A 288,358-nucleotide genomic window follows, 5' to 3' on the forward strand; every position below is an offset into this window, starting at 1 on the left:
AGGATCACTCACTAAACCCAGAAGAACTTAGCACAGCACGATGCTGTTGCTCACTGCTCATCTCCAGCACCTCCTCTGTTCTCAGAAAGGGGAAGAGGAGAAATTCCTTTAATTGCTTTTTGTTCTTTTATCCCCTTTCATGTTCGCCAGCATCATGATGCTGAACATATGTTATTTGTGCCATGCAATAACTCTCACATGACATCTTCCAGTAAACCACTGGAACTCAGGTACACTGAGATTGCTGCAAGGTGGTGCTGCACCAACGTGGTGCAGTACAAGATACCTTGCAAAAAAGAGGCTCAAAGCCCAGCTGAGCACCTTTATTAAAAGTAGGCAGAAGCCAATAATCAAATACTTGTGGAGGCGTCACAGCATCTGTCGCAAGCTGTTCCCTAGGTGAGTTGCAATGACATTTGCAAATCTCTTTCTTGCAGAAAACTGTGAGCTCCTGGAAGTAGTTCCCCAACCCACACATAATCTTGCCTTTCAGAGAAAAGGCATCATTTCCAAATGTGTTGCAATACGGTGGATACATTGGCTTTCAGTCTTGTTCAAAAAAAAAACTAGTCCATGTGCAGCAATCCAGATGCTCACCCTTCTTAATCATTTCAAATGCGGTGCAATGTGAGTCTCTACAGCTCCTTCATGCCCCCTCATTGGAGGAAGAGTTGCGGTCTGCCCACGGCTTACTTTGAAGTTCTCTCTCCATAATGTAAATCAAGAAGGGTTTGTCTGAAGTTACAGCAATGAAGCGACTTGGCGTTGCCCGGTGAGGATATCGGCAGAGGAGGAGGCTAAAGAAGGAGTTGGAGGTACTGCTGTGGAAAGCATGGGCTGGCTTGTTCTGTGGTTTGTGTCCATCCTTGGGTTGGAAATCTCTCCCAGCATTACGAGAGATCTGACATTCTCCTTCTGTTGTGCTGGTGGGAGGAAAACCCCCACTAATGTTCCCTTTTCCATCTGCAGCTCTGGTATCAGGTTTAGCCTCACTCCTAAGGCATCGTGTGGGTTTGCTAATAGTGTTAATTAAGAACAGAAAACTAATCTGCCAGTGCACCTCCACCCAAGTCTCCTTCTGTTACAAATAACTTCAACAGTGAGCTTTGACCTAGCAAAACCCCCCCTCCTAAAGCTTCCTTGGGCTCCAGTCAAAGGCTCCTTTCAGTATCACAAATTAAGAGGCAAATATGCTTTGGAAGGTGAAGGTGACAAACTGAACGCTTTGCTTCACCTAACGGTGCAGGCTGAGAGCTTCCCAAGTGACTGTCGCTGCTGGTAGGTAGAGACCAGAAGCAGTGTGGGTGTCCTGGCACCGCTCGTTGCTGTCTCCCTTAGTGGTCTGAAGGAGGCCAGCACGGTGTCAGTGCAGTGGGGCATCCCACCCTACACCTGCCCGCTTCTTGTAGGTATGGTAATTTTGTGATGGGATGGAAGGTAGCTCATCTGTCTGCTGGTGAGTGTTTGCAATGTGCATGGAAATTGTATCCTCTGCACCGTAAAAAGATTTAAATGGCCCAAATCTCCCTCTTCATTTCTTTGATTCTTTTCAGTCTGCTTATACTTAATTAAAGAGATACTAAGAAGAAACAACAAGTGCAAACGTTATCTTCGCCCACCTAGCTCTGCTGGATGGCACTGATGGTCTGTGTACCAGTGACATGTTGATCTGTATTTTTTTCTTTCTTTTTTCCTCTTTATGCTGGCATGTGAGTACACTGGAAGCAGTCAGAGAACTAAGGCTCTTGCTGCTGTCATAACCTTCCTGGAGAGTCAGCTGTCAGTGCAGCATCCGTCCCAATACCCGCCCCAGTACACCACCAGTGACCTGCAAGTGCAGAGGGCACAGGAAGGGCAGAAAGGAAAGATAACACAAAGTTTTCAGAATTAATTGCCTAAAGTAGTCAGGAAAACTGACCAAGTAAAATGTTCATGTGGAGTTTTCTCTGCCTTTTTAGTGAAGGGAGTACGGGCTGGCTGGGCGCTGTACAGAATGACACCTACCATCTGGGCACAAAAGGCTGCCAGCACCACACAGCCACTGGCCATGCCGCCGTTCGGCGTGCTGCGAGGTGCTGTGTGTGAGCGCTGACTGCTTGAAAACAAAACACAAGCTCCAGGGCTGCGTGACAAGTCGGTGTGGATGTGGCCTCCCTCTGCTGGGAGGATGAATGTCACAATTAGGCTGATCTGAAAACTAGACATCGTTAACCATCACTAAGCTGGAACTCGACTCTTTGTTTCAATGCCAGTTTCTTTTATGTGGCTGTTGCTCCTTGTGCTGCTTTGGCTCCTGCTCGGCTTGTGTTGCGCTTTGCTGCCCTTGCTGCGGTGTGTGTTTACCAAGATACTCCCCCAGCTGCCTTGGTGTGGTGTTTTGAACTCCTGACAAATCCCGAATATTGGTGAGCCGGGAAATCTGGAATTTGGCTTTACGTGCATTCCTGAGCACAAAGTTAGTGCGGGCTGTCAGCGGAGCGGGAATCGCCTCACGACTTCTGCCTGGCCTTCAGTCCCACCCAGCCGTGCCTCGCCGCTGCAAGCCCCCACCCCTCCTGCGGGAACCAGAGCCGCCACGCACTGCAAAATGTACTCCAAATGTGGCTTTTTTAATACGTTAGTTATCACTCTGAAGGTGTTCCTTTAGTTTAGGGTATGGGGTTTTTTTTTTTCTGTTTTATATCAGTTATAAACACAAGCTTATAAGTTCCCTGTTGTCCAACACAGAAGACGAACGTGACAAAGATCTTGCAGCCTGCCAAGAAGGGAAAATAAACTTCATGTGGCAGGTGAGAGCGACACACTAGGAACCACAGAAGTCAGTATTTTCCATTAATTACCAACAAAATGCTGTGTTTGTGCTGGCAAAGATCTCTACATAGGCAATAAAAGTGCGTATTTTGGCATGAGGTCAGTCCCAGGTAAAGCTGGGACCTCAACAAACCCATGTGCGGGAGCAGAAATCTGCCCCTGGGAGCTAACGGGCAGTGCGGGTAGAGGATGGTGTTTCCTGCTCTGAAATGCTGTGGTGGCTCAGATAGCATAGTGAGGTAAATGTTGACTTTCTAAAGGCAACCACTGCAGCTCTAGGTGAGAGGGATGCTTTGCAGAGATCTCCATTAAGCGTTTTCTGGGATCAGCGAGGGCTTAGGGAGGGGACATGCTGTGTACAAAGGGAGAGAGTGCTCTGCCACTTGGCCTAATTGCAGAATTAAAAATAAAATAAACTTCTTTCTATGTGTTTATCCAGCTAATACCAGCAATGAGAGAATCTACACCTCAAAGCTAGATATCCCAGGGCTCTTGAGGGGTTACAGAGGCATCCTCAGGGTTGCAAAAGTTTATCCTAGTTGCACTTACCGCAGGTGTGATGTGGGCTGGTTTAGCACAGCTGCCTCTCACCACAGTTCGAGCGCTCCCCGGGAAGCAGATGACCTCCAGAGGGAGGTTTGTGCTCTCATCCAGTAGCCAGGGCTATGTGGGGAACGTGCTGTGGGGTGCTCCGTGTTCCAGGAGTTAATTGCTTTTGTATTTGGGAGTGATGACATTGCAAAAGGGCTATAGTCAATTATATCCTTATGGGCCAGCAATCAGAGAAGAGCCTGTGTCAGTTAAGAGCTAAAATGTGATTTTTATCTTTTTTTTTTTTTTCCCTGTGAGCTGGATAAGAGGAGCAGCTGACCAGTGCAGCAGCTCTTACGCATTACGACAGACTTCCCACATTGCCAGTTCTTCTTTTGAGTGACTGGGTAGTGGATCTTCCCCCAGAATGTCTTCAGGAAAACTTTGAATTACACAATACTGACCAAAATGTTTCAAACCTCATACGAGCTGAACAATCGGCTTGCTTTTATGGAAAGCTAAAATTGAACAGTCTGCACTGCAGTTACACCAATGGAGAATCATCTGCATTTAAAAACAGGTATGTGTATTTAAACATGTAAATGTGAGCATCCAGAGATACACTTCAGGCTACATGCTTTCTGTGATCCCACTCATGAAAGCCACTGTATGAAAGGGGACAGGGGTATGATATGATATACATGCATTTCCAGAAGTCAAGCAATGCCAGGCTATACTTTCTGCACTTGTAGTAACTCAACTATATACTTACAAAAGCAAATCAGCATCAGAATACGTACCCAAAATATAATACATATAGAATGACATCTCCAGAGGCAAACACTTCCAGGAGAGCACTTGGGAGACCAGTGCTTGCTTAAACATTGCCTTGGATGTCTCTACTGTCAGTATGTGGCAGAGCTGGCAGTGCCCACCTGGGTCCCCACTTTGACACCCAGGCCACTGTCCCTGGCCAGTTTTACTATCGGTTGTCAGACTTGTGCTTCACAGAGTTTTTTCTGCATCTGCAGAAGAAAAACTTCCGCCTGGTGGCTGCAGATAAAGTTCAGAGCAAACTGCAAGAATGGCTTTGCAGGTGCTGAACCTACGCTTGGCTTGGCACCAGTTTGACGCAGTCATCCAAATATGTTTAAGTCTAGTGAAGCCTGGGTGTGTTTTGTGCCTCACTAACCAAGTCTGTGCAGTCATATGCTGCTTAGACTGGGCATTGGTGGAATAGTGCTTCTGGGCCCAGGGATGATGGGGTTCCTGTTTCAATTATAGAATAATAGTTCAGATCAAATTGCTCTTTTCCCCTCTTTTAATATCTCTAGGACAAATCTCTTATATGGGAATTTTTCTGTAGTAACAGGTAGTAGTAGTGGTCTGTACCAGGCTGAGTGCATTTTCCAGCTGGCAATCTGTGCTGCTAGGAAAGGGCAGAGTTTTTTGTAACTTTAATACAGGTGTCATCTAACTGCTTCCAAGTATAAGTGAGATTTTCCTCGCCGCAGAAGCAGAGTATCTGAGAAGTTCTGCTGTGCAGGAAAGTCTTCATGAGGGGATGGACCAGCAAAGCTGTCCCTTTGCTGTCCTTGTCAGTCTGGCGTGGCACATGCAAGCTGCCGTGCTGACAGAGTGGCCTATAGGAGCATGGCAGAGCAGACATCACATCTAATGGACTTGTCCTCTTTTGCTGCCTTGTTTGGCTCTCCAGCATGACTCACCTAGGGCCCAGAGATGAGGCCTAGTCCTCAGAGAGAAGCCCTAGAAGCAACCTTGTCAGGAATGATAGCTGGAAATTAATTCACCATGACTTTATTCAGCAGCTTTATACAGCTCCAGGGCTAGTTTTCTGGAGATTCCATAACAGAAAGGCAACGTGAAGCTGCAACCTTCTTACCAATTCCTCTGATGCTTTGTGCTGGTCAGCTTGTGCCTGTCACCTCAGTCCTATTGCTGGTCGCCGCTCTCACTGCTGCACAGGCCTTGCTCAAGCTGGGTTAATAAGTGTCTGTTGCCAGCGTCATTTTTATCTGAGCAGCTTGACCGGGAGGATCGATGCTCCTTTAAAGGGGAGCAGTGTTTCTCCTCACCTGCGATAGGTTAACACTTGGGCCACTGATCTGTGTATTTTCACAGAATCACAGAATCAACCAGGTTGGAAGAGACCTCAGGGATCATCGAGTCCAACTGTTGCCCTGACACCACCCTGTCAACTAGACCATGGCACTAAGTGCCACATCCAGTCTTTTCTTAAACACATCCAGAGATGGTGACTCCACCACCTCCCTGGGCAGCCCATTCCAATGTCTAATAACCCTTTCTGAAAAGAAATTCTTCCTAATGTCCAAACCTGAACCTCCCCTGGCGAAGCTTGAGGCTGTGTCCTCTTGTCCTATCGCTAGTTGCCCGGGAGAAGAGGCCAACTCCCACTTCACTACAACCTCCCTTCAGGTAGTTGTAGACTGCAATAAGGTCACCTCTGAGCCTCCTCTTCTCCAGGCTAAACAACCCCAGCTCCCTCAGCCGTTCCTCGTAGGTCAGACCCTCCAGACCCTTCACCAGCTTGGTCGCCCTCCTCTGGACTCGCTCCAACACCTCAACATCTTTCTTGAAGTGCGGCGCCCAGAACTGGACACAGTACTCAAGATGCGGCCTCACCAGTGCCGAGTACAGAGGGACGATCACTTCCCTAGACTGGCTGGCTACACTATTCCTAATAGAGGCCAGGATGCCATTGGCCTTCTTGGCCACCTGGGCAGACTGCTGGCTCATGTTTAGCCGGCTGTCGATCAGCACCCCCAGGTCTCTTTACACTGGGCCGCTTTCTAACCACTCTTCCCCCAGCCTGTAGCGCTGCATGGGGTTGTTGTGGCCGAAGTGTAAGACCCGGCACTTGTTCTTGTTGAACCTCATGCCGTTGGTCTCGGCCCATCTATCTAACCTGTCCAGATCCCTCTGTAGGGCCTTCCTACCCTCCAGCAGATCGACACTCCCACCCAGCTTGGTGTCGTCTGCAAATTTGCTGAGGGTGCACTCAATCCCTATGTCTAGATCATCTATAAAGATATTGAAGAGCACCGACCCCAGAACTGAGCCCTGGGGAACACTGCTAGTGACCGGCCGCCAGTTGGACTTTGCCCCATTCACCACCACTCTCTGGGCTCGGCCATCCAGCCAGTTTTTAGCCCATTGAAGAGTCCACCCATCCAAGCCCCGGGCAACCAGTTTGTCTAGGAGGATGCTGTGGGAGACAGTGTCGAATGCCTTACTGAAGTCTAGATAGACTATATCCACAGCCCTGCCCTCATCTACTAAGCGGGTCACTTGGTCATAGAAGGAGACCAGGTTGGTCGAGCAGGACCTGCCTTTCATGAATCCATGTTGGCTTGCCCCGATTGTCCTGCATGTGCCGTGTAATTCATTTTGTGAATGTGGTTTCTCTCTTTGACTGTGGACCTCGTCCTTGCTCTTCCCTTTCTTTCCAGACTAGAGTCATTTTCAGAAGCATCCTTCTGTTGAGATAAATGTGCACCATGTCTATGCTCTAGTGTGTAAGCTCTTTAGCTGCAGAGGTTCAGATCACCACTTTTGAGTGAGTTTTTGGTATTTGAAATTCCTTTGGCCTGTGTAATAGAAAACAAAGAAAAACTATGCTGAAACCAAATTTGCTACAAATATCCACAGGGATAAAATATATTTGCAGCATGGCTGAGGTGTGTCTTGGTATGGAAAAATGCAACTTTTATTTTCTTGATTTGTGGATTTAAATCCTGTCTGTCAGTACGTACTGATGTCTATATTGATGCTGAGCATGTTATTAGGGCCCTGGAATAGAAAGGGGAAGCCCACTCCATTAGCGTCTCAAGGCCGCCGTTAATTCCTTGCATGCATTTCTTCTTGAAAACACTCACCGTCTCGGTCTTGGACCCGAAGGGGCCCTTGGTGGTGGTTCCCCCGCCCGGTGCCTGCTGCCCCTTCCCCGGCCACCTGGAGCCACCGGGCCTGTGCGAGGGGGCTTCCCGCGGGGGTGCGCGCCGCTGTCCCTAACCGGGGGTGAGCAGATAACACACAGCACGTTCACAAATTGCCTGTCTAGCCATCTGCCTTCTCTTATCCAGCGCTGCCATAACCTGCTGTCACCAGCAATGCCATTCTTCTGATAACAAAATGCATTTAAAAATGCATATACTGTGTTTGGAAGCTAAAAAAACCAAATGAACGCTGCTATTACTTTTTTGCTTTTGTGCCCTTAATTTCCCTGATATAATATTTACCTTTTATCTATTCTTTTTATTAATTTCACTTCTGCTTCTCCCATGCAGGCTCTGCAGTCCCTGCAGCCATTGGAGCCTCCTGCATCTGCTCTTTCTAGTTGGGCATCGCACTCATGCCTGCAATTCTGTGACAAAGATTTCAGTGAAAATCTTGTACTCCTCACACTGTCAAAAGCATTAGGTATTCTGCTCACTTGTAACGTGGCTGTATGATATCACCCTGCCAAAAAGACTTATCTGCGGCAGTATTTGTTCACGGCTGACTTCCTTCAGGCTGGAGTGGGCAGAAGCCCTCGCAGCACTTGTTCCTGGTATGTGCGTGGAAGGAGCGATCCCCTACACTCAGCTAGCAGTGAGTTCTGCTTCTTTCTCATTGATATGAGTGAGACCTGGTCTGCCAGGTTAGCATGGTGGGAAGTGGGTTTGTCTGAGGTCTGGGGGGGGCTCACAAACCAAGCCAGAAAGCTTGGCGTTGAGATAGATGTGAAAAGGGTTTTTCTGTGTGGGAATAAAACATTTGTCAAAAAAACTCTCAATGCTCTGAAAGCAAAAAAAAAAAAAAACAACAAACAACCAAAAAAACAAACAAACAAACAAAAAAAAACCGAAAAAACCCCAAACCTTCATAACAGTGGATCAAATTCAGGCACTCAGTATGGCTTGTCCCCTCCCCTTGCTTTTTCACCTTGGTCATGACTGGTCACATTCCCCTGTTAACAACAAGCAGCATTCACTTCTCTGTCCATATTTAACTGCAGGAGCTCGGGTAGCCTTGATTTTTTTTGGGGGGGGAGGGAAACAGCCTTGTGTCTCTGCCAGTGAACATTCCTTGCAGCCAGGCTCTCGCTCCCTGAAGGCCTTCTCCAAATACCTGCTCCTGCCTCTTCCAGCGCCAGCTCTGACTCCCAGCCAGTGCAGGGTAGCTGCCTCTCGGGCTGGGGGGGCTGCTCTCCGGTCAGCCCAGCTGCAAGAGAAACAACCCACGCCAAGGCTGCAGACTTTCTGGGGCTCCTACAGCTTCTGCCAGTCCCCAGCAGCTAGAACTTTTGTTTTGGGGGGATAGAAACTTATGTTACCCAAGAGCTATAATTTGTCAAAGACCATGGTAACACTCTCCTCCATCTGTTTCCGAGCGAACCTGCCAGCCGTGCCTTGGATGGGCAGGAATGCTTTGAGAGACCCCGAAAGGATCCAGAGGGGCATTGTCAGCATTCCCGCAATGCCTCCATGCAATTGTATCTCTGCTGGGCACGGCAGCTGCCCGGCCGGGATAAAGGTTGGAAGCAGCCAGACACTGGTGTGAAACAAGATAGCTGCAACAATGGGAGCTGCTGGCCAGGGACAAGGACAGAGTTAGGTAGGTGGAGAGCTTTTACTGGAGGATAAATGTATGTGCAGAGGCTGAATGCTGAGTTAGTGGAGGGGGGGATGAGGGGGAGTGATTTTAAAAAAAAAAAAAAAAAAAAAAAGTAATAATAAAGGCATCTAGCATGAAACACCAAACCAGCTGGCAGTCAGCAAAAAGGGTATCCAGAAGAAATAGAAAGTACATCTGGTGTCACCCAGAGATAAAGCTAAGAAAGGATTTTGTGGGGAACATTTTCTGGAAAAGATTTGGAGCAGTGTAGAAGAACGGTTGTGGCAGATCCCCTGGTGCGATGTCCTGTCTCCAAACAGCAGGTGCCTAGGGACAAGTGCAAGAACAGGGTGAGCATTAGGCAGTATTTCCCCAGGACACTACCCCAGCCTCCTGTGACTTAGGACTCTGGGACTTCTGTGACGGACTTCTTGGGGAGGTGGGGGAGTTATTAAATAGCATGAAATTAATTTATCAAACTAATTTTTCTGAATACGCACAAACTTCTGGCAACCAGACACTCCTGTGGCACCGAGTTCCACTGCAGCCATACTGTGTGAAGGAGTGCCGTGGTGAAGCCTGCCAACTCCAAGTTTCCCTCGATGCCCTCTACTTTTTAGCAGTGGGACAGGGAGTGAATCGAAATCTGCCTTCTCCAGACCATTTGGGATTTTACAGACCCTGCCAAAGCTTTTTCTCTGGCTTCTCTTCCAGACTGAAGGTTCATACTATCTATCTGTTCCAGGTATGGAAGCCCGTTTGTACTGTAGATGTCGTTGTCACTTTCTCCTGGGCCTTTTCCAAGCTTCCATTTGAAACCAGTGGACCAGAGCTGCAAAGAGCATTCAGGACACCATGGATTTACAGTGGCATCTTTCCTGTTTGCTTCATCTCCTTTCCTAGGAACTGATGGACTTGCTTTTCCCACACTGCTGAGTGCTTCACAGAACTATGTCTCAAGATTTTGTTCCTGAGTGATATAGGTGAGCTCAGAGGAGGTCATCATATATATATACACACATATAATTCTTCACAGTTGGTCGTTTTCTTTGCTAGCCTGAATAACTAAGTGTTAATTACCAAACACCACACTCTTCACCCCTTTTCTAGGTGATTTATGACAATAATGAGCAAGCCCGAGCATGCCCTGCAGGAATCCACTGGATCTGCCCTGCTATAGAAACCAATCATATTCCTACCATTTGCCTTTCACAGTTCAATAAGTCTATAGTATCTATGGGAGGCTTTTCCCTCTTACTTCAGGTTACTTAGGTTAGTTAACAGCTTTCAAGGGGGGGACTCTACCGTGTGCCTTCTGAAAATCCCAGTAGATTCAAGGAAGTGGATCCCTCTTGAATGTATTTGTTCACTTCGTCTAAGACTTCTCATCCATCTGTGAAGCAAAGGGAGCAGCCTCATCCCAGCACACAGTGTGTACGCTGGTGAGTGTGCATCAGAAATAAACGCCTGCGATCTGTTTTCCCTTGGAGAAACAAAATCCCAAATCTGGCAAGTTGCTCTGGTCACAAAGGGTGACACACAGCTTTGGGTCTCCAGCTCAGGAAGTTTCTGAGATCTCACTGAGATGTTCAGTTACTCTACAGGTAATTATTTCTTATCTTTATTTATATATTTATTGGTTTATTAAGTCACAGATCACATTGCCACTTAGAAAAAAATGACCTTCCGTAAACTGCAGAAGATACTTGACTGGTGAAACATGTGCTCCCATTTCCAGCCCAGCAGTGCAGTGGCCCTCAGCTGTCACTCCCAAAAACAGGTGCTGTAAATCAATACCTCAGTGGTTATATCTCGCCAGCACCCTGGCAGGAGGCAGCACAGCCCTCTGCTGAAGAGACCTTAAAGGTGCTTTGTGTGTGCCTCCATCTGTACAGCTGCAGCAAGAGGGAGCCGGGATGATGAAGGTCCATTGCGTACTCCTCCTCATCTCTGCAGGTAAAGGTGTTCCAGCCATTGCCTTGAACGGGGGACGGCTCCTTCCCGAGCGTGCAGGACCAGGGCTTTGCATATACATTGGTACGAGCGAATGTGTGTTCTGGGAGCAGCCTGTCCTGCTGATAAGGTTTGATGAACACACCAAGTTGTTTAAATGAGAGCTTTGGAGTGCATTGGTAACAGCTTAGATGTTTGTGATTTCAAACACCAGATATTTTGAAGTGAGAAGTTTCTGCGTTTAATTGGTTTTCTGTCATCTTTTTGCCATGCTCCCATTTACTCCAGTGCTAAATGTACTTCAAAATGTGTGAAAGGACCTAGTAAATATGGCTTGAAATGTAAAAATTGATTACAAGAAATTTCATTAAGTCGTGGGACTACTGGCAAGGAGGCAGAATTGATTTGCTGCTGCATGTGTTGTACCAGGATAATTCTTTTTCAACTGTCCCTTAAAAGAATAAGTATTTTGTAATACTAAAAATTTTTCACCAAATTCAAGCAGTATACTAAATTCCTACCAAGGCACACCAGAAGGTAGCAATGTGAAGGATTTTAATTGGATTAATAAAGCATAGCAAAGAGCTTGACTTAGAAATGATGCTGTGATCATAACTTAAAAATTGACAGACGACTCCTGCCCAGCCCAGCCCAGGCTCCTGGCAAGGGAAGCAAGCAGTGCTGGTCTGTGGCAGAGCTTCTCTCAATGACATCCAAGTATTTTAACACCATCTCATGGCATGACGAGGCCAAGACAGAATCCTTGGCATCTCAGCTCAACTATATAAAACGAGCTGCTGAAAAGTCAGTTAGGAAACAATGGGAAATCCTGGCTTAGGCTAGAGTCAGCAGCAAAATTCTTATTGATGTCAGTGGCCCAGGACTCAAACTGAGAGAGGGGAAGGCGAGAATGGGATCTGCCAAAAGTGCTTGCGGCGAGGCTCAGCTGTTCTGTTCCCTCTCGCTGCCTTTAAAAGGCCATACACACAAAAACATCCCCAAGCCCCCTTCCATTTGCTTTACTCCTCTGTAACATGAAGCAGGCACAGTCTGGGTACGTGACGTGGCTTCTTGTTCTGCAACAGGTGATCTGGAAACGGGGTTCGTCTGTTTGTCTGGGGGGGGAAATCTGAGCCCTCGCCCCTTGGGAGCACAATGGCATGCACAGGCACTGCTGAAGCTGCACTGAACCAAAGCTGCTGCCTGCCATTTTCACTGGTGATGCTCTCCTCACAAGGGTTTCTTTGCCTGGCACTGCCAAGTCACGCTGAGGGGTCTGCGGGCAGAGCTCTCCAAGGACAGGCTGAGACCTTCCCCCAGGAGAGGGAAATGTGAGGCCGCATTGTGAGTGGTTTCCTCCTCTATCACCACAAGAACAACCTGAGCAACTCCCATTGTGGAGAGGAGCTCCTGCTCTGCTTAGACTTCAGCTGCAAGGAGTCTGGATGGTGCTTTTACCTCAAGGACTGTTGTGCTTGGCCCTGTCCTTTAACGTTGCTGTTACAGGCAAGCTCATGGAATTGAAGGTGGAGAAGACGACATCAGAAATCCCCAATTATGGGCATTCTCTGCGCTTAACTGTCCACAAGTATTGCATGTAAGCACAGTTGCTGGTTGGGAGAGCCTGGAGGAGATTCCTAGTGCTCAGTCCACAATCACGGCTATTTGTTTTTGTTCATCTCCTGGTTGGAGGCTGTTGTTGCCTTACTCCTAAGCTGACCCCCCCGATCAGACAGGTACTTACCCCTGCTGACGGTATTTGCAATGCACATCATGCACGCCTGAAATGAGGAGTCATGGCTACTTGGTGTTGACAGTATTTCCTTCGTGCCCACCTCAGACTGACTGTGCTGTAGCCTGTCCCCTGCCCCCATCTCCCTGATGTCTCCCCTGCTGTTCTGCAGCTGGGCTGGCCCTGTGCTATGAACACGAGACTCGCCTCGTCGAGGACTTGTTCAAGGATTACAACAAGGTGTTGCGCCCAGTGGAGGATCATCGAGACGCCGTCATCGTCACCGTCGGGCTGCAGCTCATTCAGCTTATTAGCGTGGTACAGTATGAACGTGTGGTACTTGTTGAACCACTGGCTTATGTGATGGTGCCAAATGGTGTCATTTTTCCGATGAAACAATTTTTCTCCTTTAATCCTGATGTTTGCTGCTACTGCCTCATTTTCTTCTTCTTTTTTAAAGGATGAAGTCAATCAGATTGTAACAACAAACGTACGCCTGAAACAGGTAACTCTAAATATTGCTCACCATTTCATCCAATTCAAATAAATGTACTGGACACAGCCAGGAATGAACTACTCTGTTATACTTATAGGGGCAACTTGGACATGTGGGTCAGCTAGCAGAGCATTTCTTCTCTCTGGGGTCTCAAGAACAAAATGCTTTAGACGCTAAGAGCCTTAAGAAAAGCTTTTTGCATTGTATTTCAAACAGTAGACTTCTGGTATACTTATCTTCTATATTATTTTCTTTTTTTTTTTTTTAATAAGCCTCTTAACCCAAAATTCAAGTTAACATGAAAAATGAGCTGGGGGTCCCACTAGCGTGTGTTTATGCTTACCTGCCTGTCCCAAAGCAAGGGAGGTTCATGTTTCTAGGCAGTACCAAAACTGGCTTTCAGTGGCTGAAATCCTCCTTCTTTAGCAATGGACAGACGTCAACCTCAAGTGGAATCCAGATGACTACGGTGGCGTGAAAAAAATCCGCATCCCCTCAGACGATATCTGGCGACCAGACCTTGTTCTGTACAACAAGTAAGGGGTGCCACTGCCTGGGGACGGAGGGGCAGCTCTGCCCTGGGGCACCACTATGGTGGGGCTGCTTTCCCACAGCATCTGGGACAGTGAGTACCACGCCTCAGAACAAGCTTCTCCAGGAGCGGGCACAATGGCACTGGGAGGACTATGTTAATTATTCTGCCCATATTGTTAATGTCCTTTTCCTTTTGCAGCGCAGACGGTGATTTTGCCATCGTTAAACTCACCAAAGTCCTTCTGGAGCACACAGGACGGATCACCTGGACACCCCCAGCTATTTTTAAAAGTTACTGTGAAATTATAGTCACGCACTTCCCATTTGACCAGCAGAACTGCAGTATGAAGTTGGGAACTTGGACGTACGATGGTACAATGGTTGTTATTAACCCGGTAAGCAAGGAGTTTGTAATTGGGAAAAGGAGAAAACACCTGAATATGTTTTTAGGGAAATCTCAGATCTACAATGGAATATAACCTTGTTTTGACTGAAAAATAAACAGGCACTACCTGTTTAAAAAAAATAAGAGGCCTATTTGTAGATCTAGCACAAAATTGCCCCATTTGGCTTCTAAAATTCTGCGTACAGATGATTCCTGTAACAGTCTCCTACCTGTCTGCCCTTTAACAGCCTCACACCACTCCTCATGGTGCTGCTTGTTCTGTGTTTTTTTTTTTTGTTTTCTTATTTTTTGGGAGGGGGGGATTTTTCTCTGCTCATGACTTACTTACATTTCAAAGGACTCTTTCCCTGTCTCCTCAGGTTTTTCTCCTATCTGTAAATATTTAATCAGTCTGTCTCTTTAGTCAACTATCCCTGACTGTTTCTGTAAAATATTCGGTTGAATGCTGTGTAACGGACGATACTCTAAGGCAAAATAACATAGATAACAGTAGTTTGCTCACAGAAATGCATGAAGTGCCCAAGCTATTGGAAATCCTGTTCCTGAGCGACTACTGAGTTTTCATTTTGTTCAGAACATCTAATATTAAGAGTTTGTATCTTTTTGCTGTCAGGAGAGTGATCGCCCAGATCTGAGTAACTTCATGGAAAGTGGGGAGTGGGTGATGAAGGACTACCGTGGCTGGAAGCACTGGGTTTACTACGCTTGCTGCCCTGACACCCCTTACCTGGATATCACCTACCACTTCCTCATGCAGCGCCTGCCCCTCTACTTCATCGTGAACGTCATCATTCCCTGTCTGCTCTTCTCCTTTTTAACCGGGTTAGTTTTTTACCTACCCACAGATTCAGGTACGTGAATTTATTCATTTTACTGCCAGAGAAATGGCTCTTCTAACAAGTTATGAGAAATTCAGAGTACTTTAAATCACTAGCCAACTTGAAAGGCAAGGGCTTATTAAAACTGGACATTTCAGCCAAAAATAATGCCTCTAAACATTTTGCAAATAAAAGATAAGTGCTGAAAGCTGAAACTACCGATATAAATAAATTGAGCTAATTTCCCACGGAAATCACTGATTAACTATCCAGTTAACTTCTCCAAAACAAAGATTTGGCTATTTGATTTTTATATTTTGCCATTTATGTAGTTAGTGTGTCAGTATGTCACGCAGTAAGTGAGCACACAGGGGTGAGTGAGGCCCTGCTGCACTGCGTTAAAGCAGGGAGCTCATTATCCGTTCACACACGTTGCCTCGTGTGACACAGAGTGATCCTCTTCTGGCCTCCTTTGTCCCTGCTGAGCAGCTCTTGCTCCCTGCAACCATTTCCTCTGCTCCATTCATTTTATCTTGTGTTAGCTTTTCATACTGTTTATTTCATAGAAGGAGCTTAACTAAATTACTTGATGTATTTTTCTTTTGGTGGAAAACTTTATAGAGTTGAACTGGATAGAAAAACAGATGTGTGAATCATGTTTTGTGGTTCAGTTTTGACATCCTACATACTGGAAGATCTCAAATAGCAATTGACCTCTAGTGTCAGATGTGATTTTTGTATGCCCACTCAGCCCAGCATGAGTCTGCTGGAGAGTAAGGCAAGCAAAGCCCCAGGAGGCTGTGGAGCAAGCATTAACCAGGTGCTCACACTTCATCGTTCAAAATCCGCAGCCCATTAAGTGCTCCTGGCAAGTAAGATTTCCATATCCATCACCCATAACTCAGCCCAGTCATACCTTATTGCTGGAGCTGATGACTCTCAAGCTTGGCCAGCCTAGTTACTGCTTTGGATGTTGGGAGAGATGATAGCGCTCCAGATGCACACACCTGTACTTGTGTGAATAGCTATCGTCCACATCCTATCCTCTCAAATAAATACTCTCTTCACTGAATGATATGAACAACAGTGGTATTGCCTTTTTTTTTTTCCCCCACATGGCAGGTGAGAAAATGACTCTCAGCATCTCTGTCCTGCTGTCTTTGACTGTGTTCCTTCTGGTCATCGTGGAGCTGATTCCCTCCACCTCCAGTGCAGTGCCTCTGATAGGCAAATACATGTTGTTTACAATGGTGTTTGTCATCGCTTCCATCATCATCACAGTCATCGTCATCAACACCCACCACCGCTCCCCAAGCACTCACACCATGCCGCACTGGGTCAGGAAGGTGAGCTCTATGGCTTTGCATGTTTCCGGGTTTCCACTGAGCACTCTATATTTTATTGGCAGGTTTTCCAATAAAAGTCAACAAGAATTGGGGAAGTAAATGCATCACGTTAAATCTCTAGGCACAAGAGCCAGTGTTTACTGCTTAGCTGTGCATAAAGTCAGCAAGACTGCTAAGGTGCTCCTTTAAATAACAAAATTGCCCACTGGGGTAGAGTCTTGCAGGGAACAAATGAAGCAAAACACGGGCAGCTGAAGGTACAAGGGAAAGAAAATGGGCCAGCTGGACTCAAATTACATTTCCTGGTCTAATTCTCCATCTGACTGCAAAACACTGCTGCCTGCCAGTGGCCAAGTTCGCCAGCTCATGTGAATGCAGAGCACAAAGGCCATCGGGGATACCTGTGTTCAGCATCCTGTTTTGCAGAAGACAGTTTAGCAAAAGCCATGATCTTCTCTGTACTTTTCCCACAGATACAGTTGCTCTGCAGTCCTTGGGAAGAAAGGAGATCCTTTCACACTAGTCTAAATGGTAACCACGAGATGTAGAAAAAATTGGACATCTGTCATTACAAGTTCTTTGACAGGGAGACAGTACCAAAGGGGATCCATTTGGTTATTCCTGCCTTCTTTTAAGGCTGCCTGCGTTCATATTAAACCCTGACATGAATAGGAGATTGTTCTGTAGGTTTCTAATTATACTTTTAAGGGTACAGCTTACATCAGATTCACTCTGTGGCACAGACAATCCCTGCAGAAGGGAGATTTCAACAGGCAAACACTGCACGTGCTTAAAATTGCTCTGGCAGCAAGCCTCTGTTACTCCGAAGGAAATTATTGGAAACCTTATATGCATGTATAACAAACATTCGTAATAGCAAAGTCAAACACAAGTAGCCAAAAGAGGTCCTTTGTAGCCCATTCTTCAAGCCAGATTTGTAAGCAATATGTTCCAAATTAGATGAGATTGATAGAGCTCTGTCAGCTCACACCAGCTGAGGGTCTGCTCCGGGATGTCGCACCCGCCTTCATGTGTAGATGTTGGCTATATGGCAGGGAGAAATGGTTTCCAGAGAACGTGTGACAGGCCTCTGGGTGACTGCATCTGCCCCAGGACATAAGGCTGACAAAAGCCCCAGTGTGACTGAGGTGCGGGCTGTGACATACTCCGAGAGGGAATCTGTAGCTGATCCAGCGCAGGAAGCGATTTGGGGCCGGAGAGGCTTGCCTTTGTTCAGTACACAGCTGCATCTGTAACACAGCCCTGCCAGCCAGCAACTGTCGGCTTCTCCCTCTTTGTTTCCAGGTCTTTATTGACACAATCCCAAACATCATGTTTTTCTCTACAATGAAACGACCATCACGGGATAAACAAGACAAAAATATTTTTGCTGAAGATATCGATATTTCTGAAATTTCTGGGAAGCCAGGTTCTGTGCCTGTCAACTTCTACTCCCCGCTTACCAAGAATCCAGATGTGAAAAATGCTATAGAGGGAATCAAATACATTGCAGAAACAATGAAATCGGACCAAGAAGCCAGTAATGTAAGGCATTTTCTGTGCATGATTCTTTCCTTGCTTTCAAATTGCTACATCTTACTTTTTTTTTGGCAAAATATCTCCACCTGACAAAACCACTGCAAACCCTGGTTTAGCAGGGGACAGTCTTCTCCCCTTGGTGCAGTCAATAAGGAGCAACAGATAATAGTTGCAGACGGCATTTGAATCTTGCCCCCTCCCCAAAAAAAAAAAAGAAAAGAAAAAGAAGTGTCAGTGCTAAGGTTTTCTAAATGCGGTATGTGAAGCCGTAGACATGGAGTGTCTGCGAGTAGCCAAGCAGTTTCAAGAACTGTAAGCAAGTTCCAAAACACATTCCTCCTGTCTCCCACTCGGGCATCTTCCCCTCACCGTAAGCAAGCTCCTGCAGCTTTTGCAAAGCCAAGAAGACAGCCGAACTCCGAAAGGCTAGTAGTTTTATCTGAGAAGTGTTAAATGTAATTTACACATGATAACTCCAGTTTTGATAAGGCTTTATTTTATTTCTGAATGCTACAATTAGTCCCTGCAAGTGAAGCATGTTATGAGCTACTCTGATTACTGACTTTTTCCACATTACAAGCCAAAGGAAGGATAAACGCGTGTACAGTCACACATGGCAGTGTTCCCCAGGAAAACCTAGCTCTGCCTCCTTCTAGTACATTCACTGCAATTAACCCCCTCTTTTATTTCAGTTATTGCAGCTCACACAGCTTTTGCATGGATAATTCAGTCCTGGTACTTCACCTTTCTAAATGATCATAGACCTTTCCTGCTTTAGCTGCAGGCTAGCCTGAAGATAGGGAGGGAGTTCTCTGGGACAATAATTTGGGCCATGCTCTTGAAAAGGAGGTGCCTCCTTTCTACAGGCAGGATTTACACCATGATGTTTGTTCCTGTGATTAAATTCCTGGAGCATGTGGAATGGCTCTGGCTGTAGTCTCATGGTCCCCATGACCCCTGTGCCTCTCTGCAGATTGTTACCTTCAGCAGGGCTGGCATGGCTTCAGCACCTCAGGGCTTCACTTCCTCCTTGGGTTACACAGAGGGTCTTCAGGTTACTGGCAAGCGCTCCCTTCGGAAGTGGAGCCCAGCTGCTTGTGTCATCTGGGCACCATTGATATCACTTCCAGGGGGTTTCAAAAGTCAAGTTCCCCAAATAAACTAGAAGGCTGACATTTATGAACCACCTCAAGACAGTATTGATTATCAGTGTCCTCTGGATAAATTACAACAGCCTCTTCTACTTGTGGGGCAACTAAGGCAAAAGTAGAGGGTGTCTTAGGCCAGTATGTGTCACTCCGTAAGGCAGAGTTACAGGGTGGCAATCCTGAGCCCTGCTGCACTTCACACCTCACACTCTTCGCTTATGGTGCTGGCTTCCCACAAAAGCATCCCGTGAAAACGCCATCGCAGCACAAGCGGTTCACAGTGTCCCACAACTGGAAAAAAGACTAAAGGAGCTACAGAGAAGGTTTTCCCAGACCTTAGAGTGTATACTAGGCATGGAAAGCAGGGACTAGAGCTAAATTAATGACAATTGCTTAGGTATCCCAAGAGAACGAAAAAGCAATAGAAAAGTAAAAGCCAGTTGGGTCAAACCAAGTGTTTTGCTTTCAATGTTTTAAACTCTCTTTCAAAAGCAACAATTTCATGAAAAATTAAGCTTTCCAACAATTTATTTTTAATGAAATTGTTCACCAAATTGCCAGGGTTTCTAAACAGTTTAGTCTTGAAACTTGCATTTCTAGGTAGCTTAGGCTTTCTGAACCACTGGCCTGTTTTTGAGAAAAAAAAATGACTTTTTTTGCGTAATAATAGTGGAACTTAAGGAAGAGCCTTTCTGTTGCTCAAGACTGTAAATTACAATAATGCCCATAACAAACAGGGCTCTGCAGAGATTTTACCATCTCCGTTGTTTCTTTCCCAGGCTGCAGAAGAATGGAAGTTTGTTGCGATGGTGGTTGATCATCTTCTCCTTGGTATATTTATGCTAGTTTGCATTATCGGAACGTTAGCTGTATTTGCTGGTCGCCTCATTGAATTAAATCAGCAAGGATGAACATCAACTGGAAACTATTTGCTACCCTGGTCAGCATCTGAAAGCATCTTAACCATCAAAACCTGGCCAGCCTCCGAAAGTTTCACAGACAGGAATCAGTCCCTGCTGGGAAAGAGCAGGGATTATAAAACATAAGGCTCCATACTTAGCACTTCTGAGCTGCTGCTCAGGGGCATTTCATTGCCAAAAAGAAACACTTGTGTTAGTGGTAGACTGAATGGCTGTCAGCCAGGTTTTGATCCTTTTTACCATTTATTAAAAATGTTAATGCATTAATAAGACTGTCTGACTTTGTAACCCACAGATAGAATTCCAGAGAAATCAATAGCAGTGTAATAAGCTTTAGTTGAGCTGTAAATCTGTATCCAACTTTAGCGTTCAAGTTGGTTTCAATATCTGCTCTGTGGTTTTTGTATTGGCAGGGTCACAACTGCCTCTTCTTCTAACACTAGATGTAACCAGCAGAAATATCTCAAACTTCATGCTTAAGCACTTCATTTTCATGCACAAATCTGAAATGACTGACTGTCCTGTGTGACTCTACCTGTAGAAACTCTTGATGCAGCAAAGAGGAGGGACTATTCCTTACGGTGGGAAGGATCCAGCCTCAGCCAGTTGGGTCCCACGGGTATTTTTTCTATCAAGTCCCATGTAAAGGACTTGTAGGGGAGGATTTTTTGCCCTGTTTTATCACTGAGCCCTGCCCTGTGACCATCAGGCATCCCAGTGACTGTGTTGTGATAGCTGCCCTCTTATTTTTACATACTAACGCTCATTATAAGAAGTCCCAAATTCACCATGTATTAATGCTCAGGATTTTCAGTTGTGAACAGAGATGTTCAGCAATTGCATGCTCAGGGAAAAGTTTAGGCCAGAGGGGAAGGGACGTATCCATAGGATAACCTCTGTACTCGGTCTGCTCTGCTCCGGGAAGGCTGGTTTCCACTCTCTCGAGTGACAAGTAATGTGGGCGGGGCAGCTTCAAATGTGGGGGTGCTCAGTAGGACATCTTAAACACAATTCTCTCTGTTCCCTGAAAACTGTCCCCAGCCCTGTTGAAATATATCGTGAGCATTGAAGTCGGGCACAGCACCACAAAGATCATCCCGAGGGAAAGCGTGGATCTCGGTTTTACTGATGGATGACAAAATGACAGGACACCCCCCAGTCTGCCGAGCAACACAAATAATTACCCAACCTTTATCCAAATGTTGAGCAGCAACTCGCTCTAGTGGCTAAAACAAAGTAGTGCTGCTTTTGGCCAAAGATCTTTGGGTTTTACTAAAATATTCAACACAAGCAACAAGCCTATGTGTGTTTCAGTAATACAGAGTGGAAATACTAGCAGTGCTGCTTGTTTTTCTCAACAATAAATAAGAAGAGGTGGGGCAACTGATACCAGTTACTCATCTTTCCCAGATGGTTGTCCAAGCCAACAGGACTACTTTGCTAACAGCTGTAAATAATTTGCTGTGAGTTTAATAAAATAATTTATATTATGTTAATGCTTTACAGGAATGGGTCATGCCTGCAGAGGACAGGCATTTGAAATGCTCTATAGAGAAAATGAGGCACTTGTGCAATAGTTCCATTATCGCACAGTGTTTGCTGGACAGTGTTTTGGTGAGCTGCAGTCCAAAGCAAACAGTTTGGGGCGATTGATCACTTGTAACACTCTGCTCAGCTCTTACAGTTTAGATGATGGTAATCTTTGCCTCCCTGGATGATCATTAACCCTGTAAACGATTGCTGAAGATGTATGCTGGGTGAAACCTCTGCTGACAGATGGAGTGCTTGCTGCAGCTCTGTTTATCTTCAGTGTAAGTTCTCGGCTCTCAGCCCTTGGAGAGAGTCACGCAGTTCCCCGCTCACAGTGAGCTAAGCTGTAGTGTAATGGTGCCTGGGACGCCTAATTTGGGAGACTGCTATGAGCACTAAAATTACAGAACAATCCTCCTAGAGCAATGTGTGGTCAAATCTTGGCATTAAAAATAAACATCAAGTAACAAGATCCACAGTGAGCATTCCCAGTATCTTTGTTCAGCTTCCCCAGCGTCCTCAAGGCAGATCTGGGTCTTGCCCTCCACATTCCACCTGTTTGTGTGCCTGCCTGTGTCTGTACAATGTGTGCCTGCCCTCTCGCCTCTCCAGCTCTGGCTCTCCTAGCTACCATGTTGTAGTGTTTTCCTTCCACTTCCTCAGAAAAAGTTTTGAAATTATTTATTTGGTAATCTTTATTTGTGACAGTTTGCTCTGTCTTACAGGTGCAGCAAATCTGCCTTCCTATCCCTCTCAGTTTTGATGAACTACTCGCATCTCAAAAGATGTGACACCAGGCAAAAACAAATGCTAACAACTTCCCTTCTTAGGCTGCAGAATCTGGGCATTGTACTCTGACTCTCCAAACAGACGGTCCCCCAAACATCAATCAGGACACTTTAGGAGACAGTTCATCTGCATCTTTTTTTTTTTTTGCTTTGCTTTGAATACTCAAATTGTCTGGGTCTTCTTCCATCTCTGTTCCTAGTTCACCTTTGTGGAACATTTTTCTTAGGTACCACTAACATCCCCTGTTAACACTATCCATCTGCTGAAAGAGAGTACCCTTACCTACATACAGACTATTTCTTCTCATCTGCTACTGTCATTTTAACATGTCAGCACATCTGTACGCCTGTTAAAACAGTAGCTTTGGAGGTTGTAAATACGCTGTCTTGGTCACTGTCAAGGCTGATTTGCTGTCAATGTGCAGGTACATATTGTCTAACAATTTGTCATTTGCAGCACTGTAGTCTCTCCCTGCAACCTTAACACTTAACTCTCCTCTCTCCTACTTGGGTACCACCAGCAGCCCCAGGGAGACGGCCTGGATAATATTTGTGTGACCTGGATGTGCATCTCTGCTGCGTCATTGCCTTCAACAGGCAAATTTCAGCGCTGAGCTTTGACTAACAATTCTCCTGGTAAGCAAAACAAGAAACAGGCCTCACACACTCATTGTTAAATTTCTCTAATAAGTGTGAAAAATAATGAAATGCAAACACCATGGTGCTGAAGTAAGCAGACCTCATTTGAATGAAGGCAGACCAGGGGCCTCTGGGTGAGGTGTCTCTTTGACAGCAATGGTACTGTAAGCAGTTAACCTGTCCCTCTTTTAACTGCTGTATCTTGCTATTAAAGCTGCTTTTGTTCACTTTGATCTTGTTGATAACACCCTATTTATGTCCTTAATAGAACAGCTCTCTGGAACATCACCATCTTCTTCAGTCTGATTCTCTTTCCAATTTTTAAACAATTTGGCAATTAACTTTCCCCTTCCCATCCCTTTAGCTGAACTGCAGCTACCTCCTACTGTGCCATGGATATTTTGTTCTCAGAGGTGCAATCACCCCAAATCTCTTTCCCCTTTGGCACGTGCGCTGTTCAGGAGACCCGACCCTTCTGAGGGGGTTATTTGAATTTTTAGAAGTCCATTACCTTGTACCAACTCCGAGGGAGCAATTTCACCTCTGCATGAGTCTGTAATCAGAACAGGCTGCTGCTCTCCATCGTCACCAGGCAGATGAGCTAAATTTGACAGCCTTATTCTGTCTACTCAGCCAGTTGCACCTCAGCTTTGTAAAACATAGTAGAGTTGATCACCAGAGCAAGCAGAAAAATTACATTAACTGAACTGTAAATGCTTGATCATGAGCTTGTGTATGCCAGGTGTGACCACTCACCCGCAACTAGTGCTTGGGTCCTGAAGCCTCCTTCAGTTTGAGAGCTTTTAAGAAATTAGGTTATCGTTTCAGGCAATTGTAAGACCATTTAAGTACTCATTTTTTTCTCCAGGATATAAGTTGCTGCCAACCTCCTTGCCATGGCTGTCTCCCCAGAGATGTGTGAAAGCAGTGCGAGTTTCATCAGTGTGCTGACTCAGCAGTTCCTGTTTCCACAGCTGAAGCCAACCACCGTGGGTAGGGGCAGCAGGGCGAAAGAGTATGTGTAACACAGGACCAGCAAAATGCATAAACACTGCGCTGGTACTGGAGAGAGGAAGCATATTACCTCCCCAAAAAGTTTGTTTTCTGGTATGGCGGCATGAGAGATGTCACCTTTAAAGTCACTGACAGTTTAGCACATCAGAAATGCTTTTGACTTTGGACACTTTTAGAAGGTTGCTGTGCCTGGATCCGGTTGCAAGACCTCACATCTTCATATGTTTACTAGTGCTAGATAAAATCTAGCACAGCCTCCAGGGCCCTAGGCACGCTCCCGGGTGTAAATTCCCTTCCTCCCTCTTTTTCTTCCTGAAAAATTGTGAAGTTGGTACAAAGTCTCCCAAGCTCCTCTCAGATGAATGTTTGCAGACGCTGGCTTCTAACAAAGCTCTGAAGTACTTTCTCCCTTTCTGTAAATCAAATCCCAACTATAGACAGGGCAATCATGCAGTGCTTTGCAAAAGGTTCACTAAAACAATCGTACTTCAGTCCCTGGTAAAGTGTGAAAGACTGGCAGAGATATGGAAAACCGCCAACCTGCAAGCAACCATTTCCATTGCAAGAGCCCTGCTGAGTTCCATGGGCTGTAGGTGGGTTATTTACAACAAGGACAGGACAATTTCACTTGTTACTAGGCCAGACTGACAGCAGGCAAGAGCCCAAAGCAGTTTGCAGGCTACTGCAGTGACGATGGGTCATCACTGGATTCCCCATAAAGGGGGAACTCTTCCCTAGCAAGGGCTGTCATTGTTGATCTGTGCGCAGATCTCCCACTGCAGCACGTCTTCCCAACTTCTAACAGCTGAACACATCTGTATCAGTGTTTGCTATTTATCCCACACGGAGCCTGGAATAAACACACCACATGGTATTTCTCCAGTACATAGTCAAGAGGAAGCTGTTTGCCTCTACGTGACTTTTCAGCTAACCACTGATCCAAATGCAGTATGCCGGGCTTAGGAGCCTCGTGTAGATTTGTGACCCTCTTTAGGAGCTTTAGGGCTGTAAAGGCAGTAAACACTGAGTACCTGCAGTTTTTCCACTTGTGAGCTCTGTAATTTTTGCTTGCAAGCTAATGTAGGTTGTGTGCATGGGTCAGAAGACGGTAGAGAGAAAAAATTGTACCTGTTTTCGTGTCCATCTTGCAATGCTCCAAGCACGCAATGACACAGAAACAGAGAAATGACCTACATAAAAGCCTGGCAAGGTTTGAAACCTTACACTGAAGGCAAATCAGTAATGCCATTGCTCTTAGGGCAGCGTGTCTCACCATAATGCTGTGTTTGGGCAACTGGTCATCTCTTGGTCAAAACATGAAAGTAAATTGTAGTAGGTTAGCTCAGCACGCAGGTTACTCGGTCTTTGACCTTGCCGGGACGTGTTGGTACAAAGGGAATCAAGAACGTATTTAAGTTCTTTAGGACACCTGTCCCTAACATTCATATATTTTAGACAACAGTCTTACGCAGCTGCTTGGCTGGACCATGTTCACTCATGGAGTAAACAAAAACCATCCAAATAGCTCTCAAATGTGAAATGCCACAGAGATGAAAGCATGCAGGATCAATGTATTGGCTCAAACAGGCACTCAGGACACAGCCCTTGTCCTTCATACCTTGCTCCTATCTGCCCAAGCTACTCCATTACGTATTAATTTGGGCATTTCTCCATTCAAGACCTCAGTGCTGGACCCAAAAACATTAACAGAAGTTTTGTTTCTAGAAAACTTGGTCAAGCTGAGAGGGAGAAGGAAGAAGAATCTATTGCTTGTCTGGCAAAGCAATCTCTGTGTGAGTTAATTGAGGTAAAAGGAGCACAAATGCCTTTTGGGGCATCATGTAGAGAGGGGTAATTGACCTTCCCACACCTCTGCATACTGCAAACCTTAAAAGGGAAAAAGCAAGTACCTCTTTCCCGCTGTTTAATTGCATTTCTACTCCACTGTGTGTGTCTCTGCCTGCTGCCTTGCCATTCCCCAAGCTGCACTACCCCTCCCCTGCTGCCTGCTATCAAGGCCATCGGAGGCAGGTAAGGAAAACGAGGCGCGCTGAGAGCTCTGCAAACAAATGGAGCATCAGGAGCCGGGGCGAGAAGAGACCCCGCTTAAGGGCCTGTGAGGCGTGCGGCTCGGCCGAAGGCCGGGGCAGCGCTGGGCGGGAGCGGGGGGCGCAGCGCAGCGCTTCCCCCGGCACCCCCCGGCGGTGGGTGCAAAGGGGCTGAAGCAAGCAGAGCTGCCGGTGCGGGGTATCGCCGGGGAACCGGCGAGGGTTTGAACGGGATGAACCCCTGGAAGAGCCACCCATATTCACGGTTATGGTCGTTAGCGCTTGGGGGCCTGGAAACCTTTCCCTGTAACGTGGTTATCTCGTTAACTCTGACTGGTTTTAAGTTCCCCTGCACACCTGGGACAGAAGGACCGCAGGTACGGGCGGGGGCACGGCCCTCACCAGCACCCCCGCGCCGCCTGCGAAGGACCACCCCACGGGAAAGCCCCACTCCCCCGGCCGGGCCGGGCCTGACAGCCGGGGGGGACGACCCCGGGAGGCGGGGGACACGGGGCGGACACCCCCACCCCAGTGACAGGGCCCCCGCCCGCCGCCGCTCTGCGGGACTGTGGCATGTGCGGCGGCGCGGGCGGCGGGGGAGCGGCGCCCCAGAGCCGCGCCGCGCCGCTTCCTGCCGCTATAAATAGCCGCCCGGCCCAAGATGTTCCGGCCGCCGCAGCGGCTGCAGCGCCGGCGGGAGCTGCCGTCCCCTCCCGCCGCGTAGCCCGCCCGGAGCGCGGTAAGGGGGTGCGGGGCCGGGCGGGGCTGGCGGCGCCCGCGGGGCAGGCGGACGGGGCTTCGCTTCCCGCTCCCGGCGGGGCGGGGGGTCCGGGCGGGGCGGCGGCCGCTGCGCTGGGGCGGCTCGGCTCGGCACCCCCCGGCCCGGCGGGTACAAGGGTCGGGGCGGCCGGCGGGGCAGCGCCCGCGGCTGGCCCTGCCCCGGGAGCCGAGTCTTGTTTTGTGCCTATTTTCTCTTTCTCTCTTTCCTTCCAGGCCGCTCTGTCCCGGGCTGGGACGCGCTCCTCCTGCCTCCCGCAGCCTGCTCACGGGGCTGGCATCCCTCCCTGCTCCCCCTCGCTTTCCCCGGGGTTGGGTGCGTGCCCGGGGTGGAAGATGGCATTGGCCTCTAGACACAGCCCCTGGTCCCTCTTGGCAGCTCAGACCGTGCCTCTGCGCCGACCTCTAGGGAGGTGGCTGGTGGCAGCTGGGTCCATGCCTGCTGTGGTACAGCCAAGGCTGTGAAGTCCTGGCTGGCATGGCAGGGTGGGGAGAGCCACACTGGGGCTGTAGCACACACTGCTGCCCACGTGTGTGGCACACGAGCAGGGTGCCATTACAGTTGCTAGCTCACACAGGTGTCTGTTGCAGCCTTCCTCCCTCAAGGGCTTTCATCTGCAGCAAATGTTGAGGTGAGCCTTGTAGTTAGGCTTTATGGTGGAGGCAACCAAAGCAGGTCTCAGCCCTCTGAGCTGGCTCTTGGGGGCTTTTTGAAGGAGTCAGGTTTGGGAACCTCAAGTAAACAGTATTAAAGTTTTAGTTTGTCTTCCCCTTTGTTTGGCCCTGCTACTCTAATGGCTGCACTTCATCTTTTTGTAAACACCTTCTGCATTGCATGACTATCCCTTTTCTGAGAGTATGTGTTCTTCAGCTGCTACCATGTGCCCTGCTCCGGCCTCTGATTTAAAACAAAAGTGATATAGAAGTTGTCTCTGGCACCAAGTAGGGTATGCTTGTTCAGGAACCCACCTTGAGGTACTTTTAAATTGCTCTTTTGTTCTTGTAGGGCTTCCTCAAAGAGAGGGCCATAACAAGCAGCTGTTCTCAGTTGTCATGACCCCCAGAGGATGGGCAGTGTGTTTTGCTCCTTGTTCACACCCTTTTTTTTTTTTTTTTTTACTCTCTTCCTACTTTTCCCTCTTCTCTCCATTAGCTCCTCCAAGCCTGATCTGGGAGTACAGTGCAGAGGCCCAAGAGGCTGCGTCAAAAAGAGGAGGTCCTCTCAGAGTCTGTTTGGCCTCTGCATGTTACTCACAGCGTTCCCCGCTTGGGAGCCTTGCCCTCAGTAAAGGCAGGAGGGATGGCAGTGCTGCCGTGGAGGGACCTGCTCTGTCAGGGCACCTTTCCGAGTGCCGTGAAGCACGAGGCAGGCTGAGCTGGCGTGTACTTTCCCCTCTGCTGGAGCGGGCGAGAGGAAGGAGCATGCGAGGAGGAAATAACAGCTGTTCCAGAGCACTTCTGCCCTCCGTGCAGTGAGAGCACGTGAGGGGAGGACAGACGCAGAAAGGGAGATTCAGGAAGAGAGTACGAGAGAGAATCGGGGGGGACAGAGGAAAGCTACAGATGGAGAGAAGAGCGTTTTATATGTACGTAAGTTTTGTTTTAGAATCTGTTTAGCTAGGGCAAAAGCAAATATCCCAAAAATATGAGATTGTATCTCTTGAATAGGGATTCCTTCCTGTTCCTTCAGAAAGCACTGCTTTTCATTCCTCGGGTATTATGTGTGTCTTTCTCCCTCGCTCTTCTAGGCTTTTCAGCATCCTCTGACCTCGAGCTGAGCAGGACGTTACCCTTAGCATCTGCCTGTCAAATGTGTAGTTCTCCATGTTGTACATGAAATTATTATTTCCATAGTTGGTTAAGGCGAGTTTCCGAGGAATGTGAAGCGAGAGGCACGCCAGTTCCTGTGGTTGGCCTTGACTGGAGCGTGAGGTTTTTTGGGGCAGGGGCTGTGCCCTGGAGGCTGCTGTTACTCTACACATTGCCCTTGGCAGTTTAGGGATTTCTGCCTCCACTCCTGTCCCTCACACCCCTCTTCTATTGCTGCTCACCTGTTCCTCCCCCAGTGCTGCAGCTCATTCAGCCTCTCCCAGTTATCTGTGAGGTTGTGCTGTAAACTGAACTGCCGAAAGGTTCAGCAATCTGGGTTAAAAACCTCTGGAAAAGGAGAGAGGGGAGGAGGAGCAACTACTCCCTCTGTGTACAAATGTCCTGATCAGCCCTGTGTGGCCTCTCCCCTGACTCCTGCTCTGAGATCGCTCTCCCCAGCAAATGGGAATGAAAACAGTTTAAGCTCTTTAGCTGCGTTCTGCTGCTGCCTTAGTATTTCTACTGGAATTACACTTTTAACTTTCTACAGCGCTACATTACCCTGAATGGCATCAGGTAGCAAGGTGCTGTCTTGGGGGCTGCATTGCTATAAGATTTTTAGACCTTTTTTTTTTTTTTTTTTTTGAGAAACCCAGAGTTATCACAAAATTGCACCAGGGCTTCAGTGCTTTTACTCATGCAGTAGAGTCAGAATTGAAAGTGTGCGTGTAGAAAAAGGTATTAGCAGCAATTTCCCACCTGTGACAACATGTATGACCTTTACATATGATGACTTCAGAGCCTCATCAGAGAGGAGCAGGAGCAATGCTAATCCCTTTGTGGAGGAAACGTGCTGCAGTATTGCTGTCCATTACCTATAGTGCATAAAGGTCTAACAGCTGTTAGTTTTTTGCCCTGCTTGTAGAAACACTGAGCTTTTTTGGAGGGAGAAAAGAGTGTATGTTGGTGTTGTCTGACAAATGTGACATGAGGACAGGAATTCATAGATTTCCTTTAAAGGCACATGTATTGTTCTTGGTGTATATATACATTTTAGTAAAATGTCTTTATGCAGCAGCCTTTAGAAATGTTCTGTGCTAACAACATTGAATCTCCATCTGGATAAGGGACTTATGTATAGAAAAGGTGAGAAATAGTGATGCAACGGCAAGGAAAGGATTTCTTTATAAAGTTTATGGTTTTGCCAACATAAACAAATCTTAATTGTGGCTACTTCACAACAATGAAGTGTCATAAAAATTCAAATCTAATTAAATGTTTTTGTGTTCTTTCTAATGACTTCTCATTCTTGGCTGTAACGCAGACACTTTCTCCTTCTCTTCATGTGGTGTGCTTTAACATTTGGTCTGTTGGATCTGTTATAAAAGGGACTGTTGGGTATCTGGGTTCAAAATCCATGGTGCTAGCTGTATTTGGGTTGGGGGGGCATTCTTTATACGGGGAGAAAGTAAGTTTTGGGTTGGTAGAACAGATCTTGACAGTATCAAAGATGAGGATACTGGAAGTGGTCACAAATCTTCAAGGCAGCTATTGATTCTGTGTGCCCGTTGGGTGTGCAATTAACACCTACTTGTTTAGCTCCTTCCTTCAAAGATGTATGTGAAAATCTGTTGGCAAATAGCCCAGAAAAGGGATTATTAAAAACTAAATTTAATAAAGATGTCTAGAATTGTGCTTTAGTAGAAGGTTTTGTTTAAAATATTTTGGGTGCTTGTGGTGACCAGTATGATAGTAGTGTAGTGCTATCATGTAGCCCCAGGTACATGTACACGTATGTCTAGATATCTGAAGAGCAAGAGGGGCAAGGAAGTCAATGAACTTTTTACTACATTAGTACTCTGTGATTCTCTGCAAGCACTATGCCACTGCTGCAGAGTTGTAAGTGAAATCTGAATCATGAAAAGTTATTTTTTTTGGTGGAAATAACCCTGAACATCAGGGCTCTGAAAGATACTGCAGCTGCTCTTCAGCCTTGCAGGCATGCAGGTCTGAAAGAGCAGCTGTCCTTGGGTCTCTTCCAACTTGGTTCACAAACATCAGTGAAAAGCATTTCTAAGGCTGGAGACACAAGTGGCAAGGGAGCAGTTTCATCTAAATCTGAGAGATCAAAGGAGTTCATAATAGAAAGTTTTTCCTTATTCCTGGAAGGAGATAAACGGGAAACGCAAGGAGTAGTGCGAGAGTCTGTTTTGTAACACTTAACTCTGCTGTAGCCTCGTTAGGATTCTTCTACGTTTGCTTCCCATTACACATAAGTACACTTTGGAGTTAAACTGTTTAACTTTGTTAACTCCTTAAACTAGTGATGTTGCAGAAGCAAAAGTTCCTAATACTTAAGCTGTTCATATGGCACCTGTCGTCTTTAATCTCTTCAGTGTGTGTATGTGTGTAGCTCCTGTGGCTTCCTTCCTGGGACTAAGCCTGTGTGAATAGCCCTCCTGTCCTCCAGTGCATGTGTTCATGAGAAAGCTCTCCTTCTTGTCGTCTGAGCTAAACTTGAGTACATCTCTCCTGATGAAGAAACTGTGGTGTATTCTTTATGGGAAGTAGTAGAGAGATTAAAATAAATGTTCTTAGCAACTTCACCAAGCCCAAAATAGCTTGTGCATGTTTCTCTTGTGATAACTTCAGGAAGTGGGGTGATTCCCTCTTCCTCCCTCTTCAATATTTTTTGGTGAATGCTGTGCTTGAGCACTGAAATCCTCATGCCATGAAGAGCAGGCTTCTCTCTGAATTTCCTTGGACCCTCACTTAAGAGGACCAGAAGTGAGCCCTGAGAAGAAATTGCATTCCTCAGCTCATTATACTGCTTCCTTTGAAAATAGCCAGTAAGGTCCTCTGTGGTGAGGATGGCCAACTACTGAAGCTGGTTGTCCAGAGAGATTGTGGAGTCTCAGTCCTTGGATATGGTCTAAAAACTGGACCAGACAAGGCCCAAGCAATCTGCTTTAAGCCAGGTTATCCCTGCTCTGAGCTAGATGAGATCCAGCAGCTCCTTCCAGCTGGCTGCATGCTGTGTTCCTGCATTACTGGATAAGCATGACTGCTTTTGTCTGTCCCCAGAACATCTGGGAATAAAAGTGGTCTCAAAACATCCAGAAATGGCCTTGAGAAGTCTGAATAAAGACTTTGAAAAATGGAGTGCATAGAGAAGCATAGTGTGGGGAAGTGACTTTGCCCAAAGTCTCCGAGCAGCAGGTCAGTTACAGTGCTGGGAGAGCATCGTACATCTCCTGACTGGCAGACTAGTGCATTGGTAGGCTAAGATGTTGTCTTTGAATGTAAAACCATCTCCTTTCCCTACTCAACTACTTTCAGATCACTTGGCAACAGAGTCTACTTTTACACTCTGAAAGATCATTAATTTTTTTTTTTGCTTTATCTGTCATTTTCATAGGGTTTTTTAGTACTAAAGAACAGTTTATTGCATTAACTTTTTCAGGAAACACTGAGAACATCAGATCTGGAAAAGAATTTGGTGAAATAAAGACAAGAGCTGCAAAGGAAATTTTTAGAAAGTGATGTTATTCCCAGTTTGCTGCACAACAATTAATCTCTTATTTTTAAGAAAGGAAAAGAGCAGAGGAAGCTGTGTACTGATTCCAAGTTTGAATCTCTCTTTGTTTAAAAAAAAATAAAAATCACTTGAAGAAAACTCTTTAAAATCTGGAAGCTGAAAAAACAGATCAGCATTTTAAAGAGTACCATGGAAGGAGTTAAACTGTGAGTTAACTGCATCTGTGTTTCAAATCCAAATGCTACAAACAAGGCACCATTCAGATCTTCAGTTATAAGTTATGCTGAATTCGTTATGCTCTGTTTGTTTGAATTCTATCCACAGAAGAAAAAGAAAATCATGGCAGATTTAAAAAAAAAAATCATTACTCTTGCTTTGGTAGCTTGTTTCTGAAGGGATGAAGCAGGATTCTCCTTTTTTTTTTTTTTTTTTGTCTAGCACTTATGCAGGTCGTCTGCTAATTATTAGCAGCTGTGAAACTATGGCGTTACATAAGCATAACTAAAAGTCAGTGGAGCCTTGCATCATTCAGCAGATCTGTCCATCACTTACCACAATAACAGATCGGTTTTGTAACTCACTTGACATAGGGATCTAAATACTGAGAGAGTACCAGCAGGCACGGAAAGCTGGGAAATCCTTTAAGTCATAGAAATCAGATATGATAATGTGCTATTTTATTATTGCCACAATGTGTTGTCCAATTATACATGTGCTTTGCCGTTCTGTGAAGAGCTGTGTGTCAGAATAATGCCCTGTGACAGCTGAGCCTGCCAGCTACATAAAGCTGAATTGTCTGGGCAGCTTTGCTTGGAAGACAGGTATGGGCGCTATGCCTGGCTGTGGTGCAAGCACGACAAGTGTGAGTGCTTGTGGATGTATCCCAAATTAGCCACGCTCAGTGCTATGGCTGAATACAACAAACTGTCTTAAACATTAGAAAAGGCATTTTTACAATGGGACATGTGTAGAGCTGAGAACTTGGGATTTCTTGGCAAGGGCGATACCTGCGGTGTGTATGAGCGTGCTGGCACGGAGGGCCCAGGGCTGGCAGGTGCAGGCTCTGCCCCAGGTTTGTAACACTGGCTCCACACACCGCAGGATTTGGTTAGCAGCACGAGTTTCTTCCCGCTGAACCTTGAGGGTGTATAAAACTTAATCTCCTGTAGTTCTGAGTATTAAATCATAGACTATGTAATGAACTTTCTGATCCAGGCTCTGGTTTTGTTTTCAGATTTTTTTGTCTTGTCTTCTCTCTTGTTGGTTTAAAGATCTCCATAGGCAAGAGAGACTCTGAATGGGTGAGTGCAGTGTTATCAAATGTGCAAAATATGATCCTTAAAATACTTGTTCTTGGGAGTTAAGAAGGTGAAATGGGTTCCAGCAGATACAGTGTCCCTCCAGACCAGTCTGTGCACCCAGTGGCTCAGAGCTGTGCCCTGGCCCCTTTTTCAAGAAGTGAAAGAGGAATTTGCCTGCACTTCCATTTTTTTTTTCCCCAACACCTTTTCTTTTTTTTTTTTTTTTTTTTTAAAGCAGTGATGTGAACAGTTAAGTTTGAGAGCTGCTGCCATACCTCTGTGCTGTTTCTGCTGGGAACAACAGGTGGTGCCTCATTAGCTCACCTCACCAGCAGGCTCTGAAAATGGTGGGACCTTATAGCCACCCTCAAATTACCTTGGTCCCCAAGGAAAAATGCAGGTGCTTGGAGGCAGCTGGCAAGCTCCAGCTGCTGGGGTAGCACTCCAGAGCCGTAAGAGGGTGGCATGAATTAGAAACCTTCATTTTGAGTAGCCTAGACAGAATGATAACTGGTTTCATAGCTAGCATCAGCTAGGTAGCTTTTTAATAGAAAGACACGGATGATGAAAAATATTAGGGGGAAGGACTGGTTATTGCAGTACTAAGCTTTACAGTCCTCTCCAATTTACTCCAACAACTCATCAGTCCTCCCACAGCCGTCACGTCAGTCACTGCTGTCCTCGTGTCCTAACTTACCCAGTATTGACTGACCCACTTTGCCTAACATGTTTCCAAAAGTTGTTTTTTTTTCTGGTGTGGAAATGCAAAATAGAGAATTTTCATTCTTACTTTCACATTTGAAGCTACTGAAAACAGTTTTTAAAGGAAGTATTTAATGTAAATGTGGTGGGTTGACCCTGGCTGGAGGCCAGATGCCCACCAAGGCCATACTGTCACTCCTCTCCTCAGCTGGACAGGGGAGAGAAAATATAACAAAAGGCTTGTGGGTTGAGATAAGGACAGGGAGATCACTCAGCAATTACCGTCATGGGCAAACCAGGCTTGAGTTGGGGAAAAATTAATTTAATTTATTACCAATCAAATCCGAATAGGATAATGAGAAACAACACCAAACCTTACAAACACCTTCCTCCCACCCCTCCTTTCTTCCCCAGCCTCAACTTCACTCCTGGTTTCACTGCCTCTTCCCCCCCCGAGTGGCACTGATCAGCTTGGCCTTGGCCAGCGGTGGGTCCATCTTGGAGCCGTCTGACATTGGCTCTATAGGACATGGGGGAGGCTTCTAGCAGCTTTTCACGGAAGCCACCCCTATAGCCCCCCCACTACCAAAACCTTGCTGCGCAAACACAATACATTCTACCCCTCACCTCTTTGAATCACTTATTTAAGAGGTGCTGTGTGTTGCATATGTTGTAAGTAAACAAACAATGTGCTCATGCATGTAAACGAGTTTGCATGACTCAAGGTATTGATCTCTTTATATTTATCTCTGTTTGGTCAGGCGCTCCTTCTTGGTTTTCATATGATCATACATCTTCTCTTTAAGACCTCTGAGATAGGGAATGCATTTGACCAATGCCCAGTAGAATAAATTTTCTATTCCGATGGGATGAGATGAAAAATCAAATTATAGCAATATGGTGGTAAGGAAGGTATGCAGGTATGACTGAGGCCACAGGGGCAAATCTACCAGAATATCATCTCTTCTGTCTGCAGGCTGCATTTTCAAACCACCCCAGACGGATGCTACTTTGAAACTGAGGGAAAGATATTCCTTAAACGTACATTTTTTTCCAGTCAGTAGTTCTGGTGGCATCTTGGAACCTGAAGCTCTCAAACAGCAGCAGACAGCCCTAAAACTTAGTTTTAATACTAGGCAGCAACAAACCACAAAGAAATAATTGTCCCTTGGACCTTCCTGCTGTATCTTCAAACAAGTTCTGCATTCGATCTCAATAGGTGGCTTAGGGAGGGACAAAAAACTTGTTTCATGGCACAACTTACTTTAAATAGATTATTCGTGATTGAATTGATTGGTGTCCCTTGAGTGTAAATGAACAACTCATGTTCTTGTTTAGTTTTAACTTCAAATAAGATGATGCTTTTCTGAATGAAGCACCTTACTCTGAAGAATTGCTGCATACTTATACTTGCTTGTCCCCTTAAGTGGAACCAGAGCAATATTTATTTCCTCATTTATTGGTTATTCTCTTCCTAGCAGCTCTGCAGGATCAGTGTCTCCAAGTTTTATTATAGCTTTTTCTTTTTTTCATTTGTGCCCCCTTAAAAAAGTGTGCATGCTGACTGGAGTCAAGAGGAAGATAAATTAACTTGAGCTGCTATAGGGAACTAGAAAATGAAGTGTTCCATAACAGACAAACAGCTTGAGATGACTGGACAAGTTCCCTCTTTATTCATCTAAAATGTGCCAGTTGTTTAGCAGAACATCTCTGATAATGCGAGTGAATTGCAGGGTAAAACCCAGTTGGATGTCGTCATGTGCAGTACTTAAATGAGAACACTGAGGGATTTTGTGCTTCCAGGGGAAAGAACTGTCATTGTTGTCTTCTGGTTTGTGTTACTTTAAAAGTTCCCCAAGAAAGCTTCCTCTTAGGAGGAATAGTGTTTATAGTTGTTTACAGTAAGAGTGGTATATGACTGATCTTTTTTGCTTAAACTGAAAGCTTTTATTCTTCTCACAAATATGTATGTTCACTGTCCACTCACTAATCAGTGAGACTGAGGCATTAAAGAAACCATGGTAATGCTACCACATGGTATATAATACCATAGCATTTAGAGCTTCCAAGGCCTTTGCTCCAGGCCATCTGCTGTGAGGTATGGACAGAGGCAAATGAAAATAGAATGGAAAAACCATGCAAGAAGGGAAAGTATAAAAAACCCAAATATAGTGTATTTTTACCTTCTTCCCTTGATATAGAGATAAGGAAATGTCCTGCTGCCATTTCTTAGCTAGGCATGACTTTATGCCCTAGGAAGTGAGGAGAGACAGACAGACAGACACACACACACACACACACACACAAAATATAAAAAAAAAATATCACTCTGGACTAGCACAAGAGCTGATAGGTGCAACCCTGGGTCCAGTCCTGCCTGACCTTGATGTGAGGTTGCTGTGGGGGATCAGCGCTGAGAAGAGACCAGTGGAGCAGGATTGCTCTAGGCAAGGTCAGGACAGTGTTTCCTGGGCTTTTCTCTGGGCTGTTTTCCATTAGGCTTCTAGAGGTGCTCTCTCTGTTTTCTGGTGGAGACTGATGGTTATTTTTGGAAATCACCATCCTGAAGGTAGAATCACTCTTTCTTCTGCTCTAAAGCTCCAGTGCCCTTGACATCTTTCTTCTAAAGTTTTGCAGGGTCACTGTGATGTGACTGTTACTGGGGAGGAAGAAACACAGAGTATCTGCAGGCATGTTTGATGCAATAAACCTCAGTTCTGCCCAGTGAAATTGTCACAAATTGCAGTCTCACTTCTCTGTATTTTCTGGCCTGTTCAGGTCCTGGTTTCTTCCTTTCTCAACGGAGCACGTGACCCCTGGTATCACTGTCATTTTCTGTAACATGCATCAGTGCAGGGTCTCAGACCCTGTCACCACGGAATCCTGTCTGGTATAAGGGCAAGTATAAAATAAGGGATTTTTAAAATAGTTCTTAAGGATATAATTATGAAACTAGCCTAACAGACAATCAAAGGTCTTCAAAACCGGAATTCCCAAGAGCAGCGCATTAGAAGTTGAGAGAACAGTCATTGTCCCATTTAGCAGCAAAAAGCCTGAAGTTAAGTATGTCACAAAGTTTACTTAAATCCAAACTATTAACATCATGAAACCTCAAGTAGGTATAAACAGCCTGTATAACAGCTGGTGCAGCCGAGCCCCCGCTGGCAGCGTGTAGCGACAGGGAAGCGGGTGAAGAAACACCTTTAGACTCCCGCAGCGTGTGGGGATGCTTCGAGGCATTGCTGGCGAGTATCAGCTTGCAATTCATCCTCCGTGAGGGACCATGGTGGCTCTGCTGGGACATGGCCCACAGACCGACTGGAAGTATTGGGCTCTACTGAAATGCCTGTAACTAATCTTCTCACCTCCCCCGAGGGGCCCGTGCTGTAGTCTCCCCTTTACTCTGGGGCAGCTGTAATTTTTCAAGCCCAGCAGGGGGTTTTAGGAGGCCCCTGCTGCTTTCCTCTGCGCTGTTCTCTTAGGTCACTGCTGTGGTGCAGCCTCGCAGGGGAGCCAGCCAGCTTCACTCAGTAGTCTAGAAATTGGACTGTAAGGCACTTCTCTGTTAGCATGGCTGCCTGAAAAGTTGCTGCTTCAAAAGACATGGAGACAGGTTTTCTGTTGTGCATAGATAACACCCTCAGAGCCATAAGCCATATACTTAGCTATAAATTTAATTATTCTGTTCTCTACCGAGTACCTGGCCTCTTGCTGTTGGGGGAGGAAAGAAGAAACAAAGCACGTGCAGAGTGGGATACCGACAGATGATTGCAAGTTCAGTTATATTCTTGTGTGGAACTTCTGCTAATGAGGGAGACCTAGTGCCAAGCTGTTCGAGCCAGAATATCATACTACTGCCTCCGCTCTCAATCTCAGCCTGCATGTTTGAGGGCTTGTCCTGATTGCCAGTTCCCAAGCGTGTTATGGGAACTTGCATAAAAAAGGCATCAGGAGCCCAACTCTTTTTATTTGTCCAGCTATGGGAACAGGGTGTCCCCATACCCTTTTGAGATAGAGGTGTTGCTTTATGTCCTGAGAGTACAGTCTCCTGATAGCTGCTTGGCTTCAGCAGCTGATGAAACCAGGTTTTGGTGATAGGTGATATAGGGCATTTTATTTCTAGATCAGCAGTTTATCTCTAAGCCAGGTGAGCTGTCACTAAACATTACTTTCTATCAGGTTTAGTGTAGTCTTAAGTGCAATGAGTCAGTAATCCCAGGTCTGCAAGACAAAAGTTCCTGCTCAAAATGGCATTGAATGTCTTCCACGCTGAAAGCCATCGTGAAGTAGTCAGATTGTGAACAAGGATTGAAACTGTTCCCTGATGGCTAACAAGTGATCCTTTTAGACCAGGGCCAACACTGGGCATAGTGGTGTGAGCGTTCTTGCTTGGATGTGTCCCCTTACGTGTGAGTGAGATGTAGGATCTCTCAACGGGGCTGAATTTTTCACTGCCTAAGGAAATGGAGACCTTCAGTCACCAAGGCTGTTATCTGGATGCTTTTCATGGACCCTGAAATTCCCTGTTACTTTTTTAACTGCTGCTTGCCTAATTCATAGTAACTGCATAGGTAATTAAATGATAATGTGGCATGCAGTGGATATACATATTCATATACTGAGCCTCCCTTTCTCCTGTTTATTCTTGGGGGAATGTTGTTTTCAATAAATATTAATGAAAGAAAAACACATGATCTGATCTTGCACATGATCTGATCTGTCTCACCTTACTCGTGCGTAGTTCCAATCAGTATGGGATTGCTGGCACTTGTAGCTAAACAAGAAATAAAAGATCTCATCCATTATACAGCAGAGAAGCTGCTTCTATTTTATAATTGCCCAGCAAGTATGCGCAGACTCTGATCTCTGGTTATATTTGGCATGAAGATATTCCTGATGTGGAATATACCACCCATGGGAAGAATGCAAGAAATGGACTAAAGTTCCCAGTAACTGGGACTTTTTTTCCTTTTTAAAAAAAGAAAGTAAAAGGGCATGAGCTTTGGATAGGATGCCCCTACTATAAAATGGTGCACAGCTTTTTTGTCTCCAGAATGTAAAGGGGAAATAAACTAAGCAGGAGTAACAGCTTGAAACTGTATGGCCTGTGTCAAATGAAACATTGCTCTTGTCAGTGAATATTGTTTTTGTGGCTTTAAAATGTGTGGATGTTGTGGTAAGGTGATTTCTAAGGTGTAGATTTGCTTAGCTTTGTTCACGTGTACATATATGTATGTGTACATATATGTACACAAGTGCTGATGGGAAGTTTGAATAGAAAGTATTCAGACTTAAGTGTGATCTTTTAAAAACAGTTGATGTTTTCTACTGAAATAACCAAGCATATAAAAATTCTTCATCAAATTGTTCGTACCTGAAACTTTGTAAACTTCGACTCATGCTAACAGCTAAAGACAAAGTGCTCTATAATATCTTTTAATATCGCCATCATAGCAATGCTTATATATTGGAAAAGGTACTTGAAGACTAGGCATGGCATTGGGAAAGTATAACAAACACTGCTCTAGAAAAACAGCTAGGCAGTTTTTACTGGGCAAAAAGTGTTGAAAATACTCTTTGGAAAGATAGCATACAGTGTTTGTTATGTTTGTGGACCAGTTGAGTAATCCCATATTCTTTGATCAGGTCAAAGAGAAACTGTGTCTCAAGCTTGTATAAAAAAGCTGCAAACTAAGAAATTAGGTTTTATGTGAAATTAAGTATTGTAAGAAATGATCAGCGCCATTCCTTTTAATAAAACTTCCTTTTTGGTTCATGAGAACATATTATGGTTATTACAAATATCTGTAATGATATGAAGAGACTTCCAGAAAGGTAAGAGTTTTCCTTTTAGAAATATGTCTTATGATATATATCATAATACATGTGCAGTGTAAGACTTTTCTTCAGGAGTCTGTTAATATCTATATTATTGGGGCAGGGAGGACAAGTAACTTTCTGAGAGCAAGGTTTGTCAGTTCAGCAGTTTTCACTTAAGTCAAGAAATTCATAGGCGTTATTAGGCATATTGCGTTTTCTTAGTAATGGCTTTTATTTATGTGGCTGTCCTCTGAAAGGGTAACCTGTGGCTAAAACCAAGGGTGATAACTGAAAATGTAACGTCTCATACGCACATAGCTGTGTAGAGGATTTTGTCCCAGAGTTTGTTGGTTTGGGTTTTTTTTTCCCTAGTTTGACAGAACTGGAGCAGTGTGAAAACTCTTCATCTTCTACATACACGTGACTACAGAGGGGGAATTTGCCAGAAAATTTTTGACCACCAGATTTTGTTCATGTTCTGGATGAAGGACAAGACAGATTCTCTGTTTTATCTGGTATGATTCTCCCACGCCCAAGGAGCATGTTAATATTTCATTGTTCTGAATGAACATAGTGGGCAACATTAAATATTTACGTCTCTCTACAAAGTCACACAGATGCCACCAGGATACCTAGCTCTACATCACACATGCTCTAATTCACCCCAAACACCCACTGTTTACTAATCTTCAGCCCCCGTCTGTGCTGATAATGAGCAAGAGGAAATGGAAACAGCAGGGATTATATGCTACTGAGAAGTCCCAGTTTCCATGCCTGGTTGTAATTCTTTCAACAAACTCTTGCCGACTGTGCTCCTGCGTTGAAGTTTGAACACCTCTGTATTAGTGCTTGGCTCTGGTGATTTGGTAAACAGATTTGAGGGGGGGTTTTTTGTTGTTGCATATTAGCAGCTCCACACGATGGCTTACTCTTGCACTCACATGTGTTGTGCCCGCTCGAGGTCAGGAGCAGTACAGATTGTTTTGCCCAATCACTGAGATGTTAATTGCTCATATTTTCTGGTGACAGGTGCCAGATAGAAAACAGTCCCCACCAAATTCACTATTCTCCGTTGTGTGTACGTAGTGTTAGCCACATTGGTGAAGGGGGTGAGTTTCCATATAATGAATAAACAGGGCCCATTTTTATAAGGCAAGTGGTATGTGTGAGTTTTGAATGCTGGGATTCGGCATGCTCCGTTAGCCTGTATCACCATGTCCAGTATACTCAAATGTGTGGATGTAGGGTAGTGCCCGTTTCCAGTCTAAACCAAAAACCTTAGAGCCTGTGATTGCCTTTTTATCCCCATAGCACAGGACAGCAAACTCCTTGTGTAAATGGCTTTACAGCTGTGTATGCTAACAACCCTGTGTAGCTTGTTGCACAGTGGCCTGACAGATTTGTTACTGCTGCCAGGGTGGCCCTTTATCCATAAATCAAGTGCTGTTTGATCTAGTGGCAAGTGAGGGGAAGTCAATTTATGGTCTTAAAAACAACTTGTGCCATCTGCAGGCTGACTGGCACATGTCTCCGTTAGGTACCCAGGTGTACATAGGAAGAGCTTCAGCTATGCTTTCCACTCAGAAAATAAATGGGTTTGTCTTGTATATATACAAGGTGAGACATAGCATAGTTAAAAGCAAATTACTGCAAAAAACCCCATTGAGGCTTCAGTCCTCCGGAAGGTGCCAATCAACAGGTTCCTCATCTGTGACAAGGGTGGAGAAACAAGTGATTTGTTTACAGAGGATAGAATTTATCAGGCTTCAGATGTTTCCCTTCACCTCTTGATGGTCTGTGGTCAGAGCTGACAGATCCTCTGGTGTCCATGGTGGCTCAGCAAACACGTGAGGGCTCTGCAGACACAGCGAGTCCCCCAATATCGTGCAGCTGCCTTTGCTGTCCTGCGGGGCCTTCCCGTGGCCCCACTGAAGGGCACGCCGAGGTGCCGCTGCGCTCTGGGCCTGGCTGGAGCAACACCCTGGGAGGCTGTTGTCCTTGGGCGTAGCTTCAAAGCGGCTGGGAGTCTGCTGCGAGCTACCTGCTGGGCAAACAAATTCCTCCCATACTGAACAACGTGGAGTATCTGGGGGGGATACAAAACTATGTTTGCCCCACCAGCGACTCCAAGCACAGCTCTGGCACGGTCCAATATACACAGCTAGATCCTCACAAGGCAGTTGACACATTAAAAGTGACTTTGTAAACGTAGCCCCTTCTTAAAATGGAGAGAAGTAACCCATCTCTGGTGAGGGATTCGCGCTGTCTGAAAGCCCCTGGGCGAGCAGCTGGGGGAGGACAAAGCGGCAGTGTGTGCAGAGCAAACATGGCCACTTCCTGACCTCTTCAACTTCCCCTCGGCGCCTCTGAAGCTTGGGGTCCAGCGTATCGTGTCTCTGCACGCTTACCGAGGGGAAAATGCTTAAGCTGCGTGCATCTCGCAGTGCTCTCAAGTGTCTTCCAGTGTAAATAATACCGTGTCCATTTGGCCCAAAACGTTAAATGGGGGCAGAGCAGGTGCTTCTGCGGACACGTGTTTGCACATGCACTCCTGCTACAGCCGCGGGAGCTCGGACGTGCGTGCATGAGTAGGCGTGTGGGCGCCCAAGGAGAGTCTGATGCAAAAGCATCCATTTTGTGGACTTGTCTTTATTGCAGTCATGCACGTATTTCCTTTTGTGTGGGTATCCTCTGTATGTTTACACTTAAAATATTTATATCTCTCTATTAGATGGGTGTGATTTGTTCAATACTTAGCTGCTGAAGTTCCTTGAAATGGAAAGGTTTGTGCTGGTCTCGCCTTGTCAGCCTGAACAGATCCTCTCCTTTCCCGAGCTTGTCCCTTTATCCAGCGACTTTTTATACTGTGTGTGCCAGCTTCCAGGGGAGGTAGGATTATCCTTGCGCAGTTACTCTTGCATAAGCCCGAACCTGGCAGCCAACGACCCCTGCAGCAGGCACGTGCTGCTCTGTGAAATCCTCTTGTTTGTCGCTGCCTCTTTGCCAGAGGTCACTACTCCTGCATCTCTGGGGATAGGAGGGATCCTCAAAACCGTTGCCACTTGATTTCCAGCAGGATCAGTCAGATTACTTTAACCCACCGATAAAAATTACTGGAGCTAATTTGGCTCATTTGATAGTAGAAAACTAGTGAGCGGTGGTAGGAAGCCCCGAGGCAGCAGACAGGGAGGTAATCCCTGGCTGGTGGTCACCAGGAGGCTGCTCACAACACTGATGTCTTCATCTGGCACGGTTTAATTTAAAATATGACATTTCTAGCGGAAACCTCTTAATTTACGTAGATATTACATAGAATGCATCAACCAATGGGCAAAGAAGCAGCTCCCATTGGTTTGCGCTGGGCCGCTTGCTGCAAGCTGTGGTTTTGTGTTACAGCCTGGGTAGCAGCAGAGCCAGCCTCATGCTGGCAGTTGTCCCCTGCTGCCTGAGAGTGAGAAAAGAGAAAAAAAGAAAAAAAACTAATGAACGTTTGAACACTAGATCAGTTCCTCAATACGGTCTGTGGGGCACGGTGGGAGAAATGAATGGTGGTGGGAGGACAGCCATAAAGGAGTGTTGCTGCTGGGAGCTTTGCATCCCAAATGTGCAGCATCACTATCTGTTTGTTCACTTTTTCCCTGCCTTCTGGTTCTTCACATCCACACTTAGGTGCAGCTAAATCCAATCAGTGCCCCAGCACATGTTTGCAGTCAGTCTCCAAGGGAACCTCTCTGCCTTCACTTAGTCCTTGCCAGGCTGATCAGTGCCCCAGGCATTGGCTGTTGTTATTTCAGCTCTCACTAAATAAAGGGACATTTAATTGATCTCGCCCCCCCACACCCTTAGCCTAACTGAAGGGTGTATAACATCCTCCACAAGAAGCATCTTCCAGCAGAGCAGTATCTTCTTGCTGACCCTGGTAAGACCATTCTTCCTCTCCTCTGACATGGTAGTCTTCAAACTTTATCTCCAGGCTGTGTCAGCATATTTCTGGTGTTGGTACCACTTAGGATTATATTGCCTTTCCAAAATTCATGTGTCTTAAAAAAAAAAAACACTGCTAAAGCACCACCTTTTGACTAATCCTGTAAACATACTCTTCTAATCCAGGTCTTTACTGTCCTTCCTTTTGTGACATATATTCAGGCCAGTTTGTCCCATCACTAGATGACAATGTATGGATGCACACTGCTACAACTGAGAATAGAATCTCTACTCTTTTGAAGTCATAAACTTTTTCATAGGACTCAAACTCCTGTGAAAGCTGTTTGCCACATTCAAATGAAAAATATTTCTGAAAATTGCTCATAATTGCATCTATTCGAATACATCAATTCATTACCACTCTGAAAATTTGATAAACAAATATCCTTGAACTGAAATTTGCCACGCCTGCAGCATAATGACATTCTCCACTATTGCATTTGTTTCCTCTTTAAAAGAGGGCGGGGGGGGCACTGAGCATACTGTAACAGAATCACATCCAGCGTTTGGTATTAATATAAAGAAATAATACAAAAAAGTCCATTCAATCATGGAGTGACTCCAAAGGCAGTAGAGGAGAGCTCTTTGGCTACACAGAAATGTCAGTGGTTCAACATGAGAGCAGAAAGCTCTTAAACATGCTGTAAGGGAGATTTAGTTTCTTCATCTGGTTTTAAAAAGTAAGCGAAGCGAGTCTAGCAAGGTGCGGTGAGGAAGTGTGGTGTCACATGCAGCTCTACAGGAAACAAGACTGAAGCTGCTGGGGAAGTTCAGAACCGGGTGACCTCCAACGGGTGCAAATAGCACAGGTTAGTTCTCTTAAAATGTCTCTTTAACCGTCCTGCTGGGGTTCTGCATATGTGTTTTCACAGATTTTTGGTGGGGAGGGGGATAAGAAGTGGTCCGCATGGCACTTGTGTTAGCATGTAGTGAGCAACATGAGCTCTCAGAGCAGGACCTTACGGGGCAAAAATAGGAAGCTCTCCTGTGAGTTAGCCCAGTTTGTGAGAAGCTTGGAGCCTGCCTTGCTGTACAACAGCAGCGTGGACCTGAATCGCATTAGAAGTGTGAATGAAATCTTCTCCATCTTGTTAATATAATGAGTGAAAGGTCTGGATTGTTAATAGAAGTGTTCACTGTTAATAAATACCAGAAAGTGCTTTTTCAAGCACAGGTTAAAGCTATTGACTATAGCACTTTGTTTGTTTTGGCTGTACCAAGTATATAGCTGCTCTGTTTGATTTTACTCGTATAGTCTCTTGTTAAGGTTTTCTCTCATTCCTGATGATTTTTGTTGAGAAATTCCATCCCACCTTTTCTGTGCTGGAGGGTTTTGGCTTGGGAATGTGCCATATCAGTAATGAAATGGCACCAGATTGGTGCTGGAGAACTTGGGAGCTCTCAGAGGGAGACTGTTTAATGGGATGTACGTTTTGTATTCCTGCACAATTCCTACACAATTTGTATTGTATGGCTTGGGAATGCGCCATATCAGTAATGAAATGGCACCAGATTGGTGCTGGAGAACTTGGGAGCTCTCAGAGGGAGACTGTTTAATGGGATGTACGTTTTTGTATTCCTGCACAAATTGTATTCCTCCTAATTTCCATTATGAAAACCTGTTTAATGGGATGTACGTTTTGTATTCCTGCTTTGAATGCAAAGTCGGAGTGAAGGTTAAAAAGAAAATAAACTTCAGGATGACAAAATGTAGAATATAGTAGCAGTACTTAACAGAATCTGAACAAAAACTAAATCCCAGCACAAGGCGCACGTGGTGCTGTGAGAGCATGGGGGGAAGAGGAGGTGGCGGCTGCACAGCCGGTGCTGGCAGCAGCGGTGGGTGGCAAAGGTGCTTGCCCTGTGCAGGGACTCCCTGGCTGGCCAGGCAAGGCCACAGTTTGCCAGGCAGAGGGGCTGGGGTAGTGGATGTGGTTGTGATCTAGCATGAAGTGCAGCTATTGGGGATGGCAGATGCTGTACCAAGGGCATGCCAGACATTCACATCAGAGATTTGAGCATCAGGTGGGTATTCCTAAAGCTGTCCATACTTCTTCCCAAATCTTTTAAAAAAACATTTCCCTGATTCTGCAGGAAACCAGACTAAGCTGCACTGCTATTTTACCCTCCTCAAACCATCTAGTGCATTCACCCTGATCTCGGCATAAAAACATCAACGTAAAACGAGCGCGGCGGCTTGGGCAGGACCAGGCCGCGCGAGCGGGGAGCTCTGCACCCCATCGTGCCCGGGGAGGCGGGTGCTGGTCTGGCTCTGCCACGGGGTGCCGAGGGTCTCGGCTATTTGGGAACAGCAGGGCCCTGTTTCTGGGCAGCTAACAGCTCTGTGGCTCTGCCCCTCTGCAGCCTTGCAGAGCTTGCTCTCACGTTTTAAGCTTTGGAGCTCTACATGCAGAAGGCTCTGGCCTTAGCTGCGCTCCTCCGCTTCTGTAAAACCAGCAAGTTTTGCAAAGAGAGCCAAAGTTCTGCCCAAAATGGGCCTTTCTTCTTTATTAGGGTTTATAGCCTTCACCAGAGCACTGTGAAACTCAACTCTGTTTAACTAAGAATGTGATTTAAAAGCAATTTAGTGAAATCCCGCTGCAGACGTTTTCATTTCAGCCTAATCCTGCCTTGTAGCGGCTCATCTCAAATAGATTAGGAGTTGTTTTAAGCTAAATATAATGGCTCATAAATAATATATTTGAGCCTCCACACAGTGGTTTGCACCAGGTATTTGAAATTGAATTAAAAAATAGACTGATACAGTTTCCTAAATAAATAAAGCCTAACACTTTTACTGTGCTACCAGGAGTGAGCACAGGCAGCCAGGACTGAAAGAGGAGGGAAGGAGCGGGAGAGGGTGTAGGAGAGGGGGAGTTTCTGAATGGGCCTGTTTCGCCAGCTTCCATTATGAAAACCAGGGAAAGAATGTTTCTTTCCCTAACAAATGAAAAAGGAAATCTGAAAAACGAGGAAAGGGAATAAAGAGTACAGACTAAACAAAAGGAAATAAATATGGATTGGAATGAGAGAGAAGGAAAACAAGAAAAGAAAATAGTAAAAAATGGAACCAGATGGAGAAAATTCTGTGCTCAGGAAAAAAAAACCTCCTCCTTTACTGAACTTCAGAAGGAAGGGAGACTGTGTGTATGTGTTTGCACATATTCGTAGCATCTATGGAATAAAAATTCATTTTTCTGTATGATACTTTTTAATTACTTATTTTTGTTTCTTTCCCTTGGGCAGTATTAGTATAAAAGTTTTAAAGTTTGAGCGAGCTTTAAAGTTAGATGAAAGCAACTTTAAAGTATCCTTAATTCTGGAAACAAACAGAATAAACCACTCAGAATACCACTTTAATCACTGGCCAGTTTTGCTCCCCAAAAGCTACTCAGCTGCATTGCTCTGTTGACTTTGTGTCTGCTGCGCACTTGGATCCCTGGCACAGGGTTGTCCTGCTCTCTGCAAGGGAAAAATAGGAGTTAAGATGTGCGACACCAACTAATGCAAACCTGAAGTGCATGGGGCAGCTTCAGAGAGTTTATAGCTGGATCACCTCGTGGGTTTCATTTCAGCACATAGCATATGCAAAGGTTTCATACCAGGGAGGGGTTGGAGTATCGAGACTTTGATCTCTAAATGGAAGTAAATCCATAAAATGCTGAGCAGTTACTGTTTGTATATTTTTATTTTAAATTGACTGGATTGTTAAAAGACATTTTGTTGTTTTATATTCAGTACATCAAATGGACGAGGGTATCTTTTGCTGGGACATTATTTGCAGCACGCCTTTGTCACATCTTGCGGGCCATTCCTTCCCCCTTCCTCCCTTGAATGCAAGTTCTGCAAATCATTTCTGTAATTAGCTGTTAAAAGCACATAGAGGTTGAAGGAGGCCGGTTTTACTTATGTTTAGTTGATTTCTTTCAGTTTTTGCATGCATTTTTCTCTAGCCTGAACTATAGAAACCTCCTTATTACAAGCTGGTCAGTGAACCAAGGCTCTTTTAAGACGAGCAACTGTAGCAGTGGGTAACTCAGTTCAGTCTTACCGCCACATCCATCCACACATGTTTTTAGGCTTTTCTGCTTTCATTCCTCCATTTATATTAGCTTTTACTATGCTGTGCTGAAGTCAGGGGAATTATCTTAAATTTGTTTGAGAACAAATTGGGCCCTTTGGCCTCAGGGACTGATATGGAGAGCACAGTCAGTGTCTTTTCCTGTTCTGATTCCTCTTTAAATGGAGTTGGGCTCCAGTCTACATAATGCCAGTTTCTTGTGCAGGTTTTCTACTTTCGCAAGGAAATGCATAATAGATACATACCCAGGCTCTGTGGTCCCCGACCTTTTGGTTTTGCAATTAATAGTTCTTTTTTTTTTCTTCGTTGCAGGAATGTGCAGCCTGGGAAATGTTATTGTGATCTAATTAACTTCGGCAAGTGTATTTTGGACTGAATTTGCCAGGCCTCCTGTTCTGTGCAAGCATCTCTCCTGCTGGTGACGAGGTACAGAGCCTGCGGGGTTTGCACAGGGAGAGGGATGGGAAGTGGGGAGGAGTCACTGTGTGAGCAGTAGCACAGGGAAACACATCTCCCGCGTGTGTCATCCCTGGCCTCTAACAGTCAGAAGGCATCGAGCCATCTCATGTCTTGATTTGCACTGTGACAATATAGGAGTCATTCTTCTCCAGGGCAGGATTAATGGAAAATGCCAGTTTATTGACATGCTCTGATGTGGCACACCTTTCCTGATGTCAGATTTGGGTACCTCAGGTCATGTCAAATTTTCTGCCAAATCCACAAGCTTTTAACACATGCAGCGGGTTTTTTTTTCATTCCAGTAGCACAGGGCTAACAGTGAAGGGATTTAAGACTTCACAAGTACGTCAGGAGACCTAAGATATGATTTCACCAGGCACTGTGAATTTGTAGTTGTCCTGGCTTAGAGCAGATGCTGTTACGTTTGAAAACTGCACAGTGAAGGCTGCAGTATTCAGAGTTTGGTGCTAATGAACAGAAATAGTATTAAAAGGTCCACTGAGACACACAGTGAATCAGAAAGAAAGAAATAACAGAGAGTTTACTTTTTAATTTTTTTCATTGCAGCAGAGGCTTAAGCAGAAAGCATGTGCTGTAGATACACTGCAACATGCTGACCTAGAGCTGGTGCAGTCCAGCAGATCAAATATTATTTCCTATCTCAAATGCACTGTGTTGCAAGCCCTGACTGTGGCTTCTTTGTGATTAGTGGGCCAGGTAGAAACTGATGCTGGGAGGCTCCCAGAGGCGCTTGGGATTTTGGTTCTCTGTAGGCATGAGCACAAAACCATTCTGGGCTTCTTGGTAGGGTCTGTTGCTGGTCCATGTGGGTTGATGCTTTGGTGTAGTTTCAGCAGTGCGCTTGCTTTGGAAACTACAGTCTGGAGAAATCTGCGTGCCAGGCTTGGGAGATGTGAGGGAAGAGTTAGCCCTAGGAGTAGACAAATGTCTCACTTCATTTATGGTTCTGCAACTCATACAGAGCATGATGAACTGCTTCCAGGATGGGGATTGCTGCAAAGCCTAATATTTGGAGCGTTATTCTACATTAGAGGACCAAAACAGATGGTACTACTGTGTGATCAGTAGCCAAACACACCTGTTTGGGCACTGTGGGTTAGAAGGGATGGCTGTTTGAAGGAGGGAGACATGCATACAGGGAAAATATGAGTATTTTTAAATTGACATATTTTATTTCAAATTAGTATATTGGATGCTGCAAAAGAATATACAGTGCAATACTGAGGTAAAGATGGTGAATTGTGTCACCCTCACCTGTTTCAAATAGGATACGGGGTTATGGAATGTCCTATGAACAGCATTAATGATGAGGGATGGACCAAATACAGCCCATGAGGAAAGACCGGGGGAAATATGATTGCTTAGCCTAAAGAAGAGAAGATCAGGGGCATATAAACAGTTTTCAAATAGCCATGAAGAGGAAAGGAATAAATTATTCTGCACATCAGTTGTAAATAGAATGAGAAATAGCAAATGAAATCACAGCAAAGGAGGTTTACATTAGGTACCGGGAAAAGCTTCATTAGCTCTAAGGCTAATGAAGTAGATGACTGAGGGATATTGCAGAACTTCCATCACTGGAGATCTTTAGGGAGAGAAGAGAGAAATACCTGCCAGGAATGCTATCATGGATAGTGACTCAGGGGAAGGGTCAATGCTTGCTTCCAGCCCTGCTTGTTTGCCCTTCTGTACATCAGTCTCCTTGTTGACAGTGACTTTAAATTTTTCTGGTTATTGATGAAAGCTGAATAGTTATTTTAAAGGCAATAAACGCTTCCATATGTATGGTACAGTATATCCTGTACTCCACTTCTCAGGGAGGGAAGGTGACATGCTGTTCCTGAGTTTCCTGAGGAGATTTTGCTCTTCTAATTTGTGAGCCAACAGATAAAATGAGTGCATTATACTGTGCACTGCGGGGAAGTATTGAGTTACCACTAGCAGCTGGCAAGGTAACTACCAGGTCTGCTCCTGGCGTAAGAGGGAGACCTAAAAAGGCAGGCTGTGCTGCTTTCTCAGATGAGCAGTTGTGGGAAGACAGAAAACAGCTCATTTTTATCATGGATCTCAAAACTCTGGTACTAATGGAAAACTGCAAATTCCCACTGGCTATGCAAAACCAGTTTGGTCTGCATTGAACAGCATTTCCTAATAGCCAATTTTGATGGATTAGGGCTCGCCTGAAGCAGCCTCTGGCTGCTCATTCACGCAACAGCCCTGGTGCTGCCGTACCCCTCCTGCATAGAAGCGGGGCTTTTTCTCTGCATGGTGGTGCCTGGAGGACCACCACCTGTAACCCAGCCCTCTCTGAGCCTGCCTGCTCACAAGGGTCTTGACGGGTACAGAAGAAAACAGTGATTCTTGCAATAGCACTTGTTTGAGGACTGCCAGTCGTCAGGACTGCAGTTTAGCAGGGGAGGTAGACTTTGTGAGAGTAATAATGTCTTATGACCCGATAAAACCAAGGCAAAGTTGCCTTTCAGCTGCGGGTTTGATCCAGATACAACAGGTTTGAGTTCGGAAAAAGTGTTCTTTTTATCTGGAAGCTTATGGCCTCAGATTTGAAGTGGTTCTTAACTCTCCGTTTAATTACTAATTCTGGTTTTGAAAGCAGAGATGTTAGGAGTTGTATTTCAGTCTGCCTTATGCTAAACTTAGTCTTCAAACTTACTTAAAATAAACCCAGTTTGGTTTTGCCCATGCAAGCCAGACAAACCGTTCAGCCGGTTTGATCAGAGTTTCAGCCGTATTTACAGGATTCAGCAGATGTGGTGCTAACTTTAGCTAGGGTTTAACAACTGTGACAACCACTTTTATTACAAAGAAATTAAAGGGGAAATTGGCTGCCGCCCTCCCATACCTGCTGCTTCAGGGCACCTGCACTGAGCACTCCAGCCTACAGTGACCAGTTTGTTTTCTCCTCTGAGCTTCTGGTAGATTGGCGTTAGCGAGGACAGATTTGAGCAGTCCTGTGGAGTCAGAGGGCTTGCCGATGAAGTATGTTCTAAAGAGGAAATGCAAGTGTTGAATGATGGTGTGTGGCTACTTTTGGTTTTGTGGGTATGTTTTTTTTGTGGCGGTGGTATGCCATACATACTTTTTTTTTTTTTAGATTAAACAGCACCAAACTACTACTTTTTGTGCAAAAAGCTGCATTCAGAATACCAGCAGGAGGTCGGCTAGACCTGCTGTCTTGCATGGAGGCAAATTACCTCCAAAATCAGCTGCTCCCTATGGAGCAGGCTGTCTCAGAGCTGCCAGCTGACACGGAGGTGCGATGCTGGATGGGCACCGCTTCCAAAAACCTGGCAGAAACCAGGAGCTGCTGCCAGCCCCAGAGCAGCTGGCCAGGGTGCTTTGTCTGCCCTCAAGCAAGGGCTTGCAGCTCCCACCAAGTTCAGGCAAGATGTGGATTTGTCCCTCTAGCACATTTTTCCCCCCCAGCATGTCTGCCAGGTCTGACCGAGCAGGGAGATGACCTATGCAGTCAGCTAGATGTGACCTGTATTTCATCTCAGGAAGGCAACACCGGCCATGCCCCTTCTTTGCGTAGGGGAAGATCGGCTAGTTCTTTTGCTAAGCCACAGAAGACTTTGCCCTGCCTATTTTTTTGGCAGAATCCATTAATAATCATTCTTTCCAGCTTCTCCTCTTCACTCGCTAGCTAAATACTTGCCATGTGCAGCTGTAAAAAGTTGTTTCCAAAGAGAAATAAATTGGAGCAAAGACTTCTGTAATCGGAGACGTGGAGGAAAGCAGAAGGGCGTTTTCACTTTGTTGTCCTTGGTTGCTTTTGGTTTGGTTTGTGCCATGCTTTAAACTAGTCCCCTTTACAGGACTTTGGGCCCCCTTGCCTGTCCACATCTGTGTCCTCCCAGTATCAGCTCTGGTGGCACCAGCTCGCCCCATGTCACTCCTGGTACCAGGCAATGATCAAGGCAGTCAGGAGTCAGTGAGAGAGCCCCGTGCTGCGTCAGCAGTGCCATGTCAATTCAGTAGCGAAGCTAGGAAGACATAAGCCTCTATCAATAGGATTTCGATGCCTAAGTTGGAAAATTTCTGTTTGGATATCAAAGTTAATGATCACAGTTATAGTTTTTCAGGACATTTTTATTGAAAAGCTTTTCTAATTAAAACTATCAGTTTATCAAACTTTTTTTGTTCCCTCTGAAATTGAAGGTGAATTCAGTACAAAATTTAAATTTCAGAAATTAGAAAGTTCTAAAATTATCTTTTAAAATAAATTTTTAAAACCTGAAGCAAATGTAGGCTCTGCTGAAATTTGCACAGAACAAAAAAGTAGAATTTCAATTTTGTTAAAGTGCTTTTTTTTTAAAATCTTGATTGAAATAGAAATCTCTTCATGTCTCAAACTTTGACAGGACATAGAATTAGTTTCCCACTTCTCTCTCTTTTTTTTTTTTAAATCCTGATTAAATTCTGTAGTGTACCTACATACAGAAATTTTAGTGCCTCTCCAGGTAGACCAGGGAATCTAAATTCCTAGACTGAGTTAGTTTTTAGTATAACATTAGAATTACTTTGAGTCTAAAAGAACCACAGACTGATGCAAAACATAACTTGTACTTTGCCATATATTAGACAATTGGCAAGATAAGTTGAGAAGGATATTTCATAAATGAAATCTTCAGAAAATATCTTAATTATAGGACTTTCAACTGGACAATGAAACCATTAGATTAAGTATGGACAGCTTAACTGTGTGCCCTTACTGGGTGTTTAAATTGGCATCCTCTGCTGCAGATGTGTACTGCGCACTCAGATGCATATGTGCAAATTTCATAATCTCAATGTCAAGGCTGAGTCTTCAGTTAAAGTGCCAGATGTAAAATCTGAATGCTCTGTTTCAGTGTTCTCACCTATGTTTCATAAACATCTATATGTCATAAATATCAAGTCCTGCTGTGAAAGTAGACAAAACTCCAAGATGTATGTAAAAATGGCTTTACAAAGCTATTTTGAGTTGAATTTTTGTTGTAGCTCTACTCTAGTAAATGAAATAAAATGTAATTGTGGTTGGTCAATACTCTCATCTGTGCTTAGCTTATAATAGTATAAATATGAAGAATATTAGTATTGCCTGGATTTTACTCTTTATATTTTGGCAGCTTTTTTATGAAATAATTGAAACATCTCTTAGCTGTACCTTTCTTTTCCAAGTGACTTTTGACATTTTCTCTTGCCAAAAGGCAGCGTTGGAAATACTTAACAGAAAAATTCATCCTTGTATTACTCAGGATGTTTTCCAGATTGGACCAAATGGAAATTGTCAGTGATAGGAACAGTGCATGAGCACTGTGGGTGACTTGCACACATGCAAACTCAGATGCTGAAGGCTAAGGTCTCTCTTGTTATGCATGGAGAGCATTCAATGCACTGTGGGTTATATTTTTACTGCTTTGCAAAGAGCTGAACTAAATCCAGAGGAAGCAGAATTTCAGGTCTGTCCTTTCACCACGTCAGCCCTGAGACAGCAGCCAGTAGGACACCAGGCTCCTTGCCTGGGGATCTCTCTAAACACCAGTCCACCAGTTCCACCTCCCTCACGTGGTTTCTCAATTCACAGGGCTGATCTAGAGCTCATCTCCATGCTGGCCAAAGAATGAGGGTGTCTCCAAGTACCCTCCTGCCTTTGCTCCTCCACCAATCCCTCCAGCTGGCCCCTGGCTTGGAGGTGACCTTCTGCAGGGCAGTCACCAAACAATTTGCTCTGGAGCTGCTCTTCCCAAGAAGCACGTCTAGAGCAGGAGATCCTCTGCAGGGTTTTTCTATATTTCCATTTGGTAGCAGTTCGTTTCGTCCAATAGCTGATCCTGGAGGTGGGGAAGTGCTGGCCAGCTCAGAATAAGGCATGTGATAGATTCGGTGGTTCAGTATTTCAGGAGGAAAACACAAGTCATCTTCCTTGCTGGTAGTCTGCTTTAGCCCTAGAGCTTCCACTGGCAGCCCTCATCATTTATCATACAGATTCGCATTGCTACTTTGGGACCATATCTTCCTCTGGTATAAGACTTTGTACATCTGGAGTGAAACTGTAGCAGTGTGGCTATAGGACAGCTGATACCTTTTTTACTTGTATTAAAAAAATAGACTTTTAAAATTAAGCTTTTCTTGCTGCAGTAATAAAGGCAGTGAATTAATGCGGTTGATATGGGTATGTTATAAAATCAGTGTTCTTTACAACAGAGAAAAAGATAGTCTGATTTAGTAGATTTTTATGTATGATACAAAGAACCAAACAATACAGAGATAATGGCAACCTTCAGTCTACTTTACTTGATGGTTATCTGATCTGTTAGTTTTGTACAAGCCATCTAAATATAGTTTTTGAGTTGTCTTATTGGACAATTTTTAATAGCAATAATGTGTTGCTTCCTCTATCTATTTCTCTGAAGTAAGTTGTAGGAGAAGTTTCTTGCTGGATTCCAATCAGGCAAACAATCTGGTGGTGCAGGAACATAACATTTTGGAGTTGTTTTTTATATGGATTAAAACAAGACATCATTTGCCAGTACTGCCAGGATGTTAGGTGATAGCATCAATTCTTAGGTGAAGTAATGTGTTTTCAGTAACACTGTTGCTTTTCTTTGTTGTTTTATAACGAATCAATTTCAAACCAAAATACGTATGGTAGGGTATTTAAGGTTAAAATGGATCTCTTATTCTTAATTCACCTTGGGCTTGGGGGTTTTTTTGTGTTGCTTTGGACACAGTTTCTAAAGTTGTGTAGACTTTTTTGGAAAGATGATCACCTTTTGGCCACAGTATCTGAGTAGTCTGGGGTGAGCTGAGGTTGGCTCCGACATGAAGAAGGGGCAACAGAAGTCCTGGAGCTTGGGGAGGGGTGGTTGCTGAAGCAGACCCTCTGTTTGTTTCACGATACTTTTTGCCTCCTCTTTTTCTTCCCCTTTATTTCCATCCTGATTCTAAAATCTCTTCCGCAGATTTGTTTTTATATTGCCGAGAACCTTTAAAAATAATTACTGAAACCATAGCAGCCCATCTGAAAGCTTTCTGGGACGCAGTATGAGCTACACAGCAGGCCAAACCTCAGAGGGCAGAGGCCCTCTTCCAAGCCAGCAAGAACGGATGCTGCGAGTTGCTTTGATTGCTTGTGCAAATGGACACTTTGTCGTCCAACTCCCTGCATGTGCAGATACCCAGCGTACGCTGCCCAGCCTCACACAGTTCAGGGGTGTCAGGCTTTGAAAGTGATTTTCATTTTTAATCACTGTAAGCTAGTTATTACATAAATTACCTAAGAGACAGTTTTGTAGCTATTCTCAGAGGAGGATCTATGATAAAATACCAATCATAGTAAATACTAAAAACTTAAGTATGCAAAGTAATGGTATATTTTGTGTATATTCATTTATACCTCAGTAAGCTGAAAATTTTCCATTGGTTTATTTGCAAACTGCATTAATTCCTTTGGGCATGCGAATTATAAAAAAGTAATTATTTTGTAACAGCCCAGCAGTCTACAAAGAACTTAACTTTCCCTGCCCGTGTTATTGAAATAAGCGTTTAAATTGTAGATCAAATGCTTTTTTTTATAGCTTTTTGCCTCAGAGGTCAAAGAAGGTTTGCAAACACAGGGGATACAAGTCATATGCAGAATGAGTCCTCGTTTATTACCTAGTCAGTTTGTAAGGTCTGATGTGAGTTTCTAGTCAGTTTGTGGTCTGTGAGCAGGGCACAAAGGAAAAGTTACGGGAGTTTTTCAATAGGTCATGGTCCTTTGAGACAGATGACTGTGTCTAGCTGGTTGCTCTCTCCAAGTTCATAAGGCAAGATGCCAGCAGTGCTGAACACAAGTGGTGGCATCTCTGTGCAGACTGTGGCTGTGGTCCTTGCTCCACCAGCCTTCTGCATCCAAAAGACAGTGCTGTGGGAGCCAACGCCAGCCTTCATTGCTGACTGTGACATTCCTCAAATTCATTGCTTATGTGCAAATATGATTCAGTGCCTCACAAATGATCTGGTTTAATGACTAACCCCGAGCTACAGTGCAATTCCCTGCACAGCAGGGAACATCAAGGGACTTGCAGGATGTACTCTTCTTAGCCTTTAAGTCTGATCATCCCAAATCAAACACTTCCAGCAAAGTCATGAGGTACAATGGGTCTCATCCAGCCCCCTCTGAAAACTGGCCAGAGCCTTTCCATGAACTCTAATGAGAGTAAAATCAGACTCTCCATCTCCACCCATTTTAGTGGAGGTTTCAAGTCTCAGCACTTTGCAGCCTCAAATTACCCAAAATTAACTTTCGGAATGGAAAATAAGATTTTTTTTTTTTTTTTTTTTTTTTTTTTTCTACCAGACCTGGTTGCCTGTTTATCACAAAACTGATTTATGGGGCTTGCCGCACTGAACCAAGGCTTTTATTGACGGTAGCCTGGCTCTGAGGTGGTATTCATTTTTCTGAACTGTCTTTGGCGGAGCAGGCTGCCTTACATTATGCAGGTCTGGGGTTGGGTTTTGTTTTGTTTTCCCTGCACTCCGGGCAGATCAGTCTTTGATGCTCCTCTAGTGACAGGTATTCAAGTTACTCTCTAATTCATGTCGACACCTGGGCTGTAAAAACTCTAATGCACTCTTGCTTGTGTAGTTGCTCTTTCCCTGCTGACCGCCCAAGCCACTTAACTTTTTGTTTGGGCTTTTGATGTGAAATCTGAACTAATCTCTGTGCACTGTAGTTTTTCAACATTCTTATAGGAGTATTGCAATATTTACAAGGGAGAGGGCTTGGAAAATGGTGTTTTAAATTCATTCCACATGTCTGGCCCTTATATGCCTCAGATTTCCCCTTTAGAGGTAGTCGCTATTTTAATATTATTTTATAGATGCTGGCTTTAGTAGACCAGTCACAGTTCACTGTGGGTTTAGTAAGGCTTAGTTGATTGTGATGAAGAAAACACTTTATGTTAAAAAAGCCTGTTTGAATGCTGAAGCCGATTGAATCCTAAACCTGTGCCTACTGAGAAGTGAAGTAATCTGACAGTGTGAGATCCTTGATCTTTTTCTGTAGGCCTTCATTATAGTAAAATGCTTTTGACTGCAGCTTCATGTCATCCTGTTGGTCAGAAGAGAAAGGGGAACACAGACAGCTTCAGCAATGGCGTTACGCAGGTCACAACATTATTAATTTAGTGCCCTGGGCATGGAGAGGATGCGGTGTGGGGTGTCCTAGAGCTCCCATGATGTAACCTGTGGCTCCAAACAGGCTCTTTTCATCCCAGCCTCAGGGTTTGCAGAGGAGAGAAACGCCTCTCCTTATAACCACTGCTGTGAAGGGGACCCACAGCATGCTGGTGGGAACCATGGTGAGCAGGAGTCCAGCAAAATCCTGGGGCTTGCTCACCAAATTTCGTTCGTATGACTTCTTTCCACACTGGCTGAAAGTTGCAACAGCTCAAGTGTCCAAAAAAAAAACCATTCAGACTAATTCCTGATACTTTTTGGCCTGTTATGCCATAAAATAGTGAAAAGAGGGGAGGGGAAAAAAAATATTCCAGACTTCTGTTGATTTTATTCAAATGGCAGAATTGCTTTCATGCTACAGAAGGGAAACAAGTGGTCAGACCTGTAGCATCCTCAAAAAAAAAAACCCAAAAAACAACAACAACAACAAAAAAAAACAAACCATGGAGCAATGGGTGGAAAGGCAAAAGGCAGGGATGCTAATGTGAACAAAGGCTATTTTCCCATGGTAACAAGCTGGGGGCACCAAGGGGCCAGCCCATGCCTTTCCGCCTCTGGGTCACCAGGTGTGGGGTGTGGGAGACATCCCTTCCTGCCCTCTGCCTGCCTCTCTGGGCAGGCTGCCTGCCACCATCGGGCCACGAATTACCCTGTCCCATCAGAGAGCTGAGTGGCACTGTGCTGTGAGGATAAGCTGGTGGAAAGGAATCCTGCTTTTCATTACTTTTTCCAACTTAATGCAATGCTTTTTTTTTTTTCTGCTTCAGGACTGAGTAAGCTGGAGGCAATACTCAGAAATCCTTAATTTCTGACCTAGCCTGTTCACCCTACCAACAGCTTCTAGAGCTTAAGATGGCTGAAGTTTTGGGGAGAAAGCTGTGCAGGAAAGCACATGCTGCTGAACTGCCACGTGACACTGAGTGATCACCTCTGCAGCAATGAGACACTGGAAAAAGCAGCCCCATTAGAGAGAAGCTCTTGGGCTATGTATTGGAACAGTATTTTGTGAACACAAAATGTTCACCAGGAGGAGCAGGCAAGGGAGTGAGATGAGAGAGACACCAGGTCCTTGTTCCTCTGGGTATGTTGTCCCTAAGTGGAGAGGTTGTCCCTACAGCCTCTCCCGAGCACCGTAACAAGGGTCCCTTTCTTTGGGGCTGCGTGCTGAGGTCTCCCCCAGCCCAGGTGAATCCCTTGCTGGCTGCGTTGGGCAGCGTGCCTAGGACAACACAGCCGTGTGCCTTGTGTCAAACATTCAGGTTGACTAAAGGCTGCCTTGGTAGGTGATTGAATATTGCAGGCAGCTGTGCACTGGACAGCTGAAGGAAGAGCTCAGGCACAAACAGCTCGGTCCTTAACCGTCACTTCTGCCTGGGAGAGAGGGTGAAGCTGTTTGCTGCAGGGCTTTTCTTTGTAGAGGGGTTGGGGGAGGGCTTTTCATTTTTTGGCAGGGAGGCAGAGGTGGGGAGGGAGCTGTAGGAGGTTGCAATGCCTCAAGGTATGTCCTCCTGTCTCGAGGGCTGAGATACAGCCCAGCAACTGTAATTTCTCTGCTGCATTTGGCCCGGACAGCCTGCTGAGGGATGACACACACGTGCTTGTTTTAAAACACAGGTGAGAGGCCCTCCCGTGGTGCCCAGTGCAGGGGCTTTGCTCCAGGCGCCATTTGCAGGGCTGAGGTCCTGCTCCCCAGGGCAGGGTCGCTGCGGCGGGGGCGTGAGCCGCCTCTCAGAGTCTGAGCAAACAGGAATATTTCTGTATGTCTCCTCTGAAAGCACTGGCTGAAAGAAATTACAGGAGCATAAATTAGATGGAAGCAATTTCTGTTTTCAGTGAGTCAGAGAGATGCTTTCTGCTATAGCATATTTGCTCTTACATTATCAGTTTTTCTCAAGTCAACATCCAAACACTTCAACTGCCCAAAAGCTTTGCTGCTTCCTCCAAATAGTGACTCTGGGTGACTGGGGGCAGCCTTCCAAAGCTAGCAATTGCCTATGATCCTCTGCATATCTTGAAAAATATGTTACTGAAAAGGAAAAAACTTTTTCAAATACTTGGATTAAACCAACATTCTGACACCATAGTGGCCTATTTCTTAGCTGTAATTTTCCATGGATGCAGCACCGCTGGATTTTTGCCATGTAACTCCTGGTTGCCTTTGACAAATGAGGTTTGCTGGATGTAACTTGTCGTGGACTGAGCGCATCTGGCTGTTACTGCTCTTGGTTCCCCATGGTTGTGTGCTGGCTCTGTGGTCTGATAGTTCACTTGTCACTGACACCCCACAGTAACCAGCTTTGTTACTGTTTTCCTGTGATGGTAAGAAGTAGATCGAAAGTGTTTACGGGGTTTTAAGACTCTGGGGAATTGCCCAGGATGAGCTGCAGTCAGTGCTGCCTGCAGGGCCACTGTACTTGGCTGGGTGCTCAGGGATGAGGGAGGTGAGCATGAGGGATGGAGGAAGATGGCAATGCCGTAGGGTTGGCAGGGCACGGGTGCCTGGGGTAACACGCACAGAGACATGAAAGCATCTTACAGCATCCTCTCATTTTTTTTCTAACTAGTCTTGTGCTTTATTTGCTATTGTGGTTATTTATCTTTCTGCTCCCCACTAGCCCCCAGCACCTGCACCTTTCACATAGCTCAGTTAACACTGTTGTAAGAGGTAAAAGATTAAAACTGCAATTTATTGAAAAGGGTATCTCTAAAACAAAACAGAACCAAAAAAATCATCTCTCTGCAGCCTGTGTAGGGCTGGCAAAACATTCACTGTAATACTGGCTTGATATGTGTTTCTTCTCCAAGAACTGCTCTGTGCAGTCCTGCCAGAGACCTCCATGCTCTTGCTTTCCTCTTCTCTCCTTTTTGGCCCCTGACCACAGCAGGATGGCATTGCATCCCCCAAGTCGGTCACTGCCAAGTTTGTACAGATGCAGTTCCCCGTGGCAGATGTTCCTGTTACTGCCAGCTCCTGTGTGTCGTTCAGGTTGGGGGTAAGTCCTGTTTTGGGGCCACAAAGACCTCATCCTCTTTGCGCATGTGCCCGTGAATGAAGCCTATCGTCTGTCACCCCTCCGATGGCCGTTCGTGGAAAGAGAAAGGAAGCTCTGACTGGGGATGTGGGCAAGAGCTCTCCAGCATCACTGGTACCAACCACTTTCTCTGCCCTGGCATTTTGCATCGGGGGTGGCATTTTTCAGGCTTGAGTGGAAAGTCATACTCGTACCACTCATTTCAGGTACTGTGGAGAGTTTCTTTGAAAAGCAGAAAGTCCCAAATAAAGCTGGCTTCCCCTCTCTGGCAGCAGCAGCTCCCCAGAATTTCCCTGGGTCTCATGCATCCAAACTGACTTCTCCTCTGCTGGTCTCTCTTTTGGCTGTCTGTTTTTCTGCAAGTGGTTTTAAGGGTGAAACGTTAGTGCCTCCTTTTGCTACCACAGCTTGCTCCGGACAGGTTAGGATAGTTTGCATTCTCACACCCTTGTAACGTCCTTTCTCAGGCCACTCAGTCTTGTAATCACTGCACCAAAAGGAGCATCATTTCAGCCAGAAGCCATCCTTGAAAGACCAGTCACTGATGTTAAAGGACCAAAAAATACTGAGAGTAAAGTTTTAAATGTGCCTTTCCTTCTCCTGTATTCCTGGGCTTCGGAAGGTTTATCCCAGTTAGGAGGAGTGCTGAGCATAGGGCGGTTATACAGCAGTCCTGTGGTGTCTCATATAGATCTTATATTGGGTTATTTCAGCGCCTGTCAGAGGCTTTGCCCTACTCTGTGTGAGTGACTGAGGCCAGAGAGCCTCCTAAATATTCTTTCTTCACCCTGTAGGGGAATTCCTCTGCAGTATATTCAGGTAGCTTCATGCTGCACTGGATTTGGTTTGGTGTCCTTGTTGAATTCTTTAGGGGTTTAAAACCATCTATCTGTATATTTATGTATAGTTTTCTATATTTTTAGGAACTTGACTAAAAAGAGAAGAAGAAAATATCTGATATTTTTCAGAGGGGATTTACTGGAATGGTGTGGCATGGGAGGAGTGTCTTCAGCATCCTCCGAAGCTCTCATTCACACCTTTCTGCTCTCCCGCACCTGACTCCCTTCATGCAGACAGCCCCGCTGGCCCTTGGCGGATATGGTGGTGGTGTAACATGGGACAGGTAGACTTACTGATGGCTCGGGTCCAGCAAGGAGAGTGGGAGCAGGGGGACTCAAACACATTTCATAAGAAAACACAGTAACATTTTTTTTATCAAAGTGGTTTAATAGTTCTGTCCTTTGTTAAAAAACAGTTCATGAAAAAATATTGTGGTCTGTATGAAACTGATTTTAAACGATTTTCCACCTACTTTGCAATGTGTTTATTAGTTGTCTGTTTTGTTTTGAGAGCTACCTTACTAAAGCACTTGGTAAGCTAGCCAAATTTCCTCAAATTCAGATTTTCAAAATTTTCCTTTATTTCATTGACAGGAAGTAATGCATTTTGAAAAAAAACAAATCAATATCAGTTTGGAAGTTAGGTCCTTTTGTATAGAAGGCCAATCAGCATTTTAATTGGTGACTTTGGGTTTTTTTTCCACTTGAGTTCTGTCACTTCTATTTTATTTCTACAGTTGTTTGTTTCTTCCTCTATTTTTGCTTGGAAATTAATCACGCAGGAAATGATTAACCACAGTGAGCTGTCTGTCTGCCTCTGACTCACTGTGTTTAAGAGGAGGTGCCTCGAAGCAGCTCAAAATGGCTGAGTAGATGCAAACAGTGCACTTGACATTTACCGTGGGATGCGAACAACTGGATGGCGTGTTTCTTTTCAGCATTTGTCATGGTCCTGAAATGATTTCTGAAGTACCAAATTAAATCTGAAATGCCCAAAATTTGTGTTTCACTGAGTTCAGTTTAGTGCCACTTTTGCTCATTGCTCCTTATGGATACTTTGTGGAGCAAGGGGCTCTTTGCAGAATGCATCATATACTGTCTCCTATACTTTGGTTGTTGAATTAAATTAGGTTTTTTCACAATGTGTTGCATATCATAGGATTTTAATACCATTTCTGATAGTGACTGCCAGGTGTGCCTGGTACCTTGCAAAAATCAGAGCTTCCTTATGTGATTGTATGATTTACCTGGGATTAGGTGGGCATCTCGTTTGCTAGCGGCTGGGGTGGCTTTCTTGAAAGGCAGGAGATGCAGGCTGTGCGCTCAGCCCTCGAGAAGGTTGCCCGTGGTCTGCAGGGGGGCTGCCCTGGCACTGGGGTTGTGGCTGAGGTGGTGCAGAGTGAGTGTGAGGACTGCAGTGGGGTGCCTGCTGGTAGCAATGGCAGCCCCGACCAGGGCTGGACCTCCCGAGTAAACGGCAGTGTGCACAGTGCTGCTGGCACCTGCCTTGCAGCAGGACAGCAGCTGCCGCTGCCAGCTGTGGAAATCCTTCTCTCTTGCTGACAATACAGACCTTTGTGTTTGGGGCTCAGGGGCCGATGCCATGGTGTACGTGTGAGGGTTAGTTACCGTAATCCTTTCTGCTGCGCCACCAATGCTCATCTAGATATAACATTTCCACGTAGCTTCTTAAAAGCTGTGATAATTTACACTACTGCCTAGAAAATATGCAAGGATGTGTCCTGGGTTTCAAAGTACCAACAAGCCTTCAGCCTTGGTCTTTTGGAATTGGTTTCTTTTCAACACGCTGCAGCACCAAGTGTTACAAGCAACTTGGTTGTTAACAGATTTGGTAGGTAAAACTTGTTACTGAGTGGATCAGTTACTCTTTCAGGTATTTTATAGTGTCAGCTCTTAGCAACTGAATATAACGTCCAGTTCTTGAGTCCAGCTCTTTCCCACTGATGAAGAGCAAATAACGAACTGACTCCATTACTGAAGTGTAGGACAGTAACCAAAACTTTCCTCTAATTGCAGAGTTACACTTAACATCTTAGGACATCTCTATGCTGTGCGCAAAACAACAATCCTGTGAATTAGTCATGAACAAAGTAGCTGCAGAATTCAAGTCCAGCGTTGGGCTGATTCAGCTGCTTCGCTGCTGCAGCCCGAGAGGTGCTGCCCAGCCCGAGGGCCAGCCCCAGTGCTGCACTGTGCTGTGTGGGCAAGCCCCCGGGTCGCTGCGTCTCTTCAGTACATTATTATCCTTCCTACAGGCTTATAGTGATCAAATTTAAAAGCCCAGAGCGTGACATTTTTTTTTGCTTACAGCAAGTCAGACAAAGAACTAGATTGTACAAAATCTAACAATGAACAGCAAGGGTGAGTTACAGCTTCAGAGACAGAGGTGCTGTTTCTTGCGGCAAAGTTTCAGCTTGAGTTTCTGAAATTCTGTTTCTCAGCAGCAGGAGCAGAGTCAGAAAGTGACAAAAGTACGAGCGAAGCAGTGTTGTAACTTATGTTTTAAGCTAAAATTTGACAAACTGGGGTGTTTTACTGGCTCTATAAGTGTATGCATTACACGTGTGTGTGTGGGCACGCAGTTTTCTGAGTCATGCCATATGATCCCTTTTCTGATGGCTCCTAAGGGAAGTGTGTGCTCTAGAACATCATGAGTAAACAACTCTGCAGGATGCTCGCATTAAACTTCAAGCCAGTTCTGCCTGAGTTTGGCTTATTACAGAAGCTTGTCCTGTGCTTCCAAAATGCCATTTTCCAGACCCCCCGGTAACTGCCTTGGGGGCAGTAGGGCTTGTACAGCAGTAGCTAAATGCTGAGCTCACCAGTGTGCAGCTGTGTGCTTAATTTCCACTCCTGTCCTGTTGAGAAAGCCCTTCAGTACCAGAAGAGGTACTAGCTAGTGTGCAGCTGGTGCCTGCAGGTACATCAGAGGATGTCATTTGGAAGATGGGATAGGCAAAGAGGGGGCACCCAGTGCCTTTCTCCCCCTTACCTCCTTGCAAATAATGTGTGCAGGGAGGGTTTTGGAGAGGCTGAATGTGTCCATGGGTAGTGGCTTCCCCTTACAGAACTCGGCCTTTGAGCATTACCTTGCTTCCCCTCTGTCCCCACCAATTCCTTAAGAAGCTGATCTAAAACAACCCAGTTAAAAAGAAAAAAAAGGAGAACAGGCCAGCACAAGCATGCAGAAAGCAATCGCTTAACTGACAGGGAGGTAGACAAGTTATGGCATTTGCAAAAATACCGCTTTTTAGAGAAGGCGCTTCACAGAGCAGCTGGCTCGTTGCGTTCAGGTCTGAGCTGCCTTGAGGAATTCATTTAAAAGTCTGATATCAAACCAAACTTTATTCTGCCTGCTCCAGAAACTTTCCCGTGGCACATGGAGTGCCGAGGAGACTGACGGCGTATTATCCAGACTGCTTTGGCCTCTTATCAAAGCACTGCAGAGAGCAGAATTTCTCTTTCTCTTTTAGTCAGTTGAAGGAGTTAAAAGCTTGGTGAAATAGCCTGATGGCACAGTTATGCTAGAGACAACTGCAGCTGTGAAAAGGCTGTGTTAAGAAACAGGATGGTTGTGGTCTGCTGTAAGAAATAATTTTCCTGTTGACTATTTTTTTAAACAGGAAGCTGAAGAACAAAGCAGCATTAGTCTTGGTGCTTTTAATAGGCTTCAGATTTCAGATATTGCATTTAGGATAGGCAGATCAGGGAAGGATAGGGCTTCATACAGAGTTTTATGTAATGGCTGAGAGCTAGAAATACAGAAGACAGGAATATGACTGAAGTCAGGCAGATGCTCTGAATGTGAAGCTGGTGCTTCTGCAGAGACGCCGTACAATGCGCGGTAACGCACCAGAGGACTGATGAGAGCACGCCGGCCCGTTTGCAGGGCTCTACGAGCGCGTGTGTTTGCACAGCACCGCGTAGGCTTGGCTTCACACAGTTTCCTCTTTGTCAGTCGGTCTGTCCGTCCGCCAGCTTCCCCTCTGTGCTGCTTGCTCTTTCGCAGTAACCGGAAAGAGAAACGGTTTCTGCAGTACAGGAGAAGAAAGCCTGCAAACGCTAGAGACAGTGACAGTGCCTCATGCCGCTTCGAACTCTGTGGGTTTTTTTCTAGATAGTCAGCCAGAGCTAGGGGTGATGTGTCCAACTTCTTTCCAAGCCCTTTTCTCCTTGAAGATTTTAGACAAAGGCCATTGAAGTCTTATTTCAGAAAAGCTTTCTTCTGAGGAAGGTAGCCCAGCAATTTTTTTTTGTATGGGTTTGTAGCTGTATTCTAATTCTTTTGAAGCATCGGCATCTGACAAGATAAATCTGTACTTCTAACCATTTTTTTTTCTCATACACATATCATGGATCACCTCAGAGCCATTACAGACTCAAACCCTCACTGCGAATGCCTTTTTATTCCATTCAGAACATTTTCCTAATGCTCATTTAAACTGTGAAGGGTACTGTACCTAGCATGAAGTTGATTTGCCAGATACTGTTCTATTACAGTTCTCCTTGGTTTTATCAAAAACAGTTAAGTGACTTCAGAAAGTAAGAGCTGTATATTCTTGTAAATAACTGCCCTGCGGACCTCAGCGGTCAGCCTGGGGTTGTCTGGAGACTAACCCTTGTTCCTGTTCCCACTGCGTTTGCCTGTCTTGTGCAAACATGATACAAGCGGTGGCAAATCGCTGTTGCTGAAGCTAGCTCAGGTAAATGGGCAAGAACAAAGCACACATTGCAATGCCATAGCACCATTAGAAAAAACCTGGAGCCTCAATAGGCACAGTTCCAGCGAGCAGTGTGCCGAAATGCCACAAAAAGCCCTTGTGACGTGAAAAATATTCCTCAATGCGTTTCCTTTTTTTTTTTTTCTTGTTTAATATTTTCATTGCAGTGAAGTTCTAGATCTCAGGCATGACCATCCTAGGATTGCCCTAGGTCAGAAGTTCTGCTTGGGATGGGGAAGAGCAGGAGCCTGATCTCTGGCAGGGAAGCTCGGGGAAGGCTGAGCTTTGGCAGCCAGGCTTTTCCCTCTTCAGCAGCTGAGAGGCCGGGCTCCCTGCTTGCTCTTCGTCCTCTGGGAAAGTGCACAGAGCGTGGCCCTGTGTGCTGTTCCTGAGAAGGAGGAAGGTGCATTCAGTGGTTAAGATGGAGCTTGGTGTCTTCAGAGCAAGCGAGGAGAAAGGAAGAGGCCTGAGTTTTTCCTAGAGCTCTGCTGTTCCACCCTACCCGTAATAGTGTGTGTGTGTGTGTAATCTTCCAGCAATGTAATGGTTTTAAAAGGTCAGCATCTCTTTCTGAATATGATCTTAAAGAGATGATGCCTTCTTGAAGTAAGGATTGATGGTATAGCTATGGGATTATCCTGAAGTACTTCCACAGGAACAAGATTGTTGGATTAAACAGAGATCAATTTTGTTACTGCATTTTTGTGCATTGCCACAGCAATGCATGGGTTGTGTATGTGTGCAGAACTGGGTATGTATGTCTGAATTTGTATGGCAATGGGGATCATGTAGGGAGCCCCCATCGAAGGATGCAGCTGGTTTCCATACAATGGAACATGAATTGCTTTTTACAGATTATTTAGACTTAGAAAATGTAGCAGATAAATCTGTTAGCTGCAAGGATCTTTTTTAGCTGAGTGGAAAGTACTCCCAAAGGTGACAGATTTATTAATCTCTGGGCCTTGTGTGTTTCTGTATTTTGCTGTGCAGGTTTCTTAGCAAGACCAGACGGATCTCAGCCTTCCACCATGCCTGTGCCTCCCCCTCCAGCTCCTCCTCCGCCCCCAACGCTGGCCTTGGTAAGTTTTACAGAAGGTAAAGGTACAGTATACACTGTCCTCTGTTGCTGCTTGTCATGTTGAAAGGGATGTCCAGAGGTATTGAGGTGCGGACGAGGGTATGCATGATATTTTGGGGAAACCTCTCCAATATTTTGTTTATGGTTGATGATTGATCCTACAAGAGGGACCATTACTTCCACTCCTTTCCAGTGCCCATATGGATGTCACTAGCCACATTGACTCTCCAACCTCCTCTTCCTCCCACACTGGTGGTTTGATCTGGTGTAGGGATCCTGGGCAGGCAGGCAGAGCTCCTCAACAGCTTGTCTAAGTCAGGAGAATTGAAGTTTTGCTCTCCCCTGGCCTTTCTGCAGCCACATACTTCCACCTTCTCCCTTGTTCTACTATGGTACTTACATGACCTAAGCTGGAAAAAAATGAATCCTATTTTTTAAATTTAGTAAGGATAATTCTTAGCCAGCATCGCTCCCTCAACTAGCTTGTGCTATCAGAGTACAGGATCCACTGCTGGCACAGCGTGGTGGGTGAGAATACATCAGACCTGACCTAAGTCAGCCTAAGCTGGAATAGAGCTTTTGCTGTGTTTGCCCTCCGACAGTCAGTCACCTCACTGACAAGAAAGAAGAGGCTTCTTGAAATGCTGTTGCAAAGTACTGAGATATTTTTTCATCACAAAACCCAAGCTGGTTACACAGATAGGTTGGGCTGTGTGGCTGCAGAGTCTTTCCCTCATTTTCCACCACAAGCAAGATATGGACTCTCTGCTTGGTCCCTCCGTGTCAACTCTCACCACCTTTCAGGAAATTGCCATAACACTGATCTGATAAGTTAGAAAGTTTTTCAGGAACCACCAAGAAATAACCATGTATACATGTGTGTGTGTGCACATAAGTGTACATAGATATTTTTCTGGTTCTGCCTTGAAAAACTGTGTCACCAAAACATAACTGAAAAGAGAGGACCATTGAGACAAACCTCATACATCTAAAGGTTTTAGTGGGTCTATTTGAAGAGGTCTATATTGTTGAGTCCAGAGGAGGGCGACCAAGCTGGTGAAGGGTCTGGAGGGTATGACCTATGAGGAACAGCTGAGGGAGCTGGGGTTGTTTAGCCTGGAGAAGAGGAGGCTCAGAGGTGACCTTATTGCAGTCTACAACTACCTGAAGGGAGGTTGTAGTGAAGTGGGAGTTGGCCTCTTCTCCCGGGCAACTAGCGATAGGACAAGAGGACACAGCCTCAGGCTTCGCCAGGGGAGGGTCAGGTTGGACATCAGGAAGAATTTCTTTTCAGAAAGGGTTATTAAACATTGGAATGGGCTGCCCAGGGAGGTGGTGGAGTCACCATCTCTGGAGGTGTTTAAGAAAAGACTGGACGTGGCACTTAGTGCCATGGTCTAGTTGACAGGGTGGTGTCAGGGCAACGGTTGGACTCGATGATCCCTGAGGTCTCTTCCAACCTGGTTGATTCTGTGATTCTGTGTGAAGTGGTGATTGCCATTTGAAAGTATTTCTATCAAAACTAAAATACTAAATAAAACTCCATCTTTCTTTTGATTGATCCAGAATTTGTGTATTAGAAGTTCACCTTTCTGTGTAATCAAATTATGTGTCTAGTCTGTTCTTATTCAGTCTCAAAAATGGCAATTTGCCATAGATGTGCCTTGGCTTTAAAAAAAATCAGAGGCTCTAAATCTTGAGTTCAAAAAATATGAATTCACATAAAAGTGTTCTGTTTCCAGTGAATAGTGTGGGTTAGAATAGCAGCAGTGTTTGGGGCCTGGAGTCAGTAACACGGCCAGCTACCTGTAACATCATTCACAAAACCAGATGTGGCACACTACCCGCTCTAGTGCCATTAAAACAGAAATTCAGGTTTCGGGTAACTACCGTATTTGAGCAGAACTTTGTAGCTAGATGTTGAGGTTTATTTTGCCTCCTCATTTTTTATTTTATTTTGCAGGCAAATACTGAAAAGCCATCCCTAAGCAGGTCAGAACAAGCAGGGCGAAATGCTCTGTTATCTGATATTACCAAAGGAAAGAAGCTAAAGAAGACTGTTACTAATGACAGAAGTGCTCCGATCCTAGACAGTAAGTACGATTCTGCATGTTGAAGTTTCTGTGTACGTGACATTTCTACATATCTGAATGCAGAAAATGATTTTACATATCATCAGATTTACATATCATCAGGTAAAATAAAATGCCAAAAGTTGGTATGCATAAAAATAAATTCTGTTCATCATGGATTAAGTCAGCTGAGAAACCAAGCACTGCTTATGAAACGTGCGTGTAATTTGTTTGCTTACTCTCATAAAGCAGTTCATTTCCTTATTTGCTTAAATCAGAAAACTGTGCAAACCCTACTAGGAGCTCTGCTGAGGAGCTGCAGCAGATCAGGCAAAGAAAACCCCTGTCAGGACTGAGGAGAGCACAGAGAATAAAGTGGAATTTCAGACTCCGCTTTTGCATAAACAGCATAAAAATAAAGGCCCCCCTAGCATGACACCATTGTCTTGTTAATGGCCCCAGTACCACCTGAAGCAAAACCAGAGGCAGGAGTCACAGCCCCACCTGGGTGTCACCCTGCTGCACGCTGGTTTGCTGTTCCTGGGGTGACTCAGGGCTGTTCTCTTTTTGGCTGAGCCTTGTCGCTCAGCCTGCCCGGCGGTGCTCTGGCACAAGGCAGCAGCTCCACTTACCCAAATGGAGACAAGGTCTCCATCCAGCTGCGCTGCTGCGGTGTCTCACTGTACATGTCGCCAGGAAAAGTCCATGTATCAAAGTGTTGGGAAGACAGAACAGAAACAGGAGAAGAGTGAGGAAACAAGGGCCTGCTATGTCAGAGGAACAGCGTTTATTGCCTAGCGAGAGAAGACTCTTCTACACACTGATTAGCAAATGTGACACAACTCAGTCCAGGTCTGGCCGTGCAATTACAGACTGGATTGTGATAGGAAAGTGATGAGGAAAGAAGGAAATGCCTAAAGGAGTGTGACCAAATAAGAATAATAATAAAAAATAGATATGGTCCTACAGTCAGCCAGGAACTTAGTTTTTTAACACTTGAGTATTATCTCTGAAAGCAAAGTTACATGTTCCAGCTATTGTAATAAGCTGGAGAAAAGTATTAAGGGGATTAAAGGAGGGGTAAACAGTAAGATTAAAATGATGCGGCATATTGCCTTGTTTACACCAATTAACAAATCATGATGAAAGACTAAACCATAGTAGCAGCATTTCTCCAGAGGCTCACACCCTATGTGAGTCAGAGCTGAATTGAGCTAACATGCTTAAGAGAAGGGTGATGTGAAGCATTCCCCCATGAACACATTCTTCCTCCTTTTTTCTGGGTGGGATTATTAGAAGTGCTTTTCATCCATGGGTTTTAATTACTTTAAAGTCAGTGAAATTTTTACCCACCCAAAGCTGTGGAAATCGAGATGCCAAGAAATTAAGCAATTGATCCTCAGCCATGTAGCCCATCATCTGAGAGCTGATCTCCACAGATATCCCAACCTGTGGATCTGCTCATTTTGCAGTGATGCTCTGAATAGGGCTTTTCCCTGTATTCGTAGTTGTGGAAACACTTTTATTTTACTTTCAGCATCTCAGTGTTGTCGCAGCAGAAATATTGACGTTAGAGAGAAATGGGAGAGGAAGAAGGGGGCTGATAAAATAATTCCTGCCCATTGGAAAAATTGGCAGCTGACGATCCTGTCACTGCATTTCTGGACCTACAAGAAAGTAATCAGAAATGAAATCTCTTTCCCCACAAGGCTTTGTTTAAATAAGTAGATGTGTTGCAGCAACATCAGTAGTGACAGAGGTCTCTACATTCCCAGAAGTGATCACCAGAGACACCTCCAAGAGGAAGGACACCTCTGTCTTCCTTCCTTCCTTCCTCATTTCCCATGAGATTGCCATGTTTCTCAGTTTGTTTATGGAGAAGTGGAGGGGGAGGATAAGAGAGCAAAGGTATGAAGAAATGGAAAGCAGCTATGAAGATGGTAACAAAGACAACATGATATTCTCAGAGGTCCCATCCGTGCTCAATTCCAAATTCTCCATAGTGACTGTTTCTCTGCGTTCCAGTCCAGAGCAGACTAAAGGAAAGTGATGGCTTAATAAAACACAGTGGCTATGTTTATTGCACCACCTCTTCCATGGTATAATAGTGGTGGTGATGGTAGCTGTGATGATCCAACTTGAACAAGGACTTGTGTGTTTTGAAAGCTTGTCCATTTTTCCCCGGGTACAAGTGTTGCTCTAGTGAAAGAAGTCACTTTGCAGGATCAGTCTCGCTTCTCTGCCTAACGTGGGGGATTTTTTTCCCAACAGAACCCAAAGGACCTGGTGGAGGTGGCGGCGGTGGCTTCGGAGGAGGTGGTGGTGGCAGTGGCGGGGGTTTTGGTGGTGGTGGTGGCGGTGGCAGCTTTGGTGGCGGTGGACCACCTGGCCTTGGAGGCCTTTTTCAAGCAGGAATGCCAAAGCTCAGATCTGCTGCAAGTCGAGATGCCGGTAAGAAAGACCTTGCAGTTTCAGTGTGAAAAAGTAAATGACATTGCTTAAAACCTTCACAGCATGGCAATAAATTACCTGCTGGGATTGAAGAAGTTCTTTAAATGTCTTAGGCTCTTAGGAAATTTAATTTTCAGCTTGAATCTTGTTTTATTCTTAATACTAAGTTTTAGGGAGAAAGTGAGACTTGTCTTTACACCCATCCTCCTAGTTACTGATGAAAACTAAAGGCCTCAGCAATGTTGAATTGCTGCCTGCAGCGTCCAGTCAGGCAGACTGGGTCCTGCCTTAGCTGTGGGTGTGCAGGGCCAGAGGGGAGCATAAGAAGATTCCAGGTTAATTCTCCCTTGTGCACCAGGAAAAAGGATCTACTTTCCAAATGGAAAGTACATCTGCGTCAGCTCCACAACAGCATGATTTACCATGTAGGGAGTGCGTGAGGCATCCCAGCTGGCTGGTACGCACGCTGCAGTTGGAGGCTCGTCTGGGGCGTGCACTGTATTCTTCTGGCTGGCAAAACAGCAGCACAAAGCCTCGTGTCCTTTGAAACAAAGGAGATCTGGGGCCACTGAGTTTTATAAGGTTAAGGATGTAGGATTTTACACTTGGTGAAGGAGGACTGGGCAACGGGGGTTGTAGGGTGTTACGATCCTTATATATTTTACAGACTACCATAAGTTTGCAGCACACGTGTACAAAACAGTCTCCCAGAGCTGGTATTTTCTATTGTGTCACAGTCTATTTTGGGAACTTGTATTAATGCAAAAGTTCCTGGCATCACAGAACAGTGCTTCTTCAACTGCAAGGCAGGCTGCTTTCTTCCTGACGTGCACAAGTACATCCTTAGCTAACAGCTACTAGAATGGGGCTGAAAAGAGCCCTTTGCGGGACTGTTGTTAAGTATCATTTAAAAGCTAAGATTTCTTTGCTTTCAGGTTCATCGTCTCAAATACTCGTTGTTCGTTTCTCCCCTCCCCTCCCCGTGCTATCTCTTGCTAGGTGAGGGCTGCATCAGCTCTGTTACCTTGTGGCCGCTTCGGTCCCTCATAAGCATTATGGGGATGTCACCCGCTACTCTGGAGCGGTCCCCAATGCTACCCAAACCGCTGCTAACTGTCCGCGGAGGCCCCCGCGCCCGGGCTGACCCCCTTAGCGTCTGCAGCGCCCGAGGACGCGGCCCCTCAGGAGGCGGCGGGCGAAGCCGCTGCCCGACGGATGCTGATGCTGATGCCCGCTCCCCTGTCCGCAGATGCCGGTGGAGGCCGCCCGCCCGCCCTGCCGCCCGGAGGCCGCTCCGCAGCCGCCAAGCCCTTCTCCCCGCCGAGCGGCCCGCCGCGCTTCCCGGGGCCGCCCGCGGGGCCGCGGACCCCCGTTCCCGAGCCGCAGAGGAGCCGCATGCCGCCGCCGAGGCCCGACGTCGGCTCCAAGCCCGAGGCCGTGCCGCCGCCGGTGCCCAGCACCCCCCGGCCCATCGCCTCCAGCCTGCACAACAGGGGGTCGCCGCCGGTGCCGGGCGTGAGCCGGCAGCCCAGCCTGGGGCCCTCGCCCCCGCCGTTCCCGGGCAGCCGGAGCGCGGGGCCGGCGGGGCCCCTCCGGCAGCCCGGCCCCGGCGCGGCGTCCCCCTTCTCCGGCCGGCCGCCGCTGCCGCCCACCCCGGGCCGGCCGGCGGAGGACAAGCCGCCGCCCCCGCCGCCCCCCGCCGGGCACAGGCCGCCCGCCGCCCGGGAGGCGGCTCTGCCCCCGCCGCCGCCGCAGAACAGCAAGCCGCCCGTGCCCTCCGCCCCCCGGCCCAGCCTCGGCGCCCCGGCGCCCCCGCCGCCCCCCAGCCGGCCGGGGCCGCCCCCCGTCCCGCCCGTCCCCGGCGGCAGCGACGAGATGCCGCGGCTGCCGCAGAGGAACATCTCGCTGGGGTCCTCCTCGGCGGGCGGCGGCGGGGGGGGCCGCTCCGGACCCCTGCCCCCCCCGCCCAGCGAGAGGCCCCCGCCGCCCGTCAGGGACCCCCCCAGCCGATCAGGTAGGGAGCCGGGGCCGCGCTGGAAGGTGGGGGGAGCCGGGGGGCTGGGGGTCCTGAGCTTGGCGGGGGCTGAACAGATGGGCATGGTGGGATGAAGTGTCGGTTCTTTACGGAAAGGGGAAATTCTCGGTTTGCCCAGCGGGGCCGTTGGTCATACCCCTTGGAGCGCAACCCAAAATCTTCAGCTGTCCAGCCCTGACGCAGCCCTGCAGGCGCTTCACTCGCTGTGACCCAGAAAGAGCACCATCAGATAGCTTCGGCTGGGGCGTCGCTTTTTGCCACATGTGATGGACGGACAGAAAGCACAATGGGCCATGGGGCAGCGCCTTCCCCCGCCAGCTGCTGCCATGCACACACTGGCCTTGCATGGGCAACAAACGTTGCTGGTAGGCATAAGGGATCCTGCAGCTGGAAATGAGCGTTTATGGGCATCTCAGCGGTGTAAGAAAAGCCACTGTGCATCACCAGCCTGCTCACGTGTACTTTTGCAGATCTCGGCAGCTTTTGTTACGATTGGTGAGATTAAAAAGGGTTGCAAACAGGGGGTTTCCCCATTACGTTCTTTGATGCAAAGCAGCTGTTTTATCTAGCTTCTGGTAGGTGACAGCATTTGCCTTCCTGAGGCAGCCAGCATGAGTTAATGGTGGTGTTCCCATGAATGGAGGTTTGCAGGACATGACCTTCTACATGTCGGGAGACATGAACACTTACAGCCAAATACAAATTATTTTAATAAAAGACCTAGCCAACAGTTGTTAAATATAATGGCAGTTGTTACAGTGTGACTAACTGTTGTTACTTACCATATGCAGATTTCAAATGAGACTAAAAATAGAATTGTCTCCTTTGAGTTATTTCGTAATATACTTTGTCCTCTGTGACAGCTCTTGTTCAGAACTTTTAAGAATTGCACATCATAACTTAGCTGTCTTAATACCTGATGGTTCTCCTTTTGGAGGTGAGAGAATTTAGGCAAAAACAGCCAGGCCCTGTAACATCGGGAAGAGAGAGGCATTGCACAGAAGGCAACGCTGGGAAGCTCCATAGAGTTGCCTTTCATTTCATCCTTTGGAATAATGATCTGGAATAGTCTCAAACCTGTCCCGTCCTGGACAATAGAGATGGATGAGCTCACAGGAGCTGCCACAGGCGTCAGCCATCCACGTCGGCTTCCAGCTCCTTGAACCAGCCTGGATCCCCTGTAGCACAGCACCTGCGGCAGCTGTGCGGCTACAGAAAATACTAGCCCCGAAACCGTTCTTGTGGAGCTGGTTGCCAGCCCAAAGGATGGCACAGTGGCAGCGCAGCCTGCAGTAAATAAATCGGAGAAATCTTGTCATGTTTGGTGGGAAGCATGGATCAAAGTTGCAGAGAGCGTCTGCACTTATTCAGACACTTCCAAGAGCTTCTTCCCGTGATGGCCTCTGGTTCCACCAGTGCTTTCCTGGTTGGCTCTTTTCTGAGGCAGATGGTTTTAGCAAATCTGCACTACCTTTCTGCTGGCTTAATAAGTAGAAGCAAGTTGTAGCAATAAATTATAAATGTAAGTACTCCTATTTTGCAGCAGTTCTATATACATGATGGGGTTTAGGTAGGTTTAGAGAGAAAGCAAGCCAAGCTATTCTGAAAGTTGCTAAATGCTTCTCGTTCTTAGAAACCATTCCCTGAAGGCAAAGTTTAGTAATTTGTAAAAGAAGGGGGAAAAAAAAAAAAGAAAAATCCCCACAAAGTACAGCATGTTTCTTGAAGCATGTTTCAATGCTTGTTGCTGAAGACACAATATCTGCTGCTCTCTTTTTCAAAATGCACGTCTGTAGCTAGATTTCATCAGGACAAGGAAGCATTTCATAAAAATGAACATAATTGTCAGTTGCCCAACTGTGCCAAACAGAGGTAGCAAGACCTTTGAACACGCATAACCCTCCACACCCTCTGCTTCATCTCCTCATGTCCTAACCACGGGTACCTGTCTCTGGCAGCAGCAGCTTTCTTGCCTTTATTTACCAGCTCATCTCGAAGAAGCGCCATTCCCCTGCCCTCAGGACAGCCCCGGTCCCGTGTTATGTCAGCCATGCCTTCATATTTGATTTGTCATGTCACCACGCCACTTACTCAGATACACAGACACTGGGAATGCCAGTCTACGTGTGAGGTCTGTTTCCAGTTTAGTGGGAGGTGGATATGCTCCAGCTACCAAGAAACCTGGCATGCAGCACATATGTTTATAAACGAGCGAGCTGATGCCGCGCTGCTTAATGCTGCCACTGCTGGGCTGAGCCCCTGTGCGCCACCACAGACCCCGGCTGTGACACCCAGAGGGGACCACCCCAGTGGACAAAGAGCCTCTGAGGGTAGCAGAGCTCTTCTGCTATGCGTCCTCTTGCCTTGCAATGGTACATTGAAAGGAAATGGGGTGTGGTTTGGACCTCCACGGTACCCTGAATTCCAGCTGTAACTTCTGCTCGTTGGGGCCAGTTTAATATAGAGTGGTTTAAAAGTGGCTTCAAGGACCAGCACCTCTACAGAGGCTTCTGTGGCTGAGGGACATGGGAATATGGGCACTGAGGTGTATTTATGCTTAGATATACCCTGCTTCCCTGATCTCTACTCTTCAAATCAGCACTAACCCTCTAGAGAGCCCTGGAGAGCAGGGAAGTGAGTGTTGAGGGTGATTCCCCCTCGGAGCCAAGAGTCCCAAGCCAGCACACCCTCTCCGGTTTGTTAGGAGGAGGCCATGGGCCGCAGGCAGCAGCTTACCACCAGCCGAATAACCCATGGTGCAAACAGTGTTTGTGTGCTTGCCTCTTGTCTTGCTCCAGGCCCCCTCCCACCACCTCCTCCCATAAGCAGGAATGGAAGCACTTCAAGGGCTTTGCCCGCTACTCCTCAGCTGCCCTCCCGGGCAGGGCTGGACAACCAGAGAGGTGGACCACGACCGCCACTTCCCCCTGACCGGCCAGGCTCGGCAGCACCGCCACCACCACCGCCACCTTCATCAGCTGTCAGAAACGGCTTCCAGGATCCAGGAGATGGTAAGCCATCCTCCCAGTTGTTTGCCTTTGATAGAGACCTTGTAGTGGCTTTTGGCCTTAATATGGTAAAAAGGAGTTGGGCTAGAGGCTTTGTTTCTAGTGCAGACCTATTATTTCTGATCAACAAAGGTGTTATTTGGATCTCAATTAACCCTGACAAGTAAGAATAGAGTAAATCTGCCATATGTAGAGCAGAACTGCAAAGTTGTCATTACATTCTCCAAAATAACCCTTTGAAAAATAGCCTGAAAAAAAGAAACATATTCACTGTGCTTTGCTTTGCTGCAATACAGAAATAAGGCCTAAGGGGATTGTTCTGACTCTAATTCAAACCGTAGCTACACTAAGACTCTTTGGAAGTCAGAACAAGTTAGATGATGACTCAAAAGCTGAAAAACAGATGAGGGAAGAGATCGTCAGAACACTGCTGAAAATGTCAAGTATCTCTCTTTTTGCTAGTATTTATTGGAAAGGTGAGGTCCAAGATTGCTGTGTTTTAAGGATTCATCACGCTTTTCTTTTTAATTGTTTTCTATTTGCAAAGGATAGATAAATCTTTCAGCTAATTATGGGAGGCCAAAACTGGTATTTCTGACGTTTATAAGGTTAGAAAAGCAAGCAGAAAATAAAACTGTAACACTTTTGAAGCATCTTCACACATCAGATAAGGCAGGTGGGTCACAAACACATTTTTTTCTTACACAAGTCATTTGCAGGGTTCTGAGCCTGCAGCTCCTTTACACACTGGTTTCTGATTGCAGCCATTGGGAGTAAACATAGAAAAACTGGATCCCAGGAAATAAGCACATGTACAACTGCTGGGCAAAACTTGCTCAGCTGTTCATTACATTATGCAATAAAATATAACAGTATTGCAAGAAAGTTATGGTTGCAAAGTCCTGAGGCAACCAAGTGGAGAAATGGCAAAGTTTGAGATAGCCCATACTTTCTTCCCTGGGCCTCCAAATTCAAGTACAGAACAGGGCTATGTAAACGTGCTTTTCCAATTATTTCAGTGAAGAAAACTGATCAACTTTCTTTTTTCTTTAGACTCCTGTACACTTACTAAGTACATCAATAGGGGCCCTATAGTTTCAACTGGTGTATTTTCCCATGTTTGACACTAGTTACATGCAAGTTTCTCTGTCATAAATTTTATTGTAATGGCCCTAAATTTTCTTTTTCCTGTTTAAAAATTAAGAAAGAAAAAGCACCGCTTACAAGTCATTGTGCTTTTAATGATGCTTTTGAGCTCTGTATATCAACAAAGCATGAATATCAGAAAATTCTATACCCAGGAACACAATACTGTTCTGAAGTAGGAGACACTATGCATTTCCAGTAACATATATATGTATATATACGTGTGTGTATAAAAAATCAGATCTATTCTACATGGAAGGGAACATGTAGAATTTATTTCAGTGGAATTATGGCAATTTTCCTGATATGTGAGTTTGCGTTCAATTGGCCAAGTGATCAGTTAAAGGTAATAAGAGTTTTCATTCTCATACTAACTTAAAGCATCTTGTTCCGTGATTTCCCAATAGGATGCTGGTTCAGTACTCAGCTACGTAAGCATTTTGCAATATAACGTATTAAATATGAGGTTAATATCAATTGACCTTCCTGTAGCTGTGTCACAAAACTAATGAGTAAATTGTGTGGGATTTTTTTCAGATGAATGGGAAAGCAGATTTTCTTTTCATCCTATATCTGATTTGCCACCTCCAGAGCCATATGTACCTGCAAACAGAAGTTATCCCAGTAAACTAGCAAGAAGTGAAAGTAGAGGTAAGTTTGTTCCACCTCTGCTGTTGGAATTTCAGCGTATCATCCTGAAAACAATGTAGATGGGGAAGGGACTGGATGCTGAGGTTTCAAAACTTCTCAGACTAACAGCCTGGTCACTTCCACCACACAGAAAAAGTTAATGCAGGTTTGCAGGCATAAGCACTCTTAAACTTGTATTTGAGGGGAAAATTGTTTGGTTTTTTAGTCGGAACACGGATTGTAAGAGACCACTTCTGCCATTATAGTCAGCCCCCTTCTGCTACAGGCAGCCAAAACTGTAAAATCCCCTAGGACTTCCTCCTCACTTCCCATCTAAATTCATGCATAACTCATTCATTCTTGTGCCAGCATCATCCTTGAGTTTAGTTATCCTCACTCCTTGGTGTGTTAAACCCCTAATGTTTTTTAAGACAACAGTCATATCCTTCTCTCAGGTTTTGTTTTGCAGAGCTGATTAAATCAGGATGTAGGACACTGTGCTTCTAAGCTATGTTCTCTGATCATCAGGGTTGCTTCTGTATACATTTCGGTTTGATTTTGTCTCTTCCAATCAGTGTTACATGCTGTTCCAGTTCAGATCTCAACCACATCTTCTACAGCAGCATAAATGTTTCCTATCGTCATTCGTGGTATTTTGCCTGATACACCCAAGGATCAATTCACTTCTTTCACAACTGGTGACATCGGTGGCTCATAGTTATCCTGTAATCATCTGTACACTCAGATGTTTCTCCCGCTCTTCTGTTTCCAAATGATGAGGTTTTGGTTTGAAGCAGAAATTCCTGTTAGTCTCTGACCCTTCACTTTGCCCTGTTAGCTTTCATCTCATTTGTATTACTCGACGAAGACAGACGAAGTAATACATGCATTTTTTATGTTTCCTTTCATGAGTTTGCAAGAAAATCTTCATACAGGAAAAAAATAAATGTTTCATTTTTTGAAACAGCTTTGAAATGTTACTGTATTTAGAGCTTGCCACTTTCATTGACATTTGCATGTGTTGCAAGTAGCACTGAGAAAGTATGTGTGTGCATAAAATAGTCAGGATAACAAGAGCTATCAGTCTGTTTTGAGAAGGGGCCAAAGGACTAAAATACATATACAAGACATTTGGGGATAGCATTAGTTAAAAACTGTCTTTTACACTGTTTGAAGGTCTGATGTTGTTTCATAAACTCACCAGAAACTCTACAAAATGGCTAGGCAAGAAAATGAGTAGATCTTCACCAGTTACTGAATTAATGGCTTGGATGTAAACTCCCACATTAAAAGAAACCAGGAGGAGTAACACAAAAAACTTTCTTTCTCTTTTAGGTGGCTCTGGCCGAAAAGAAAGAGGTGCCCCCCCGCTTCCACCTATACCAAGGTGAAATGGGTTATGGCCCATCTTTGGGCAACGTCTGTTTTCAAGTTTCCTTCAAGTCAGCTCTCCTGTCCACATCATTGGAAAGTTGTTTTGCTTTATTTCCACTTTTGGCTTGTCAGCTGGAGAAACTTCAGGCTCTATTACAGAAGTAATAGATGCAGCTTATGAACTATAGTTGCTCAAAGCTATAAATTTTATTTGCTTATACTGTGGGCTGTCATGAAAGGCATCTTGTGGACTATACACAACATACGTGCATCATGCTTACCATGTCCAGCCCTGTCCCCTTGAGAGCTCCACAGGAGGTCTGGCTTTGAATTTAATGAGAGCTGGAACAAAGCTTTTTCATTCACTTTGGGTACAGTGGCTGTATGATTTGAATGATTAAGTAAAATCTGTTTTCTGTTTAAAAAACAGTTGCTGGGGAAAAACGTGTAGCCAAAAGTGCCCTGGATCCTTCTTTGCATGCCTAACTTGGCCCATCTGCTTCTGCAAGCCATAGACCTACTACATGGTGACCAAGAATTCATCCTAAACCTTTTCACTTCTGCTTAGCCAAGCAAATCTTACTTTAAGCAATAGATAGAACATCCTGCCCCGAGGATGGAGTGTGTCTGGCCTTGTTTTTATCTGCAGAGAATCTTCCAAAGAAAAGCACAAGTGAAGAATTCGGCAGCATAAAAATGTCTTTTTTTTTAATCTCTCTTCCCTTGTTTTTTAATAGCGTTGTGCTTATAGTCACCTAATTATTTCCTACTGTGATGCAGGCCAGCCCACAGGCATCCATGTCCTGGATTATTGTAATGCCCTCTAACTGAGACTACTTGCGAAGACTCCTCAGAAAGTAGTCTTTGGTGCAAATGCAGCCATTACTGTAGTTGCGGGCTCTTTCTGTAAAGCATTGCTAACACCAGTGCTCCACAGACTGCTTTCCAGTTGTTTATTTGGTACAATTAAATGATGGGGTTTGACTCAAAAAGCTTCCTGGGGCTTAAGACACAAGTCTCAGAGAGAGTGTGTTTGACTTGCGTTGCAGTAGAGCAGCTGAGGTCAAAAATGTGCATAAGTGAAAGCCCTTTGATGTAGTGAAGGTTGTCTGGGGTTTGTGTGTTCAAGTGGGGAGTGTCAGCTCCAGAATTTGCTGTCTGCGCTGATTCAAGAGAAAGGGGAAGGTTTGGCCTTTCGAGTTTACCATGAAGCCTGTCCTTTCGGCCTTTGCTGAAAGGAGTCTCTGCAGAGAGCTGCAAGGCTTACATTAACAGAAGAGAGAGTAAAGTATTCTAACATTGTGACAATTGGTTAATATGTTTAATGGCTTTTGAATTTTGTATATGAGAAAAGAGTTCATTGTGTGAGTGCATTTTACAAATGGATCTAAACACATATAAAATGCCTGTGGAAATTAGAGGAAGGTTATAATTCTGGATTTGAAATATTGCTGAATGATAGCTCTGTGTTAATTGGCTTCTGAAGGTTAGCTCTGAAAAATTTCTCCTCTGTCTCCTCAACAGTTTTTGTTTCTTCAACGTACTCCTTGGGATCCCTGCCAAGCCTGTATCAGCAGCCATGCTTCACAGGGTGTTGCTCAAAAAAAATAGAAAAAATAGTCATGTAGGTTAAGAAAATGTTTCTCTAGCATGGGAGACATGATGTTAAGTATGCTCTGTGGCTAGAATGAGGTCAGGCCTTGAGAATCCAGGGAATTTAGCTGAAGAGAGTCTGGACCCCACTGAAGAGTTTCTCTGTAGGGCTTTTTGCTCCGTCAGTGAGTGTGGAGGGGCAGGTCCCCTTTCTGCCCGACAGCCTGGGCAGTCACTGCAAAGGAGATGAGAGAGAGTTGGATTTGGCCAGATCAAATTTAATTTGGCCTTTTCAGTGTTTGTTTACAAAATCTGTTTAGCTGTGATAGCATTTGATTATGTACCTGTTTTTTACATTTTTATATCTAATGACCTATTTTGAGTTACTATTTATGGTCTTGAACCCGCAATTAAATGCGCAGGCGCAGGGATGTATCTACATCTAATTGCAGGATCGTGGCTGTAAGAGTTTCTTAAACAGATATTAGTGGGACCTCTATGTGACAGGTGCACCTTGGGATCAAACCTAGCGCAATAATTTGTATATGTATCTTATCGATGTCACTTAAACATATGCACTATACAAAGTGCCTGTCTCTTTGGGATATTATTATGTGAATAGAACTCCAAATAAGATTTTTAGGATAGTAACTTAAAGGATAAATTATTATATTCATGTTATTAAACCGAAGCACTTAAAACTTTCTAAGTAACAACATGTTGAATTTAAGAATACAATATTTTCAGTACCTTGACCTGCCAAATCCTTATTAATATCCAAATAGCTATGCAGCCAAAAACAAAAAAAACCTCCAGAAACTATACCTTTTCTGTAACTTACCTGCTTCCAGCGTGACTGTTTCACTTTGAGTAAGTCAATGAAAATGCTGCACATTGTTCTGCCAACTCTCATGCTGCACATTGTTCTGCCAACTCTCAGCATCATTCGAAATATCCTATATTTGATCTTTTGAACAAGGTTTTTCTGACCAGAAATTCTGGACCACTACCAAAGACTTGGCAAACCGGCTTCAATTTCACTTTAAAATGTGCTGTGTAAAAGGCCCTCAGTCAACAACCCAAGAAAACTGAGCTGCTTGGGTTTTAGCACTTCTTTGTACTATAGAAACCTCTCCAGAATGGATGTTTGGCTTATGTGTAAAATAGCTTAACAATGCAGAAAGAAGTATTTTTTCACCTAACGACAACTTTACTATTTATATCTTTTGCTATAGAAGTCACTAGATATATTCCAGAACAATGCAGCGTTTTATTATTCAATATATTGCTTCGTATATCAGTAGCTAATTACAATATGATCAGTATTAAAGTATTTATTTCACTATGAAGTGTTAAAAAAGAAGAATGCAAAACATATTGAATCAGTGGTGCCTTATGACTTTTTTAGTCAACTTTTCTATGTGTCACTAGAAAAATCAGTAGGCGTTGCTCTTCCAAGTCCTAGTGTAAATAGTGCCGACAGTAGCGTTATACAGCGTTTGAGCCAAGTCCTGCTGTGCTCGATCTGTTAACTTCAGATTGAGCTCAGTGTACAGAGAGATTATTGGATCAGTCTTTAGGTGAGATGTAGGTGGGCACTGGTTAACCTCACAATCAATTGTTGGTAGTGCTCTGAAAATTTAACCCTTTCCGCAAACCAGTGTCTCACGCTGCTGTCCATACAGCCCCGCTGACTTCAGCGTGGTTGCACAGGTTATTAGAGGACTAAATTTGATTCACTGCTTGCATTATAATATTTAGTGGGTTTGTTTCAATGGCATTGTATTATAAACCTTCACACCTCAAACTATCTTTTTATGTCATCACTAAGACTCGCATTGCGTGACACCAGCCACGGATGTTCATTTTTGTTTAATTCAAGTCAGTAAATAAAATGGGAATAACTTTTGTACCATGTGGCAATAATTTCTGCTCAGTATTTCTGGAAGAAAAGCACGTGTTATGTCTGTTATGACTTTCTGCACCAGCCATTGGGAGAAGAGATCACAGTGATTAACGTTCAGAATTGTTAAAGGAAACACAGCTTGTGATTCAGGAAGCATTTATTTCTGTAAATGAACTACTTCTTAAATAAGGTCGCAAAGTTCTTGTTTAGAAGCCAGCATTTCCCAACGCTAAGAGAATCATAAGAACGATTTTTTTTTTTTCTGCAAAACTGAACTATTAAATAAGTTCCTTAAATTGTCACTTTAAAAACTGGATGGTAGCTGCTTCTTGCAGCAACAACTGTTTACATGTGACTTGTAGAAGTAGGTCTCTGTTGGAGCAGAGGATGAGGGAACTAAACTGCTATCGTGCCTCACATATATTGTAACACAACAATTTTCTGTGCAGAAGTATGCAAAGAGAAAGGGTACTTTTTGCCTTGGAAGCAAAAAATGGAGTTGAATGATCAAACTGGGACTATCTGAAGCAGAATGTCAAATGTCAAGAGACCTAGAGAGGGCCTGTCAGCCACAGGGTGCTGGAAAGGAAGAGGAGTGCTCAAGGAAGTACAAACCAATCAATCGGCTGAATGTTGCTATCAGTACTAGAGTACAAATCAAGATATAAAACGCGCGTGTACGTAATACCACATCGCAATAGTGTGAACGCCGTTGCCTCACAGCCAGGTGCGAACAACCTGTTACGGCGGTACATTGACTCTGTGTAACATGTATTGTATGAACTTTAATCTTTCAAACAGTATTCACCAGAAAATAAGGAGAATATTACCTAAGGTATCTGATAACACAGTAAGTGTAGCTAGTTCATGGAATGGTTCTTCATGTACGTTAGGAGAAGACGGGGATCTTTCAGCCTGTAAGGTGGAAGTGTCTGGACCGTTCAGTTAAAGTGTAAACCTGGAGCGCTGGCCAAAAGGGGAGCGTTGGAGTTACTCAGCAGAAGCAGGGCACACATATATGTTCTCAGTGAGTGAGTATGCGGCAGGTAGGTATGCAGACTGAAAGAAAAAATGGAAACCGCGTGTCTTAAAAAAGGGAGTAACCCTTCAGTATGTTGCCTTTTTGAAGTACAGTTTGTATGTGATAAATGTTCTTTAGTGTAAACTAATGCATGCAAAGGAAGACCTAAATTTGGACTTCCAAAGCCCCACAAGACTATGAGAGAGATAAACATAACTTAAAACAGGCTGAGTAGAAAGTAACATGTTTTTATCAGATGCTTAAAGTTTGAACTTTTTATAAAATATTAATCTAGTTCTGTGAATATTTTTCTGCTTAACATCTATTTTGTATGTGATTTTGTTCTTATTTTTCTTTTCTATGCCAAATAAATTTTACTTTTATTTAATTGGTGGTGCAGAATGTTACATTGGGAACAACCACGGTTGCGTCCGTGACAAACACCCGTCGGCTTTAGCAGGAGTGTACCAGTGAGCCTGGCTGGAGCTGGGGCGGGTTGTTCTCCTCCCCTTCTGCCTACCGTTGCACAGCAGCACAGCAGTAATGCTCAGAGAGGACTTTGGGCCTCTGTACAGTGAAGATTAGACACCTGCAGATAAGGAGAAATAATGAGTTTGATTTAGGATAAAGAATGATTGAAAATCTGTGGTTAGTGACGCTCTACTTGCAGATGGCTATTGTGTGAGCTGTGGGCACTGGCTCTTGGCAGTGCAAGCTAGGCACTTGCCATGGGGAGATCCAAAGGAGGCTCAAATTCAGGCTGCACTTTCAGCTTCTCCACAGAAATTAGAAAGGTCATTTAAAACCCTGAGCTAAAAAGCTCTATGCTATAACTCGTCTCTCTTTCAAAGACTTAAGCAGCAGGTTTACTCTTGCGCAGATGGTGAATCCTTTGATGTCCATGGGGACTGCTTGTGGATAACTTTCATTTTACAGACTGACTGGGACAGAGACCTCGCCTTTCTTAAAAGGCCACAGACACCCATGGCTCAGGTATAATCTAGAAGCCCACCAGCCCCAGGGCTTAGGCTGTATTAAAAGAGCCATGACGGAGGGTGGAGGCTGGGAGTTTGCGAGCTGTAAAGGAGCTGGCTCAGCAGGCTGAGAGACCTTTGTTTGCAGATCTTGGTGGCTGTAGCCTTGAACCAGGGCTCGGAGGTATGAATCTAATGATCAGCTGGTACTGCCTCTCACATTTAACCAAAGGAAACGTGGTTCTTTCTGGTTTTCAAGAAATTAAATTACTTGCTTGACTTTGGGAAGGGGGAACTGAACTGAGCATGCTATGACTATGTAGTCATAACCACAACATAGTCCTTCCTCCATTTAACTCAAAAAAAGCCGTTGCTTTAAAATAAACGCACAGACTACACTGTAAAACAGTTCTGGCTGCTCCCTGCAGTTGCAGGGAGGCTCACGTGTTGCACGCAGCACACACACAAATCTCCAACCCCTTTGATCATGGTTCAACAATTTCCAATGACCTTCCTGCCTTGTATGCACAGGCTGCTCCCTTCTGCCCTCTCACCTAGCCTGACTCCATTTCCTGTTGAAAATAGTAAATTGGTCCTGGCCAGTTATCAATTTGGGGGCTAAATATTGGCCCATATGTCCCTGTACAACAATGAATGTGTTATTTAGGTTAACTAACGAAATAGAACAAGAGCCTTCAGGATTTGTATTTCTCTGACTAATGACAAGTATAATGACCAAATCTTAGCAGCTGTTTCTGCTGCCTTCATGATTCTCTGAAAATTACCCAAATATGTAACATGACATAAGCTTGATTCCAAGTTTCATTTTCTGCTACACTCTTAGAGGTCCTATACATTGCATTGTATACATAATGAACTTGCGTGGTTTACACTTTTAAAAGAGCTCATTCTTTTTGCTTGTTGAATAGGACTCTGCAATCCTCCTAAAAAGTTCAGACTTACTCTTCCAAGTTGCAAAGGTCTGGTGCATACAGTGGCACGCCAGCTTTAACATCAAGTAAGTATTTGTTTCCTAAGCAAAAATGTTTCTCCCCATACACATGAACTTCTGTCTACAAACAGAGCGGTGTCTGGGCTCCACCCCTCTTTCAAATACACCACAATAAAAATTTTGCAGAGCACGTGAGAGCTTTGGTAATCTTTTCTGTACCCTGCTGGTTGTTATGCCTCTGGGGTATCTGTGCTGCTTGGTCTACGTGTGTTTACACAAATACAGACTGCTAATCGAAAACTTTGGTGAAGCATAAAAGTAAATAAGATGGCACTTTGTCTCCACACTGTAGCTATTGCAGCAGCACTGGGAATAAAAAGCTATACAATTAATTTCTGTTACTAATATGAGCTAGTAATAGCCTCTGAACACAGGGATTATGTCCACTGACTAAGGTACAGGTCTTACAAAGACACCTCTGAGCAGAATGATTGTTTCACATTGTAGCAGTAGCAGTTCTTTGGTACTTGACTTCATCAATAATAACTTGTCTTTCTGTAACTCCCGAAAGCATTCCTCTAAGAATTTATTAATGCTGCCATAAGTATCAGAAGAAGTTTATCTGATGTCTCCCTCCCATTGCCCTTCTTGTGCCTAGGAAATCTCCTAATACAACATTCATTAGTCCAGTCATTTGCATCCTGGCAGTGTAAGTGCACTCTTCTTATGTATCAGACCCATGGTAAGCAGCTCTGCTATCACCTGCCAAAACAAAGCAAAACTGCTTGCTATCTATCTTACAGCCCCCGAAGGCTGTAGGGTGGCATCTCAATGGAAAAGAAAATGTCTCCATTGTGTTAAACTTTCAGTTTCAATGGTCAAAACTCTCTGGGAAAGACTGTGTAATGGCTTCCTTCCGTAATGGATGGAAAAATCCATCTGGATTTTTCAACTGTTAAAAAAAAGCTACTGGTTTATTCTCTTCTTTCATAGCTGATGGAAACAGATAGTTAAATATTAAAATTTTGATACCTAGGGATCTTCGTTTCAACAGAACTAGGTAGAACACAGTCATTTGAAACAGTAACGATCCTGCACACTTTTGTTATTTCCTGCATTGGCAATCAGGCTCTTAACCAATGTAACAATTTCAACAGCAGTCCAGGTACAGAAATAATCCTGAGGAAAGGCTGACTGACACAGAAATACTTTGATTAAAACACAGAGAATAAATTGGGTGGCTGCTGCTAACACTACCTGTGTCCAACATCAATCTGTCTACTGAACAAAAACATGAGTTCAGATAATCACTTCTTCAATCTTAAAACACATATTTATGGCTTAAGATACATGACTTCTGGAGAAGCTACATTCCAAATATGAAATTGAAATCTATCATGAATGCTGTCTATAGGATATTGCCAAGCTTTCTACTCCACTGCGATAGGGCACTTCTAATTTTCATAATTTTTCCTCTCTGTTTTCGCCATTCTTTTTTTCTTCCTCAAATAAAAGTTATTTCTTCAAGAATGCTGGGGTTTAGCCTACGTAAATACCCTTCTCATTTTGAATGTAGGACTGTTCTTATTTAATTTTTGCTAGAATATGGCAGAAATCCCTGCCTAAGCACCTCTAAGGTAAAGGAAGGCAAAGGGGCTGAGGACAGAGGGACTGTTGGTTGCTGTTCATCCTTCCTCTCACCACAACAGGAACCACTGATCCCTCCCTGCAGCCGGGGCAGGGTATTGTCACTGTGCAACTCCCTTTTCAAAACCATTCCCTTCCCAAAGGGGACCACTTTCGCTACCTTTTGCATTTACCTGTGTGCAAAATTGTTCCGCTCCAAGCTTGTGGGAACACTGTACATGGTAAGGCGCATAACCAGTTCCCTTCTGAAAAAGTTTTTGTGTTCATGCAAAGACAGGTGTTGAGGCAGTTCTTTATCTCACATCCTACTCAACTCGAAGTGAGTACTCACATATACAGGACTGTGAAAATGAGTCTTTCCTGTCCTCCATTCTAGCAGAAATTTTAGTAAATTCAGAGTTGCTGGTGAGCCCTCGCATGCCCCGTGGAGCAGCAGAGCCCATGCGGCTGAAGTCTGAGCAGTCCAAAGCCGTGAGAGCAAAAGGTGGCTGGAGTGCTCAGAGCACTTGTGAAGAGAGCAAGGTAAAGGCTATGGGTGAAAGTCTAGGCTTAAAACCCAGCCTCTGTCATACGTATGTTGATATTGGAACTAGAATCCCTCATAAATAATGTCCATTGCGCTGTTTGTCAGAGACTGCAGAGCCCGTTAATACTCTCTGTGCTGCCTGAATGCCAGCCCTTGCTGCAGACTGCTCAAATCCCTCTGTTGAGGGGTTTGGGTTTTTTTTTCCTCCCTATTTAAAATAGAAACTTTCACTTCTGCTATTTGGCCAGGAGCTTAGGTTACTTATGAAAGCTGGGAACCTTTGTTTGAAAAACATACAGATATCCTGTTTGTTTCCTCTAAATACATAGTTTGTTCTCCTTAGCTGTGCCTGCAGGACTGCTGCTGCTGTGCCCTCATCCAAACGCCTGTCAGCTGTGGGGTGGGTGTGTTTGCTTCAGATTATTGCTGATTTAAAACCAAAAATCTTGCTGTGTGCTTTAAAAGAATTACCACATGCTGTCTATGCCAGGACCTTCATTCCTCCCTCCCATATGCATACTGGCCACTTTTGTAGCAGGGCGGGGGGAAACTGTAAATCCATGTTTTTAGCTGCAAACATTTCTAATGTAAGTCCAAGTACAAGCATGCATCAGAAAATGAGAACCCGTGTATGGCCGTGTGTGTTTTGAACTAAGCGGGTGGGAATAGGCATGATGCACCTCCACCCGAGGAGTTTCTCCTTGTGCTGACAAATACTCTGCCTCTGACACAAGAGCGGCTCTGTGTCCTGGAAGTTATCTAAACTCTGCATCCGAGGCAAGCAGGGGCTCGATGCGTTATGGAAGAGCGTGTTAGCCAGTTAACAGCAAGGACCTTCCCTGTAAGCATCGCCAGGGAATTTTATTGTAAACACTGATTTCTAGAGCTCTCTTCGTTTATTTTTTTTTAACCAGCTTTTCTCCCCCCCGCCCCCCATTTTAACATAGAAAATTATGTATTTTTACGAAAGGCTCTGGTTTCCCCAGCAGATGAGGGCTCCCCTGACGGCGGGGCCTCGCTCGCTGCCTTCAGCGGGGCGAAGGCCCCGGCCCCGCGGCGGGTGGGCGCAGGGCCGACCGCGCTGACTCGGTTCAGGAGCTCGTTCCCGCACCACCCTGGTCACCCCCGTGGCAGCTCGCAGGGGAGCTCCGCGGGCTGGAGCCGCCTTCCCCAGTAAGCGCCCCTTCCTCTTCCCCCTCGGCCGTGACTCCCCGGCTCCCGGGGAGCCGCTGGGCCGTCACGGGGCGGCCGCTGCCCGGCGGGGACAGCGGGGGCGGTGTGTGCCCAGGCGGGCGCTAGGTGGCGCTTTGGGCTGCTGCGCCTCGTGGCGCGCCGCCCGGCCCGGCGGGTGTCCGCGGCGTCAGTGCCGACGTCAGGCCGGGGGGATGACGTCAATCAGAAATGTTTCACTGCTGGGTCATCGCTCGTGTGATGCGCAATTCCTAAGCCGTGGTCCCAGTATTTAACAGCCGGCTGTATGGCTTTGGCTATGAGCACGTGGCCGTGTGTAGGTGTAGGGCATCGTTTTGGGAACACTACACGCTGCTTCGTACAGTCCCAGGACGGTTTGGGTTGGGAGGGACCCTAAAGATCATCTAGTTCCAACCCCCCCTGCCATGGGCAGGGACACCTTCCGCTAGACCAGGTTGCTCAAAGCCCCATCCAACCTGGCCTTAAACACCGCCAGGGAGGGGGCACCCACAGCTTCTCTGGGCAACCTGTTCCAGGGTCTCACCACCCTCACAGTAAAGAATTTCTTCCTAATATCTAACCTAAATCTACCCTCTTTCAGTTTAAAACCGTTACCCCTCATACTATCACTGCATGCTCTTCTAAAAAGTCCCTCTCCAGCTTTCACTGTTGCGAAAACAGCATGTTCACTCCAGACGCATATGGCCTAATCCTCCCTGCAGTTACACAACTCTTAGGCAAGTAAAATTCCAGCACTGGCATAAAAATGATGCAACAGAATAACATATCTGACTCCACTCTGCTTCAGTTCAACTGAAAGCAGTGTGCTATTAGACCTAAACAAATAAAGTCTTTAACAAATAAAGTTTAACTGCAGCTGGAGAAGAAGGTAAGAATTAAAGCAAAAATACCTTTTTTATTGAAAATGTCAAGTGGAAGTAACAGATAGTTGTAAGAAAGTCACTCTGACAATTTTTCAGTCTTAAAACCAATATTTACTCAAATATTCACCAGAAGAAAGAAATTCCTTTGTATTGTGAGTCAAACAAACAGAAAACACAATTGGTGTGGCAATCCATATGAGATTAAAATATTGGCCACGAATTTAAATGAACTGCTGAATTGCTGAACGTAATCAGGAAAAGGTATGAAGAAGAAACAATGTCAAGGAAGAATTTGTAGGTTACAGAGAGAGAACTATGAAAAAAGTATAGGTACGGTAGCTTTATGCAGACGAATTCAGGAAGAAGAGGGTATATTAATACGCTCCTGTGACAGTGACAGAAAGGACTGAATGCTATAGCAGTGGTGAAATGAAGAAGAAATAAATGAAGAAAAAACTACTGGATTTCTGCCAAAGGAGACAATACACTGCAATCAATACATTTGTTGGATAATGTTTAAACTGTGTTCATGTAAATAATAAATAGTGGCTTGAAAAACAGTGGGATATGAGGTGATCACAAATGGAAACTTACTAAGTGGAGAGAGTTTACAGATATTTGGGTCATATTCTGAAAATATTTTCAAAGCTTTTAATTTGTGATTACAAAATTGGTTTTGTGGTTTATTTGTTTGGGTGAGGGGGGGTGTTTGTTTGGGCTTCTTTACTAATCAATTGCTTGCTGAATAAGCAACAGGTGCAGCAGATCACACATCAGAAACAGCTTATTTAATCAGTGCAGCTTGCTTGGACGTTGTTTTCCTGAGCAAAGCAGCATTTACTGACTTCTAGACAATACTGATAACTCTTCCATATTTTTTTTTTGTTTTGAAGGAATCAGGCTGAATTTGAGTAGTCTTACAGTGACTGCGGGGTAAGAGCACTGAGAACATGTAAGTAACAAGCTGCCTATGTCGAATGAATGAGTTTTCTTGAGTCAAAAAAGAGCTGTAACTTTTATGCCCTGTTCTTAATTTCACTACATACTGTTAGTCGTTTGGGTATGTGAAAGTGTAAAAAAATATTTTAAGTGTCTGTATACAGTAGATACAGCTCGAACTGTAATATGAGGCAAATGAACAAAACTTGATAATCATTTTTCCAGATAAAGCATTTGAAACAGCTATATTAAAATAGTGATTTCTTTGCGTGACTCTTGCATATTTCTCTTCCCTCCCCCAGTCAGGCTGGTTAACTTGTTAACTCATCTTTGGGTACTTGTATTTGACCTTAGCAAACTTACCTTCTTGCTGAGCCAAGTAACAGGTTGATACCCTAGCACAAATAATAGAATTTATACAGTTAGGAGGTCTCTGCAACATTGCTTTCTCTCCCCTGAAAGCAATTTCAGAAAAAAATTTCACAGTATTGAAATTATATGGGGCTATTCTGAACTTTACTGAATTCAGTGCAATCTAATTTGAACTTTTTTCTTTACTTTTTGCTTTAGAGAGGTGAATTTTACCATGCATGATGTTAGCTGTGCTTACTTACAAGAGCAGTCCATTTCAACAGACCTGAACATACATAATTATTGCTGAAGTTTTAGTTTGACTTTCTGCAAGCTGACTGTATTAGCTTCATGTGTTTTCTTTTGGCAGATATAATATTCTGAAAACTATAATTGCACCTACAGCTCTGTGACATACCAGTAACATGCTCTTGTCTCAGCCACAGAGCAAAGTGGAAGTGAGTACAGTACAGTAAACATGGATTTTGCAAAATCGGCTTGAACGTACACATTGTCTTACAAAAGATGCTATACCAAAAATACTAATTAAGTTCTTGTAACCAACATAGACAATGAGGGGTACTACTGTTAAATTGTAGATGAGCAGATAAATAGCTTTCTTGAGAAGGAAGATGTTTTACAAAAGTGTTTCAAGGTAATTGAAGTGAATGTAAACATCCAGCGCATCCCTCATCATTTCTGCATTAACGAGCTCCAAGCTTATGGGTAACAGCATCTAGGCTAGGTGTTCTCCCGGCCTCTGGGTTAGATTGCTCACAGGGACACAGATGCTGGATTTCTCATGGTGTTTAAGCCTCAAAAGTTTGGGAAATTCTTTCATGGGACTGTTAAGGGCTTTGCCTTTGACACCCCCCTCCAGAGAAGAAATCCAAGGGCCTATTGCCTGTCTACAGATTAATTTTCCTTAGGTTTCCCTTGTTGCTTAGCTGCTCATCAAACATAGGTATATTGTAAGCTATAGTTTATTTTCCAGTAACCATGTGAGACATTGCAAGTGATCAGACACCTCTAGATACAGATAAGCACTTCATGTTATTCCTGAACATCCTACACACAACTGCAAGAGAACAGACATTAGAAACCAACAAACTTTCTGAATCCTGAACTACATTTTTAGATAACCAAAGTTAGACACGCATTTTCAGATGGAGTCAGCTAAGAAAATTTAACAGAGGTTGAGCACAGGTCCCTGCCTTGTTCATTGCATTGTCCATTTACTTGTTAAGCAATGAGCAATACGAAAACAGTGCTTCTTCCAGTACTAGAGCTACAAGGCCATGTTGTCTGGAGGCATAACTCCAATTTTCATATAAAATTTGGCTCGTTGACAATAACCAAGGAGCATTGAGTAAGTATTTTTCCTGTAATTGAATATAAGGAGATTACCTAAGAAGTGCTAGTCTCTCCACCCATTGTTGTAATTACTGTGTTAGTAAGATATTTAGATTTTTCCATGCTGTTGAAAACTAGGTGCACAGCTGTATGGAAATTGCACTGAGATTATACCTGTAGATTTCCAGACAGATTTCATCCTGATGCATTTGCCAACGTTCTTGCTGTCTGCTCATCCTCTGTATTCTTATTTCTGTCTATTCTTGGAAAAGTCACTTTTTTGTAATATCCTACCGAGAGGTTTAGAGACATGTTGGTGCTACATTTTCAAATGATAGTGCTGCTTTGAAGCTCACCTGACACTTCCTATTGTGAGGCAGTGTTGTCTTTCAGTTATCACCATACCCTAACAATTTGGCTACAACTTCCATGCTAGGTCTCTGACTCTTTCTAGAAAAAAAACACCATTACTTTTAGTATTATCAGAAACAACCTGGAGAAATGTACTTGTTTAGAGTAAATTCTTGAGGGCATTTCTTCAGAATACTCCAGCGTTTCAGGCTTTACAACAAGTGCTTGCAGTTTACCAGTAAAGTAGCCTTCACACCAAGTACAAAGATACATTTGTGATGCCCTGGAAATCTGTCCAAATTGGCTCAGTTGTATGTGTTTGAAAAGTATCTTTGCATGTGGTCGCTGCTAGATCTTAAAAGCTACATTATCTGAAGCCTGTTCTCATTGAGAGTTAAGCCTCTTGTAGCTCCCATGTGGGGCCAGCCTGTGTACATGTAATTGTCATAGGTAAATGAGTATGATGAAAGCCACAGGTCAGCAGGGCGACTCATGTAATGGTTGCTCCAGCTGCTTTTCCCTGGTTGAGCTGTTGCCCAGATCAAAAAGCAGGAACTGTCTCTCCCATACACTCATTTGACTACTTTGGCAAATAAATGGATGGAAACATCTGATTTGAGTGAAAACAGAACAAAAATCAAGGGGGAAAGCAGTTCATGATTATGTATTGGGTGGTATGGGAATGCTCAAGAGGATCAAATTAACATTTTGGGGACAACTTTCAGTTTTATGTTTATTTAGTAGCTGTTGGAAAGCTTGGCTTTGCAATGCCAGCAATGGTGTTTTCTGTAATCTACAGTTAAACTGCCAAAGTTGAGTCGCCCATCGTGGAGGACAGCTGTGATCAAGAGCTGATGGACTGTATAGATCTGTCCTCTCAGTAGTTTATAGACAAACACCTTGCCTCTCCCAAACATTAGTCACACTATTATAGCTATGGTCATTGCTAGTCCAAATGTTGGGTTTTTTTCTATAAATGCAGGGGGGTGCTTTGATATTTCTGTGGGTTGGGTGAAAATCCATGAGAACTGGTGTCCATAACTGTCACCCTTAGTTTACAAAGATCTTAAAATGAAAAGGAAAGTAAACTCTATTACAAACCCAGGGTGCTGGAACACAAAGAGGCTCCACCCAAAACAAAGGTACATTCAAGGCCAGAGAAGAACATGTGGCTCAAAGAAAAAGTCTACAGAGCTTTGATTAAGTACTGGGGGAGTGGGAAGAAGGTGTCAAACAGTGAGAAGATACTGTCCTTTGCTGTTCTGGGAAGCAGGACTTTGTACAGTCTTTGGGAATGTGCACAAGTATCCTGTGTATTCAGTACTACATTAGAAAGAATTCTTGACTCCAACATTCAGTTATCATTGCTAATTATCCAGGTCAAAAGACGCTAACAAACTGTTCTTAACAGTTCCCAACCAAGTGGAGAACTGGTCCAGTGTTCCAGTTACTCATGGTGCTGTTCTGCTGGTACAGTCTGCTTAATAAAGATATCATGTTTCTTAACAGAGTATGGGGTCAAACCCTAGTGCTCTTCTTTGGTCATCTCAGAAACGGCTGCATGTCAATGACACATAGTTGCTAGGCTGCTTATAATATGTTTGAAAAATTAAAATATTCAAGAGGAAATATGCTATATTAAGTCCTACTTATTTGTTTCCGTGGATAATATTTTCCCTTATTTTTTCTTAGACAGCAGCTATAACTCACACAACATTCTTTAAATAATTAATCTAAATTCTAAATAGAATTTTATTGTCTTTTTTTCTATTTTTTTTTAATCTCATCATATGCCTTTGGTACTACAATTTCATACTTTTGAGTATTTCCTTTTCTTGGTGTTCCCCAAAAGAAAATGCAAGACTTGGGTCAAGTGCACTTTCCTGATCTAGGAGTGTGTACACGCTGGAGCTGAGATGGAAATACAGCCCTCTCTCCTGTAACTGCTGATCCCCTGGAAAATCATGCTGTTGGTTGGTGGATATCAACAGCAATTCATGAGCAGCCTATCCAGCCAAATTTACGCACTTGTAAAGTAATGCACCGAAGGGTGATCACATTTTAAATACTTTATTAAATGCTGAATCACTAGTGATCTTTTTAAGAGGAAGAAATGAGTTCAAGAGAAGGGAAGGCATAAGTTCTTACCAAGGTTTCTTAATACAGTCTGGTATGCCTCCCTTGCTGCTCCCCACAGCATGTCCCTCTAAGGCATGTCATTTCTATAGGGAAGAGTGCAAGGCAGAAAGCCAAAAAATCTGAAAGATCCCATTATGCTGGACTTCTGAAAATGAATCCAAATCTGTTTCAAAGTGGCCTTTGTCAGGTGGCAGACAGAGAAACTTTAAAATTGAATAAATTAACAAAAGAGTCTTCTTATTAGTGTTTGTGTCAAAAAAAAATCTCACCATAACATTACGGCAGGCGAGTGTTACTCAACAGGCCGTACTGACTTCCAGCGATAAATGTACATTTGTTGGCACAGCTGTGGTACAACCCCTCACCGGTCTTTCAGTTGGGCTGTGTTAGCCCAATGTTGGGACAGGGTGGGGACAGGAATGAGAGGCAGAGAGGAGGCAAGCACTGCCTTCTGTGTCGGCATTGCTGCTAAATGTCAGCTGGGATCTGTATTAAGTGTATACATTTTTAATGCAGCAACACAAAAATTAACTCATTAAGCATCAGTACCTTTAAATTAAAATGAAAGCAGACATACAATATCAACAATACAGTACCTTCTAAAAGTTTCCAACAGTCATTTTTATGCCGAGAAGCTTCTATCCCTGTCTGCGTTCTTTGTGGGATTTTCTTAACCCTTTCTTGGCCTTTCATTTAATTCCCTTAAGTGTTATTTTTGTTGTTACTACTGATATTTTTGCTCTTAATATATAGTATCTGATTTGTTTCTAGTAAGGTTCCTGTATTTTGACAGTAGACTTTGCAAACCAAACTGACTATGGACAAATCTACTAGATCATATCTGAGACGGCGCTTCATAAATTTTCAATCACATGCATCTTTTTTGATTGTGATAGTTGTCCCTTCCCCTCTGTTTTGGTCTCCTCTGGATGTTACTTGAAAGGGGAAGAGGAACAGTTTTGGTTTTTTTTGTTTGCTTGGAGTTCCCAATCTGGAGGGGGAAACTACCTAGCACACAGACTCTGGATGGCATCATGTCTGCCAGTAAAGCTCACTTACTCCAGTTAGGAGACTTATCGCCATATGTCTGGCACTTAACAATAAAAGACAAGCTGGTTTGGGTCAAATAAACTATGGAAGAAAGTATATGATAGATGGAATTTCACAGTTGCTCTCCTTGTGGCAGCAGTACCTCGCTTAGTTCCTAGAAAATGGGCAGCTCGAACTGCTGTCTCCTCAATTGCATTAAAAATGGGAAGCCATGAGAAAGATGGATCCTCTTTTTTAGCAAGAAAATCTTTGGCTATTATTGGCTTTCAGTTTCTACTGGAGAAATCATTGACTGACCAGCCTTGGGAAACTGACGCCACATGGAAAACATGGCATTTTGTTTCAGGTTTTCTTTCTAAGCACTCTAAGTGCTAAAAAAGGTGAAATTAGTGTAGAAAGTGGGGGAGGGGGAGCAGGGCTGCCCTCGCACCGGGCAGTAGGGCTGGGAGCCAGCCCTGCCATCGGCCCGTGCTGAGCTGAGGGCAGCAGCCCTGGCTCGGGCAGATAAAGGTCGTAAGCCCCGCACCGGCCTCGGCCGAAGTTGGGGGCTGTGTTTTGCCCCACGTGTGAGGGGAGGCTCTGCCCCAAGGCTCCGGACCCCGCGGGGAAGCAGCGCCTCGCCGCCAGACTGGGGCCTGGGCCCGGCTGAGGGCATGTGGCGGCACGGAGCTCGGTTTGCCCCGGGGAGAAGCCGGAGGCGGCAGGAGCTTCTTCCGCTCCCGCCAGGGAAGGCGGCTCCCGCGAGCGGGAGAAGCCCTCGGGGTAAAGGACGCGGCGGGGGCACGCCGCACCCGGGCCGCCCTCCTTCCCTCCCGGCGGCTGGCGGGCCCCGCCGCGCGCCGCCGCCATCTTGCGGCTGATTCTCCCACCCGCCGGCGGCCGCCGCGCATCCCCGCGGCCCTGCCCGCCCGCGGGCCCTCCACGGCGCGCTGGGCGCCGGCCCGGGCCTGGCCTCCGGCGCACGGGGCGAGCGGCGGCGGGCGGTGCGCGACAGCGGCGCTCCCCCCGGGCGGAGGCTGCGAGTGCCGAGCTAGGGCGGTCCGGGGCGGGCCAGGCCGGGCAGCCCTCCCCCTCCTGGGCCTCGGTACCGGCGGCCTCGGCCCTGGGGAGGTTCTCACCTTGGCAGAGTACAAATCCTCTACACGTACCCTTGTGCGGAGGCGCCTACCAAAAGCTGACTAGGTAAGTTGTCCACTCCTTCCCCCGACTTCTAGCTTTATTTTCTAATGAGACAGCTGTCACGCAGGACAGTGCTGCTATTTTTTTCTCTCTCGGGTGTTTCTGAGTGAAAATTCTGTGTGCTTGTAGCTGGGGTGCCCATGGAAAGGAGAGCCAGTGATGGGCAAGGAAGGGGCAGACCCAAGGTGTTTGTTTTGTTGTGGTTTTCTCACAGTAAGTCATAGGATGTTTCATCCCTATTTGACAAGTGGGGTAAGTGAGGTACTTCTTAAGGGGTGCTGGCAGTAAAATATAATCAGTGTTTTGAAAAATGTTTTGCTGTTTGATTCAAAAGTGTGTATCTATCTGTTGATGAGCCCAAAGATGAGCCTAACCGAAAATTAAGGGGAGGTGGGTTTTCCATGTGTTTCTCTGGCTTGGTATTTCTTGCTGTTGGGAACTGTTGCTTCGTTTGGTCTTGCCTGAACACCCATACCGACAAATTTTGATGTAGCTTGAAGTGTTGCGGTTCTGAGCTCTGCCAGTCATGTGCTCAGGGCAGGCCTTGGCTTCGCCGGGCTTCCTGTGCACGCGGCTTCCCCCGCTTCGCTGCTGTCCAGGTGCTTTCTTTTAATGACAGCATGGAAAAAAGACTGAAAAAGGAAATGTCATCTTGAAGAACAACTGTGCAGAGACGTTTAAGGTCTGATATTTCTTGTCACATTGTCTGGATTTCAAGCGAGTGGTGGCCCACTTCTTGGGTTAATTGCCATTACCATATTATCCTGTCTCTGCTCTCTTAGCCCCATAGAGATAAAAGTAAAAATTGCGGTTAACTTGCAAGAATAGGAACTGCAGCAATCACTTCTTCCCACTTTTATCATTGTAACTCTCTAAAGTGGCTTCCTCTTTGACTTACTGTACGGACTTTTATACGAACGTGCATATGTTACGTTCTTATCTGAGCTGAGAATGAGGTGCTAGAGCTGCCATGAATGGTAACTCTTCCTGCCCCAGTTCCACTTTCAGTCTCCTGGATAATATAATGTGTCATCCTTGGGATGTTTCTACATTGCATTAAAGTGGGAAATGAGGTCACGTTGTGGGATGTAATTTATGAACCATGTGCACAGCCTTACTGGTGTCACCAGAATCATCCCAAGAGTGATTATCAGCTGAAAGCTTGAGAGAGAAGATGTACATCAAAGTATCTCTTCTGTTCTCTCATACCGTCTTTGACTTTCATTAAAAAAGATGATGAAAGGGATTTTCCTACTGGAAAAGTAGACAATTTCTCTATTTCAGTACTCAAAGAGGAACCTGATATTGCTTAACTCACAGCTGCTGGAGAATTGAGTTTCTCATCTGGTGTATTTTAACACTTTACAAGTATTGACAACCTATGAGAGACATGGGCAAATATTAGTGCTCCAGTTTGTTTCAAAGGAATTGTAAATTGCACTTGTTTCTTGCTCTCTATTGTTGGTCTTCATACCAGACTCCCTCTCATGCTGGCTGCGCTGTCCTTCCTTATGAATGCAAGCTGACAGTCTGGCTGCAAGCAGCTATGCTTGTCACAGTCGACAGCAGATAAGGCAGCGTTATTCCTAAAAGCTTTGTCTTCACTGGCCTGCAGTTCTCAACAATGCAGCTGTGGCTGAGTTTCCAAGGATTCAAATCTCAATCCCTGAAGGAATAACCACAAATCATATGTCCTATGGAGTCAAAGCTAAGTGCTTTCCTTTGGGACTGTGTTATATTTCCTTATTTTAGTGTCATTTGACTAATTTGTTGCATCTACTATAAGAACAGATGAGTTTCTGTGTAGAATATATAAGGCTTTGATTTGTGTCAGATCAATATCTTTGATTTCATTAAGAACTGTGAATTTAAGACATTTTCGCTTATGTGAGATGCTAGTTTGAGTTAAGCCCCAGGTGTGAATAAGGCCATGTGTTAAATTTGCTATTAGTCATTACATAATCTTGCAACAGTTATGTAAATGCACGTATGCTATAGCACAAAAGGAGCTGAGAGATGTATTCACATTGTGTTATGCAGCACGCTGTGCGAGAGTTTGCATTTCTGGAAAATACCCACACCTCTGCATTAGATAATCCCTGTTAAATGTGAATGTTTTGAGATGTGCACGTCTCTGGAGCTGAAGAGGTGATGCACACTCAAAGCCCTCTGAGGAGTGCCAGTAGCAGCTTTACCGTGATGCAGTTTCTCTCTTTGAAACTTGTGGTTCACTAAATATCATGCCTGACTGACTTTACAAGGCCTCTTGTAATGAAGTTCAAAATGAAGACAGCCTGAAGGAAGGCTGCAGGAATATTTGTGGCACTTTACAAAAGATGGTTGTAGGATGTGTGGGTGTATATCTGTGTCAATTTTGATCTAGTGAGGAAGATGCAGAATTTAGCACATGCTACTGACTGATACAACTAGAGAATGAGTCTTCTGCGTATTTATTTAAGTCCTGAATTATACAATGGGGACAAGGGCACTTCTATATTTTGTAGCGATTTTATGAGGAGAAATAATAATTTTAATACAGAGGGAAGAAAGGTGTTTAATTAATTTAGGCACAATTTTGGTTTAAAAGTATGGACTTATGTAGCTATATTGAGGGACTCGCCTGTGAAGGCTTAGTCTGTGCAAGCAAAAAGCCTGGATACTTCCGCTACAGATCAAATGTTGCATTTGGTTGAAAAAACTTCACATTTCTTATTGCTGAAAAAATACCCCAACAGAGCAGGGAGTAGGTTGAACATGTTGCATTGCCAGTAGCCTTACCAGGTTGCAGCGCTGTAACCTTGAAGAATTTGAGGTGAGGCTGCGCCAAAAACCTGCTTTTCACCTTGCAGCTAGTGTAGAATGTGGCTGGCTGCTTTCAAGAATTCAGCGTTGGCAATCTGTCTCTGATCCTCTTTTGGACATTTTGTAAATCCCAACAACTTCCTTAAGTTTTGCTAGTAGAAGAAATGGTTTGTTGTCTGCTTTATTTATTGCAAGTTTTTGCATCGTTCCGTAGGAGATAATGCTTTGAGCTTCTGGTCCAAATACATCTAGGTTAATGTATCATAAGAAAAATACAACCTTTAAAATAGGCCCTACTTGGAGACTCATTTATCTTGGGAGAAGAGGTAGCCAAGGCTACAGGACAGATTTGGATGATGCAGCTGCTCAGTCCAGATAAATTACAACTGCATGGTAGGGTTGCTTACTAAAAGCCTCAGGCATAAATAAAAGTCATGAGTCAAAGAGTTTATGCTACATGTGAATATGTGCATGCTGGATGCCAGGGTGTGAAATAGAGCATACAAGATCTTACCTTTGCTCTGACTTGCTGTACTTGCTTATTTACCTGGCTGTTATGAGTTCTCTGTTCCCTGAGGACAGGATACAAAGAGGCTGGGAAGGCTCTTAAACCAGTCGTTAATTTGCACCTATCTAGTCATTGTGCTGTACAAAGCACTGGTTTGGGAACTGGGAATCTCAGCTTTGCCACTGATATGTTGAATGGCTTATGGCAAATCAGTCCACTTTTGCCTGAGTTTCTAGCTCTACAAAATGGGGTAAATTATCCTGACTTCCTTTCCAGATTACTTTAGGATTCAGTCATGTCAAAATTTTAATATGTAGAGTTAGCTGATGATCTGCACGTGTTTCCGAGCTGTGTCACCAAATCCGTATCTGTTTCCAGCAAGACCTTGCTATTGACCACTGAATATTGGTGTTTGATGTCCTCTCTCTCCACCAGATTTATGGACTTTACATGTCTACTTGCATATAGAACCTGCTGTGTTAAGGTCAGCCCTTTCAGAGGGGATCGCTGGTAATCCCGCAAAGATCGGGAGTCACAAGACATATCTGTTGTACATAAATACTTAATTGAATGCATACTTAAATGTCACCAAAGAATTGTACGTAGCAATATGGGTAAGCAATAGCATGATGGATTACATCATTGGCCACTGTCTCCTATGTGGATCCCTTGCTAACTGGGAAGTGTATCATTAGCACATGATACTGAAACGTTGGGAGAGGTCAAAGTTGCACAAACCAAGGTACAAGCTTGAAGGGTGATATAGTGATTTGATCTCTCAATCTTTCTCAAAGGTAGAGAGGGCCTTGCCAAATATTTTTGTGCCAGGGTGGAGAAGCTACAATTCTTGGTCAAATTTATCTTCCTTGCCTGGTGCTCATGTTCTTGTAAGGGCTATTCCTCTTGTTATCCCGTGATAGATTCAGAGGGTGTAACCTTAGACTGTAAAAGAATATGAAAGCAAGGGGGTTTTGTGTAGAGAATGAGTTTGTAGAAGGATGTACAAAAACCAGAACTGATGCTGATGGACTATGAAGATTTTCCTTGCAACAGAGTTGTAGATGAATATGAATTCAGTAAATTTGCATTTCCCTCAAATTAGGGAATTTTGTAACCTTTGTCACTCGCCTCTAGCAAAATAGATACATGGCACAGAGAAAGTGAGGGAGCGTCTTTTGGGGAGGATAGGAGAAGTTTCAGGCTTGTTGGACTTGAATTGACAGCAGGATATTCACAAAAGAGATTTTAAACACAAGCTGAAATGATAGTTTTAACAGAAGATAGGTCTGGATTAGAAAGAGAGATCTATGACTCACCTATTTATAACTGAATAAGTGCTTATGAAAATACACAGGCAGAGGATGTAGGGAGACAAAAGAGGAACAAGAAAGGAGCCCTATCGGCACCCACAGAAATTTAGAGGGATCTTCTTAAACAAGTAGAGGTGGGAGGGGAGTTAGGAGGAGCTGTAATTACAAAAGATATGGGAAGGGAAAAATTTCAATAAGAGGTTGGCTATTATAAAGGTGTATGATGGTCAGAAAGGATGAAAACGGAACACCAGTTCTGAGAGTTTAAGAAGATTTTTGCCTCTCAGGATTTTGGTAAGAGCTATTTCAGGGACAGAACCTGGATTAAATAGGATCTAAAGATGGAGGTGAAAAAGGACTCCTGACCACGCATAAAGCTGAGTGTGTGGAAGCAGAGGTGAACAGCAGTAGTTAATGGGAGGTGAAGGACGAGATTGTAATATTGGGAGTTTGAAATGTGTTTTTATTGTGAAGGAAAAAGAACCGAGTAGGACATGGTTTAGGGAGGACCTGAGAGAAGATATCCTGGGGCAAACAAAAGGAGTTAGAAAAGAAAACTAACAACTTGATAGTTGAAAGCAGAGGGTATGTGAGAATTGTAGTTGGGAATTGACAGTGAGCTGAGGAGGTAAGCAAGGTTACAAGCTGCTAACGAGTATGTAAAGAGTCTTGTGCTTTTCTGTTAGAGAGTTAACTAGGCTTGCAATGGTAGTCCAGGAAGGTGAGGAATACACACCGAGAATTTAGCAATTTCTGTTTTCTGAAACCATGACTGGAAAGTGCTGAAGGGTTGTAATTTATTCTAAATGATGTTTAGATCCTAGAATAATAACAAAAATCCTTATTATATCTCCTTTCCTTCCAACAGATTTTTTGCTTTTTGAATGGCCAATCTACGTTTAGTTTTAATATTTCAGTGTTACCCTCAAATTTCTTTGGGGATTTTTAGCCTCTATCAATTGTCTTGTTGAATTGTGTAGACTTGTGGGAAGATGATGTGTGAAGATGACATGTGTATGGAATGATTTTTCAGCATTCTTTTTCAGACTTGTTTCTTTTCAGCTACTTATTATTTGTCTCATTATTTATTTGTAATGCACTTGTAAGTGTAAACTCTTCTGTCAGCAAGCCTGATACCATAAATACTCACAACACAGTTTTGGAAGTTAATAAATAAATGCTTTTGTTTCTTTTACAGATGAGATCATTTCATGCTCTTTTTTTAGAAGAGGTGGTCAAAGGAAATGGATAGCTATTCAGACCTCAACGCAAAGAACCTCTCATCTTCAGCTAATATGTCTATTTCTTTGTCTGGACAAGCTGGACTCAATACCACTGGCGGTACTCCTTCTATGTCGATAAGCAGGCTTTTCCCAGCCCTATTAGAATGCTTTGGAATAATTCTTTGTGGCTACATAGCTGGAAGAGCCAACATTATCACATCAACTCAGGCCAAAGGACTGGGAAATTTTGTGTCCCGTTTTGCACTCCCAGCTCTGCTGTTCAAAAACATGGTGGTACTTAACTTTTCTAATGTGAATTGGTCCTTCCTGTACAGTATTTTAGTTGCCAAAGCTGCTGTGTTTTTCTTAGTCTGCGTTTTAACATTGTTGGTAGCCAATCCAGAGAATAGATTTAGCAAAGCAGGTTTGTTCCCTATTTTTGCTACACAAAGCAATGACTTTGCACTGGGATATCCAATAGGTAAGTAGTTCCTTATGCTTTTTTCTTTAAAATTATTTTTCAAATGTTCTAGACATGTTTGCTTTTATTTTTCCATAATCTGAAATTGACTTCTGGACTGAAGTTAAGAGCTAAGCCATTTTTCAAGTCACGTTTCTTGACCTCAGGCCAAGTATTTTTTGGTAAGGGAAGAAAACTTTCAGCTGGTATGAATGAGACAGACGGTTGTAGCTGGATTGATTTAAATTCTATGTGATCTTGTCATGTTAAAGTAAATCAGTTAAAAAAAAAAAAAAAAAGGAATTAAAATATAATTTCAAAATTGGTATAAATTACCTTATGCTTACTGCAGGCAATTTTGCTTACGGGAAACTGTCAGTTTCTCTCAAGACCAAAATTCCTTTCTTTGCAAAGTATGAGCCTGAACCTGTGACCTCTGAAATAGCTGCAGTGTTTTTTTTACTGATTTGGCATTATCTCTTGGTTTAACTCAAAGAAATGATTTCACCATAATGTTGGTGTCTGCTTGTTGTGGCGTGTGTGTGACAAACTTTAAATCTGTTCAGAAGACACTTCTAATTTTTGTGCTACATAATTTATGTAGCCAGTCATGTTTTATCCCTTAATCTTTATTCTATAGTGGCCAGAAGACATGCTTTAGGATATAGTCTTGAAATAAGTCAGTCTTTTAAAAGCAAGTTTGCCACATGATTTGCGGTAACTTGCATTTGTGTATCTCAAATTGGAATTTTATGTGTCTGTGGTGCCATTCTCGGGATGTGTAGCTAAGCACCAGTCCAGTGGAGCTAAAAAAACCCAAACAAACAAAAACCAAAGAGGCATTGAGAGTATAATTTGCGTAGCTGTGTACTTTTGTTCTTGTAAACCTATATTCTGAATTCCAAGCAACATCAGTTATTAAGCTTAATTTTGTCCCAATCTGCAAGACTATTATTTTCTTCCCTTTTGATAAGCAAGATTTTTTTGCTCTTTTTCCTTTTTATAGGTTTTCTTAATGGTATGTAATATGCTTTTAGTCATACGTACTGTGATACTTAGGAAGTGATCTGGAGTTGTATCAGGCTTCTCCCACCTGCTATCGTCTGAATTGCAGTGCTTTTTACCTACCTCTTTTGTGCCAGTGTAGCTTTCAGCACTGCCTCTCCCCAGGCTGACCCGTGTGGCTGGTGTGGGAAAGCACACTGCAAGTATCCGGATCTCCAAAATACACCTCGAGTGGAAGGCATTTGGAGAGGATGCCTGGACTATGTTTCATTTGTTTGCTGCTCTCTGAAGAGAATGTACTCTGTGCCTCTGAAGTTCTCTTGAGATCATTCTTACATCCAGACAAGGTTAAGAACGAAAAAAAGAAAGGAAGTTTGTTCTAGCAAAGCAAAAAGTAGGATATTTGATTACAGAATTGAAAACATAGTTACCAAAGAGAAGCTTAAACATGCAATTCCAGATGATATGTAACAACAGGTAGTTCCGTATTTTAGATTACTTGAGGAGTTGGCAGTTTTTCTCTCCCTTTTCTAGGGCAGCGTGCTCAGGGGAATCTTGGATTTGTCTTACTCTCTTCAAATTTGTGGGATATGTAGAGAATATAGACAAATGCAATTGCAAACTTTTTCTTACCTAGATGAAATCTCCCTGTTTCCCCTAGTTGCATCTCCTGAGATTTATTCGTCTTGAGAGAAATCAGAAGTATATCAGAAATAGGGCTGTGAGGGTTATGTCTTTGTTTCTTGGTACTGGATTAAAATGCCAGTTAGGATTTCTCTTTATTTTTGTATTTTGAGGTTGTCTGAACATATTTCCATTGTACCTTTTTGGTTAAAACATCTTTTCTACTTTGAATGACTTTCTTGTCAGATTACATTTTTCTTCAGCTATTTAATGATTTGTAAGATACGATCCATATTTCTTCCATGTACAATCTAGCCAAATTCACAACATTTAGTTCATTAAGAGCTTTATGGGAATGCATAATACAACAGTAACACTGTAGGTGCTTAAGGGGTGTTTATTTGTTAGAGCTGTTCATTTTCTTTCCTCTCCTCCCATCCCCAAACTTTCACCAGGGTTTGGTTCATACTGTCAGATGTGCGAACTTTTTACTGTTAGTGGCTTCTCTGAAGTGTTTGCAGGATGGGGCAACAAAGAATGCCTTACTTATTTCTTTTTATGTATGATGATAGGTAGTGTTTTGAGCAAAACCTGATGTTTTAATGGAAATATATTTTTAAAGGCTTCTTCAGCTGAAATTTTTAAAGGAAAAAAACCAGTATTGAGAAATATGTGTATTATAATAACACTATTTTACAAGGCAGTTTGAACTCTTAAATAGATAAATAATGTCCTGAGTTTTCATCTCATGTAATTTTTTTTCTTTAATAACCACTATGCTATTTTTTGCTGAGCAAAACCTTCGTTGAGCAAAGGTTTGTACGTAGGAAAATTAAAATACAGGTTAAATTTCCAAAGATCACTGCTCTGTTTTTCTCTAATCACTGTTATGACAGTTCTATACTACAAACTGATGTTGGTTCGGAGTGAAAAACCACTGGTACAGAGGTTTGCTAGCAGACCACCCAGTATAGATAGAATTACTATGATAGAAAACTTTTTCTGTTTGGTTTTTATTACTAGATGAGATAATAAATCTCTGACAGAACAGCTTCATCTACTTTCCAGTGCTGTATTGTTAAAGCGCAGGTGCAGCAGGAGTGTTGTGTGGTTGATGGCTCAGTTACCATGACTTTAATAGCGCTAATTGTATTAAGCTTGAACGACTAGTGTGTGACTTCTATGTAATTTTGAGCAGCTGGGATGTGGAAAATTTTTTTTTTAAAAAAGTATTAAAATATCTTTAATTTCAATTTTTGTTAAGATCAGCAAGCAGGCACCTTGATTTAAATAAAAAGATCATTTTTCATCGGAGGGAGTAGTTGTGGATTATTTTAACTGCCTTAATGATTCCTTAAGATTAATTCTTATTCTTTTCCAATTGACTCAGCAATCTACATTGGTTCCACTTTATGGTACCCAGGAAAATGCATTGTGACTTCATATATCAGTTAAATTACTTATAGAGCTTAATATACAGTATTAAATATACAGTTTCACTTTGCCAAAAAATAATGCTTTATTACATTTTTCACTCAGACGTTAGTTACGTGTGATGTGATGTGTGTTGAGTTGCATTTGATTGAAATGGGCATTCTGTATAAAGCAGCATGAAAACATCGCTCTAAGGCTTTGGGGTATTAGAAATTTTTGACTTTTATATAAGTGTCGAGCATGTTTAAAGTGGTTTTACTTATCAGAATATATTTAGTGTTTAAAACTGGGTTGTTAAATGTAGTAACTAACCACAAACTTGGTAGTTCTGCTCAGCAGTTTATTCAGGATTTTAGGACAAGTAGCTCTTGTATGTGTATTTTAATCATGGCTTGTAAGAGGAAAAGCACCTTTAGTGCTTTTTCTTATATATTGGAAATCAACTAATTGAGAATGTCAGTTTATTCAATCTAAAGAGAAGGATGTTTATAGTAAATGCTGATTTAGCACTTAGTAGATCCTGTCATTCCAGATGCTTAACTAATATGAAGGTAAAAATCTTTTGCATTTTGAAAAACATAGCCATGAGAGAAAACTTTTTCAGAAAAAGAACAGGTTTAGTATACGGGGAAATGGAAATACCTGCAACAGTGGGCTGCTAGTGATCTGAAACTTCATTTAGTACTTTAAGGGTGCTAAGTTATCCCATAGAAAGGTCTAGTAGATGTATTTATGCAATAGTGATTTCTTTTTTCATATTCTTTGTAGTACAAATAGAATTGCACCTGCATATTAAGATACTTCTGCCTGAGGAAGGATGTGTTTCTCTCTAACTTGGGTAGGAAAAACTAAAATGGAAAGCAGCACTTTGCATATTTCTGGAAATTACTGGAAATAATAACATTATAAGGCAGGTAAAAGATAACATTTATCTTTCCAAAGAAGTCTGGAAAGTTAACATGACATTCTTACAGATAAACACTGGATTGTTAACCAGATAAACAGCAATTCTGGTAGATTTAATTCATCATTTAATACATATATAGCAAATACAACAGTACAGACCTAGGAGCTTTAAAATAATTTCACTTGAACTCTTTGTTTATAAAGCACATTTAAAGTGCAACCATGAAGCAGTGATGGAATTTAAACGTTATTTTGCTGCTTATGTGAGGAAGAGCTTCATATGCATAATTTTTCCTTTTCTTTTTCCATTTTTCAATATGAAGTCACAAAATTATGATAGGGAGACCAAAACTATCTGCATTCTGCAGGGTTCAAGACCTTGCAGCTTTACAAGTGCCCTTAATATAGGGTATTATAATTAAAAGAAAACAAAATCCTACTTTAAAAATACTGGGGGAGGGGTTTTAAATTCACTCTAGGATAGAATATTGGATATCTTTCCAGAGTCTTCTGATGATTTTTGAAGTGCTGTTAGCTCAAACTTGAAATAAGAAGCAGTTTTACCTTGACTCACAAGTATGTAGTAGCAATGAAAACAAATGCTCATGATTTACAGTTCCCTGAGGGACCAGAACTACAGCGATAACTCTTGTCCTGAGTAGTCCCAGAAAATGAACTGATAATTATGTGCTAATGTATTTTTTATTTGGTTGTTGCTTTGCTGTGTTGTACAGAATCAGTGTAGAAAGATTACACCTGACTTAGCCACTGGAAACTGGTTAAATTCCAGAGATGTGAGACTCCCCTAAGATGGGAAGCAACTGGTATCCTGCAAAGGTGCATGTAATTCTCCACAGCTCTCATGTTTCTGGGGACGAAAAGCAATTCAGCAAAAACCCAATTTTTTTCAGCATTTAGGATGACTCAAAGGGCATGTGGGATTGTTATATTATTCTTTTTTTCCTGTAAATGTTGAATATTCATAGAATCATTTAATAGTGTTGGATAGTTAATCTTTGATCTTTAATGTGTTCATTAGATGACTGTGGCCTGATGGTGATTGGGCGTACTTCTCTTACTACATCATCTTATATCAATTGTAAATGCAGTTACTTCTGAAGGATAATTAATTTTTCTCTAGTTTTCAGGCAACAAAACTTCGTTTCAGTACTAATGTATTTTTATGCTGAAATGTTATCACTCATCACTTTTCATTTCCTGTCTTCTAGTTGAAGCTTTGTATCAAACCACTTACCCAGAATATCTCCAGTACATTTACCTAGTGGCTCCAATATCTCTTATGATGCTAAACCCTCTTGGGTTTATCTTCTGTGAAATCCAGAAGTGGAGGGATAATCGCACAGTGTCACAGAGCAAACTCAAAATAGTGGGCCTAGCACTCCTTCGAGTTTTGCAGAACCCAATTGTATTCATGGTCTTCATAGGAATTGCCTCAAACTTTATTCTTGGCCAGAAAATTCCCGAATACCTTGAAAACTTCCTTGACGGACTGGGCAGTTCATTTTCTGGCTCCGCACTTTTTTACCTTGGACTAACTATGGTGGGACAAACAAAAAAACTGACAAAGGGTATGTTTGTTGCACTGATCCTTCTCATCACAGCTAAACTGTAAGTTTGATTTATGTACTTTTATAATTTTGTTCTCTAGATGTTTTAAGCTCTGAATATGCTGGTCAGATGGCTTTTCTCTCAAAATCATTATAGCGGTAGTATGTTTCATTTGCAGCATTTTGGATGACTGCTTCCCAAACTCTGATCGTATACAACTGTTAACTTTTAAAAGAAATTTTGCACACCAGAAGCCTGTTGTCAGTCTCTGCAGAGAAAAAAATTCAGAGGTGCTGTGGCTTCATGGATTGCCTGTAGGCCATCTGTCATGAATTGGGTGTATGGACAATTACTAGCTTAAATTAAAATTTACTATTTAATTAGTTAGACAAGAGTGAGTTTAAGTATTATTTGAATAGTATTTGCATTTTCTTTGGATTAAACAGTACATCTCTAAATTAGTTGCTTTTGCTTGCATTGTCTATAAACCTTTGAAACTGCTGTATTGGAAGAGCTTAAAAATGATCACTTCACACTCTTAAGCTGTCTGACTTTTGAGCACGATTAAATGACAATTTGTATTTAGAACTTACGCCATCATTATATTCCCTTGAATATATCTCAGTTACTGGTGAACTAAATATTTTATTTGCTACAGAGCTACAATTAACATAATAGAACAATCGTTTGGTGATGAAGTTTATAATGTAAAGTTTGAAGGTGCATTTGAATATCAGTACAACTAACTAGCAAACTTAAAGACCTAGTTTGTAAACAGCTCAATGACAAATTTTGTAAAAACATGAGAAAAAAATTGTTTTTAATGTTACCACTTTGCTTTACTGGTGAGTTTATGTAATTATCTATGTGAGATCTGGGGTATTGCTAAAGGCGAACAGAATAGCATTGATGCAAAGTTGTTTTGCTGGCCAAAACTTTCAGAGTGGGATACTTAATCTTGAGCCCTTGTTGTATTTCAGACAGGTTACATAAACGAGGTCTAATTTTCAAAGCTGCTGACTGCTAACAGCTACTAATACTTCAACAGTTGAAAAATGAGGGTTTTTTTTTTATATTTTACCTTTCTAAATCTGAGTTTTATACAAAAAATGTGTCTGCACAATCAGAGAATATGCTTATATCCCAGATATGGTGTCATTTTTACAATTTTTTTTTGGTTTAACTTGTGACACAATTTTGAAGCAGCTAGTAGATGTCATGGTAAAAGAAAAGGCAATAATTCGAAGTGATACCAATATTTTGCTTTTCATGAATAGTATTCAAACAAGCCTTACATTTCCTTTTGGTTCATTTTCTGAGTAAAGAAGAGTCTGTTGTTATAGCTTGAGTAATGTTTTTTGGTAATGACTTTTTTCCCTCTCTTTTCAGACTTATGATGCCATTTCTCTGTAGAGAAATGGTGGAACTCTTGGACAAGAGTGACAGCATAGTCAACCATACCAGTTTATCAAACTATGCATTTCTTTATGGAGTTTTTCCAGCAGCACCTGGTGTCGCAATATTTGCAAGTCAATTTAATATGGAAGTAGGAATTGTATGTAGTTAGCTTTTCCCAAATATATACTAACTTTGAGCTTAATTTTGTTGATGAAATACTTAAATAAATAAATAGGCTTGATGGATTTCCTTTTCTGTAGTATAGACTCCTTAGACTTACTTGTATTCCCTAGATCTCAAATACAAATTATATTTCAGATTATTAATTAAGCAAAGTACTCTTTCCTAATGTCTCAAGTATCTTGATAGTACATGTTCATAAATAAGTCCTTGTACTTTCCTTATTCATGACTCTAGTAGGAAGAAGTAGGATAACTTTAAATATAAAGAACTTGTATCTTTGTTGTGGGTTTGTTGTTTTTTTTGTTGTTGCTTTGGGTTTTTTGGTTTTTGTTTTCCAAAAACCTTATCTTTGAGCTACTGTTTTTGTAAGAAAAAACAGAAATAATGTTACTGACTTCAGTAAGAACAGTGCCAGCTTAATACTGAAAACTTATGGAAGAACTTAGGCTTTAATTGGTTCTGTTGTGTTGCCCTTCAGTTAAATCTTGCAATAGAAATGCATTTTACTTTTTTTTTTTTGTAGTAGTGGATATCAATTATCTTTCAACTTAAGATAAAAATTTCGTAACTGTTTCCTTTCTTCCACTTGAGGTGACGTTAAAATATTCCTGTTGACTTCCATTGTTTTTAATGTCATCTATTTTTGGTTTGTTTGTTTAGGGTTTTTTTTGAAGAAAAGGTGGGGGGGGGAAGGACACTAAAAGTAAACGTTACAAGATAGAATTTTGTGCCCAACAAACTGAGGAAGTCTCTTTAAAAGAGAGATCTGTAGTATGAATAAAAATTCACACTTCGATCACTGTGCAAATTCTAGAAAGCAGAAAGAAAATGAGAAGCCAAAAAAGAAATCACTTAAATGTTAATATATATGGCTTCTTCTCATGAATTGGTGCATGTTAGTATTTGCATAACTACATGTTTCTTATTTATTTGTGGTGTGAATCTTTGCATCCAAAAGTAAATTGTGACACTGTAAATTGACCCTAGACTGTAGTCATTAGTATATTTAACAACCATGAAAAAGCTCTAAGAATTTGAGTAAGGAACTCTGTATTCCTACTATTTCAGACGCTTGTTAATTTTTCAGTTTAACTGAATGTATACAATGGATACTTTCTGGCTCAAATTCCGAATAATTTGTCCTAGAAATAACTCAGCGATTTGTTAAAGGTCTATGTATGTTTAAGTCAAAGGTACAATTTGTGGTTGTATTCCTGAAAGTAGATTATTTAGCTTGATTAACTTTGTTCTTGTTTGTTTGACTCTTTTTGCAGATTACCTCAGGCATGGTGATAAGCACTTTTGTGTCTGCACCTATTATGTATGTTTCTGCATGGCTGTTGACCATTCCATCTATGGACCCCAACCCACTGGCATCTGCACTCCAAAATGTTAGCTTTGACATAAGTGTTGTCAGCCTCGTCTCTCTGGTAAGTGTTGGTGAAATGAAATACAAAAGCATGCTGTCATGTCAGGGTAGTGTTAGTACATAAGCAGCAAATCGAGCCATGATGAGACGAGATTTGCATTTCAGCATTGTATCCTGTTGCAGAAGGATGAGGAAGAAGTTAAAAATCTTCTTCATTTAGCAATGGGTCAGCTGGAAAGCTGCACTGTAGAGGAAGATGGGTAAGTGAATTAGAGCACTGGAGCAGGGCTTGAGAGTTCGGGATTTGGCTGCCTGATACATAAAATGCGCGTGTGGATGAGCTGTCAGCTACTTGCCCTTAGTGCCTCTTTGTTTTTTAAAAAATAATGGGGCATAGGGGAATAACAGTACTGGCTTACCTCACAGGGAATAATTACATCAAACCATGTGAGGTGCTTGTATATCACAGTAATGGAGACTATTCAGCTCCAGAAACATCAGTGAATATTTATTTAATGAAGTATTAATGAGTATTAGTGAAAATGTTTAACTTGGAAGTTTTAATTTAGCTTTATCAAATTCCTTTCCTAGAAATTCTGGGTGCCCAGTTCTTAAAAAGGGGGTTGATATCCCAGAAGTCCAGTGTGAATTGTATTTGGCTTTATAGGTGCTACAGATAGCGTGTTTATTTTGTTTGCTTTTTTAAATTAAAAACATCCGTGTTGGAGGAAGTTGGAATTTTCTTAAGTTGTGTCTCACTGAAGTCCTGTTGTCTTGAAACTGTGCTTCAAGGGAAGCTACAAGTGAACACTGCCTCTTGCTGTCACAAATAACCTTGGGAGATTCACTAATGATGGCAGGGGGCGGGAGGGAAGCAGAACCTTTTACTTTTTAAATTGCCAGGCTATTCTGTGGTCATTTATGTCCTGAGGAACAACCAGGCTTCTGCGCACTAGAGGCAAGCCTTTAGTACCCCCTGGAAATATTTTACCATCATGAAAACACAAAGATGCATTGCTTTTTCTGGACATGTTTTTTGAGGCATAGGGACTGGCAGGAGATCGTGTGGAGCTGACTACAGTAGTCATGTTACCAAGAAACTCGTCAAGAAGATCTGTTCTGTATTTAATTTCACCATAGTCTGCCAGAATACTCATCTTGTTCTTCTGATTTTTGTTTTAGCTTTGTCCTAGTTTCATTGGGATTTTGTTTCAGTTTGTGGCCAGCCATGGCCTTAGCAGTTAAATCCAGGGCAGCTGACCCAGGCTGACCCACAGGTGTATTCTATGTCATTAACATCAAGTTCACTATAAATGGAAAAGCTGATGGGGAAAGGTGGGGCTCTTTTTGCTCTCATCTCTTCTCCCTCTTCCTCATTCCCAACAATTGCTATTCCCGGAGCAACTTGCGAGTGCTCTGTAGATAAGTATAATTTTGTGTGTTTTGTGGTTTTATTGATACTGGTTTACTTATTTTATTAAATCTGTTTAACTTCAAGCCCACGAGTCTCCCTCCTTTTCTCAATTCTCTTCCTCATTTGGGGAAGGGACATTGGGTGAGAAAAAACCTGTTTATTGTTTAGCCCTGGGTGCGGGCTAAATGAAGATGAGCCTTAAATTCATTTTTATCTTGTGTGTTCCAGATCTGGTCTCTTATTGTTGTTCTTCTGAGTAAGAAATACAAACAGCTTCCTCATATGATTACAACAAATCTACTTGTTGCTCAGGTCAGTAGTAAGAAGAATGTTTTTTTTTTTTAACGTCTTGTTTTTAACATTTTTACAAGTTTGGTTTCTACAGTTACATCTTTGTAGTCAGGTAAGAAGGGCAGGGGAATCTAATGTTAACTTGTCTAAACAATTTCTGCGTGTTAAAATACACCCTTGAAGAGAATGAGAGTTGATGCTGGTAGTTCGGTTCTCAAACAGAACTATAAGCAATCAGAATGGAGAGTGGCTTCTGAAATATATTTTTAGCACTATAAGTTACTGCCTAACAGTGTTGAGGGCACTTCCATGTCAGTTTATGCCAATCTGAAGTCAACAATGCCAGGATCAGCCACAGTGTGTATTTGGCTCTATGTTGACCTCATTCAAGGAGCTAAATAGGAAACTAATCCCCATGCTTGTTTAGCATCCTGAAGTGGCTCGCTGAGGGAGGAGACAGGTGCCAGTGCTGATGCAAGGGAGGGCTGTGGGAATGCATGGCTGGTGGCTAGGGAGAAGCAAAGCCAAATAGCTCTGAACTAATTTTAATTGTTATTTAAACGGAGAGAAAACTATAGAGTACATGTTCCTTCTTCCCTTGAAGTCAACTGTACAACTGCTGTTAAACTCAGTTAGAGCAGCCTGTGCTTGTAATACATCTGTAAAAAAAGAGAGTAAACTCTCTGAGGTCTGATCATGGGGTCACATTTGAAAAAAGTAATGTATGAGAGTTGCAGGTGCTTCTCGTCTATAACAGCAAAGTTAACTTTCATTTTTTAAAAAAATTGAATTATTGTATTACTGTTTCTATAATATTTCAGCCTATTTTTTCAGATTCCTTCTGTACTAAAACTGTCACATGTGAGGTGTCTCTGGGTGAAAACGTTTATAGTTCTTGGCTGAACAAATATCTGTTGACCTCAGCTTCATGTCCAATTCATTTCAGATAAATGGTTTGTATTTAAAAACAGCTTTACAATAAGATATATACAGATTAAGTTTATATATTTTTTTCCTGACTTGTCTTACTCCCAGTTTATCTGAGCTATATATTTGCTGTCAAAAAAACCCCCTGAAAACAGGATACCCTAGTCAGTGACATAACTGTAATACTGAGCTTACTGCTGTGCTGCTTTACTTCTATGGGAACAATCCAGTTCACAAAATTACATTCTAGTGAATCTGGGGGTGGAGTTTTGAAGCTTATTGTAGCAATATTATGCTGTGTTCAGTTTTTCTTGTCACCTTGCTTTTGCAATGTAAATCATGACATCTTACCTTTCTTTCCAGTTTATTGCGTGCATTGGAATGGTGGTATGGAATTTCATTGTTAAAGAGAAAGACATCACCATGCAGATCCTAGTATTCATATTCCTCTACAGCTCACTTTATAGCACCTACCTGTGGACAGGTATGATTTTTCTAGGCAGAACCTAGGTACTGTAATAAAAGATTGATGTACTGAAATAATGTGATTATATTCTTCAGCGTAATTGTTCCTTTCACTTGTATGTAATGCTACAGATGTGCATGCTTGTAAACTGTGCCAAGCTGCAGCGCTAGCAACACTGGGCTGTGTCAGGCACTGCTTCTGCTATTGGAAGTTTATAGCTAGGGCAGGTCTTGTTTGTCTTGCTAGATACACCAGCCTCGCTAGCTTGTAACAAGAGACAGGAGCATGCTCTCCAGGCAGAAGCAATTACAAATAGAGTGGATGTGATGGGTTGCCCTTCAGCTAGTCAAAAGCTTATTGCCAGTTTTTAATTATTGTAGAATTTAAGATGTTAAATTATTCAGCGTTAAGAAGATTTTAAAACCTTGTGCCTCAGAAAAGCAGGAAATACAGAATGAAGGGAAATACCAAAGTAACTTTAACATTTCTTTCCCCTGGCAGTTGCAATTTCTAAAAACAATGTGTGTGTTCTGCAGGTGTAGATGATTAATTAAGGGATTACTTGGAGTAGGCAGAGTTGAAAGGTGCATTCGGAAGCTTGGAGAACCTTGTATGTATGATAAAAAAAGAAACTTTGGGTATTCAGGAGACTTTATATATTGTTCTTGAGTCCAGAAGTTTAAGGGTTTAATTTCTGTGGTGTTTTTGTAGTGTTTAAACAGTGTTGTGTTTAGCTGAAATAGGTAGCACATGATTAGTGTAGCCTGAAAGAAATAGTAGCTTTGCTTCAGCATGGGAAATGTTGCTGAGCTTCTGAGTTGTGAATAGAATAGGCATTCCCAGAAGATACTCCCATATATAGTTATATATGTAAAAGTAAGTGAAACTTTTTTTTGTGAAATTTGTCATGACTTCATAAAGAACTAGTCAGTTTTTAAAGAAATCTCATAACAGAATACAACATTATTTGTTGGTTGCTTAAGATTGTCAGTCTAGATCAAATGCTGTTGATACCTTAGTAAATTAGTTACTTGTGTCTTAAATGTTCTTATGATATCTTTTAAACCGTTATTGAACCTTTGTAAGCATTTATAAGTGTATATTTAATATAAAGTGCGCTGGAATTTCTTCAGTGCTTTGTTATTAATAATGATCTTTTAAGATAATAGGTGTTTCTATTTTCCTTTCTCAGAATACAACTAGAAAAAGAATTTTGGACTATTTGAAGGTCTAAGCAGAATATCTTAGTTATTGTGCAGGTCACATCATAGAGTGTTTCGATTCTGTAATTATCAGTTCCCTTTTTAATAATAAACAAGGCATTTCTTTTGATTTTTTTTTTGTAGGTTTTCTATCGTTCTCTTTGTTTCTGTTGAGGAAGAGAGAAACAGTAAAGATTCCCATTGGATTTATTATCATAGCTGGATGGGGGTAAGTTAATTCAGGTGTTTCCTCGTAAAATTAGTGGGAGCATGCTAAATACGTTACTTTGTTCATATTTTGCTCTTTCAGAGTCCCAGCAGTTCTGGTGGGAATCTTGCTAATTGTTGGTGAATGTAACAACACTAGTATTGACTCTGCCTTTTTCTATGGAAAATATCAGGTATGAATATGTTCTGTCCTCATCACTTCAGACTTCTGCCATGTCCAATACATTATTGAGAAATTGTGTTCTCTGCTTCTTGTGTAAGTAGCTTTCAGTCAAAGTATAGGCTACCATAATAACAGTATCATTACAGAATGCTTATAGATTGATACAGCCCCTGAGCCTGAACTACCGTTTTTACCAATAAATAGTTCCTCTTATCACAGGATGTAAAGTGCACTAGCATAGATAGTTGTCATGTTTTCCCTCTTTCTTATGGATAGAGAGGCTATGAGTATCTCAAGTTTATTTATATGGCGCTTTCACAAGTATTAAATAACCTCAGAGTGGACTCTGGGTACCCGTGGCAGATGATTAGAAGGAAAGGTTAATTAATAGGATGCTCCCCATTGGCAAAAGCATGGAAATTAGGGCTGTGCCAGAGGGTGACAAGAGCACATTCCTCTTTGGAATTAGAAGGTACCTGAACAGAACTTAAACTGGAGCACTAATGATCCTGAGGGGAAAGATGATGATGAGGGGATGTTTTCGGATTGCCTGGGAAATAGGGGTCCCCACAAAAAAAAAGAAAAAAATATTTACTTAGGCAAGGAAAATTAGTTACTTTCGTGTACTATTGCTTGATTGCTCTTTCAGTGCCACAAGATGCAAGAGCAGTAAATATAGAAAACTCTGTCTTATTCAGATGCATTTGTTAGTATACTTAGGAAAGTACAGAAGTTAGAAAGACAGATATATGCAACTATTTTCCTTTATTTTGTATTTAAGTGTATTTCCTTTGCTCTCTTAACAGATAATTACCACAGCAGTGATCCTGTTCATCAGTATATTGATGTCAGGTATCTCACTTATGTGCATGAACAGAAATAGGCAAGGGTCAAGCTATGAGGTATTGAACCCGTATTCACCACATAGCCAAGTGGAGCAGGTTGAAGCGGAAGGGAGTGAGAGGAATGGAGTTTCAGCCACTGTGCCTCAGCCTTCTCCAGGATCTTCTACACAGCCTTCTCCAGGATCTTCTGCACAGGCATCTGCAGAAAGAGGTAGAGAAAGTAGCTTTGTAAAAGAATAAATGGCTCAGGATACGATAAAATAATGTTTACACCTTCAAGTGTCACACTGGGACAGAAGAAAATCTAGTTATTACTGCCCAAGGATTTAGGTTTATGTTTCTAAGGGAAATTTGATGGTTATCACTGTAAGGGTGGCGGAAGTGGACAGGAAAAAAAGCATGTGTATGGTTTTTATGTAAGCAGTGGTATCTTGATAAGGATGTGATAAATGCAGTCCATTAGGTGCCTTAGTTTGTTTACCAGCTAAACCATCTCTCTGAGAATGAATTATATGCCAGCAGCATTGCTACTCAATGTGCTTGTAATCCTCCTTGTTTGTACGTAGCCTTTTTGATCACTTCCCGTATGTTTCCCCTCTAGCCAGAAGTACTTGTGTTGCTTCCATGGTGCTAGTGCTATGTTAAATATTTCTATATATTAGCAGTGTAACCCACTTATCCTCTCAGCAAATTGGAAAAATTAAGTCTGCTTTCTCCTTTTGGGTTATTTTTGAGCGTAGTAGTTAAAGCTATATAGAATATATTGTTTTACTTGGAAAATAAATTATGGTAGTGAAGGAAGCTAACTATCCTGTTACTGTATATGCTTAATAGGTTGCTGTTCTTGTCAAACAACAAATGGTGAATTATCCTGTGCTAGAGAGAGCAAAGCAGCGTCAAATGCTGTTGAAAGCAAGGTTCTTCCAATTGAGACAGGTAAAGCAGTAGTGTCTCCTTGTTTTAATACTACAAACTCTTTCACAACATTTATGTGTGGTGTTCTCACAAAGAAACTGTTTGGGCTGTTATTCTCTCAACTTTACCCGGATAACTTATATTTCATCTTAAATTCAAGTATTAGGTGGTATGTTAAGTGTTTGTTCTCTTCTGCCTGATACTTATTAGTAATCTTTCAGTGCTCAAGATAGACAGTTGTTTTGGGCTGGTTTTTTACCACTAAGCTACTTTAACATGTCCTTCTGAGCATTCAGACTTTACCTGTCTATCATTGCCTTGTTTGGATGCTGGGAAGTTGAATGCAGAACCCTACTTTGCCTCAAGTTTTCAACTTAAACACACTTTCTCATATTTGCATCTTGTGTCTTCTAAAAAGGCCTTTGAAGCCTTTGTTGTAATCTGTAATCTGTGCACAGGTTTTGAATGAGAAACCTGAATGAGATCTAGAGGAACAAGCACTTACTGCAGATTAGATCAAATGTCCATGGTGTTGTACTGTTCATGTCTAGGGGAGAGAGATGGAGAAAATTGACTAAGGGGGCCTTAGAAGTCACTGAAGTAAGAAAAATTGATCAAAGTGACTGTTCAGCACCTGATGGAAAACTGAATGCTCAGCCCATTCTCATCATACATTACTTTCAATAATCAAAGCTAGCTGCAGTGCAGCCTTTCTCTTTTTCCTATTTTCTTTTTCTTGGTTTTTTTTTTGCATCCTTAACAAGGAAGTTCATATTCTTATGCTTTGTTTGGATGCAACATAACTTTCAACAAATCTAAATATTTCACACTGAAATACGCTTAGCTATGTCTCCTATCACAAAATGCTGGCTTTCCACCTATTGCCAACTATTTTATTTACTAAATAATTCAGACAAGCATCATAAGAATGTCTTCCAATGATAGAGGAAGGCCAGTTTAATTTTCTTATCCTAAAAGATAATGTAGAAAATATATTATGATTGAGTGGAAATTTTTTCGGCCTACTGAGTCAACACTTCAAAACTATAAATCAGTAAAAGCAAATTGTGATGGATACACTTGTGTAACTTTGGCTGCAATAATTACTAATCCTTCTATTATCCCATTGAACTGCTATGACAGGTATCTGGTGCAAGTTCTTAGGTATGTCCTTGCCAGGAAGTTTTTCACTGCCATCTAGAGGAGGATACTCGGAATTCCGTAGAACTCCCTAGGTGAAAGACAAGTATCCATTCTCTGTGTGTTTGGCTCTTTTGAATGATAGAATTATGACAGTGTTCTGATATACCATGTTAAAACTACAGTCACAGAACTGAAATAGATAAGGTTTACTGTCTGATCTAGAGCACGACAACGCTGAGATACAGAGTGAAAACGTTAGAGCTGAGGGTATATGTGAAATATTTATTCCAGAAATTAATTATAAGTTTAAAAACTGTTCTGATATATCTATTTTTTCATTATTTCTAGTAGTGTTTTCTAAATCTTAACTGCAACTTAAGTTTGCATTAAACCTTTGAAAGAAGAGCTCTGTTGCAAAAAGTTTCTTCATTTTAACAGTACATGTAAACTACTGTTTCATTTGAGAATAGATGTCTGAACAGGTTATTGTCAAAGCTAATACTAAATTTTGTGTGTGTGACTTCAGTACAGATACTTACAAGGTAATTTAACTCAGCAAGTTATGTTAACAAGTTTGCTCATGGAGTTTGTAAGTTAGAAGCCTAATGAAAAATTCTGGTTTGTTTTTCAGCTGATCAGTGTGTGAGTCATTGCAGTGCTCGAACCTGTGTGTTGGCTCACGAAGAACAGCTTCTACAAACTGGAGACAAACAACTGGCCAGACATGTGCTGCTGTGCTTACTTCTTATTGTTGGCCTGTTTGCTGTAAATATTTTTTCTCCCCACGTTAACTCACTGAGATGGAATGATTTTTAGGGAAGCTATGTAGACAGTCCAGTAAAAATCTTCCAGTTACTCATGTAACAATTTGGTAAATTAGAGGCTTTATTTTGGTCCCTTACTGGAGGAGGGATATCATAAAATTAATTTTTCTGTGCCACATCATAGATTAAAGGCAAGTTAAGATTGATGATGTTAGTGAGTAAGCCACACTGGAGAATTTTTAACTGTGATAAAGATGAGAAACAGCTCTCTCTGAATGTGATGCTCAAAGTTGAGCTTCTTGTGGATGACAATTAGGGGGGAAGTATTTTTATTTGAAATGGAAAATACTATGGCAGAAATATGGAATACTGCAAAGTAGGACAGTGTGGCACAACTGTGTAGTGTAATAGCTACTACTGTTGCTTTTCAGGTTCTGTTAATTACAAAATGGAAGTTTTCCCCCTCTCAAATTTCCTGTATCAAATATTCCATGCTAATATACTTTTTACATCTTCTATATTTAAGAGGTGTCCCAAATGTTACCCTCTATTTTAGTTGTATCTGAATGATTACACAGATACTATGAAATGAGACCAGTTACATTAAAGAATTAGCCTTTACACCCAAAAGAGTTAACTTTGGAGGTTTTTTCCTTCTGCCAGGCATCTAAAATAGCTGAAGTGGCAAGTGCTTCAGCTTAACGAAATCTTAACTATGCAAAAAGTATGCAGGAAGCTCTGGTCTCAGCTAAACAGGCCTAAAGACAAATACTGCAAATCCGTCTGGGCTAATATTATCTGTGTTAGGTTGAATACCTAAGTATGCTTAAGGCAAGTTCCTTATGTAAATGTGTGAAGGGGCAGGACCTCTACATGGTATGTTTTGCATTTTATTTTGTTTACAAACAACAAGCTCTTCCCCTGTCCCCCAAGCTATTAAGCCTGACTAAAATGATGTTTTAAGGTGTTTATTCCTTCTTATTTGTCTTTATCTGAATAATTTGTTAAATAAAGACAGTGAAAATTGTGCAAGAATCTGTTAGCATGTGAAGAGTAGGAAAGTGCTTTTGATTTTTAACAGTCAGGTTAGGTTTGTGGTTTCTGTTGGTTTTTTTCTTAACAGAATCTTTCCAGTTGTTTGTGGTGGCTGTTCAACCAAGAGCCTGGAAGGCTGTATGTGGAGTTGCAGTTTTTCTGTGCTGTGTTTAATTTTGGTCAGGTACTTATCAATGTTTGTTCTGAAAATGGCTTTGTTAGTAGGTGTTGCAGCAGATGCTGTTACAAGCAGTGTAAGTTGAAGTCCTCAAACAATGCTGAAATCACCAGCTCCTTATGTTGTTTTGCCTTTTTTTCTCAAGATTTTTCTTTTGCTTTGTTAATTTTCTTATCATAATGCATGTCTCTTACGTGCATGAACACTTTCAAAGGTGCAAATGACAACTGAATGCCAAATGCCTATAGAAACTGAGTAGGGTTTTAGCCTTGTTCGTACCAGAAAGCTTCACCGGTGTCGCTTCTGTGGAGTTACACCAGTATAACTAAAAAGGTCCAAGATGGCCGCATGGATACTTTCGCTATAAGGCTTTAAGTTGTTATCTCTTCAGTTACAGCACCAGTAACTAATAGCTGACAGTTAGAAGTATAATTGTTCCAGCTGCACATGGCCTATTTCAGTGCAACCTGACACAGGGTAGCTTTGTTAGCTATGAAGGTGAAAGCAAGGCAGTGCTAATACACATACTAGAGGAATGTTTTAGAGATCTGTGGACAGATGTGCCTACAAGGTGCACTGCAGTATCAAGTAATGATAGTAGTTCTGATACAAAAGTGTCATAGAAAAATGAATCAGCTAGAGAGCATTCTAGCATTCAGATTACACTGTCAGTTCTTTTCTTGACATTAACAAAGACAGGTTTATATAACTGGGTACGTAAGGATAGCCAGTTATCCTTAAGTGTCAGGTGGCACGTCACAGCATTAGGTTTACTGAACTGTTTTTTGAAGAGTTTCTTTGATGGACTGTTATGTATTAATCTGTCTTTTTAAGACTTTTTTGAAAAATCAAAGCAGAAACAAAATTCATTTTGAATGGTAGCTAGAGAAGAGGGATACTTTTCACGTGTGTTTTGGCAATGAGTTTTTAATATTTTCTTTCTGTTCTTCAGAAACCAAAGGTTTTGCCTGATGTTGCTTTTTCTGTTTTTTCCTCCAGGGATTCATTTGCTTTGGTATTTTTGGCTTAGATAAGCATTTAATCATTCTACCATTCAAGCGAAGGTAAATAGAATTTTTACACTTACACCTATAAACTTAATTATTAACGATAACCATTTTTAAAGGATATTGAGTGTTCAGTGCCATTGCATTCCATTTCCTATTTGTTCAGTCTTCCAAATTTCCTTTCTCTCCCCGTTGTGGAGAGCTAATTGTAGTTAACTGTGCATTAGTTTTTACTGCTGTCCTAATGGCACTCCGAAAGACAAAAATCCCACAGGCTCCCTAAAGACAAAATCTTAGGCAAATGATGAAGTATGTGATTGGATTAGAGAGATGATGGATCTTCAGAAATAATTTCAGCTGATAAATTAAAACTTAGATGTGAATGCTGAACCAGATTCTGTCATCACTGTTTTAAAGTCCTGTATTCGTAACCTCATGCAAGTACTTTGTGTGAATAGACACTTTCACTGTGGAGGAGGAAGTTGTACAAAGCCATCTTTAACTTGGAGCTAGCTGGCTGCGGTGTGAATCCAGCAGCTAAAGCTGGCTCCCAACTACTCTCTGTCTTTCCTTCTGCCTGAGCCTAGAATAAAACCTCTCAGTGTTCAGAGGCCATACAAGTATATTAGGAAGATTGTATATAAAGTATTGGGCACGAAAACAGTAAAACAGTTGTGATAAGCTTCCTATTTTCTATTACTTGCAGTTTCCTTAAAAACGCCTCTGGTTGATTTGCTTTTTCATTTATTTTCATTTTTCCTTTTTTCTTTTTTTTCTTTTTTAAAGACTTGAATTTTTCTGGGGAGGAAGGGAAGCAACAGGGCATACAGATCCCTCTGTACCTGAGGAAATCAGGATGACCTGTCAACAGTTTGTTCGTTATCATAGAGATCACTGTGTCAAAAGTATTGTCAAAGGCAGAAGGTAAGGTTCCTCCCTGCACATATAACCTGTTACAAAGGACATAGCTCACCTTTTGGAAATAATGAAATTCAATTAAATTATTATTTAATTTTATCTGTCTGTGGGCGATTCCTGTTGTGGCATATTTATTCAAACCTCAAGGTGATGATTAAGAATTTAGCAGTAAGAGAGAAGTGTTTCTAGTCTCACACTGAAACACTGAGGTGCAAGTTATCACATTATCCTGTCTAGGTTTTATATAAATTATAAGACGTTTTATATCATTAAGGCATTGCCCCATTTTTTGCATTTAGCTGGAGTTCAGGAGAGAAAAACTTTCTGAAGAAATGTATGTGATAATGCCTGTAACAGAGTGCATGTGTCTGAGTTTTGTCAGACTGAGACCCTTCATTTGTTTTGTTTTGAGATTAAGAAGATGTCAGTATTTATGTGACTGAATGTTTACTAAGAAATAGCTTTTACAGGCGGCAGAACTGTTGCAACTGATGTCAGTGTGTGCTCAGAGGCCACTCAATATGTGAGATTATAGTGTTTTTAGGACCTTTACACCCCTTTGGAGTTCATACAATTTATTTTGCTCATTCCTCTCATGAGGCCTAAGCCTCAGTTTGTGAGATCAGCAAAGCTTTCAGAGGCAAATTATGATACCCAAATCATGGATTATGTATTCGGGTATGCGTAGGTGGATGAGAAGAGAAATGCAGACAGACGCAGCAGGAACAAGAAAAGATTTTGCCTTTATTTAAATATATACTGTATGAAATGGAGACATGAAGAATTGTTCTAACAGGACACTTCTACTTTTCTTGTCATGTGAGCTTTTAAATAGGACTAGTTTGGTGGGATGGGGTGGTCTTTTAATGGTCAGATAGCCCAAAGCCACATTCCAGAACTGTTTTTGACAGCATCATGATTTCGTTCAGTTTCCTCAGAAGTCACTAATGTTTCATAAGAAGTAAAGTAATAAAGTTATCCATTTGGGAAGAATGAACTGTGGCATTTCAAGGACTTGCTTCTTTCATGCTAGACAGAAAAGGTGTATCAGAAAATGTTTGTTTTGAAATAGCACAAGGTTTACAGCTGTTTCCTGTGCCTCTGCTGCTATTGTGGTTTCTTGGGCTTTGGGCTGTTCATGTCGTTGGGTTTTGTGGGTTTTATTAATCATATATCCACCTGAGAATACATCAAAATCTGACATTCATTGCTTCATTGTTTTAATGTTATGTCTGTGCAGAACTAATTTCATGTCTTCTTTCTCTTTGTGAGTTAAAAGAAAGCATTTATCTTCTCATTTTAAATATTCATCTAACTTGATCCTAACCTCTTTGATTTAAACGTACTGTAACTGAGACCTTGTAATCATGGATTTTTATTTATTTTAATTTTTTGCTTCCCTGCTAGTAGGTATTAATACTTGCGCTGTGTTTCTGCTGCTTTTAACTTAAAAAAAAAAAAAAAAAAAGAGAGAGAGAAAAGTGTTTGCGTTTTGCTGTCATGTGTAGCTGTTAATCATCTTCAGAAACCCTGTGCTTGGGTTCCATAGAGCAGATTTTAGATAACTAGAAATATTCTTTGCTGCAGGTAAATTTCTGAATGGTTTTTTTACTGTAACTAGGTAGATGTCAGTGGCATTGACTCATAAATATGTAAAAGAAAATTAGTTTAGTCTTGTTGTAAAGGTTTTGTTATTCTTAGTACTGTCTCTGTGGTAAATATTTAACCAGATATGCAAGTTAAATGGTTTTTGTTTACAGTATATGTAAGCAGTTCGTGTCTGTTTAAAGCTGTAGAGAAATTATAAAATGGAACTAAAGTGCAGATAAGTTTCTGTACCTTCGGGCATGCTGCACTCAAAGCAGATATTTTGTTGCAGAATGGTCATGCTAATGAGTTAATGGAAAGTAAGTATCCAAGAAATAGGATGATATTGTGTGTGTTTTTAGGAAAATTGCTACTTGTGTTCACTGAAGTTTATTTGCACAAGCCAAAGATAACTTTGTATGTACATTTTGTGTCTCCTTGAAGTGTGTGTAGGAAACGGTAGTGTACATTGGCATGTCCCTAATATACAAAATTTGCAAATTCTCTTCTAACATGCTCTTAACTATCATGATGTCTTTCCTTGTTTCCTGCTATTTTTCCTTGCCTTTCCCCATCGTGCAGTGGTGATACCAGATTTACAGAACATGTGGGTGAATCATTCCTTTGACATACAGGTGTGGTGCAAAGATCTCCACTGGCATCTTCTTTGGCTGTGACCTGGTGAACTGGCTTATGCAAGTTGGCCTTGCCTCTGACCGTGGTGAAGCTGTGATGTATGGAGACAGGCTGATGAAAGGAGGCGTCGTCCAGCATATTACGAATGAATTTGAATTTCGGGATGAATATTTGTATTACCGCTTTATTCCTAAGAGATCAGTTGCCGTGGACCTGAGCGTATAGGCAGAGGACAGGCAGTTAGGGGTGTGTGTGACCACCTCCTCTGCCTTCACCACTGAAATTTGAAGTATTTCTTTCTCAGGGCTCTCAGAGAATTGTGTTATTCTCTCTTGTAAAGTTGAGATGTGGTTCTACTTGTGTCTATTCTGAAGGAAATGGTAGCAAGTGATATTTAGTGAGCATTACAACCAGAATGCAACTAGAATAACACAAGATGCTCTGGATTTAGAGCATTTTTCCATTTTGAGCAAAACAAATAGTAAAATGGTACACGTCACTGTTGTATTATAGAGGTATTATAACAGCAGCTTTAGTGACTGGTGCCACAATGAAAAAAAAACATGAATGAGAGGTATTTTTCATGTTGCAGTATGTTTTCTGTGTTTTAGTGTGATGAAATATTGATTCCCGTTTACAGTCAGGCTTCCCCCTGACTTCATAGAAGCAATATTTCTTCTGTCCTACTCCAGTTTTTACTACTCTACTCTTGTCTAACACCAGGAACTTTTTTTAGCTGTTTACACCTCAGATCAGGTGGTCTGTTTCTCCCTTAAAGATAAAATCCCCCATTTGTAAAAGTAGAATTATTGTGAAGGTTATGCCAATGTCAGAGGATTAAAGCTGAGGAAATACTGAGTGGAATAAGTAATGGTTTTGTACAAACTTACCAAATTTTAAAAACATATAAAAATACCCACCGCTCCCCCAAATTATGAAATTCAATTTTATAATTTCTTGTGAACAGTTCGTTCTGAAGTTTTGCCTCATGGTGGTAGTAACAGCTTTGTCAAGAGTAGATTTTTACCTTCTGAAATTAAATTTCCAGTTTAATTCAGAAGTGCCAGCCTCAAAGATGTTATGGAAGTCTTGGATACCTGTGCAAATCAAAACGAAAAATTTTATCAAATCATAAAAACTTTTAAATGAAATACAATGACTTTTAAATCTATTATATAAAGAATCTTAACTGAATATCCAAGTTAGGGTTTAGAGTAGCTAAAGATCCTAGAATTTTATTATTGGTTGCCTAACACAGGTTTCTGATAAGCCTCAGGTGTCCTTCTACAATGTTTAAATAGTTACTTTAATGTCATTCAGATTCTTGTGCACTGAAGGCCCAATCTGAGAATCTGCGTATCTTCTGCAGTATTTTGAAAAGGTTAAAGACAAACTGTAGTATCTGATGGCCATTTTGCTGCCCTTTTAAAACTGCAAGAACAGCATTTATATGTCTATATAAAAAATTTTATATAGTGAGGGAAAGGAACCAAGGTATTAAAAATTATTTGCTTAAGCATATGAATAACTCTTCTCAGTCTTTTTTTAAAGTCTTTCCCTTTTTTCTTTTATTTTTAGTACACAGATTTTTATTATAGCTACTTATGCATCTACTTTGTATTAAGAATTAAAAGTGATTTTAGCAGCATAAACTACTGTTCAAGAAACGGTTGGTTTATGGTAGCTATAACTCCATGCAAAACTCAATATTGGAAAAATAATTTCTTTTACTGTCATTCTTATTGCACTTCTGCAGTGTGCACAGAAACATAACTGCATCCTACTGCATATGTATGCTGTACAAACTGACATATTTTAATGTTTTCCAGCAACAAAATAATTGACATTTGTATCAGGCCGAATCCACGAAGGAAAACAAAAGCGTGTTTCCATTACAACTGCTGAAGATGGCTACATCAAGTATTTTGGAATAATTAGATATATGTGACTTAAGAGCAGAAGCCATGAGTGTGTCTGGCTTCTAAATACTGTCACTTGTCAATAAATCTGTTACTTGATTTCAGAGTTCTGAGCTTTGATGTGATATGAGGTGTGGGTTATGTGTGCATGTCAAGATTTAAAAGTGTGCTTTTCTGAGAGATTTGTTAAAGTGGCTCCTGGGTATTTCTTAAATAATTTAAATATTTAAATAATTTAAATAAGTTGTTATTTCTTAAATCCACCCTGTGGATTTGTTAACGGGTGTTCACACAAAGATACCAGTTTTTGCCTCACAGCCTAAACAGATCTTTAGGAACGTTTCACATTATTATCTACTTACCAAATACAGGTGTGTTTTTTTGAAAATTCTTCAAATGTTCAAGAAGTTGATCTTAGGTTAGTTTTATGGTCCTGTGCATAGTCATTGTTCTTGCACTCGTCTTTCTCATTTTCACCATAAAGTCCTGCCCTTGCCTCCCTTTTTATAATGGCTCTGCTATTCCCTAGGTTTGAACACAACATATCTGTTTTAAGTAAGAAATTGCTCAAAATTTCTGATTAAACAAGGCTCCCTGTTACAAATCTAATGACAAGAACACAGTTAACAACTGACACAAAATTCTGTTAGATTAACTGTTACAACATTGTGACTGCTGATATCGTACCTATTAGTCCGATGAGAGTCTATGGTTAATAAATAAAGACTAAAGAAACCAGGCATGAAATACAGGATATGGTAATCTATTTCTAAATCAGTGGGTATTTCTGGAAGAGTAGACTTTGAATAGCTTTAGAAAGTTAAGTAACTCCTTATCTGATAAATATTTGTTTTCACCAAGGAGCACTGGCAAGTTTTTAAATAGTTGACAATTTGATGTATGTCAATAGTTGATCTACTGATGTGTGAATTTTTGGTGGTTAGAAATAGCATTGTTTTAAAGATGTGGTCAGTGCTGCAATGAGTTCTTTTATTTTGAAGGTGGATTAGTTTGGGATAAATCTCAGTTGACTTAGAAGTTATAGTTCCATGAAAACATCCACTGAACAAGTAAGTCCAGAGGAGTCTCCAGTGAAACACTAGGTCTTTTTTCTAGCACTAATATCAAAATAATTGTGATAACGGACAGGGGTGGATATAAAACTTTTATAAGTACCAGTTTTAGTACTCTTTTTAAATAATGATCCTTCATAAAGCTCTAGACCTTTTAAAATAAGCTGTAAGATTTATTCCTAGATGAAATACATGCAAAGATTGCCCTCTAGAGGACATTCTGGTTTGTGTGGGGTTTTTTTTAATATATGGTTGTGGGAGGATGGGTTATTTATTCCTCCAGATCTCATCTTCATTTTGTTTTTACATTGCATGTGTTCTAGGAGGATGAAATCCCAGGAAAAAAAGGTACCAAAATACCCTGTACTCTGTTGGCCATCACTTGATCTATCGCCACACGTCACATTGTTTTTTTTACTTTGTATCCTGTAGACCAGTAAATAAAAAACAGCACAGAAACTAAAGGAACAGTTGGACTGTATCTGCCTATGTTACAACCAGACTGATATGCTTAACCTGTTTAATTGCCACCCCATGATTAAGTGGCCTTCACTTAAAGGCCTGCTCCACCACCTTCACTACTTTCATTCCTGTATAACTTCACTATATTTCCATTGTAGCATATAATTGTTTCTCATTTTGCTATGCTACCTGTAAAGTTGATTCATACATTGATGCTTTGAAGTTATCAAAGAGCTAGCGTGGAACAGCTGATGATCAAAAATAGGACAAAGCTACACATGATTGTCAGATGTAGACATCCACGAGGAAAAAGGGTAAATACAGCAAAATTTTATTAAATATACCTTCCAGTTCACAAACATCCACTGTACTATTGAACTTCTAAGAAATTTTGTTGGCAACACAGGCACAAAATGTTCACAGTCACTCAATTTTACTTTCAGTCTTACCTGCTACTCAGTCTTACTTGCTACTGCCACTTGGTACACATAGGATCACTAGAACTAGAAAGTTCAAGAACCTTTCCTGACCCATGAGTTATCTTGCTGTGGATCTAAACACAGTATCGCAAATTAACGTTTACTTTCATTGTAGGATCAGGAAGAACAAATTCTGCCAAGCTCTTAATTTTCTTACTCATTCTGCAAACTTCATCGTGTATGTATTTCTTTTGTTTGCCTATACTTAGATGATTCTAGAACTGACTAAATATAGAAAAATCATCAAAGAATGGCCTTTCTGTGGTCTGCTGTGTTTCTGTGGGGATGCTGGGTCATGTCACATACTGCTACTGCAGCTCTAATGCTCCATTTCATGTTACATGTTCTCCTCCGGAGGTTTGCAGAAGTGCTGCAGGTTTGTGTGGTTTTTTTTTTTCCTTCCAGTCATACTTTTTATCCTGCTTGATCATGTCGTAAAGCCCAAATCTTCTTTCTTTGTTGTTTGCTCAGTTTGTCCCTTGCCACGGATAATAAAAGTAGTGTCACATATTGATCGTTACTTCTAAACAGGATCAGGGAGGAAGAGTTCCTGGCAGGGCAAAAAGCTTCATTAAATTAACTCCATAGTCTATTTTTGGCAAGACAAATCATGGTTAAAAGGCTTTATATGATGTGACAAAATTTTAGAAGTCCTTTCAAGTGTCCCACTGAGTACATGTATATACTTGTGTACCCCCACTCCTTCCTTTCTAGTTGCCTGATTTTAAAAAGTAACAATTCAAGAAACATTAAAAAACTCCCACATGATGTTATAAAGTGTATTGCAGAATTAATTTGACAATAATAATATTGTATGTAAATAAGTTAGTTTATTTTTTGGTATCAGGGTGGGGAAAATACACGGGGAAGTGAAAGTTGTGTGGTAACTTGAAGGACGCTTGCATTGATGAATTCCATGTAATCAGATTTCACAACAAATCATGGTAAAATTGTAACTGTGATTTGGTTTTAATATACCTTGAACTCTTGCCCTCATTTTACATTGAAGGAGTAGAAGGTTCATATATGAAATGTACCTTAGAATGGTTTTATCAAACTGCAGAATATCAATCTTACTTGACTTGTGTATCGCTTTCCTTTTTATTAAATGCAAGTAATAGCTTCTACATTTTAGGAGGCCCTTCAGCATGGCCATTTTAATTCAGACAATATTAAATTCTGCTCCAGTTACATTGACTATAAAAGCTACGTGTGTGTACACTAGAACTGAGTTCTCCAAATCTGTGTTCGTGTTCTTCATCCAGAGATGGGGTTGTTCCGCAATTTAGTCAAGCTATTGTGTTCTAATTGCATCTGTCTGTTGGCGAAATCAATCTCTGCTGACAGCTTTATGCCACATACAGACAAGCCACTGCCTAGCTCTTAAGAGCCTTTTCAGCATTGCTTCATACAACTAAAAGCTGTTTGGCCTGAATATGAATCCGCATCTTTAAAACTGTCCATACTAACTGGTATATTGAAAATAAGATGTAATCTATATAGCCACTTCATTAGAAAAGTTAATCACAAAACTGAATTTTACCACATTCAAATAGTAGTTTTAGCTATATATTTTGAGTTCTTCTTCTACGCACTGTGAAAAAAGGTTAACCACTTGGTTAATGTCAAGACATCCCTTTTGCAGGATTGATTCCATTTCACTTCTCTTCTGTTTCTCCAACTCCTGTATCTCTTTCAGCATCTCTTTACCTTTGCCCTGCAAAAAGAAACATCTATATTTCATGAAAAACTATAGAGTATGTAGTGTTCCCCCTAACGAAATTCTGTTCTGTTATTTTAACATCTTAATAGTTTCTAGGGTACAAGTTTGTGTTGGTGGAAGTTAGCACCATGACAGGTTTTCTTAGATATCTTTCCTAGTATCTAGCACTCACTTCATCTCCCTATATCCTTGTCTGATGGATTGAAAATAAACAAAAATTAAAGCTGCTCTCAGTATCTATGCTGCCAAAACTGAAGTGGGCATATGTCTTATTTTTTAGAACATGTATCTGTAAATGAGAGATGCTAATGGTAAAAGTAAGCAACTACTTCCCTGCTTCACCTTTGTGTCCAGCTGTCTTTGTGATCTTCTTTCCTTTCCTGTCAATACCAAGCAATGATAAAAGGCATGCCCTCCTTACTGCCTGGGACCAGGGTCCAGAAGAGTTTTAAGTAGTCTTATCAGGAGCTGTATATTTGCCTGTGGCTGGCTGCTCAAGCATTTCCCCCTTATCTGCCTCGTGCAGGAGTATGTGTGGCCTGCTGCTTTGCCAAGATGAGCAGTACAGATACTTGTCTGGGGCTAGGCCTGGGAGTACAGCAAAGTGCTAGCTGCAATTTTTAGCATTTGAAACATATGCCTGCCAGATGCCAAGATGATGGGCTTCTGGTGCACTACAATGTTCTTCACAATCCATCAAAGGGCATTAAATGGTATCACATTAACAAAATGTGAGCAAGGAGCTTATATAAACCACCTGCTTGCACTGAAATCTAATTTAATCAACGTACCTCGATAGTTTCCATAACTACAGCAGCACTTTCATGTTTTTTATAGAGCTCATGTCTTCGATCTGGCTTATTCTGAAAACGTGGTTGCTTCTTAACTGGATCATCATGGCCAAATGTAGGGGAGCTAGTTTTTAATAACTGAGTAATATTGGGTACAAAAATGAAAGGCTTGAATACAGACCTAGAAAGAGAAAATAGAACAGAGCTCTTTTACTGATACAGTTTTGTTAAAATTGTTAAGTCAGTAGATTGCTGCATTTCCCCCCGTTCGTCTGAGTCCTTCTTTTAAGAAAGAAGGCTTGAAAATCTCCCAACTGATGTTTAAGTCAGTGTCATAGCAGTATTTCACTAGGTAGGCTGGTAGATGGCATTAATGCACATTATGTTCCTCCTACTTTTTGATTGTGCTTTTTCAGGGGGTGGGGGAGGAGCAAAAAGGAATACAATTAGACAAATTGCAACACTTTGTATTTAGATATTTGCAACTTTTTATCGTAATTACTTGCTGCTACATCACCTCGCAGGATCTGGAGTTCCGGTAAAGAAGTGAATACACGGCAGATTAGGCTGCTGAGGCAATACAGACACCATGCTTCCAGTTGTCATAAATCCACCTTCCATATTGATGCCACTCTCTTTGTCACGAAGAATTTCCATCATTATTTCAGAAGTGATAGATCCTATTTAAGATACAATTATTTGCACACAGCGCTACTTGTAATATCAACTAAATGGCGTATTCTCTACAACTGGATGCTTTTTCCTGTAATAGGCAATGCCAATTTTAGTTTTTCCATGTTGGCAGAAAAAAAAAATTTATCCTAACAGCATACCTTAGTACGTAACATGCTTAAAAATATTATTGTTTTCCCCAAAGTATTTATTTCAAAGAGTAGGTGATAATGAGCTATAATATTTATGACTTAGAAAAGGGGGAGGATGATGACACATGATGTTTCCCAGTAAATGGTTGTTCACACAGTAACTTCTCAGATAAAAATTAGTAGCTTGGATTAAAGGCTGAACTTCCTGAGCACTGTGTGGAAGTTAAGGTAAATCACTATAATAGTTATTGGTATTTGTACACAGTTAATACCACTAGGTTGCTTTGGAAATGTAAAAATAATAACAACTGTGCATGGATTTTGTGTGTAACTTTGAAAATGAAATGCCAAGACTGTCACTTTGTTTTTTATTTTAATCATCTGACCTTCCAAAGCACTTAGGCTTCAAGTTGGCAACTGAAAGGATGCACTGGAATAACAACATGTTCTATACCCAGAATCAACAGAAACGACAATAGTACATCCATTTGTAAAGAAGTCTTAATCAACTACCTACGTGAGGTATGGTGCCAAATATCTGTATGAAAATAATTCTTTCTTCTCAGTTTGGTGAAACAAAATCCTTGCCACATATGCCTCTGCATCTACTGTTCAAGTGGTATTGCTATTCGTGTGGCGTGTGCTGAAGCTGAAATACTGGCATGGTAGCACTAGGCAATCCAATATTCTAACAGGCAGCACTTGCAGTAGTGTTCTTTTCAAATTTGGTGTAGCAGTTGAGCATGTGCTCATGGCAGAAAAACATTAGTTCATTCACTGTTTTTTTTACTTGAAGGCATCATCTACCATTTAATCTTTTAGTGTTTCCTCAGAGAAGTTCTAGCTGCATAAAGATTCTTTTTTTAAACCGGCTTGCTGTTTCCTCTCAAAATACTCCCTCTGCTGCTAATTCAAATGTCTCCAATATTATTTTTTTATACATGAATCAAATTGCCTGTAGACAGGCATGCAGCACTACACTTCAGCAAGGAAACACTCTTAAGTCTTCCCCCAGTTCCTGGGAAAGTCAGAGAATTCAAAAAATCGGCAAGCTAGATGAATCAAAGAAATGAAAAGAAGCAACAGTCAGTTTGTCAATTGTAAGTTGGCAACCTGGCCAGCAGGAAAGAAGGTATTGCATATTTTACGCTAGACTTTATTATTTTGTATTCCTGAAATACATTTCCTAATTTTTGAAATATAAATAATGTTTATCTAAAAATGGTCTTCACATGGTAGGCAGCCTGGAAAAAAAACTGTAATGGCACTGAGTGAAAAAGCTGGGAATGGTAGATTAAGAAACCAGTGATTTTACTGATGCTGTAAACCAAATAGCTTTTAGTTAGGGCACCTATTTAAAATAAATCTAAACAAACTGAAACCATATGAGGCTGATAACCTGAACACCTAGTGTGATTTTTAAAATGGCTCAGGTAAATGCCTCAAAATGGGGATTTAGAATGAAAACACTGATAGAATCTCAGCTTTGTTATAATACAAGTAAATACAGGTATTATGAAGATGCTTTCAGTATGCAGAACCTGCAATTCCCAAAATGAATGCAGGATTTACATGATCACTAAAGCAGGATAGCAAAAGGTAATTCATTCTGACACATTAAATGATAAACCAGGTCTGGTAGAGCTCAGCCAAATAAATAAAAAAACACAGGGGTGCGGTGTAATTTTGGTTCAGATTAATTACTTCAAATAAGCAAGTGAATACAGATACAGCAAAAAACCTGACAGGTGGATGCAGTTAAAAGAGAAGTAATAGCTTCTTTCTGTATAGAGGTCTGAAAAATAATTGAATAAGTTAGTGACTAGGAGCACCTGCTTAGAGTACAGAAAACTATTTTATTCTGCTCTCAGTGTGTTTTATTGGACTATACAGGGTTAGAGTAGTGAAACTACAAAGACTTAAAAACCAATCTCAAAAAATAAATGCAAGATATGTATCTGAATGCTGTGTTGTTGTCTTAGGCCTATATGAATGGTACCAGACTGAAGTCGTTCATAATGTTGTTTGTGGCTGCAAACCACTAGGAGTCTGTTTTAGCCTCTGATTTTTTTCTTAGAGGTACAGTAATAATATATAGCCTATCAAAATGTTTCAGAGCTAGGTCTTACGGAGTATTTAGTGGTATGGTCATAATGTGACCTCTCAGTGTTGTTACTGTAGCTGTGTGGTTTGATATTTGACCCTTGTTTTAATTTTTCCACATCAACAAATTGGCAAAAACTGATAGAAGACTGCAAGTTCAGCATTTCTCCTTGAGGCAAAATGTTATTCTAGTAAGTTCTGGTTCACCAAATCATGTGAATGATTGCCCACATCAGATGTCTAATCATTTATGATTTAACGTAGCTCACTAAATGCATATCTTAAAAAATTATCAAAAATGATACCTTTGTGTTGGTTCAGAAGTTTATAGCCTTCACAATATCGGCCTCTGGATGTTGTCATTCTGGCAGTATTTACATAAGAATATGTGGCAGCAAAATCAAATTCCTTTTCCCCATCCCACCAGCCCTTGCTTTTGGCATATTCCTTCAATTCTGGGTGTTCTCTGTCGATCTTGGTTGTGATAGAGAGCTGGTTGGAAATATTCCGTACACCTCCTGTTTGTAAGGTGAGGAAAGAATCATTTTAGTACGTCAAATGCTTTTGCTTGATATTTTGTTGATAATTAGCTTACTAAAGCAAATTATGCACTGAGTAGTTTTCTACAAGATCTGTGAGTCCTGTGGTTTATTTTTGGCCCTCTTCCCCTGGCTATATGTATCCTTCTGATTGAAATTCCACTACCACTCAGTTCCGACTCATTTACTTCTATTGCCAACATCACATTTCAGGTTCTGTCCTGATTATTCCCATCTTTACATTCTTCCTCTTAGACCTCCAAAGACATAGGTCATCCTTCTAAGTCCACTGGAGCAATCAGCCACTTCAGGGCCCACTGCACTAATCCTGTCAGTATCACCCTGTCACCAAATGAAATTGTCATTGATTGCCACCATCCTTAAGACGATACATACTGCTGTCACTCTCATGCTGACCTTCTTGCTGTCCTCTGTCTTCCAAGGGCAGAAGCAGTCACCTCTGACTCTGAAAAAGCCCCCTGTGACTCGGCTCCTCTGTGAAACTGTGAGCCTCTCCACATTGATGCTCTAGGAAGCAACTCCTGTTGTTTACAGGCATGTGTACATAGCTGGAGGCTAGTCTGGTGCCTTAATGAAATGGTAAATGAGAAGTGGAGAACTGCTAATTGTCATTGCATTTGAAATGTTTAAAGCAAAGAGCATCATCCATACCTTCTACTTTTTCTGCTGCCCAGTATTTTCCTGATGTTTCCAGCACCCATGCTTCATTTCTGTCAGCTATCAGAAAACTGTTATGGTACGTAAATACCATGTGGCTCTCCATACAGTTTCCTCCCTGTCCATATTTTTCTAGCAAATCAACTATGACAGTAAGAGCCTTTTCAGCTGTGTCCGCTCTCTCAAGTCCAAGCCTAAAACATAAGGAAGATGTTATTTTTGGAACTATAAACTTTACATACAACTATTCAGCCTGAATATTCAAATTGAATTGGAAGGCTATTTCTATCTGTACCTGATGCTTGTATGATCTGGTAAGAGAAAGGAGCAAGTCACTTAAAGGGCTTGTTTGAAGTAGGTCCTGTATGTCCTTGACATGGGGAAGACCAACCACGTGGAAATACAGAAAGGCAGGGAGAGGGCTCCTAGGAAATGCCCCCAATCCTGTGTGGGTATTGGACTGGGGGGAAGCAGTACCAAGAGGAACGGACTGACTGCTGTAGGTTAAAGAGAGTTACACTGGCAGCCAGCAAGGCAGGCAAAAGAAGCTGCTGTTATTTACATGGAGATGCACGGCTAAGACTGAAACTTAAAAATATGCATCTAAAGGATGAGGAAAATCACTAGTTCCTGAAGTCCAGATGTGCTCTAGTTATGAGTCTTGTTTCAGTTTAGTATAAACTTTGTAGAGAGAAAAACATTTGATGATTTCCTTGGCAGATTCTGTTCTAGTGCCTGATACCTCTCCCAGCCTCCCAGCTCCGGGCAGAGATCTAGCACCTGTGCCAAGAAACGCTTATTTTTAACCAGGGCTAGAACAGCAGAAGAGCCAGATGTGTCTTCTGAAAGTGGAAGCACGTATTTCCCCGTGTAACTCAAACCAAATGTTTTTAAATTAAATTCCGAATTCGGTACCATTTACCAAAAGGGCCTGTGCAAACCTGACGAGGTCCATGCCCAGGAGAGCCTCCCCGTCGCAGACCTCCTCTCTGCCCCACACCGCCTCGTTGCCGATGCACACGCCGTGCTCGTTGGCGCCCATCTCCGCGCCCCAGAGCCAGGCGGGGCGGCTCAGCACCACGGCGTGCGTCCGGGCCGCCTGCTCGATCCGGATGTAGGTGCACTGGAAGAGGGCAGAGCACAGGTTATCTGTCACGCCATCGCTCCGGCGAGCATCTCCCCTCGATTAATCGCCTAATCGCGGGATAAAAATACACGGAAAACAGGATGAAAGGGGTTATTTGGTTTTTAGGCGACTCGTGGTGCCCCGCGGCGGGGCCGCCCCCGCGGCCTCACCTCCAGCGCGGCGCCGGGCGGGTGCGCGGCGGCCGGGAAGTACACGACCTCCTGCACCTCGTCCGCCGGCCGGTCCGAGTTCTTCCCGAAGACGACGCGATCCCCCGCCGCGGCGGGCGGGAACGCCACGAAGGTGTCACAGGAGCGGGGCGGCGGCCGGGAGAACATGCTGACAGCGGCGGCGGGCAGCGGCCGCTCCTCGGGGGCCGGCGGCAGCGGGCGGAGGCGTTGCCGTTACCGCGCCGCGCAGGAAGGCCCGCCCGCTGACCCGGAAGGCCCGGCGGAGGCAGCGGGCTGACGGCCCGTGTCAGTGCGGGGAGCCGGTGGCTCCCTCCCCGCCGCCGCCATGGGGAAGTCGTTCGCCAACTTCATGTGCAAGAAGGATTTTCACCCCGCTTCCAAGTCCAATATCAAAAAGGTGAGGGGGGCCGGGGGGCCGGGCCGGCCGCAGCCGTTGCCGGGCGGCTGGCCTGGGGTGAGGCGCCGCGGCCCCTCAGGCGGCCGGGCGGTCAGGCAGGCTGCGTCCGCCGCGCACCGGGGGCGCCCGGGGGGCTGGGACGGGGCCGGGCAGTGTCCCGGGGGGTGACGGGCACGAGTAGGGCATGTCGGCCTTGCTGTGTGGGACCGGGGCTGGGGCAAGGAAGAGGCAGGAGAAAAAGTTAAGGAATACTTGAAGCTTCAGGTTTTCTTGCTCACGGGTGCGAGTAACTATCGCCTTTTCCCGGCTCCAGGTTTCCAACACCTGGTTCTCTGGATAAACAGGCACCATACACCGTCCAGGGAAACCCCCACCTGCCACCATGTGCCCGTATTTTCCCAGTATTTCACACCGGCCTTGGCCTGGTTACAGGTCTCTCTTCCCCAGAACCGTGCCATGCCAGGAGCTCCCGAGAGGCTGGGATTTGGGGTCTGGTGAGACTTAGGTGAGGAAGTGTCACTACAGGGAGGACAGTGGCACACCCAGAGTGTTTTCTGAGCCTACTTTTCCCTTTGAAAGACTAAATTTTCTCATGTCATTCCAGTTCTTACATGTTGTTGGAGTTGTACCTTGTCAAAATTACTGCTTGTGTGAAGTTCATTTGTTGAAATGCTGGATGAAAAGAATAAATTTTATGTCACTAGAATGGGAATTTTCCCTTGTTAAGTACCTTCAATAGATTAAGCCAGTTAAGTATTTATACATTAATAGATTTTGAGGAAGTTTTTGTGTTTGTCTAAAGTAGACGCTTACTTGTTTTAACTAGGTATGGATGGCGGAACAGAAAATATCATATGATAAGAAGAAACAAGAAGAGTTAATGCAGCAGTATCTGAAAGAACAGGAATCCTATGATAATAGGTGAGAACTGGCATAAGATCACACACTTCTTCCTACTGTCTCTTGTTTTCATGGCAGTGAAGGACATATTGTGAGTTATTTGAAATACTGTCTGCCATTGACCATAGTAGTAGGAGAGGACAGTGGCTCATAAATTGGTGTCTGATTAAGCAGAGGTCACAAGAACTTCTTTAAAGTGGCTTGCGTGTCTTCTAATTCATTCCAAAATATGTTATGTTGCACAGAACAGCAGGTAACCTCGTATAACAACGTATTTGGATCACACAGAAATCTGTCTTTCATAATTCTGTGGCCACAGAGTTATGCTTCAGTTGTGATTGAAATGTGTGATATTTTGGTACACAAGGGAGCACGCAGAAGTATTGACTGGTCTCTCGGGTTTTTTGATACTCAACTTATGTTACTCAACAAATGAAAATTGCCAGTTATTATAACAATTTCCTGCTTCACTTTTTTTTAATAAGTAATACCACTGTGACTGTTGTGTGTAACACGCCAAACTCTGTCCTTTTTATTTAGATTGCTTATGGGTGATGAGCGTGTGAAGAATGGTCTTAATTTCATGTATGAGGCCCCACCTGGCGCAAAGAAAGGTACTGCGGTTTCCTGGTTGTGAGCAGACAGTACTGCAAAGCTAAAAACCCTCTGAAGAAATAAGCACAATGTCTTTTATTTTAAAATAATGTGTTCATAGTGAGGTAACGCTAGAAGGTATGATTTTTAGTTCATCCTGTTGCAATATGCAGACATACATAGTTTTATAAATAATAAATACTGAGATTCTGTAGACAAAAGTGCTGGCTGACCTGACTCTGGTGGGTCTGACTCTGACTGTATTTAGTAAATTCATAGATGGAAGTTACTAAGTACCTCGTGGATACTCATATCAGTCACTTAATTTTAGAAAAATCTGAATGTAAGTGCAGAACTAAGAAAACTTATTCCCTTTAAAAGAAAATGTATTCCCTTTAAAATGCAACTTTCCTATTTGCATGAAAACATTTGGAAATGCTTGGATGGGCTCATTCTTGTAGAGCAAATTTTGCAATTATTTAACTTTAAAAGGTCTTAAAGTAATCCCTTAAGCTTAGAGCAAATGCAATTTTAAACTAGTGATTTTTGCTACAAAATCTTTTTTTAAAATTTAAAAATTAAGTATTGTTGCTACTTCTGAAAAAAAGTTTAAAGCTTTTTGTATTTGTGTATCAAATCAATATAGTTTTAAAAGATGGTTCTGGTTTTACAGGATTTATAACCATATACTAGAGGGTGATTATTTATAAGTGCGCTCTATTTAAATAAAGTTACTTTCTGAGTATTTGCACTATTGTATTAGTATAAACCATAAAATCTTTTGTCTCTAGCTTAGATGCCAGCTGCATTTCACATGTATAATTAATGTATCATTTCTTTTCTTTCTATGATTTCTGAAAATTCAAAGAGGAAACTAAAGAGGTATATGATTACATAATTTCTTTATGTTTTCTTCCTACTTACTTAAAATGTATTAAAAATAATTTCAAACTTACCATGTTTTCTGTTTTATAGCAAGAAGGAGAGACCGAATACAAATTTGAATGGCAAAAAGTCGCCCCTCGAGAAAAGTAAGATGTCTGGATTTTATCTAAATAATTTTTTTTTCCTTCTTACTTACCTTTTGTATCCTTTTGTTTTTTTCCTTTTTTTTTTCTTATTTTATTTTTGAGCAGGTCAGCTGTGTAATCCTGTCATGTCCTGGCAGTTAATTAGTAGAGTCTATAAACCTGGAACTATTTCCTTGATCACCTTAGTTGTTGTTTTAATTTTACATCTGTATTGGAAAACACATTAAAACTAATGTTTACTGGAAGTATATCTCTGAATGGTTACACACTTAACAATAAAAGGTAGTTTTGTATATGATGGTTTAAAAAAAAAAAGTGAATTGAGTATTCGTTTTCTTTTGTGTTTGTGTAACAGATATGCTAAGGATGATATGAATATCAGAGATCAGCCATTTGGTATCCAGGCAAGTTACATAAATTTTACTCTGTGGATGTCTTGGGTATATTTCAAATATTATCTAACTGCAGAACATTCACGTGGACTCTCTTAATTTTATCATCTTTTTCTCAGTGAGTTTAAAAACTTCTCTTATGCCTAATAACACAGACATTTCTATAGCTGTTAAGCTGTACTTTTAACTACATTATGTCATATTTTTTTTTTCCTTTTAGGTGCGGAATGTGAGATGTATTAAATGCCACAAGTGGGGTCATGTGAACACTGATCGAGAATGTCCTTTGTTTGGCCTTTCTGGAATTAATGCGAGTTCAGTCTCCAGTGACGGTTCAGGTAGGCAGTGAATGTCTTTTAAAGGTGCTGGTTAGAAATTTTGGGGGAACTCATCACGCTTAATTTTAGAAGGTTTAAGTTTATCATATTTCAATGAGTTGATTAAATGGGAAAAATGCTGCTTTATTCCAAATGTGGGATCCACAATTTCAAGTTAATTATTTCAAATGACAGGGACATAATTTTCTAATTAGTAGAACATTTAGAAAATATTCCATAATGACGTTGCTTTGATTCTATCTGTGGCAAAAATTCAGAAGTTGTAATGAGATTGTTTATATCAGAATGACAATATTTGTGTCACTCAAAGAAACCTAATGTAATGGATTGCCAAAGACTGGCCCAGTTCAGATTCAAGCAAACTGCTTGGAAAAGCTGGAATATATCCGTATATCTTTTTTAATCACTTGGAAAAAAAAAAGGAGAGATTTGGGGTTTTTTATACATGTAATTGTGCTTCTATAAGTGGACAAGCAATTGAAACCTAGATTTCCAAATGTCTCGTTTCCTTTCAGCTGGCTTCTTGTTGCTTCCTGAACTACATTTTTTTTTCCTCTATTAGCTTTCCTGTTGCTTGAAGTCACGTGGCATTTAGTGTTAGATGAGGCTTAAAGAAGTGGATATAAACATTCAAATTGAATATTTTTTTTACCTACAATACTTTGCTTTCTGTAAGTTGACCCAAGTTTGTAACACTTTTAAGATTCTTAAAACTGTGGCGTGTTAAAGAAAACACCTGGTAACATGGGTGAGTCTTTGGACTTGCTGTACTGCGCTTTAAGATCATGTGCCGTGCTGTGTGTTCAATTTTGCAGGGATACCATTGCAAGTGCACCCTTGATAACATCTGGTTTCCTTCTGTCTTTCCTCAGGTTATCTATTTATGTAGTAGCTCTTGTTTCATTACATATTTAGCCTACCAACAATCTTGCTTTTTAGAATTAGGTCACCTAGATATGTCATTTCTTTGAGATGAGGCCTGGAAGACTTAAGTTAAAGGAAATAGTGCCTCTTACACTCCTCTGCTTTTAGGCACTGTCTTATGATTATACCATTGTATTAGCCATCCTGTAGCTGACATTCTTAGCCTTTCTATTCAGTAGGTTATAACATTAAATCATTTTCTTGCCTCATTCTTGCCTTAGAAGAAATTGTGCTTGGAGCATTTGGTGGTGGTAGAATTATATTGTGCAGCTCTTACATGTCAGGTATGCTTTTGTGCTGCAGAATTCACTACCCACCCACAGACTCCCCCTCCCCTTCCCTGCCCCCTTCAAATGATGTGGGTAAATTTTAGGAGTGTGTGGCTGGGAAAGCTGAAAGTATTTGTACATGCTAGCACAAACTTGAAAGTGGACTCATTATTCATAACGGTGTAATATGGACACTTTGCGGTGTCAACATAAGACTAGCTGCTTGTTTCAAACCTAGCTGAACTAACTAACTAGGTGTAGGCAACGTTTGACTGCTGTGGGTGTTTCCTAGTCAGAGAGGTGTTCTCTGGGTAGCTTTCCAAACCGTCTTTCTAAGCCTGAAGAGAGGGATTTAGCACATATAGTGAATTTTGCATGAAGGAAAGTGCTGTAAAATTACTTAGATGTTCTCAGACTGTGCCAATGCCCTCTCATTTTCAACTCTGGAACTTAGAAGACTGTGCTATGCTGAGCATAGACTTTTGTAGGCTGAGGAAGGATTGTAGGGAGTAGGGGTGGGCGACAGATCAGGGTTTGTATATATAATTTGTAAGACACAGTTCTTGGATTTGAATAGTCAGCTGTAATGATACTGCTACTTTATCTTTCTTTCTTTCAGGGAAACTATGTAAAAACACTGTAGGTAAAGTTTAAAACACTTTAAGTTCTTGATTTAAGAGCAAACATAAGGCTTATAGGAAGTGGTAATATCATTAATTAGATCATTGGATAAAAGGTTGTCTGCTTTTTCTAACCTCAGGAATACAATCCTTTCATCAGCTTTTCTAAAACTTCATCTGATTTAATAACAAGCTAAATTACACTCCTTTGGCAACTTCTGGAAATTCCGTGTATGTAAATGAAGCATTACAGTTAAGTGAGAACACAAGTTATTGAATTCACTGGTTCTCTGAAGACTCATAATTCATCCATGTGGTGTGTTAAAGCTTGCGTCACACATTTTAAAAAAAAATGTTTTTTTAACTAAACCCTGACACCAGTCCTGTGTTGTCTGGGATGGGAGTAAGTAATTATCTGCTCAGTTGTAACAGTGCTACAGATCTGCAGTTAGCTCTGTAAAATTAACCTACGTGGAGGGTAAAACAGTGTTTTTACATTTCCTAACAAGACACTGCAACATTAAAAAGACACCCCCGACAATATAATCTTGTCTTGACCATTTCTCTTTATTGCTTTTTGTTTCTTCTCATTACTTCTACTTAATGCTTTGTTACTAGCCCTAATGCTGAATCGCTGTCCACCTCTGAGAACCTCCTTCTGTTCCTCTGTACAGCACACCTCCTCAAGTTCTGCTTCTTCCTGCTTCTATCAGTGATTGCATGCGCTCCTAAGCTGCTCTTATGTCTCTAGGCTAAATTCCTAATTATTTTCTTATTATTTTATAGTACTGCAAAAACGTCCCTTGTCACACTGTTCTTATTTAGATTGGCTAGAACTGCAGAAAATACTGCTTTGTAAGGGACAGACTGGTTATGATATCTTTTTATGAAACCTTTCTGTGTTCCATGAACTGACGATTAGGTTTAAAAAAAACCCAAAAGCTCTTGAATTGCTTTCCACCCCCATGGCCCCCACTGCCATGTATCACAAATAAGTTTCTCCTCAGGCGTAGAAAACTGGTAAAAACATGTAAATAGTCCAGAGTTTTAATTTATCATGACTGTCAGCACCAAAAAAAAAGAAGTACAAAACCACTTGGCTTCTAAGGTCTGCACTCCAAAGAACAGTTTTCAGGAGCTGTTTGTTTCTAGAATGTAGAAGAAAATATGCACCTCTGAAGAGAACAATGAATCGGGATTTCAAGGATAGGGAGTGATTGCTTATAGTATACAGCAAGTCTGGAATGTGTATTTAATTTATTTGACTGTTTTTTAAGTAGCTAAATGTGTGAAAGTATGTTTGCAACCATCTCTTGGGAAAGAGTTGAAAAATGTTGAGCTAAATTATTAGAGCAAATGACCCTTTTAAAGGTCAGGAAGTAATTCCATATGTAGGAAGTAATCTCTGAAAGCTTGTTCCCAGCTTGTGTGTCAGGAAATTGAAATATAAATATCTTCTCATAAATAAAAGGGTACATCTGAGAAATACAGCTATAAGGAATAAAGTTGAAACCAGAATAAAATTTTAGTGCAATAGTCAATATACCAGGACTCCAATTAGTTTATGAAATTAATTGTATTAGAAGGACCAAATTTAGGCTGTAAATCATTGAAACTTTTTTTTAAAAAGAGCAAATCTTTTGCATTTCTTTATAAAGTCTTTGAAAAGAGCTCTATTACTTTGAAGTGATTTACTTGGTATCACTTTTCCTCTGAATTGTATCATCCTAATAAAAGACGATCTTGCATCCTCTTCTTGCAAACTGAACTGAATAATTTTTTCTAGGTGGTGTGTGGTAGTTACACTACCTACATTCAAGTTAGGATTCTTCAAACTTGAAAAGCTTGAAAAAAAATTCCCTTGTTAGAGCACACCCTGCATCAGCACAGTGTTCAAAGATGCTAGTCTGTGTCCTGCAAAGCATCTTGGCTGGTAATGAATTTCTAAGCAATCAGTGTTTGGGAACCCTTGGCCTCATGGTTCTGAATCTGGTATTTTAAGGACATGAGCATCACTAATTTCTGCAGAAGTAGCTTTTAAGAAATGGTCTGGCTTCCCTGTAGGAGACTTTTAACAGGCCTTGTTCTTCTGAACCTTGTTGTTCTTTTGCTTTAGAGAAGCACACTTAACACACAGGAAAATAGATTACTCTGTTTTGTTCACTGCTGTCTTCATGCATTTACCCAAACATGTTTCTATCCGCAGAACAGTAATAGTAGAAACTTCAGATGCTCTGCTGTAAAAAAGGCCTGAAACATCTCGTACATGCAAGTTTAGGAACCACGGGAGAAATATTATATACTAATTAGACTCATGACTGAATTCCATCATTTAATAACTTTGAAGTCTTTAAAAGTCTCTAGTGTAGAAGGGTAACTGCTCTCAGGAACGTTACTGAACAGAGTTAATTAACCTGGAAAGGAAACATGTTGGTTTAGCCCAGGTAGGCAGCTCAGCCCCACACAGTGCTCGCTCACTCCACCACAGCAGGATGGGGGAGAGAATCAGAAGGGTGAAAGAGAAAACTTGGGGGTTGAGATAAAGACAGTTTAATAGGTGAAGCAAAAGCCGTGCACACAAGCAAAGCAAAAGAAGGAATTCATTCACTACTTCCCGTGGGCAGGCAGGCGTTCAGCCACCCCCAGGAAAGCAGGGCTCCAGCATGTGTAATGGTTACTTGGGAAGACATACACCATCACTTTGAACATCCCCCCTTCCTCCTTCTTCCCTTGGCTTTTATTGCTGAGCACGATGTCATAGGGTATGGGATATCCCTTTGGTCAGTTGGGGTCAGCTGTCCCAGCTGCGTCCCCTCCCCATGCCTTGTGCACCCCCAGCCTCCTCACTGTCGGGGCAGCATGAGAAGTGGAAAAGGCCTTGATGCTGTGCAAGCACTGCTCAGCAATAATGAAAACATCCCTGTGTTACCAACACGGCTTGTTAGCCACAGTATTGCTAACAAATCTTTATGCATGTATAAAGGATTGGCACTTACCTAATTGGAGGAACATTTTCATCTTTCTCCTTGGTCAAAAGCAAAAGGTTTTGACAGAAAATGAGGGTAAAAAAATTATTTTATTAGGATAAACAAATTATTGAGTTAAAAACAGCAAGATCAGCCTTTCCTCATCCTTCTCTTTCTTCCTCCAAAAACTGGGCCTTCAAAGGTCTTAGTTGAATGGTGACTTCAATTTAATAAAAGTACAGGGGGTAATGTATTTTTTTAAATGCCCAAATTGGTGAGTTTCGGTAGGATGTAGGCTCCTTATTTGAATGAAAATAAGTTTAAGTAATGCAGAAGCCGAATTCAAGAGCACTTGATACAAGTTCAGTTTGTGTTTTGTTCTGATTTTTTTTTGTTCTGATTTTTTCCTGCTTCAGAGAGAGCAAAATAAAATGTTTTTTCAGCCTCAGTGGAAATATTTGAGTTCAAATGAATGAAAAGGAAACTCCTATGTCTGATTTAGTTGCATTGTCTAAAGTTCCTGCTCTGTTTCTCTGTGAGGGAAAAGAAAGAGTTATTGGTCGCCTACATACGTTCTTTTTCACATCATAAAATGACAACCAATGTAGGCTTTTTCTTTTCCGTATCTGTAAGCTGCGATTCTCTTATTTCAGCAGAAGGATACTTGTCTTTGAATCTTAGAAGATTGCATTGTGATCTTCCTCTTTGCACATAAACTGATCGGCAGTTGCTGTTCTGGATTCAGCGTTGAATATCTTGTACGCAAAGACCAGTCATGGACTTCAGTTTACTCCGGTGGAACCGCTGCAGGGCGAAAGCATGTCTGTGGCACAGAACTGTGTTCTGTGAGGAAAGACTGCTGTCTTTCAGGTTCTGACATACACTGCAGCGCTCCAGCAAACAAAAATAATTACAATCGGTACCTTAAGTTAGGCATGGTGGCTTGGTTATTTTGCTTCTGGGGCCATTTTACTAATCTAGCTGGTAATTCATACAAAAAAAATAATAATCTTACCATTAAAAAAGCACCTATTGAATAATATCTCACCAGTGAATAGAGATTATTTTTGCAATAAGGCAATTTCAGTGGATGTGGTTATCATGGGATAATCACACCCCTGGGGTACAGCCTTGTCTGTAATCTCCCAGGAGTGTAATTATTTCATGATAACTGCACCTCCTGGTGTTGCATTATTTCCATTATGAAATTCTTAGTTTTAGATATAAAGTAACTTACTTTGATCACTGGAAACTGCAAAGTAGTGTTAGAATATTCCAGCTGTGAGGCTTACAGAGACCAACTTATAAGATTTACTTCTCCTTTACAAAGCTAAATTAGGCAATCAAAATGCTGCTTTGGGCTAAACTGATTTACAGTGGTTTTTACTGATAAAATCCTAACTTTCAAAGTTCAGACAAGATCAAAATATTAGTTGTGGTTCTGACTTTATGTGCCACTGTGTATATATGCATGCATAAAATCTGTAATATATACCAGCAAAAAAAACCCCAGGTCACTGGCATCTAAAAGTTTGCCAGTTTTTACAATCCTTTTTTATCACTAATCAGCAGCATCTGTTGATTTTTGTGCTTTTCAGTGCTTTTTTTGTGAAACCTGAAAAGCCTTTGACTTTACTAGAACAGAGACTGGTAGGTTTTCTGTGCAAAATGTTTTGAAGTAATACTGTTATTTCACTTCAAAATTGCCTGCAACTTTCTTGGTCAGGTGAAGTTAGGACAAACTAAATACCTCTTTTTTTTTTCTTTCTTTTTTTTTTAAAAAAAACATTTTCCTGCAAGCCATCTACCTTATTCAGTGAGGGTTGGGGAGGGGATTGCTAAAAAGCTATGAAAGCTTTAATGCTTACAGCTTTTATTGTATGTTTTTAGAACAAGTAATCTGCTAGGAATCTATTACTATCTTATGAAGAAAGGTACTACTAAGAAATAAGGCTAGTGTCTCAAATGGGGAGGTAATTTTGTGAATGGTGTAGTTAGAAGTGGGATGCTGAGATTAAAAAGGGTTCTTACGCTCTTGGCCTATGAAACCTAAGGCCGGAGAGTGCTGGGCATCCTTCTCTGCTATGGACTGCTTTGAATGTTTTCCAGCCAACTGGCTCCATACACGAGCCGTCCAGTGAAATTACTGAAAAGAAGGAGGGTACTCTAAAGTGATTAGCATGTTGTGGAAAATTCAGGCAAATAATGGTAAAAATGTAATGGAGCAACATGTATATGTATCTAGTGTCTTATGGTCTATGAAGATCAAGAAACTCTAGGTGTGTCTATGCAAGTGCAGCCTTCTAAAGACTCATTATCAGCTCCTAGAGTTTGTGCCCTCTCTTTTCATTGCCTGAGTGCCTGTAAACTAATTGTGGTTGTGGTTTCCATAGGCCTATCCCTTAAGTGTGTTCAACTGATCTTTAACTTTTGGGTGAAACTCCGTTCCATAGTAATCACTGAAATGCTCAGTCACATGGAGACCCCAAAAAAAGGAAACCTATGTCTGTTATATTATGTCCATATCTCACTGCATTTTTTCAGTGACAAATAAGGTACTTTTGTTTCCCAACAGATAAAAATCTGCATTTTATCAGAAATGCAGGAATTGATTTAAGTGTTCTCTTGAATCTATAATAACAAAGAAAATGTATTTGAATATGTTAACTGTGGATATTTGTATAAATGGTCATCTGTAGAAACATACAGTGTAGGAAACCTTTCTTTATGATCTGCAGCTGAGACCTTTGATTGTGAACAGTAGGAACCTTGAATAAATCTTCGCGTAGTTTAAGAACTGTCACATTTTAGAATAATCCTCCGTTTATGTTTCAGAAGCCTCTGTATTTGGTGTGAATGCATAAAATACAGATTTCTATTAGAAGTCTTGTGCTTGGCGTTTAAGCAATAAATATGGATTCCTATAGCAGTTTGACAATGTTAAATGGTTTTTACTACTCAAAAAAAGTAAAATGGAAACTCGGGATTCTCTGAAATACCCTACGACAAAAGCATGGCAAATCATACTGAAATTCTGTTCCATAGTGTTAAATTCGGATAAACTGCAGACCCTCTGAAGAAGAGCTAATTAAAAGCCAGAGGGTTTTTTATTCATTGATTTCTCTCAATGCCAACTACAGCAGTTGCTTTGAAGTGTAAATATGGTCTGAATGCAGTCATCTCTGAAATAGATGAAAAAATTATTAGTAAAAAATGATCAATTCTGAGTTAGTGGAGGCAGCATATATTTGCTATGTTCTTCATGACCAGGATCATCATCACATAATTTTGATAATAGGTCTTTGTCCTTTAGGTAAATAAGTGTCTACTCTTATCTCTGTCATAACCCCAATAAAAGTTCATAGATGGTTCAGTGTGATTAGGCTCAGTCTGAAATATTTTCCATTTTTATTCAATTTCAGTGAAAAAAAAGCATATGAAACTCTGTGGAGAGCACAAAAAAAGTATATGGATGTATTGGCAAATCTGTCTTTTAGTTTCTCTTCTAAAGCAAAACCTAAAAAGCCTTGTATGATGTTATGCCTTCGCTACTATTCAGAGAAGGAAGCGTTCTGAATTCAGAGTGTATTCATCCTTCATGTGATAGTGTGCTGAGCCAAAACCCACAAGCAGAATGGTTTTCTAAAACCTAGTGTGGAAGAGCTGTTTGCATACTTCCTGGAGTATTTATTTCTTTATTTTTCAAGAGCAGAGTGTGGCTTTAGTATCACTGTTACATAGAAAATTGAATTTCAATTTGGAAGAGTTATGGCCTCATGTTGTCCAAGATACATATAAGAAAGAACGAAGACACCATGCTTTAGGCCTACTTTGTTAACAAAAATTATGTAGTAATAAACGATAAGCCTTGAAAGTGTCTTGTCCTTGATTCGTAAATTAATTTTTAAAGATGGTAGAGTGGAGTATACTGAGTGTGACGTATACTGACCAATTGGTAGCAGATATGCCACTGTGCTTTTTTTACATTGGCATTCGTGTAAATTATCTATTATCAAGTCAGGAGAAGTCTGATGGTATGATAATGGTGATATTTTTAGATTAAAATGGACACATCTGTAAACTAAAAGATGTCCCACACCAGAATGTATTCTCGGAAAGGGGAAGCTCTATTCTAAATAATCTGTTTTGATGTTACACAAAATGACTATTAGTTAAAATAAAAGTATAAAAGTTGTAATTAAAATGACACCATGAAGAATCTATTGCCTTTTTCAGTAACTTTTATGTTGAGTAGTCTATTTAATTTCATAACAATACGTAACTGCAGCCACTATCTAAGTATGACTGGTTGCTGTAATTTCACCTGCCACAGGTGGGAATAGTGGTTACACTATTACTGCTTCTTACCTCTTTGCTTTCCATATGTACTCCACAATAAAAATCCGTGTAAAACTTAATTGATTGCAAAGAATAATTCAGTTTGCTCATCTGCACTGGTGAGAGCAGTGAAAGCTTTTATCAGTAAATTGAGCAGACACTGTCAAGACTGCATCATGAGTAGATAGAACTAAAATGGCTGGTTTTGGTGATAACTGGCAATCATAACATTATGGTCTGTCCTTATTGCCACTGAAACTGTTGCAGAAAAAGTGGTATTTAATCACAGTCGTTATGAAAAGAGGTTTTAGCATACTGTTCTCTAATATTGGATAATTTGAAAAATGTGCTTTAGACATTTTAATGGAGGCCTTCTAGACAGTGTGTTGCAGCTATCATTGTTCTCCTAAGAGGAGTCCTGTGCCCGTGCCTCTTAGAGGAAACATTCTGGCAACAACAGGGTGTTTCATACACTCTGCATTTGTAGCTTCAAGAGAAGTACAAGACGGAATAGAAAATGAATTGCAGCTATATGTTTCTTTTGTGTCTGGGCTGGGAGTGGGGGTAGTAATGCGGGGTGGGAGAGCTTGCTCTAAGCTAGGCATTAAAGTAATTGAAATCCAGAATTATATCCCCTCCCCTCGGTTGTTTAATAGAAGCAGAATTGATTCTGTTAAATTGATCTCAGTTAAGTGTGATAAGAAATTGGAATGCTTTTTGTTATAAAAAGCAAATTGACAGTATGTTGGAGAAATCCTAGTATGATATCCTTCTGCAATCCAGTATGATTGATACTCATACAGGCTTTAGAAAAATTCTGTTTACAGCTCTTCTGTTTATTCAATTGTATGAATGTTATAAAGATGTACCAACAGCTGTCAAGCTAAGGTTGCACTCAGGTTGTACTTTGTGAAGACTAAAAGCCTTCTTTCCACACTTCGTTGGATGGTTTAAGTTTCAAGATTTTGTGGCCCAACTCTTTGAATCAACTGAGCTATCTGGATTTTTTCCTTAAATAGTATCTTAAACAGAAGATAACAGAGAGAATTAATGCAACAAGAACTTCTGTGGGAAGTAAGAAGCAGAAAGAAACTGTAGTCTTATTTGCTTGACAACACTATTTCTTGACGATTATAAAGACCATGAAAAATACTTTCAAAATCCTTTAGTGGGTCTTTAACTATGGAGCCTCTTTCGTGCAAGTCCTTAATATAAAGTACCTGTAGCTGTAGAAAACTTAACAAGTTGTCAGTTGTCTTAATGCACAAAAATAAGTATGATATCAGCATACAGTTAATTCCACTATATGATAAAAAGGTTTTCCAAGACTATGAATTAATTTTAAAGCAGATAAATGTTTTAGTTTAAAACAAGTGTCATCTGGAAAAGTTTTAAAGGTTTTTTTCTTTTCTTTTTTTTCCCTGTCAAAATGTAAATTCCAGAAAATAAGCTTGACAGTCATGTTCAAAAATAGCAGGGTACTCTATTTGACTTGTTTCAGGAAGAATAAGAAACAGATGATGAAACATTGTAACTTTGAACTTATTTTTAGTTTGCTAATGGATGAATGCTGAGAGACCAGTTGTTAGAAGTCGTAGCAATCAGCTATTTTTACAGGATCCCTATATCTAATGTTCTGTCAACTCATGGCATAATGTCATGTCTAGATGTTTTCACCTGCATGAGATCACGGAGGTAGCTTCTTCACAGACTGTCTCACAAGTCCATAAGGAATGCATGTACGAGGACATCAGTTTTCGTAGCACACAAAGTATTTTTCTATGCCTGACGTAGGAGTGGTTTTTTGCAAGTTGATGGGTGCTGTTCAAGAATACTTGGCTAACATCAGCTCCCAAGATTTTAGCCAGCTGAGAGCCTCTCAGCCCAATCTTACTGTCTGTTTCACAGTTTATGACTTAATTGGAACTTAATCAGATAAAGATATACGGCTATCGGGTATACTTAGTACCATTTTGTCTGGAGATGTCGGAGGGTGATGACATAAGTGTAGTCATAAGCCAAAGACAGGCTGAAAAGATTTACCTCTTTGGCTTACCAGGCAAACCAAGTTTGATCACACTGGGCATAGTCACATCTCCAACAAGCAGGACTCCACCATTGGTTCACACCAAACAAAGGAAGAGGCCCTCTGCCAGCCAGTATGCTGGTGGCTCCAAGATTTAAGCTTTCGATCCTAAGTAAGGAAGCCAAGGACACATCTGAGAAGTTGAGTTTTTCAAACCTATGTTAAGTGACATTCAGTGTTTGGTGTTTCTTCTACAGTTTTTGTCTCCCTTGTTTGTATTAGCCAGGAGAAATCCCTTACTTTATTTTATAGTGTGGAAATGGGAATGTTTGTTCACACATTTAGGCATCTACATCTTTTAAGACTGTGTGAAGAAGCAGCTCAAAAAGTGTGTTACAGCCCTCAATGCTGTCACATAAAATAGCCGCGCCCAGGAATCCTGAAAGACCTCAAACTGTCACTGGTATTTCAAAGAAAATCAGATCTGCTTGTCAAAATCATTAAAGTATAAGTCAAAAGCAGTCTGCTGAGGCATGGATGGGAAAAGAAAGTCACCAAGCATTGGATTCCAAGCAAAGGAGTTTAATTATGAGAATAAAAATTTCCTTGATTCTTCTTGTTGTGTTGCAGAGAGATAGTAACAGAGGGTTGCTATTAAGCTGTGCAGCCATTGTTGCATATAATGTCTTAATTGAAATTCTCGGCCTGGACTTGTAACCAGAAAGAAAACAGTCTCTTTAGACTTCCCAGATCAGATACTGTTTTCTCCCTGCTGTGGTCATGCTGTCATTAGGCAGCAGAACTGAGAAGTTCAGTGGCATCAGCTGTTCAGAAAAAAAGTGCAAGCACGTTCACCCGTGTCATCCTCAAATGTTAATGTTTTTTTAATTGCAAAGATCACACGCTGCAAGAGAGTCCTCTGTAATCGACTATAGCAGATAGTGTGCTTGTGTCGTGCCTGGCTGGGGTCTGCTCACAGAAGGCTTGTGAAATAGGACTGTGTTTTGACTACTTTCATTTATGGGGTTGGTTTATTTTCTCAATCTCTTTCCTAGTATTTTCTAAACCCTTTAGTTACAGTAAAAGTAATGTACATAATAAAGCTTCGTGGAGATTCTTGCATCTCCTCACGAGCTAGGCTGAACCTAAATTACTGTTTCCCTCTCAAGTAAAGAGAGACCAAAACACAATTTATTTCATAAACCACTTTAGTCTCAAGGTTCTGTAGGTGCATTTGATGTAACTTGTATACATCCACAAAACAGGAATAACAGTGTTTTGTTAGCTATCTTTGTTATGGTAATACCACACTGTGATTAAAAAATTGTAGATGGAGCTGTGAATGTCTCCTTGATGTCATTAATAGACAAGGAAACAGAACTCATACAGATTCATTTTTAGCCTAACTTACTTTCCTTCTAAGCTTACCTGTGTTTTTCTTTTTAAACCTAGTGCTGATTTCACCTCTAAAAAGCGTATGGAAGCTAACGTAAAAGTTTGCCTGTGGTTTTGTGTTGGATCACAGCTTGGGCAGCCACTGTGACAGGGCTCTTGTTCACTTGTATCGATCTGTGCGTTACAGCACAACCGACGTCCATTGGGCACAAATGCACAAAAATCAATAGTATTGTGCATTTGTTATAAGCTTTTTCTGTAAAAGAGGAAATGATTTTGCTTACCTTTTTCCAATCTTATGCACATAGAATGCCTGAAAGGTTTCTTTCTAGAAAATAATATTGAACTGTGCTTTTGAAGGCCCATAGGCCTTTCATGCCTCTCTGCTCTCGATTCTGCCTGTAGTCCTCATATGGAACCACAAAGATATGGCTTCAGTCTTAGTTCTTTTGCAAATCTGCTATATAGATCTGGGCAAGTTCTAATCTAATGCTCTATCTAATCATGCTAATGATACCTGTCTAATTAGGTATCCAGTACACATCAAAATGTGTACAATGCTGAGACACTGAAGGGGGAATAGCTGGTAAGTTAGGTTACTTTGGTAGGCAGTGGTTCTTACTGCCTTTGAATAACAGGAGGATTCCAGGCTTCAGTCTGGTCACGTGGTTTGGTTTCTTTGGTATGGTGAAATCTTCACTCATGACTTTACACTTTGTCCCCATTCAGCTTCCTCATACAGGGTATTTGACTGAATTTTATGGCTGGCTTCTGTGGCCTTTTCAAATCAAGACATCAGCTGGTACCAAATTCTGTTGTTAGGTTTCTCTCTGCTGTTGGTTTCTGTTCCAGCCAGAGTAGATTTGGGCAAGCGGAGCAAGATTTTAAATTTGAAATAAGCAAAAATGTAGACACTGGAGCCCATATACATTCATTAACTATCAGTGAGCTTACATTTACACTGTAACACATAAAAAGAAACCCCTACTTAATGTAAACTCAAGGAAAGGCTAAAACGTATCACATTAGAAAATTCTTTTGCCTGGCAAAATAAGGCACTTGTGAAAAGAAAGTCAGTAATGCAGGGGCTCCTTAAACCGTTTTCAAAGATCTTCTTTCTTCCTGCTTTACACATAGGCCTGTTTGTTTCTGTGACCAGTGTATTATACAGGAAAACTAGGAAAAAGTTGAAGTTGACATTTTTTTGAGAAAATGCTATTTTACTTTCCACGTATTTTCCATAGTAAAAATCCCCTTTACTTTCCATACTTTTCTGTGTTAAAAATGTACGAGTTTTATCCATCTCTACAACTAAGAAACTCTTAAAACCACAAAGCAGGATCAGTATATTTCATAAGACTAGTTAATCGTATCATTTACAGTTAGTTTACTGAAGTAATAGTAATCGTGTGCTTCATGCTTTATTTTACGTTCCTTCTAATTTAGATTTGCCTTATATAGTAGCGTCAATTAATTGACAGTAAGGTTAGTGCATGAACTGGTAAGGAAATGTACTGAAAGTGACCTAACAAAAGAGTGTATGTTTAGGGTGAAGAAAAAGTACCTAATCAGAGAAGTACACGAGGTTTTGATGATCGCAAGTATTCAATTAAAGCCAGAGTGAGTTACAGGGTTTATAAATTATGCAGTCAAGTCTGAATGATCCTAAATGCATCCCGTATTTTACTCCCTGTTAGATGTTTGCAAAGAAAGATAACGTGCCTAATCCCAAACACCTACTCTAATGCGATATATAGCATATTTTTTAAGCTGATAAAACAAATCTCTGAGGAGATAACAGCCTAGAGACAGCATATCTGGGGGTCCCTAGAATAAGTAAGGACATTAATAATTTTTTCATGTATTTATTTTCCGTATGTATATCAAGTTTCTAATAATGGATACTTTTTACATTTAAGTTCAAAAATTGTGTCATTATGAAAAACGCCTTATGAGTGACATATTAGAAGCGCATTTTCCCATTGTTTTGAGGGAGAGGAGGCACCTAGAAGTCTTACTTAATGTGCTTTCTTTAGGTTTCATGTGCTTTTTTACTATAATAAAAAATATATTACTAGACTTACCTGAATATATTGTTTTCAACATGACAAAGTTACATAAGAGAATCTCCTTGTACTTAAAGAAAAATGCAATTATTTTCTATTCTGAATCTCCAGACTGCTGTTTTAGAAAATCATATCTGATTATTTGCTCAGCAGAAGATTATTGAGTTGATTTAGCTGTGATTTTACTTAACAAAGCTTCAACTGAATTCCTACTGTGGAGTCCAAAAAAGGTAGAGAGATATAAATGATACATTCAAACTGTGATTTTTGTGAACAGGGCCATCAATGCACCCCTCGGAGCTAATAGCGGAGATGAGAAACAGTGGGTTTGCACTGAAACAAAATGTACTGGGGAGAAACTTGACCGCAAATGATCCATCACAGGTAATGATCTTTTTACAAGTAAGCTGAAAATGTCTATAAATCTAAATGTGATTGCTTGTGAATTGCTACTTAATGTTTTCAAATATGCATATCCATAGGAAAGCTGAATAGCTATACCAGGAGAAAAATGTCAAAAAACTTACTGTTTTCCATCTTTGTTTCAGTCAGAATGGTGAATCATAAATTACTTCGTTTAAAACCACATATAATAAATTAAATCCTTCCTCTGGGTGACTAGGAATGGAATTTTTCATAAAGGGGATGGTTAGGGGTTTTGCCACATACTTCTGATGCAATGCGAGCCTTTGGGTGAAGTTTGAGGAAGTATGCACAAGTAATGACTGCCAGGAATGCTAGATCTGAAGATTTTTTTACTTGATTGACTATTGTTACATGTATTATTTCTGGGAATGAAAATGTTTAATTGTCCTTACTTAGACTGCACAAGGTACATTTCTAATTGAGGTGCTTTAATAAAAACATAAAGGGAAAAATTCATATATGCTCCTTGAGTGAGCCACCATGAAATAACCTTTGTTCGTATGGCAGGATAGTCAAACCACTAGTAAAGAGGGGACGACGGCCCTCAGCCGGTCTTGAAATCTTAAGTAAATCAACAATTCCTTGTGTTTCCACGGATGGATGTACCTTTGCATTTAAAAAAGCTATGTGCCCCAGAAAAATGTAGCATATGGGCACTGTTAAATGAATCACAGGGATATCAGTATGTTTGGTTTTTGTTAGGTGTGGTAGGGTTTTTTTGAGAGAGCTTTTTAATCTTTATTTCTTCTTTCCCCTCCCGAGTGTGGCTAAAATTAAAAACATCACGGTGGAGAACTGTGGTGTACCAGATGCACGTAATTTGAAGAATTTGGGGTCTTCAAAGTAGCTATGCTTTGCTGATTGCGTTACTGTATGTAGATTATGTGATTACAGTATTTTGCATTGCTAGAACCCTTTATGAACATTTAAAGACTAATAACACAACAGTGAGGTAGATGTGTTAATACCTATTTTCCTAATGACTAAACCAAGACAGAAAAGTAATTTGCTTAAATTACTCTGGGTTCGAGCAGGACTAGCATCTTACCTATTCATCCAAGCATGATAACAATGGAGTGACTTATCCCGGGGAATCACGTGGGCTCCAAAATTGACTCATTTTCATTAACTATTTCAGAAATGTTTCTTGCTCTAGCAGTGATTTTTTCATATGTTACTAATAACTCCTGTTGTATAACCCCCACGTTATAACACCTGCTCAGCTTTGGGACAGAATGTGGGGGGGTTTTTTCACTTTGTATCGAGTTTGCTGCTCTTTCCAAAGGGTCTTAAACTGACTTAGTAATACAAATAGATTTGTGCCTGTGTAAAAATAAGGTACATAGAGGCATCACTTTTAATACAGAAAACTGAGTGAAGAGATTATTTTTATATATAAGGACTTAACGTTTTACCACATTTTCCTAGGAATTTGTTGCAAGTGAAGGAGATGATGATCCAGAAGTTGAATTTTTAAAATCGCTGTCAACCAAACAAAAACAGAAACTCCTCAGGTAAGTGTGGTACCTAGTAGATGGGATCTGTATCGCCAGTAGTTCTGACTCCATGATTGTCCCTGTAACTCTCCTATGCCATTGAAGAATTTAGCACCATCAGTACAGAAGAAAATCAGCTTAGTCTAGCATACACTTGACCACAAATGGCATTATGCAGCATGTTCTTTTAATCCGGTTGTTTTGTTTTAATCTGACTGTTCTAATCTAGCTGTGATGCCTTTGCACGGTGGCTCATTTCCAATTTAACCAGGATACTGAAATAATAATAACAATTGGCTCACTGAAGATGCTGTCAGTTGCTATTTTAAAATAGTTGGCATATTTTGTGTCCTTTTTAAGTAAGGAATGTGCGTGTAGTTTGAGTAGTTTAAAACGGTGTTCTGTTTGAACTTCTGCTGGCCCAACACAACGAAATTATAATACTTTATATTTTGAATGTTGAAGTTCAGTAAATATTTGGGTCCTTTAGATTTTACTAGTCTGAAGGGATTTTTTTTAATACACTGAAAGTAGTTTCACTGTTCAGTCACTAATTTTTTGAGAAGAATAAACACAGAAAGCAGAATTAAAACTAGGTGAAAGCAATCAAATAGCAGTGAATGCGTGTGTATGATGGAATATTGTACTTACGGCTAGAAAATGTAAACCTCTACTTGTGACAGAAGAGGTTATTGTAAAGATCAGTATTATTTGCGTGGAGAACTCAGAGATGTAGGCTTTAGAGGCTTCTTTATTCACTTAATAGAAAGTGAATGCTAATTGCATTTTTTCATTTTCAAAATCTTTTCTAAAAATGCACAAACAAAAGCAGCAATGATTTTCCAAAGTCTCCAGAACAGGCTGACAAGGGAAAAAAAGCACTACTTACCTTTTTTTAAAAAAAATTAAAGAATTAAAAAATCATATTCCTACTGTTTTGAGGAGCAGCTGTGGATTACAGGAGGATTCTTACTATGGTTAACGTCAGGTTAGAAGTTTAAAAATAATACTTTGCTGAAAGAGGAGGGGAATTCAACATGTTTTTATAGAAAATAGTGTATTTACTGTGTAGGTCATCAGAAGTAGTGAACTTTAAAAGACAATGACTTTGTAATTTAGAGTATCTTAACACGTCTGATTGCGCTACTCTTCTATTTTGAAAATAAAAGGAAGTTGGATCGCCTGGAGAAGAAGAAGAAAAAGAAAGACAGAAAGAAGAAAAAGCAGCAGAAGAAAAAAAGCAAAAGTAAACACAAGAAACGTAAGATGAGATCGTCTTCCTCGTCCTCCAGTGAGACTTCAGTAAGCAGCAGTGATAGCGAGACTGACAGCAGAGATAAAGCAGCACAAAAGAAGATGTATTCTCAGAAAAGAAAAAAAGACAAGTTTTCAGAGGCTAGCAGCAGCAGCGATTCAGAAGGAAAGGCAAAGACGAGGAAGCAAAAACTTCATGAAGATGTCTCCAGTAGTCACGGTAACAAGGACAAAGACAGGGAGAAGTACAGACTTTTAAAGCAAGATAGTTCTGCAGAGAACAACAAATGGAGCTCCTGTGAGGGGGAAGGAAAGTCCAAAAGCAGATACCATAGCACCGACAAGAGAGAGACTGAAAGAAAGGAGAGGGCTAGTAGAAGCCAAAGCATGGATGGGGGGAGCAGGAGAAGCCCTTGCACGAGTCACAGCAGTTCCAGGCAAAGGCAAATAAGAAAAAGTCCAAGTCACAGCCCTGGTGACGAGAGGCACAGCAGAAATGAAACCAGAAGCCCCAGCACAGATGTATACAAAGAGAGGAAAAAATGTAGAGAGCGCTATGGGGACAAAGGCAGTAAAGTGGAACACAAAGAAAGGAACAGACACAGTAGAAGCAGAAGCAGAGAGAGAAGAAGAAACAGATAGTGCAGCGGACAGGTGCAAAGAAGAATGTCTCTGGTTTTTGATGAACACCTTTAACAAGGGCTCGGTTACGTCTTGCTGTTCATTTTCCAACCTCTGTAACTAGCATTTCCTACATAAAGCCAACAGCGTCATTTCTATAATGTTGGAATATTTGTAAATTAGGTATAAATGCTATGGTATTTTTCTTACTGTATAAATACATTTGTTGGCAAATACCTCTTGTATACATGCAGTAATTCATAGACCCAATTTTAGGGTTTTAAAATACTTCAGAGCAGTATGTGATATTCTTGGGTTTGTCAATGATGATTTCTGTTTAGATACAACTGTGAGGGGAAGCAGAGAGTAATTTGGGAAGAGTTCTGGGATATGCTAAATGCTAACAAACGCTTGAGATTGTTCTGGATAAAATCACTGCTTCAGGTATCAAAACATTGTCTTGTAGAGGCTGGTTTTTTTCATACTGAAGCATTTTTCCTAAAGTTCCCTGTAAGAGATCAATTTCATGAGTTAAAACAACAGAGAGACATAGTTCACATAAGTGTGTAGCCAAAATTTTTTGACCTCCTGCAGTGTACAGCTTGGTCAGGGCTATCCAAACATCTTGAACCCCTGTTGGTATGTGTCAGTACAATGTCAGGTTATTGTTCAATAATCCCTCAAGACATGAGAAGAATATTTACTGCCTCAACTGTTTCAGGTATTTTGTTGTTTGTGGTAGAAAGTTAATGTAAATAGTCATCCTTCTGTTTTCATGAAACAAACTTTTTGTTTTTTTAAACCAAATGCTTGTCAGTCATTTTCTGCACACATTGCTGTGAAGATGAACTTCCATAATAAAATACCTTATTCTTTAAAAACAGTTAAGAGTTGCCACCTTCTCCGGTGGTCTGAATCAGTACAAATGCACAAGGCAACACTTCACAAGGTTCTTACTGCAAAGGAAATGCTTCTCCGCCATTTCAGGCTGGCAGATGGAAGTACATTAGTTTGTGGACAGGTGAAAAAGCGTCACCGTACTCAGTATTCTGGCAAGCAACTTTCTTCCTCTTCTCACTCACAGGACAAACAGGACTTTCTTTTATTACCAGTCTACTTCTGCTTCTTAAAACGGTTGCTCAGAAGTTTTTCAGTATCACACAGTATAATATACGGTGGAAGTGACCTGGCTTATCATTTAAGCGCATGTGAATGAGTTGGGAAAGGTGAACCACTAAGGGATGTCACCTCCTTCTTTGAAATGCGTTTGCATTAGGTTGCTGCCGGCATTCTTGCTGAAGTAGCTGGGAGTTAAGGGGCACGCACAATTCAGTGGAGTCAGGCCCTATATTAATGTGCATGCGGAAGCTCTGATTTGTAAAGAACAGGAGGAGACGGCCAACATGCCCATATGAACAATCTAAACAAAACCTCATGTGAAGAATTTATTATCCTTCTGTGTAAGCGAGGATAGAGTGATAGGGGCAAAGGCGTATTCTGGTAGAACGTTTTACGTTAAGTGCAGCATGAAAGATACGAGGAATAGCCAATAAGTACCGGAAGGTGCATCCAAAGAAAGGTCTTGCATGCAGGCCTGATTTGTTACGTGTGGCACAGGGATCTGCCCACCTGTGTCTTGCCAGCTGCAATGCAACTGACTGCCACCTGAAGAAGGAAGGACAGCTCAACATCTGCAGTTGTAGGCCTTTTTGTGGGCGCTGCATTTTATTCGTTTGCACGTAGTTAAACTGTACGCTATGTGCATCGTGCCTTTTCGCATAGGGAAAGGCTGGCAAATGGCATGGGTTTATTGTGACGGATGGCCATTGTGGATGAAAGTTAAACCACATTTTGGATGCGTTGGTCTCAAAGACCGCCTGTGGAAGAGCTTTGAACACTCGTCCTTGGGACCCCTTTCCTGCTTTCAGTGCAGCCCGGACAGCCTTGGGGAAGGTCGGTGCAGCTCTGGAGGAAGAGGCTCCCTGCTCTCAGTACTTTCCTTAGGCCAGTTTGTTCCGCCTTACCGCTACAAGGAGCGGCCCTTGGCGTCGGAGAAGGCGGCTGTGGGACGGATGGGCCTCCTTCACCCCCTCGGGCCTGACAGCGTTGCACCGGGACAAGGCGGTGGGTCCAAAACCCAATTAAAAGAAGAAGGGGAAGGGTCGCTGGGGCGATGTTTCTGCGGCTTTCCCCGCTCAAGCTGCAGCACCGGGTGACAGCCCTCACAGCGGCGTCGCCCGGGGCGGCTGGGCGAGCCCCGGCCCCGCCCCGCCCCGCCCCGCCCCGCCCCTGGCCGGCGGGACAGCCCGCCCCGGGACGCCGCCGCCCCGGGCCCTCGGCGCGGCTGCACGGCAGAGCGCGGCGGGGCCCTGTAGGAGGTGCTGTCGGTTCACAGATGACGGTAAGAGCTTTTTTTTTTTTTTTATCTCCTTAAAAGACGCGGAATAGGATTAACCCTCTGCGGCGCGGCGGGGCTGGGCGGCCGGGGACCGCGGCGCCGTGAGGTGGCTCGCTCGGCCTGGCGGGGAGGGACGGGGCCCGGCGGCGCAGCCCTCCGCCGGTGCCGGGGCTCCCCGGGGCCCGAGCGGGAGAAGAGGGAGCCGAGGGAGGGCCGGCGGGCTGCGGCTGGGGCTCGGCCCGGGGCCCGCCGTCGAGCGGCCCTCGGGGCGGGCAGGGTTTCGCCTGGAGGTGGGCGGAGGAGAGCTTCCGTGCTCGGGCGAGGGGGCTCCCGGGCCGGCCTTCAGCTCTGCCGTCCCGCGGAACCGGTCGTTTGAAATTAACGCGGAACCGTAAATTATTGCTGTTCCGAAAGTAAATAAACAGGTGACTTCCAGAGCAGGTTCCTGCTTGGATCGTTACAATAAATATCCCTGAAGGAAGCTCTCTATTTATGTTGTCATTGATTAATTCTCGCTACCTCATTTGATTTCGATTTAGAACGATTTGATTCTAATTTAATTAGCATGTAATTTGGATATACATAATTACTGTAATTATGACATTCAGGTAAGGCAGCTTTAGGCTGAAAGGCAATTTCAAATTTTCTAGCAACCTACTTTGTACTAGGGACGGACAAGGGCTTCGCGCCCTGCCGTCCAAGTAGCAATTAGCACATCTCGGAAACAGGCACTGCCGCGGGCTTGTGTTACAACAGCGGCGCGAAGGCGGCGGCGGTGCCTCGCCCGGTGCCCGCCGATGGGTGCCCGCCGGTAGCCGCGCCCGGCCCCCCGGCCGGCCGCAGGTGCGGGGCCGGCCCACAGAGCCGCTCGGTGGGCGGGGAGCGGTGGCCCACCCCCGGCGGGGTGCCGGGGTTAGTTGTTAAGGGCCCACCCCGCCCCGTCAGGTGACGGTCCCGGAGGAGCTGCAGAGGCGAGCCTGCCGCTCCGCCGCCTCCCCTCAGGTGGGTGCGCGCTGCCGCCGCGGGTCCGTCCCGCCTCTGCCGTCTCCCGCAGAAGTTCACCCCAGCCAGCCCGCCCGCTCCCGGGGAGCTTAGCCCCGCCGCTCCCGGCCCCCCGCCAGCCGCCGCGGGCTCCCCGCGCTCCCGCCGCCGGCTTCTCGCTGCGGCCCGGCCCGGTCCGCGGCGGGCTCCGGCCGCGCCCCCGAGCCCGTCGCCCCGCCGCGGAGGCGGCGGAGCGCGGGGCGGCGCGGGCCTCTAGGTGGCGCCCAGGAGCCGCCGTGCGGCCGGGCCGGGGCAGCCGCCGCCGGGCGCGATGGCAAACCCCGGCTGTCGGGGTGGGGGGTTTCTTTCTTTTAGTGTGTTAAGAATGTTATTCCTTGAGGAAATTTGTAGCTAAATTATTCTCACTTAAAATCAACACTTAGATGCACCAATTACCCAAAGGGGTGGGCTTCCCCTTAGCTTCCCTTCGTCTGCGGTTTGGAAGGGTGGGAGAGGATCTCGGGGAACAGATAATGGCTGCGAATAAATTACAGCTCCCGCAGATAAAGTTTCCATTTGAATTGAAAGACGCAATTAAGAAACTGTCCGGGCACGGGATCGGGTGTTTATATATTATCTCATTAGAACAAAACCATTAATGTTACCTTTTAAGTGTAAAGCGAGCCGTTAGGGCTGTAATTGGCCGCGGGGGGCAGGGGACAGGCTTCCTGCGGATCGAATGATATTTACTAACCGATTTCTCCCGGCGTTTTACCTTTTCCCGTCGGTCGGTGGTTGCGGTCGCTGGCTGGTTTTTAGCCGTGTTTTAACGGGTTCGAGGAGCCGGCGTGAAGCTGCTCGTGTCGGCGAGGTGTCGGGACGGGAAGCGGTAGCTGGAGCGAGGTGCGAACGGGAGCTGGGCTCAGCCCACGGGCAAGCCCGGGGCGAGCGGGGCCAGGCGGCGGGGAGCGCGGCCCTCCCCTCTGCCTCCCGCCCCGCCGGAGCTCGGGAGGGCATCTCTCTCGTTCCCGGTGCTTTCCTGCTCGCGGGTTAGCGTCTTGCCACTAAAGAGGTGCTGCTGAACTACGGATTCAAAGAGTAAAATCGGATTTATTTTTCGGTTCTCACACTCTCTGTTCTTTAGTTTTTCTTTCTGTAAAAGTTCCCCAGACCATATAATTAACGCCACCATGTACGAAAGAATGGTGTCATTTATTTTTAAAAAGGTGACATGCTTTCTATTTTCCTGGTTAAACGAACCGGCTCTGCGGCCCAGAGCTGCTCCCGTCTTCGTTTCTGGGGAGTCTGTAAGTGATGGACGTTTTCTGACCCGAAGGGGCAAAGGCAATGCAGAGATGTCCTTGATCATTGAGCTGAGAATTGTAGCCCCGGCCTGGCAGAAACTGGACCTGGATGGTTTCCTTTGATGTGTTTTATTATAAATCGAAAACAAAGCTGACTTCTGCCCGGCACCCCGCGCGGGTGCATTCCTCCGCAACCCCAGCACACCCGGCGGGGAGGGGAGCCGCGTCCCGCCGCCCGCCCAGCCGGCCCGCTGCCTATTTTACCTCTGCCCGAGCACGTCCCCCTCGCCCGCTCCCCTTGTCCGCCCTCTCCTGCCCTGCCCTGCCCGCCGGGAAACCCGCCGGCACCCAGCCGCCGGCGGGGCGGGAGGGAAGGGACCTCGCCGGGATGCCTTCGGGCAGAAAAACCCCGGAGCGGCTCTCGGGGCGGGAGCTGCCGGCAGCCGGCTGCGCGGTGCCTCTCCCGGGAGGCTTCCTTCCCCCGGCCCGGCCTGGCGCGCTCCCGCCGCCGCCCCGGGGCAGAGGCGGTGTCGGGGCTGCCCGCTCGCTTTTGTGCGACAGTGGCGCGGAGGAGGTGGGACGCGGTTATTAGTATTCACGGCAGATGTATTTTCTTTAACGCAACGTCTTTATTCCAGTTGGTGGCCGACAGCAGAATCCGTTTCCCGATGTTATTTGCATTCCCTGTTTTACGGGGGATTAAAATATTTGTATTCCTCCAATCTGTACTGGGCAGACTAAATTAACTTTTTTTCCCTCCCCCCCCCCTTTTTTTTTTTAATAACACAATTATCTCATTTAACAATTTGCCTTTAAAAAAATACTGTGGCTGTTAGGTTGGTGGTCAGGAGACAAAGGGAGTGAAAATAATTTTCATTTCAATAATTGCCTTCTGGTCAATTTAACTGTGCCTTATTTTGAAAGAGCCTGTCTAAATGAGATTCCTGTCCCAAATGTGTTCCCAGGCCTTAGCCCAGCCTTTAATTATTCCTGAGGTTTTTTTCTTCAGAATAAGACGCTGCACTGAGTAATCACAAAGAAGTCAGAGAGCATCCTTGAACCTTTTCAATAGCAGAGCCACTGATATTCAAATAACATGCAAGGACCATTTGACTGCATGGGGACATAAGCATTTCCAATTCGCTATTTGCATAGATCAACTGTCTTTGAAAAGGAAAGGAGCAGTTGTCTTCCATAACATTAAAAAGCCTAGTTATCAAATCAAGTGCTTAGTTTGGGGCTTTTAAAACGTTTACATTTTATCTCAGGTTGCCCTTTACCGTTTGACATGCAAATTTGGTGCAGTTAATTTGGACAATTAAAAGGATCTTCAAGGGAGCTTTGTCACCGAGAATATTCGGAGTTTTCCCGGTGGACCAGCTGAGATAAAGTTGGCCAGAACAAATGATGTCTAGGAGATTAATTAGATATTTGATAAGACATGAATCCCTAATAAGGGAATACAAGGCACAGGGGGCTGCTGTGTGCTCTAAGTCAAAATTAATAACATTTAACAAGATTTTCATTTAGGCATGAAATGTCTTTTCCGGAGTATTGACTCTAGCGATTTATTCCCCCGAGATTCCCTCCCAGCCTAGGCAGCCTTGCGCCACTCAGGGCTTTTTAAATTCAATAAATAGTTCCTCAGGACGGTTCGGTTTCGGGGCCGGTTTTGCTGAAGGCGCTTAGGGCTCGGCGTGGTTCCTGGCTGGGGTAGCAGGGCTCGGACTCGGTTTAAATTTTTTTTTTTTTTTTTTTTTTTTAAATCAACAAAAACTAAAGTGGTTTGAAAAGAGCGACCGAAGCGCCAGGTCTTTCCCCGCCTGGCTGTCAATGCCTGCCGGCTTGTTCATCCCGGTCCCTGTAAGGAGGCCTGGGAGGGGGGCGAGGGCTCCCACTAAAAACCTGACCCCTGCGAGGGCTGAGCGGGGGGAAAGAGGGGGCACGAAGAACAACAGACCCGTGAGTATATTGTTCAGAGTCCTTTAATAATACCAAAATGAAAATATGTCAAGATTTTTTTTTCCATACAGATAGACGCATTTAATTTCTTTGAGACCTTAACTTACGTGTGTTTGAGTGAAATGTTAACTCAACATTTTAAATATCTTTTACATATATACTGACTTCCACAAAGTGCATCAGAAATTTAAAATAATTAAAAAAAAAACAAAAACAAACCAAAACCCCAAAACCTCCCTGAATTTCAGGAATTCACCAATTAAAAAAAAAAAAAGAAATCCCAACCCCCCTATCAGATCAACATTTACAAGAAAAATAAGCGAACACGATCTGGTTTTGTCTTTTTTTTTTTTTTTTCTTTTTTCTTTTTTGAACCCTATCGATATAGATGTTTATGAGATACAGAGGAACCGTCTCGGACTTGCAGATGGATTTCTCACCTCGAGCCTCCCTCAGGATGCTTTCCTTCCAACAGAAAGAGCAGAGGAAAAGGAAACGGACCGAAGTGTCCCTTGGTACCCGCGGGCCGGGCCGGGCCAGGCCGGGGCGGGGGCGCCGCGCCTCTCCGCCCCGCCATCCGCCCCTTACCGCTGCGGCCCCGGGCACCGCCCGCGGCGGGGCGGCTGGCGTCCCTCCGGCCGGCGCGGAGCAGAGTCCGGGCGGCTCCCCGGGGGCTGGCCGGCGGCGCGGGGCCGGGGCCGGTGCCCCTAGGAGTCGCCGGGCCCCGCGGTAGGTTCCTTGCCCGGTCCGCGGGCGGCGGCGCCCACCCCCTCGTGGAGGATGAGGTCGGGGGACTCGGAGCGCGGCGTCTCCAGGTTGCTGGCGTCCGTGTCGCTGTCGCTGCCCTTTTTGCCCCCGCCGCCCCCGTTGTGCGTTTTGATGTGTTTGCTCAGGTGGTCGCTGCGCATGAAGCGCTTGTTGCAGGACGGGGCAGGCGAAGCGCTTCTCGCCGTGTGAGTCCGCAGGTGCCGCTGCAGCTCGTCGGAGCGGGTGAAGCGCTTCCCGCAGAAGAGCCAGTTGCAGACGAAGGGCCGCTCGCCCGTGTGCCAGCGCAGGTGCGCCTTCAGGTGCGAGGTCTTGCCGTACACCTTGCCGCAGCCGGGGATGTGGCAGCTGTGCAGCCCCTTGCGCCGCAGGCTGGCCCCCGCCGGCCCCAGCCGCTCGGCCTCCTGGCAGTTGGGGCAGTCGCAGGTGGCGCGGCCCGAGTAGCGGCGGGCAGAGCGGGCCGAGCCACCCCCGGCAGCGGCGGCGCCCGAGATCATGGCGCTGGCCGCCGCCACCGCCGCGCTGGAGTCCGTGTAGGAGGGCAGCACGGGCTTGAAGCCCTCCTGGGTGAGCAGGTGCTGGCTGGTGGAGAGCAGGTGCGAGGCGGCCGTGGAGCCCAGGCCGGTGGAGCTGAAGGCGGAGTGGGTGAGGGAGCTGAAGTCGGGGTTGTAGGTGCCCAGCTGGGAGTGCAGCGAGGCCTGGGGGGCGCCCGAGTGCAGCGAGCTCTGCAGCCCCCCCGCCGGGTTCTGCACCTCCAGCCAGGAGCCCGGGTTGGTGTGCACGTCCCACCAGGAGGAGGCCGCACCGTTGGCCACCTCGCCCGCCGAGAGCGTGGAGTGGAAGCCTGACTTGTACCAGGACTCGTAGGGGTGCGCCATGCCCACCCGCGGGTAGAGGCTCTCGGCCGCCGAGCTGTGCACCTTGGAGATGAAGGCCGACTGCCCACCGGGCTCCTGCGGGGACACGCCCGCCGCCGCCGAGTTGGAGAAGAGGCCTCCGTAGTCGCTGCTGAAGGCCGAGGAGGTGGGTGAGGTGGAGGCCAGGCAGAAGGCGCTGTTGGCCGTGCCCGTGCCGCTGGCCAGTCCGCTGGAGCCCCTGCTCGTGGCCACCGTGAAGCCCGAGAGGCTGGAGCCCAGGTTACAGCTGGAGGTGGAGCGTTTCCAGGGGTGGAAGCCCCCTTTGGCGAAGGCACTGGACTCGGGCAGGGTGGTCAGGGGGCTCGTGTTGCCGATCTTGTTGCAGGTGGCGGCCAGCATGGCCAGGGGAGTCGTTCCAAATCTCGGCTCTTCCTGCGGGAGAGACAAAGCCGACCCGTCAGCCTCACCCCTGCCGCCTTGCCAGGCTCTCAGGGGACGCGGGTGGGACCGCGCCGCGACGAGCGGCACCGCGGAAAAGTTTTCCTTTATTTGGGAGGCAGGCGCCAGCCCTGCCTCGCTCGGCACAACTCGTTTTCCGACGGGGACCGGACTCGGCCACCGAGGAATTTACATCGGAAGCGGATCCCGGCGGGGGACGAGCGACACGCGTGTTCCCAGAGGGCGGCTCGGACGCCCCGCGCAGCGCCGGGCTGCTCCAGCCTACCGCCGTGAGACCAGAAACGCCCTGGGAACCAAGTGCGGTGTCTCGAGGAGACCGGAGCGTCGGAAAAACGAGGCGGCAGAAAGGCAAGCGGGGTGCGGAGCGGTTGCAGAGCCGAGCTAGCAAAAATCTTTGGACATTTACCGTAGCACTTCGAGTTTGGTTTTGGGTTTGTTTTTTTTTTTTTTAAAAAAAAACCAAAAACCAAAAAACAAAGCAAAGCACAAGCAGCCCGGCTTCTCTCCGGTCAAGCGAGTTTTCAGACGAAACTCTTTGGGAACCACCCGACGGGAAACCCGCAGCGAAGCCCCCCGGGCCGGGGCGGATCGGGATCACCTCCCGCCCGCGGGTCAGCGCGGTCCGCGCCAGGGGCAGCCGCAGCAACAGTTTTTGCAGAGGGCGGCGAAGACGCTGCCCAGGAGCCGCGGGGACGCGCGCGGTGCCGACTTACCCCGAGGATGGACGTCGCCATAGCACGTCCCTGGGCTGCGCGGTGGGGCGGAGGGGACGGCGGTCGCTGTGCGCCCCGCGCTGCCCGGCGGCACCGAGGACACTCCGGCTCGGCGGGGCTAAACTCTGCCTAAGTGCGGGCAGCGCCCGCTTTGAAGTACCGCTGGCGGCGGCGCTCGTCCAATGAGGGCGCGGGCGGAGCGGGCCGAAGCGGGCCGGCAGCCAATCAGGCTGCGCGGAGGTGCCGGCGCCGGGGCGCGGGGCGCGTGCCAGGCAGCGCGCGGGGAGAAAACTCCCCGCTCCGGACTGCGGCGATTGCGCTGCAATTAACCGCAGACCCCGGCCGCCCTGCCCGCCGGGCTGGGACACCCGCCGACCGCAGCCGGGGGACGTGGCGGCCGGGGTGACGCTGCCCCGGCACCGGCTGGCGGCGGGGAGGAGCGGGGGAGAGCCGCAGAGGGCAGGAGTCGAGAGCGGGGGTCAGCGGCGGCGGAGGTCCGGTGTCACGCCTGACGCCGCTCCGCCGCCGCCTGTAAACCGTGCGGGAGGTGTTAGATCCCCCGCTGCTCGGTCGGTCACCTGCGAGCCTCGCCTCCAGCAAACCATACCTGCGTTCGCTTTCATTCAACAGGCCCCCGGCTCCCTTTACAGGCCGCCGGGCAGCTGTCCCTGTTGGATACAAATAGCCTAACAGCGCCTGATGACATTTCACGAAAACACGTTTATTTTTTCGGTTTTGCTTTGCTAAATGCTAGAAACGATTCCGGGCGCAACGTCTTTCTTACTTTCTTTGCAAAAAGGAACTGAGGAGGCTTTTTAGTTACGTAAAGCGCCAAAAAATCCGAAGGCAGGGTACCGACAGGCATCCCTTTGCTCTCGCACCGTGGTGAGAGGGGAGACGAGGGGCACAGGACATCCTGTCGCTTAAGACAGCGGATTTTATTGTGCAGAGTAATCCCCGGCAAAATATTTTGAAAGTCAAATTCGCAGCCTGCAGCACGTTTTTCAAGCCTGATATATCACGGTGGAAACGGTGCTGCTAATGGCAGAAGGCTTGCTCCCTCCTAGCAGTGCTAGGGCGCTGCTGGAATAAGCCTCCCCAGCACTTGCCTGTGGCCTCTGCACTGTGCACTCTCCACACGCCCAGTGAGCGACAGAGACTTTACCTGCTCTCTGCATGTGCGAAATGTAAGTCCAAACCTCGGCTCCTCAATGTCTTTCAAGCTAGTCCCTTTGATTTGTTAATTGTTGGAGGCTTCTTAAGTAATTGGCCTGAACTTGCCCGGACTGTGTCCGCGGCAGATCAATAGGCGTGCAACTTCTCATCATTGCGATCGTCTCTGTAAGGCTGGGAACAGGAGCTTTGCCCTCCGCTTCTGCCGGCCCCAGTGCAGCTGGGTGCAGGGCTGAACCAGAAATACGAGTGCGTTCAAGCAACGCCAGGTGCTTGCTCTGCATTTGAGTCAATATTTCCTTCTCGGTGCAGCCTCAGCCATCCAGTGTAAAACCTCCTAGCAGATGCAAAATAGGCATCGCTGAGGAGCGAGATGGAGAAGCCGCCAATTTGAGAGGATTTCGCTTTTCTTTACTTGTTTTGATATATTTTTTTTTCGTGCTTAAATAAGGCAGGCATTGCGTTTTGTTGTACATTGTGTGATGCGGTCTGCAGGACGCCTGCCACGCTAGGGAAGGATGTCCCTGGAGATTAGCTTTTATTTAAACGTCTAAGGCTATTTTCAAAGGGCGCTCGCCTTTTTGCCGCCGCGTATTAAACAGAATCGGGGCAGTAGGAGGAAATACCGTTCTGCGCTTAATTCTTTCCACATTGACGCGCAGCCAGCGCAGGGGTCTGGGGAGTGAGTGTGTTGCAAACCCTCTCTCGGAAAGCTCTGCCTGGGGCACATCATAAGCGGCGGCTTTACCCGAGGGGGCTGTAGCGCTCGACGGGTGGAGGCGATTGAAAGGCGGTGGCGGGGGGAGCGACATGGCCCCGCGGGCGAGGCGAGGAGTCCGACAGGGGCACCCGGCAGCAGTCGCCCAACAGGTGACTCCTTCCTTCCCTCCTTCCTTCCCTCCTTCCCTCCCTCCCTCCTTCCTCCGGGGGGAACCCACTCCTTCCCAGGAGCCTGCCGAGGTGGTCGTCAAGTGGCAGCGAGGCGCTTCTGGCCAGCCCCGGGGCGGCGGGGGGCAGAGGGTCTTTCCCCTCTCCTTGGGGACAGTCGTAAATAAAAGAAGGCTGGAAGGCAGACGGAGAGTGTGACGTTTGAAAATGTTGCCTCCACCTCAGCGAGTAAAGGCATCCGCCGCCCGCCTGTGCTCCCGCAGCAAAGTCGGGTCCCTGCCGTGCCCGAAGGCGGGCGGGCGGCTCTGCCGGCCTCCCAGCCACCCGCCTGGCTGCTCGCCCCCTTTGGAACGGGAAAAGTCACCCAGACCCGCAGGAAGGAGCAGGCGGTGGCAAGGCTGAGCGAGTGGCGGCGAGAGGGGGAACGCTGCTCGCGTCTTTAGGGGGTCAAGTATTTTTCTGACAGATTTTTTTTTTTCATACTCCAAAAAAATCGAGTTTTTAAACAAAGATCAATGTGTTATGCTAAAGTGTTGAGCTGACTGTTAAAACATTTGGGGGGATAATGACAATGTAACAAAGGCCTGGTTTGGAGTGAATCATCACCCTTTTAAAAGTTAAAGCAATTTTCAGGAGAATAGCTTTCAGCAAATGCTTTACATTATTCAAAACGGCCAAATAATGCTCTATTATAGCGCCTGAATGCTGCCAGTCAGCCCGTAAGTGCAATTTGTGCAAAGGCTCCGTGCCTTATCTCCACTTCTTTATAAAGAGGTGAATATAAAACAATTTCTTCAAAACCCAGACAGAGAGCACGAAAATTGCTTCCCTTTCTGCAATCAGGGCAATTTAACTGGAGTGCAATTAGCACTATTAAATGTCGATTCTGCATAAACAAATCTGACTAAGAAGCGAAAGTGGGGTGAGAACCTCATATAAACTGAAACTGATTTTTTAAAATTATGTATCCGGGTCCTTTACAATTGATCTGTGACGTTTTCATCTCGGAATATATTTACATCATAAATACATTACGGTTAAATCAACATAAATCTCTAAAAAAAAATCTCAATATGAATACTAATAAAGAAGAATAGCCTAATTAAATGCAACAGTTCGCTTCCTTTGAACAATATTGTTTCCCATCTTCCCTTTACCCGTGTCCTTTGATCTGTGCAACTATCAAAGTTGCTGTCTTTAGGAGGTAAAGCTGGGAAACAATTCGTTCATTAAAGCTGATTGGGAGGCTCCTGGGTTCATATTCAAGAGCGTCAGATGAAATGGCTCTTCTGCTCAAACAGAGCTCTGGGAAAGAGCTGCCAAATATTTTCCAAATAAATCGATTTAACAGCAATTAAATTTCCCCCGAATCCTAGGAGAGGCACGGAGTTTTACACATGGATGTTACGGGTGGGAAAGGGGCAAAGCCTTCCAAGTTCAAGAGAAGCAGCCTCATTTTCTGCCAAACAGAAGGGACGTGGGCAGGGAAGAGGCGAACTGCTCATCGCCGAGATAAATAATTACGTCCTGCCACATCTTTTTGTTGTTTTGGGGTTTGTTTTGGGGTTTTTTTTGTTGTGGTTTTTTTTTTTTTTTTTAGCAACAGGACTTCCGTGAGACACCCTCCCCCCTCAATTACACTTTTCATTTACGTGATCTGGAAACCACCATTGATTATCAGAGCAACGCAGAGGGGGACCTGGTGATAAATTAATAACTTCGGTTAAGAAAAGGCTTCCCCACTATTCTGCCCAAGAGTAGCTATTAAAAGGGGGAAGGATATATAGAGATGGTGTTATAATGCAGACCTTGGTGCCTGTTGAGTCCACTGAATTCTTTCTGCTGTAGAGTTTTTCATTTGTGGGTAAAGATGAAGTGCAGCTTTTGATTAGAAGGAAATCTTTTATAGTTAATAAAAAAGGCATGAGCACTGGGATCAAATAGATCATGGAAATTAAATGAAAATTATGGCACTCTCCAACAATTTCTGCCGGAGCTTTCACAGGGTGTTTGCTCCCCAGGGCACTCCCCCCTCCCACCCCCGCACGCAGAGCCCCGCGGTGCAGCACCGCGCTGGGCTCTCGGCTGCTCCTCGACCTTCAGGGTGACACTATTTAGGAGGAAGAGGGCGACCCGTATTACCCTGCGTTTAAAAAAAATCTGCACGATAGTTTTAGAAATCTTCTCGTCTACTGAGCGCAGTCAAAAACGTGCCTGTGGAACTAATTCTCTTCCGCTAAATTTATTTGGATCATATATTTTTAAACCTCCCTTGTTCTGTTTATCTCAGCTGAAGACACGTTAACAATTCAAGGGAAGACTAGTGTCAAAGGAAGGAAGGTGACTGCAGGCTGTATGGTGATTTTAATTACTACAATTATTGGAAGACTATTCAACAGCATCATAGATTTGTTTTCTGCCTTGGTAGGAAGGTCTGAGGAACACTGTCTGAGGAACATTGCACCAGGATTTTCTCTCTTGGTTCGCACGCTTTCCAGTGCTGCTATGATATATAGGTTAGACATGACAAGCTCAGCCTGCAGCAGGTTTGAAATTCAGCCAGCACTAACGTTCATAAAGCTTTCTTAAAATGAAGGTGTTTCTAAATAGAAGGAGTTTGATTAGTCAACGGTTGGACCCACGTTTATAGAGCGTAAAACCAGCTTTTCACGCAAGTCTATTAAAGGAGCTCTGATGACTTGGTAATTAGGTCTGTCTTTTCAGCAGAGGAGCGGTGGCCGCAGCTTGGCGATCTTCCGGTAGCAGTGCCTGCCCGGCTCCCCCCGCCTGCCCGGCTCCCCCCACCTGCCCGGCTCCCTGCCCGGCTCCCCCCGCCTGCCCGGCTCCCTGCACGGCTCCCCCGTCGGGGCCGGCCGGAGGCGGAGGTGAGCAGCAGCCCCGGGCGGGTGAGCAGGTGTCTGCCTCGCCACAGCATCCTCGCAACAGGAGAGTCCCGTCCCCGCACTGCTCCTAGCATCCCGCTTCTGATGCCGTCCTAGCTCATTATATCTCATTTTTAGCCAGGCATGACTCAGAGTGTTGGTTGTGATTAAGCAGGCTGTCTATCTGCGGATACAGATATGTGGGAGCGTAACAGGCAGGATGATTGACATTACAAAGTTCTCTTCGGTCCACAATGACCATAAATCCTCCTGCAGGTTTCACCCATTAATGAATTGCTGGTTCAGAAGAGGAAAATACACGGGACCCCCCATTCGTATGTTCCCCTCTCCCCCTTCCCCTGTCCTGGGATTGGGGTGAGCGAAGACTGGGAGATGTTCATTGTGCTCCTTCTGTGTTCTGTAATTACTGGAGCTCGGGCTTAAGGTGAATTTCAGCTCAGATCATGAACCATTTCACGTTCAAATGCAAGCTTGCAGTACTTTCCTAGTGGCAATTAGGAGCCTATTACAAGCCATTAGATTGATCAATGTACCTTAAACAATGTGAATGATTTATATGGCAGAGAAAAAAACCTTCTTACATCCATTGTACTGTTCCAGCCACCAACCTGGCCCTGTGTCTCCATTCATCACAGCTTTAAACAACAAAAGCGATTTATTTAGAAAACTTACATGCAGTGAAACAGGCTCAATTCCTTCGTCTGGAAGGGTATCTGAGTTTTATCTGTCTGCATTGTCAAGAGATGTAGGCTGGCAGAATTCAGGCATATGGGGGGAGGAGGAGAGGGGAGGAGGAGAGGGATGGATTTGCTGGTTTCCAAAGAGATTAATTCACCTTGTACCTGAAAGAAGGAAACAAAGAGATTCCTGACTGCTTCCTGAACAAGCCCCTAATCTGCTGTGCATATGCAAGGCAAGGAAGAGAGCAGTGGCTTGCACGTGTCTTTAAGAAAGTGTTTGGGTAGCTTTTTGTAGCCTTTTTTTGACATTGGGGCACAGAACCACAAGCCCTGGAAGCTCCAAGGCAGCTACAGATCAGAGCGCAGGCTGGGACGTGCCAGGTGATGGAGGGAGGGGGTATATGCAGCCTTCTTCACCTTGGATAATTGTTCTAAGCATTCTACAACGAAGAAATTACAAAATATCAGCTGCTATCAAAGCCAGAGCAGCTGCCCTATAGGCCTTGGGTCTGTTTGTATGTGCGACCTTTCAGAAGACCCAGGGAACTTCTTACACCTGGGAAATTCCTCCCAGCTCCTGGCAGCCCCAAAGTGGGGGCTGGGAGAGGCTGGTGGCTTTGTGTTTGCCAACAATTTGCTAGGGATACAGAGATTCAGGTCGGAAGGAATAGGACCATGCCTTGCCATTCATTCAATGGACGGCCTCTGTTTCTTGCATTTTCCTTACCTTTTTGCTAACCTTATTCACCTTGCTCTTAGCACTGCAAAATTACTCTCTTCTGTATAGCTACAAAGTGACTGAATGAATCTTTGCCTTGGTGTTAAACAGTTCTGACATGTTCTGAATTAAAACTACCGAGGAAAAAGTCCATGCATATGAACTAACTAAGTCATTCTTTAAAATGGAACTTTGATGGGACTAGTGTAACTGGTGGCAGTGTTTGTTAGAAAAAAACCCCAAAACATTTCTAAGTCTTAGTTCAGCTGGAAATTTATTTTGAGATATCATGCGAGGGAGAATGTTATTAATTAAAGATCCAAATTTTCATTTGTGTTTCAGTAACAATCTGGTCTACCATTTTCTACATTCTGGTCTCTGGAAATCGCTGCAATGCTTGTCAAAAGTCGCCATTTTATCACGTCTTTTTCTGCGAGGAGGTAAGCACACAGTGCATCAATATCAGTACAAAGAAAAGAAAAAAGGGATGGGTGTCGAGTCCTATCAAGAGATACCACCCTTTGTTACAAAGCATGGATAGAGCCACTTCAGAATCTGATTTTCCAAGTTGTCCATATAGGATTGAGACTATTGATTTACTACTCTAGTTATCAGCCACTTGCTTTCTTGATAAAAAGGGATGGGTAAAACGCAATGTCTGCCATGTAAACCGAACGATAGATGCAATAGGAATGAGAGCTGTCCTCCCTCTTCCCAACAGGAGATCCCATAACGAGGAGAGGAGTGTTTCTATTGAGTATGTCACATACTAAATCCAGTTCTTCCCTTTCTTGTAGAGCTTACACCATCAAGAGCTTAACTCATAGAATCAGTAGCGTGTCCTGATTACCTTAAACTTGTTCTTTCTCATAGAGGAGACGTGAAAGAAGAATAAAAGCTGTGGAGGTCTCTTTCAAAGGTTTTGTAGAGATTGGCCATTTAGTAACGTTGTGCTTTGAAGTCTTCTTCCTTTTCCAGAGCTTTGCATTTGTCACTTTGGCCAGGAGAATTGCTGGGCCAACCTTCTCAGGACAGGTTCTAGCCTTCCTCTACTTCAGTATCTCCACAAACACTGTCTCCTTGAAGGGCTTTTGTCAAGCCTTAACCTATACATGTACACTCTCTTGTACAAGAGCAGCCTATGCTTCCTACTATGCTGCTTCAGGCACTTACATTCCATCTGGGTTGCATTGCCCTTTAATTATCAGTCTTCTTATTGTGATCAAGTGAACTTTTACTAATCTCCCCATTTATTGTTAAGGTAAATAGATGCTGCTTTTAATCAATATGGAGGGCTACACCAATGCAGTTTGAAGTAACTTAAGTCAACTGTAAAGAGTTCAATGTGTGTATAATTACAGAGGACGTCAACTATTCACTCCAGTCTAATTCAGTGTCTCTTTAGAGACAGACCTTCTCCTTTTCCCTGGTCCCACTCTCACCTCCTCTGCTCCCCCCAACCCGGCAAAGCAGGCAAGAGGAAAACAGCGGAGGCCAAGCAAGCAGGAGCCCTGCTGAACTTCAGGCTGCTTAGCAGATTGAAACTGCTGGGTGAATGTAAGCATACGGGTACAATATAACACCTTCTTCCAACAAAAAAGATTGATTGCATCTTGGCCTTGGTATTAAATGTGCTATTATCAGAAGAAGCTGAAATAATGCATACAGTCACTTTAAAAGAAAGCAGGTTTCCTTTGCGAACATACCTATTATTTCAATGGTACTTGAGAACTATTTCAATAGTGGCCAGGTTATTGCTTACTGAAATACATTTGAATTGAATACGTATATATCAAGTTTTTTTCTTAATTTTAGTTTGAATTATTCCTGAAGTTCTCATTAAATTTACCATTTGTAAAGGACAGATTAAATGAAAATGGCTTTTAGAAAAATAGAGCTGGAAATTATTTTGGCCTTTCTGACCTGGAAGAGGTGATAATTTGCAGCAGCACTAGATACTGGACATGTCTGACATTTTAGGTATTCCCTCACAGTTTCAGACCTTTGTACAGATGAACTCCGTCTGGGACAGCCCAGCAGTCAACTTTTTGTTACCTTAATGTAAATGAGAAGACTACAGCTGTCTTAAGCAATCTAGGCAGACAACACCAATGGAAAATGAAACTCAGGCAAGGGCAATGCTAAGAAAAGAATGTCTATTATCCTCAATAATGCTCCTAACATTTTCTAAACAGCTATTACCTGTGTCTGTCCATAACTGTCCTTGTTACAGTAACAGTGCAATCTTTCTTTCAGAACACTTACAGAAATCTCTCTCTCCACTGACTTTTCCAAATGTAAACAACCTATACAGCATTTTCTAATGTAAAACAAATGTGCTAAGTAGGTCCCATGTTAAAGAATCACTTTGACTGGAATGTCTGAAATGCTCAAGGGATTTTGGGGTGGGTTAGAAAATACCACCATTTGCATTCAGTTTCCAAACCCAGTCCCATACATACCTATGAGTGTCAGTAGGACCTACATAGCACATTATTGCTGAATTTGGACAGTCGCAGAGAACAGATAGCTCACTTTCTCTTTTGCAAAAAGATGCAAAATAAGCTGCTGTGGATTTTTGCTATGTAATATTTCTCATGGTTTTTATTACACACAAACTAGTTTTCAATGTTGACACTGACAAACATTTGTCTGTTTAGAAAACAACATGACTACAAAGTTCTCAGTTACAGCAAAACAACTAGAAGCCAACATCTATACCACCCTGCCCCCTGTTCGTAATCCTGTGAGATAAACCATGTTAGTTACTCTCATTAAAATGGGACTCTCTAAATGCAGACCCTTAAACACCTCAGAGGGACTGAAAGCAGTGAAACAAAATGCAAGTTTCACATTTCTAAAATCTCATCTCCGTATTAAGAAATATGATGTTCACAATTCCTGTGTGATGCTTACACAGTGTAACTTGATCCTCCACTATGCAGTTTTGGAGGAAATTTAGCAAAGCTCCTAGGTTTGTTCAGCCTGAGACAAGTACTGCAAAAATGTGTGCTGTTTGTCTGTTTTTTTGTAAACATGATGGCTGAAAGCACAGGTCTAAGAGGAAGAGGTGGCAGTGCCCTCCGGCTCTTTCATATTATCACTGTACATGCATCAGTACGTAAAATCAAGTAGCCAGACCTTTCAGTCATTACCCAAGTCGTTATGCACTAACTTCAACAGAAGCTTTGTCTGAGTGAGGACTACATGCTCCTACTCAAAGAAAGATGTTGAAGTTAGCGCATGTAGAAACTTGTGCTTGTTCAGAGAAAATTTTCTGAAAAATTGTGAAGTGCAAAATACAATTGCAGGCTTTGGAAAGGGATATTGCTGCATTCTGCTTTAACTCCTGAGACTGTTTTGGAACCCTGTTTTCCAAGCAGCTGGGAAGGTGCTGATTCCCAGACCTCAGAGAAGCGATACCACACTTCTCCAGTGAGTAGATGTGGTACCCGCAAAGTGACTAGCCATATCCCGTGAAGCAACAGGAGTGCAGGAATGCCTCTTTGTGCCACAAGTGCAGACTGGAAATGCTACAAAATACGGTTTTATTGCCCTGTGAGGGAGGGACTCAGCCCATACAGCACTGGATGTTCCAGTGATGTGTAAAAATCTGCAGTATCTGGAGTTTTGCAGCTCCAAAACTGAAACTCTACAAACACAAACTATTTGCAGGTGGTGTCTGACCTGAGCATGCACGCTCACACTTGTGGCTGCATAAGGAGGAGGGAGGGGATCTCTGTAAATAAACTGCTTAAAAAGAAAATCAAATAGTCAAACTAGCAGCTTGGTAGTTTGATATTCAATTGCCTTTTGTTACAGTATTTTTCAAATAGCTGTTACCATAACAACATAACATATTTTTCTTTTAAATTTTTTTAGCTGTTTGGAAAAAAAAATATTCTTGCCAGAATTCTTCCATAATAGCTTCCATTAACTGGAGTGACTTCTACTGGGGAGGCCAGCGCTGATGTCTCCTGCTGTCACAAGTCACTCACAAATCTAGCAGATGTTTTGTCTGATAAGGCCAATTTGAGCTTTATAAAACATGTTGTGTTTTTTTTTTCCACCCCCAAAGAGCAAATATCAGTAAGGATGGGATTCAGAACTGATCATTTGCCAGGAGACAAGGTGCTTGATACCTGTCAGCAGAATTTGTTCCGCACTTGAAAAAATAGATCAGACCAAACTCTGAAGATTCTCCTTTAACATAGTGATAATGTACCAAATACCAAGAGATAGACCTTAGAGACATATATATATATATATGTATATATATATATGTATATATATAACAACCAAAAAAAAAAAGAAAGGAGAAGGAGGAAGAAAGGAGGTACAAATCCTTTAGGAGGCCAGTATTTTTTTCCCTATTCTACAGTACATATTTTGCTAAACTCTTAAGGTAAAAGCTGTAGATGAGAGTGATTTATCACAATCAAACAAAAGTTACTACAAAAACAATTGGGAAAAGCGAAAGAAAAGGCATCCACTTTAAACATTGATGCTGCCCCAGAAACACTGGCAATTTTATTTTGGATTCAAGTAATTTGTATGACTAAGAAATAGTCACTTTTCCAGGCCCTTCACACACTTGACAGTGGCAAACATGTCCAGATTATGATATTTAATAACTTGCCTGCTAATACTGTCTTGTTTCTGGAAACAGGGACAAAACTATTTATTTTTGCAAGGCTTATTTTATTATCAGCTTTTTATAATTTTATAATCAGCTAGAACCATAGTTTAGTGTAAGTTGGTTGATTTTTTTAAGCAGTTGACACAGAATCAGAAAAGGTTCCATGAATTACTTCAATGTTGTTACCTAAAATTTCTCAGAGGAGAAGAAAATGTAACTATATGTTATTTCTATGTTGATTACTTGGATCAAAATGACTAGCAGCTAGCCTGCAAATGCTGGCATGCTAATTTTCTAGCGGAGGTGTGCAAGTGTGTACATCCATGTGTATGCATGTGTGCCTATGTTTTCTTTGTACTAGTTAAAAAGAGTATTTTTAAATCTTTAAAAGTAAAAAGTGTTGCTAAACAATGTGCTTTAATTTCCATACTATTTTCTGTAAATCTGCATTCACAAGAGTAGTTTAATTCCAGAGAGGATATTCCAGATTTGCACAAGTGTAAATGACATTGTAAAATGAAGTGGTTATCTGGTCATAAGGCTTCACTGAGACTGCTGCCATAAGATCAAATCTTCTGCTTAGTTTGTGAAGGTATCAAACATTTCAGTGAACCTGAAAACAGCAGTGTTGAAAACAGCATCACAGATCCTGTCACTCTATTTAAAATTCAAAATAGATAGCAATTTTTCCCTGTGTAGTTCAGATTTTTTTTCTAATGTGTAGCTGAAAATATTTCTGTAAGTAAATTAATTTCTTCCACATTTCGGAGTATTTAGAAGCATACAGACATTGATGTATTTCTGCTTTTAACAATGCAACAGATCCAGCATTAGACTGTCTGCTTGAGTATGTCTTTTTGGTTTAGCAACAGAGGTATGTCGAGGCTGATCTAACGCTCCTCGATCACACATCACTTGATATGAAAAGGTGGAAGTGGTACTACAGACGCCTGCAATTTGTTTGGTAATGTTAAGAATGTTCATCCACACAACTGTCCACTAGATTTTACTTGCTGCAGTGAGGTTACTCAGTCTGAGATCATTTCATACAGGCAACAAATCCACAGATTTGAAATCAAGTGACAAGTACTACATGCTTCTTTTTTTGTGCTCCATATTGGTTGTATGTGCATGTGAAAAATGTTAGAGAGATGTATTAAGTTTAACAACAACTAAAATCTCTTGTATTGACACCACTCTGCTGCAACTAGGATTGAGAAGACAAGCTTTAAACAAAAAGAGCTTTCATACCCTGCTCCGGTGTGACCAGTCATTGTAAGTTGCTCTAGAACTCATAACTACTGAGGGGACTTTTGAAATGGGCACTATTTGAACTTCCGAGCATGGTCTATAATCTTGCTTAATAATTACATCAGCTGTGACAGATTAATTCAGTATAGGTATCCAAAACTATTTCTGAAATTAATAATAGGCATGCTTTATAGCTTATGCATGTCAAAAGATATGACAAGTCTCATCATGGAACTTAACTATTTTAACATGACTTTTTAAGTAGTCCAACAATTTAAAACAATTACATAACATTTTTTCTTGCTAACTTCTAAAACAAAAAATGTTTCATTGCATTTATAGCGTTGAATATAGTCAAGTGACCTCTACAAAAGGCTTCCTCTTTGAAGTGTTCTCTGAAGAGAGCTTCAAGGCAGCTGAGTGTCTCAGATTGTGATTTTGTAAGGTTTTGATGCTAGAAAATTGTTTAACAAACAGCTCCAAAATATTTAGATTTTGATTAATAACACACAGTGCCGTAGCATTTAAATAATATAAAGTATGAAATCTAACATGTGGCAGAAGAGTATGTGTTCCACATGGTTAGGAGAAGAGAAATGGGGGCATACCAATATCTGAGTAGGAGGGAAATAGTTATACAAAGCCCATTAAAATACTCTTTAGGAATATATTAAACTGTTGTCTCTACTTGCGCCAAAACTTTTCCTCTAACTTTGTGGTTGGACAGGATGCTCCTTCAGCAGTGTAGGGAGTTCTGGTTACCATTGCTTTGTTCTTCAGAAGTCCACGTTGTGTATGAGTGTGCAGAACTCTGGCTTTGGTTAACATTGGGTACCCTACAGAGAAAAGATTGGGAGTATTAGCCAGATTTCTTAATACAGTAATACAAGAATGATACTAACTAAACTCAGGAAAACCAGTTGTGTATAACCATCTTGAAGAGCAATGCTCACACTGAAATCAGTCATAGGGCCTCAGAACTTTTCCCTGTAGTTGAAGTTCTATATAGTTTAACAATCTTCTTAAACGTTGAAACTTTACTGATAGAAGCTTTACTCTGCCAAAAGAAGTTTTACTCTGTCTAAGGAAGTAAAATACAACTGTATTTAGAGTCTTTCCAATGAAAGGACTTGAACTGATGTTAAGAGATACTGAACTGGCCTACGCTGAAGGGTTTGTTTAAAAAATCCTACCTCACTTATACCCTAATTACTACTAGATTAGAATCACATCTAATCTCATAGTAATTATATATTAGCTGTATATATTAGCTCTAGACTGAGATCTGATGTTTGCATACAAGCATTTATTTTATTAAATGAAAAGGAGAAAAGACCTACCCAACTGGTATCATATGCCCATACCTCATTTGCAGATATACCTTTTAAATTCCAAAACAGAAAAAACATGTAACTTTAATTTCTATTTTGGGACAAATCAAAGGGAAAAGAAATGCCCAAAGCATTGATTTTTTAAAAATCAATTTTTCTATGATGGAAGCAAAATGTAAATTAATTTCCTATTTGCTGTGAATACATGAACATTGTGAATATGTAAGTTGTCATTTAACATGCCAGTGCAATGCTGCAACTGTCCAGACATAACACTGTCAAAAGATGAGGTTTGCCTGTAATTCTTAGCGATTTCAACTTTTTTTTTTGCCTTTATAATGGCTGGAAGTAGTATGCCGCCACAGAGATACGCACAATTGAAAAGACTCATAACCTGCATTTGTGAGCAGTTTCACGTTTGATCTATCAGTTTGAAGAAAATCCTTCCAAATGCAGTTCTCCATTAGTGACGGCTAGTGGTTACAATATGAATGTGCTTTCAGCAGTGCACTACCATCTAAAATGGACACTGACACTAAGTGATTCGATCTTCAGATCAACATGGCCATGACTGTTAAAAATGCAAAGAAAAAAGCTCATTCAGCAAGCCATGCTAATTGTATCTAGCCCATATCTGCAAACTGTTTAATTGTAAGCATTCCTGGACTGGCATTACTAAATCTCAAGGATGGTTTCGTGGTTGTTGGTGGCAAAATTAAAAATAGTCTCCATTTAATCTCTTTGAGAAGAGTTGAAGTTAGATGATTTGAAAAGAAAACGTAAATAATAAATAAAAGCCCTGTAATCAAATGTCTTGATACCTAACCAAATTATTATCTAATGACTGTAATCTAACTTCAGAATCAATTACAGAACTTTCTTTTTAGTGTTCATTCACCCCATCACAGAGATAATATCATAAAGATTTTAATGGAATATTTCAATAAGCAGGAATGGGACAAATTTTTGTGATTCAGGGTTTTGGGACTTTAAATTACCATCTTTAATCTCAGCTAAACAAAAGAGAGTCTCTCAAACTTCTTAATCACAAACACATTTTAGTGAGTATCCACAAGAAACAGCATCTAGGGCTTTTTAAATCGGAGATTTTTGTTCAGGTGCTTCCCCTGGGTGAATTCCCAGTCTGTAGATGCACATAATTCACACCTGCAGTTCACAGTCTATCGCAATTTCACATTTCAGAATTAAGTAGTCTGGTGTTTCTTCAGTCAGTAATGCTGAAAGGTACATACTGAAAAAGGGAGAAAAACCTTAAAGCCTTAAGATACCCAGTATTTTGAAAATGCTTAACTTTTGAGGTCTCTAGGAATTACAGGAATATAAAACTGCAGTCCTGAAGTTGCTGACAAAATGCTTTTTACTAGGGGGGTCTTTGTCAGGTACAGGAAGACTAATCAAAGCCTGAGGTGGTCTTGTTGTTGTAATTTCTTCTTTCCAAGAAGGCTGGTCTCTGACATACTGGAGCATCAGTTTTTCATCTGATGGATTGTTGACTTAACTGACGAGGCTTCACAACCAAATCCTTCTTACGGTGTATGATTTACAGAGCTGGCTCTAGACAAGTGCAAGTTAAGCTATTTGTATCCATGTCACTTTGGATGTGTCTTGTTTTGTGAGCAATTAAAAAAATAGGTCATGTTTTGTGCTCTGGAGGTATTGCTGTTTGTGGTTCTCCCAAAATTTAAACATTTTGCGTGCATCAGACGACTTCAGGAAGCTTGCAGGGTGAATGGAGTCCCCTGCTGAGCAGCTAATAGGGGAACTCACACTTTCAGGAAAAACGCGTGTAATAACGGGATTACTATAAATCTCCTGGTTTGATGTACTTCCTTGCTTAAATGTTATGGGAGTGGCTTCAGCATCCTGCAGCTTCTGCATCCCACTTGTAGCTGCAGCCAGGCGTATTTATACATTTATTGAAGGCTGAACATTTTAAAGAGGAGTTATCAGCTCCCCTTAGAGATGCAAAAATAAAAAATTAAGTCACTGATTTACTTGTCTTCCCTCCTTCAAAATGCTACACGTTATTATTTTCAAGTCAAAGTCACAACTTTGGGGGATTTTTGAGTTCTGTGATGGTTGAACATTGAGTGCTTACGTATTTATTCGACCTTAAGCAGAGAAAATAAAAGAAGTAAAACTACTTTTGAAACTATTTTATAAACAACCTCAGTGCATAGCATATAATACTATGTTGTGTGCTAGATAATATTGATATGAAATTGACCTCTGAAGTAAGAAAAAAAAACACAAACCAGAAAATATTTATTATGTAAAAGTAGTGCTTATATTTGTGCACGGCATACCTTTAGACATAGCATCTCCCAGACAGTGTTTGTGATTCACAGACTGCTGGGACCTTTGGATTATTTCTAAAGGGATCTGTGAGAGATGACTGAGAAACTAAGTTAATTCACAGAATGTTACCTGTAATTGTGCAATTAATGGTTTTAACTCATCTTGCAGTTTCCTGAAGCCCTAGAGAAGCTTTCTAGATTTTCTCTAAGCCCTGAGAGTGTCAAAGAGTCCTTGAGCTTTGGCTGTTTCCCAAAAGCCCTTGCTTGGGTGTTTCTAAAACAGCTTGATGTTTCTCAGCTGGGCAGAAGGCATTCAGGCAAGTGCTAAGTGTAACAAGGCTAGATAAGAGGCCAATTCAGGTTTTTAATTGCCTTATTCCTCTCCTAGTTTTGAGAAGTGGATGCTGTATCATGACTGCTCTGTCACTCATACTTCCAGGTACAGACTGGGGAGGTGGCTGGGATTTGTGTATGATCTGTACAAACAATGTGGTTGTTTTTACCAAGTGTTTTACCAAATCTGGCTATTAAAGATTTCTTTGTGGCTAGCACAGCTGATGATCTGACAGCAGATATAACTTCAGCTTCAATGCTGTGGAGGTCATCTAGCCCCTTGTGTTACCATGGCAGTGAGATGAATACTGGCACTAGTGACCATCACCTCTTTCCTGACTGAATGCTGTTCTTAGGCATTTTGTGCTTAACAGTACACCTCTCCAGAGAAGTGAGAATCTTAAGCTCAGAAATGGTATTTCAGTCTCATCTAATTCCAGTGATACATATAGTGTATCACTGAACAAAAAAACTCAGAAATGACAGAAGAAATAAGGGAGAAACTTGAGATCACTTTTGGCCTGAATCAAGAGGAGTTCTTACTCTGCCTTGCAGATACATGAGTTTGCAAATGTTGCTGCTGCTTTTGCTAATTCCCTTGAATATATGACCCATGAGATTGAAAGTGAGCTGACAGGAGATCTCCTGTGTTGACACATGCTAACAGCTCAAAAATATGCAGAAGATATAGGCAGAATATCATCGCTGGTTTTCTACAAGAAAATGTTGTGAGTTGGTAAGTGCATTGAGATTTGCGTTGGGGTGGACTTTCAATGACTTAAAATCTTTCTTGATTTTTGAGTGCCTTTAAAAGTAGCCTGTGTTTCTGCTGCGATCATGCAGAAAGCATTAGCCAACACGAAAAGTATCATGGATAATTGCTGTGAAAATGGTTAACTTTATCTAAGATTTACCTGTGAAAGTCATCTGGATTTCCAGTTTTATCCAGTGAAAGAAGCAATGAATGTGTGAGCTCCTGTTTTGTTCTAAAGTATAGTGGCTATTGAGGCAAAATTCTTAGTCACTTATTCTTCTTCATTTTTCACTGCAATTTTTTATACCGTGAGCCTTTTTCTCTTCTGTGTATTTTAATTATAATTTTGCTTTGAAAACAAGACATGGCTTTGCTTGGGTCTTTGCATAACAAAATCAGGATGTTCATCATGAAGCTTCGTCCCTGAGTCTGCTAAGTTAGAGAAAACAACTTGGATACATTTGAAACCTTTTACAACTTTTTGGCTGAAATACGTACTGAGATTGATGGGGATAGTGGTCAAATACTAGTTTTGCCAGTACTTCTCTGAAACAAAGAATGATTAGAACTGAAACTTGAAGATTCAGACTGTGCAAGTATGCTTCCAAACTAAGGGCTAAGAAAAGAGGGGCAATCGTTCAAGTTATTAATCAATGATGGACTGAAACTTGCATTTGAGAAGCAACTTCACAACTTATCCCGGCTAAAATGAAAAGAGAAATACCCTTACCTGGAAGATAAAAAATAGTAATATTGTTCTCAACCATCTACTTAGGAAAATTGGGTACAAATTGACGTAAATTGGGTATTGAAGCAGAGGTACTACTAAAACTGTGACTAAATAGCTAAATAGCTGTCATTGAGGCACCAAGCTCACGTTGTAAGGGAATGTAGTAAGAAGAAATTAATACAAACATCATTAAATAGTCACTGATTCTTTGGAAGATAAACTGCATGGGATATATAAACACTCGCAGCTGTATGTTTCAGGCTAAATCGAGGCACCAAGGTAAGGAGCATCAGTTAGTGAAAGCTGTTTGAGTAGGGCCGAGGGAAGCGGAAAGGTGCTGCAGCCCCTTCCCACCCACCCCAGGGCTTGGCTGCCCGCGCTGGGGGCAGCTCTGCTGCGGTGCAGGGGTGCGACCTGGGACCATTGGGTGCTGTGAATAGGGCTGTGAGAGACACCGAGTCCTACTGGGGGCTTCTTGTCTCTGCTTGAGAGCTACGTTTACACTCAGGTGTGAGGTTGTAGGTGTGCCTGCCCCTAGTTCTGTGACCTTTTGCGAAGGTCTTGTGATCCAGTCTCCAACCTATTTTTACTTGGCTACCTGGCTTGACCACAGACCTGTTTTGACATTACCAGCTTTTCTGGCAATTGCTGGACTTCTGGCTGATCCTGGTTACCATTACCAAACCTGCTTTGCTCTTCCTGCTCAGGTGTTGTGGGGTCCTGCTCCTGCTGGCCTGGCTGTCACCCCAAGCACTCGGCTGCGGGTGGCTCGCCTGCTCCAGGCCACCAGCCGCCCTGGTGGGAAGTGGGCAGTGTCTCCAGCCCCCGGGCCATGAGCCAGGGCCACCAACTGGTGCATTTCACTCTCTTAGAGAACTTCAAGGAATTTGGAGACTTGTGATTCAAATGGAAGAGAACAGGGCACATAGGAACCAGGTTTTCTCTAATTAAAACCAAAAGACCCATTTATTTTGGTGGGAAAGACTGCAGCCAATTGTAAATACCATTACAAATGTTTTTGGAAACAATGGTTTACTTCTGCAAGCCACTCCAGATCTTTGAGACCTTTAAGCTTTCCATCTGTCATCCAAAATGAAACACTAATGGATATCATTTAACAGAGGATGAGGAAAAAAAAACCCCACGCTAAATGCTAATGTCATTGACATACTTGGTTAGTGTTTTGTAATTAACTCCCCCCCACACCCAGTCACTGAAGGACTTTGTGGACTAAGTTACTGTGCCACTACTGTCAAATAAGGTAGGAGATATTTTATCTTATTTTGATCCCTATTTTTATGCTAATTTATATTATGGCATAGTAAACATTTCCATTGTTCAAATAAGTGAACTGACATTATTAATTGGGATTTTACCTCTAAATGTTTTCACACTTTTGGTTTCCATCATGTATTTGACATAACTCAAATGTAACTAATTAGTACTGAAGTTCAACTTTTAATTTATCACATGTCTGCAGATAGATATTTTTTTTTTTAAAGCATTTATTCTGATCACTTTTTTTATTATGATACACTGCTTCAGATTAGAACCTTGACTTATTTTAATAAGGATTCTGAAATCTATCAATGCATCCTGCATGTAAAGGGCCTAACAAGATTCCTGTTCTTTCCATAACACAGTGGTATTGCTGTAAACATCACAAAGTGATTATGTTTTCATCATTTTATTCAAAGATGCGCAGTGCTAATACTTATTCCTTGACTTCAATACCATTTTGGAATCCCTATCCCGAGAAGTAGATAATGTTAGAAAGAAGGTGAATTATTAATGCAGAGAGGCATAGTCATCAATAGCCTGCAAAATACACTTTAAAAATCATGCTTTTACAAACATGGCACAGACTCCGCTGTAGCACTGTATGCTCTAAAAGCTGCAGAAAACACTGATGAAGCCATTACTGCTCCATCCATTTGTTCATAGTATATATCATTATTCAAGAAATTTAAGGACTGTAATGATGGAAAATCACACAGAAAGAAAAGAAAAGGAACATGGACTTTGTCAGAAACAAGGGCTACATTTTTATTCAAGAGGCCCATAATGATGGAAAATCACAGTGAAAGGCAGAGACGAAACAGGGATCCCATAAAGGACTGACACACCACAGTGGCACAACTAGTAGAACAGTCATAGTAAGTGGATAAAAATAAAGAAAACAAAATTAACTAGAGAAGAGCTGGAGTCGGGGTTGAAGCACAAAACAGAAACAAATCACAGCAAATGCTGAAGATTAATTTCAAAGAATCTGCTGAGAATGAGCGGAGAGACAAGTTGCATCAATATTAATGAAGTTGAAATAGAACTCCGAACAACCATGAGTACAAAATGCCACACAAAGCATTTTCTTTTAAATAGGTTGGAGATTGGATCACGAGACCTTCACAAAAATGAACAGAATTCACAAAATATGGGAAATGTCATAAACAATCACAACATAAATCTTAAAAAAGAACTACAGAAATATTAATTACCAGCACGTACATTTATTTTAAAACAATAGTTTATAAATGAGATATTCAGGAAAGTAAGAGGAGAAGAGTATTTTCTGATACCCAATGATCTATAAATGTCTTAAAGGGACCTTGTATATCACCAGGTACTAGTCTTTGATTTTTTTCAAGCAGTCTAAGAGAGCTAGGCACCTCAAATCCTTAGTTATATATTCTACTTTAAGTTCGTATAATGTGCAAGTAAATATTATTGCCCACCTTGAAATGAAAAAAGAATAAATATGTTGTATATAGGTTGGCAGTCAGAGCTCTGTGCAGCCAGGAAATAAACCTTTCGTCCCAAATCACTTAAGCTACCCACTCATATTAGACAGCCATGACTATAGGCTATGAAGCTTTCAGAGATTCTCAGATTCTTGACATTAAAAATTTCTGCCCTACCAGCTGACAACTGTATTCACTTCTCGTCAGATAGCCTATGGTTAAAAACAAGGGGTCACACTTTAAGAACCTGATTTCTAAGAAAGAACACCACAAATGTGTAATTTCTCAGATGATGTTGTCAGGAGTCCTGTAAATTGTAACTGGCGTGTCAAACGTTGTAAGATCTCCCTTAGCGTGAAAGCAGAGCGAGTGAGTACCTTTCCTGATAAAGATCACTCTTCCCTATGAAAATGCCTCGTGACAGGCAAAATTTCAGTGTTGCTGAGAGGCAATCAATTGATCTGCTTCACTTACGTAACAAATTAAACTATTAAAGGTTTTGCATCTGACACAAGACTGGCTGCATGTTTTTCTGTCCTCTTGTAACAGGTCAGTGGTGTTATGTCAGTGCCTTCCCACAGCTTAGCAGCACTAGTCTTCTCCACTGCAGGGTTCTCGTTGCGCTGGCTGTAAATGCATTAACCTTTCTTTTACATTGTAGTAAAGACGTAATGATTTAAGTAAAGCTATTGAGAGGAATAAAAATACTTTGTAAGCCAAAGTTTTGGTTTAAAAGGGCGACTGGTATATAACATATTGGCATAAATGTATGTAAAGATATAGATTAGATTTGGCAGAAGAATAATTATTTGTGGTAGGCCACACTCTCATGTTTCTTCAGGGAGGCAGGCATTACGTAGTGGCAGCCCATAGTTAAACTCTGGCTGAAAATCCCTGTGCAGAATTTATTTGGGTTCTGAAATCCACATTAGGGAAATCTGTATCCAAGCATCCCATGCTTTGGTTGTACTCACAAAAATATTAGGATTGTGAGGCAACAGGATTTCCGTGATCATGTTTTATTTTTTAACATGGTGATAGTAAACCTTACCGCTTGATAAGTAATTTCTCAGTGTTTTGTAACAGGACTTCACTGTCTTTCCATCACTCCTCCGCAGAGGTGTTCTCAGGCTGTCAGCAGACCAGAGAGCACTCCTGGTGTGCCCCATGCTGTCCTGCTGTGTGCATCCTCCATCCCAGCAACCAGCAGGGCAGGACAGCGATCTCTTCCTATTGCTGACGTGAATGTAATTCTCATTTTGGGAAAGCAGGGCATGGGGTACCATGGGAAGGTGACTGCTAAACGTTGGTTTGTGTTCAGCTGCGTTGGCATCTTAACAGCTGTTGCCAGACGATGGTGCTTGCAAGGCAACTGTGACTGTTACTGACCTGGAGAGATGAGGGCTGTCAGGATCTCTGCAGTTGCTGTGGACCCTTGGTTTATGCAGGCACCACCAATAGCATGTGTATACAAGTTGTTTCCTAAGTTACAACATGGCAAATCCCACGTTTACAGATCAGAGTACTGCACAGTTTGGAATAGAAAGTTAGGAACAACTTTGTAAGTCAACCATGGGGAAAGCATTGGTGTTGTGTGAAGCTTTGCTGAGCTGCTAAGCTTTTCCAAATAGAGAATTATGAAGTTACAAAGTAGCTAAGAGGTCCTCTCCTGAATACTTAAATGAGGCATAATTGTATTGTGACTCTTTCTTATAAATAAGGATACTACCATGAAATTCACTACTGTGAAATCACTACCAAGAAAAATAATATATATATATGATCCAAGGTTTAAATTGCTTTTTAAATTGGATTTTTGTAATATAGTAGCTGAATTACTAGGAAGTAATAATTGGATTCGTATCATAACCACAAGAATACAATACCAACAGTTAGCCATTAGTATTTACATGCAAATTGAAGCATTCTATAAAATAAATCTCCCTTGTATTTACACAGGCCACTGTAATCCTAACGTAGAACAGAAACTGTTACCCCACCTTCTCTAGGGGTGTGGTGCCAACACAGTATTTCTGAACTCGGCTGAGGTATACACCCATCTGATCATCCTAACGACGTACCTTCATGAGGCAAAACTTCTAGGTGGTTGCTCCTGTAAACTCTTGAAAGTTTATACAGTTCCATATGCAATCTCATCTTGAAGGTGTAGACTATATGCCTGTTACCATCTTTCTACGTGCATAGGTACGATGTGCTTTGGTGCTTTAAAGAATAAGCCCAGTGGAATATGTCACAGCCCCTCTCAGTGTACTGCGCTGGGCTCAGCATCCGCCCTGTTACTCTCCATCATCTCCATCCAATAAGAGCTGCAGCTGTTGGAATTTCTATGAGAACTCTGGCTGGCCTGGTAAAGCTTGCAGATTTTCCAGAGCTTAAAGAGTTCTTTGCTGTTTTGCAAATGAGGTCCTAACTATTCCCCATGAGTAACTATTTTTTCCCACCCCCCCAGCCTCTAGAAGTGTAGATAAATAGTACTAATCAGTTTTTTCTGAACTCTTCAGATTATAAAATACCTTATGACCTGAAGCTATGAAGTAAAACAAATAAAATTTAAAACACTTCAAGAATTGCTGCATGATGTCCTTCAAAGTTTAATTTGGTTTTACAGTCATTTTGCAAATTATACGTAGTGTATAAAAAGCATAGTTTTCATTTTACTTATGTAGTTTATTAGGTAACTCATACTGTTCTTCCATCAAAATAGACTCTATCTTATCAGGCTAGAAAATAACTAGCTTAATGTGCGTTAGGCTAGGCCCAGAATGAAGTTTGTGGCTTTTTCTCCAAGAACACGTTTCTGAGTTCCATTATCCAAATCTTTCAATACATTTTTGTACTGTGTTCAATATATGAAACAAAATGAAGTCATTGAATCTATCATAGAAATATAACATCACAAATGTTTTTGTGCCCTAGAAGAGAAACATGAAATGACTTTGAAAGCTAGCAAGAGTCTACTATTCTCTCATGGACATTTGACTGCACACAGTCAAAAAACCTAGACTAAATGCCAAATATTACATTATTTTAGCTTTCTATGTTGTAACTTCAAACTCACACCTCACACAAAATCTAGAGGTTAGAGACAAGTTATAGAAAAAAAATGTAATTTTCCCTAAAGTTTCTTCCTTGCAGGTATCTCCCAGGCTGCTGAACATGCCCAAAGATTTGCAGAAAACAGATTCCAGAATAAGTCCTTCTGTGGGCTTATTCCTAGCCAGCATTCTTGCAGGATCATTTTTTTTTTAATTGGTATACAGGTATAGCCCAAATTCAGAGACAGAAGTCTCCGTATCTGTAGATTAGAGCATCTCCTTCCAAGTTCAATACCGTCCTTCAAGGCTCAAGAAGTATTTTACACTCATGTTGCTTTCTCATACTTAGTCGTTCAAGTATCAAGCATCTTGATTAATCCACTCTTCAGTGCTACCATCCCCAGCACTAAATAAAACTAAATCTAAACCTTTTTTCTTAGACCACTACCATTTATTTTCTTCTAACAGTCCTTTCATATCTTAGAGTTTCATTTGTAGGAAAAAAAAAAAACCTGTGGTCATGCTAGAATGGTCCTAGCATCTTTGGAGCCTAGAAAAAGCCTAGTATTGCCCACCCCATGATCAGTCTCAATTAAAGATTTTTTTCTCTGTTTTTATTAGTAGTAATCATAGAAGTATTTTTATTTTAGATTGGTACTTGCTTTTACACTGTCATTTTGCTAGGCTACTGAAAAGTTCACAGTAGACCTGTCATTTTTGAACCAAAATGTCATTAATTCCTAGGTAATTTCTCCTACTATAGCACCTCTCTCTTCTTGGCTTTCTCTCTTTCTGTGAGCGAATGTGTCTTTCACTATTCTCACTATGAAAAACTCAGTATGCATAATGCCTGTTAGTGACATCGTCAATGTTAAAGTTATGAAATTCAGCTGAAATTTCCAGACTCATGATCTAGAAATATTATTAATAAGTGGCAGATCAGACTGTTCTGCATTATTTGCTTCTAGACTGCCAAAGTCTGGGATATTGCAGAAAGGGGTGAGAGGTGCTTTATGCCACCACAGCAATCCTGACCGACTTTGGAGCAGCACTAACATCATTAACAACCTGTTGCCATTCTTAAAACAACAATAGTTAGCACAATACAAAAGCGTGAAAATGAGTGAAATAAGCCACGAAGTCTAGTATGAATTTAAGCATATAAAGAATGGTATAAGGTTAAAGTCTCTATGAAACTGGACAAATCCACAGTTAAAAGAACAACCCCTATTGAACCCTACCAAACATAACTTCAAAAAATATTGTATTAAAGCACAGTTCAGCTGGGTGATGGCTACCTTTAAACTTCACAGAACTCAATGAACACTGTTTAGTTTAGACCGTGCCCTTGAGCAGTGTTTCTTTTGAGCGCTGAGTGTATTTATGAGTGGGAGCCATCCAGTTCCCTCCCAGTGGCACGGACCCAGGCAATTCGAGAGCGGTGGTGCGCAAAAGCAGCTGTGTTCTTCTCACCCCCTGGGTTGCACTGAACGTTGCCTGGTCACAGCAAGGATCAGGGGCTCTGTCTTTATTCTTTCAGTTCTACAAAACCACTTATTTTTGCAGTTAACGATGACTTTGTAGTAAATATATGTTCTGGGCAGCAAAAAGCAAAGAGTATGTTGGTGGCACAAACCATGAGGTGTTTGTTTTATTGCTTGCCTTTAAACATTGTTTTTAATCAGGTAGAGTTGCTCCAGAGCTGTTTGACTTCTGCACGTGTTCCAGCTGCACAATAAGCTGTATTTGTGCAGTACTTCTGTGTTGGAGAGTTGACATTGAGATGACTGCTCTCTAGATGGGTTTTTTCCATTAAACTTATAAAACACATTTTGAATGTAATACAGTTAAGATTATTATGGTTTAAACTATGTATGCCAGTTTAAAATGAGGTTTTCACCATTATGACAGATTTGGGTAGAAACATTCAACTAAGGCAAACCATGACTCTAAAAGCAACCTGAAATCAACAGCATGTAAGATGAATTGTTACATTGCCAAGAGACGATTTCTAGCTGAAGGAATCAAATGCTTTAATGGCCTGTACCTGTAGTTAGTGAAGTGGCCATGCTAACAGTAAATTAGATATAGAGATTAATGGAGGGGAAGTGTTATTACAGTATGTTGTATGAAGAGCATAAATGAAAAAAATATATTCAAACTTGGAAATTTTTGCACACAGCACTGGCTTTTGTACCATATGGAGACACGTGGTACAGCATGAAGTACAGCAACAAAAGTAGTCAGGATCTTAACAATTTCTTTTTCTCTTCCAGGGTTCAGCTGTTTTCCCAGATAGCTACAATCAGAATTATACCTCTTCTAGGCTCTATTATTTTTTTTTTATATATATATACACTCCTTTACTGCATGTAGCAAGCTGCTTATGCATGTACTGTGCTTATGAACTGGTGAGAAAAAAAAAGTTAAACTTAAATGGCTGCTCGTTAAATACCAACTTTCTTGTCACAGACAAATATTCAGCAGAGTTAAATATTTTTATTTTAAGAAACCAGTCAAAAAGTTTATCTTCTGAGAGCTATCATGCCTGCACTAAAAAGATGAACAACAAAATTGTCTGACAAAATGTTAGGATGGTGAGAAGATTCAAGAAATGGAAAACCTCCCCAAAAGTAGCCTTTCAGAAAGTTTGTGATCTTATTAATAGAGCTAGGCAAATCCATCCCTTATTGTTGCTGTGAAATAGTCTTGCATAACCCTCCTTACAGGTCAAGTATGGATAGAAGTGGGCTGTCTTGAACTTTAGAAGGGTGGAAAACTGAGATGTGTTTATTCCCTTCCTGAAAAGGAAACTAATTTTGGTTACTGAAGTTTGTAATTTAGGGATGTGAAGGATGCAGGGGCTGCTCTGCAGTTATTTGTAAATATTTTTGGTTAATTTCAATATTTCTGAATGTTTGTTGTAGTAATCCATTAGCTTCATTCAACCGCTAAGTAACTATATTTTAATCTGAATTTGTTCGTTGATATTCTTTTTTTTCATCTTAAATGCATAGTGTTAGATTTTAAGACAGTAGAAAGACTATATAAGCATGTTAACCAGCAAGAACTATTATTGATTATCACTATACTAATAGAACAGCTCTGGACAGATACAGCATTCTTATCCTCAACCATATTGTTGCAAAAATCTCGTGTCACTGAAGAAAAAAAAAAAAAGCAGTGACAGCCATTTTTTATGTGTAATTCCAAATTAGGTTTAGTAAAAGTGTCCTTTCTTAGAAAAAAGAATTTTTTTTTTTTTTTAAAGTTCAAGATTATATTCCTTTTATTGTGACAGAGATGATATACAATCTGATGATACTCTCACCTTGACTCCTTCACTCTGGTGTTTTCCAAGTTTTGAGAATTTTATCTTATGGACTTAAAATAGGACATGCTATAAGAACAGTTTTTACTGCCATCTCTCCTTCAATTTTCTTAGCAGGCAAACACTTGTGGTGCCTGTCTTTAATGGTTCAGAGAGTCTTGAGTTAAAGAAAATGTCTTTAATTTTTTGAAGAGTCCCGGTCTGACTTCTATAACATTTCACAATTAATTTTTCATAGATTCTAAATGTTTCATCTTTCTCTATTTTTTCCCAGATCATCCTCTCAAGAGGATGATTACTTTATTATTTATTAAATTGCCATGTGAATTGTTATAAATAAATCCCAATGTGTTTACAATGGGCTCCTCTTGACCATATGCCATCTTTATAAATATCTAGATAAGTATGAAGGAAAATCCAGTAGTGTGCCCAACCACCAGCGCTCCTTTGAATCCAAAAAGCATACGGATGCTCAGGGCGCTTCACTGGGCGCTGGGTATTTCACCTTTCCAGTGCTTTCTGCTCTGGTGCAGGACTGTTGGGTCGGGAAACAGAAGACCAGGAAATTTGAGCCCACATCTCTACTTGCAGTGAACAGCGTTACTCTTTGTGCCTTGATGTTTCCTTTTCATTTCTGTTATTTCCACACAGGTCCAGGTTCTTGTTCAGAGTTTGCTTGCAAGCCATAATCATCTCAGAAAGCTTTTGGAGCTCACGTTCACTAAATAAGCCTATAGAGAAGGACATCCTAAATAATAGCATCACATATTTTGACAGGGCCAATTTAGGTTGAGAGAATTGTTGTTTTCTTGCTGAAGACTTTTTTTTTTCAAATTCTTTTAACAGAACTTAGATGAAGTTATATGAAAAGGAATTATTTTTCAGTTAAAATATTTTAAAATACTCAAAAAAGGAAATTGCACATATAGCTAAGGTTGTATTTACATTCTTGGTAGTTTCTGAAGGTAATGTTAGCACAGATTTATGACAGAAGAAAAAATTGATCTAGACACAGAATGCAGACAAGGTGTAAACATTATTGACTCATTAATTTAAAGTCTTTTTCTGTACAAATTATATAATCAAAATAATGCTATGGAGGGGAATTGGTGATCTTAATGACTCTTACAGCTGGTTAACTATCTTCATTCTGTTTGCAGATTAAAATTATATACTTGTTAATTTGAAACAGCAAATGGAAAAAAAAAATCTTTATTCTGAGAACTGTCAGTGTAGCACTAAATTTACATGCTGTGTTACCTAATACCTCCTAGAAATGCTGACTTCTGAAACCAGTCACTTCTTCCCAGAACTGACTCGAGGGTTACAGCTAGCCTTGCATCTGAAGACTGAATAAACAGGCTTTGTATTCCTGCATTGTTCTCCCTAGGAACATCAAAATTATTTTGTAGAGCCATTGCTGAAGCAGAAAAAATGCAGGTTATTATAATAATGATCACTCATTACGCTAAATTCCTATTTAGAGGTTAAACGGAACCCCTGTGTGGAGATAATTTTTCTAGTGCAATTGCAAACTCTTGCAGACCCCTTTTACTTCCTCCTGCCCGTTTTGGCGGATTCTGCTGGACAGAAGAACCACAGCAGGGTTTAGTGCTCCTCTTCTGGAGGTGGAGATGGGACTCCTCATCTGCAGCAGCTGTCCTAGGGGTTCTGCTCTTGCCTCCAGCTCTGAGTCACTGGGGCTGGGAGATTAAATGATTTTTTTCTCACGTTCCAGTTTTCTGTATAGAAAGGATGCAAATATTCACTTTCGTAAAGTAGCTGGGAGTCCTGACAGCGGGTAACTGGGTAACTCTTACAAGCTGTTATGGGAAAAAAAACCCTGATGGCTCATTGCGCCATGTGCTCAGGGATGCGGGGTACTTCTGCCTGTCCTGTGTGTGGCTTGTGCCCACACTGTGTGCCTGCCAGGGAACCACGAGGGAACCATCCCTCAGAGAAAGAGTTACACACAATGGCTAGAAGAGTAAACCTAAGTGAATTTTGTTACCCGTAGTCTGGAGATAACCCAGGCAGTGGAGACCTTGTCCTACTCCCAAGGCGGGAGAGGGTGAGGAACCCTGGGAGGACACCGCTTTTCTGCGTGGATTCCTCAGGCTGGTGTATACCTCATGTAGCCCCAATTTGGTGTTTTTTTGCCCCATCACCTTTCTTTGACAAATTTCACCACTTGGCACTTCTTCCCAAAGGCACGGCTCTGTGCCTCACTGATTTTTGGGAGGGGGGATGGAGAGAGGGGACACTGCTTCTTCCAGCAATGAAGCTCTGGGTGGCCAGTGTTCTCCTCAGGGCCCGCTGCCACGGCCACCAGCCACCCTGCTGGTCGCAGGCATTGGGAGCCCAACAGTCACCAGTGCCAGCCTTGCCCTGAGCCCCGGAGCTGCATGGCACCCAACTGGGAGCCTGGGGAGGACCAGCGCGTCTGAGGCTTGGGTGTCTGCAGTCACAGCAGATAAACATCAACATCAGTCCCCACCACTCCTCTTGCGTGTTTGTATTGAGGCTTTTGGGTTTTAGCCAAGAAGGTGAAAGAATAATTTGTTGTTGATCAAGGAAACGTTGACGTTACATTAAATTCGAGGATGTGGGTATGTCTTGTGGCACAGTCTCTTTTTAAAAACTGGTATATGCACTTCTGCGGGTGGCTGCTGTTCGATAGGCGTTGCAGTTCATTAAGTAAAGCGCAATTACATTTGATTTGTCGCGTGCCGGAGTAAGGTTTATTCACTTTTCTTTCACCACGATCTTCGATGCTGTCAGCGCTAGACCTTGCACTAAGGCTCTGGCGGGCTCGGCACGGGTTTGGGAGGGGGGAAGGAGAGGGCGGCGTTGGCCTGAGCTCCGCTCCGCGCCGCCGCCTCCCGTCAGCGCCGCCCTCCCGCGGCGACCTTTCCCCTCGCGACGCTCCCGACCAATCAGCGGCCGCGGCCCCGCCTGTTCCGCCGGCGTGTCCGCGTGCGAGGGGCCGCTCGCGTCTCTTCCTCTCGGGCCGGGGGCCGCGCAGCCAGCGGAGGTGAGCCCGCCCGCCCGCCGTCTGTCTCCTTCCCCTCACGCCGCTCCGCCCGGCCGGGCTGTGGGGAGAGTGCGGTGAGGGAGCGGCCGGGGCTGGGCTGAGGGGCTGTCGGGGCCTGGGAGCCGCCGCGCCTCTGGTTTGGCAGCGTGGGGTGGGTGTTTCTCCTTGGCTTTTTCGAGGCGGAGGCGCCGGCTGGGAGCGTTCGCCGCCGGGCGAGTGCGCGGAGGGGCCCGGAGGATTGTCGCGGGGCTTTCAGCGTGCCTCCTTCTGTGCTTTCAGATGCCCCCGAAAAAGGGAGGTGACGGGGTTAAACCGCACCCGATCATCGGAAGGTTTGGGACGTCCCTGAAGATCGGGATCGTCGGGCTTCCAAACGTTGGGTAGGTGGTGAGGGGAGCGCGGGGCTGCGGGCCGGCGGCGGGGCGGAGGAGCAGGCCGGGGCCGCCCCGCAGGCCGGGGCTCCCTGCTCCGCCTGACTTTGCATCTGCTCCAGGTAGAGGGACTGGCACGGTTTCCGGGTGAAGATAGGTGCCTATAGACGCGTACGCGAGCTGAGGGGTACGATCGGTGTCTTTTTGCTCTGTGACAGACTTGCATCTTTAGCTTGAACTGCTTATAGGTGGAGCAATGTAGAACAGTCAGGTAGCGTGAGGCTGGTATGTACAAATCTGGACAAGATAATAGCGAAGAATTAAAAGAAAAAAAAAAGCTTTAGCAATTGCTGAGTTTTATAAAATACTACAATCTTACATTTCCTTACTTCCTCTGTTGTATATGTGTAATGCACGTTTTTATGCAAATACAAATGCACACATGCACGTGCATACAAATTCCTTTTATGTTTTATTTTTTTGGAGAGGATGATGTGCACAGGAAGGGGTGAATGATACCATAAGTGTCATTAGCAGTGAAGAGGACTTCCATTCTTGAAACTTCTTCGGAGTTTGTAGTGAAAAAAGTTGTGTAAGTTACAGTTTGGGAGACATGATGGATGATGAATTGTTGTTCTCTGTCATGCTTCTCATCTGTAGTTGTTATGACTCCTCAAAGGAGCTATATTTAAGGCACTTAAAAAGGATGATTAATTACCTGGAGAATATCTGTGTAAAACTATTGGTATTAATTTGTGTATCGTATTTACTAAAAGAAGTTCTCAGCATTCTCAAACTTTAAATCTTTAAAAAATTAGAGGAAAAGTCTTTTAGCGTGTCTCAGAGCGTTAAGTACTGCTTGTCTTTTCGTTATCATTTCTTTTATTTTTCAGGATGTAGGTAAGTTGCACACCAGAAAGGAAGTAATTAACAGTTACATTTTATAACATGTCAATGGGGAAAAGTAGTATTTGCAGTTATGCTCTGCTGTAACTTTCAAAGAAAATTGTGACTGACTTTCGAGCATGTTGGCTGTATGCAGGGCAGCTTTCAGATTTTTTTTTTCCAGTGACTGAGAAGTTATGTGAAACTAAAAAAAAACAAACCAGAATACTTATGGTAGAAGATTCAGGAGTTGATTAAGAACTTTCTCTTAGGAATAACTCAAGAATTACTCTCTTTTTGTTTAATAAATGCCAACTAACAAAATAATGTGCTTCTTGGTTTAAGTGAAAATGTTCTTTTTTTCCTTGATACCGCTTGCAGGTTTTTTCCATTGACATTTAACAAAGATGAAAAATGTTTGGTAAGCTAGAACTGTATCTTCATATGCACAAAAGATTACATGCAATTGATTAACTGATGTGGTTTACTTTCTGTGCCCTCTTTTCTCTTTTGATTGTTGACTTGTTGCTTGGATACTGAAATTGTGTTAATACATAAATAAGTGTGAAGAAGCAATACAGTTGTGGAAAGAGCTGGTGAGTCTTGGCAAAACTAGTTCACTCATTCTGAGTTTCAAGCATCCTTATTGGTTTCTCACTTTGTGCTTGAGGAAAATGAGTAGTGGCCAGTGCTTTGCTTTTGACTTAAAATTTCTTTGCTAACTGACATGTGCAATATAGTCATGGAAATTTTCAGGGGCAGGGGAGAGAGGTTAACGTTGTTGGCTTTCAATGGGACACTCCGTATGCGTATTTGAAAGTGACTTGTGCTAGAATCAGGGCAGTGGTCACTGTTGTTGAAGGGAAGGTTCAGTATTGCTTTTGGGTTGGAATAAGATGTGTTTCTATCCAGCCCTTTTAAATGCTTCTAACTTGAACTTCTTTAAGAATGTGTGTATTTCGTTTATAGGAAATCAACGTTTTTCAATGTGTTAACAAAGAGTCAAGCGGCAGCAGAAAATTTTCCTTTCTGTACTATTGATCCAAATGAGAGTCGAGTACCTGTGCCAGATGACAGATTTGACTTCCTATGCCAGTATCACAAACCTCCAAGGTAACTTAAATTCTTAATATTTTTCTTCAGTTAAGCAGCTGAAATAGTATTACTGAACCCAGAGTTTTCATAGATGTTTAATGCAACTTTAATGTATTTAATTAAGTCTTTACTGACATCTGTTTTAGAACGTGGAATTATATATGTACCTGGATTATGCACACACACCCCCCTCTCCCCCCAGTATGATTTTTGTGGTATGAGAATGGGAAATCTAGGATCTGCTAGTCATTGCTCAGCACCATTTGGTGCTTGGTGTTCCTGTCGTTGAAGGTAGTGGCTCCCAGGTGACTTGGAGGATCTTCTGGAGAGATTTGGAAAATGAACAGCAGTGGACAGACCTAATGTGTCATGAGGTTGCTCATTTGTAAAATTTCCACCCTGTATTTTGTATCGTTCAGAATATTGTATATGCTGTTGGTAGCCAAACAAATATCTATCAGCACACCTGTGTCCTCAGTCTTTTGACAATAAGCTTTATGGGCACTCTTTCTCTCCTTTGTATAGGCTCTGCTACTTGTTACTTGGTATATTCAGGGATATTCCTACATACATCTCTTCTAATTGTTTCCTTATTCTAGGAGTGTATTACTTTTGTCACATCAATGGTTTTTGCTATTGACTGTTTCCATAATCTGCTCTGTATGTTCAGTGTGGGAACTGGATTTTTGCTTGAATAGCAAAACTTAAGGGGCTTTCAGAAAACAGAAACTTAAATAGACACTTGTGACTTGTTAATAGCAGTTTGCAGTTACTTGCAGAGGTATCTTGAATGAAGTGAGTGTACATAAATCATAGGGCAAATCAGCATGCACGTATGTGCTTTTGTTTAACACTTGGGCCTCAGTTTTAGACCCAGATCACACCCACAACTAAAAAAGATGTGTTAGTCACTGATCAAAAATCCATTTGTTAACTTAATTTTCAGGTTCAAACAAGTTGCTTCCGTCTGTAATTCCTGTGCACTTTTTAAATAGTAAAAATGCATTAATATGGAGCTGTTTGTTTAGGTGGATTGTTATAACATGTTATCTTGATTTTCCTGCTCAAGGGGGTATTGTGCATACTTGTTACTGTATGGATCATAAAACAAAACTCTGCTGAATTTGGGACATAACTTTCTGGCTGTTGATTGTACAGAGATAATGGTGTGGCTTTTAAGTTTTGTTAACAAATTAGTTCTAAATTGTAGTGTTATTGCTGCTTTGGTCACATCAGTAATCTGTTTTTCTTCTCACTTAGCTATGACTGGCTACTTCTAAATTAATATTTGAAGTGACAAAGAGATTATTACCTCTACCCTCATCCTGCCTTTGGCCATCTATCCTTACAAGGAGTGCTAAGATTGTAAATACCTGTGTGTTCTCTGACTCGCAGACTCTCTCTCTGGAACAAAATCACCCTTAAATATTAATGAAAATAGTATGAAATACTGAATTGGGTAATAAGCTGGATATAAATAGTAAATCAGCTTTCATTTGAATGGTCTCTTGACTTTTTAAGAGAGTATTTGTTACTTAAAATCAAGGAATGTGGGAATGTGGGCAGTTGTAGCTCCTGAGTTCACTTATGCTGCTTTTATGATTTTAATATTTCACTATAACAGTAATAAAGCAGTGATAATTAGTGATAATTCAGTAGCGCAGTGGACTGAGGTGGCTCTTCTTGGGTTGTCTGTGCTTGTCTATCTGAAACTAACTCCGGAAAAGAAGGCTGTGGTCATGAAGATACACAACTCAATTGTAATTTCAATTCCTTAATTTCTCTTGTGTAGTCTTGATTTTGTTCTTCATCTTTATATAATACGTTCTATGTTAATTTTCTACTTGTTTGGATTAGTAGACGTAATCAATCTGTGCATGCAGAATGTTGTATAAACAGTGAGTTCTCTTTAAATTAGACTCTTTTCTAGCCTCAAGATTTTGTCTTTTAAAATCTAAAGCGTTTGGATTTTTATTTCCCATATGTTACACTTAGTCATCACATAACTGCAGTCATTGTTGGGAGGTGGGGAAAAAAAAGGGGGGGGGGGTGGGGGAAACTTTGTCTTAACTGGAATAATGTGTGACAGGCCAAAGTGGTCTTGCCCTAACGCCTGCTGTGAGCGAGGGAAGGGAAGAGTGGCACTGGGCCAGGCTGTCTGTCACACTGAGCTGAGATTGCTGCTGCTACAGAGAGACGGACTCTATTGCTGAGAATATTGCTAGTATGAGTTTGTGGCTGTCCTGCCATCGGAGGAAGAGTTAGGCTCTTCAGGTGCTCTTTGTTGCTTGAAGATCCATTCCTATCTCCAAAAGAAGAAAGTATTAGCTTGGATGGGATGGGTGTGCAGTTACTGGCTAGTCCACACTGAAGGCTGACTGGTATTATGTAATTGGAAGTGTAAATGTCTGAAAATGATATCATGTAGGCAGCAATTTAGAGACTATTATGTAAAGGTAAATCTGTACTTAATAGATTAGGGTATGCTGCTAGAACTTATAACCTGTGCTTTTTTGTTTTCTGCAGCAGTGGATGATGTATATGACTGTTTACAGTAAATAAGTTCAATGATACAGATTGTACACAGGAGGTGGGCTCCAAGAACTTCCAGTGAACGCTGCCTTGTCGCAGCCAAATTAATTAGATGAGCAAATTTCCTTGAGCTTTAGTTACCTATTGCTCACTTTCTGCTGTGAATGAAATTGTGTATATTAAAAAAAGAAGAGACCTCAATATATTAAAAGTAATTCTGAATGCTTGTTATTTTAAGGTCCTAGTTTATGTTCTGTTACTAACTCAGTTTCTGTATTTAAACTACTTGTTTGTTTTAAATTTTATACAATATTCAGTGAAAACTCGTATTTGTTACATTGTGCCAACATATAGCTTTTTCAGAAAGGAAAGACTGTTGGCTTTTTATTTTGTTGTCCTCCTACCCCTTTTCCCCCAACATGGGTACTTTCAGGCAAGGTTTGACAGACTAATGATTGAATTAGTTCCTGTTTAGTAATTGGAAAGAGAGTATTTGCTTTGGACTGATTTATTTCAGCAGGAACTACAGCAGAAAGGTGTATTTCCCCCCATCATCTATGAATCTTAAGCAGGTAGCAGAGGATGAGATCTGCTGATTCTAAAGTGGAAAAGAGATGTTATTCATCTCAGCAGGTAGCTCCTGCCTTGAAAATTGGGACTTGGAAGCCAGAAACAGTTGATATGTTAAGTGCAGTTAATATTTTAACAGGATACTTTGTGTTTAGAAGTGATGGGTTTCTTACACAAGAACAGAACTGTGTGTGTAGCACATCTAAAGAAATTTTAGTAAGTTAATAATTAATGAAGCTATTCTTGTGCATTTTTTGTTATAAATTTCATTAAGATGCTGCTTAATCACCTTAAGCCTAAAAATATTTCTTAGTGTAAGTATGTCAAACTGATGTTATTTGGACAAGTGGACAGCAGGATGACCATGAGCCAGCAGTGTGCCCTTGTGGCCAAGAAGGCCAATGGCATCCTGGGGTGTATTAGAAGGGGTGTGGTCAGCAGGTCAAGAGAGGTTCTCCTCCCCCTCTACTCTGCCCTGGTGAGGCTGCATCTGGAGTATTGTGTCCAGTTCTGGGCCCCTCAGTTCAAGAAGGACAGGGAACTGCTAGAGAGAGTCCAGCGCAGAGCCACGAAGATGATTAAGGGGGTGGAACATCTCCCTTATGGGGAGCTGGGTCTCTTTAGCTTGGAGGAGACTGAGGGGTGACCTCATTAATGTTTCTAAATATGTAAAGGTCAAGTGTCAAGAGGATGGAGCCAGGCTCTTCTCAGTGACATCCCTTGACAGGACAAGGGGCAACGGGTGCAAGCTGGAACACAGGAGGTTCCACATAAATATGAGGAAAAACTTCTTTATGGTGAGGGTGACCGAACACTGGAACAGGCTGCCCAGAGAGGTTGTGGAGTCTCCTTCTCTGGAGACATTCAAAACCCGCCTGGACGCGTTCCTGTGTGATATGGTCTAGGCAATCCTGCTCCGGCAGGGGGATTGGACTAGATGATCTTTCGAGGTCCCTTCCAATCCCTAACATTCTGTGAGTCTGTGATTCTGTGAAGTGATTTGTATCATAACTCACAAATATCTTGAAAGCCTCTGAGTATATATACCCAGCAGGCTTAGACTGTATGGTCCTGCCTACTGCCACAGCTGTAGTGTACTGTGCCTGACCGGGCGATGCGTCTCAGTGGTGACGTTCAATTCAAGCCTCAAAATGATTTTGAGTGAGGAGGTGGGGGAAACTGCTGTTTCCTTTTTTTTTTTTTTTTTTTTTTTTTATATTTTCTGCCCAAAATAATCTCCTCACTGCAATTACTTGCATTCTTTCTTCTTTACTTTAAACTATATGATTAACTAAAAGAAACACTCAGGTAGAAGCAAGGTAAGCCTAACATATGTTTTAACTGCAAATAGTTAAAACTGAAGGACTGTGTTGGCTAATAGTAATCAATCTGTGTGAAAACATTAATAAAAAAAGTGATTTTAAAGTCTATGTTTCTGCTTCCTCCTCTGGTTAAAATCAAATGAGATTCTAAGCAGGAATGAGTAAAATGTAAGTAGTTTGGTTCATCCTTTCTCAAGTTATCAGTATTCATTTAATTCCCTGTTTGGTTGCACCTGTAAGTGAGTGCATTGCCTTGCACGTATGTGTTCACAAAACACAATGCTTATTGCAGCCACAAACATTTCTATTTAACTTAGACTGTTTTAAATCTATCTTTGATGTCCTTTTGTTCTGGTTTGGCCCAAACCAGGCCAATTAGTCTTAGAGAAACCAAGGTCACTGCTAAATTCCTCACTGCTTACGAGTGAAGAGCCAAAGGGGGGTCGCAGCTGCAGGGGGGAGCAGACAGGGCAGGTGACCCAAGATTGAGCAACGAGGTATTCCATCCCACACACGTCATTCTCACTTTCCTATTTATCACTAACCCACTGCCTCCTGGAGGTGGGGCCCAGGAGGGAGGGGCCCTCCTGTCTCCCACTGATTGGTACCAGCTTTGCCAATTCTCCAGTTAAAAACCTGCAGGTGTGATGGCAGGGGGAGCTATTGCATTTTGCCCTCTGCCCGTGCTGGGTGGAGCTACTGCATTTTCCCCTCTGTCTGTGCTGGGGGGAGGTACTGCCTTTTCCCCTCTGCCTGTACTGGGGGGAGCAACTCTGCCTGAGGAGGATTTCCAAGCTCTTGATCTTGGTTTTGTACATATTTGTATATATTTGGTTATTTCTATTATTATTGTTATTATATTCTTTTTCATTATTATAGTTTATTAAAACTGTTTTAACTTTCCAACCCATAAGTCTCTCTCCCTTTTCCCTTTCCCTTGGGGGGGGGGGGAGAGGGTTAACAGAGAGCATCTGCCACCTGGTTAATAGCTGGCCCAGCTTTAAACCGTGACAGATTTAATTGGCGCCCAACGTGGGGCTCGAGAGAAGCTCCAACAGGTTGCTCTGATAAGTTGAATCCTGGCTCTGGTGGGAGGAGACCTGGAGAGCTCAGCTGAGAGAATATCAGATTTCTTCCTTTGAGATTTACGAGGGGTTGGAAAGTTAAAACAGATAGTGAAGATGGTGATGTCATTTTTGAATGCTGTGTTATCTCATCTTTTTATGGAGTTTCTTTCACAGTTGAGTATTGCAATGATGCCTTACCTGCCGTGGGCACTGTGTTATTGCTTGCTTCTTATGAATGTTTACATGCAGTTTAGCAGTGGGCGCTGGTCAAAATGTATTGTTTTGGTATGGGGTTTGATACTGATTTATGCTGTGATAAACTGGGCAGTTACTATTCCGATCTCTTATCTCTATGACACAATGATGGGCAGCTTTAATCGCGAATCAGTAGCAGCGACTTCATCTGCACGCTCCAGGCGTCCTTTAGCTGATTCTGTTCATGATTACACTTCCAGTTTTACTTCGGGAAATAGCACCTTCTCCTTTTCTGCCAAGCTGATTCCACTACATTTTGCGAAATTAGGATGGTGCTGTCTAGGTGGCATGTTTTTATTTTTGGTTGTCCTGAATGTGTTTCTGATGTGGGATAAGATTAAATATCGGTGCAGGGACAGTTGTAGGTATTATGCAACCACCTCAGATCCTACAGTGTGTACTACCGCTACAGCCACTAAACCCACTGAAGCCTCGGCAGCCTCTACCACAGCTGCTATACCCCCCAAGATGGCCACTGCAGCTACTCAGACTCTCAGCACTCCCCCGACAGCCACTGCATCTACTCAGACTCCAGCATCTATTGAATCTGTACCAATTGCTCCTGTAACCAGGAAGAAATACCAAAAGAAATCAGCTCGTGAAGAGAAGGATGATGACTCGGAGCCTTCTAAGGCAGAGCCATCATATGACCCAAGTGAGGGCCCTTCTCAGGCAGAGATAGGGCCCGACACAGATGGGGGTTTCCTCGATCGTCCTTTTAAAGCAGACCCATCACAGAAGAAAGGTCCTTCTAAAGCAGAACTATCACAAGAGGAGGACTCGGATGTAGAGATAACCTACCACTCTTTATCCCTGAAGGACCTGAGAAATATAAGGAAAGACTTCAGCCGTTATGACGGTGAACCTATTATTACCTGGTTGCTCCGATGCTGGGATAATGGGGCAGATAGCATGCAATTAGATGGCAGAGAAGCCAGACAGTTGGGATCCCTGTCCAGAGATGGTGGTATTGATAAGGCGCTCGCAAGAAAGTCAAACACTGTCAGTCTCTGGAGGCGACTCTTGTCAGCTGTAAAGAGCAGGTATCCCTATAAAGATGATGTTATGAGCCACCTAAGCAAATGGACCACTATAGAAAAAGGTATTAACTACCTTAGAGAACTGGCTGTGCAAGAGATCATTTATAGACACCCAGGGGACATTGTAGATCCTGTAGATCCTGATGAAGTGGAATGCAACCGATCCATGTTCCGGAAGGTTGTGAAGAATGCTCCACCGACATATACCCATACATTGTCAATATTAGTATGGGGAGAAGATGATATGGCACGTTCTACTGTGGGCAAAATGGCTAACTGTATGCGACAGTATGAAGATAGTATTTCTTCCCCACTGCAGGCACGCATCTCAGCTGTGGAAAAACTGACTAAGGAAAACAAGGACTCATTTAAACAACTGTCAGACAAACTGTCCAGGATCGAGAATAAACTTGACTCTCTACCTACACAGACGCACGTTGCAGCTGTTAAGAGAAAACGTTCTCCTACAGGACCAGCTCAAAGGAAACGGAACACATCACGAGGTATCCTGTGGTTTGCCCTGCGTGGTTATGGGGAGGACATGAGCAGATGGCATGGACAACCTACCAGTACCCTACAGGCACGAGTACGTGAGTTGCAAGCTAAAAGAAATACCAGAGAGAATTTTTCTAGGAGGATGGCTGCTCCAGTTACCAGTGAGCAGGACCCCAGCCAGGGTAGATGGGCCTCAAATCATTTTTTCCCAAGTGTGAATAGGAGAAATGAAGGTCCAGTCCCTGTGAGCAGCACGAATCCATTTCTTAATTAGGGGGGCCCTGCCTCCAGCCAGGTGGAGGAGAGGGACAACCGAGTTTACTGGACTGTGTGGATTTGATGGCCTGGCACATCAAAACCACAAAGGTATCGAGCCTTGGTAGACACTGGTGCACAGCGCACCCTAATGCCATCGGATCATAAAGGGACAGAATCTATCAGTATTTCAGGAGTAACAGGAGGATCTCAAGTGTTATCTGTATTGGAGGCCGAAGTGAGCCTAACTAAAAATGAATGGAAAAAGCACCCCATTGTGACTGGCCCAGATGCTCCGTGCATCCTTGGCATAGACTACCTCAAGAGAGGGTATTTTAAGGACCCAAAAGGGTACAGATGGGCCTTTGGTATAGCAGCTGTAGAGACTGCGGACATTAAACAGCTGTCTACCTTGCCTGGCCTCTCAGAAGATCCTTCTGTTGTGGGGTTGCTGAAGGTTGAAGAACAACAGGTGCCAATTGCTACTACCACGGTGCACCGACGACAATATCGTACCAATCGAGACTCCCTGATCCCCATTCATAAACTGATTAGACAATTAGAAAATCAAGGAGTGATTGGCAAGACTCGCTCACCCTTTAATAGTCCTATATGGCCAGTGCGAAAGTCTGATGGAGAATGGAGATTAACTGTGGACTATCGTGGCCTAAATGAAGTTACGCCACCTCTGAGTGCTGCTGTGCCAGACATGCTAGAACTTCAATACGAACTGGAGTCAAAGGCAGCCAAGTGGTACGCCACCATAGACATTGCTAATGCCTTTTTCTCTATTCCTTTGGCACCAAAGTGCAGGCCACAGTTTGCTTTTACCTGGAGAGGTATCCAGTACACCTGGAATCGACTGCCCCAGGGGTGGAAACACAGTCCTACTATTTGCCATGGACTGATCCAGACTGCACTAGAAAAGGGTGGAGCTCCAGAACATTTGCAATACATTGATGACATCATTGTGTGGGGAGATACAGCAGCAGAAGTTTTTGACAAAGGGGAGAAAATAATCCAAATTCTTCTGCAAGCTGGTTTTGCCATAAAAAGGGGCAAGGTCAAGGGACCTGCCCGGGAGATCCAGTTTTTAGGGATTAAATGGCAAGATGGGCGTCACCAGATCCCGATAGAGGTGATCAACAAAATAACAGCCATGTCCCCACCAACTAACAAAAAGGAAACACAAGCCTTCTTAGGCGTTGTGGGTTTCTGGAGAATGCATATTCCAGATTACAGCCAGATTGTACGCCCTCTTTATCAAGTGACCAGAAAGAAGAATGATTTTCAGTGGGGCCCTGAACAACGACAGGCTTTTGAACAGATTAAACAAGAGATTGTGCATGCAGTAGCCCTTGGACCAGTCCGTACGGGACAAGATGTTAAAAATGTGCTCTACACCTCAGCTGGGGACAATGGTCCTACCTGGAGCCTCTGGCAGAAAGTACCAGGGGAGACTCGAGGTCGACCCCTAGGATTTTGGAGTCGAGGATACAAGGGCTCCGAGGCCAATTACACTCCAACTGAAAAAGAGATACTGGCAGCGTATGAAGGAGTTAGAGCTGCCTCAGAGGTAATTGGTACTGAAGCACAACTTCTCCTAGCACCTCGATTACCAGTACTAGGCTGGATGTTCAAGGGTAAGGTTCCCACTACCCATCATGCAACTGATGCGACGTGGAGTAAATGGATTGCATTAATTACGCAGAGGGCTCGAATAGGAAACCCTAATCGCCCAGGAATCTTAGAAGTGATCATGGACTGGCCAGAAGGCAAAGACTTCGGAATGCCACCAGAAAAGGAGGTGACACGTGCTGAAGAAGCCCCACCATATAATGAACTACCAGAGGATGAGAAGCAGTATGCCCTGTTCACCGATGGATCCTGCCGTCTTGTAGGAAAGCATCGGAAGTGGAAAGCTGCTGTATGGAGTCCCATACGACGAGTCACAGAAGCCACAGAAGGACAAGGTGAATCAAGTCAATTCGCAGAGGTAAAAGCCATCCAGCTGGCTTTAGACATTGCTGAACGAGAAAAGTGGCCAAGGCTGTATCTTTATACTGACTCATGGATGGTGGCAAATGCCTTGTGGGGGTGGTTAAAGCAGTGGAAGCGAAGCAACTGGCAGCGCAAAGGGAAACCTATTTGGGCTGCTGAATTGTGGCAAGATATTGCTGCTCAGCTAGAGGAACTAGTCGTGAAGGTACGTCATGTAGATGCTCACGTACCTAAAAGTCGGGCAACTGAGGAACATCGAAACAACCAACAAGCGGATCAAGCTGCTAAAGTGTTCCAAATAGATTTGGACTGGGAACATAAAGGTGAACTATTTTTAGCTCGGTGGGCTCATGACACTTCAGGTCATCAAGGGAGAGACGCAACATACAGATGGGCTCGTGACCGAGGGGTGGACTTAACCATGGACTCTATTGCACAGGTTATCCATGATTGTGAAACATGCGCCGCAATTAAGCAAGCCAAACGGTTAAAACCTTTGTGGTATGGGGGGCGGTGGTTGAAATATAAATATGGGGAGGCCTGGCAAATTGACTATATCACACTCCCTCAAACCCGCCAGGGTAAACGCTATGTGCTTACCATGGTGGAGGCGACCACCGGATGGTTGGAAACATACTCTGTACCCCATGCCACTGCCCGGAACACTATTCTGGGCCTTGAAAAGCAAATCTTGTGGCGACACGGCACGCCAGAGAGAATTGAGTCGGACAATGGGACTCATTTCAAAAACAGTCTCATAGACAACTGGGCCAAAGAGCATGGCATTGAATGGGTATATCACATCCCCTATCATGCACCAGCCTCTGGGAAAATTGAACGGTATAATGGGCTATTAAAAACTACCCTGAAAGCAATGGGGGGTGGAACCTTTAAAAACTGGGATAAGCATCCGGCACAAGCTACCTGGTTAGTTAACACCAGGGGATCTATCAATCGAGCTGGCCCTGCTCAGTCAGACCTTCTACATACAGTAGAAGGAGATAAAGTCCCGGTGGTGCACGAAAGGAATCTATTGGGAAAAACTGTCTGGATTCTTCCTGTAACGGGCAAAGGTAAACCCATTCGTGGGATTGCTTTTGCTCAGGGACCTGGATGTACTTGGTGGGTGATGTTGCAAGATGGTGAAGTCCGATGTGTCCCTGAAGGTGATCTGATTCTGGGTGAGACTACTTAATTCTGAACTGTATGTTGTTGCTGCATAAGTGTCTTTCAGGTTAAGACAGTGTTGATGAGACCGGAGCTAGCTTCATCAAGTGGCGTCCAGTAACCTCCTCGAGTCTGACATCTTTAACCTGCAACCCGTGGGCACGAACCATGACGAAAGAGAGACTGCTAGCCAGAGAGACTGCTGAGAGACTGCTAGCCAGATGGAAACCCACAATCCTGAACCAAATGAACTTAATGAACTTTTTGTATAGAGATGAATCATAAACTAGTGATATGTGTATATATATTTGAAAATGAAAAGGTAGTGGTGATCTGAGTATGACGTGAATGGTATGGAATAAGGGGTGGAATGTTCTGGTTTGGCCCAAACCAGGCCAATTAGTCTTAGAGAAACCAAGGTCACTGCTAAATTCCTCACTGCTTACGAGTGAAGAGCCAAAGGGGGGTCGCAGCTGCAGGGGGGAGCAGACAGGGCAGGTGACCCAAGATTGAGCAACGAGGTATTCCATCCCACACACGTCATTCTCACTTTCCTATTTATCACTAACCCACTGCCTCCTGGAGGTGGGGCCCAGGAGGGAGGGGCCCTCCTGTCTCCCACTGATTGGTACCAGCTTTGCCAATTCTCCAGTTAAAAACCTGCAGGTGTGATGGCAGGGGGAGCTATTGCATTTTGCCCTCTGCCCGTGCTGGGTGGAGCTACTGCATTTTCCTCTCTGTCTGTGCTGGGGGGAGGTACTGCCTTTTCCCCTCTGCCTGTACTGGGGGGGAGCAACTCTGCCTGAGGAGGATTTCCAAGCTCTTGATCTTGGTTTTGTACATATTTGTATATATTTGGTTATTTCTATTATTATTGTTATTATATTCTTTTTCATTATTATAGTTTATTAAAACTGTTTTAACTTTCCAACCCATAAGTCTCTCTCCCTTTTCCCTTTCCCTTTCCCTTGGGGGGGGGGGGAGAGGGTTAACAGAGAGCATCTGCCACCTGGTTAATAGCTGGCCCAGCTTTAAACCGTGACACCTTTTCAAACTTAAATTTTAAAGCAATCCTGGTTATCTTGCAGGAGGATAATACGTAAAGTGCAACTGCCCATCTCCAGCTCTAGCACTGTCCAATGTACTTCAGGATCTCTGTCCTTTTTGTCAGCAGATCGGTTTGGTTTGTTCTGTTGCATTGTAGATCATTAAAATTCATGCATTCAGATCTTTAGTGCTTAAGCGATGGTTACTGAACTAAATTGGGAGTAATTTCTGTTGTTGTCTGGGTCATGAAAGTCCTGTGTAATATTAAATAAAAGTTCTGTTGAACTTACTGTAGGATAGCATACTCAGATATTTGCTAAAGTTTTGAAGTCAAAATTATGTAATCAGTTGGTGGAAAGTACTACTTATAAACCAGATCAGTAGTGGGACTTAATCTAGGTTTAAAAAAAGTGTTTATGTGAATGAAAACCACCTGTAGTTCCAGAGTGAAACACAAATAACTTAGCTGGATGTAACTCTGGCATATCAGCATCTGTAAAAGAATCCTGTTTTCTACAGAAAACAACTGAAAATTGGCAAATATATCCTGTTGTTAATGAGCTCCTTCCTTTGGTGTTACTGAGTTTGCGTGTTCTTCTGTTAGTTCTGAGCCTATGTAAATCAACTTGGCTGTGGTGCTTGTGCTAGCATTGCAAATGAATAATTTGCCATCAGTGAATGGAAGACCTTAAGTAGTGGTGACTTGAGCCATCTTTTCTGCCTGGTGGGAGAAGGCAAAATTTAATTAGTTGTATTTGTTGGTGTAATAACTTACTGAATAGTTTGAGAATGCAGACGTTTTACATACATGGGACACCGAGTATGTGTCCTAATCCACATTGAATCTTTTACTTTTTTATAATTCACGTAAGTGAAATTTAATTAGCAGATTTTTCACTTCTGGTTCATGTGCTATTAGGTTCAAGTCTTGTTTGTCAGTACCATGGATAAAATGCTACTAATGAAATTGTTCTTGCACAGAGATGACCAGGGTTTGTCTGCAGTATCTAGTTCTTCAGAAGCAGATTCCTTTAATTACCCTGTGAGGTATTTTGTTTACATTGGTCATAATCACTTGCAAGATTGACTGCAGAAACTGTAATAGGGAGTACAGTCTCCTCGAGGAGGGAGGGACTGTGAACTGTTCTGTTCAGTTTGGAAATGAGCCAAAAATAGCAGTGAGGACAGACTGAGAGTTGAATGGCTTTCTAAGAAGTTGTCGGAATATACGTGTTCTCCTTCTATGTTGCTACTTTTACTTCACATCACTTGTGAACTCTTAATGGATGACTCCTACTTAAGTTATATGAATTTTCGGGAAGGAAGAAGAGTTTCCCTTTTGTAACAGATTTCAGAAAACAGCTTGTAAAAGCAGAAGAGCCTGTGCTGGAACCAGGAGATGAATAGCATATTTGGCTTTATGGACGAGAAAAGGGAAGCTGGACGTTTTACCCTAATACTGAAGAATCTGACCTTTTTGGTATGTGGGACCTAGGATCAGGTAGAGTTTGAGTTGAGAGAAAGGTCTTGAACTATTCAAGAAATGAATAAAAAGCAAGTGTGTTATGAGAATTATCAACCAGGCTTACTGGAAAATTGCTGCATTTTGAACTTAGTTGAAGCTGTCATGTGGCTTTCCAGGGTCTCCTGGTGGGTGTGAGGTTGGAGTAAACTGTAGTAAATGCTGCAGAGAAATTACTGGGATATTGTTTTCATTGGAGAAGACAAATTGTGGAAACCTAGAAGAACAAAAACCCAGGGAAAGAAACAACATTTTGGTTATGATGTTTCAGTCTAAGTCAAAGCTTCAGGTGTGTGCTGCCTGTGAGGTTTCTCAACTAAACAATTACTTGTGGAAACTCTAGAAATAAATGTATGCCTATTCCCCTCAAATTTTGGAAGAAAAATATATGCACAACACATTGCAGATACTGTACGTGTGTGCATTTTAAAAGAAAAAAGGTAACTGGTTGCATTGTACTGTTCAGTACTACTGTACAGGTCAGGTAAAGAAACTTCTCTTGCTTCTTTAAATAACTGTTTTGGACAGAAGCTTGAAACAAAGCTGGTGAGAAATAGGCCTCCTCCCCCGCAAAATGCGTAACCCTGTGGATGCATGTCTCTTGTTCCTGAATAAACACCCTAACCACTGGACTACAAAACTGTACTTTCTTTGGCCCAGTGAGTCTTGTGCTCTTTGTGGCACAGTAGCTCGTACAGTGAAGATCATATGCTAACACAGAACCACTGTTGCTGTATTTCTAAGTGAGGTAAAAAAATCCTTGCTCAAGGATTATACCTGCGCTTAAACTATAGAGTTACTTCTGGATTTGGTAATCTGTTTCAAATTATAAATTCCTGTGACATGCTTTATGGTAGATTGGTGTTGCACTGATTTGTACAAATGATCAGTTGATGCCACCTGTTCCTGATGATCATTTGAGGCTCAGTGACATTATGCTAATGCTGACTAACGAATCTTAAGAAATGGAAATTAATCTGTTTAGAAGGAGGGGGGGAAAAAAAAAAGAACAATCCAGTTAAGTCTTCTACATTTAAAAGAACTAAAACACACTCGAGATATATGGTACTTTTCCCCCATTCTTTGCACTGTTTTCTGTGTATTTAGTTTCATGTTTACTCTTTGTCCTTGAGAGCATAGGCAAGTGTGACTAGTTTGTGCCTTTTTCTGCTTTTCTCTGTATTCATCTTTCTATGATGAAATATAGATTTAGGCTTAGGAAAGGGGCTGCCAAGAATGGGGGTGGTTTTATTTTGCTTGGAATGTTAGCTTTACGGTACCCAAGGTGAAGGTGAGAAAACATCCTGGAAACCCGGATACTCATCTTCAAAGGTCTCTTGCTCATATTAGTCAATTGTGAAATAAATGTGCTGGGGTTTTCTTTCCATTGTCTAGCAAATGAGGTTGATTCTGGTGATAGAGTGGTCCATCTGCATATGAAGGTATCTGTCTTGCTCTAATGTGGCATCTTTGTAGTGAAAGTGTGAATTCTTCTGATGGCTGGCCAGGAAGTTAATCCTACCAGAATGAGAGGAGAGCATAGAAGGAGAACAATTCTTAACACCACCTTTGTTTTTATTAAAACACAGTTTAAAATGACAATGAAGAAGTGCTTTAAAGAGGGGCATTTTTTCTGCCTTGCTGTTGACTTAGTTGTGTGTCAAAAAGCAAGGATTTATAACAATTCTGACTGGGAAGTTGCTGCTGTTTCTTCTGAGGTGTGTACTAGCTCTGCAGTTCTGTCAGGCAAAATGAGTTATTGGTTAATTAATAGAGTTACTGGCTTCTGTCTTCACAATGTGCAGCACTCTTGGTAGTGTGTTAAACTTACGGATTTGCTGTTTCCGTTTGAGTTTGTGTACTGGTAGTTAAAAAAGATAGGTTGGTAAGAAAACCATAGTGGGACAAAAATGTGACATTTTCAAAGTTTGTTTACTTCAGAATGTACTTATATTCATGTTTTTTCTACTGCATTCAACAGCATTAACTTGCAGTACACAACATCTGTCTTCCTGAGGATGGGCCCTTCTTTTCATGCACTTAGTGAAGCTTAAAGCTAGAAGTCAACCTATTGTGTACTTGAATTCAAGTAACTCATGCTACCTGTTAAATGTTTTATCGTGTATTTTTTTAAACTCACCCTTTTGGGTATTGTATTCTATTCATGCTTGTTTCTAAGTGCATTGCAAAGGTATTAATGACATGAAACATGTCATTAAGTTCCTAATTTATTACACCTGACAGGTTTAGTGATACTTTGAACTTCACCTTGGAAAAGAAAAAAGATTTTGTCTAGATCTTGTATTGTGAAGTTAGTTTACTTGAAAGAAATCATTTTTCTTGGGAAGTGTTAGAGGAAGACTGAAAACAAAACCAGGATAAGATCTTTTGCTTTTAGGTCACCACCCTTCCAGAAACATTGGTGTTGCATACTAAGACAGACTCTAATGGATCATCTCTTCTCAAATTAGGGAGTTAATTTCAAGTGAGGCAGCGCATCTGCTAATACTAAACTATGTTCTGTGTTATTTACAGTTAAATGGAAGTGAGATAGCACTAAAAAAAGAAGTTGGAAACTTGTTTTGTTCTACCTAAGCCTGTTGCTCTGAGCAGAGACAGTGATCCATAGATACCCATACCTACAGCTTTGTCTGGGCCATAGCTGCCATACCAGGCATCAGGGTAAGAAGAGAAGGGTAATTTTCTGATGCTAGTGGAGTTTTCTGCTGTTACAGACTTGACAGCAGTCATGCTGTTGAATATTTCAATATTTGAAAAACCAAATATGTTTATCAGCACGCTGTCACACTTGGGGCTGTGGACAATAAAGACTTCAGAAGTGTAATGCTGTTCTGAGAAGGTTTCTATATAGGGTTGGATAGGAGGTCACTGGCTAGGTCATCCTTAGCATGCATTCACACTTACGTAGTTGCTTCCATCTGTGAGCAGCACTGCAATGGTAGGTCTTTGGAAAAGACCTCTTAAGGTAGACCACAGAATTTATATCTTTAGATTTGAATCTCATGTTGAGGAACACTCACCATAAAAGAAAGCTTTTCACTGCTTTACAAATTGGCACTGTATGCTCATGCAGACTTTGTAGTGTAAGTCACACCCTTCTCATCGTTGTTATTAAAGAGATGGATTTGGGTGTTTTCCATTATACTTACTGTCAGTAAAGCAGTGAACTGTTGTATTAATCTTAGCATAGTGCTAATGAAATATAATTGTGATAATGTAAAGTGTTTGGAAATTAAGCAGTGTTCCTGTTACTTATTTTGAAGCCATCTAGTTGGAGATCTTGATGACTATGGTGTGTGGTTTCTGGTCTTCAGCAAGTGAGGAATTTGCAGCATTTCAGTGTTGTTCTGTATCTGCCACTGTTTATGATGGTGTTGTCATTTGCATAGACCATATGAAAGTGCTTTTAGTCAACACCTTATCGCAAAATTTTAGTTTTTTTTTTCCCCTGACTGAGCTGGGTTTTGTGAAGTAATTTGGTTTAGAATATACCTGAAAAGGTTAGTGCCTGTTAAGTTATTTGCTCATTTTAAAACAACTTGAGAATCTGCAGATGATAAAAGTCTTGCAGTTTATAAATTGCCATATACATTTTCCATAGCTCTAAAAGCTTTTTTCCTTTTTTTTGTAAGCTAGTTTGAACTTTGTGACTATTCCGTTGTTGCTATATAAAATGTCATGTAGACACGTCTGCTAACCCGTTACTATTGACTATGGTAGAAAACATCACAACTGTTTACATCATAGTGCCAGCTTCATCTTAACTTGTTTTCTGCTTTCTTTCAAATTGTTCACATAACCCTGATGACTGCTAGTTTTAATCACCATGTTTTAAAAAAATGCCCTTGTCTTCTGAGAAAGTTGCTTAACTTGCTTAATTAAATGGTAACCTTAAAGGTGTGCGATAGCAGAGTGCAATGGACATTTATGTGTCTTATCCCTTTGGTGCTATGAAAACTGCTCGTTACAGATGACTAGCTTCATGCCTCAGTGTTCCAGGCCTGGTTGATTATTCGTATAGTTGTCAGTATGATTCCACACTTAGAAACTAGTTTATTTCATTTTTAATCTGTCTGTCATTATTCATGTAAGAATGGTTGATGTTTTACGTGGGAGGGGGGAATCTTGTCTTTTATACATTGCAGGTTAAATAAAGAAGAAAGCTACTGTCATTTATAACTTGTTCTAAAAAAAAGGATTTTCATGTTCTAAATTTATTTCTGTGCGAAAAGTTTTGGCTAATATGCTTAAGTAATGAAACTTCTAACTTTTATATTTCAGCAAAATTCCAGCCTTTCTGAATGTGGTGGATATTGCTGGCCTTGTGAAAGGAGCCCACACTGGCCAAGGCTTAGGAAATTCCTTCTTGTCTCATATTAACGCCTGTGATGGGATCTTTCATCTGATGCGTATGTAAACTTATTTATATGTTCTCTTTATAGCTTAAGGACAGCGTTGTTGTACTCTAACAACTGTGGAACAAATCTCTGTTACAATTTTAACTTTTACCATTCAATTCAGTCATCAGGTTTTGGGTTTTTCCAACCAAGAAAAACCACATCCTCTGCTGTATAACGGGTGTGTCTGTCTTCATTGGCATTGTGCTGAAGACTTAAAAAATAGCTTGGTTTTTGGAAGTCTGCAGTAATGGTTTGTTTTCTTTTGCCATCAGTGCATGGCAGTTGATTTGTTTAGTTTTATAAAGGAGGAGGAATGGAATGTGATAATAAAAGGTTAAAATGGAAGTAGAGAATGAAAATATGGAATTAGTAGAAGACTCTGGGATTCTGTTCCTCACAGAGCAAGCCTCACTTCTTTCCTTTTCCCGATTGCTGTATGACTTAATGAGTCTTGAACACACCCCCCACCCCCATCCCTGTGAATTCTGAACATTTCTCAGTTAGACTAAGGTCTTTGATTCTCTCTTTCATCATGTATGACCACAATACAGAACTGGCCTTCAGAGTCATATTAACAGCACTTACAAGCTTGGCACTTAAAAGCTTGTTGAAAGCCTATGTTGGTTTGCAGTATGCTTTGAGTGTTGAAAAAGGCTTCTGGTCTGAAAAGATTGAGCTTAATAATGTTTGTGCAGATTTGAGGAAACTGGACACCTTTGTTCCTGACTTTTGGTTGGCCATTATTATATAGTGAGTGATGAAACAATAAAACAATATAAACAAAAAAAGGTAGAAATACTTTTTATTTGGTGATTGGAGCAAAAATGTGTTTGTGGGTAGGGTTTCTAAAACAAAAACCAAAGGCATGGAATATTAGTATCTTATAGTACTGATTTAGATGCTTAGAAACCTTGTTCCCATGAGCTTTGTTTTTTGAAGCATTTTTATACAGAACAGTGAGCTGATGTGCCTCTACCATCTGCATGCTTGGTGAGTAGGTAAGTATGCTACCTCAGTAAAATGCAATTTATTATGCATCAAGAATACCTAGACACGCTGATTTGGTGCAGAGTGCTGGTACTGTGTTTTCAATCAAGTGAGACAAGCTTTGTGGTGAAAGGTTCTTAGGCTTACACTGTTGAAAAACAGGACATGCTTTTGGGAACACTGGCCTTTTTTAAGGTGTTCTGGTACCTGATAGCCGTCTTTAACAGTGCATGTGTGGAGCATTACTTCTCCTTTGAAAAATTTCCCTTATTTATATTTTGTATCTAGTACTACTATTTTCTGTTTAAAAGTCGTTTGATGCATACTTTCAGTAGCATAGAAAGCTATGGGCTATTCATTGTAGCTAAGCTGTTAATAGTATTTAAAACTAAGACATTTTGAAAAGGTGAGGCCAGATCCTTACTGGGTAGAGTGAAGTAAGTCTTTTGAACTTGTGCATTACTTTAGGAACTAGATCGGTATGTGAAGGCTGTAGTAATACTTAGGTGTATTTTAAATATTTGTAACTACCTAAGAACCATTGCTACAGTATCCCTAGAAAAAAGGGGCAATCAGTTTCCCCAAATCTGCTGCTCTCCTGGGATTGTAATTGCTGTTTTGCCTGGTGTCAATTGGGACAAGTGATAAACTCTTTATACTTGCTCTGTTTTGATACTTGTATCATAAATGCTTGTTAAGGAACAGATTGATATAATGGCCAGTGGAGAAGATGCTTTTTAATCTATATATTGAATAATCCTAAGCATTTGTTTCAGGTAGCTATTGTAAGGGTTAACACCGTTTATATTTTTCTTTCGGGATTGAAACAGGAATGAGACTATTGTTGTGGGTTTTTAAACTGTTTGGATACTTATTTTGTATTAACATTTATTTCTTCTAATCTAGTCTTGCATTTACTTGTTATATGTTTCAGTTTCTTTCAAGGATTCTGAAATATAATGGTTGTGAAATGATTGTTGCTGTTTTTCTTCTTTGGGAGCAAAAAAGATAATGGAATAATTTTTTAAATAGCACTTTTTCCTTTTTTCTTTTAAAAATCTTAACCCTGCCTCTAATGATGCTCTTGCTAGATGTTTTAGCTAGAATGCAAGCTAGTGATGAACTGAAGTAGAAATTCTGTGTGTTGATTGCTCAAAAAACACAAAGATCTTTCAAAATATTACTTAGGGATGATAATAATAATAAAAAGCTAATGCAAAATTTTGTGGTTGAGAGATGTAAAACTACTTCTTTTTTTCCCCTGTAAAGTGCATATTAGTTCTACTTTCCTTTCCCCACAAAGTACTACAAAAAGGAAGATTTGGCACTAAAAGCTAGTAATAGCCCTTTAGTAAATTAAAAAAAAAAAAAAAAAGAAAAGAAAAGAATCTGTTACACAGCACAGACTCTAGTTAAAACCTGTAACTCACTGAAGTTTTCAACATACCATGCCAACTTATATTGTATAAATGTGTAAACTGTTTTAATATGCTGTAATGTTTTTACAGCCACCTACCTGTCAAAATTATTTCCAATCTAAAAATCCCTTTTTATTAGTCTGTGGCATACCTGGCGTTTTCAGGGTTTCTATCAGATTATAGAAACTACCTAAACTGTTTTTGTAAATCTATAAACTTTTCACATCTTGAGGGGATGAAGGTTCTTTGTTGCCCTTTACCAGGGTTTGGTCCAAGTTCTTAATAGACTGTGCGTCTTTAGGAACCAGTGCCCTAAGACTGGCTGTAAGTTTTCAGCCTGGTGGGTAGGCACTGCATCTCTGCAGTGGCATAGGAGCTGACTTAAAAGGAACCCAGACAGGCTGCTCCTACTAAAAGGGAATAGGCAGTGGACTGGAAGGTGAGGCTTTGTATGCCAGCAAGCTGGAAAGCAGGTGTTGCTGAAGATGAAGAGAAGATGAGAAGGATGATAAAATCTTCTCAAGAAGAAATGCACTAGGAAGTGATCTGGGGACCATGCTTTTTCAAAGCATGAAAAATTTAGCGTTTGTTTTCACTAAGGTTTTGAGTTGATCTGGAACAAATTTACACCTTTGAGCACTGAAACCATTACTCCCTGTCTTTACGCTCTTGTAGTATGCACTACTGCTGCCCATGTTAATGGCTAGCAGGGGAAGCAGAGCCCTTTGGAGGATTGGTCTTTTCTTATTTCTGGATGCCAGGCAGAAAGTCAGAAGCAGGTCATTGTGGGGTTTGTGATCTAGGCTTCAAGATCTGCATGCCTGAGTATATTGAAGAAAGGCATGTTAGGCTTTGACTTAGCTTGGTTCAGTTGGCATTTTTGCAAAAAGCAGTTTGAGAATTAACTCACTCAAGTTGTATTAATTAAGGTAATGATAGACAAGGAAGTGGCTAGCTAGGAATGGGCAGTTTTTGTTGAGTATGATGAGCTAAACTTCGGGAATCTCACTGAAGATATTTTATAGTCATAGGCTAAAGGTTTTGATCCTGTTTTCTTTAGTCTTTGAGAATGTGTTGAACTGTGTTTTTTTTTTTTTTTCTTTAGGACAAAAGGTTTGTTTGTGTTTTGTGTTTTTGTTTTTTTTTTTTAGCTGCCATAACAATTCATTGTTGTTACCTCTTTGTGTTAGGAGATGGTTTTTGAAGAAGGTTGTTGCCTATCAGTTTATCCACCACAGGGCACAAAGGTGAGCTGCAGCTGCAATACTCTCAAAGTAATTACAATTACATTTCTGTTGGAACTGTGGAAGTTCTGTGTGGTGTTTACCTAGACTGTTTCTTGCATGTGTTCTGGTTTCATTGGGATTTTGTTTCAGTTTGTGGCCAGCCATGGTGATCAAAGCCCTTAGCAGTTAAATGTGGGGCAGCTGACCCAGGCTGGCCCACAGGTGTATTCTATATCATTAACATCAAGTTCACTACCAAAGGGAGGGCTTGCTGGGGAGAGGTGGGGCTCTTTTTGCTGTCCTCTCCACTCTTCTTCCTCTTCCTCATTCCCAACGATTACTACTCCTGGAGCAACTTGTGAGTGCTCTGTAGATAAGTATAATTTTGTGTGTTTTGTGTTGTTATTGGTATCGGTTTCTTTATTTTATTAAATCTGTTTAACTTCAAACCCACGAGTCTCCCTCCTTTTCCCAGTGCCCTTCCTAGGTTGGGGAAGGGACATTGGGTGGGAGAAAAACTGTTTATTGTTTAGCCCCGGGGTGCAGGCTAAACAAAGACAGCATGGCATAAAGCTGAGGAGAAACAAGATTTATTTCTGTCTGGCTAATTCTCTACCTTCTTTACTTCGTTTAAAAAAGGAAAGTACCCTCCCCCTTGAAATGGTTCTGGATTTTCAACCTTCAAATTTCCATATCTTGGATACACTATTACTTTCCCTGGGAGACACAGTGTTCATTAAATCAATGAAAACATTGTTTTTATGTCTAGGGGACATTTTGATATATCTAAAGAAACTGCAACATGTGTGAGAACAGCACGTGGTAAGGTAATAGAACAAGTAAAAGGAGAGATTTGTGTTGAGCACTACTATGTTTTTGTACACGTTTAGTAACAATATGAAGTAGGTTCTCCTAGCTCAGCGAACAAGGTGACAGCAAACAACATTCCTATACAGGATAGAGCAATGCATTCTTGGGTTTTGATACTTCCTATAGATTTTTTTTTTTTCTATTAAAGTGCACAAATGGAAAATGAATTACTGATATTTAAAATAAACCATTTGATCTCAATACAGTTTAAAAAAAAATATTGCAGAGGGTATCCCAGTTTCTTAGGAGTAGGGGTATATTTTATTTTTGACCGAATCCAATTATGGAAACCTCAAAGAGATATACTTCCTTACTTATTGGCTGAGTGAATGGGGAGTTTAATTTTAAAACTGTTTTCTCTCCTGGATAATGGAGTCTTTGGCATTAATACCACAGTAACCTGACACATGCTTTAAAGTAGTTACAGCTTTGTTCATCTTCCGAGTTTCACTGTTTAATTTGAAACATTTCTGACAGTTCTATTTTCCATGTTTCAGGTGTATTACGGTTTTAACTGAGGCAGCAATGCTTTGTGGTGGCAGAAGGCAGGCTGTTTGAAGTTTATAATAGTGTTTCTTCCCAAGCTCCATGGCTTTAACCACCTTTCAACTTTTATGGCAGTTCAGTCACAAGTACTTGTAGAAAATTATGTTCTTTGTGTGGTGGACTAAAAATGGCAACCTTGTTACAAGTGTAAATTTACAAATTACTCTTAAATAATGCTTCAGTGAAGAAAATGGTAGATGTCAGTGTTTAGTCCCTGCTACAGCTGTTGAGTTTTTAAATGTACTGGATGTTAAACAGGCAGAGCTCTTTGCGTTTTTGAGTTTCTCTTCCCACTGATATCCCGCAGCCCTAGTTTTCTAGAAAATATGTTCCACATTTTTCTCTTATTTTTAGTTTCTTTAATGAAATCCAGTCTTTCTCTTCAAAGTTACAGAAATTGGAAGGAAATTTGTCTGTAAAAGTACTTTGCTATCAAATGCTCTTTTTTAAGAAATAAAAAACCTTAGGGTTCGATACCCGGTGTTTGAAGTAGGGCAGGCAACACTGGCTTTTGTGGAAGAACTTGATAGCTCACCTGCATGCCATTGCCTGGTCTTCCAGTCCTGCAGAGGAACGTGCAAGCCGCCTGCGGTGACACGGTGCTGGAGGAGTGCAGGCAGGTAGGGGTGGGCAGCTCCTGCTTTACTCCTCTGCCTGGAAGTGCTCTGACTCCACAGCAGAGGAGCTGTAGCTGCCTTTTAGGGGCGGGGTGGGGAGTTTGGTAACTGATAATCCTTGAAAGGTCTGTCTTTGTGACAAGAGTGAAAGAACCATGAAGCTAGGTAAACATCCCCTGCAGTCTTACAGAAGTGACTGGTATGACCAATGTGAATGGTTCCTAAAAAGCTTTAATTGCTTTGACTCCAGTTTTATATCTGTGATAACTGGAAATGTTTAGTACAGCCCCTGGTTCTGCCTCCTTAAGTAACTTGTAAACCAATTTGTCATCGTTTAAAACCTTGATAGATATGAATCACGTGAGCTGAGTGTAGTTTATTCTTGTTTGAGATAAACACTAATCAAAACTGAGTTTGACAATATTTGTACTGGTTTTTGCTCAGCATTTAAAATCAAGTTGATTTGGCTTTATTTTTTATCAGCATGAGGGTCATTGGGAACTCGCAGTAATACTGCCAGTGTTTTGATTTGCATGTAAAAATCAAAGTGATGATAACGAAGTTATTTAACTGAATAAGATGCATCCTCTGTTCTGACTTCATTTTTTGACTTTCTATAAAAATGTGTGTATTTTCTGTATAAAGACGCTAATCATTCTGTAGCTTTTATATACTTGGGGCACGATGCGTTTTTTTTCCCCATGTTCTCTAAGAGGAAACCATACCTGGTGATTGCTGCTCCTGGAAGCTGACTGCTACAGAGAGGAGGCACATGATGATATCACTTAGGCACACTCCACTGCACTAGCATTTCAGTGAACGAAGTGTGAGTCACATCTCATCCCTTCAGCGTGTGTATTCTGTGCATTGGGAATCATAGTGGCTCCGTTTATGCAGCTGTAACTCAGCTGTGTCACTTATAAACATGAAGAAAACAGGTTCAGATATTAGAACGTGTCAAAATTCACCTTGAAATGATATAGCTGTCTCACAAAATTTTGTCTTCAACATATTTTGGTTCAATTTTTTGAAGATGCTTTCTTTTTGTTTTATATTACTAAATGTAATTGCCATCTGGTAAAAAAGAAGAAAGTTAGGGTTCCACATTTACAAATACAAACCCTTCACTGTTAAGCTACCAAAGTTTAAAAGTAGTTTGCACATACGAAACTTGTTAGTGTTAGACAATCAAGATGTATTTCTGTATGCTATTGAGTAGATAATAGTTCTTATCGAGATTTTATTTTCCTTCTTATTTGTAGTCAGAGTAACTATATTAATGTTTAATAAAATATTTGGAGTTGCTCACAGTTCAGCTAAACTTTCAATTAGCTTTTCAATTAGCTTTCACTTCTTCATATTAAAACCAAACATTGTGAAAGCTTTCAAATTAAAGTGGCAGCTCTGGCCCTGTGAAACATTTTATTGTATTAACTAATGCTTGATTTATTTTTTTTTGTTTGTTTGTTTTTTGTCAATTATTGTACAGTGTTTTGATTCTGGGTAAGGCTTTGCATAGGAGATTTTTTTTGATCACAAAGTTGTGAAAATGGCATTCCTCTACCCCTTTTAACAAAATCATCACTAAATCTGAAATAATTTTTATCAAGACTATTTTTGCATTGTATGTTCCAATTTCAGAATATTGGGTCACAAAAAAACCAACTTGCAGTAATTAGTCTTAGGCCATGTGTCTTTGAATTTTACCTCTCAGCATTCAGATGCTAAGCCCACCACCTTGAAAGGGAAGGGAGGCTAATAAAGATATTCCTGGAGGTGCATACAAATTTGCTTATCATAAGTTTTTACTCATATAAAAAGAAAATGTTTTTTGTTGCAGGAGAGGTCTTTTACTTCAGACCTTTTGTTTGTGTAGATGATACAAGCAGAAGCAGTGAAGTGCTAGATTTCTCCTCTCCTCCTTCCAGTGGTTTTATACCTGTGAGCAGAAACGGGGGGTACATGTAACAACCACTAGCTGAATCTAATCAGGCCTTTGCAACCCTCTTGATACTCTACCACGTTCGGTGTGGTAATGAACAAGACTGGGGAAAGTGCCTTCTGAAAACAGATGAAGTTAAATTCTGAAGCAAACAACAATGTTGTATAGAGGAATTCTATACGCATACAAGTCTTCCTTCCCCTTTTAAATACCGCAAAGCAGCCAAAAGGAAGCGTGTTTGAATAAAGCTTTTTTTCCTTTTGGGTACAGAAGTCAGTTTGAGGCCAAGAAAAAAAAAAAACAAACCAAAACCCCACACCAAAACCCAAAACACCACACCACAACAAACCACAAAAAGCCCAGTAAGAAAGGGATTGGAAGAGGCAGTGAGTCATGGAATACCAATTTTCAAGAAGTACTGCCTTGACAAAGTCTTGTTGCAGGAAAACACATGCAGTTGTCATCGTGTACTAGCCTTAAGCCATCTTGGAGAGCAAGTGCTGTCTAGTGCTGTTGGATTTTTCTCTCTGCATCCAAGGATGGAAGCGCAGCAGTCTTTTTTTGCTCAGAAAAAGTCTTGGTAGAGAGAAGAAACGTTCATACAGACACCTGCTCACAGAATCAACCAGGTTGGAAGAGACCTCAGGGATCATCGAGTCCAACCGTTGCCCTGACACCACGCTGTCAACTAGACCATGGCACTAAGTGCCATGTCCAGTCTTTTCTTAAACACATCCAGAGATGGTGACTCCACCACCTCCCTGGGCAGCCCATTCCAATGTCTAATAACCCTTTCTGAGAAGAAAATCTTCCTAATGTCCAACCTGACCCTCCCCTGGCGAAGCTTGAGGCTGTGTCCTCTTGTCCTATCGCTAGTTGCCCGGGAGAAGAGGATGACTCCCACTTCACTGCAACCTCCCTTCAGGTAGTTGTAGACTGCAAAAAGGTCACCTCTGAGCCTCCTCTTCTCCAGGCTAAACAACCCCAGCTCCCTCAGCTGTTCCTCGTAGGTCATACCCTCCAGACCCTTCACCAGCTTGGTCGCCCTCCTCTGGACTCGCTCCAACACCTCAACATCTTTCTTGAAGTGCGGGGCCCACAACTGGACACAGTACTCAAGATGCGGCCTCACCAGTGCCGAGTACAGAGGGACGATCACTTCCCTAGACCGGCTGGCTACACTATTCCTAATAGAGGAATAACCTCAACAAAGCAGCTTGTTGAGGAATAACCACATAGAATTGGAGTAAGTGTTTGTGCAGCATCCAGCAGCGGAGACGGTGGATGTAAATGAAACTGGGAGTAGATTAGGGGCGAGACCAGACATCTCATTGTCTGGTACAATGGCTGTTATCTTTCTCATGTGCCTACTCTTCAGTACAGTGATATGGGAAGAGGCCCTGGATGAAGGCTGATGCTGCAAAGCAGTTGTCTGTTGATGTAGTCTACTTTGTAGAAGCATCTGAAGAGCAGAAAAGAACCTCATGTTTCTTTTGTATAGTAGTATATTATTGACCAAAATGTTGGTAGTGGAATTAAAGGACCAGGATGGGGTTCTTGTCTATCTTCCAACGTGCAGCTTCAACTAGTGCTACCACTAAACCTAAAGCTGCAAGAGAGAGACATTTTCTACACCCACATCCTGTTCAATAGATCAGTACCAGTGCAGGATCAACTAACTTAATTTGGCCAGCTGTGGAAAACTTTTAGCTAATCAGATTTTTCACTTAGGCAAATAAGATTAATACAGGAAGGACAATAACCTCCTAAGCTAAACTACTGCAGAAGAATTTTGCAAGATCTGTCATTGTCCTTACTTGAGCATAATATTAGTGTTTCTGTGATGTAGGAAGTCACACCGTACAGTCACCCTCATCTCCTGTTTTATTGCTGTTTTATTTTTTGCTTTTCTAAAGAAAAGTGTTTCTTTCCTTTTGGTGTGTATATATGAACAAAACTTACAGGTTTGTACCTCAAAACTGTTTTCAGTGTGCTGTTTGCAGCTTTGTCCCCCACAGAGAAGTGAATTTATTTTCCTGGGCACGTGGGTGCAGATTGTGGAAAAGGTGCTGGAAAATTGTCAGCACTCTAGTGAGTTAGCCTTTGTCTTCACTGAACAGTAGATTACATTGCTAGGCTGAGTGAAAGTGATACCTGAGCTTTAATTCATATTCCTCTAACTACAGTTTAAAGCACAAATAAACTCAGATAAGGGTTTAAACAGGTTTTATTCTTAAATTTGTCACAAGCAATTGTTATTCTGAGCCTCCCCAAATATATGGGTATGAGAAGCAAAAATTTATATATTGCAGAGTGGTATCATTTTAATCCCTGATAATTAAATAAATGTCTCTCAAGGATCTACTTTACTTCTTCAGAAAGAGTCAGATGAGAGCTGTTAATGTTCAAATATTTTTATTACTAATGAAAAACTCCAAAGTTTGTTTTACATTGAGGTTGCATCTTGATGTCACGAGTCAAATTTTGATTGTACAGTGTACAGTACCTAGGAGGTTTCTTTTCAGTCTCAAATATTGTAAATTCTGTAAATTACTTATGCTCATTGAGAAGGAAAATTATTATTCTTGCATTCATCTCTAGCCTTCATTGTAGTTTGATAATGCTAGAATTGTAAGTCTCATGCTAATTGAAGTTACAATGGATGTTGGAGCCCACTTTGTCATTTATCTTCAGCCTAATATCCTGTGCCTCTCTATGTCCAATTTCTTTTTCTTATCAGAACAGATGAAAACATAAAAATTAATTGTCTAAAGGCCACCACCCTTGCTAGAGTAGCAGCATCTAATGCTATTCTATTTGTAGATGGAATTTGTTAAAAGTTTCCTCAGCAGGGACTTAAAGCTATGACCTCGTAGGCCAGAAACAGGAGAGCTACCTACTGAGCTGCAAGGGCAATCTCTCAATTCTAAAGAATACATAAAAAATTTCTAATATACTGTACTGTGAGTCATGAAGTACTTGACCAGTAAACCCCACCTCCCCTGAAAATAAAGACCAGACAGGTTATCTCTACTGAGTCATTGCTATTATTTGACCTACAACTACTTTGATTATAGTTCTGTGTGTCATATGGCAGTCTATAATTGCTATTTAGGCAATACAGATGAGACTTAAGTTTTTCTCTGTAATACTTTAAAGAAATTATCAATATGTGATAGTGTTAGAGGGTGTTCGGGTGACTATTTTTGAAACGTGTTTACCTGTTTGAGTGGGTGTCTTTACTGGTGGTGTAGGGTCTCCTGGCTTTAAGACAGTGATAGTTTAATACTGTACAAGTAATTTCTTCTTTGCTGTGCCATGGACTTTCTTGAAAGCTTGAAGGGAAAAATGCTGCTTTTTTTTTTTTTTGTGGTTGTAATATGAAATGTGAAAGCGTGTTTGGAGGAAGGCCACCTCAGAAAAGGTAAAATCAGCAATTCTTTGCAAGAATTTGGGAACAGAAAAAGGTAAGTGGCTTGACTGTTCATCAGCATCACTTTAATTACATGCAGTGATTGCATCAGAAAGGTGAGTGGTCTGTAGACATATTATAGCTTCCCTTTCAGAAAGCTGCCTTCTCAAAAGTGCATTCCTCAAAAGATACAGGGAGTTAGGTTTTCTTTGTTGGGTTGTTTGTTGTTTTTTTTTAATGCATAGTTTTAATGAAAATGTTGAAATAGGCTCTTAGAAGCATTCTCTGTTTCCTAATTTATGCACAGATGGCCACGCTCCCTAACATGGCTGAGGGCATAGACCTGTGTTTGGGTTGGAAACGGCAGTAAGAGTTAACTGTTGGCACTCAGGGGCTCTTCATCACTGTCCCTCATTGCTCCAGAGTTGAGTGTGGCAAGCGAATATGCAAGTGTGTCAGTATGAAATGAGCTGATTTAATTATGCTGAGACTGATGTGAAATTAGGTGACTTCATGTTAAAACAGACTAGGAGTGCTCACAAAAGTGATTGTGGTGCATCATCTGTGGGAGCGGTGGTCTCCAGGTGAGGGGAACCGATGCCTCCACTCCTGCTAGAGGTACAATTAGTATAGCTTTTAGTGCCTTGAGGCAAGAGACCAAGTTACTCTGAAGATTTTTCTCTTCTTCTCTTTAAATAGGAACTAAAGTCTAAGAATTTTAAGTAAAAAATCTGTAATGAGAGTAATCTAGTTGAAGAAGGGATAAAACACATTTGAAACACTTGTGAAGAAGAGCACTGTGAGTGCTCTTTTGTGCAGACTTATTTTATTTTATTAAAAAGAACTTTGCCATGTCATGGGCTTGTGTTCAATTCATATTCCTAAAACAAATGTGCGTGCATCATTGGGCATATGTTCATTGTATTTACATTTATAGTAAGCTTTATACTTGCAAGTTATTTTGAATACACTTTATGCTCTGCTACGTCTTCTGGCCCTCAAAATGTATTAATTAAATTCTCCCCAGTCGTCTGTATTTCTTGTATTGGTGTTATACGTATGTGATACTGCTGTAGAGTAACTACTGCAAATGAAGACCAGGAGGAAGCTGGCTCTGGGTTTCTTATTCTGGTTATAAGTTACTTATCCTAGACAAACTAAACAAGGCTCCTAGCTTAGTTAAGATACATCATTGTAAGACTTAATTAAAATATATTTTTTTGTGTGTGTCAAGCAAATTCGTCTGAGATCCTTGGGCTGTCAGTTCAGAGTGCTTCCTTTTTCTTTGCCCATAATCCCACAAGTGCTTAAAAGTCGCTGGGGGCAGTTACTGCACGTTAGAAAGCCAAAGAGTGTATCTGCCTGTGCCAAAGGAACCACTGTAGGAGTCACACCCAAGCAAAAGCTCTTTTCAGTAATCCAGTTCAGATGCAACCTCTTTCAGTCTATGAGGCTGTTTAATAAACTGACAGAAACCCCTTTGGTTCAGTTTTCTTTCAGAATTGCTGTTTATTGGAGCAGTTCTGGTTTCTGCAATGACCAAAATGCCACTTGTAGAAAAATAGGTGTCTGCCCCTTCCCAAGTCATACTTTGTGCCTAACTTGTACGCTGGATAAGTATGTCTTTTGGTAGCTGAAGCAGCTCCGTACTCCAGCACCTTTTCTTATCTGTATGCTGCCAGTTTCTCCTGTGCTGTTGAAACTGTAGAACCATAGAGAAAAGGGCTTTTGGTTTTTGAAAATAACCGTATTCTTCTTGCTGGGTTATTTTTAAAAATAGGTGATTTCTCTAATCAGATTTGGCATGTAATCCAGCAAACAGTGGTGCTGTTCTAGCTGAGGGAGCATTGAGCTAATATGGTAAGTTGGAAAATGTTTGTAAAAGGCAGCCATAAGAAATACGTGATGCAAATTGCATCCTTTTTTTTATTTGCTTTTTTTTTGGTCTTTCCAAGTCTGCAAGGCTTAGAGATGTTTTCTTTCAAACCTTGCATGTTGTCCACTGGAGTATGAGAAAAATGACTTCTTGATGACTGTTACGTATGCTGGAGATGTTAGCGAGATGCAGGGTTTGGTTGTAAGCATGCCTTTATGCTGCTGTTGTAACGATAAAGTATTGATGTGGAAACTGCTGACTTCTTTTGGTGAACCTTCAACAAAGGTAGTTGGTATTTTTCCAGTATGCTTTCCAAAACTTCTCTTCCATCCTGATGAAGCCCAGGTTCACATTAGCTAATGATGAAGTTTTACTTTTCTGCTTGGGTTTACAGGTGATCTTTTATTAATCAGTTATCAATGGCATCTCAGCAGAAATTCTGATGGTCTGGGTTTCTTTTTTCTGTTTGGAAGTTGTCAGTCTTTCATTTGCTACTCTCAGGTTTCTCCCAGCTATTTTTTAGTGTATTTCAGGATGTATTTTTATCCTGAAATCTTACACGGAAGAACAAAATCAGCATTGGGCTGGATTTAAGCGCTGGATGTTTATGTCAGCAGTAGTTGCTAGAGATGATTTGAAAGCTGTTGTTTTAATATTGACACCAAGGGATCTCTAGCCTCAAACAACATCTTGAAGCCTTAATGCCTGGATGCAATTAACAAAATGCATTGATTATCAACTCAACCATTTATTCTTGTGGAATACCTCAGAAATGCTACTTTCTTATTTTGAGTTTTGCATCTAAAGTGATGCTTCATCTGTTGTTCGATACAACAGCCATAAGATTCTTCAGAACCTCAGTGTTTATCCGTAGATATGGAATTAATTTTCTGAGTATTCAGGCATTACATGGTTAAATTCATTTCTATTAAAGTTAGTTTAAAAGGCGTTCTTTATAAAATCAAACACCACCCCTCTTCCTTCCTTCTCTCTACCTTTTTCCTTCTCTGTCCCCCTCCACCCCATCATACAAGTTTTTCTCCCAATAACAATGATGGCAGATAAGCTTCTGTGCCTCAAGCTCACTTTACTAGTTAAACTTTTAAAATATATTTGAGCATAGGTCTGCATTTCAGTACTTACTGAGATAGCTGTTACTGAGATAACAGTTCCTTGAGGCTTACTGAGTATTTTTATGCACCAAGCTTTGGTAATTTGATGTGAAAATTGATGTCTCAAAACTAAATAGCAGTAGGAATTGGTAGTCAAGTAAGTGAAAGAGTTGCAAAAGGAGGGAAATGTATAGCTACAAGAATGTAGGCTACCTGAGAGGGATTGCTTCCTTTCAGAGAAATTGTGGAGAGAAGCAGAGGGAATCTGAAAAACAGGCAGTCTGAGACTCTGGGTTGAGCTGCTCTGCACTGCTCTGAAGTGTCATAAAGCAGAAAGATTAATCTAGTGAACATCACCATAGAAATTGTGTGTGTGTATATATATGTAGTGTACAAGATAAAAATATTGATGTGTCATATTTTTTAATTGTTAGGGATGGTATGGCAAAATTGCCATGCAGAGGAAAAAGTCTAATATCTTGGTATGTGCATCTAATCTATCCAAAACAGCAAACACTAAAATGTTTTAATCATAAGCAGACGGTTATTTCATAGTTTAATTACAAGGCAGAATATAAAGATCGTTTTGGTATGCTTATTGCATTTTTGCCTTCTCAACTTATCTTCTGCTTTTTTTAAATGTAACTAAATCAGTCAATATCACTCTAAGTTCCTTTTTTTTTTTTTTTAAATATTTGTCTGAATTATTTGTGTGTTTATGATGTCTTTTATTTTGACTGAAAGTCTTGCACTTAAATGCAAGTGTGAAGTATTATCCTGCATTCTGTCTAGTGTAGATGTTTTAATTATTTTTTTTATAACTGTATGCTTAAAGAAACCAAAACTGTTCATTGACTGTGCAGTATTTAGAAAAAATACAATTCATTTCTGTAATGCCACTCTTGGCCCAAAGCTACGTCAAGCAACAACTGAAACACATCACTCTCTCAGTTGGTTTAAAGACTTGAAAGTAAAATTTTTTTTCCAACTGTGCTACAATATTCAGCTGTTGTTTGAGATGCATATAAAAAAGACAGTCAGCAAGAAAATATAGAATTTCTTGTCTTAAGTTGACTTAATTTATATATCACAAGGTACTGTTTCAATATTGAGCGCTTTGTGCAATTACAAAACAATGTGAGTGTAGGCAGAGCTCAAGTCAATGGGATCCAGAACCTTACCTCAGTTTCTGCTTTTATCAAAATAATGGATAATTTTCCCTGAGCCATAGTTCATCTTTATAGTTAGTATGTTGAGCTTTTATTTGTAGAGATTGTTTAGTCATTATGATAAAACATATTATAAAAATTTTGATAATGAAGAGTTAAAAAGCTCTCAGTGTTTTCTTTTTATAAGCCACCTGTTGCCTTAGATGCGCAAGTATATAAATTCGAACAAAGTGCTCATCACTTGTCAGCCATCAGTGGCAGCACAAAAATTACTTGTGGTGCTTGCTTTGCAAGAAGTTCTTTTGTGTTTGTGACATCAGCTTTGTTTTATACAATTAAAGTATTACACGCTAGAATAATCTAAATTGCAACCACTAAATGGTGATGTAGTTCTTTTTTCATAGAGCTGAATTTGTTTACTGGTTGTATACAGCTATTGACTACTGTTTAACATGACATGTCCCTTTTGCCTTGAACAATCTTTGGAAAAGGTGTTTTTTTTTGTGTCCTGTTCTTGTCTCCACCCCCTCCATTCCTCCTCCCTTCTCCATTATGGAAGGCTTTTCTCATACTTTTTTTTTTTAACAAGCAGATATAAATACATGTTAGGCTTCAGTATTTTTTTTTTTCAACTAGCAAATTAAGGGCACATGATGATATTGGAACAGAGGAAAAAGCCTTGTAGTAAAGTGATTTGGACTGCAGGAGATGTTTTGTTCCATACGAACACATTTTGACATGAATGGAATAGTTTTAGTTTGCAGAGTTTAAAATAAAACCCAGAAGCAAACCCTGGTTTTGATAACACACACAGGGTTTTCTGATTCTGACCCTGCTGTACTGATGACTGTACAGATACCTACTGAATGGCTTTCTCTGTTGGAAATACCTAATCTGTGATGTTCTGTTCCTCTGTTGTTGTGTTTTTCTTTTATTTATGTGTCTTTCCACTTCAAAGTGAATGGGAAGAATTTGCATGTGACTAGATTATGATTTCTTAAGTTGTTTTCCTTGTGTTAAAACAGATATTCAGTGCTATAGAAGTTTGTGGAAAATACTGTTGTGTCCTCCTCAAATTCTGTAGTCGAGTAAAGGATGATTTTTGTGGAAAGTTCAGTAAAGCAGGTAAAATTAGTATAGTTTTTTGTATGTTGGTCGTGTTAAGTGTGCAATAGGCCTGTCTTGTTCCACGTAACCTTAGTAAAGGAATAACATATCTTCAGACTTCACATATACTTAAGATTATCTGACGCATAGCTCCCGTTTGAAGAAATTAGGCTATAAAAAACCTACCTCATTACTGATTTTTATATTAAATTGCTTTATTTTTGTAGGGAATACATGACAACTGTGTAATTCTGTAGTAATTTGCATGCAGGAGTTACTGTCTCTACTGAATCTGTGATAAAATCTCTGTGGCTGCATATTAGCGCTGGGGCATTAAAGGCTGCCTTTAGTGGTCACCCCTCCTCTTTGGGCCAGAAGAACTGAGACAGGAGCGTATAAACTTAACTTTCCTGTTCTTTCACATAACGTTGATCTAGTAACTTATCCTTCTGAGGAATATGCAAATTAGGGACCACTTCCTCTAGCAACTCCATTTTTTCTCAAACTTCCTCCCTCTTGTGCTGCTGATGAAGTGAAATAAATTCAACGCCATTTGCTCATGTGTTCCACCCACTTTGTACAGCCCTGGTGGAGCAAGGAGTCTGTTCGTACTGGTAACAACTGGGACAAAAATTACTGAAGCTTGATAGTGAATTTCTTAAAACCAAATATCATGATGTTGGCAGGTTTCTTGTTTTACTAGTTAAGGCTTTTACAAGGGAAGGGGAAAAATATGCAATGGTATTTCAAGGTAATCCACCAATCCACAAATAAAAAGAAAGTTAAAAGTAGCTTACAGTTGAATAATGATTATAGCACTGTTCCAACAATAATCCTGTAGTGATGGGATATGAAAGGATATAAATGCAAGCTAAAGATCATGCAGAAGAGTATTAAAAATGCAGCTGTACTTATATAGTCTCTTTTCCCATACAATGACTTTGATAAGAATAAGACTCTCTCAATGCTCTCATTTCACAGTTATGTTTAAACTGATAAACTGTTAACAACAATCACTTTACCAAGGTTATATTTTTTTATTTTATTATTCCAACATCATTTTAAGCTGCTAACTGGTAAATTACTGATTATTGCTCTCATTCTTTCACATGTTTTGCTGTTGTTTTTCTTGGAATGTGTATATAAGCAAGTAGGAAGAGGGAACAAAAGTGACTTTTTAAAGTACTTCTATATCCTTTTCAAGGGTGCAGTTCTTTTATTTAGTCATACTGTGTTTGTGATTTAAATTCCATGAATTGCAGTTAAGTTCTGCTCAGTGTGAATACAGATGGCTTGGTCTGAACCTAACTAATTAGTATATATTTATTAAAAAAAAACAAACCAAAACAAAACAACCCCCCCCCAAAAAACAGCACCCTCCCCTCTCACGTATTGATTACATTTGCAGACTGACATTAATGTGTCTGTGCCACTTAGAGTGAACAATGTAGTATATGAGTTAATTGATCATTTACAAATACACGTTGTTCTTGTGTGGAAAGAGAGAGCATGTTTCCTTGTAGTTTATTTGTCCCATACGGAAATAAAACAACAACATTGGTATGCTTGTTTAAATTAAATTTTTTCCCTCTCTGTATTTTTTCACTGTGAGTGGTTTTGAGTATTAATGGATGCAGTTGCACTCTTTGAGTAAATAATTGGGGAGTTTTGTTATGTGCATGTATTTTCCTTTGTGCAGAAGCATTACGGTATCACTGTTGGACTTGCCTTAGCTGTTGTTAGCACAGGAGAGTGCAGCACGAGTACGCCTGGCAGAGCAAAGGTACCTGCCAGCCGAATCGGCTGCTCAGCTTTTCGGTGTCTTGCTCACTAAACCTCAGCAGGGTTTCTGTTATTAACAGAAGAAAAAAAACCATTCAGAATTATTTAATAATTTGTCTTTAATGAAACCCTATACTTCTAAAAAAGGTGTTAGACATTATTAAGTTTTAATTTTCCTCCTGTGCAGTCAGTGTAATGTTGTCATGCTAAGATATTTGCGTACGTCATTTGAGTGTTGCTGTTGAATAATATGATGGACTAGACACTTGAAAGGTAAATACATCGTAGTTCTGATCTTCCTAATCAGCCGCTGTTTCAGACAAATATTTCACAGCTTTTTTTAGTCTTGCTGTAGATGGGAATGTACAGCTTGCTGTTTTAATGAGCTAAGGGAGCCAATTAAGTCCAGGAGCACGGTGTATACTAGTGGGGTCTGGGTATGTAAACTGTGATTCTCATACTCGTGCCGTGCAGATGTCTCTGTATCCCCTATAATAAGGGTGATTAGCTTATGGCGTACGAGCCTGTTCTTGTGTGACCTGTGCTTGGTCCTCGCTATTGCAGGCTGGACGGCTTACTTGATTTCTGCTCCGTTGTCATGTGTCAAGAGCATGTCAGGCCGTATTGGGGAGAGGGAGCGTGGGATTCCCAGGATGGGTGATGCTGGGAGCCCGCAGGGTCGGACGATGCTACCTGCCTGGAAAGTGCGTTCAGGCCACCCGAGCCACCTGCATACCAACAGGCTGTTGCAGACCACCATTGTTTCCAGCTTGCGTGTCGCAGTCATACAAGGAGTCCTTACTTCTTCATGTCCCTTCATCTGGTTCTCATAAGCAACATCCAAATTTCCTCCCTGCTGGAGAGAAACGCTGCCTTTGTCAGCTAAAAACCTCAAGTTACAGTCTTCTCTCATCTCTTTCTGTTCATGGGATTTTTTTTTCAGAATTCCTCTGCTCGTGGTAGTAGTTGCTGGTTTGGGGTTTTTTGCCTTCCTACTTTTTGTTTTCTTGCTATGTAACAGCAGGGTGATGTTGGTTAACAGGATTTTGTATGTCAGCAGTGCTATTTACTAGAATGTTGTTAATTTCTTGTACTAGAGCAGGGAAAATAGGTGAAACAATAATTTGTTTGATAGCTAAAAGCTTCTTGACTAGAAAGGTATATTTGGGACCACTGCAGTTATAGGAAAATTGTTTTAAATTGAAATGTTAAATTTGGTGGAATTTGATAGGTTAAGCCCCAGTTTAACACAAAGCAAGTTCAAATCTCACCCATAAAACCAATGTGAACTTACATTTTTTTTTTCCTGTGTTTTAAGCTTTGCCTTGGAAAACAAATTGCTGTTCTTTGTTTCAGAACAAGCATAATTATGCAGAAGTACGTTGTTTTGGTATTATACAAGCACTGCATAGAGATATTTCCACATAACTAGAATGAAATATTCAGCATGTTTAAGAAGAAAGAGCCTTTTGGCAATCTTTGGTAAGGGAGAAGATTACTTGTATGATGCAGTTTGAATGCATAAATCAGTCTCATATGTATGGTATGCCACCAGTTTTAATATCTTGATGGAGTGAGTAGATGGGTTAGCTGGGCTTGTGGCTGGCAGTGTGGGGGAGGAAGGCGGATGGAGCCGCATCCAAGAGCAAGGCAGCGTCTTCCTGTGGAATGCAAACAGGCTCTAAAGGCTGCTTTTAGGAGGACGGGATATTGTAATATTATCAGCAATGTTGTGTTGAAAATTGAAAACCAGTAACTGAAAGCACATTGTAAAGAAACAGATGATTTTAATGACTCGGAGAACATTTTTAAGGTTAGTAATCAGCAAACCACAAAGAAAATTATCTTGTGATCAGAGTTCTGATTTTTCACCGAGATCGAGAGCCTAGTCAAAGGTAATCCATCTCCTGTTCACTTAATGTGTTTTTTCTTAGCTATACTGCCTACCAATTTATTTAAAGAAAAAGTTTTTATATATGTATGTACTATTAAATAAATGATGGAACAGAAACTTAACAGCTTTATAGCTTTTTGGAAGTTCCTCTCTTCTGCAGTAACATCTCTTAAAACTTCAGAAAATTATTTCATAGAAACAAATAGTTTGAAAAATCAGCATTGAGTAAACACTGGCTTGCTGATAGCATAATGCGGCCTGTTTTCATACCATTGCAGCAGCCATGCTTTCTTCAAAAATTTTTTTTTAGCAGAAAAGTCTCTTGTTGTTTTGTGGTGTGTTTCTAGCCTTTTTGAAGTTTCTGACTGATATTTTCATGAGCTCTGAACGTCAGGGTTTTCCTGCCAAATGAAAGGCAAAAGAATCTTAGACGGATAACATTTTCTTTCTGTGTTATGTGATATGGAATTTTTTTATCCCTGATCCAATTTAGGTTAGAACATTTCATTATGTAAAAACATATGCATAGTATTCTTTGTCAGGGTTGTTACAAAAAGGGAGAAATTGAACAGTGAACTGTGTCTTCAGAACAAAGTTAAACTGGTTTGAAATTGTAAGGTTACTGAAAAATAGGATGTAACTCTTAAGAAATCTTCTTTTCTGGCAGGTTCTCCTCTTTTAACTAGCAGGTGATGTGAAGTCTGCTAGGACAGTTCTGGCCTCTGGCTTGCTCCTGTCAGCCCTCTTTCCCATGGGCAAATGGTGAGCAGGCTGCAAGTTGAGTGAAACTTGATGAAGTGATTGTGGTGCTTGACTTGCTGTGCTGGGGAGCCATCTACAGCAGTAGTGTGAGAGGCATCTATGTAAATGCTTAAATATTGTATATGCCTTTTTCATGTCTTTTGACATTTGGGGTTTTTTTTTGTCATCTGTCTTTCATCTAATGTGAAAAAGTGTAAGTATTGTGGTTTGGCATCTACTGAGAGTGGTTTTAGAAACACTAAAATAATTCCATATATTTTTATAAAAATTATAGCCTCTTCAGGATAGACAAGGTCCAAGACAAATGCTACATGATAGCTTTTTGGGAAAAAATTGCAAGGAACCTTGCTGCAATAATTGGATGATTTTTTTTATAGATTTAAGTGCTGATGAACAAGGACTTTCTTCAGGGACTTCAAAAATTGCCAGAAGCATGATGGCCAGTATGGTCCTTTTCGTTTGGAGAGTTTCTTTGAAAGCCAGAGTGTTTTGAGATGGAGAGGATCTTCATTCTGTCTAAGAATGATTTTTAGGCTTATTTTATCAGGAAAAAACCAATGTCAAACCACACCTTGAACAAAAGATGTTGCACACTGGAATTAGCAACTGAGATCACCTTTTTCAGTGTCCTTTCTGACTGCTTGTGAGTTTGACAGTTTATATCACAACCTATTAAAAATATTCTAGTAGCGTTAATGTTTAAAAAGGCAGTGGTCAAGTGAAGGATGACAACATTAGTATTGATTATTTTTCATACTGGAATATTTGGATTTCAAATATATATATATATATTTAAATGAGAGAGGGAATGTTTTTAGATACGTGTTTCCTCATGCAAAGAGGCAATTTCTGGTGGCCTGCTTGACTTTTTTGCTGCGTGATACAAATATTCATACTGACATTCATATGTTAGTACTGTGGATATTTGAGAATTTGAGTGTACCTTTATATAAGCATTTCTTTTGGATTTCAAAATTTAAAAAACCCTACAAAGATGTACATACTATTGCCAGTTTATAGGGACTAGGAAACTAAGGCAATACCGCTGAGACAGGCACTCTGCCGTCCGTTCAGTGGTGGCCATGTGTTTTTGCTCATGCACTGTCCTGTGCCTATGTGTGAGCACAGTATTAATTGTGATTGTGTGCCAGTAATAAGTAGAAGGTGGATTTAAAAATAACACGTAAAGGTAAAATATTGCCGCCGTTTTAAAGTGGTAATTTAATTGCAAAACAATTATCTAATGAAGTACACTGCTGAACTGACATTGCAAACCAGTGCATTTAAAAGAGCACAGTGGCTGTCTTGGCAGCCGTCCCCTGACTCCAGCCCAGGGTGCCATCATCACAGCTCGAGTTGTTCTTTGCTGCTTGTCCCTAGCTGCAGTTCAGGTGCTGTGGTGATGGCAAAATACGTCTTACTACCATGAAAATAGTGAAACTGTATTAGTTCTTTAACTCTGCATGAATAAGGATAATATAGAGGTTGGGTGTGTTTGCAAATGCTGAGCTGTCCTGAAGGGTGCGACAGTTTGTATTAATGGTGCTTGCCCTACATGAGCTGCGTGGAGAAAGGGTAGTACCTAAACTGCTTACCTAATCGTGCGTAACTTACATTGACATTTTTAATTCTTGAAGTACTGTGATTTCAAATTCTGAAGTTGAAGTTTTTAATGTTTTAAACAAAAAGGTTTATAACAAACTGTTCCTTATGCTACAGTACTTTATAACATCTTTGTCTTTTTCTATCATTAAGAAAAGTGTTTCTGTAATGTTAATTAGCTAGTAACTGCTGTTTTCAGTGTGCTTTAATTACCGTATGTTGCTTGATTATATGTTATGAAATAAACTTAAGGTTATTCTAGATTGTTAAATGGTGAGCTAATATGTAACTACTGTGCTTAAGATGAGGTTTTTCAGATATGGTGGTGGGGATATTGGAAGGAGGAAAAGCTAAAATTGCAGTCTCATTCTTAGTATCTGAAGACAGTTTTAAGAATTGCCTCCTAGATTTTAAAATTACTATTTACGAGAAATATCTGGTAAAATACTATGAAAATACTTTGAATCATAACTGTGTATAATCATAGAATAGATTGTAAAGATGTAACTCTTGGATGATTTGTGTATGTGTTACTAATAGGCATCCTTTGCTGACAGTCTAATTGTACAATGCAAGGTACTTATCATTTACTATCACTTAAGAATTTTTTAAAAATGCTCCTGTTCAAATTACATTTAGTGATAGCTACATTGCTAGTAGATAAATTACATGTATGTAGTTCTGTCTGTACATGTAAGTATTGCTGCAGTGACAGTTGTACTTTTTAATTAGCAAAATGTTTAAATAAGTTGGTGCTCACAGGCAGTTTTATATTCAATTTCAGATAGAACAATGCTAAATCAGAGGTTGTACTTAATGGTTATGTTAAGTAATGTTTGGTCAACAGACTAAAAATAGTAAGATAAGCTTTATAGATGAGTTAAAACTTCTAATAACAAATATATTTGATTACCTTCCATATTAAAATAAAAAAGTTGAAAAAATTTTTGGAACAAAATTTCAGAGTATTGTAAGATGTGTCCTCTAACATTTTTGTCTCCTTTAGGAAGATATTTGCAGTAGTTTTTATATTAGCTATTGACGTAACTGATGTAACACTGGAAACCACTAAGAATTTTAATATTGTTCATGTATAATCGCCTTCATCTCTGGTCTTTGCAGGGGATGGTGCTTTAAATACTGAAGAGGGTTTTTCCATGGTGTTTCTTTCTCAGATTGCTAGAATAAAATCCACATTTGTTTCAGTCGATTGTACACAGAAATAAACAGTTTACATATTCAGTTGATGCATAACTTTTTCATTTGCTTTACTATATCTTAAATTCTAGCTTCATCCCTAGTTAAATTTTGTGGTTATGTTCACATACCTCCCCTCAGATCTTCAAGAAGTTCAGTGTAAGCAGCTGTACAGCTCTGATCATGAGCTAACTTTGCAAATGGTGTAAAATATGTGAAGATAAATCCTGTGTTGTGCCAGTTTATTCCCTCAAAGATTTTCATCGTCATTTCTTTTACAGAAATGTTTTCAAAATGACTTCATCAAAGATAGTAACTCTCAATAAACCACGAATCAATAAATAATTGTATTAAAGATCTTTTAGTTTTCTGGGTTTTTTTAATAAGTGTTTTTTTTTCAAGAGTTTTTCTTTGAAGTAGAGTAAGAGTATGGCTCAACAAGGTCGATACCTAGGAGGATAAGGTTAGCTGGGGGATTGGTTGGTTGTTTTTTTCCCTGTAGGCTAATAAAATGTGACATTTTAAGTGCTGTAGAGGATCTCAATTGTGGCCACTCACAGTTAAGTAACTGCTTAGGGACACTGAAGATGAATTTTTTTCATTCAAAGAAAGTAAAAGAATTAAGTGTTCCTGCCTCTACAAATGTTATAAAACATAACATACGTGTTAATTTCCCTTATTTCACTGTTCATAGAGGACACTGGGGCTTTGGTACAGGTGGGTCCTTCTGTTGTTTCTTACAAGTTTGATACATTTTACAGCAGTTGTTGTTTTAAGTATCAAAGTCACACTGTCAAGTCACTAAACGGTAATTTTTTTTTTTTAACTAAACTTATTGCTGATCCTGTTAAATTCTATTGGTGGCATTTTTGTATGGAAAGTTGCAAGTCTTCTGGATTCTTTAGTCACCAGATAACTTGTGTTTATGTAGTTAGTGATTATTCACTACTGCATTTTGCTGCTTTGTACTTTGATGAAAATGTAGTAACAAGAATATGAAGTATTTCTAGAGTTTACCTTACAGAATTGCGTGGGGTGGGGAAGAGTATCTTTTATTTTTTTTTTTTATTTTTTTTTTTGAGGGGTGGGAATTTGATGAACCACCATTATTAATACAGTAGGCAGTGTATAACTGAGATTTTAAAACATTTGAATTTAACTTGTATTTAGGGTTGATAAAAAATATGAATGAATCAACCTGGGCTTTAGGTGAAAAGATTTTCAAATTTAAAGCTGTTGTGCCCCGATGGGATTATTTCAGTGGTTGACTGAAACATTTAAGAGAAGGAAAATGTTTCTTTAACTCTAAACAGAGGGAATTGAGTTGGGAGTTGGGAACCAAGGGGAAAAAAACTTTAAACTCCCCTCTGATTATGATTATCCTGAAACTGGGCTTTGCTTCGAGATTTTAACCAATGCTATGTTTTCATAATCTAATTGGTATTTATTTTCTGAGATGTAACTGATTTGGATTTCTTAGAAGATGCCTGTAACAAACTGGATCCATCAATAAGAAACTCATTTACAGCATTATTGTACTAAATTGTGAGAAGTTTAATTGCAGTTTGCTTCCCATCATTTTTCTTGACAGCTGTTGAAAATAACATGGTAGAATTGGATTTATACTGACTTTTAGGAAGCAGATATTTGTTCAAAAGCAGTTGGGGAGTGCAAAGATACGTGCCAATATTCAGAATTCATATTTCCCTTGAATGGAAGGTTGTGATAAAATGGTACATGGTGTGTTTTCATTGCCTGTTGAAAGACTTTCATGCAGTTAAAATAAGCATTTTGATGGTGGTTGAATTAAGAGTTTTTGTCAGTCTCTTCTCATCATGGATGATTAGACTAAAACGTCTGCTTGTCTTGACTTGAGATCACCACAGCTTCAGATAACATGCTTTGTGATTGAAGGTCGAAATATTTTGAATTCTAATAGGCTGCCAGATGAATTGCTTGAAATAGACTGTAAAATTTCAAGGCTTCCTTTTCCATCTGCTGTGAAAAGAACCATTGGGAATGGTTGAGCTTGATGATCATAGAATTACGGGATGGTGATTCTAAAACCCTCAAAGGGAAGTTGCTATGGAGATCTAGTTCCAAACTGTGAAATGATTCACCTCTGAAAGGCTTCAGGGTCTGAGAAGCTGAACACATCATTGTTCAGGTGGTCATTGGTTAGGAAATTGCTGGTGCCTGTGTAATCAGCACTCCTGTGGTAGTTAACGATCTAAAAAGGTTTGTTCTGAATGATGTGGGACAACAGCAATGTGCATAAGATGGCTTCTCTCAATCATAGTTTGCTCAGCCTGGTGCTTGTAAAAATACAGTGAGCTAAATGGCAGAGAAATGAACTGCTTCATGGAGGAAGTCTTTTAAAAACAAAATTCTTTTCTGTGATGGATTTGACATCTAAAGTAAAAGAAGAAGAACTGTTTCAGCTTAAAAAGCTGTGGTTAGATGTTGCGAAAGTATCACATTTATATATTTATTTTGCAAGGAGCAGAATGGTGGGGCTGCTCCCCCCATTTGTGTTTGCTTGTGTTTGCTTGCAGGATAAAGTAGTAGTACTGTTGGAAGTGAAGATTTCTACCCAGTCACACTTCAGAAACATAATGAAGTAGCCTCAATATGCTCATATAGCTGCCCCCTGCCTCCACTTCCCAATTTTAGGGCCTGACAGACACTGTGCTTTGACAGTCATGGAAAAAACCTCACCTTTATATCCACAATTCAAGTTAATCAAAGCATTTTCTTGCTTTCTTATTTTCTAACTTACTTGTGTGTTTTCAGGATAGTGAAAGGGAATAAATGGCAACTGTTTGCATGCATACATACGTGAAGCAATGCATTTTGTCATATTGCTAAAATTTGCCAGCAGATTTTTAAATTAGTTGGAGACTTCAATGTACAAAGAAGTGTCTAATGTGCTTTTTCAAGGAAGGCGGAAGGTATTTGCTCAGGGTACAAGTAGCTACTGACTATAGCTGTCTGTATCTAATTCATCATAAAACTTTGTTTGACCATATGAGATTCAGGTAAAGAAGTTTGTGTTGTTATTTCTTGCATATCTGTTCAGTATCGCCCTTGTCACAGGTTCTGTTAATGGGATTTAGTGAAGAAGATGCCAATGGCTACTAGATGGTGCCAGATAGTTACAGAACACAACTGACACGTTCACCGATGTAGTTGTCATTGAAGTAAAATGTTACTGGAAAGAAAAACAAATCCCTGAGTGTAAGGGATTACTTTACTGAAATAATGTACAAAATAATGAGTTCTTTACTTCCCATGTAACTGGTCAGCCAATCTATAGCAAGTAATATGCTTAGTTTTCTGTTGGGATGCTGTTTTGAGTTTTATAAGGGAGAGGAAGGGACTAACATCCAAAGTAAAAAATTAATATTGTGTTTTATCTGATTAGCTGTTACATTAAGATTTTAACAGGAAATATTGCAAACTCTCTTTATCAGGTCTAGCATCTCAAATAAGGTGCAAATTGTATATTACCTTTTGTTTTCAGTATTTCAGGTGCTGTTCTAAAAAGATCATTTGATATTTCTTGTGATTCCAAGCCTGTGCCGTTATGTGAGATCCTAGGAACTGTGACATCACCTTTAATTTGTTGAAAAGTAATCACTGCATGTGAAAAATCGTGTATGAAGAGCAAACTGTCTCTTAACCAGATAATGATTTTATTAGCAGGATTTAATTTTTGTTATATGTTGGGTGGTCTTTCCTCAAGTATGTTTACTTCTCCTCACCTCCATTGTGCGACGAAATAGATCCTCAAAGGAGAAATGTTCAGGTGTGGAGAATAAGGTTCTTTGTTAACATGTGATGAGCTGAGTTTACAACTCCTTTTAAATAACCTTCTTTTAAAAAAACTTGGTTGCTCTTTTTGTAAACATTGACTGATCTGTAAACATACCTTATTTTTTTTTCACTCTGCCGAATTCCATAATCCATTTTTTATAGCATTTTTGTAAGACACTGCAAGAAGTTTGACAGTTTTGTAGTGCTCTTGTTTTATCATAACAATGATATAATTTTAAGTTTCAGAATATTTGGGAACTGCTTAGATAGCTCACCTCTTGAAGCTGAAAACTTGTCATTACTGAGTTTTGTCTAGGTGTTTTTATAGCTTAAGACGTTGTTTTAAATGTTTTTGAAGAGAAGTTGCCTTACTGAAACAATTTACGCCCTTTGTTCTGGGTTCCAGGAGGGTTGTAATTTTGCATTCTCTGCTGAACTGAACTGTTCATTCTCTGTTCATTATTTTACAAAGAGTAATAACCCTCCAAGGTGTTGAAGAATGCAGAACAGAGAGTTGAGCTGGCTCTGTACAGGAGCCAAGGTGGGCTTAGCAGAGTTTAATGGCTTGGACGTTGTTGCAGCGTTAGGTGTCCAAAGTGGTTCAGTAGGAGTACAGTCATAGTAACAGCTATGTAGTGTTATGCCAGACCCAACAAAAACTTCAGGGCTCAAGTGAATTTTTAAAATATTTCTGCATCTTTGGCACAGTCAGTCTGTGACCCAGATAAATTGTCCATGAATATTCCTGTATTTCTGGTCATTCAAGGCCAGATAGAACTGCCCTGTGGGTTTCTGCTGATGGCTGCTAGTTGCTCTTCATGATCTGTGTAAATATATTGTCTTAAAAACACTGTTATTCTTAGCAATTATATTTTATTATGGTGACTCTCAGAGATTCCAGTTAAGACTGACACCATAGAGCTTGGCAAGGAGTATTCCTAAAGAGAAGACCTTGATGACTGAACTTCAGAAAGAAGGGGTAAAATGCACCACAGAGATGATGGTGGTGGAAGTAATATGAATACACAGTTATACATATTGGCATATTTCTACTTCCCAAATGGTTTCTGCTTAGGAACCATGTTTTTGTACAGTGTAGATGCTATCAGACTGTAAATACCTGAACTCCAATCTACGTTTGAGTAGGAACATTGTCTTCTGTGAACAGTCTGGATACGTGGTACACAGAGGCATGTTAAGATGTTTGTGGCCAGATCTTTCTGAGTGCGCTACCCTTTATACAGGTGGTGCTGTCATGGGAGCGCTCATCAGAGAGGGTGATACTGTGTGAAACTTGTTCATGTTTGCTTCTCTTTTCATGACTCGCAAAGGAATGTTTCCAGTTAGAACAGAAAGTAATACAAAGCAGAGCGTGGCTGAGCTCAGGTTGACAAGAGCACCTGTCTCTGAAGCAAACCTTTGCATTCTTCAGCCTTCTTGGCTTTTGGACATTTTTGCAGTGGTGCAGACTAGGTTCCAAATGCCCCTTCTTGTTCCAGTTAACACAGGTGTATTTTGGAAAAATCTGAACAGAGAGGCTAGTTTTTCTAGGGAATTCTTATTTAAAACAATTTATGTGGTATGTCAGCCATCTCAAAAAGTTTTACATAGAGTGCCGCCCTTCCTAGCGTCTTCTGATAGCGAGTCCATGTTGAATTACCATGTGCTGTGATCCTGGGTAAAGTGTTGCAAGAAGAGTAACCAAGGAGTTTGTCCCAACCACTATTTGGAGGGCATTTCAGGGATAGTATTTCAGATAGATGATCAAGGGCAGTCAGAGTGAGCCCTCTGCAAATGGAGGCATGAAGGGCTCAAAGATTTATTCTTTCAGCTGTCAAATAATGTCCTTTACCCAGTGTGACCAACTTGATAGCAAATCTCAGCAGGTAGAAGGTTTTGCCTGCGGAGTGTTGACTACATCCCAGTGGTGCTAGGATGAAAGAGCAATGGCAAGTAAACACATTTTACATCTGAAATAAATCACTAATATTTGTCAGACAGACTCAAGGGTAAGGGCTCTGGAACAGGATTTTACAGATGAGCTCATTGGAGCAACTGTCTTGGTAACAACTTTTTTCTGTTAAAACTGTTTCCACCAGGAGCAGAGCTGTGGTTTCTTCCACCGACTTAGGTGTGCTGAAGTGAATTGCTTTGCCTCAGTGTTTCCCAGGGAGGTTATAATTCTCATCTCTGACCTTGTGCAGTACTTGCTTGATGAGTACTTTTATGCAAATGTAAATTCTTTGTGTGCTCAAGAAGTTGATACTACAGTCATTTAAAATCCTGTATTGCTGCTCCACGCTCTCATTGTGTGTCTGCCAGTGCAGAAATAGACTTGCCTTTTTTTGTCAAATACTCCCAATAGATTTGATATTGAAAGGACTGCCATTCAGCTGCTATTTCAGACTTTTGGGGAGGGTTGCTTGATTTGCACTCTCTTGACTGGTGCAGTATTAGGGCTCAGCAGGGTAAATGTAGCTGTGTATCTTTTATATAGGTAAGTAATGCATTTGAGTCCTAATACCGTACCCATCGAGGGCCCAAAGCAGCTGCCTTTACTGTCCTGTGTCTGTATAGCCATATGGTACGCATAAACTGTAACGTCATGTTCTAAGTAATTAATGCTGCAGCTAATATTCTGAACTGTTTTTCTTTTGCTAAAAATCACCTAAACTTGAGAATAAACACAAGTGTTTTTAATGGGAATTAAAACCTTTTCTTCTATTTCCACGATGCAGGTAAAACAAAATAATTATTGCCACAGTGACTGCTTGCATTTTAAATAAATATATACATATTATTTAAAAAAAAATCTAGTTAACTTTAAAATATGGAAGTTTTCTTGTCATTTAGGGTTCTGTGAAGCTGATCATCAAGAGGGTTGCAAATCATTGGTGGTTTCTATTTTCAGAGTTCCACATCGCAGAGTAATTTGCTTTAATTTCACCCAATTTAACCTATACTTCACACCATCACCATTCAGCTTTAATAGCTATGTTCTATGCATAAGAAAAGCAGATAAATGTCCACAATTAGACTGCGAGTGATTACAACTAGTTAGGGCTTTATGAAGACAAAACTTCATAGGGCTGTAGCACAAAACAAAGCCACAAAAGATGTCTGAAAAAATTCTTTCTTCAGAAGTCAAGGTTTACTACAGTGTTTTATTTAATGTTTTTTGTACTTGATTTTGCTTATGTTGAAGATGTAGGCAGGTGCACCTTCTTCAAATGAAATTTACTCTGCTTAAAGAATATTAGGTTTGTGTTACAGGTTATTAATTTCACTTAAAATTAGCTTGCAAGGGAAAACATGCTAAACCTACTTTATTTGTTGGTTCTTTGTTAACACGTGCTACGTTTAAGAAGCTGTAAAATGTTGCCTCTGACAGTATTCTTTTGCCGCCCTTATCATGAGTATGCATAGTAAAATGTACCATCATCAAAGTTAAATACATTCTATAATGTTAAATCTGCTTGTACCTCAGTCAGAAATATCTTTTGCCGTTTAAATCTTTATAATACTGATGATAGCACGTCAAGCTAGTCTAAGTACGGGTATTATTTATAGTTTAATGTTTTTTGACACTTGTAGTCCTGTTTCTTTTGATAGCTTCTAGCCCCCCACCCAAGTCACCCTATTTTATTTCTTTTTGTTCTCTCCCCGATTCCAACCCTGGTAAGTGGCCGGATAGATATTATTGCTCATTTATTTCAGGGCTTATAACAGGTTATGTGTGTGTATTGTGAAGTGCCATATCAGTCTGTGACAAGCAGCTCTTTTTGGTAATAGTTGTTGAATATATGCTGGAGAGGAAGTGCAAGTATCAATTATTCTCTAGGTCTGGTTTTTGGTGGTGTTATTAAACATTCTCTTATAGCTTATTGACAAAAAAGGCTGGTCATTACCCTTAACACTGATAGGAGTTTCAGCCTGTGATGCAGTTCAAATTCTGATCAAATTGTAAATATCCCTCTTAAATATAGCATAACGTATACCAACGCAGTTGCTTACCTTTTGTAAATGAATACAAGACACCAGAGTGCTGTTGTGTGGAGCTTCGTATTAGCCTAACAGTTTGTTCCATTTTACTTTAAGGATAAGGATAATTAAAAAAATGAAGCAACTGATATAGCAAATATAAATTAAACTTGAAGATATTAATTCATTTCCATAATTGCAATTAGGAGCAGAATAAGATAAGTTTAGTAGTAGTAGTTTGATTTGGATTTTAGCGTCTCGGTGGCAGCTTGGTGCAGCTACAAACAATAAAGTTTAGGCTATGGGCAGCTTCATTTTTGTGTCAAACTAGTTTTATATGCTATATCATGAAACTTTCAGTCCAATCAGCAACTACATTTAAATACTGCAAATTGTGGCAGCAAAACAATAATTCTGCTGATTAGACCCTTTCCATTTCTTGTAAGTGAACTGTTTATGCTGTTGAGTACCTTTTGAAAAAAGAAAAAGCCAAAACAGCCTTGATTAGTCAAGGAGTAATTGGATGACTTGATTTTAGCAAGAGAATGAATTGGTTGATGATAGCCTGTAACTAAGTGTAGTGGTTCTGTTCAGATGAATACATAACATACAGTCATCAGATCTTGACAGGTATAACATAAGCAATGCAAAAATCTCTGGAGGCTGAGAGGTAAATTTTGTCAGAGAATTTTAAAGCTGATTCTTGAAAGAAATGGAAAGAAACGTGCATGCCATTAGATGATACCCTTTAAAATGTGGCATTTGTTGCTGCTGTGCTGTATACATATTTACCTGCCATTACTTTTGCATGTGAAGAAGAGAAGATATAGTCTATGTGTCCTGGCTGCCATCAAGACCTGACAAATAGACAGTTCCTGCTATTCCTCAGGGAAAAAAGAGAGTCAGGTTTCACATGTGCTCCAGACAGTCATTCTGTTTTCTGGATCTTTTTTATCTAGTATCACTTAAAAGCAAAGTGTAGAACCTGCTATCACTGCATTACTACTTTAATACTGCTTTTAAAATATTTTTTCCCTTCTGGTATTATATTTGAACTTCTTTAAAAAAGTGTTATTGCCAGGTGGACTCTCCAAAGAGATCTGCAGGTGCCCTGAGAGCAGCAACAGAGTAGGACTTAGTGCAGAGCTCCTGCTACACTCCTGGCTGTAGAGAGAAGATCTGAACTGCTTCCCTGCACTGTGGGCCCACCACACTTGGACCTAAACAGCCCAGATAAAGCGCTCAGCCAAAGATAAATCCTTCCCTGAAACTGAAGAATCCTTTAAGTTTAGGCCCACGGGCAACAGAAGAAGGAGCTGGATGTGGCAGTGATAATTTCCAAGCTCCTCATTTCTAGTAACGTCAGGTTAAGTCATTAGTTTTGGTGTTGTTAGATGGCAAAATGAATTCTGCTGCTGTGTTACGCTTTACTCTTTTCCTGTCTAAATACTTGTTCTGATAGCAGTATCTGCATGCCACTAAAACATCATGGGAATTTACCACAGCAGATTTGTTTACTTACAGCAAGACTGATGCTTCTAACTCTGTAGTCTTTGTTCTTTTATGCCAAAGGAAGTGGCAGGGGTGTATCTTTCAAGCTACAGTGCAAATCCATCAGCATTTCCTGGGAGATCATTTGAAAAAGGCTTATAGCTAGGATACTTAAAATAGAAAAGAAAGAGGTGGGTTCCATTCAGCTTCCTTTTGAAAGGTTGACTGACTTCTGATAGAAATATACTTTACCTCTGGTGGGATATGCGAGACACCAGTTCTTTAAACAATGCAATTACTGATTAGGGTTTCCCAGTTGACCTTCTATATTGCTGTATGCTTAGCTTAGTGGTTGGCAAACAGGCACTTCATTGAGGAGGTTCTTGAGTAAGTCTATTTTATGTATATATTTTTTCCTCCCCATATGGTAAACTGATTCCTTTTTTTCTCTTGTAGTAGTATGCTGTAGTTTCCTGTAGTAGAAGCAAGGCAGTTTTGGAGCACAGACAGTATAACTTTAGGGAGTAGGCAAAAGGAAGGTGCTGTGGTTTGGGAGTTTGAGAAATGCTGAGTCCTTCTGTTCTAAAAGCAAATGCAGTTGATGAAGACATGGAAGAACAATAAATTTTCATTATATTCGTTGGAGAAGGTTATTGTCCATAGTTCATGCTGTTTTGAGAAGGCAGTGGTATGGCTAGTTTTGGAGAAGTTAAAATTAAATATCTTTTTTAATTAGTATTATTTTTTTCTGGAAATAGTAAGTAAATAAATAAAGTGGCATAGTTAGATCAGTTTATTGTTTGATGAAATTCCAGAATATCGCATCAACTTTTTTAAGAGAAATTTTTTAGCACAAGTTTGAAAAAATTGATTTTTTAAATGAAAACTTTGGAAGCTAGACCACAGAGCTCAGCAGCCAGTAGCCTGGCAGGTGTGAGCATGCTGCAGAGGATAGTGTGTAGACAAGTTTCTAACCTTGGAAAAGGTCTCTCATATTTACAGGAGCTGAGCCTTCATTATGGGGTATTTAAACACAGCTCATAATCAAAACGGGTTTTACGTCTGGCAGGCGACTGTGTTCTCTCTGTTCTTCTGCAGCTCTCCCATTCTAGTCCTTTTCTTCTTCACCTGGATGCCCCATTAGTATGATTTCAGGGAACCTTTCCTCCCTCATTTTTCTACCAAGCTCTCTCAAGCTAGTAATCAGATTGAGATCACAATAAGAGTACCAGATATCCTATTGTACCTCTCCACATTATTTTTACTCATTGATTCTGTTGTAATCAGTATCAGCCAAGCCAATATCAGCATTTCTTCGTCAATGTTTATTTTTCATTTGCCTTCTGCAGAAAGCTACATGTCCATAAACTAACTGGTATTCTTTTTCTGTGTGATACCCAAGATAATCTTACCTGTTCCTTCAGAAAACTGAAATTCTCATCTGTTTGCTATCATCTTGCACCTCAAGACCTACCTCCCATCCTGCTCCCAACCTGCTTCTTCCAATTCAGCATATTTTAGTGGGTCCTTTTTATTTTCAACAGGTTGCTTTTCTACATAGTGCTCGATACCAGCTGCTTATACTAATGTTTGCTCAAGGTTCATGGCCTGCGTCCACCTTGTACATCTTGTTCATCGTACAGGTGTTGCACTTTCTTTGATTGGACGGGGATGTCATTCTTAGTCCCCTGTTTGTTATACTTTAAAATAGCTCAATGCCTGTTGCTTATCAAGAAGAGTTTCTCAGTTTATGCCAAAATCTGGACATTAACACCAGTTTGGCCTTTTGTGTACACAAAACCCTATACCCGCCACTTCCTTATGGACTGTGGCTGTCTCAGTGGGAAGAGATTTAAATTGCTCTCCTCTAAGTGTTTCTGATAACTTAAAAAAAAAAAAAAAAAAAAGAATCTGCCATGATTATTTTAATGCATTTCCTATCTGTTTAGAAGGGAATTGTATGACCTTTCTCAGCATGCCTGTTGATAGATTTTCTCCTTTCTGAGTTAGGAAAATGTGCTTTTCCTCTAACTGTAGAATTGAAAATATAAGCTCAAAATCCAGCATTTTAAGGGAATATGCAACTTGTCTTAATTTCTTCCATGAGAAAAGTCAAGCAATCCTGTGAGGGGGAGAGAAGGCTAAACTGTTGCCTTGAATGGGAAATCATCAGCCCAGCAGAGGGGCTCCTTACCTGACCAAGCAACTGCCTGTTGCCAGACATGGGTCTCTTGTCATCGATGTTGCCTAAATGAGCTGCAGGATGGCTGCTGACACAGGCGTGAGGACAGCTGATGGGAGGAGGAGACTTGGAGAAAACTCTGGCAGAACGTTGAAGTGTCCATGAGTTAAAGCATTTAGTGAACTGAGAAGAGAGCAAAGGTGAAATGTGTAGATTCAGTTTTGTAGGGGTGGAATTACACTGCATTAATTAGGTTTAGATGAATAGAGAACTGGTTTTTTTTTTTTTTTTGTGAAAAGGAATGGGAAGATGTGAAGAAATGAAGATAATTGCTGGAGAAGCGTTTTACTGTTGTTGAAGAAAATGGAAAACCACAACTAATAGATAAGCTGTGTTTTGTTATTACTGACTAATTCACCTTACACTCGCTTTTTCAGTAAAACTTCATTTTTCCTTCAGACCAAAACAAGCTGTTTGCTTTACTGTACGTTTTTATGTTCTAAATGTGAGATCTTTATAGTCATGGAGCTTTTCTCCTGGCTTTAACAGGAGCCCCTGTTGTTGTTTTTTAAACCTATGGACACCAAATGCAGAGGGAGGATGTGAACAGCTTGAGAATATATTATTTAGATGGTAATGGACGCTTTTTTCTTAATACAAGGAAGAAAGATAAACTTATTACTTTTTTAGCTGCATAAATACTACTTATCTGTTGAGAAAGCTGGGCAGGTAGACTTTTCTTTGATCTGTATGGTGACATCTTCCTACTTCTTTTCCCCCCTTTTTATTCAGTATTTTCCTTGTAAATCAGAACAGAGCTGTTATGTTATGTTTTCTGGTATTTGTTCATCTGAACAGCCCGTGTCCCATTGAGTCAGGTGCGCAGATATAGATTTATGGAAGGCAAAGGCTACAGTATCTCTTCCTTAATTGCCTGGCGTTGGTATGGGTTAGTGCAGTGAGTTTCCATTTGAGAGAGCGGCCTGTTCTCCAGTCATGGCCAGCATCAGAGTTGGATCTATTGCTGAGGTGATTTTCCTTGTACCAAGAGAGCTCATTGCTGATCTTTGGAGAGACAGCTGATGGGAGAGGAGGGTACTTCTGGTAACCGCTGTTTTAAAGACTTTTCATAAGTTCATGTGAAAATGATTTTCACACTTGACTGTCAATAACATTTTAAACCTGTGTACCGTGTCTTTTGATGTAAAATCTTTATTGCTAAACCCACTGTTTTCAGTAAGTTAAAAGACAAGTTGAAGTTTAGGATGTGTATGACAACAAAGAACCCCAACTTTCTGTCTGTCAGGAAACAGGGTAAACTACAAAATTTAACTATCTCGTATGTAGTACAAGAAATGCTTTGTTTTTTGTTTTTTTTTTTTTTCCCCATGTAAAAAGACGGTTGATTTTCATTTTGGTAATATTAAAATAAAATTATTTTCATAGTTGATTTCTCAGGCATGTCTTTAGTGTTACAAGATAGGCATGCAAATACTCTGCAAATTGACTCAGGAATAAGTAATAAACTGTTTTTAATTGTTAATATTTTTGTTTTTAAAATATGTATTGATTTTTTGGGGAGTGTTTTTTTTTTTTTGTGATGCTGCTTATCTGATAATTTTAATCCTAGTTGAATTATGTTGCCAGATTGTCTTCAGAAGGGCATGAAGTCAGCACACATGCTTCAGTAATATCTGGTTGTTTTACCCTTATGTTTCCAGTTGGCAATTTGAAATTATGGCTTCAACTGCACTTTAAATATGTGATAATAGCATGTGTTTCTAATAAGGGCCAGCAACATTTTGTTCAGATAGTGTGAATGGTTGTCACTCATATATGACAAATGCACCTTCATCTGCTTCTTTGATGGCCCCCTAAAAACCATACCCTCAAATCAGGCCGATGAAATTAGCTGCTGTGTAAATTGTGTGTCTGAGTGGTTCATTATCTAATCACCGTCAGAACCACAGTGATAAAGTAGATTGAAACAGGGACGAGGTCTGCCAGATGATTTCAGGCCTTTTTTTCTAAGCCCTGTTTCCCTTGGAAACACTAAGAGTCGTTCAGAACTTCAGAATTCTTTGTCTAGAACTTCTTTTTTTCTTAATGCATAAAATTGGTCAGCCAGTGAGGGCTGCCAGGGTGATTTGTAAGGTTTTCTTTCCATGAGTCTTTTAGTCGTTACTGCGTGTATTTAAAATGTTCTGTGATGTTCAGTTTAGCTACTGTGTTTGCTACTGCTAGGTTAGACACTGTTAAATACAGTGGTACGTATTTTCAGGAAAGTGCTCTAGCCTGTTCGTATTTAGAAGAAACTCTTAAAGATGTGTTAAGTGCTCTCCTGAAATGGCAAAGCGCTATGCTTTGTATGTATCTGTATAAAGCTTTGGATTCTGGAGTTGGTACGTAAATTAACAGACTAAAACAGTATGACATAAAATATTGCAGGTGACACTTGGATACGGGCAGTATGACAGACCTACTGACTTTACTTTTTCATCTCACACTCTTGTGACTCTTGATAGTATGTTGTAAATATGTATTTATTGTCTTTTTAGTTTTAATATGTAATTTATGTGTTCTTTTGTTTTAGGAGCATTTGAAGACGATGATATCACTCATGTTGAAGGAAGTGTAGATCCTGTTCGTGACATTGAAATAATACATGAGGAACTTAGACTTAAAGATGAGGAGCTGATCATGCAGAGTATAGACAAGCTTGAAAAAGTAGCTGTAAGAGGAGGAGACAAGAAATTAAAACCTGAATATGTAAGTATAAGTATATGGCCTATAAAAGTAGGTCATTAAGTACTCTGTGTTAAATTGAAATTTTTGTATTGTTGGGTTTCATTATTGATCTCCCACATGGATAATAAGAAACACTGCTACTATTTTAATGTGTATTTTAAAGTAATTATTATTCTGAGTTGAAACATTACTAGAATGGATTATTTACTGCATTGACAATGTAAGATTTCACTGATAAAGCTAACAGTAATTTTTAAAATTTAACTGTTATCTCCTTGCTGACATAGCTTTATATGAGAATTGTCAATGCTTTGTCAAACTTACATCAGGGTTTAGTTGTAATTCAAAGTCCAGCAGTCACCTTTGAATTATTCTTGCTGTTAAGTTCTAGTCTGATGTTGATACTAGTATTCCTGTAGCCACCAAGTGAATATATTTTCTTCGTGTGGTTGCACTTTGTGTGTTTTAGTGCATGATAAATAAAGACTGCTAGTTGGAATTAATTTCGGAATGTTGTTGTGGAAAGCTGCTTAAATTAGCTCAATTATTACAGGGTAGTAGTGGTGTTTCTTTGTAAATTAGAAATGTATAATAATTATCAACTAAAAAGTATATTTTTGTAAATGATTATTTTATTGACACTTGACTTGTGAGTCTGCTACACTTTGCCAGTAGTCTAGTTATTAATTTTTCTTTATTTCATTAATCTTATATAAATATTTCAGGTGGTATATAAAGCACATTCTCTAATTATTACAGCAGTGTATCAGTGTGGAAACAGACTATTTATGCTTACCAATTAAGTAGTAAAAAATACTGTTTTCTTCCATGGCTTTTTAGATAGCAAGTAATAAGAAAAACATTGTCATATCAGTGCTGGTGTTTTAGTTTATCAGCATTGAAGTGCAGTGAAATTTGTTGACCCTACCTAGTGTTTGGAAGTGAATAGGAACTGAAAGTGAACATCCCTCTCGAAAATGTTCATCTTCATGATGCAGTAGTAAAACCCACTTCTTTGGTAGCTTCTGTTGGTGAAGAACTAGTCTTCATCTGGCTTTAAAAGTATTTTATTCCCCGATTGGTCAAAGCCAGAAAAAACAGCTGTTGTTGCATGATTTGAAGGCTTTCACGTAAGCCCAGAGAGAGAGAGAGAGAAGCAGGTATGCTTCATTTAAGGTCTTAATCTGACATGTGTCAACCCAGCCTTGGGTACGTGAGGGCAGTGATTTCTGTCTTTTACGAAAGGTTGCACCTGCTTAGAGGAACAGTGCAGCTTACGCCTACAGTTTCAAATAGCATCCACAGAGTCTTTCACCTTTTAAATAAATCTTAAAGAATGGGGCCAGCGAATTCAATGTTCAGCCTAAGGCTGAATTTTACACTGGCATGAGATGATGAAAATGAGGAGTATTGGATGCTGTTCTGGCCCAGTTTTGAGCTCTTCTCGCTTACTTTCTTGTGTGGCCATCTTTGGAAACAGCTTTGCTCGGCTCCTCGTGATAGAGATGTTCTTGTCCAGTTTTTGAGTGTACCTCTCTGGATGCTTTGAGGGTTTCATATCATACTCTCTGTTCTTCCTGTGCTAAGAAAGAAGGCCGCACTTTTTTTGTGATTGCAAAGACACATATCTGAAGTGTGTTTTAAATAAAATTCTTAATAGTCATCATGTAACTGTAATGGGTGGTAGGTACAGTTACTGTTGTATGACAGAGCTGCTTTTACTCATTTTATGACTACCAGAAGTTGGTATGTGTTTGAAACAGAACATGTCAGGCTATTCTCAAATCAAGGGAGACAGTAAATAAACTCAAGTCTAGAAATGCAATTTAAATTAGAGAAAACGTTAAAATCTGCATTGCTAATCTGTCTTTACCCAGCTTCAGTTTCTCATCTTTCTCTTTGCCTCTTCCTTAAGTCTCCTAGCTGTTACTTCAGCTGTAGTTCACCTGTCAAAATGACTTTGTCATCTTGTGTTTGTAGCTTACACTTCCCATCATTCCTTGTTTTTTTTATCCTTTCTTTATGAACATAGGCACAGAAAACACCAGGTTCTTGACGTTGTGTTGCTCTGCCAGTTCTGTTCTCAGTAATAGCTGTTACACTTGACTAGTCTCAGCTGAGTTTGTCAACAATGGAGGTTTCAAAGGCATTAAATTCCTTTGTTTCATGGAAAGGGGTGGCTGAACAGAGGGGAGAGGCACAAATTAATGCTCCTCTTGAGACAAAGGCTGCACGTAGGAGCTACAGTCACTAGGGAATTTCTTCAGGGAAGTGCTGTGGGGCATCATGTCTTTGAGTCCTGCTGATCTTGGACCTTCTTGCTTGTCTTTGTGACTTGTATGCTTGAATTGTAAGGGAGACAGTAGACCTTAGTAAAATGGACTTTTTTAAATGGTAAAGGCCTGTGATAACTTTGCCTGGTTACTTTTCTTTTCATGGTAAATCAGTCCTTAGGCCTAGTTACGCAGCTTCTACAAATAGATTTGTGTGGTTTTAAGGTTGTAACAGCAATTCTTGGGCTTTTCCAGCAACTAGATGGGTTTATTTAGATGTTCAGCCACTGGGCTGTGAGGCACAGTTTGCTTTGCCTCTTTTCCTTTAACGTTTTGTGTGGCAGAGAAGGCCTATGGTTGCATTTTTATAGTATACTGTGTGATTAACTGTGTGGTAAATTACTTTGGGGTCTAGGAGAGAAAGCATACGGCACTGGTGAAAAAAACAGTTAAAGATTACACTTCCCTAAAGCAGTAGCCAAACGTTAGGAGTGTATTTTGGCTGTTTGATCATTCTGCACTTCCCAAATGTGTTGCATTTTGCAGTTAGCTTGTTGAGCACAGAGAGAGTTCCCTGTCCAGCACAACTTGTAATGTTTCCATGTGGCCTGTGGCTACTGTTAAAGGCTTCCTCTTTCCAGAAAAGTCATTAAGAGACAGTATAGACTGGAATTCATACTTTTTTTCAAACAGGTTGTTTTCAAAAAAGGGGAGGGGATGGGGAGGGCTGGGAGACAACTTCTCAGGATTTGCCTTTTTAAGTTATTTACCAGTATATTACATAGCCATTGCTAATATTCTGTTCCTTCCATAACAGAGGTGTGCAACAAGTGGATCTTTCCTGTGCTCTGAGTGTTCCCAGTCATTTTCCCTTTCTGGAAAACTAGGAGGTTACAAGGGAAAAACTTGTTTTTTGTAGGGTGTTTTGGTTTTGTTTTCTGTTTTGTTTTTAAGGCACAGTGTTAAAATTTTAGTCTCTCTTGTTCATATGTTTTTCTTTCCTATCCCTTTTGGGAGTAGTTTAAGGTAAAGGACACCTTAAGAGTTTTAATTGGTTGAGAGTTGTGAAAGTTCTGTGGTTCATTTGGATAAAGATATGACAAGCGTTCTTACCTGTATCGCTTTCGGACCTTTCACTGGCTTGCTTTCCCTTGCTGAACAAAAACACCTAGCACTTGAATTGCATTTTGCGTTTCTTTCCACTTTTTTTGAGAGCACTTTGAGATCTGTTGAGGAAGAACACTATATAAGGTTAGGAAAAGAAGAAGAGGGTGACGAAAGAAAAGAAATAATATTGATCTTAGTCAAGCATGTTTTTCCTGTGGTAGTTTGCTGAATATAACAAATAACCTTAATATGAAAGCTAAGGAGAAGTTACTGATTTCAGAGAGACTATAATCTCTGTGTGACCTGTGTAAACTTATTGTTGTCATTAAAGGGGATTTCACTGTGTGTTTCATGGAACCTAATTGAAAGTAGAAGTCATTCTTCTCATTTCATAAATTGTCTGCTTTAGAGGATTCTCTTTTATCAGTAAGCTTCCACAACTGTAACTTGATAGTCTGAAATCTCCAAAAGGTTTAGGAGGAGAAAAAAAAGAAAATTGTCAGTCTGTATCAGTCGACAGTTCTTAAATCTGAGATTTCTATTTGATTGTCAGCCGCCTTGCACCTCTGTTCTAACTTGTTAATTATAATTTTTCCTTCATGTAAGCCCACATTGCATACAGTTGGTAAGTTCACCTTTGTGCGATGACCTGGCTTTGCAGTTGAATACAGTGTTAACTGTTCATGCTGTCTCTCAGAGAATTGATTTCTCAGTCCCCTGTCAGCAGAAATAAAATAGCCAACTGCTGTTAAGGAGCCATCAATGAAATAATTTTCAAGTTCTACTTAAAAATCAATGACACAATATGGTCCAAGATCAGCAACATGTAATGTTGACATAGGCTTGGAATAACTTCCTTTACACGTTTATTTTTGTCTGTCTTGCAAGTGTGCTCTCTGCCTTCTTAGAAATGACTGTCTGCTTTTACGAAGGATACTATGCTTTCAGACTTAGTATACCTTTAAATGTTATTTTGGCTACAACCTTCTAAAGAGATATTATAGAACAAAAATACCCCTGTTATTTGCATGTATGAAAACAACACGAATATCATTTCAGAAAGCAATCAGAGTAATTTTGATTTTATATTTTAAATCTGGTGCTGGTATCTGCAGAGGCATGAGAAAGATATCGAGTTAAATTTTATTATTAGCTTATTATTCATCTGTCACTTTGAGTAGCAGGAGATTGCAAAGTAAAGTTCAAATATGTACAAATTTATAGATCAGAATGTACAAATTTTAAAACTTGTTTTAAAAATATATTATTTTTTAATTTATGGGATTTTCAGTCCTGGAGACAGAAGTCTTCAAGTTAATGCAATGTAATATAGTGAAGTGAACATTATTGCAAGATTCTTTTCCATAACCCTTCCTGTGTGATTCAGTTCTAGTCCTTAGAGATTGACCTTCTGCAGTAGATAGCTTATTCCTTCAGCCTTTTGTTACTGCGCTGAATCTTGAAGTCCAGCACAGAATAATTCTTAGTGGTAATGGTATTGTGATTTATATATCTGACCACAAGAATTTTTATAGTTGAGTTCACACAGATTATTGACATTAGTGATATGAAGACAAAATCTTTAGGTCAGTATCAATGTCTGCAGTGTTTGAACTTCCAATTTTCAGTTGAAAGGCAGCTTTTACAGTAGGTCAGAATCAATATTCACTGCATTTTAACTTCCAGTTTTCAGTTGAAAGGAGTGCTTTTACAAGTCCGATGAGATATCTAAATTCCATTGTTAAAGTATGTCAATTTTAAAATAAGATTAGGTTTTCAAAGCAAGCACATTTTGTAAGAGCAAAAGTAATTGCAATTATGAAAAGAACAGTTAGAGACTCCTTTTTAATGTGGTGGTACCGGCACCATCTAGTGCATATTTAACTTAAAACAAATCTTGATGCTTTCCTTGTGTTACCGCAACGGGAGTTGAACTAAGAATTGATACAATGACCCTAGGCATAGAGTGTAAGTGTCTGTTGGCATGTATGTGCTATGAGAAGTAAAGCAAAATTTTCCTAATGACGTTTTAAGTAGCTTTAATCCCTTATTCCTTCTTCCTTCCTTCCATTTTACATCTTGGTCCTGTCCTGATAATACAGTAACTGTTCAAAAGATGGTTTTTTGTTAATTTAAAATTACTGATATTATGTGGGACATACTTCACAAACAGCAGATAGCTGGTAGATTCAGTTTCTTCTCATTAACAATATATACTATGTTAAAATACGGTGAAAATCTTCCCTTCCTGCAATATTCTGATGAATGGGATGGCGCCGAGCAGAATTCGCTGACCTCGTGCTGCAAGCACTCACCAGAGTTCTCACGGATGGATGAACTCTTATTTCCTCTAACTGATGATGCCAGTTGGGAATTTTCACCTTTCTTTCGTTCCAAGTTGAAGATAAATACAGTGATGAATTGTATTTTTTTTTCCCAGTCGCTTTGGCCTGCTTTTGTGTGGAGAGTTTGAGAGGCCAGATTGTTCCACTGGAGATGGAAGGAAAGGAGCGGTCTATGTGTACACTGTTGACACACTTTCTGCTGATGGCTGTTACAATTAGTAACTTAAATGTTAAATCATAGGGAATGGAGAAAATATTTATATTCTTAATGCATATAATTATGCCTAAAATCTTTATTGGACCATTTACTGTGCTTAATGTGGTATTTAGAGAAAATTAAAGTTCATTCTGGAGAACATTTTGAATGTAACAGGAAGATATTCATGGCAGATGTTTGTGACTTAATCGGTAGTAAAGCCTGACTTAAAAGTACATAATGTGTAAATACATGTTTGGATTTCTTTTGGTATTATCGGCAGACAAAGAGAAAGTCAATGCTTAAATACTTTCTACCAAGGCTGGTCTTTCCTGTGTAGATTTGTACAGTGGCTTAAAGTAATTACTTTTGTAAATAATGTCTGTCTGGATCCAAGCCGTGGTGTAGTTTTTAAATAGTGTATACAAATGCCAAAATAACTCCATATGTGAATAGTTGTATTCTGAAAAAGACACCTTTTTCAGTTGGCTTAATTCACATCTAGAACAAATGCATTTACAGATGGATTTCTTTGGCAATAAGTGTGTGTAGACTAATGCAGTAAGAAAAGTTTAGTGAAACTCCTATGGAAGATGTTTCATTTTACTTTTCAGTGCAATTGTCTTGTCTGAATTTCTGAACTGCTAGAAATAATCACTTGTAGATAGACTGATTTCTGTGTTCTTGCTTGCTTTTTTCTTTGAGAAGCTGCAAGTGACTATGTCATTTTATGTAGAATGCCTCAGAACCCACAAGGATGACCCACACAGGAGAATTTTGGGATTATTGACGTGAATTACATTGCCTGGAATGTTTTGGGTGAAAGTACTTGCTGTGGTTCATAAACATTATTGGCATCTGGCTCTGAGTAAGTTTTATATCATGTACAGCTTGTACTGGCTCTGTTAGAAGGTATTGAATAGAAGAAAGGATAATACACTTGTCCTAAATCCATTACTTCTCCCATTGTATTTTTATTAAAGTCAGTGAGGAAGGGAATTGTAAGAGATTAGACATTGTTTTGTACCACAGAGGAGCTCATTGTCACTCCAGTTGATGCACTGCCTGACTTGTTCTCTTTCTTGCACCCAGCTGCTACAGCTTATTTAAGCACTTAACACAATTGAAAAACAAGATCTAGCCTTTTTTTTTTTTTAAACAGCAAAATTTGTCTTAATTGTTCTTTAAAAATACCACTGTTTCTAAACATTGTTTTTACAATAAAGTCTTGCTTTGTCACTTCAGCCTCACTCTGTTAAATCGCCAGAAAACCTCCAGGAAAAGCAAGAGTGCTGAGGCTATGCTCAATAGAACGGAAAAAGATTTCCAGGGAAAGCCATGAATGGGAGGACTGGGGGTACGGTGCACCACGTACACATGCATTAGCAAGGAAATCAGCGTGCGCACAATAAATTGTTCTTGGAGCAGCACGGTTTAACTAGTTGTGAGTACTCTACCTCAAATAGTATAGTTCTCTATCTGTATCTGAAAAACCATCATAGCTATTTTGAAGGCCAGGTGGAATACTAATTATTATCTAGTTTGATCTCTTGCATATCCCCGTTTAATTCTCACAATTGTGGTTAAAGTAGAATGTATCTCTTAGGGGGGGAAAAAAGTAACCTGTATCTAAATATTTTCTAGTTAGAGATACAGTACTGTAACTTGCATAAGCTGTGCCAGTGATTAATTATCTTTACTGTTTAGAAATAAGACACAGCTTTAGTCTGTATATGTCAAACTTCAACTTTCAGCCATTTGATTCCTGTATGCTAGTGTGAAAAACCCTGTACTATGTTTTTTGTTAATTTTACATATATATGAAATGCAGTAAGAATAAAAGCATAAGATTTAAGCATACTGCATCTTCATGTATAAGCACTTTTTCAAAACCTCTTTTTCTCCAGTTTTCCAGTATTTCAACAGAGATGAGTGTAGAACTATTCACACTGGACATTTATATACTCAAAGATTTTATTAGTCTTTTTTATTTATTAGTCTTTTAGTTACAGTACAGTTCGTTTGCTTGCGACCCTTGAGTCTTTTCAGTCACTCTCGCAAGGGGGAAGTCCTCTACCTGGTAAATACTGTATCTGCCCTCCCTTGTCTCCCACCTAGCAAGTGTATGAACTTGAATTTATTGTATTGAAAAACATTGTTTGCTTTCACTAGATCTGTCTAGCAGTTCTGGTCACTACACACATGATTCACGTTGTTAGTCATTTACTATTCTCAGAATCTGTGTCATTAATGTGGTCTTTTTTAGGCTGTTGATGAAAGACGATAACTAGCAAAACGCAAATAATTTGTTTGGAGTGCTACCAGAAGCACACTCATTGGATTTTCTATTTACAGTTACATTCTGAGACCTGCTGGTTAGGTGGTGTTGCTTCTGTTTAGTGTATGCAGTGTTTTCTGTATTAAATACTGTACATCACTGAGCCAGATTCCTTAGGGAAGTCTGAATATATTAATTATACACTACTACCTTCATTATTCATAGAACCGTAGAATGGTTTTGGTTGGAAAGGACATTAAAGATCATCTAGTTCCATCTATTGATATGCTATGCTGTTGGACTCCTGTATGAAGTGAGAGGAGCTAAGAGCTACAGGTAACGTTTTAGGTACTCATTATAGCTTTTCTGAGGAGCAGAGCAGTGAAAATAAGAGTTTTGGACAATTGAAACATTTTAATAAAACTTATTTAACTGCTTTTGAAGTGTTTACAGGGATCTGGTCAGTTATTGTATCTCAGAAGTTTTGAAGGGAACAAATAAGTTGCTGAGAAACACTCCATACTTCCCAGAAACATCTCCTTTGGTGGGGGGGAAAAAAAGCTACTGTACTCACAGTTACTCTCTGTAGTAGTGGAGAATTTTGCACTGCCTGCAGGGTCACGGAGAACTCACTTGCACTTTGAAGTGTAAAGTGATAATCCTCACAACTGCTTACTTCTTTATTAAATTTGCGGAAGTTAATTACATGCCCTGCTATTTACAACAAAACCCTCACAATTCTCTGATGCCAAGTAGGCAAGTGAGTTTTCCAAGCTTCAGTTTAGTCCCTCATGCTGTAAGAAGAATCTGGCATTGGCACACATTATTACTATCATCCATCCAGAGAGTTTATTAATGTATGCACATTTTTCTACACAGTAGTGTCTCATGAGCATGTCTTGTTAAATCTCCTGAATGCAATTTAAATGTATTTCTTTATAGTATTTTATACTGTTGGGACCTATTGTTAAAGTCCTGCTTTAGCATTTGTGGGTTGACTCCTTGCCACCTTTGGAAAATGAGAGCAGGACATAAATTAAAATCACTGTATCACATATGGCTAAATATACTAAGTATTCACCTGTGCTAAATATATTGCCAATGATATAGTCAGAAATTAACTGATGTTTAAAACAATGGTATTTGATATTCATGAAGTTTGCTGTATTTCATATGCATTGACAACTGTAAGTAAATAGGATTTTGGAGGGGTTTTTGGCGGCTTTTTAAATGGTGCTTGCTATGATGTTGCTAGATGAAAAACAGAATACGAATACCCCTCTCATCAAACAAGAAGTGGATCATTCTGCTGGTGACAGATTGACCTCAAAATGTGCAACTGGGGAGGCTAGATCTAATGAAACAAAGTGGATCATTGCTCTGTATTCTGTTATTAAGCATCTCAGAGTTAACTAGAGTAATGATTAAATGTGTTTAAATGACTGTTAAAATGATAGTGAAGATAAAAAGGTCAGTTCATACTCTTTCACCAGGCCTAAACAGAAGCAATTAATAAAACTAAAAATGGTGCTACATGAGAGAAAACCTGAAAATGTGCTTTTTGTGTGTTTGTTTAGAGTACTGGGGCAGCTGAGTGCAAAAGAAATATGTGGAAGTAGTTGCCTTTCCTCATATTGTCATTGGTATTTAACAATTTCTTGTTAAGGGCTCATATTAAATCTCATTTAAATGGGACACCACCATTGATGCAGGGGGATATGAGTTCATCTGTCCCTTTTTTTTATTTTGTTTCTGGACTGTCTGCGTGGTGCAACTGCCCAGATAGTCCATCAGAAAAAGTTTGACTTTGAATAATTATTTCCAGATTTTTTCTTTGTGTCTTCCTGCCTCACCAGCTTCAGACATAAATGCTGTATTTGCTTGTAAGTTTCCATCCTTTTATCTAAAGAAAGTTTTCCAATACTTTGCCACATTATCTGTAAAACCAAAATAAAATTGCAAGTGTACAGCTGTCAGTTCTCTTCAGCATATTCAGTAGTTGGTCAGCCTTCCCTGTGGAAGTGAGCCATGTAATTACTCCTTTAGAACAACACTTGCAAACAGCATCAAGTCAGGTACCTAAATGAGAACTCTGAAAAATTAGGTTTAGGTGTGTCACTGTAGGTGGCAGGTGAATGTGGAAGAGAAGTTCTGATTGGCAACTATGTGCTTGGATAGGCTTTAGAAAGAGCAAACTTTATTTGCTGTAATGATGCTTGAAATTTTCTGGAGGTTCCGTGTTCTGTAGCTACCCTTAAAGCGTGATTAAAAAAACATTTCATTGCTGCTTAAGCCCAAAAGATTGGCTTTGATAACCTGTGCTATAATGTTTTTTCTGTCCTTTTTTTATCAACTCCAATTTATACGCAAGAATGCGTTGCTGTTGGGGGGGGAACTGTAATGCTGAAAGCCACGTGGTAGGTGCCTACAGAATTAGTTGAAAACCCAAAATAGCGTGTAATCAGAATTCCTTCACTGCTGAACAGGAATCTTGGAGATTGTGTTGATTTTTATATATTTATTTAAACAAAAGCTAAGGATAAAGATCTTAAATGGGAAGTACCTATTGGTAGAATTGCTTCCCTTATCTTGTTTATACCGATTAATTAAAAAATAAAAAGCACATAGGGTTAAAGATAAGATGGTACCACTGTTTTCTTCTCTATGTGTGATCTTGTTGCATGTCTCTACATAAGCTGTTCTGGCCACTCATCATAGTAACCAGCTGGGCCATTTCACCTGCTGGAGCCATTAAAGAGGACTCTCTCCCCCTAGATTAATCCCCTCCGACATTAGTTTTTTGCTCTGACAACTGGAGCAGGCATTCAGAATTTGCAGGTGGCCAGTGTGACGCACATAATTGCCTACAATTTTAGGCAATGAATAAAAATGGTCTACATTACTTGTCAAAGGTTGTATATGCAGTGCCAAGTGAGATCTATGGGAAGCCTTTTAGGGTTTAAAGAACAGTTAATAGCAAAGCTGCACAGTGCTTTTTTAATCATAATGCATTTGTAATATAGCACTTTGATCTTCTCCTTGTAGGAAATGGTGTTATATTAGCCACTTTTAAACATTTATGAGTGAAATTCAGTTACAGGAGAGTAAAAGTGATTATTCTTAGGCAGAACATATTAGATTTCATTAAAAGTTTTAGCTTGCCCCTTCCTTGTTAAAATCTGTGGGGAGTCCTGTTCCTGGAGGGTTTCAAATCAGGATCTGAAGATTTAGAAGAGCTTTTTCTTTGTTTTTCACTAAAGCAACTGCAAGACTTGAAAAGATGGTAGTAAATACTGATGTTATTTGTGGTTGTTTATAAATGTGCTTCAACTGCATAGCATTAAGCGCAAAAAATGTGTGCTCAACGGTTTAGGGAATGTTTCCTTGTATTTTAAAGATCTTAATTCTCGGTTGCGTCAATTATAACCTAAAAAATGCATTATTTAAAGCATGATCATAAATTATCTACAACAAAAAATAGGCGACTCTAAAATGTACTACTCCTAGAAGAGCCGAGTTTGACCTTTCAGACCCAAGAGCCTTTTATTAACACCTGCCTGTAAGGAGAACCGTGCCACACGCAGCTTTCGGATTCCCGACCACAAAACTGATGAGGAAAGGCTTGAAGGGTTCAGTTTGTGTCACTTGCTGTTTGCCGTTTCCATTTCACAGATGATTAATCTTTCTGTGAAGAAAGGCCAGAGAAACAAAGCACATTGGGCTCTTCCTGCAGTTACTCCTTCTGAATGCACACTAGCTTGCTAACTAAAAGGCCTTTAGATTTCCTGCCGAGAGAGATGTTCTGAAAGTGAATGCAGCTGGTTGGAGGTCACCAGTGCAAGGCTCTTGCCATTGTGTAATGGAGGCTTTGGCAGGTTTCATTTTGGGGGGGAGGGAGAAGGTGTTGGCGAAAAATTAATGTGGAATAAAAAGGGCTTTGGCCATTTGAATGAATTTCTTGAAGGGTGGATCATCAATAACAGGCTCAATTTCTTTTGCTCACAATTTAAAAAAAAAAAAAAGATATTTGCTGTGTTTTTTCCCACCCATTCCCTTTTCTTAATGGCATGTTTATAGTGTACGTGGTCTCTCCCACTGGATGCTGAAATGTCGCGTCTTACTGAGTTTGAAAAGCAATCTAAAATATACTGATTTTTACATATATTTTGTGAGCCCTGCTAATTTTCGTGGTGGCGAGAGATGATACTTGAGTATTGTGTATTTAACTTCCTAATTATGGGATTTGTATTGCTTTAATAATCGATATTGCTTGTTAGTGACTTTTAAAGCAGCAATTTGTATTTTTCTGGGAGAGTAAAAATTCAGTTTTAAAAGGTATTATCTATTTTTTAATTTGTATGTACGTTTTGAATCTTAATATATACACGCCTTGTTTATGGAAGAGAATGGTCTGATATCCAGCTGAGTTTTTGACTTTGTTTTTTCATGATCTTGCGTAGGACGTAATGTGCAAAATCAAGACCTGGGTAATAGATGAAAAGAAAGCTGTCCGCTTCTATCATGATTGGAATGACAAAGAGGTAGGCTATAAATATCATCCCATGAACTGACTTCCAATTTTGCTACCTGTTACTATATTTTTTAAAAGATTTTTTTTTTTTTTAGATTTCATATTCATAGTGTATTGAATGTTAAATTTTCTCAGCCGATTCTGTGTTTATACATTACACTTTAATTCTGTTGCCTTCTCAGACATGCCATGAGGAAAATGGTCATAAAATTAATTGAAATTGGTGTAACTTGTTTTTAAAATTATCCTCCTATATTTTCACTTCTAGATTGATGTTTTGAACAAACATTTGTTTTTTACTTCAAAACCGATGATCTACTTGATTAACCTCTCTGAAAAAGACTACATTAGAAAGAAAAACAAGTGGTGAGTGTGTTCAGGTTAAATATCTAAATTTATGTTTCTATTTCACATTTTTCAATGGTGAATAATTCCTTGCACATGAAGATCACCAAGGATTATTAATTAAAATAGGAATAAAAACTAATGTTGCACTTTTGTTACTTGTTATGCTCCCATTGACATGCTGCTTGAGTACAGTGCATATGGCAAAACACTGAATGCAAGTGCAGAATAGAAAAGAATATGCTTTCCTTCCTTACGTTTTTACGTGAATCCATTAACTGTGAAGAAAATAGATTTTATTTAGAAGTACTGATTTAAATAAACATATAGTTTTATCATGTTATATAATGCTGATTGTCTGAACAACATCTTTTTCATTCCAGAGGAATGAATTGAATGCCAGAGGACTAAAGCTGTGTGAGTTGCACAGAAATCTTTCAAACTGTGGCAAAATTGCACATTTCAACAGTACTCTTCTGTTTGCAGTTGGGTGGCTGGCTTCCTTGCCACTGCTTGCACTTTGCTTACAGTTTACAGGCCTGTTTTGATGGGCTTTAATGCCATGAACAGCACAGGTTTTAGTCAAGTATTCCTGACATCAATATTATGACTGAAGTACATGATGGTTACGAAATCAATCTATCAGACATTCAATGAACTGGATGAAGATCCAGTCCTAACATGGTAGACATATGGTGGGAATCTGCTGTTGAGAAGTACAGCATTTAGCATATCATTGGCAGCTCTAGATGGGATAAATACTTGGTTTGTGGAGGAGGGAAGAGATTAAGTAGTATACGATGAAGAAAAATCTATAGCAGTATATTTTGTTTAAAAAAACCAACCAAACAACAAACCTTTTCCTAGTATTCAGATCTTTAAACACTGTACTTGTGAGATACTTTGAAGATGTATAAACCTATGTTTGTGAACAGATATATGCGTGTAACTCATCCAAACAAATCAAAAGTATCTAAAGCAGAATATCTGAATTCTCCTAAAGTACACCCTCTGTTTCTCCCTGTACTTCATTAAGTACTTAGATGCACATGGTTTCAATTTTCCATTAAAAATTCTCATTTCCATATGATATCAAAGAGTGAGAAGGCTTTAAACTGAAAAATAAACATTCATAGACTGGAAGCCAAAACAATAATTAATGTCAGATGGTTAACTCCAATAAATCATTAGAATAAATTCTGTGAAATTACTGCAACTAAAACTGTCCTTTTGATACTCCAAGACATTTTGTGTTAGTGTTAAAGAACAAAATTTAACCTATTTAATAGCAAACCCTCTCAGCCCAAAACACAGACTTTGGAATAAACTTGATAACCAATGTAATAATGTGAACTTTTTGTATTTGGCGAAAATTTATAATATTAAATTAATTTGTTCCTTTTTTGAATGTTTTTTTTTTTTTTGGTATGACAATTTAAACATTAAAAGTGGTTCTACCCAAGGATGTGTTTAAAATCAGGATAGTAGTATTGGCTCTGTTATCGTCAGCCAACAATATTTTTTCCTAAGTACAAATGTTGAGGTTTCCTAAGGTTTGCTATAACAGTACAGACATGGAAGTTTATATGAAAATGGATGAGTCGGTTTCCCTGTCCAAAAAACGATCCTCGCACCTGTATTTGGATGATTACAGGTAAAGCTCACTGGCTCTAATTGTACAGTAAATACCATTTCCCAGACCCTAATGGTAGACAGACTACTTAGGAGACGCCAGTCTGCGATTTAACTGTCGCCAGTCACCCCATGTTTTTTGTGAGTCTAGTTGTGATGACGACATAGTTAAACACAATTGAAAGCAAATCTTTGTATAAATTGCAATTTTTAATTTGTAAAAGTTCAGATGTTTGAGTTTGAGGAGTCATATGATGAAATGGTTTAACTGTTTCTATTACAATTAATGATTTAGTTTTTAAAAAGTATACCCACATCTCATGGATGTGAGTGTAATTGTAGCTGAAAGATCAAAGCCTGGGTAGCTGAGTGATGTTCCAGAAGAGAATTTACCACATAGCCATTTTCAGTACAGTTTCTGCCTCCTGCTGTTCCTATTTTCCCTCAAGCTAGCCATTGACTACCCCCTGTGCATCCCTGCTCGTAAAAAATGATTGAGGAAGTATTTGTCATGTATTTATGAGTGGGAAACATTGTGTGATAGGGAAAGGCATCTACTAGAACCAGAAAGATTGCCATTTTCTTTCATTCAGCCACTCTGCCACAGCTTTAAATCCTCTGTTTATGCAACATAGCTTTTATATTTAAGAGCAGAATAAATGTTTTCTATGAAGGATGCTAACGGTAGGCTTTTGTCATTTGTGTGGTGCAAGCAGATGTAAGTGATTAGAATATATTTTACTGTTAGATGCCACTTAATTTGTGATTTTCGTTCTTATTTTGAGGGATAGACGTTCATATTTGAAATGCAAGCCACATTTAGACTAGTCGTTCAACTTGAAAAAGTTTATTTCTGAGCTTAATTCATAATATTACTCTAACAAAAGTAAGGTTAATGCAGGAAATGCTCAGCAGTAAAATGTTTTCATAAGACTTTTACAACTATAAAAATGTTTAAAACAGCAAAGGAGAGGAGAGGCTTTTTGATTGTGGGTAGAGAGGAAAACTAAAATTGTCTTTGTTTTACTGGGTCACTCTTTCAGAATTAATGGACATTTTAATTGTTAGTTAAAACACACATTTAAGTGCTAACATGTTATTTTTCAATCCCAGAAAAGAAGAAAACACTGTGAAAGATAGGACTATTGTGTGTTTGAGTAGGTGTATTGACCTTTTGAAAGATGTAAAAACTGGAATAGCTCCAAGCAGTTACTTGCTGGTTTTAACAATGTTGAATTAGTCATTCAGTTGATTTATGATTAAGACCTAGCCCCTGAGGAGAAGCTGACATGGCAGCTGTGTTAGTCGCACTTGTGTTATGATCAGATGACAGTAATCATGATGTTGTATGGGGGAATCCACTGAAACCATTCTTACTACATATTGCTGTGCTTCAAATGAATACTTAAGTCCCTTCTTTAATAATTCCTAATGGTTTTTATATGGATCTAGTTCCTTAACATGGTATATCATGTATTCAAGTTTTACGATGAAAGTATTCTAAATAAGCCTATTAATTTTCAGTTAAAACTGCTTTCTGAGTCACAGGATGTCACATAAATCCAGGACATGAGATTTATCAGCCCTTCACCTAATTAAAGGTTTACATTTTATTCTTGCTAAAGATGGTGCTTTTAGTGGGTCATAGTATGGATTCCAATTATGAAATATATTGAGCTAATTAATGAGCGGATGTAGTGGACCATGCTTAGCATACTGTTTGGTTCAGTATTTTGGACTGATTATTTGCAGTGAGCACCGGGAATACTGTATGTGTCAAAGCTGCATAGGCTGATCTTTTGACTCAACTTCTCAGGTCTGAACAAGTGAATTTTTTCGTCCTATGTATAGACGGTAACTTAAAGAGCTGATTATGCTGCTAAAGATTTTCTAATATCTATAGCATCGTAACTAAGTTGTCTGAGACTTGATATGGATTTTTGAATGTTGTTTTCTCTAGTATAATTCAGACTTGTTGGGTATCCAAATGTGCGTTAACATTATTTTCAAGGATTTTTTTCTCAAAATGTTATGGTAGACATTCTGTTAACAGAAATAAGTTGGGTGTTGATGAGGTAGGGTACCTCTCTTGAAGTACCTTACTCCTGTGTATTTAGAAAGGTGGCGTGTATGTCACAATAAATAACCTTTTCCCTGTTAATTTTTATAGCATATTTAGTGTTCTTAAGCTAGAAGAGGCATAATTAGGTTAGATGAAAGGTCTCTTTTCTGGTATCATGTTTCTGACAGGCCACTAACAGATGTCTGGGGAAGAGTATAGGAACAGATTAAGCAAACAGAGTGTATACGTCCAGCTTCTTGCAATCTGTTAGTGTAGAACTGACTAAGCCAGATATGATATACTTGTGGTTAATAATTTTTGACTGATTTTTATTCTATGAATTTAGCCATTGACCTTTTGAACCCAAGTATACTTTTGGCATCCCAATATCCTGGAGCAGGGACTTCCACAGTTTAACTATGTGCTATATGGAGAAGTACTTCCTTATGCTTGTTTTGGATCTGCCACATCATAATTTCATTTGATGCTCCTTAGATCTTGTAGTATGAGAGGGAATAATCCTTTTTGATTCATCTTTTCCATATTGCTTCAGATGTTCCAAATATTAAAAAAAAGGGGAGGGGGGGAAATCTGTCATGAAGAAGGAAGTATCAAGGGTAAAGTATGAGGAAGACTCAATAGGCTTGAATATGAATTAATCCGCTTCACTCAGTCTTTAACTTTTAAATTAGTTAAGAAAGGAAGTTGTTATCTGGTGGTAATGGAGTCTTGGTGTTCTTGGTTGTATTTCTGTGGGTACGTGCCCAGTGGTGGGATAGATCTAATAGTTTTGCATTCACTGTCTTAGCGAAACAGCAAGGCAATGTCATGTGCTGGTAGTGCAAGAGGATGGTGACAGGAGCAGAAACGCTATCCAGAAGTTTTTCATGGCTTCAGTATGCCTGTTAAAAAGAAGAAAATAAAAGAAAACTTAAAATAAGCTCAACAACAAAAAAACCCTGTGCTCCCAAACCTCCCCTTCCACCCTTAAATAAAGTCTGATTTTAGAGAAGTCCTGGAGATACTGGTTTTGTACAGACTCTTCTTAAATTTGTTAGAAATAAATATTTGATCTCTATGTAAAAAAAAAAAAAAAAAAAATAGAGTGAAAGTTCTTCCTTAGCATTTTGCTGGCATTTTGGTTTGAGACCTTTCAAAAAGACAGTTTAAAAACTAAAAGAAACAAAAATTAGTGGAAATGGTAATATTAACATGACATACCTTGAAGCAAAACATGATTTAACAGGCAATATCAGGATATATATATTTAAGAATCTTAGTAAATAAATTCACAGGAAACAAAGTTAAGGGAAAGAACAGCTGCAGGCCAGCTCCATCTCTTTTACAACTAGAAATATGGTGACTCAATAAATGCGAAACATCTCCATCTTAGTCCCACAGAAGCACAATCTCCCTTCACTGTCCAAGTTTCAGCCCTTTTCAAATGCTGTCTGAAATACATGAACTTTGCAAATTTTGCTAAAACAAACAAAAAAATCCCATTTGGATCAAATACCTGTAAGTCATTCCTCTTCTAAAAGGAGGGATGCTGTTGTTAATGAACCTCTGCAGTGCAGAAACAAACAGAATTACATCACTTGCGTATGTGGGATATAGTCTTGAACCAGCTACAACGTTTAGAGCAGTTATTTGCAAATACCAGCGTATTAGTCATGTAGCAAGATACCGAGTGAGGGCAGAATGCAGTTTTCACCACCTTCAGCTTCTGAATTACTTTTATTTTCTGAATTACATTCAAGTATATATTAAGTATAATATAGGTGATACACTCATGGATGTTTAGGCAGATAAATTTTATTCTTATAAATGTTTTTGAGAATGTATTTGATGTAGAATTCTTTAAATCATAATTATAAGTTGTAATGACATCGTGGTATTGAGATGTTTTCTTGACATAGCTGCTTAATGATTTTAAGGCTGTCTTCTATGCTGACAGACTTGGAAAAATCAGAATTTTAAAAATACGTTACACTTCTTGTCCCTGCCGTATAACTGAGATTTTAAAAAAAATATTAAAAGATTATGTATATTATCTGTATGTAAATAGTTTTGCACACACAAGTTGTGAAGTCAGATACTCAAAGTTAACAAGATCCAGAATTTAGTCTTCCTGTTGCACCTTTACTGCCTGATGGAGTACCTTACAGCTCAGGTTTTTTTAACTAGAGGATGGCATGTGTTTTCCGTAGAGCACTTACCTACTTTAGCAGGGGATAGTTCATGCTGTTTGCTTAATAAACAGTTATTCTTTATTATGTCTTATCTTCTGTCTTAACAATTCCAGTGCCTTTTCATTCAGTTGTTCTGTCTATCCCCAGTTTTTTTCCCCACTCTTTTCCTAGCTGAAGTATTCTCTGTGGGTCTTTGCCAGATTGTCTCACCCTCTTTTCTGGTTTCATCCCATTCTTGCTGGCTTAGTTCCAGTCCAGTCCTTTGGTCTGGATGATTTCTTTCACCAGAATTCCTGCTTTGCTTTGCTTTCCTTTGTCTTCCCCTTTGGAGTCCCCCATGCTTTTGAATGTGAATGTATATTGTTTGGGTAACAGCAGGTGTTGGGGACATGTCTCTAAGCAGGGGGAAGATGGGTCCCTGCTCTCAGCTCTGGTGTGTAACCTCGCTTCAGACACAAAAACGCCTTCTAGGAACAGTCTAGCTTCACTCCAGTGCTCCGCTGCACGCAGGTGCTGTGGGTTATAGAAAGAGATTAAATCGCTGTGACTCTTCAGTATTAAATTCGAGTAGTTTTGTTACTGAGGACGTGAATTTCTGATTTGGATGGACTTTCACACCAGTGCGATGATATATCTCTGATACTGAGTTTGCTTGGCTCCTAAGCATTAGGACAGTAAAATTTTTCAAATAAAATGTTTCTGGGATGTTTTAAAAATGGGCAATGCTGTATGGCGAAGCTGTTTTCAAAAATTTCAGTCCACCTGGTTCCAACATGGCAGTTATAAATAGCTAAAGTGTAGGTTGCATAGGAAATAAAGCCTCAGTAATTTACTTAGGATATATTGAGTCTTGAAACTGGTAAAAAGCATGGTGGTGGTGGAGGGGGAACCTCCTGGTTTTTCGTAAGGCCTGTCCTAGACAGATAAAGGTAGCTTCAAGCTATTCTTACAACTCATCAAAGGCTGCAGACTGTAGAGAGTGGGATGACCAGAGTAATGAAGAGAACAGTTTCTGCAATGTTGTGAGTGATCCATGACAGCCCAGCATACCACAACACCAAACACCAGCCCAACACAGCCATACCCTGGCAAGCCTCTCATATTCTCTGAGAGCATCCGTGTGCATCAAGCTGATTGTACTATCAGAGCAACGCAAAAGAACTGTGTATTAACACTTCGTATCAGTAAGGCTGTGCTGAGTGAAAGCAGCTATAAGTAACTTCTCAACTTCATTGCTGTGTGTATGATCCCTGTCTTACCAGCTGCACGTCATACCAAACCTCCTTTTGAACAATTCAGCTTTGCTTCCCGTCTTCTGTTCCTTTTCTTCTTCTCTCTCCAGATGCTCTTCTCGGTGTTTTTATTTTTTTTTGCCTGTCATCACCATAATTTCTGAGCTGTTTATACACAGTTCTGTGGGTTGAACGACCACAGCTTTGAGTTCGGATGCTCCACCAGTTCTATAGTCGGCTTATCTCATGTAGTCTTATGAATTGCTACATGTTAGCAATACTTTTTTTAACCTGCCATGGCAGTTCGGCGAATCAAGTAATTTGTGTGATATTTTATTTAGAGACCTGAGTTTTCATAGGCAAAATCTAAAGCAATAGATGCTAGCTTTCAACAAGCAAAAACGTAACTACTTATGAAGTTATCCAAGCCTGTGCATGGTAAGAAGGGGCGTCTGTATTTGTATATACTGTCTGAACACTTTAGAAACTTTGTTTCTTTCTTATCTTCATTGGAATTGGGACTTTTCAATAAATATTTTTGTCACCTTTATAAACATGTGCTACTTAGGATATAGGGGGCAGAGAATAATGTGGCACTAGATTTCAATCAATTGCACAACTTTGCTTCATTCAGTGTATAGATAACATGAGCAGTGAAGAGAGGGACTTCCACAGAAAAATGGGGCCTGGTGACATTGTCAAAGACTTAAACTTTCTTGCAAAATCATTGCATATGACCTGCTCCCGACTCTGGACGCACCATGAGGTACAACATTATTTTCAAACTTCGGTCTGTTTAAAACTGAAGAACGCTTAAATTGCTCAGAAACAAACCTGAGATGCAGAGATACATCTCGAGTACAGATGTCGTTACTGCGTAGTGGGTATGGAGAAAGCAGAGGCTGATAAATAACTGCTTTTTCTTCCCAATATGGTGTGTAAAGGACTCACTTCAATTTTGTCCTACTTGAAATTTCTACTGTTTGGGAAGCTTGTGCTTTGTGCCTCAGTTTTCCTTACCATTTCACTAAAAGTGTTGGTGCTGGTGAAATCATAGAAAACATGTTTTTTTGGAAATGTTGTCTACTTTAAAATCGAGTTACTCAATAAAAATATTGATATTGTCTAGTAGTTGCATATTTTTTCTGAAATCGTATCAGTGATTTATCTCCTGAATGATGTCTGCAAAGGGACTTATGTATTCTGTCAGTCCTCTTTTTCAAAGGCTTTCCAAATGTAATGTGCTTGGAGTGATTTAAGTGTATGTTATATGTAGTTGTGGTCCCTCACTGTGCGCTGCTGTGACAGACTTAGCTGGCTAAGCAATGTGCTGCTTGCTTGCCTCAATGCAGATTTCTAGTTCTTTGAATCAATTCTTCTTCAGAATGCTTCCCTCTTATTTATTGTATGTTAGAGCATAGCTTTTGACAATGTGTAGTCAAGCAACCTATATTAGTTTTACTGGCAACTAAATCAGTTTGGGAATTTTCAGTAGCTTGATATCTTTTTTGATACTCTGAGATTTTTAGCTTCAGTGTGTCTCATCTTGCTTTTTATTGCTTATGTTTTTAGATTCAGACTAGCTTCTGTGTAGGACAACAGTCATCTTTCTTTCATGGTACTCTGAGCCAGTGAAGTCTTAAACACTGAAGTAGAAAAATTGAAGGAGAAACAATCTTTTTCTCACTTGTCTTTGTTACAGAATGGAAGAAAGGGAAAGGATAAGCAACTTAAGAACCCAGCTTTTATATTGAGGACCAGATTCTGTCATTCACAGTATGTTCCAGTCCAGGGTTGTTAGTCCTGAGCATCATCAATGCAACCCCATCAACAAGTCCTGAGGCGTTTTGACAGAGATTAGGGTACTAACCACTGTATCAGTGCTGTCATCTCTCTACAATATCATTACCTCAGATGCAGATTTCAAATCCTACTTCCAACGGTAAATAGTTCAGTAGCGATTTCATTCTTACTCGTTTTAGAGTAAAGCAGTTTGGCCGTGCGTGTAAGCCTGTTTGTGTCAAAATCCCTTTCACATTTCAAGTTCCTGATGAGAAACATCATTACTAATGAAGAAGTAGAACACTTTTTGTTCCCTTACTCTTTTGTGTTGTGCGTATTACAAGCACAATCACCTTTGCTGCAGTGATTTTTGGGTGAAATAATATTGATGAGAGAAAGAGAAGGAAGTAGGTGAAACAGTCTACTCAATTGAATTTCCCAGGGATAAAGATTGTTCTTTGATTGAAAATGAGTGTCTAAATCTACTTGGAGAAGAGGAGCTCTGTCCTGCTGCATTTTCTGTTTATTGTTGATGTACAGAAATATTTTATATCTCCTTTGTGATGTAAGTTACAAAGGTCCAGTTACACTTCTCTCATTGCAGTTAAAATGCTGTCTGCTAATACGCTATAGCTGAATCATGTTACCTTTTTCTGCATATTTGAACCTCAGGAGAATTTTGACAGGGAAAGGGGGGTAGGGACTGATCTATCTATGCCGTGATTTGGTTATGAGCTCAAAGAATAACTTGAATTTATCCCATTAATGCAGAGGTCTTACCCTAGAAAGCAGGATTTTTTTTTTTTTTTTTAAATAAAGGAAGGGTTTTGCCCTGTTTTGCTTTACAAATTGGCTAATAGAGAATTGTGGAAGATCACTTTAAAAATATCAGGGAGAGATTATTATTCTTGATGGTAGTTGTTTATTCTTAAGTTACTCTATATGAAGTTATTTGTTATTAATTTTTTGAGCCCTGTGCTTTTCAGAATGAATGAGCATTGTTAGCCTGTCTCTGTCAATGAGATCAAGAGAAAAATAGATACTATGGATATGCATCTCCAGCTTTTAACATCTATCAGGTCATTAATATTATATCTGATATGGCATTTAAAAACCACCAGTTATTTTTGTGTGGGTCCTATTGAGAATTCAGAAGATGGAGAGGAAGGTTGTTGAATAACTGTGGAGAGGTGAGTGGCTGTGGTCTCATCGCGTGCAACGGGAGCAATGCGAGTAGCTCCTTCCTTGTGTTAAGATCTGATACCTCTTTGCTGCTTGTAACCAGTGCTTTTTGAGAGGAAAGATGGTCTTTCATTCTCATGGTAGACACATCAACAGCTGTAATAACTGGCAGATGAGCTTTCATTTTAGATTTTTTTTTAAGCAAAAAACCCTCTGATAATATTGTCTCTTACTCTGAAATAACAAGAGAATTACTTGTATTGCTTTTGCAAACACATCTGTATGGGGAAATTTGTATTGGACATTGCAATCAGTATCACTATAATAGTATCTCTTAAACAGTGTCCAAATTAGTAAGTAACTTTTCCTTTTATAATCTGTTACTCAGTATTGGTGTATCTGATTTGCAAACAAGTACATGTATGTACCTCTAAAATTCTGCTTATTGAATTTGTCCATTTGGATCATGTATTGAAACATTTCTTGCCATTGCATGCTATGTAGTTCTGTTAATCTCTTCAAGTTCTTATAGCTGAGGTTAATTTTATTTCACATACCATTCTTTATCTCACCGCAGTTGATATTTGAGATATTTATGGGGTATGGGAACGATACTCATCTTGAAATTGTTCTTCATGAATGGTCTGCAGCATCTCCGTTCTCTGGGGGAGTATCTTGTGGATTATTGTTCTGTTTTCTACAAATAGGGGCTAAATGGGAACATCAGTCAATCAAAAATCATTTATTATAAATAGTAAAAGAATGAGAAGGAAAATTCTTTTATACAATTGGAAATATAGGCTGCTGTGGCTTTGGCACCCATTCTTCAAGTTTACTTTCGCTCTGAAGTAAATTCTTTGTTTCACAATTATCAGACACATTTTTTTCATTGATTATTTTGAAAATCTGTTGCTTTTTTTTTTAAAAATAGTTTTCCTTTCAATTTTATGGTTATTTACGGCTCAATTTTAGGTATCAAGTGTATGGAAATATGTTTTTGTTTAACTGCTCATTTTTCCCAAGGAAAGATTACTTGCCTTCTAAAGTTTTGGCAGAGTATTTTATTTTCACAACTTGAGTTTCTTCTAGTGACTAGTACTAATGACTAATGTTGAAATGTTGATAGTCACTAGTTTTACAGTGAATAGAACTCTGTATCCTTGTTTTGAAACCAGGTATAGGTGCTTCTTCCTGTTTAAATCAGAGAGGAAAGTTCCTAGCTTACATAGGTTTAATGGAAGAACTGTCAAATGAGACATTTGGTATGGGTGTCTTATTACCCTTTATTACCAATGCTTGACCTTAATTATTATTCATTTGGAGAGAAGTTAAATAAAATAATGTTGGGGATTTACTGTGCTCTGGCAATAGTTTCTGAAACCTGAAGAGATGTTTAGAAGACAAATTTTTGAAAGAGAGTAAGTGCATGTGCTGGTTTTGTACTTCATTGAGTTGAACAATGAAAATGCATTAATCAGATTCACTGTATATCAAATTTCACTCTTGTTCTTATGCACTGGCACAATGTTACACTTATGAAGTTAAAATGTATTTAAATCCAGACAAATGGCTTTTATTAAAAAAAAACCCACCTTACACCTAATACATTGAAAACCTACACAATGTTCTCGATCTAAAACATGTGATGATTCTTCTAGGTTGTTTTATTTCAGAGGCTCATTAAATCCATACCCGTTTTTATTTAATAAAATCTTTATGACCCAGGATAGTCAGATTAATGAAGTGTTCATGCATGTGCATGTGTTCACTTTCCATAGGATTTTTAAAATAATAATAATTATTATTATTATTTAAAAAAACTTTATGGATGGTGTTTGTCTTTGACTCCCTCTATCTGCCTGCCACTGCTTGTCTTCATGAATTAATGCTTTTTCATAACTCAATCCATCAGATAGATTGGAATCAGCAGATAAGATGTTTGCAGCTATTCCATAGAGGTGTTCGGTAAAATAAAGAAATAAAAATATGGTAGAGAGACATGGAGGACTAGTAAGGAATTCAGTTATTCAAGCTTAAAAAACAAGGTTAATGTCTCTGTGCTTCGACAGTAGACTTCTGAAATACTTTTTCCTTCTGGTTAAAGTCTAATTCCTGTATTAGGTTTTCCATAAAGATACAGCTATAGGCTCCAAGTATATTAAACAGAAGCATGGTTTTAGCTGCCTGTCTTGCAGCAGTGTGTGGTTGTGGGATAGCCTTTTGTTTCTGATTTCTAGTTATGTTAGTGCCCTGTTGACACAGAAGGTAACGAGATTGTTCTATTAGTGATTGCTGACAAACAGAAATGATTTGATATGCTAAAGCTATTTCTGACAGAAGATAGAAAGTTTTGACAAACATGCATGGCACAGCAAGTGTCCAATTCTAAAGAGCAAAATAAATGCAAACCACCATTATGGGGAACACAAACAGCCTGAAAGCAAGTTATCAGTAAGCAAATAATTGTTGAACTGTTATGAATGGAATAGGATGTTGAAATAAGGCATGATTGGCTGATGTTACATATGTCCTTGATTACCTTCCTTGCGCTTTTATCCTAATAAGTGACATTCTTTGTATTCCCTTGGATGGCTAGACAGTCTGACACTGAAGAAGAATAAATATTGCATGTGGTACACATTAAGCTGTCATCTAGGACAGCATTTATAAAAAGTAACTAGAAAAATTCATAAGAGATTCTGCAGTGCTACAGTTTCCTGGCTCCAGTCATAATTGTCAAAGTTCTTGACACATTCAGGTCTTCTGAAATGATTTGGGTTTACAGTTACTTGGTGTATGAATAATTATTAAGGATTCATTTTTTCTGATGATGCAGACTGGTAATGTTAGTTCTCAAAATGTTGCATTTTCATTAAAGGCCATGTTTTAAAACAAAAAAAAAAAACCAAGTGTGGTATATGTAGCTAGTCCTCTTGCAGAAGTCAGAACCAGCAGATGTGTATGTATAAAATAAAAGTAACTGATAAAATTAAAAAGCTCTTTTTCAAATGCAGTCTTTGAATTGTGTTGGAAAATCCATTATGAGCACACATTGTTACTATTATTCTACTTCGGAAATAGACCTATTTTTTTGTGTAAAATATCAGTCTTCTGTTTTTCTTCACTGACTTGAAATTAAGACTCAAAAGCAACATAGCAGGATATCATCATCTCTGCAAGGGCAATGGAGAAAAACCCTTTTGAACTATCTAAGCTGATGAGTTAGTGTTTGAATGGTAATTATTTTAATCTTTAATTCTGAGAAGAGGGAAGTGTAGTAGTTACATTCTTCATACTCTTAAGTCTTTGAATTTCTTGTGACAACTTGTGTGTTGACCAAGAAATATTCAGTGGCTCCTTTGTCTTTCCATGTATTTGTCTATTGCCTAATGTAGTACCATGATACTCTCTGGAGTTTGACACAAAATTTCACTATAAATCTTTTAAAGGATTCTTACAGCTCTGTTGCTGACCATGTCAGTGGAGCATTCTCACTGTATGCTGTATTCATGGTACAATCTGGTTTTGCTGCGTATGAAAATACACCTTTCTTCCATTTGTGGGCACGTCTCTCCATTTGTGACAGTATTGTCTAACTCATGTGATTGGTTTTTTATTATTTTACTGAGTTAAGGATAACCCGTAAGGAAAAATAGCCTGTTACCACTTCATTAAGTTACTTGAGGACTAACATAATTTTATAGGTGACATTGTGCTTATTCTCATCCCTCTTCCAAGTAGCCTATAACTTACAAGACCTCATTGTGAGTAGCTTGGAATGGGAAGATAGAGCCATTAGCTCTTTCATAAATTTGCATTTAATGTTAATTGAAAAACCTTAAAATAGTTCTTAGAACAGGGTTGGAAAAAAATGTGTATTCATGGGAACAGATAAAGCTGAAACATCTGTTTGGGTTGAAGAAAGTTTTCTCCAAGTATAACACTGCTCAAATGTTACAGGTAACTGTTAACTCTGTGGACCACTACAGAGCACAAAATATTTGCCCAACTGGTAAATTGAACTGTAAGTCCCACTGCGGGAAATTGCTTTGCTGTGCTCCAAACAGCAGTTATCTTAGTAATTGTACCTGAATTCTTTTGTGGCTAATAGACAGTTGATGTCCTTCTTACCACGACAGAATTCTTTTATTGCAATATTATTAATTGTGAAAATTTCAGGTGAGATGTGCTCATGTAGTTTAAGATGGGCTGGGAATGATTTTTAATTGGTGCTCTGAGAGCATTGGATTTTGAGTTGAGAATGTGCATAACCCTGCATTTCACATTCTAAACCGGCGCTCACAACAAGGAGCTTATCAGAGCAAATTGTCTAGTCCGTCCCCTTCCTCACTCAAAACCTAATGACCCTTTATCATCATGGTTTAGATTGCTGGACACAGATGTGAGAAAATACAAGTAATCTACAGGTAACTACAGTAGCTGCACTGATGTTCTCGGAGAACTGACTGCTGGGAAGATAAAAAGCTTCCCACAGAGCCTGTGACTTTCCAGCAGCAAAGCACATCATGAGCTCATACATGAAGTTTTATTTGCTGAAGATTCACAATAAGATGCATTAGGACATTCAGCAGGGTCCCTTCTTAGATGAGCACAAGAATTCAGTGAGGTTGCTAGTTGATGTGCTAGTGCATGGCTTCACACTAAAACTAGAAAGTCCAACAATACCAATAATGTTTCTTTTTGAGAACATCACAAACTACAGCTGTAGTATGATATTGATGTTAACGTAGTTTGTTCCTTGATAGTAAATGATCTAATGTCGTTGGACTTTTTTTTTTTCTTGTTATGGAAAGTATTCAGGAGGGAAGTAAATGTCTTTTAGGGGAAAAAAGCTGCTGCCTGTTCAAATACAGAGTTAGCAGTACATGCTAGATATGAAGGTAGAAGTAAAGTCTTATATGAAAAGACTTGCATATTATTAATTACTGTCTTTTCGCAGCATTTTTTATGGTAATCATGAAGTACATCTAAAAATCTCTATGTTTGTGATTTGATGCTTTGCTAAGGGATGGGAAGGAAAGAAAATATTTTTCAGATGAATTTCACGTACCTTAAGGTTAAGAAGGTAATGATCTTGTTTACTATTTTTTAAATGTTTTTTTGTAATTCAAGAAGCTGCTGTAATAGCAGTTTTTATTTTCAGTGATTCAGTAAGGTTGAAATGTATCTATTAAACCAGATGGGAATGATCAGTGTGAATCAGTCTGTCTGCACTGCAGTTTCATTCTCTTCTAAAGTAACTTAAATATAAACACAGTTACTTGTTTAGAAAAATTAATTTGGATGCTGAAATGCTTTTTTTTCCCCATTTTTTTAATCATCTGTAAGTTTGGGGTTTGTGAGGAGAGTATAACATGGCATGCGAGGTACAGATCCTTCAGAAATTAGGATCCATAGACCGTGGTATTAATTAAGCAGGCAATAAGCATTACAGTGGTGGTCTTTACAGAAAATGCTAATCCTTCAAAAAGCCTAAAACCCAAGCCAAACAAAAACTTTGAACAGTCTCCTCCCACCCAGGAAGAAACAAAAAATAAATCCCACAAACAACATCCCGCCTCCTCTGGTAGTGCAAACGAGACAAACTTATGTCTGTTTTTTTAATTTAAGTCCTTCCACCCTCTTTGATCACCCTCGAGGCTTCTGTGTTCTGCTATTGATCTTGGGGAGCTGCTCTGTTGGGATTCAGTGCTGCTGTCGGTGGCAGACCTTTGAGCAAGAGCAGGCAGGGCTGGCTGTAAGGCTGTGGCTCTCAAGCTGAGCCAGTGACCATAGCAGCAGTCTCCTTAATTTTCTGTTCGATCCTTGATCCTGCATGAGAGGAAACTACAAGACACTGTGAAAACTATATACTGTTTGCTCTTCATCATTGCCACTTGCCTCTGTTCCACTTTTTAATGCCCATTTTCCAGCTTATGCCAGCCTAAATGGTAACAAGCAGAACTCCGTACTGCAGAGCCCAACAGGCACTTCCTAAGAAATTATTTTCAGTGATTACACATACCTTTTGCTTCAAGGTAAAGACGTGCAGAAATATTTTTCTCTTTTTCACTAGCAAATAGGAGCTACAGGAAAAGAGACATATATTCTCTTGTTCTATTTTGTCTTTTGATTGAGAAAGACAAAAGAAGTAAAGGGATATACATATTGTAAGATTGATTCCCCCCCCTTCTTTTTTTTTAATCTTGAGATTAATTATAATGAAATCCATGTACAAATTGCAGAAAACACTTGATATATCCTTTTTATGATATATACTGTTTCATATGCTGTAGTGGCTTTAATTCTCAACTAGAGTAGACATACGGAAAAACAGAAAAAACATTTGCTGTTACAAAGTTTTGTTTGAGCTTTTTAAACTGAGTGATTAGCAGAAATAATGACCCTGTCAGCCTTAATCACATTAAAATGTGGTTAACATAATTTAATTTTTTCCACTTAATATGCGAAAATTTCCAGTAGATTTGCAGTGAAGGCCATTGAAATTCCATTAGAACAAGAATAAAAATTTCAGGCATCATTTATTCAGAGAAGGAATAAAGGTCTTGACTGAAAACTGCTGAATCTTTCTATTAGGGAAACTATGAATCATTGCATTGAGCAGTACCTTCAGCTTCTATGGTACTGAAGCTGCGTTGCTTCTGAATGAAAGGAAGGCATTTGTAGTGTGGTGCTTTTCTGAAAATTGCAGCATTTAAGTTTTGCGCAAATGCGCTAAGAGCTTTCTCCGTAAAGGATTATTACGTATTATTTTATAACTGCTGTAGAGCTGGGGAAATACTTCTGGTTTAGGCATCTCATCACTGTGAAGTTCCGTACGTTGCATTATTTTCATTAAAACATTAAAAAATGTATCCTCTTTCTGATTCAAATGTAATGTATAGTTGTTGTTTCTTTGTGGTAAATAGCAACATGAGGACATGTGCAGCTACAACTAGAATATTAAGTCATATCAAGTCTCCTGCACTCTTGGCATTTCTTGTTGCGTGCTCCACAGGTATGTACCAGAAGGACAGCATCCAATAACTATATGAACGCGCTAGAGAAACTATCAACTGCATCTTTTTCTGAGAGAGGTTTATTTTTCTAGGGAAGATGCAGTGTTTGTTAGCTTTACCATGTTTCAGTCTGCTCTATTTAGGTTCCAATTTTTTGTCCTTTGCCTGCGTAAAGAGAAGATTTCATCTGATAAGTGGAGGCACTAGAAGTACAACTGTTCTGTGCTTTTGTAGACTCTACCGAAGGACTTGTATTGAATGTTTCTTTACGACAAATATTACTGTACGTGTCTGATAAGATATAATACCTTTATTGGATTGTTTTTGTGTCTCTGATACTTAAGTAACTATACAGTGGATTGGGGTGGGTTTTTTTTTTGTTTTTTAAAATTGGTATTTTGTTCCTGAGCCTAGTTCATTTCAGCCTATTACATAGAATCATAGAATCACTTTGGTTGGAAAAGACCTTAAGATCATCAAGTCCAACCGTTAACCCAGCACTGTCAAGTCCACATAATTACTTTGTCCTCTTTCTAGTTGGAA

General features: G+C 41.2%; 7 protein-coding genes across 15 annotated transcripts in view; 5 read left to right on the forward strand and 2 right to left on the reverse strand.

The window, feature by feature from the left end:
• Positions 1-10,854: 10,854 nt before the first annotated feature.
• CHRNA1 (cholinergic receptor nicotinic alpha 1 subunit) lies at positions 10,855-20,100 on the forward strand. The gene is made up of 9 exons (XM_068407372.1): positions 10,855-10,935; positions 12,837-12,982; positions 13,125-13,169; positions 13,587-13,696; positions 13,894-14,089; positions 14,714-14,951; positions 16,041-16,264; positions 17,570-17,809; positions 19,731-20,100. Exons 1-9 carry the CDS (start codon positions 10,896-10,898, stop codon positions 19,860-19,862), a joined length of 1,371 nt encoding a protein of 456 aa, XP_068263473.1. The 5' UTR covers positions 10,855-10,895; the 3' UTR covers positions 19,863-20,100.
• Positions 20,101-26,555: 6,455 nt separating this feature from the next.
• On the forward strand, positions 26,556-84,893 carry WIPF1 (WAS/WASL interacting protein family member 1). Of its 3 annotated transcripts, none has more exons than XM_068408208.1 (9): positions 26,556-26,629; positions 48,215-48,328; positions 67,211-67,299; positions 69,262-69,391; positions 71,642-71,821; positions 73,071-73,835; positions 76,655-76,867; positions 78,548-78,661; positions 79,976-84,893. In XM_068408208.1, the coding sequence occupies exons 3-9, from the start codon at positions 67,249-67,251 to the stop codon at positions 80,029-80,031; spliced, it is 1,509 nt and encodes a 502-aa protein (XP_068264309.1). In that variant the 5' UTR covers positions 26,556-26,629; positions 48,215-48,328; positions 67,211-67,248; the 3' UTR covers positions 80,032-84,893. The 3 variants fall into 3 exon arrangements, with proteins under 3 accessions (XP_068264309.1, XP_068264308.1, XP_068264310.1); XM_068408209.1 differs by lacking the exon at positions 26,556-26,629 and adding an exon at positions 28,213-28,253; XM_068408207.1 differs by lacking the exon at positions 48,215-48,328 and having other exon boundaries at positions 26,597-26,629.
• A 12,987-nt stretch (positions 84,894-97,880) lies between these two features.
• On the forward strand, positions 97,881-128,679 carry GPR155 (G protein-coupled receptor 155). Of its 2 annotated transcripts, none has more exons than XM_068407881.1 (16): positions 97,881-98,073; positions 103,889-104,394; positions 109,572-109,971; positions 111,301-111,466; positions 112,767-112,922; positions 114,504-114,587; positions 115,857-115,977; positions 117,306-117,390; positions 117,472-117,562; positions 118,359-118,608; positions 119,232-119,333; positions 121,087-121,220; positions 122,343-122,438; positions 123,432-123,496; positions 124,226-124,363; positions 126,580-128,679. In XM_068407881.1, exons 2-16 carry the CDS (start codon positions 103,935-103,937, stop codon positions 126,803-126,805), a joined length of 2,574 nt encoding a protein of 857 aa, XP_068263982.1. In that variant the 5' UTR covers positions 97,881-98,073; positions 103,889-103,934; the 3' UTR covers positions 126,806-128,679. The 2 variants fall into 2 exon arrangements, with proteins under 2 accessions (XP_068263982.1, XP_068263983.1); XM_068407882.1 differs by having other exon boundaries at positions 126,527-126,673.
• SCRN3 (secernin 3) lies at positions 125,105-138,719 on the reverse strand. 4 transcript variants are annotated; one of them, XM_068407886.1, is made up of 10 exons: positions 138,468-138,719; positions 138,113-138,294; positions 137,166-137,365; positions 136,260-136,472; positions 133,545-133,707; positions 133,028-133,208; positions 132,109-132,230; positions 128,862-129,024; positions 127,608-127,677; positions 125,105-126,793 (listed from the first exon to the last, which is right to left on the reverse strand). In XM_068407886.1, the coding sequence occupies exons 1-8, from the start codon at positions 138,633-138,635 to the stop codon at positions 129,018-129,020; spliced, it is 1,236 nt and encodes a 411-aa protein (XP_068263987.1). In that variant the 5' UTR covers positions 138,636-138,719; the 3' UTR covers positions 125,105-126,793; positions 127,608-127,677; positions 128,862-129,017. The 4 variants fall into 4 exon arrangements, with proteins under 4 accessions (XP_068263987.1, XP_068263986.1, XP_068263985.1 ...); XM_068407885.1 differs by lacking the exon at positions 125,105-126,793 and having other exon boundaries at positions 127,555-127,677; XM_068407884.1 differs by lacking the exons at positions 125,105-126,793; positions 127,608-127,677; positions 128,862-129,024 and adding an exon at positions 130,345-131,063.
• Positions 138,720-138,727: 8 nt separating this feature from the next.
• Positions 138,728-161,424, forward strand: CIR1 (corepressor interacting with RBPJ, CIR1). The gene is made up of 10 exons (XM_068407883.1): positions 138,728-138,885; positions 139,712-139,806; positions 140,326-140,399; positions 141,248-141,261; positions 141,355-141,410; positions 141,766-141,814; positions 142,023-142,140; positions 157,022-157,128; positions 158,599-158,684; positions 159,836-161,424. The coding sequence occupies exons 1-10, from the start codon at positions 138,814-138,816 to the stop codon at positions 160,560-160,562; spliced, it is 1,398 nt and encodes a 465-aa protein (XP_068263984.1). The 5' UTR covers positions 138,728-138,813; the 3' UTR covers positions 160,563-161,424.
• A 6,469-nt stretch (positions 161,425-167,893) lies between these two features.
• On the reverse strand, positions 167,894-170,001 carry SP9 (Sp9 transcription factor). Its single transcript, XM_068408129.1, has 2 exons — positions 169,981-170,001; positions 167,894-169,240 (listed from the first exon to the last, which is right to left on the reverse strand). Exons 1-2 carry the CDS (start codon positions 169,999-170,001, stop codon positions 167,894-167,896), a joined length of 1,368 nt encoding a protein of 455 aa, XP_068264230.1.
• Positions 170,002-199,774: 29,773 nt separating this feature from the next.
• Positions 199,775-288,358, forward strand: part of OLA1 (Obg like ATPase 1) — a 110,775-nt gene continuing 22,191 nt past the window's right edge. Inside the window, exons 1-7 of one of the 3 annotated variants that reach the window (XM_068407558.1) lie at positions 199,775-199,857; positions 200,137-200,237; positions 202,083-202,226; positions 219,784-219,911; positions 257,485-257,660; positions 270,299-270,379; positions 270,638-270,735. In XM_068407558.1, coding sequence (XP_068263659.1) covers positions 200,137-200,237; positions 202,083-202,226; positions 219,784-219,911; positions 257,485-257,660; positions 270,299-270,379; positions 270,638-270,735 — 728 coding nt within the window. In that variant the 5' untranslated portion in view covers positions 199,775-199,857. The other 2 variants (XM_068407559.1, XM_068407560.1) reach the window with 2 other exon arrangements.

The sequence above is a fragment of the Nyctibius grandis genome, chromosome 9, assembly GCF_013368605.1.
Source record: "Nyctibius grandis isolate bNycGra1 chromosome 9, bNycGra1.pri, whole genome shotgun sequence".
NCBI classification, from domain to species: Eukaryota; Metazoa; Chordata; class Aves; order Nyctibiiformes; family Nyctibiidae; genus Nyctibius; species Nyctibius grandis.

Coding starts and splice junctions, on each gene's coding strand:
- CHRNA1 (XM_068407372.1), top strand. CDS start 10,896: ATGATGAAGGTCCATTGCGTACTCCTCCTCATCTCTGCAG. Junction 10,936..12,836: donor ACTCCTCCTCATCTCTGCAG/GTAAAGGTGTTC, acceptor GCTGTTCTGCAG/CTGGGCTGGCCCTGTGCTAT. Junction 12,983..13,124: donor TCATTCAGCTTATTAGCGTG/GTACAGTATGAA, acceptor TCTTTTTTAAAG/GATGAAGTCAATCAGATTGT.
- WIPF1 (XM_068408208.1), top strand. CDS start 67,249: ATGCCTGTGCCTCCCCCTCCAGCTCCTCCTCCGCCCCCAACGCTGGCC. Junction 67,300..69,261: donor CGCCCCCAACGCTGGCCTTG/GTAAGTTTTACA, acceptor TTTATTTTGCAG/GCAAATACTGAAAAGCCATC. Junction 73,836..76,654: donor GGACCCCCCCAGCCGATCAG/GTAGGGAGCCGG, acceptor GTCTTGCTCCAG/GCCCCCTCCCACCACCTCCT.
- GPR155 (XM_068407881.1), top strand. CDS start 103,935: ATGGATAGCTATTCAGACCTCAACGCAAAGAACCTCTCATCTTCAGCT. Junction 115,978..117,305: donor TAGCACCTACCTGTGGACAG/GTATGATTTTTC, acceptor TTTTTTTTGTAG/GTTTTCTATCGTTCTCTTTG. Junction 119,334..121,086: donor GGTTCTTCCAATTGAGACAG/GTAAAGCAGTAG, acceptor TTTGTTTTTCAG/CTGATCAGTGTGTGAGTCAT.
- SCRN3 (XM_068407884.1), bottom strand. CDS start 138,635: ATGTTCTCCCGGCCGCCGCCCCGCTCCTGTGACACCTTCGTGGCGTTC. Junction 136,473..137,165: donor GGCAGCAGAAAAAGTAGAAG/GTATGGATGATG, acceptor CCTTACAAACAG/GAGGTGTACGGAATATTTCC. Junction 133,209..133,544: donor GGAACTCCAGATCCTGCGAG/GTGATGTAGCAG, acceptor TTCTCTTTCTAG/GTCTGTATTCAAGCCTTTCA.
- CIR1 (XM_068407883.1), top strand. CDS start 138,814: ATGGGGAAGTCGTTCGCCAACTTCATGTGCAAGAAGGATTTTCACCCC. Junction 141,411..141,765: donor AAAGTCGCCCCTCGAGAAAA/GTAAGATGTCTG, acceptor TTTGTGTAACAG/ATATGCTAAGGATGATATGA. Junction 141,815..142,022: donor ATCAGCCATTTGGTATCCAG/GCAAGTTACATA, acceptor TTTTCCTTTTAG/GTGCGGAATGTGAGATGTAT.
- SP9 (XM_068408129.1), bottom strand. CDS start 170,001: ATGGCGACGTCCATCCTCGGG. Junction 169,241..169,980: donor TGGCGACGTCCATCCTCGGG/GTAAGTCGGCAC, acceptor TCTCTCCCGCAG/GAAGAGCCGAGATTTGGAAC.